Source organism: Argiope bruennichi, chromosome 7 (assembly GCF_947563725.1).
Source record: "Argiope bruennichi chromosome 7, qqArgBrue1.1, whole genome shotgun sequence".
NCBI lineage: Eukaryota > Metazoa > Arthropoda > Arachnida > Araneae > Araneidae > Argiope > Argiope bruennichi.
Window position 1 is genome coordinate 51,423,611 of NC_079157.1, and position 288,358 is coordinate 51,711,968.

At 29.7% G+C, this 288,358-nt stretch overlaps 8 protein-coding genes across 15 annotated transcripts in view; 6 read left to right on the forward strand and 2 right to left on the reverse strand.

Annotated features, from left to right (window-relative positions):
- The first annotated feature begins 2,836 nt into the window (after nt 1-2,836).
- On the forward strand, nt 2,837-3,718 carry LOC129975369 (uncharacterized). The gene has a single exon (XM_056088432.1). It carries the CDS (start codon nt 2,837-2,839, stop codon nt 3,716-3,718), a length of 882 nt encoding a protein of 293 aa, XP_055944407.1.
- Nucleotides 3,719-36,647: 32,929 nt separating this feature from the next.
- On the reverse strand, nt 36,648-60,818 carry LOC129974924 (beta-hexosaminidase subunit alpha-like). Its single transcript, XM_056087722.1, has 14 exons — nt 60,651-60,818; nt 60,313-60,402; nt 58,498-58,804; nt 52,232-52,356; nt 52,012-52,122; nt 51,824-51,925; nt 50,961-51,069; nt 48,088-48,292; nt 45,080-45,166; nt 44,896-44,968; nt 42,563-42,734; nt 40,819-40,909; nt 38,889-38,993; nt 36,648-36,949 (listed from the first exon to the last, which is right to left on the reverse strand). Exons 2-14 carry the CDS (start codon nt 60,397-60,399, stop codon nt 36,886-36,888), a joined length of 1,638 nt encoding a protein of 545 aa, XP_055943697.1. The 5' UTR covers nt 60,400-60,402; nt 60,651-60,818; the 3' UTR covers nt 36,648-36,885.
- Nucleotides 60,819-60,876: 58 nt separating this feature from the next.
- LOC129974925 (protein SSUH2 homolog) lies at nt 60,877-156,966 on the forward strand. 2 transcript variants are annotated; one of them, XM_056087723.1, is made up of 12 exons: nt 60,877-61,366; nt 62,642-62,778; nt 113,822-113,926; nt 135,624-135,696; nt 137,283-137,412; nt 140,159-140,219; nt 141,979-142,166; nt 146,823-146,920; nt 150,024-150,116; nt 151,629-151,734; nt 151,864-151,968; nt 153,171-156,966. In XM_056087723.1, the coding sequence occupies exons 1-12, from the start codon at nt 61,350-61,352 to the stop codon at nt 153,312-153,314; spliced, it is 1,257 nt and encodes a 418-aa protein (XP_055943698.1). In that variant the 5' UTR covers nt 60,877-61,349; the 3' UTR covers nt 153,315-156,966. The 2 variants fall into 2 exon arrangements, with proteins under 2 accessions (XP_055943698.1, XP_055943699.1); XM_056087724.1 differs by lacking the exons at nt 60,877-61,366; nt 62,642-62,778 and adding an exon at nt 87,500-88,251.
- Nucleotides 156,967-163,477: 6,511 nt separating this feature from the next.
- Nucleotides 163,478-191,427, forward strand: LOC129976366 (protein SSUH2 homolog). 2 transcript variants are annotated; one of them, XM_056089894.1, is made up of 11 exons: nt 163,478-163,616; nt 168,290-168,395; nt 172,167-172,296; nt 172,454-172,514; nt 175,184-175,371; nt 179,862-179,959; nt 185,426-185,518; nt 186,062-186,167; nt 188,542-188,616; nt 188,986-189,090; nt 191,053-191,427. In XM_056089894.1, the coding sequence occupies exons 1-11, from the start codon at nt 163,610-163,612 to the stop codon at nt 191,194-191,196; spliced, it is 1,113 nt and encodes a 370-aa protein (XP_055945869.1). In that variant the 5' UTR covers nt 163,478-163,609; the 3' UTR covers nt 191,197-191,427. The 2 variants fall into 2 exon arrangements, with proteins under 2 accessions (XP_055945869.1, XP_055945870.1); XM_056089895.1 differs by lacking the exon at nt 188,542-188,616.
- Nucleotides 191,428-197,021: 5,594 nt separating this feature from the next.
- LOC129976409 (juvenile hormone acid O-methyltransferase-like) lies at nt 197,022-216,791 on the forward strand. Of its 2 annotated transcripts, none has more exons than XM_056089959.1 (5): nt 197,022-197,160; nt 209,928-210,228; nt 212,092-212,302; nt 214,683-214,830; nt 216,499-216,791. In XM_056089959.1, exons 2-5 carry the CDS (start codon nt 209,930-209,932, stop codon nt 216,666-216,668), a joined length of 828 nt encoding a protein of 275 aa, XP_055945934.1. In that variant the 5' UTR covers nt 197,022-197,160; nt 209,928-209,929; the 3' UTR covers nt 216,669-216,791. The 2 variants fall into 2 exon arrangements, with proteins under 2 accessions (XP_055945934.1, XP_055945933.1); XM_056089958.1 differs by lacking the exon at nt 197,022-197,160 and adding an exon at nt 206,338-206,774.
- Nucleotides 216,792-219,588: 2,797 nt separating this feature from the next.
- On the reverse strand, nt 219,589-268,640 carry LOC129976113 (adipocyte plasma membrane-associated protein-like). Of its 4 annotated transcripts, none has more exons than XM_056089500.1 (9): nt 268,487-268,640; nt 234,737-234,836; nt 232,349-232,464; nt 232,029-232,118; nt 228,381-228,497; nt 226,641-226,815; nt 225,815-225,949; nt 223,969-224,239; nt 219,589-220,495 (listed from the first exon to the last, which is right to left on the reverse strand). In XM_056089500.1, exons 1-9 carry the CDS (start codon nt 268,500-268,502, stop codon nt 220,298-220,300), a joined length of 1,218 nt encoding a protein of 405 aa, XP_055945475.1. In that variant the 5' UTR covers nt 268,503-268,640; the 3' UTR covers nt 219,589-220,297. The 4 variants fall into 4 exon arrangements, with proteins under 4 accessions (XP_055945475.1, XP_055945476.1, XP_055945477.1 ...); XM_056089501.1 differs by lacking the exon at nt 268,487-268,640 and adding an exon at nt 235,201-235,280; XM_056089502.1 differs by lacking the exon at nt 268,487-268,640 and adding an exon at nt 235,110-235,205.
- On the forward strand, nt 235,507-254,005 carry LOC129976112 (uncharacterized). Of its 2 annotated transcripts, none has more exons than XM_056089498.1 (10): nt 235,507-235,626; nt 237,185-237,248; nt 239,851-239,907; nt 241,726-241,882; nt 244,898-246,143; nt 249,128-249,211; nt 249,326-249,464; nt 251,796-251,879; nt 252,005-252,066; nt 253,788-254,005. In XM_056089498.1, exons 2-10 carry the CDS (start codon nt 237,193-237,195, stop codon nt 253,889-253,891), a joined length of 1,989 nt encoding a protein of 662 aa, XP_055945473.1. In that variant the 5' UTR covers nt 235,507-235,626; nt 237,185-237,192; the 3' UTR covers nt 253,892-254,005. The 2 variants fall into 2 exon arrangements, with proteins under 2 accessions (XP_055945473.1, XP_055945474.1); XM_056089499.1 differs by having other exon boundaries at nt 241,729-241,882.
- A 10,680-nt stretch (nt 268,641-279,320) lies between the features above and the next one.
- Nucleotides 279,321-288,358, forward strand: part of LOC129976115 (uncharacterized) — a 19,074-nt gene continuing 10,036 nt past the window's right edge. Inside the window, exon 1 of the mRNA XM_056089504.1 lies at nt 279,321-279,332. The gene's annotated coding sequence lies outside the window, so the exon portion shown is untranslated. The remainder of the gene's footprint in view (nt 279,333-288,358) is intronic.

Genomic DNA, 288,358 nt, shown 5'->3' on the forward strand with positions numbered 1-288,358 from the left:
CGGCGTAGCGCACGCGTTAAATGTTGCCATTTTAACATCCTAATATTTCTAAGCTTAGTAACGGATTTTCTGATTAATAAGAAAAGTTCAGTAGCTGTAAAACGAGGTTTTCCCATTCGATTTCTTCCGTGAATCTTCACAAAAGTCTTGAAAGCATCTTCCTTGAAGTCGTCCAGAAGTTCTGAAGGTATATTGAAGAATTTCTGAGTAAGCTTGTATAGAGCTTCTGAAAATAAGTAAAATACATCTATTGAGTTTTTCAGTCATTTATCCTTTCCTATCAATCATTTAAATGAAAGATTATAGCTCTTTTTTAACTGTTATCCAATAATCTATTACAGAAATGGTACTACAGAAATCCAGAATAAGTTAAAAAACTAATAAAACTCAAAAGCATGGAGATTGAAAGTAACTATTATGTTAAGAAAAGATTGAATTATAATAATAATAATTATTATTACCATCAAAGCATTGGAAGCATAGTTTAGAATTAAACAACCACATAGTTCTGCCCCGATGCGTTACATAAGATGAACAAGGAGTGGAATTGCAACTTGCAAATGTTCAATGTATCTCTCTCCATTTATGAGGGTTGTATCCCGGTGGTAAGGTTTCGGCTTCGGTACCGATGGGTGTACCCGATTTCACCGAGGAACCATCGAGTAAGTGTGTCTGGTGCAAGTTCGTCAAGACCAAACGTCCTCCCGCTGATGTGGAAGTTTGGAGAGGGGGGCGCCAACTCAGGTGTTGTCTTCGTCATCTGACAGCGGATCAAAATTACGAGGTCCGTCCCAAAATAGCCCTGATGTTGCTTTAAAATGGGACGTTAATATAATAAACTAAAACTAAACACTTTCTTTAAAAACTCAACTGACAGATGACGATCGTCATTTCAGTTGCTCATGATTTGTCATACCATCAGAAATGGAGTTTAAATCGACAAGAATTCTATTGCCGCAATGAAGTATTCTTATCTGATTTGGACTTGCTGGCGTAGTGTGGAGAGGGGCCAGCTCAGGTGTCGTCCTCGTCATCTGACCGCAGTTCAAAATTACGAGATCCTTCCCAAAATAGCCCTAGTGTTGCTTTAAAATGGGATGTTAATATAATTAAACTAAGCTAAACTTGGACTTGCGGTTGGCTCCGAGCATAATAATCTTCATGTTCTTTCTCTAATAGTTATATTTCTGGACAGAAGATGACACACCTCAATAATTACATGGCACCTATTTTTATTTAAAAAAAGAGGGTTAAAATTAAATTTGAAAAAGTAATACTTGGTAAGAATGATTCTCGAAAAACGTAAATAATGATGCTCAAGAAGGTAACGGTCATCAAAAAAATAAATACGGGTTTAAGAATTGTGGTCAAATGCTAATATCAAATTTAATTTTTATTGCTTTTTTTTTTTTTTTTTTTTTTTTTGAAAATCGGCCATTATAAGACGTTTGAACTTGTTGAATGACACTTTTAGATTAATTCTTTTCGATCTGCGAATTTTGACTCACAGAAAAATATTTATAATCATTTTTTGATGATCCAAACAAATTTTAAAATAACGCAGATATGGATTTGAAATTTTTATCGGTTATTTCTTACTTTATAATACATAAATGGAATTTAAAAAAAATCCTAACCTACACTTATTAAAAATTTACTCCTGAGTTGAACTGTCATAACGTTCAACAGCTCATTTGATAGATTGTCTGAATACCTATAACTTATATTATCACTAGGATCGTTTAGGATATATATATATATATATATATATATATATATAGTAGCAATTCGTGATTAATAACTGTGACTTCTGAAAACTGCATTGCTAATAATATTACAAATATTACTACTTTCTCGTATACATAACATAGAAAGTATAGAAATCGTCAAAAAAATCGAACTCGAGATTTTGACGAATCTTACGTTTTAGATCTCCCTGTATTCGAAAAACACATTTTTGGAAAATGTCCGCCTGTCAGTGACAAAGATACTGTCTGTCCACGACAAGAATACTGCTAGACATTCGTCTATGTTTACGGCGGGCGCTATAGAAACAGGTTGCGGTAGGGATGATCCATTTTCAATGGGTGGAATCGGAAAGAAGTCTGGGGGGGGGTATTCTTTTTCTTGGCGTCAATGTGAAGCGATAACAGAAAATCTATTGCTCATTCGTCTTCTCGCTTTAATCGTAGTTGCACGTATCTATATATTCGCTTAACTTATTTCTTTTATATTTTATTAATCTTTTCTTTGGTTAATATTAACTGCATTTTATTATTTAATATTTTTTTTTGTCTCGTAAATTTTGACATCCTTTAAAATGCCTTTTCGATTTAAGAAAGGAGAGACTTTAAAATCACAAGCACGTAAAATTGTGCATAATGTTGCAGAGTTCTGCTCCGAAGAAGCTGCAGCAAAATCTTTGAAGGTTCCTCTTCCACAAGCCATGAAAAGAGCTGCTCAGGCGACTGGAGTGTCGGAAGGCACTATTAGGAAAATTAAAAATGAAGTTTCGACACTGGACAAAACGGAAGTTTTGAGTACTCCTGGAAAGCACCGTAAAAGGCCTATTGACCGAAATTGTGAAATTGACGACTTCGACAAATGTGTTATTCGTTAAACAGTTCAAGATTTTTACGTCCAGCAAAAGAAAGTGCCTTCTTTAAGAAAATTACTTCCCGTATTGAGAGAGAAGTTGAATTTTCATTGGAATAAGGAATCATTGAGGAAAGTTTTGCATTCAATGAATTTTCGCTGGAAGAAATGCGCGAATAAAAGAAAATTTCTCATCGAAAGACCTGATATTGTGTTTTGGAGAAACAACTACTTGCGAAAAATGAGGCAGTACAGAAAAAGTAAATGCCAGATAGTTTTCATTGATGAAACGTGGGTCGACAGTAATCAAACATTTAGAAAATGCTGGCAAAGTGATACAATTTCAGGAGCCGAAATAAATGTAAATTCCAAAAATCGATTGATCATTGTGCATGCTGGCTCGTCCACGGGATTTATTCCTGGCGTTCAATTAATTTACAAAGCGTCAACTAAAACTGGTGATTATCATGGCCAAATGAATTATGAAAATTTTGAGAAATGGGTGTTGGAAAAACTCATTCCAAATTCGCGCCCAAAAAGTGTTGTGTGCATGGACAATGCTCCATATCACACAAAAGTTGCAAATCCGTCACCTACCAAATACAGTACGAAGAAAGAAATGACCGATTGGCTGATTAATAACGGAATAGAATGCGATATGAAAATGAGGAAAGCGGAACTGTATTCGCTAATTGATAGGAATCGCCCTAAAGAAATCATATATAAAATTGACAGCATAATAAAAGAAAATGGGCATTATGTCTTGCGACTTCCCCCCTACCATTGCGATTTAAATGCGATTGAATACGTTTGGTCTTCAGTCAAAAGACTCATCAAAGAGAGAAATATAACAGGAGACTTAAGTTTAGAAAACTTACAGAATCTGTTGTGCGATGCTTTGGGCGGAGTGTCTTCCAAGGAATGGGAGGCTCATTGCCGTCATGTGGAAAAACTTGAAAATTCTTATTGGGAAAAAGATGGAATTTTAGAGGAAGTAGTAGACGAATTGGTAGTTCAAATTGGAAGTACTGAATCGGATTCCGATTCAGAAGAAACGGAATCATGTGACAGTGATTCAGAATTTTTTAAAGAAATTACACAACTGTCACTCGATCTCTGCTAGTTTTGTCATTTTAAAATAATATAGTTTTGCATTCTTTTAATCATAATTAATATATTTTATAAATAAAAAGTGAGTTTTAAAATTGCTTTTTTATTTCTTTTCGATTATTCAATTATAGATTATAGCAGAATGGAATTGTATTTAGTCTAATACATTTTGTTTCTGATACATTGTTATTATTTTCTATTTTTTTCATTAATGTGTTCTTGATTTCTACCATTCATGTTTGTGTTAATAATCAAAAGTTTCAGTTTAACATAGTTTTGATTGTCCTTATTTTTTAAGGTCTGTTTTATTTATTTATTTTGCAGATTTTACTAAATTTAAAGCATGAAATTTAGTTAGTTAATTGCTGATTAATTAATTTTTATAATTGATATGATAATACTTTAAATTGTAGAAAGTGAAACGAAGAAAGAAACAATAGATTCTAATATTTATCAGGAAATAATAGAATATTTTAGCATGAAGTTACTATGGGCTAAATTAAGATAAAACCTTGGAAATTAATTAAATTGAAATTAGAGTTTAAAATATCATTATATATATACTTTTATAGCTTTTTCTGGATCAAAAACTTTTATTTAATGTTATAAACTGAAATTTAATAAAATAATTATCGTAAATTAGAATTTAACTTTTTAGCATAAATAAGATCGCCTTTTGAATTGATCGATATATGGAACTGGAAAATATAGAAATCCATTTCAGATTATATTTATAAAAAAAAAATGCACAGTTCAAACTTTTAAAGCAAATTATACTCAGCTGTTTGTATAAGTAAAATTAATTGATCATTCATTTTGAATTTTTTATTTGAAAAGTGTATTGAAAATTTATTAAAAAAAAGTTCTTGCAGGGAACTTTGAATTCCATTATTTTTTAAACAAGTATATTTCACAATTCAGTATTTTATTTTCATCGAAATTATTGAGTAATTTCCTTAAATCTACAGGTATAATTAATTTAGTTATCTACTATCACAATCATTGTCAAGATAAAAAAAAATGAGGAGGGGGAAAAAAACCCCGTTGTTTTAACCTTTTGCTCTTAGTGTTAAATAATAATTATGAGAAATTGTATTTATAGTTAAAAAAAAAAAGAATTACTTTGAAATTCAAAATAGTGATTCTATTATGCTATATGAAAATATTTAGAGATTAAAACGATTTAATTTCTTTTCTGGAATTGAATGAGTATATGCAATTATTAAGAAGTAATTCTATTAAATTTTTATCGTTAAATATTATTCAACTATATAATGGTATGAAAAAATATTATATTATAGGTAGCGCATTACTTTTTTTTCAATAAAATAAAGAAAAATAGTCATTTATTGAGACTTGTTGTCTCGCCTCTCTGTAGTTTCAATAGCTTTCCTTCTTAACTAGGATTCCAAGAATCTAAAAATTGTATGCACGTTAATGTGAGTTAGAAGGATTAAAGTATTTAACGAGATTCCTTTCTACTCAGGTGCACTGATTGTGATAGTAAAACGGTAGCAGATATGTATTCTCAAACGGTATTGATAGGCTTTGAATAGAAATGTGAAGAACATTAGGAGTGAAGAATTTTCAACCCCGAAATGATAAAATGCATGCAGGAATTTGGATCCTTTATTGCTTCGAGGATACATTGAAAGGAAAAGCTCATTTATCACTCTTACTTGAATTAACAGCTCGTGAGAAAATTTTTTCTTTGAAATAATTGTATTTCTTTTTCAAGCCGGGGGAAATGAATAAATGGTAATCTGGAATACAAAAACAAACTTTTACCGCGTTTTTCGTAGAATAATGTAAAGCGATATTGGGCTTATTTAGTTGGGTTCCTTTAAATCTGGGACATCTGGCACGTGCATGAATGAACACTTGAATTATCTTCAAATTCAGAATACTTTTACATATAAACTTTGCAAAATTAATTATGCTGTAAAAAGCTTGCGCATATTGAAAATAAGTTACAAATCACAGTTTGATTTTTAAAAATCTGAAAATTGATAGTGTGGTAATCGTTAATTTTGTGTTTCGGGAAATAGTATATACATCAGAAAAATAAATATAAATTTGGAAAGGTTTCAAACCTATTTAACAATGAGCATTTTACTTTAAAACAAAATAAAAGCACTTTTATAAAATTTATGAAATAAGTACGATTAATTATGTTAAATTACGATTAATTATGTTAAATTAGATTACCTCGCGTTTGCTGCGGAGAATTTGATATTAATAACTTATATAAATTTAGAGCAAATGAAATGAAGACGATTAATGTTTTGTCATGCATGATTTTACTTCTTAATTTTTTTTTTTTTTTTTTTTTTTTCTTCTTGTGTAGTCGTTAGACATACAAATATTTATTCAGTTTTTCTATTTGATTTGTTTTGTTCTTTGTATACATATGACAGGAATGCCGGATATTTTCAATATTCCGAGTATGCAAATGATTTTCAGCTGAGTGAATTATTTTTTTAAATTTGTTTTCAAGAATTAAATGCAATAATACCAAATATCGCCACTTTGGCGCTAAACGTGCCAATGTAAGAAACTTGAATGAATTTCTACCTCTGCGAAATGAACTCTTCCTACAGTAACCTGTTTCTATAACGCCCGCCGTAAACATAGACGAATGTCTAGCAGTATTCTTGTCGTGGACAGACTATAATTCAAAAATATTTTAAGTTAAACGAATGGAATTTCGTATACAGGCTTAAAACCAAACTTGTAGATTTCTAACAAATGTTGAGCAAAATCTATTCAGAAGAAGTCTGTCGGCCCAGCTGTTTGAATATAAGTTAGCACGATAATTATGAAACGAAGAAAGCTAGATAGATAAAGTTCGGTACACAGATTTAGCATCTTTAGTACAGAGCTCTGTCAAATTTTGAGTGAAATTCAATACAGGGTTGATCGTCTGTCGGTCTGTATTTCCAGAAACATATAAACCCATTAACTCAAAAATGCAGTGACTTAGATGTATCAAATTTGGTATGTCATTTTGTGACTTTTAGAGTAGTTTTATGTAAAATTTTTGTTTTAAATCAGTTGAAAGGAACGCGTCTGAAACCCGAGTTCGATTTTCGGATACTTTTGATAACATGCTGTGGTGAAGCTTATAAGCCATATAACACCTCCGACGCTAGATTGGAGTAATTCCTTTTGTCTTGTGGTCATGTTACTCGGCTATCAACCCAAACGGTGGGAGTTCGGTCCTCGCTATCGCCAATAGCAACATTGGTGCCCGATGACGAAAAATACGCAAACCTTCGTTCAGCTATAGTGGCACCCTCTACCCGAAAGAAGAAGTAGGCAAAATAAATAAATCAAGCTGATAAATAATCAGCCAATAAATAAATCAAGTTTATAGATAATCAACCAATAAATAAATCAAAGCTGATAAATGATCAGGCAAAAAAAGAGGTAAGGCGCAACAGTTAATATCACCAGTAATAACAGCAAAAATAGGACAAAATATCGTTTGTCACTTAGCTTATAAGTCATATAACAGCTACGGGACACAAGTAATTACTTTTGTCTTGTGGTCATGTTACTCGGCTACCAACCCAAACGTTGCGAGTTCGGTCATCGTCATTCTATCGCCAAATAGCCACAATGACATTGATTATTCGCCAAAGATCACACGAGAGATTCAGTAAAAGAGCTAAATTCTCGCCAAAGGTTAATATTTCGTAGCTGTTGTACACCAATGCCATGCAAGGCATTCATTGGGATAACTCTTTATTAGAATGTTTACGAGAAAGTTTTGAGGAGACCACTTCCGCTGGTTTAAATTAACAGAAGACAGTGTTTTAATTTTCACCATTCTCCTCGTTCATGTTGTTACGTAATCAGATGCAAACTTGGGAAGTCTGTTATGGACATGCAACTTAATCCAATAAAATTGCTGTTATGTTTTTCCCCACACATTGATACTTTTCATGCCAATCCAACTGGACAATTATTGAATATAGCATAAATACAGTGCCAATAAGTGAATAGCCTCGTTCCGAAATAGAAAATGAGTAAAAGCAGAATCTCACTGAAAGAGTGGCGATATTGGTCACCATTAAGGGCACAGGTGGAGGGAATGATTAAAAACGAACAACCATTTTCATCAGTATTTCACTCAACTTTTTTTTTTAATTCTATCTTCATTGTATCCTGTTCATTTTTAAATAGATTTTTTTCCTCATATTTTAGGTAAAAATGTCATTGAATTTTAAATCGTATATCTTCCAAATGATTTCTTGGGGAATTAGTAAATGATCCATGCTTATAAATGTATATTGAGTAAAAAGAAGAAAAATAATCCAAGAAAAACAAATAGCTTTTGTTTTTAATAATAGTAATATACATCAATAAAAGTTCATGCTTTACTATAATACTTTGCAAAACTATTCATTTCATTACGCTAAATGAATTTGTGATGGTACGTAGCTTTTAAAATTATTTATACGTATAATGCATGTCATTCTTACCTTTGCAAATTTCATCCGATGCACATGGAGTTACTCTAATTTCTTCGTGACATTCAACGATGGTAAACCCTAATTTGAGTACCATTGTTTGATATTTTGCACTGCTGAGCTCTTGAGGGAGCAAATCCAGAATATCTTCTCCCTAAAAAATTAACGAAGGCATATCAATGCTATTATAGTAGTTAGTTCTCCAATCACATCTGGAGAGGTCCAACAATGATGACGGACCTTTTTTAGTTCTTTTAAGAATCAAAAGAAAAACTATATTTAATCTCTAATGGTTGCAGTTATAGTTGCAAAATTTCAGAATTATCAGATTGCAACACCATTTTTTTAATGTGTTCTCCATAGTAAAAAAAAAAAAAAAATTAATAAACAGCGTTGGAACGGTACCTGTACCACGAAACTCATCAGCGCTAGACAGACTAAGAATAAAAGAGAAAATAGCCAATATCAAAGAAACAACATGAAAAAAAAAACCCTTTATTGTGTTTCACAAATTTTCTATTTGACCTACTTCAAACCATGATTGCATGCGGCAGATGGTGTGAAGCACCCAAGTGCGTGCCATGCCGAAAGGAATCTGTTGAACTTCACGTCTCTGGTAAGCACAGCACAGTTAATTTCGTTTTTCTTCTTAGTTAATCTAGAGCTGGTGAGATTCGTGCTGCAGGTACCGTTCCAACACTACTTTTTCCAATGTTAGTGTTGCTATTTGAAAATTTAGTAATTTTGTCACTGTAATCGTAACTGTTAGAGCTTAACTGTTGTTTTTCATATGATTCCTGAGCGCATACCTCAAAATATCTTGAAACAAAATTTTATTCCGTTCCTGTGAACGGTATGAGAGTTACGGTCGCATATTTCCTTGTATTAGTGATGTATATTACTTCACGCTGTATTTCATGTATAAAAATAATATCAGCTTAATATGCCTCGGATAATATGTAGCTTCAGATTGTATATTTATTGGAAGTATTAAATGTGTAAATTGAATAACGCAGTAATACTTAGAATTCAAAAGGATAAACAAAGACTAGTATTACTTTTAGCAGTGAAGAAGACAGGCAACTTACTTTCTCTTTTTTTTAAGTAAATATATACCTTGTAAATAGCTTTCCACTTTGGTTTCGAAAGCATTTCTGTCAGCCATTCATGAGCTCCTGATCTTATGTAAAACAAGAATCCGGCTTCTCCTCCAGGGCGTAGCACGAGGTGCACATTCCGAAATGCTTCTTTTATCTTCCTAATGTGATGGAATGTGTAAGTCGAAATCACTTTATTTATTCGACCTTCAAATCCTTCAAGAGAATCACTATTGAGAAAAATATAAGGAAGCAAAACAATGAAACAAACCTAAAGAAGAAAGATCTGAATACATGCCGCATTATTTTTAATTTTATGCAAGTAGGCAAAAAGAAATCCTAATGAAAACGTCAAAAAATTTGATCTTGAGATTCTAACGAATCTTCCTGTTTAAAACCTCGCTGCCTCTGAAATATGCAATTGCGCAATTAATCTCGTCTGTCTGTGAATAAGATAATTCAATTCACACGTCATGGTCCCCCTGAAACATTCTCGCACATTTCCTAATAAGAATATGTGGTGAATTGGAATGCGCGAGGATAGAACCTGGGACCTTGTGGTTTGCAGCCCAATAAAATGGCCACGATACAAAAGCAATTGCTCGGGTAGCGTAGCTGTTAACTGGCTTATAAGCTATTCACCACAGACTCTCCCTCCAGTGTGTCGGAGGTGAGACGAACGATATGGCTGTTTAGTGGTGATGTATTAGCTGTTGAATCTAATGCGCCTGTACCCAATTGAGTAGCGCCAAGCGTTATGGCGAATGTGTGTGGTTGCTTTGTCAAGCGAGTCTGACGACTTTGTGTTGCTGCGTCAAGTGAATCTGACGACTTTGGTTTGCTGTGGGTAGATGGCACCACTGTGGGTAGATTTGAAGGTTCATCTTCCGAGGTCACCAATGTGACGGATTGTTATGAGCGAGGATAGAACCTGGGACCTTGTGGTTTGCAGCGCAGTAACATGACCACGATACAAAAGCAATTGCTCGGGTAGCGTAGCTGTTAACTGGCTTATAAGCTATTCACCGCAAATATTCCCTCACAGAAAAATTGTGGATCTTCGGTAAAAGTGGTGAAGGTTGCGATTGCTCAAGGTTTATATTACTTTAATGATCTAAGAACAGACAAAGAGAAATGATGTATTCTATCACAATACGAAGTGAGTAGAGAACTGATAACTGAATTAGAAATTTGCAAACATGAAAGAAGTGACATTTGTGTGGAGGGGGAGGGGAGGATATAATCATATTTTTCTATATTGTTTAATTTAAACGCCTGCTTTTAGAAAGAAATGTATTTCAAAAAAAAAAAAGAAAGAAAAATAGTAGGAATGATTTTCCAAAACTTTCTCACAGACTCATTCCCCTTTCACAACATAAAATTGTGAAACTTAGGTTAGGTCACGATTGCTATCATAGCATTGACGAACAATAATAATGAAATATCTATCTTAGACGTTAACTTGGCATTTTTATTGAATCTATCATATTGTTACAAACCTGTAATTTTTCTTCCCAGTACGACTGGTGTCATCGTAAGAAAGGATGTACGATCTGTCCTGTGCGTGCTGAGCGTCAATGAATTCAGAGCTTGGCGACGAATTTGGCAACAAAATGGATCATACTGGAAAGTTCGAGAAGTTTCACGATCCATCTGGGTAAAACCAGAGACGTCCTGATTGGTCTGAAGATTCTAGTGTCTACTGAAGTGTGCTACTGTCGTCTACTGTGTTCGTCTCTGCTGTACATAGTCTGTGTACTCGTCGTCTTTGTGCTATCCTGTCTTCGCGTAAATAAACGTCGTTGTTTTTTTTTCTACTGACGCCTGCTGATTCAGCGTTCTCCACACCATATCACTTCCACTATCCAAACGAACCCGGAAATTTCGTAACAATATGAACATTGGCGATTAATCCCTGACATTTAGCAATAGATACCCGAAAGTCGAATTTGTGTTTTAGACACGTTGTTTCCAATCAAACCAAAATACAAACAATACTGCAATTGTAATAAAAACAAAAATCACATACCAAATTTCATACAATGCATTTATAAGTTATGCATTTACATGCTTATAAAACTACAAACCGACAGAAAGTCAACACTTTGACGGATTTGATCCCAAATTTCACGGTTATTTACATTTTAGATGTTAAATCTATATATGACATTTTATACAGCAACTTCCCTTCGTTTTGTAGTTATCGTGTTAACTTATATTTGAGCAAGCGGACAGACATACTTCTTCGGAACAGATTTAGCTCAAAATTTGATAGAAATCTACACATTTGGTGTAAAAACCATACATCTAATTTCATCATCCTCACTCAAAGCATTTATGAGTAATTTTACTCATAGACAGACAGACAAGAATATGTTTTTCGAACTCAAGGAGGCTTAAAACATGAAAGATTCGTCAAATTCACAATTTTTGGACGAGGGTGGATCCTAGCACAGCCCACCTCTTGGCGTCTTTTTGAATTCTCGACAAACGAGTGGCGATAACGTCGCCAATGTGGCAACCTAGACGGAGTTTTTAAATTTTTTTATTATTATTTATTTTATTTATTATTATTTCTGGCCTTAAAGTATCGTTTTTTAATTGAAAAATAATAATAACAAATATTCAATTAGTAGTCAACTTGGCGAGATTTCAAATAAGTCGCTAAAAGGTGGGCCCATCTAGGATTTTACCTTGGACGATTACGATACTTTCTTTGTACTTCGCATACGAAAGAGTAAAAAATAAATAAATACCTGTCTTCAATGTCAGCAACATGGCATTTCAGTATTTTCCTTCTGATGAGTCTTCTTGCATGTACGACTATCTCCGGATTTCTATCAATGTTGACTACAGATTTGACTTTTGAAAATCTTTCGAGCAATGCTGTGGCAAGGTTCAAATGCTTTCCACATCCGATGTCCAATACAGTGTCATTCGACAGATCTGTCCATCCAAACTGTGATATGCAGTAGTCCAAGAAAGGTCCGGCATTCAATTTCGAACGTGAAGTCGAATCCATTATGTGAAATCTGAAGGAAAAGGAAAGATGATGATAAAAAATGTAGTCAAATAAAATTCTAGAACAACAAACCTTTGATTTTGACTATTCATTTTTTACGAGTTTTGTCAAATGGAAAAATGGGGATTAAATGAAAAAATATGGTACAATTACTAAATTGTAATTTTTTAAAGGCTTTAAATTGCCGAATATGATAACCTAACTGGAGACTTTTCTATTGTTTGATACGATTTAGCAGAGATTGGCGAAATATCTTTATCGCGTTCTTTAATTTTATGGAAAAGAAGAAGTTTTTTAAGTTCAAAAAATATCATTTACCAAATAGGTAAAATCCTAGATGAGCCCACCTCTTGGCGACTTATTTGAAATCTCGCCACGTTGACTACTAATTGAATATTTGTTATTATTATTATTTTTCAATTAAAAAAAGATACTTGAAGGCCAGAAATAATAATAAATATAATAAAAAATAAATATAATAAATAAAATAAAATAAATAAATAATGAAATAAAATAATAATAACATAATAAATAAATAAAAAATAAAATAAATATAATAAAATATAAAATAAAAATTTTAAAAAAATCCGTCTAGGTTGATTATTAATAAAATAAAATAATAAATAAATAAAAATAAAAAATAAAATAAATATAATAAAAAATAAAATTAATTAATTAAAAATAAACTTTAAAAAAAAATCCGTCTAGGTTGCCACATTGGCGACGTTATCGCCACTCGTTTGACGACGTTATCGCAAGAATTCAAAAAGATGCCAAGAGGTGGGCTGTGCTAGGATCCACCCACTATAAGTCATTGTACCATAACACAATATACCATACGTTTTACTAATTCTGAGCTATAAGACTGACCAAAAAAACGAATCCAAACTGTGATTTTTTTCAGTGGCGATAACTCAACAAATGTTTAAACTTTTTGATGAGGTTTTTAATATCTGGCACGATTTAATCAACATTGGCGAAAACTATACCGCATCCTTTAATTTCACCAAAAAAATATTGCATTATTGTTGAAGGTTCAAAAGTACACGTTTTGACTCAGTAAAGTCAAATTCATCGTAACGAATAAGAATCATTGTTAAGATTTTAACGTTTTAATATCATGTCTCGATTAAATGAGCAAGTCTATTTTTAAAATTTAATCTAAAATAATGATCGCAAACAATTAAATGTGGACTTAATTTTTTAAATTTAAAAAATACTTACATTGCAGATGAAAAATGTATTAAATAAACTATATTATTCTTAAAATTCCCCCAAGATTAAGAAGTTCAAATTACATCAAAAATAGCACATTGGTTTATTCTCGCATCGAATTTTAACGAATTGTTAATGATTGATAGCATGCCTTTTTGAACACACTCTTCAACATAAACCACCAGCTTTCTACCTTCCCCTTCTCTGTCTCTCTCTCTCTTTTTTTTTTTTTTTTCTTTTTTTTCCCCCTTTTTAGTGGGTGGGGGCGGGATGTACAAAGCAATCGCCAAATGTTTTCTTGTGTCTTTCAGACAAAATATACATGATCAAAAGTCTGATTCATTCCAAATTAATTCCTGGAATAAATCTGTTGGGATTTTTGGCTACCTGCCAAATGCCTTAACTTCCCGGAAAATAAACATATTCTTACAGTTTAATTCATTTTGTTTTTTTAATCTAAACGAAAATCCAATGACTGTGGTGACGAAATTAAAAATGATATATTATTGAATCTCAACACAAACTGTTATTAATTAACTTAGACGTTCAATATACTGGTTTTAATGAAATTCCATTATCATGCAGCATTATGGAACTTAAAACCCGGACAATAATAATGACATATCATAATCAGAATGAAATGTGATGATTATGAATTCAGACAATATTAACAGAATTTATAAATTCCAGAACATTTTAAAATAGTTTAATAATACGTAATGATAGGTACAGATCTTTAATAGCGTCTTGAGCTACCATGTTTAAATATTTCTCCTTTCTTGCATTTTTATCAAAAAACACTAAAATTTTGGAGCATACTCTCTGATAAAGATGCTATCCTCTCTGCCCTCATATAAAATTGTGTAATTTAGGCAAAGACCATGAATGCCACAAGTGCTCAGATTTGTATTTTCAGTCCCATACTTGAGAGTTGTGTGATTCTTAATATAATAAAGAATACCGACTCTCATGTACTGGTCGACTCTCATGTATATAATAAAGAATACCTCTCATGTACTGGTGCTCAAATGGCATGCCAACAATAGTTGAGAAAAGAGCCTATTAAGAGTCTTGACGATTCTCAATGGTCACGTTAGAATGCGATCCTTGGCATCCCCCTCCCCGGTAAACCGTCGTTTTATGCTTTTTACGTAAGTAACAGAAAGCCAAACATGTACTTTTGACAAATTTTTCTCAACCGAATTCACAAATACACGTACAAAGTTTCATTTATTTAAACCATTGTGTTTTTGAATTACTGCGTTTATAAGCATGCAAAAGTGTATACTAACAAACAGTTCAACCTTTGATAGATTTAGTTCAAAAGTTGAGGAAGATCGATACTTAAGTTTTAAAACTGTGATTAATGAAATTATGCAACTATAGTGGAATAGCTTAATAAATTATTCAAAAGTACTGTGCATGCATAGTTAAAACTACCTACAACTTCAAAATCTAAATAATTTATGTACACTTAATAAATATGATATAAAAAATTTAATCCGAAAATAACAATTACCTTAATTTAAGATCACAGAGTGAAAGAGAGAGAATCTAATGTTCCTTTTACTACCTTTTTATTACTTTGAAATAAAGTGAAATAAAATTCTTGATTTAAAATGTTATCCCAGATACAATAATATTTTACAGAAGAAGAAAAACAAACTACTTAAAGATTTAATGAAGAGAGCAAATATATCCTACTTAAATTTCAACAAATGAAACGACTATACCAAATTCATATCAAGAAATGTTTTTGAAATTAGAGGAAAATTCACAACGAAATACATTAGTGAAACAAAAATTGTTTGAATTTTAATTTGGTGTCTTTTTTTTTTTTTGTGAATTTTAAGTTGTAGAGTTGACAGCTATCTTTGTGCGAGATAGTATTTTCAAAAGTTATTTCTAAAAATCAAAATTTTGTTTCATCTTTGATTAACTAAAACTAATTCAAGTGTTGAATAATTGCTTTGAGATGTACTTTCCCTTCATTTAAAGTACACATATATCAAGTTTGATAATTTTAATTCTATAATTTTGGCCTGTCTTTACAGAAAATATTTCCGCTTCTAAAAACTGTAAAAAAAAATTAAAAAAAAGGCATTAAATGCAGACGATTATTTCATCTGAAAGCCATCATTATAAAATATCATAAAAATGATTGTTAGAAATTTTAAATCTTTTCGAAAGTTTTAATGAAGTTTTGCTTTTCTTGCTTAGGAAATATTTGATTTAGTTAATAATTAAAACCATTAAAAAAAGGACTTAGATAAAAATTTTAAAAAATCATTTGTGCGGAAATTTTGATATATTAGAAAAATATAAAATCAATATGCATTCTATTGGCTACGGTGAAATTAACTTGCTGAGGGTTCTTGGCCCTGATCTTTTTTTTAGGGGGGGAGGCTCTTCTGCAACTATACTATATTATATGTATTCCAATTTCTCAGTCATAATGTTTTAAACTAAAATTTCAAATGCTTTTATACATTTTAACAATATTTTTTATTAACAACTATCTTTGTAATTTCTATATTAACTATTTTTATAAATAATTTAATTAACATGTGAGAATAATTAAGATGTATTAACTATTTGTTAAGCCAACTTAGTCCAAAAATGTTTTATATATAATTATTTAGGCTTAGCTTCAACTCTTCCCTAGGCATAACAATATATTTGAGAGGTCAGGATTCTATTTGTCTCATTAAGTCAATTAAGTTATTAGACTATTTACAAGCATATAATCTCTTTTACAATAATATTATGATCAAAAATGGGTACCTGGTAGTCAGAAGTTATAAAAGATAAACACAATTATGCATTTTAGTAGAGTTAATAAAATAATATGATCGACCATACAAGAGAATAGGGTACATGGCGACGAATGGCGTCAGTAGTAACATTTTAGACAATAAATCAGCAAATTATTAATCTTTTTTAATTTTATTTTAGTTAGGGTGGGGAGTTTTGTTAGGTTTGGGTAAAAAAATTTCCATATTTAAAAGGATCTTTATAGGTTTCGCTTGTTTTTTTTTGTTTTTTTTTCGCCCAGTCACGGAACCTAGTACCCGATTCCCTTGTTTCACCAATGATCAACCTAAAACAAATCATTAATCATCATGTTGAAATGTGAAACTAAATTGATCAGTTTATTAAAATAATCATCTCTTTCCATGCAAAATACCACAAAATGCCTAAATCTGCCACTGGTAGAACAGTAATAATTTCTGTCAATTTCACGTATATTTCATAAAGAGAAAATCGCTTACCTCTATTTTCCTGAAGACGATTTTTTTTTCTTCTTCAAGCAAGCAAATCCATCCGCTTTTGCCAAGAATGCCAATGTTATATTACCGTGGTGATTAATTATTTCTAAGCTTATGCAATAATTGGATTCTTATTTCTGGTACAATCGTAAACTGATGTTTTTAAAGCCTTTCTGCTAAGGGCTAGTTTATCCTATATTCGGAATTCTAATTATAAATCATTGAAGAAAAATTTTTTTCTTCAGAAAAAAAAGTCATAAATCTGTCATTACATTAGCTATGGTAATGGGGAGATAAAACTCACTTCTTTGGTTTCCACAATCGAAGAGCATAAACCTTGAGGAAACCCTCTTCTTTTTTTCATTTTCACGAATATATTTTATTTATTCTAATTCGATAATTTCCCAATGATTGGAGAAAATGTGTTGACTCTTAATTAAGTTGCAAATACGAGCCATCTTTTAAATTCCCTGAATTCTTCCCAAGACGCTTTGCAATGTGCGCATAACGATCGTTTACGTGAACTTTTTGGATTGATTTCAATTTAATATGTACAAATAAGCCAATTTTAAATACAACTTTCGGAAAAAACTGAAATAATAATACATTTAATTGCAGATCATCTTCAAAAGAGTTGGCGTCAGTATTTCGAATATACAAATCAGTATATATACAAATTTAGATTTGAGAATAGTTTTTTAACGTGTTCTCATATATTGAAGTACAAAATATGCTAAAATTGGTGACTAATCAATTGTAAAAGCAAAAAAAAAAAAAAAAAAAAAAAAAAAACACGCTTTGATTTTTAACAAAACCGAAAACACGAGGAAAAAAAAAGCCTAAAAACCCTTTTCTAAAAATTAAGTGACACTTAAATTTCATTTGAATATACTTGAGTAAATAGTCCTTGTGAATCAAACGAAGGTATTTATTAGATTATCCTTAAAATACAGTTAAAAAATCTCCAAGTCCCTTGGAAGCTGTCTAACTGACTATCCGTTCCTGCTATCTATCAAATTAATAAAAATTAAGCTCTTTTTATTCACTTTTCTATATGCGAGTAAAAACTAGAAATTTTATTTAAATTGAAACTACTTCTGATGCAGCGGAGCAAGATTTTTATTGAATCAACTGAAACTCTTAAAATTTCTCCTTATTTCCCGTTGTCATTCTCTGGTATAGCTGCCGAATTTATTACTCTATTTAAAGTAATGCGAAAGGGAAATTCTAGACGACTAAGGCTGCTGTCCGTAAACTAGAAAATGTTATAAGATTCTGAAATCTAGTTAAATTTTTGCCAGCATTTACAAGTTCACTGCTTCCCTTCTGCTCCATATATAAGTGCACGAAAGAAGGAAGAAACAATCTTAACAGAGATGTAATAATGATAAATTATAGTTGATCATATTAAAAAAATGATAAGTTTTAACAACAAATATAAGATACATTATGTAGTTGGAATGCAGATTGTGAAAGATGTAGAATCTATTCATTTTTTTTCAATAATCTTTACTTTATATCAGTATAATAAATTTTTTTTTCTAATTGTAAATATGATTCATACATCGATATCTTGATTTTTCTTCTTCGTTAAAAAACAATACACGCCAAACGATAAAAATGAATTAAAACCAAATTTGCCAAACGATAAAAAAACAGGAAAATAAATTTATTAATTTTTTCTTGCCTTAAAAATTAAGATTTTCTTTATAATTTGTTCTTTTTATTTACTGAATTCTATATTTGTGCCTAGAGCCTCAAAATCCTAACAGCATTATCATTTTCTTTGCATAGCAAAAATTGTGAAAGACTATTTAAGAAACTAATTTTTTATACTCATTTTTCAGATACTCATCTTATATAGCGATATCATATTATAGATATCATCTTTATACTCATCTTTCACACTCAAAAAACAAAGAATCTATTCATTTTTTTTCAATAATCTTTGCTTTATGTCAGCATAATAAATTATTTTTTTTCAAACAGGAAATATGATTCATACATCGATATCTTGATTTTTCTTCTTCGTTAAAAAATAATACACGCCAAACGATAAAAATGAATTATAACCAAACTTGCAAAACGATAAAAAAAACAGGAAAATAAATTTATAAATTTTCTTTCTTGGCTTAAAAATTAAATATTTTCTTTATAAATTGTTCTTTTTATTTATTGGCCTCTATATTTGTGCCTGGAGCCTCAAAATCCAAACAGCATTATCATTTTCTTTGCACAGAAAAACTTTTTAAAGAATTTTTAAGAAACTAATTTTTTATACTCATTGTTTTCTCTTTTAATTTAATAGATTGACGTCTGTAAATTTAATTAAATGACAAGTGTGTTGCGAGTCCTCGGTTCGAGTCACACTATTTACTTTTTCTTTCTTTTTTTTTTTTACTTTGTATTTATATTTTTGCTTTTTAAGTTTATCTAAATAGGTAGGTGTCTTTCCTGAAAAGACGCGATTTTATATTCACACACACACAAAAAAAATTTATAACTAATTATTAGAGCCTTTTTCTATTTGCTATCATACTGATAGTGTTTTATATAGCCATCTCGGATCCGATTTCACAATGGTAAAACTGAGTGTAAGTTCAAAAATATAAGTAATGATATGTAAACTGTAAAACGAATATTGTAATATAGTAGATTGTTTCGACTAACATGTTAAACAAAGTGTACTCATTATTTTTTAAAAATTTAAATTAACCAGTTCATATGTAGTTAAGATTGAAAATATTCGCATGTAATCAGTATGTGATTCGTATTTAAACATTTTCCCTAAGAAAATTTACAAAAAAAAAAAAAAAAAAAAAAAACTGTCGAGTGAAGCTTGGTCTTCCAGATATTATAGATAATGCTCAAAAACTTTTGGAACAATACTTTGGGATGCAATGACTAACAAATCGAATTGTATATGATCATTTCAGAGGACCCCGAAAGCACCTGAGATTCCTAGAAAACTTATTCTGTTTCCAACAAGATCAACGATATAATACTCATTTTATATGTTTAAAATATATCAAATTTTCACGCAAATCACTATCTGAATTTCCCATCCCAGCTTTTTTACTTTCTCGTATATGTAGCACAGAGAAAGTATAGTAATCGCTAAAAAAAAAAAATTCGAACTCGAGATTTTGATAAATCTCCACGTTTTAGACCTCACTGAATTCGAGAAAAACGTTTTTGGAAAATGTCCGTCTATCTGTCTGTGACGTCTATTATCTGTGTGCCTTGATCTAGAGGGATGAAATTCGGTATACGATCTTTATACCAAATTTGTAGCTTTCAAATTTTGAACATAATCCAACCAAAGGAAGGATCCGGCTTTCCGTATATATGTTAACACAATAACTTTTAAAAGGAGAGAGCTAAATAGATAAAATTCCACATACAAAATTAACATCTATAGTCTAGATATCAGTCAAATTTTGGGCCAAATTCAACTAGGGATTGACCGTCAGTAGGTCTGTGCTTTTAGAAACATCTAAAGGCCGGGTTGGTAAGGCGTTGGATTCGTGTCCCTTGGGTTGCGAGTTTGAACCTCGCCGACCGAAGACTCTCCGTGTGTGTGGTGGCTGGCGCATGTATAAATCTGTCGCTGTTACAAAGTCCTCCATGTCGAGAGTAATACCACTGGGGGTACTGGGTCAGAGGTGATCTTCTCTGATTCAGGTCCAAATTACGATCTGTGGATGAATGAATGAATGAAGTCCGCCCCATAAAAAGAGTTGCAGACGTGTGTGTAGCTAAGTCGTAATCTTGGCAATAGATGGCGCAACTGAAAAAACAAGAGACGCACCCTCGACTTAAAATCACTGACTTCTAAAGTCAGTGGGCTTGTCTATGACAAGCGCCATTAGAAACAACAACAACAGAAACATCTAAAGGCAATTACTCAAAGACGCAATGACTTAAATATATCAAATTTGTTATGCAACTTTTATGACTACAAGTGTAGTTTTGCGTCAGTTTTCGGTTGGGAAAAACGCAGCCAAAACACAGATTCGATATTCAGATACTATTAACAACATTCCTGGAATTAATCGCCAAGAATAACACTATAGATTAAGTAAAAATGCTAAATTCAAGCCAAAACTTAATATTTCGTAATTATTGTACGCCAGTGCTATGCAAAGCGTTCTCTGGGATAACGTCTTTATTAGAGTATATGCAAGAAAGTTTCGGGGAAAGTTCCGCTGATATAAATAGTTTAAAGTATAAATACATCAAGCATTCCTGAACAAGTTTAGCAAAATTTTAAAACGATTTTTATAATCTATAATTATTATGCTGTTAGAAAAGAAAGAGCCTTCTGCATTTAATATTCATAATGCTTCTATTCTTTTTATTATAAAATTAAAGATTAATTTAAGAAAAGCTTTGACATGAGCCTATGAAATGCGTTATAGTTAAAGAAAATATATTTCAAGAATTCGGAAATTTTTTCCCCCATTGAATTACATTTAAGAAAATAAATAAACAATCGAGGCTGCATGTAGTGAAAATATTTTTAAAATGCAAGTAGAATTCTAATTAAAATATTTTCTTTTTATGTCCAACTTAAATTCCCTTTTTTTAATTAGAAAAAAAAATTATTTTGAAATTAAATACACATGGCGTGATTAGAATAATGCATTTTTTAAAAATGAAACGAAGAATTCGGACATAATGTTTGTTCCGACCTGTCACTGTGCTGCCCTCTTGCGGCAAAGGGAAAAACACTTCAGTGTATCGTGTAGCGTTAGCGAGTGTGTGTGCGTTAGCAAGGCTGCGCCTGCTATGCAATGATGACCAGAATAAAAGGAAAAAGAGTCCAAATTTATTCTTGTGTTGTGATTATTTAATAATGTGAGAGCTATCGACATAAATTTAGTGCTTGTGTAATCATATGGTCCGTCTCGGAGGAGTGGAAATAGCGATCAGCAATGGATTACGTTTTTTTTTGTGTGTGAAAATATGCGAAGTGGATTAGCGTAGGCTTAGGAAACGAAAGTTGTTGCTTGAGTGGTGTTTTCTGTTTCTGTTCTCTGTGTTTTCGCGTATTCTCTCGTCCCAATTCTCAAGGATAATTATTGTGGGTAAGTGTTCAATTACTTAAATTTTCATTATGTCTTTGTCTAGTTTGAAGAAAGACGAATTAAAGAGTTTGTGTACGGAATTAAATATTAAATTTGCATCTTCCGCTAAAGTTGTAGATTTGATAAGTATAATTGAGAATAGTGACATTTATAAGCAAAGAATTGAGGTTGTGAAAAATTTAATTAAAGAGATTTCAGACGAAAGAAGTAAAAATTCGGATCAAGTCGAAAACGAAAGGCGTTCATTAGAAGAAAAATTGGAGATTGAAAGGCTTTCGCTTTTGCGTGTAGAGAAAGAAATAGAGCTTTTAAAATTCAAATCCTCATCGTGTGAGCTTAACGATAATGAACAGAGTTTTAGTTTAGAGAATTTAATTAAGAGTATCAAAGTTTTGACGATTCCTGTTCCCAAAAATGCTGAATGTTTTAATCTCTTTTTCAATTCGCTCGAAAAAGCTTTCAAAACAAAAGCAGTTAGTGATAAATTTAAAGCGGAAATTCTATTAAATCTTTTAGGGGATAGAATTGGCAATTTAATGGTTTATATCAAAGAAGAAGAGTTGAGTGACTATGAAAAAATTAAATCTATTGTCTTAAAACAATTTCAACCAACTTATCAAGAATGTCTAAAACAATTTAAAAGTGCAGTAAAATTGCCAACAGAAAACTATGTGCAATTTGCTTCAAGAGTTAGATCTGTTTTTGAGTATTACATTCAACTTCGTAATGTGAATGATTTTTCTAAATTGTGTGAGTTAATGGTTTCTGATCAGATTTTTAGCACTCTTCCTCAAGATTTAAAAAGTCATATCAGTATTAAACAAGGAGAATCTGTTTTTAATGTGCAGGAATTAAGTAGAGAATGTGATTTATTTGTGGCTTCTAAAACCGGAACCAAAACTGAGTTTTCCCGCGCATTCGTTACGAATAAAAATGAGCAAAGGAATTTCGGTAAAGGAAATTTTGAGAATCGTAATAGAAATGTTTCTAAAGTGTTCTTATCGAATACTAATTCTAAATGCGTTATGTGCCAGAACAACCACTCAATATTTAAATGTCAGGAATTTCAAAAACTTTCTGTTAGTGATAGAGTTGCATTTGTGAAATCCCAAAACTTATGTTTTAAATGCCTCTCACCAATATGCAATGTGAAAAAGTGTTCTGCAAGAAATTGCTTTTGTAATAAACCTCATAATAGGTTACTTCATTATCCCAGAGAGTTTGATCATTTCAGTGGGAGTGGTAAAAACGAAACTAGTACCATAGTTAATAAAGGGGAAAGTTCAACTTTAAACCCGGAAGTTAATTCCTTTTATCCAACTTCTTGCGCAACTAATGAAAATGTGCAATCGACATTTTCAGCTACGAGTACGGTTGAAAATAAACAAATGAGAACTGTATTGTTAAGCACGGCTAAATTTTATATTCGAGATAAATTTGGGAATCTGCAATGTGTTAGAGGGTTACTGGATGTAGGAAGTCAGTCCGATATTATGACTTCGGAGTGTGCAAACAGATTAGGGTTAAAACAAGAAAAAATAAATGTAACAATCTCATGTTTAAATAATTCCTCAATGACTGTTACCAAATTTATTAAAGCTGAAATTTCAAATGCTGATAAGAGCTTTAAGCAAAATTTTGAGTTTCTTGTTGTAGATAAAATCACTGAGTTAACCCCAGTTAAATATTTAAATGTTAAAGAACAAATTCCTTCTAATATTAATTTGGCTGATAATTTTATGGTTCCCCAAAAAGTTGATTGTCTCCTAGGTGCTAAATCGTTCTATCATTTGTTGAGGCCAGAAAAGATCTACTCATCAAATGCAGAGTTGTTTTTTCAAAATAGTGTTTTTGGATTTTTGGCTTGCGGTAGTGTAATGGAATTTGATTCCCCAAAAATTCATTGTGGGTTAATTACTGATGAAGATTTAAACAATACCATGAAAAAATTCTGGGAACTAGAAACTGTTGAGTTAGAGACCCCTAAATCCCATGAGGCAAAAATCGCTGAGGAACATTTTGTTAAAACTCATTATAGAGAGCCTAGTGGAAAATATGTAGTCACAATCCCACTTAAAGAGAAACCTAGTTGTTTAGGCGAGTCTAAAAGTATAGCATTAAAAAGATTAAATTCACTTTGGAGTAAACTATCTAGTGATAAAACTTATTTAAAATTGTATGAAGAATTTATTAATGAGTATGAAAAGTTGGGACATATGAGAGACGTGACGCATGAGACAGAACCAGAAACAGTGTATTACATGCCCCATCATGGAGTATATAGACCAGAGAAAATGACCACTAAGCTTCGTGTAGTATTTAATGCCTCTAGTGCAACCACGAATGGAACATCATTCAATAGCTTACAATTTAATGGGGGAATTGTGCAGGAGGACTTAATTTCAATTATGATGCGATTCCGCAAACATCCATATGCATTTATTGCGGACATTGAGAAAATGTATAGGATGATTTACATTCATCCCAGTCAGCGAAACCTACAAAGAATACTTTGGAAGGACAGTGAGTATGGTTCAGTGAAAAAGTTTGAACTGTCGACAATTACTTACGGTACTACTAGTGCCCCATTTTTAGCTACTCGAACGCTAATTCAAATTGCAAGGGATGAGGGACACAATTTTCCCCTTGCAGCACCCGTTGTTGAGAAAGATTTTTATGTGGACGATGTGCTATCTGGTGCTAAGACTTTACCCGTATGCATAGAGATGCAACAGCAGCTCACTTCCATGTTAAAACGAGCTGGCATGAACTTGCATAAATGGCGAGGCAATCATCCTCAGTTGTCTACCACTTCTGGATGCAACTACGACTTTGCAGACTGTGATAACAAAACTTTAGGTGTCACGTGGGACCATACTAATGACTGTTTTTGTTTTAAGGTGTCCATAACTTCAACGGATGTTCATACTAAACGAACAGTTCTATCCACAATAGCCAAGTTGTTTGACCCTCTGGGCCTCCTTGGTCCTGTGATTTCACTAGCAAAAATCTTTCTACAAAAATTGTGGCTTCTGAATCTTCAATGGGATGATCAGCTTCCTCCTGAAAATCATAGTGAATGGGAGAAGTTTTCAACCGAGTTACAGTGCATTAACAACATCAAGGTGAGCAGATGTATTCTTCCATTTTCCGACGTCGAAGCTATAGAGCTTCATGGGTTCAGCGACGCTTCTGAAGCTGCCTTTGGAGCTGTTGTGTACTGCAAATCCCAAACACCTGCTGGTGAGGTTGTTGTCAAGATGGTGGCCAGTAAATCCAGAGTGGCTCCACTGAAGAAGCTCACGATCCCGAGATTGGAGCTCTGCGCTGCTGTGCTGCTGGTGAAATTGATGCAGCGTATCCAGTCGGCTCTTCGACTGAAAGTGTCCAATATCTATTACTGGAGCGATAGTATGATTGTGCTGTCATGGATTAAAAAAGAGACGTCCCAGTTAAAAACCTTCGTGACAAACCGTGTAGCCACACTTCAAGACCTTTCGTGTCAGGAGCAGTGGAGACATGTTTCGTCAGTAGATAATCCAGCTGATCTTATCAGTCGTGGTGTAAATCCGTCCAAAATGCTCAAGAGTAACTTGTGGTGGGAAGGCCTGCCTTTCTAAAAGACAGTGAGTATCTGTGCAGAGAAATCTCTGACTCTGTGATAAAGGACGATGTAGACTGTGAACTCAAAAAAGTTGACTGTGAAAGTGTTTTAGTTACTACATTGAACAATTCATGTGTTACTGATATTCTTAATTGTAGTAATAGTTATACTAAAATATTGCATGTAATAAGTTATGTTTTCAGATTTCTCCACAACTTGAGAAGTCCAACTGAAAGGAGACTGGGTCCCTTGACAACAGAGGAAATTAGGAAGGCTGAAACCTTCATAATAAAGGAAATCCAGAGTAGGGAATTTTCAGAAGAGTTAAGGTGTTTAAATAAAAATAAACCTGTTCTTGGCAAAAGTATGTCATCGGATGAAAGATTTAATATTATTATGGATTGATGAAAATTGTACAACTTTCGATTCTGTTTCACTATTATGGTAATGTGATAGAACTGCTGTTTTATGGAAATTATTCTGTTATAGCAATTTTGTGAAACTTTTATATATTAACTGTTGAACTGCTTCATAGTATTGCATAAGAAATTGTGATTTAAATTAATGCAGCTATTTATATCAAACTCATGTGAAAATTGAATATGAGATTAATATCTGTTAGTAATATATAGAAAAAAATATTTTGTTATGCATATTACTTACTTTATTAAATATTTTCTATTCTCTAGCTTTGTCCAAGTGGAAGGTAGAAAAAGATAATGTAAAAATCAATGAGTTAGTGCTTCTTAAAGATGAAAACCTACCCCCTCAAAAATGGGCATTAGGTAGAATAATTGAGTGTTATCTGGGTGAAGATAAAAGGGTCAGAGTTGTAAAAGTTAAAACTCAATCTGGAGTTTATAAAAGAGCCATTTCAAAAATTTGTATTTTACCTATTGATGTGTAATCTAATATTAGTGTTCTTTATTGTGTGATTAATGATATTACCTTGTAATGTGTAGTGTTTAAAATCTGAATTTGTGTGTTTTTATTCAGCATTGTGCATTGAATTGTGATATTTCATAGTTTTTCCTTGTGTGTGTGTGTTGACAACATTATGTCAAGGCGGGCGGTATGTTCCGACCTGTCACTGTGCTGCCCTCTTGCGGCAAAGGGAAAAACACTTCAGTGTATCGTGTAGCGTTAGCGAGTGTGTGTGCGTTAGCAAGGCTGCGCCTGCTATGCAATGATGACCAGAATAAAAGGAAAAAGAGTCCAAATTTATTCTTGTGTTGTGATTATTTAATAATGTGAGAGCTATCGACATAAATTTAGTGCTTGTGTAATCAATGTTTAATACATAAAAATATTTTGAAATTTTTATGAAATTTATCTACCTTTGCAGTTTAATGAGATTATATAATTGCAGAGAAATTGTTCGATTAATTATTAAATGTCATATTCTGCGCAGCAATTAAAAGAATATTAAGAACAGAAATTGAAGAACTTTAATAGAACAAAAGCGAAGAATTTCATTTTCAAGCCTCACAACGTTAATATTATGGACCAAAAATAAAAATGTTTGATTCCACTATTCAACGTAATCAATTCATTCCAGCCTCAAAAAAAAAAAAAAAAAAATCTACATAATAAATAGTTTTTTTGGTAGTGGGACAGATGCGTACAACCATTTGCGTACGAATCATAAAACTGTCAATCAGTTGTCTCGTTTACAATGCGGTAGTGTTACTGAGAAGGTTCAGTCCTAGAAGAGGTTACAACATCTTAAACATTATCTAAAAGTGTCATATTTGGCGAGAGTTAGCCTGATGTTTGACACAATTTCGAATACTTAACGATACGTTCATTAATATAATTTCATGCGTTTTAATACTATAGGAGTAATTTCTACTTGCTTTTTATGAAAGATGGATTGCTTTTCAATGTATATATTTAAAAATGTAAGATAAAAACATTGGGGAAAGATATTTCTGCTCATATAAATAGTGTACCCACTTCGAAATAATAATCATTTTTTCTAGATTTCAGATATAAATGCATTACTTTACATAAATATAACGTTTTGCATTAAACGAAAGAGTTTGCGTTTCATTAATTTTTGATTTATTTCTTCTTGATTCGTTTATTTAATTCAATAAGTTCGTTATTTAAATATAGGCAATTAAAAATTATTTCTTAAATTTAAAGTACAATTAAATGAGGTTAGTGGAATTGGAAGGATTTGTAAGGAGGGATTTGTATTTGTTTTTAAAAAATCAGTTTCCAGAGTAGAACGCCATTCAAATTTAAACTTTTCTGTTTATCATCGTAGATTTAATTTAAATGTTGTTACATTTTTTTCAAAAATCTGTACTCTGATAAAGATAAATTATTTGTTCATTATACGACTTTGCACTTTATGTATGAAATATTTTAAGTATAAGGTGCGTAAAATAAGCAGCTTACTAAATCAGAAGTATATTAATATTTTGCTAACTGATCATTTGTACCTGCGAAAATTTGTAGGAAATATTAGCTGAATTCAAATTTAATTTTCTTCTAGTTGCACTATTCATTAAACTATAATCGAAATCTACTGTTAAATATAAAACAAAATTAAGAAAAAGGATTTTTACATTAATATATGTAGTATATGTTCTTCAGAAACTTTAATTTCATTAAAGATCGTTCTTATATGTACAAAAAGTCATTAAAAATAGTGTTGAATGAAGTTCTGGTAAAATACTCTTCAACAATATACATCTACCCCTTTATTGAAATGTTTACTTATTAGTTATGCGTTTTTTCCATATTTTAAACAATGTAATTATTTCTAATTTCAAAAGAATTCATGGCCGTTTTAAACCTTCCTGGGGCCCTGAGATAATGCAAATCTCAAAGCCCCTTTTTCCCTCCAAATTTTTTATTGATTTTAATTTAATTTTTATTCACCAATTTTAAGTAGTAAATTTTGAAAACTGAAGTCGCAAGTCCCTTTCTAAAAAGTCCATTTCAATATTGTACAAATAAAAAAAGTGCACTGTCAAGACGTAAAATTAATTTTAAGCAAAATATCGAAAACAAAAGAAAACTTTCTATAACACTCTAAACAATATTGTAAAAGGAGGGAATATATTTCTTTAAACTGTAAAGCTTCAAATTTTTTAGAATTATAAAATAGCATAACGAGTAAATGGTAATTAGAAATATTACTAGAGTAAAGTCTCAAAATTAATTTATAATTTTGATTATAACTTGAATAAATTTGACTGCACTGCCCACTGTCATTAAATGAAAGTATAAAACTATTTACCTTTCTACAACTATTAAAAATTATCAAGAGCTGAGGGGTTCCTTGATAATTGCCAATTTTACCTATTTAAAAATCTTGTCCCCCCCCAGATTAGAATGATTTAAATAATTTTTTTGGACTGTTGACATAACAGCTCCTGTATAGTAGATTCAAATCTCTTGGGAATTTAATTATATTTAATAGAAATGGCTTCAAGGGCATCTTTCGATTTTACCATTGATTCGGACGTTCTTAAGCGATTTTTTTCGTGAAAACAATGCACAATTTGCAGATATTTTGCTATGGAAAAAGTCTGGTTATCTCACAATGAGCCCATAGTTTTCAGAGGTCCAGTCGAGATCCATATAAGATTTTAAGAGCAAATGAATTTAGTACATTAGTTTCTTTATTTAAAAAAATAAAGTCAGACTTCTTTTACTGCATTGCAGAAGAAACTCTTGCTGTAACATTAAAGAAGTTTTTAAAGAGATGTTTTATTTCTTCATAACTATATAAGTGAACATTCACTTCTATTTCTGTAATTTACTTTCATTCATAATACATGAAACTTTGATTAAATCTTCAGTATTCCATTATAGTATTTCCATTATAGAAATTTGCAATCTTGTAATTAAAATAAAATGAATAATTTCCTATTAGTATATTGCTAAATAAAAAAAACTGCATTATAATACTTATGTAATAGTCATAATTTTTTTTCTCAATATAGGCTAAAAGTTTGGTGAGTTTGTATTGGATTTGAAGGAATATTTCACAGAGCATTAATTCTTTAATGCTACTATGTACAAAAAAATGATTTCTTAGATCATAGTATTCAATACACTGCAATATTATAAAAATCAAATAAATAGTAATTGCGGGATAAGTTTAAAAATTGTGAAAAATGCTTTCTTACGTATTATTATTCCATTTCCATTTGTAATGTTCCATTAAAATATCCTGAGTTTTATTTTTAATTCATAAAATAAAATAAGGACTGTTTTAGGAACTTAAATAAAAAATTACCTAATAACATACGCACACACACACAAAGGATGAGGGGGTGGTGGAAAAAATTGGCTTTTAACACGGAAGCATATATTTTAAATTTCACAGATATCTCCAAATTTTTCGTTTAAAATTATTCAAAAATTAAAGTGTGGAATATTCAAACTTTAATCTAAAAGTTTTAATTAACAAAATAAGATTTTCTTCCAAGAATGAAAGTGAATGTATATATATATGCGTCTATCATTCTATTTAAAATATCGACCATTGGACGTAGAGATACTAAATTTAACACACGTATATTTGGAAGAAAAAAATATGCCATGCATTTAAAAAAATTAATACAAAAAATATTATGTCTTACGTAAATTATCTTAAAATTTTAAAAAAATTCATTAATTTTATTGGTTTATCAGTCTTTGCTTAATTTTATTCTGTAAAAAGAATACAGATCTTAGATAGCATGTATGTTTTATTGTCAAGATCTTCCGTTTATATTTACGTACGAAAAGATAAAGTTTTCACATAAAAGAGAATACTAGATTTTTAAATATAAGATAAGATGTATTTTTATTATATCAGGCTTCTTAAATTATTTATTTCATGTGTATTTGAATTATTTATTTGAGTTCCAGAAATTCAAAAGCTTTGAGCAGATTTAATTTCAAATAGTAGTAAATTTATCACTGTTAAATTCTCTTATTGATTTATGTGCTATTAATTAGCTGAAATGCACATTTAAATGATCCTCTTATTTTAAAACAATGGGAATCGTTTGTGATGGTAATAGTTAAGTTCAGGTGTATTTTTTTTTTTTTTTTTTTTTAGAATGGAATTTCTATTTCGGATTTTTTTAAAGTTTATTGATTTTTATTTCATGAGAACTATATTTAGCATACTTTGATTTTGAATGAATGATGCAGAGAATTTATATGATTTGGAAGTAAAAACTATTTTTTACTGTAAATTTTTAGAAAGTTATCAAATAATTCTCTTATTTTTTGATAAATTAAAATTCTAATTAAAAATTCAAAAGATCACTTTCCTACCCTCCAAAATATATATTTGCGAAATTTGATAGGCAGACGGCAAGGTGTGTACAGAGCCAGCATATACACATAGAGACAAAAGTTTTTTCCCTGTGTTTAAGCATCAAAATTTAGTTAAAATACCAATACATTTTCTCGCCAAATACTCTTGCCAACAGATAACATATGTTTTAGCAAACCTAGACTAATTACTCCCTACCCCCTTTTTTCAAAGAGCTACGCGTGATTTATTGGCTTTTTTATGAGCTGTACGCAAATGGTTGTACGCATCTGTCATACAACCAGTTTTTTTGCTTATGCATAACATTTTTTCATACATAGAAGCTTTTTTTTTGTTTATAATTTCTATAGTTGAAAATTTATTATTAATGAAATTTATTCGCGATTCTTTTCATTCAATTTAGTTTATAGCAATTCTAAATTAGTTATTAACTATTTAAAAACGCTATCCAATTTTTTTGCTGATCAATATAAATACTCTGTGAACCTTCTATATTTATTTATCGAAGCCACGACTATTTAAGACGATGTTCCCTGCCACCAACCTCTTTCAAGACCTTTACCCACTTCTGTATAGACTACCATCGCAATGCTCCAAGTCTTAGCCGATCGGAAATGGCGCCCTACGGGAGCCGGCGCTCCTAATTGTTTTCCTTGTGTATATTTATTTATATTGAATCTACCTTTATCAATGACGTAATTAGAATGGAGCAGGCAAGGCAAGTTCCCTAAGCGCCATTACCAGGGGTGCAAAACTACAGAATACATTAAGACAATTTATGAAAAAAAAAAAAAAAAACTTCTATTCCACAAAACTAAAATAAAACGCTTGGAAAACAAAAGTGAAGATCCCTCTTTCTATTTAATAATTCCATATGTTTAATAATCTCCATTGAATCCTAAATTCTGACCACCATTTACGTCCCATACACAAACATCGTTTCTGACATAATCGAGAGAGTTATGAACTTTGAAATTTTCTACTCACCAAATTTTCTTATCAACTAGTACAAAACCGATTCGTGTTCTGAAATGACTAATAGACTGTTTAAAATTGTTATGAACTAAACTGAATAAGAAAAACGAGGAATAATTTTTATTCTTAACTAGCCGCCTTTGGCGACCAGCCGGTTCGCCAATCTTAATGCTCGTTAAAATTTTAATAATTAAATATTTTATGTAACTCCTATTTCAATAGATTCTTCATCAAAATATTTTAAAGCTTCAAATTTTGATAGTCATATAATTCATTCATAATAATATAAAGGCCTTCAGCCATAACGTAATATGTATATCTCTAATTTTCTGTTATCTCCCATAAAATTTATGCTTTAAACTAAAGTGGAAATGGTTAAATTGCGATTCATATAAGAACATTTTTTACTGAAACAAAGCATTTTTTTTTTAATATGAGTACTAAAAACAGAGTTGCCGAGTATTTAAACCTTATGGGCACTAAAGAATATCTTTCTTAATTTATGTAATATCTCAAGAAGTTTTCTACAAAATTTTCTCAGATTCATCATGAACAGATCAATTAATTAAAAATGTTTAGTTTTAAATGCATGAAACTCTAAGAAAATAAACAGAATTGTTTGAAATAATCGTGCGAAAATTTAAATGTTTTTTTAATTCAAAAATATTACTTTGATATAAGGTGACCATTCGTACTGATTTTACCAGTACAGTACTGGTTTTCAGGGCATAAGTCCTGGTTAGTCATTAAACAAAACCAGTACACGAAAAGTACTGGTTTTAGATTAGAAAACATTAAAACAAAGAAAGTAATAAAATAAAAATAATAAAATTAGAACTGGCAACCCTGATAATTCCATGTGATATCGTCAGGTGTCGCATGAGCAAGACCGCCACGACGTCATACAAACCAGTAGTGGTATGATGTATTAACTACTGTAATGTACCTACCTTATTATTATTATGGCGGCAAAACGACGAAAGTGCGTATTTAAGGATGATTTAAAATTAAAATATACATTTATTAAAGAAAGTAATAATATTGATCCTAGTGAAGTATATTGTGAAAAATGTAGAAGTACGTTTTCTATTGCAAATAGTGGAAAAAGCGACATTGAAAACCACATAAAAACAATTAAACACAAACGAGCAGTGTCAGCAGCAATTGCAAGTTCAAGTATGACATCATATTTTAAGAAAAAAGAATTTGAAACTGCCGAGAAGAAAATAGCTGCAGCTGAAGGTTTGTGGGCATATCATACAGTTATGCATAATCAATCTTTTCGATCAATGGACTGTACATGCAAACTTATTAAGGCATATTTCGATGCTAAATTCACATGCTCTAGGACTAAATGCGAAGCTATAATCACCGATGTACTTGTCCCTTATTCAAATCAAATATTGGATGAAGATTTGAGAAACGTAAATTTTATATCAGTGTATTCAGACGCCTCAAATCACAAAGAAATTAAACTTATTCCTTTACTTGTCAGATATTTTTCATACAAGAATGGAATACAGGTAAAAATTATTGAAGTAAAGGATTTACCAGGAGAAACGCCTGACATAGTTACAGAATATATTGTAGAGGTCTTAAAAAAACATAATTTAGAAAGCAAGATATTAGGGTTTTGTGCCGACAACACCAACACTAACTTTGGAGGCATGCGAAGAGCCGGGAAAAATAATATTTTTACCAAGCTAAAAGCTACTTTGGACGGACGAGAGCTTGTGGGAATTGGTTGCTCAGCGCATATTTTAAACAATTCTATACAAACCTCGGCGGACTGCCATCCAAGTGATATACAAACTTTAATTACCAAGATTTACTCTTACTTTTACATTTATACTGTGCGCGTCAATGAATTAAAAGAATTTTGTAATTTTGTAGACATAGAATATTAAAAACTTTTGGGTTACAGTGATACGCAGTGGTTAGCGTTACGACCAGCTATTGAGCGCGTGTTGGAAATATTTCCTGCATTAAAATCGTATTTTGCGTCTAATGAAAAAACTCCGACAATTATTAAAAATTATTTTGAGAATCCTGAAACCGAATCTTGGCTTTTCTTTCTCCATAATGTGTCGTCAATGTTTCATAACACGGTTTTAAAGATAGAAGGACAGGATATTTCTATGTTGGAAACAAATATCATTTATAAGGACCTTAAAACCAAAATTGCTAACAGGATAGCAAGTGTGTTTCTGCCCCTGCAAGTTCGACAAAATTTAAAAAGGCTAGAAGAAGACGGCTTAGTTAAATCGAATATTTTCAAAGAAAAAGTGGTGGAATTTTACAGCACATGTTTTCAGTATCTGGAAAAATGGGAAGGCCATTTTGAGGGAATCGAGAAGTTTAATTGGATTACATTAAACATGAGACCTACGCATCAAATGGTTCAAGTAGTTCAGTGACTATTTAATTCAACATTATCCGGAAATAAATTTCATTGAAGATGAGCTCTTTGATGAAATCTGTTTCATTCAGCGCTACACCACAGATGAGAAACTTGGGCATTGGAAACAAAATTGTGTTTCGGTATCAGATAGGTGGATTGAAATTTTTAAAGCCTTTAAAGAAAATGACGTGTCCAATAATATTGGCAAATTGGTAGAGTATTGCCTCTGTATGCCAGGAACTAATGCACCGGCCGAACGGGTTTTTTCTTTATTAAACAACATCTGGACTAGCGAGAAAACCCAATTGAAAGTGGAAACTTAGAAATCCTTGTTGATTGTCAAAAATAATTTAAATGCAACCTGTATGGAATTATATGAAAATATACAGGAAAACAAAAATTTGTTAAAAGCAAGTCACGCCTCAGAAAAATATAAAAAAAACAAACTAAATTAAATAACTCCTTATGTTTTATTATGTTATTATATTAGGTATGGCTTATCTGTTATGTTATGTTTATTATGTTTTATTTTTTTATTGTAAAATCATATTTTAGTTTTCACATTCCTTGTGTTTAAATAAACGCAACATTTTTTGATATCTAAAAGTTTTTTATTTACTTAGGTATACAGGTTGGCCGTTGGGTGAATTTTTGATAAAAATTTATAAAATTTGGGCGTGGCTGGTCAAAATTCATGTTGTCCTGGTTTCAGATTTAAAAAAAATGGTCACCTTACTTTGATATTAAATAAGTTAATATACACCATTTAAAAAATAAAACCAAGAAATAGGCATTAAATTCTAACAAATGTAAATATTTTGAATTTATATGAAATTTACATCTGTTCTTAAGTTTAATAAGATTATATAACTGTAAAGAGGATTATTCAATGATTAATAACTGTAGATTAATTATTCAATGTTAAATAATGTGCATACACAGTTTAAAATATTTAAAGCTTTAAAAGTTGAAAAATCTTCGAAGTAATTTATGCACACAATAAATATGAAATGAAAAATCTAATCCTGAACTAAAATCTACCTTATGCTTAAAAATCAGAAAGAGAGAGAGAGAGAGAATCTAAAATTTGTAAGCTATAAAATTTTATACAAGCCTTACTACCTTTTCGTTACCTAAGAGTGAAGTAAAATTCATGATTTTAAAAATTACCTGATATACAATAATTTTTATCAATAAGATTATAAAAAAAAAAAAATGTAAAAGTTGATGAAGTGAGACAACATGTTTAGTTAAAATTTGAACAAATGAAAATGCTCTTACAAATCATACCCACAAATATTTTTAAAAAATATTGAATTTCGGGAAAATTTGTACAACTAAATATATCATTGAAAATATGATTGTTTAAATTTCAAATTAGTGTATTTTATTAAATATTAAGATGAGACAGTTGATAACAATCTTTGAAGGAAATAAAATTTTTAGAAGTTATCAATAAAACCATTGAATTTTGATTCATTTTAAATTAATTATACTAATTCAAGTGTTAAATTGCTTTGAAATGCATTTCAGAGATTTCATCCTTTGCAGCTAATATATCAATTTGTTAACATTTACAACAATTAGGCTTTATATGTACATCCAATTACATAATTACTTAATTTTTTTAATGTTTTTTTACAGCTTTATAACAGTTCTATCCATTGTAATGTATCAATGGACAAAAAGGCAAAAGATGCATTTTCTCTTTTAGGATTAATAAACATAACTGTATAATGAACACTAAACACAAATGGTTGTTTCATCTAAAAGGCAACATTAGTAAATACAATAAAAAATATTTTTTAAAAATTTTAAAATCATTTCCAAAGATTTTAATGACAATTCACTAGACCTGCTCAAGAAATGCTTGAAATATTAGTAGTTTAAATCACTAAAATAAAATTTAGATGAGAAATTCAAATAATTATTTATATTGAAATTTTGATATATTATAAAAATATAAAATAAATGTTCATTCCATTGATTTTGTCTTTACTAGAATAAGACTGATGAAGATCTGTAGATGACATTTTAGTGGAGACTATGAAAAAAGCAACACATTGCATATTAATTTATATATACATATAATGTTCATTTTAATTTTTTCATCATTACATTTTAAAATGTAATTTCTAATGTTTTTACACATTTTAAATATATTTCTCTTAATAATTGCTTTTACAATTGCTATATTACTTATTTTTTAATAATTAGTTGAATTAATCTGGTTGAATAATGAAGATGTATTGAATAGTTGCTAGAATGTAATAGTTAAAAATTTTTTTATATATAATTTATATAGGCATAATTTCAATGCCCAAGCAGGCTTAACATTTTTTTAGGGGGGGGGGGATGAGGATTGTAATTTAAAGAATTGGGATGGGGCAATGTTTTGATATTTGTCTGCAGCATTTTATGTAGGCATGCCTCTACTTTTAAGATACTGGATTTGCAATGGACACACACAATTAACAACAACTTTTCAATAAATCATTTATAGCAACAATAACAAATATTTTATTTGGATGGTTTCCAATACAAAACAAAGAAAAATTAAACATAGATAATGGAGTATAATATTTTACAGAAGTATCAGTTGTGAGGTAATGTAATTAATACCTATCAAAATAGAAAACATTTGATCATTTCATATAGTTAAAAAAAGTGCACACACATGTAAATCCTTGTTCACAATAATAAAAAAATTATATGTGCATTGCATAAAGGAATGTTGTACCATTACACCACATAATCACATTCACAAAAACCTGGTCCATTTGGTGGTTCCACCTTCAAGCCTCGCCTGAAAGTATCAAAATGACATAAATTAAAATGTCTAACATTTATAAACTAATTTTATAATGACATCTATGACATTATGAAGGAGAAATAAATTTTATAATGGTATCTATGAAGGAGAATTTTAACCAACTCATTATTGATATATGCAAATGATTCATATTAATAGAGTAAAAACCCACTAGATATGATGAAAAATAAATTAAGTAGATATTTTCAAATTGGTGATGCCGTTAAATTACCAAAACTATTAAAGAAAATATAATATAGAAAAACTTTTATGGTATATAGTAACTAATAAAGTAACTATAGAGGCAAACTTTCATGGTATATTATATATACTTCCATAGGATATCACAATTCATAATTACAATATCTACTCCTTTCTTATTGAATTTTTATGATGTTTCATTTTATAATTCAAGTTTTGATGCATTTAAAAAAAGTAGAAATCAGAACTGAAATTCAATATCATTATCCTAATCACTCAATATTTAGATAGTTATTAAGTGATTGGGATTTATTTTTAGAGAAAAATAATGAAAATGTATAGACTGAAAGATATTTCAATGGATTTAAATTTATTTAATATCAGATTTTAGTAAGAATTTCATCTGGAAATATATATTTTTAATTCCCAAAGAGGTTTTATATGTAAATGCTTTCTATTTTTATATATAATTAAATAAATTAAAAATTAAAAATTTTCCAACCTCTTAAACTTATAAACACTTTAACTTTAGAGTTTTCAAGGTTCTGCACATTCTGGGATCTAATAGCTGGAACTTTAACTGCTTGATATTGCTGTGCAATTCTTCAATTACACTTTCGAAATGGAGATTTTTCTAACAGGTTGTTAAAGATTAACTTTCTTTTTGCTTTAAGATCACCACCAATGAAATTTCTCTCAAATATTCATGGCATAAATGTACTAAAATTTATTTGATTTAAGTTTATTTTAAACTGCTTGATAGCTTTTCATAATGATCTATTTTCTTCAAGAAGAATCTACAGCACAGAACTAAAAAGAGCTCGTCATAAATAGTTAAGAAATATTTTTTTTAAAAAAATTAGTAATAACAAGAATTATTTTCCAATATTAATGGAAAAAGAAACTATAAAACTTTCTTCACAGACAATAATGCTATGTCTAAAGTTATTATTATTTTTTAAGGATTGTAAAGCAGGATTACATGATTTTAAAGCATTACAATTCCCATCCTCATGCAGAACTAATCTGTTGCCTTGTTAATAACCTTATAAACATCATCACTTCCTGTCAGCACTAAATTTTGAGCTAATAAAGCCCTAACCCATTTGACAGCAAGAACCCTTTATAAGTCCATTAAAATAGTCTTAAAGCACTAAAAAAAATTGATGGACCCCCAAGAAAAATGGGACCTTAAAACATAAGTTAAGTACATTACCTGCAAATTCAGAACATTCAGAATTCCACCGCTATATTGGAAATGCCATTGAAAAAATTTGCCTTTTGACCCCTTGTGGTAGGTTTAATGTTAATAACATCTCAGATGCTTTTAAATTGACCAAATATCTTATCCTTTAAACTTTAGATTACAAGCCATAGAAACATTCAAAAGTCTCTTTCTACTGTAATATTGATAAAGAGATAAAGTACTTTTCTCTCTTTTCAAGGAATTAGAAATTAAGGTTTGCTGTGTCTCTTGACTGGCCATTGAGATGCTATTCTTTTTCCTCAAATGGAACTTAAAATACTAATTGGACATGAAGGGACAATGTAGCACAGGGAAGTAAATAATCAATAATTAAATGGCGATATAATATTAGTTCATAAGGAAAAAACATCTTGTAAAAGGGAAAGCATTTAATCTAATTAAATATTCATTTTAAGTGGAGATCTTAGCTATAATCCAAAGGTTAAAAATTTCAAATCGAAGCTATTAAAATCGTATCCCACTTACTTGACCATGCTACAACGTAATTCTTCCAATCTTGGTGCAGCATCTGCAGTAGAGTTCACAGATGCATTGCTCCACAATCTCTCAGCAACAGCTGCTGCTCTGGGCCTATAATAAATCAAATTAAACAGCTGAATGATCATACATGAAAGATTGAAATTTTTAAGCATTTAACTTTTTTAGGGACTTTTTTACTTCAGTAATAACAAATAAAACTCAGTTTAACAAATAAAATCTTTATTTTATTTTCAATGATTTAGAACAATCAATTTCATCCTATTCACACACATTCAACTAGTTGAGTCACCATATAACTAAAATTAATTAAAAAAAACTAATCTCCATTCATTTCTAGCATTTGTATCAGAACATAAATCTAATTCTGAAGCAAGAAATAAAATTTGGATTTAAGTAAAAAATTATTTGCTATAAATTTAAAAAAAAAAGAAAAAAGAAATAGAATACAATAAATTTATCCTTTTTCAGGCAACAAATTAAATGAATTTATATAATTTGTATATCATATTATCTTAGATACTATAATCCACTATTTGTCATATATTCACATTGGTCAAGCACACTTCTGGTAAAACATTTAAAGAATGGAAAAATTTTAAGATATTTTGACAATGCGAATTCTCACAATTATGTTTCTTTTTACAGTTCCATTAAACAACAAGACAGATAAAACTTATTCACTGGGTTAGAATTCTATTATGATCAAATCGATGCGTTAATGTATTTTTGGATCCTTAACTGATTGAATAAAAATGAATTAAATTAGATCAATTTTTCTTATTTAAAATTATACAATGACTATTCTGGAGAACCAATATCATAATTTTAAAAAAATGATAAAATAATCAGGATAACAATAGAACTAAAACTCTATTCGCTCAATTTCAATGCCATAGCAACATTAGGATGCTGAATGCCAGTCATATTTCATATGCTTGAAGTTGTTTATATTATAATATATATATATGATATGACATCAAATCATATAAAACTTCAGATTTTCATGAATAACATATTTTATTATAGCAGGGTTTCACTACGTTCTACCAACAAATCTAAATTATGAATTCATTTTTAAAAAAAAAATCTTTTATTAGAGTTTATACAAATTTATCAATGCAACTATTTAAAGTCACCTTATACACATTTTATACGTAAGTGAAAATGCTCCCATTCACATCATTAATTTAAAATAGACTCAAATTCCTAATAGAAAAAGATTGTAAAAGATTACACAATTTTTGTGTAAAGAAATTGAGGTACATATCAAACAGTATACAGCAGTTTAGACTTGAATAGAATTCTGAAAACTTGTAACTTTACAAGTATGCATCAAGCATTCAATATTAAATAACAGAATGATGGCATACTTTAATTTCATCTTAACTCTACATACTCTATTAAAAAAACACTAAAAAGAACAAATTTACTCTCCATTAATTTTTAGAAAATTTTGATGCAATTTATTAATATATATATTATTATATTTAAAAAGATTATCTCGTAAATTAATATTGCTGATATCGTAATCAGAGAGAAAGAATCAAAAGAAATAATCCAATTTTTTATATAGAAATATTGGATTCAATAAAAATGTCTAAGTTTTATAGTACCATTTTAAATTCTTCATTATCAGTTAAAGCTTTTCTTAGATTTTTTTTTTTTTGACTAAATAGATAAAATAAACAACAAAATTTTTAAACACATTTATTAAATGCAATAACCTGGTATTTTCGTAAACATTTGCAATAATTGAAAATTTTGATTATTAACTTTAAATTAGCTATTCATTCTCTTACTGTCTGAAAATATATTATAAACATAAAGTTTAGCTATCTTTTTTACAATGCCTACAATATTAAATTTGAATTCTCATATAATTTTGAATTATAATTAAATCACAAACTATATTTACCATGTACGGCTTAGGACATTGGATCCATCAACATATTCTCCCCACATACAAGCTTCACCTCCAATCACCAAATTCTTCTGATTTGCAGAACCTAGGAAATGACAAATACACCAGATGTTAGAAACAAAAATAATTATGTATACATTCTACAATGATTTCAACATTTATTAAACATATCTAAAAGTATCATTGATGAGTTATTTGTTTAAGAGTTCAGTTAAAATTAGTTCTAGAACTATTTTTTATTATATTAAAAAAAATGTCCTACACATTTAAGAAAGTCATGGTTAAAAATTACTCATAATGGAAAGCTTCTCATTCTCAATATCTGTTGAAGTAGACAGAAATTAGATTTTATGTTAGTATATGTTTTTATAGGGTGGGAATTATTTTAACAATTGAATATGCAAAGACAAATAGCATTAGGATGAAAATATTTTAATGTTTTTAAAACTACGCAATGCAAATTCTACAGTTAAAAACCCTTTAGTAAATAAATATTAATTTTATAAAGAACAATTAACATAAATTTTTTTAAATTAAATTTAAGTCAGCATTTCACCTAATGGGACATAATAATTAAACCATTAATATGTTTATATCAATTTCACTATATAGGCTCATCATATTTTGTTAAACTCATTTTTTAATGTTAAACCTATGTTTTAAGCTTAATAAGAATAAAAGATTCAAATATGTTTGTCCTGGAAATAAAAGTTACAGCAGAAAAAAAAAATACAGCAGAATATAATATAATTGTTTTATTTAATTTTGTTTTTAATACATATTGAAGGTATAATTTTTCCAGACATTTATGAAAATTAAAAAAAAAATTATTCATACTTTTCCAGTTAAATAAACCAAGGATAATATAGCTTAAAATAATTGATAAATAGCTACTGACTATAAAGGAATAAATTTAAAATCTTTTCATATGGTTAAATTAAAAAAAAAATGAAAAAAAAAAAGTAACCCAAAAGCAAAATAAAGAGCCATTTAAAATAAGGAACCAATTTGTAAATGAATAATAAAAAAAAAAAATACATGTAAGGAAAAATGTACAATTGGTTTTCTTTCATTAGTTTTTTTTTAAGAATGAAAAGTTCATTCATTTATTATTTTTTAAATGAATGGCATGAAGATTATAAAATAATTTTCAGAATCAAGTAAAGCAGAAATATTTCTTGAAAGTAACTGCATAAAACATTTATATCAACATTAAAGAAAAATATTTTTATAGTTTGAAAATCACAAATTTAAAAGTTACTTTTTGACAATTAATATTTAAGAAAAAAAAAATCCTTTTCAAAAATTGTTTTTGTTTCTTACTGACTTTATAAAATTTGAATTGATAATTACAGAATACACAATCACAAATATGATACTCTAATAAGTAACACAAAAACAACAATTTATGTGTTATTGATACACATTTTTCTTATGACTGGTGATATTAGTATTATTATTAGTGATATTAGGTGATACAGTAAGTAAGATTTAAGATCATCTTTCTAAATTTAAGCAAAGCATCAAAGATGTTACTTTTAAAAATATTATTCTGGTACCACAGCTCTTAAATGTCTTATTCAGAGATAAAGTAGCAATAATAATTTTAATTCATATAATTTATCAGAAAAAATGAAAGCTATGAAATTTTCCTTTCTAGACATTACACATTTCCTAAAATAATAATAATAATAATAACAATCACAGTTACAATATATATTCAATTTGAAATAATCACCTTTAAAATCATATGGATCACAGTTATAATACTGAGGCCAGTCTGTTCCATAATTAATGTAGTTCAAGTACCAGCAGGAAGATAAAATAGTTTTATAACCAGCAGCAGTGACTTTTGCAAGTTCAGACTTATAACCATCTTTCCATACATGAATAACTGTATCAGGTTTGACCTAAAAATAACAAGAAATAAATAAAATTTCATTACATATTTGCAATTCTGAAAATTAAATATATAAGGGGAGAATCAATATCCAATAATGAATTAAGATTTACTGGACAAAACTAAATAAGAGCATTTTACTACTGAAATAATACAACTTTAGAATATTCAGCGTTAAATTAAAAAGTATAAAATTAAAAAGACAAATTAACAATATTTGGGAAAAAGAATGGTCTTTTAAACGAAACAGTTTACTTTCATAAAAAAACAAAGGTAAAGGTAGAATTACTAATAAGAAGGAGCTAGCTTTTTAGTATAATGTTTTTAGGCTATTATATGATTTGCAAATAATATGCTGCATAAAAAAATATTAAAAATGCTTTACAAGGCAAAGCATTTAATATAGAATTAAGAAATTTGGCAAGTAACTTCTACTTGTGTTTAAAATTTACATCAATAAAGGTTTTTTTTTTCAAAATTTTAATGATGTTTTTAATGGAAATTAATCAAATTTTAAAATTTTTGCCTAAAAATTTCATTTTATTGTTCTAAAACCATCTTTATGATACTCAAAAATTCAAAAATAAATTCAAAATGATAGATATGTTTTACATTATTATCTTTCATTGTTTTACTTATCGTGTTTATGCTCACATTCAATCTGCCAATACTAAAACATTTTTTTTTCTATGCACATTATCATTGTAATACAATTAAGAGTAAACTGTATAATTAAAGTAATAAGAGATTAATCAGTATTTAAAGATTATTATTCTATAATATTTAAAAAAGGAGATTAGAATTCTTTTTAAATTTTTCATTATAAATGTATATATTATTTTTGGAGGGGTTTATAGACTGAATGGATTTTAATTAAGATGGAATAACAAATTTATTTATAGTAGTAATTTATTTATAGTTAATAAAGGAAAAACAATCCAGTCTTGAAAAAAAATTAAATAAAAATAATAAAAATTTGGAATTTAAATCCTAGTCAAAGCTTATGGATTCAACAACTAAAGGAACAAAATTTAACAATGTCTTCATATAATAGTAACTATTTATAAAATGCTTTTTTTTTTCATGACAATTATTTCTTTAAAATATTAAAAATATCTCAGATTATGAGAGTTAACTTGAAATTGACAAGATAAGGGCTGGTAAAAAATAAAAATAAAGCAAACCTTAATTGAAAATTTAAATGTTTATTCAAAAATTCCAGATGGTTTATAATTATGAAAAACTACAAATCTTAAATATCCAGAAATACAAGAATGAACTTATCAAAATTTTTTTAAGCAAACAAAAATTAAATTTCACATAGAATGTTCCTTTTAGTATATGATTAGTGTCATTGCTCCACTAAAACAAATATAGAAATAATATCAACTAAACTTTTTTCTAATGCTTGTCACAAATACCCTTTTTTTAAATGTATTTTTCTAAATAGTTAATTTTTTTATCTTTCAATATTTCTTAATTTCTTGAATGCATTAAATACAATTTTTAATTCTTTTCTATTGCTTTTTTTTAAAATTAGCAGAAAACTATGATTCAAACCTATATTAGATACACATACAATAAGACAGGAATTAGGTATTAATAGAAATGAAAATAATTCAACCTTCTGTTGCTACTCTATTTAAATATTGAATCAAATATAAGCCACTATTTATTTGATCTCATTTTAAAATATATTATAAGCTCTTAAAAATTATAAGGATCCCCCCCCCATTGAAATGTAAGAAACAAATCCACTTCAATTATCTAGAAAAGAGCAGATATAAAAATATCAATAGGTAGATAAAACAAGCAGAAAAAATTAAATTTAAATAATATTAAATTATCTGTTGATTTATAATAACTTTAAGAAAAATTATACCAAAAATAATATTATGTTAATGTACTGCTTTTCTTCATTTAAATTATTATATGTTTAACAAAGAATTATAATGCAGACAAATAACAGTCTTAAAGAATGGAAAAGAATTATGCTTTCAAAATAAAACAGCAAATATCATGAACATAATACTTTTACAAAGTTAGAATATTGGTTTCTTCACAGATTTATAAAATGTTTACAATTCAATCTTTTTTTCTGTATTATAAAATATGCATCAATTAAAAATACTAAGCATATAAGTAGATATGTAAATGAAGATTGAAAATACCTGTACTCCATTATCAAAAACTTCTTGCCACACAATGTAACTCTTATTAAGGGATTTTACAATATCCAGTAAGCTAAAAATGTAAGAATTAAACATTTTTTTCTTAAACTGTATCAATTCGAAATTGCTCAATTAGTTAAATTTTTTCAAATAAATAAAAGTGAATAGAAACAGTAACACTTACTTCTGCATATAGTATTGCTCTAATTTTGAATAATCACTTCCAAAACCATGTTTTTTCATAAAAGCAGTGATATTTGGATTAGATTTCCTATCAAAAACAAACATTAAATTAATTTTAATCATAGCAGTTAAATAGAAATCAGAAGTAAAATATAAAGCAATGTTTTTAAAGACATACTATCTTTTTGAAAAATATTTCTTTTGCTCCATAAAGGATAGTCTAAAAACGAGTTGAACTTGGTCATTGGAAAACATAAGGACTTTACAATGAGATGCTCTTTAAGGCAATTGCACGTATGAATAAATTTTAGAATTTCCCTACAAAGTCTATCGGTAACGAGATTAATTTTATAATCCTTAGGACAGAATAATGGCATATTATACCTGTCTAGGTGTGATATAATTGATATAGCACCATCAAGTACACAGAATTATTTTTTAAACATAACTTTGATGTTATTTTGTATGTAAATTCCATAATGTTATCCTTTGTTATCATTAAAAAAAATGCATTTTTAAGCAACAGAGCATCAAAAGATTGCAGCTTAAAGTACGAAAAAGATATTAAAAAGGTGATTTCAAAATTATCACTTCTGAAAACTGTAAGATATATTTATCTAAGAAAATGTCAAAACTTTTAATGCATTAATAGCTATGATATATTGACTACCACTTACATAATATTGCTTTATTTAATACTAACACAGAAGCAGAGTTTTATAAGAAGGACTAAAGATATATAAACATGAATCATAACTTGCATGTAGTTTCATAAAGAATAAACAGCATACATTTTGGAACACTGACTTTGATATAGATATCTAATAAGATTACATATCTAATTATGCTATCATATATTCCTTAATGTTGCCATAATATTTATTAGAATATCCAGATATAAAGATATGAAACCTTCTTACATAATACAATAAAGCTAGCAAAATTTCAGTTTATCTTTGGACTTGATGTTAAATTTAGTCAATTAAAATTTTTGGTATTCTTTATAGAAGGGCTATAAAAACATAATAAAAAAATAAAAGAGATAAAAAATACACTCTTTAGTTTTACTTTCTAAATGCTTAAATCATCGAATGGGATAAAATGGAAAGAGTGGGGGGCAGTATAATCTTGAAGTCTTAGACAGAAGGAGATACAATTAAACAAGCATTTTAAACATTGTTATTATCCTTTTAGGTTTAATTTCATCTGGTAAAGTGCTAAAAAATTATTCAGGGGCCTCATGCTGTTTAGTTATATCACAAATACCATACTATAAAATAGAAGCAAAATATCCAATTGTAAGAATTTAAAAAAAATTAATACCTTTAGATGAAGAGGCTACACAAGAAGAAAAGAAACAATAAATTAAAAAAAAGAGTTATTATATACTAAACATATTTTTTTCATTTAAGTATATTTCAGAAAATACAAATGACAACATTCAATACAGATAAATTAAATATACACATAAACATATCTTGCAATATTTTTGTGATATGCAAACTGGTCTAATATGAATGGTATATTTATAAGGATTATTTTAAGATTTGTTAGACTAAATCATTAAGGGGAATGAAGGCAAAAGTTAACCACTTGGAAGAAAAGAGAAATAAAATTGTTATCCCTTTGAAAATGTTATTTATTAACAAGGTTTAATATTTGCTGTTCATTTCAGGACTGAGACAAGAACTTTTGGAGGATTGTATTCCACTAAGAGGCAATTCAATGCAATAATTTTAGGGCATTTTTGGAATTTTTCAAAGGCTCTGATCTTGATTTCTGTTCTTTCTGTTCTATTTGAAGTATCTTCTTTCAGTTGTTTTTCCTCATTCCTAGCTTGAATGAAACCACTTTATTTTATTTTGAAGTATGTATATTTATCGCTTATATGATTAGTTCAAGAGATAATCAAGCTTCCGGGAGCTGCACTAAGAATATTTTATATAATGTTATTAAATACGGTAACTGAGAAACAGAAAATGGCGAATTAGTTATTTTAGTCACAGATTCTATGAAATGCACCAGCTCAATAGCCAATGTTATAGCCAATAGCAACCATCTTCTTTAATTTCAATATATTTTTTCTAAATTTGCAACAACTTATACAATAGATTTTTAATATTTATTGGTTATTTAAATACTCATTAATTTGTTTAATTGAAGAGTTAACTATTACAGTATAATCTTTAATTAAAAAATAAGTTAATTTACATTAAAAAATTTAATTTTCAAGACTTGCTCGCACAGTTTTGCTTAAAATTTAATGACAGTATCTTACAATATTATGAACTTGTAAGTTAGATTTAAAATTGATAGCACAATAATATTTTAAAAAATAGGTAATAAAATTAATAGTCTTTTTTAACATCATAGTATTAGATTTGCCCAATACAAGTATCACATGCAAGGAAACCTCACAATTAGATATATTTTATCACCAGGGAAAAAAAAAAAAAAAAAAAAAAAAAAAAAAAAAAAAAAAAACAGCCACAGCACTGTTAGCGTGAACCTACAGGAATCAAAAACATGCTAATTACTAATTATGCATAATATTTCTCATCCCCATTTTAAAAATGATTCCTTGAAGAGTCATTTTTTTTTAATAACTATAACAATATGCAGCATAAATATGAAGATTATTATACACAAACAAATAATTAAAATTGGTTAGCATTATGAAAAATCTGCATTTAAATCATATATGCAAGATTTTTAAAAAGAAAAATGGGATCAAACAGGATCATTTTCTGCTTCCTAAATTATTTCTTAGACTGCTTAATGTACTTTCAGGCAGAAAAAAAAATTTGCATTTGTAATATTTAATTTAGACTTTATTCAAGTCTTATATTCTATTTACCTTTTAATATAAAAATTATGGAAATGGAGATTTTTCATGAATGCATGGGTAGATAAAAGCCAGTAATATCAATCTTTTAAATAACGAATGCAGCATAAACACTATACGTTAAAAACATATTCAAAGAGAGAGAGAGAGAGAAAACAGCTTACCAACAATCAAAGCTAACTTCATCACCACCTAAATGAATGTAGTTTTCAGGAAATACTGTGCCAATTTCACTAAGGAATGCTTTTAAGAATGTATAACTGCTTGGATTAGTTGGATCGATAGGTCCAAACTCACCATTGGGGGTTTGTTCTTTGTAACATGGAGTTAATAAATTTGACTGGCCTTTACCCCAAGAGAGGGTATGCCCTGAATTAAAAACAAAATAATGTAAATAAAGAATAATAAAATGCACCTCATAGAGTAGCTTACTGTTAAACATATTGTAACAATTGTATTATAAGGCAAAAAGAAAAACATTAGTATGCTGTAACTGATTGAGTTCAAATCTGAATGAATGAATGAAAAAGCATGAATGGTAATGTTTTTGGTAGTGCCGGCAGCCCTCCCACCATGATAATTTCCCATAAAGTGCTTAATTTAAATGAATCTGTAAATTCATATTTTAGTATTTTGTGTAATGCATCAGACAGTTTTGTGCATGTGTGTTATTGGTGCCAGTCCAGAACAGAATTTTTTTCTTAAAAAAAGTTAAAAATTAATTAGTTTCTTAAAAAAAAAAGTAGATTCCCCAGAGATTTCTATGACCTAAGGCAATACAGTATTTTATCAAGATTATAAAATAAAGAATTTAATTGCTGGTAAGCCATTTCAAAAGCTGAAAAATAGAAAAATATAAATTTACATTGACCCATCACACACTTTTAAGTTTTTGAAATTAATACTTTACTACCACCAGTAGATATGATTGCTAAGGGCTAAAACCCCACTTGGCTATATATGAATGAATTTTAAGCACCAATTGAGTCTTAGCTATCATATAGCAGGAATGTTTACTATAAACTCTCTATCTTACAAATAACTATAGATTAATGATTTTTTTCCATCAAAAATGCTTTAAATACTTTAGATCACAGAAATATTATATATGTGATAAATCTTTTTCCGTGTCTCACTAACAGATTTTAAATTAAATTTGCAAATAATTCCTCTTTTCATAATTACTATCTCAAAGTATTTACCAGGTTTAGAATACATCATGAGCCCCTTTAAAATGCCAATCAGCTATTAATATTCATTTTAATATATTTAATATTCATTCCATTGTAAACCCATGCTTATTCACTACTCTCTTGCTTTCACCCTTTTCATCCTTTTTTTTTTTTTTGGCTGATGTTTGCATGCATATTTTGCCACTGTATTAATAATGGCATAGCAGGATTGAGGATTTTGATATTTTAAATAATGTAGCAAATTATTGAAAGTCTCCATTTAAGACATTGGATAATGAATATATAAGATAATCTGCAACTCTGGATAATTCCCCCCCCACCACCACCAGAAAAATCACCATCTATTCATACAATTTATATTCTATACAATAACATACTATTACACTACTCTATAATTTATTTAACAATATTAACATTAAACAAATATTTTACAACAGTACTTATTAAATAAAAGGCAAATTGTATAGTTAAATTTTAAGACAATAGCAAATGGTATAAATATTTATATAATGCATCAGAATATGAATAATTGAAATAATCACCATTGAACTGAATACATTGAAATATTCTGCATAAATGCATACTAATAGTATTATTTTAAGAATTTACCTTTACTAATTATTGAAGTAATCTTATAAGTGCAAATCTCATGATTTTTGATAGCCTTGTAAGTTGTTTCAATTCAAAGGTTTAAAAATACTTAGACAGGTTAATCTACTTTTCGATAACTAGATCCCTATCAAGGCCATATTTTATATCAAAATTTATTCGTACTGAAATATATATCAATAAAATCCTGTTAATATTTTAACAGGATAATATTATTTTATTTTATATTATATATTAAATCAATTCCATAGATGTTGTTTATATTCAGTGGTGCATTTAGGTGTTTTTTGCAGTCTAGACAAGTACATTATGATGCATCTCTTTTAATAAAATGATCATATAGTTTCTTATTTCAGTACATTTTTAACATGTTAATGATTTACTTTATTTAATTTTTTCATTTTATTAACTTTGTGAATACGTATTTGTTTTTATTTATCGACTGCAATTCCAGATTGGTCAGCATTTATGTTTGCACACAATATTATTGAAGCAGATGTTCACTTTTATAAATATTTTAATAACTAGGTGGACATAATAAAATAGAGAGGAACTTAATTATACTTGAAACATATTAATATTATCCTAAAATTTTATCATTCACAGTTTGTGCTTTTTACAAATTTATTTGACAACTAGTAAAATATACTTTTTATACAGCTTGCTTGCAGTTATGTCTTAAATAATATTCCTAAGCAACTTTCTAATCTGTCTAGATGAAAATCCAACACTGTTTATAATTTTAATCAAGTACACACACATACATATTGTTACATAACAGACTCAAAGAAATAAAAATCAATATTAGTACATTAGTCTTTGCTAATTCCTTTAATATTTCATTTAAATTGAGTTAATTTAGACAGATAAATTAGCAACTTATTTTGAAGTTATACAAGAGATACTTTTGAATGAATATCATTATTTTAAATCGTAGCCACCTGATGAGGATAGCCTTTAAGCTAATACTCTATTACATAACAGAGTGATTGAAGGATCCTATACCTTAATGGATTTAATAATAACCAAGATCTGATACTAAGAAGATCTTTAATAGAATCTGACTTTGAATCTGGGATCATGAAGCAAAGACTTTACCATCAAGCAAATATAGCCCTTACATATCCACCCAACCAAAACAATTTAATAACAAGGAGAAAAAATGTTTCTATTTGTAAATAACAAAATGTGTTCTTTAAATTCAAGATATTTCTTGAAAGAATTAGAATTTTTACCTGGTGTATCAAATTCAGCAAGCACTCTTATTCCTCTCTGTCTACCATATTCTATGACATCAGCAACATCCTTTTGGGAATAGATATGTGTTTTGGGATTGAAAGCACCCTAAAGAATTTAAAAAATTAATTAATTAATAGCATTTAAAAATGTTACAATGCTCTTTTATTAAATAACAAATTTTTTTAATCAAAATGCAAAGCAAATGGGAAAAACATGTAACATTTTATTACAACATATTAATTCACAGTAAAATTAAAGAATTCTAAAAATTGCTTCATTTATTATTTTCCATTGAAAGCTATTTTTATGATTTCATTCTTATTTAAAAAGGATGTCAAGTCCAAAATCAGGAAATAAGAAGTTTGAATTATATTAGTATTCAAATTTGAATGAGGGCTTATTTGGAATGGAATTCATGATTTTGAACCATAATTCAGATTACTAAGATGACACCTGAGCTGGCATTTTGAAATTTTCATTTCACACCATTAGAAGGGGATTTGTCCCTGGTGTCCAATTTATTATGTATTAATCCCACATATGCAATGGATCTTTGGCAGAATTCAAATTCTAATTTGAAACACTTTGATTTCAATTTAAGCTTCCAAAATAAATAAAAAATTGAAGCTCTACTTACTTTTAAATAAAATGAAATTAGACACAAAATAATTATTCAGTAATATTTATTGATATACTTCCTATAAAATGGTATTCTAAAAGATCCTTAAATTATTAAGTATTTAGAGAGTGAAGAAAGTATGAAATATACCATACCCTCTAATACATTAGAATAATGTGTGTATACTAACAGCATACATTTTTATTTCTATAAAATTGGAGAAATTGAATAAAAATTTACCTTTTCACTCAAATCAGGAAAAGTCTTACTAACATATGGAAAAGATGGATCATCTACAATATGCCAGTGGAAAACATTCATTTTGGTTTGAGCCATAGCATCCTGAAAAAACAGCAATTAAAATTTACAAGATACATCAAATATATTTAAAAAATCTACAAGAAGATTAGAGAAAGATGGATGCATACCAAATTTTGCAATATTAAAGGAACTGGTATGAAGTGACGAGATGTGTCTAATAGTAATCCTCTATATGAGAATCGAGGGAAATCTAACACTATGCTTGTGTTAATAGCAAACTAAAAAAAAAAAAAAAAAAAAAAAAATAGAGTAAAATGAACAGAAAAAATTTGAAAACTTGAATATAAAAACTGAATCAATTGGGTAATTTGTATGCAAAAATCTTACCACTCCATGCTGAATTTGATATACTAATTGGCTAAATGTTTCAAGTCCTCGGAGAGCTCCCCAGACTGTTGTAGCATAAAGCAGGGCTTGATTCTGATAATCAGGAGTGTTAACTTTTATCAGATCTAAAAAGTTGGTGAAAAATGAATTTTTGGTACTTAAATGTAAATTTATTCAAAATTCCATTTAAATAATATATATAAGAAATGATCCTGCAAACAAAAATAAAGTTAATATCATAGAATTTATGACAATGTTTTATCTACTAATACAAAATTTTCTAAGAAAACATATACTAAGAATGAATATTTTCATCTTACAATATAGTTTTCTGAAAGAAAAATTACACATTTTGTTGAAAAATAAAACACCTAGCCAGGAATTTCCAATGAGTAGAAAAATGAGATAGAAAAGAATAGCAGATATATAGTATAAAAAATTCTTTATAGATTTTAACTCTTTAACATCCAAGCACTTTTCAAGCGACACTCCCTTTAACATCCAGACTTTCTCGGCGGTCTCTGGAAGACATAGACTCTTCCAAGCTGAGGGGCAGTTACCTCCTGGGGTCCTATGTAATAAACCTGTCATCGTTCTAGTCTGAGAAATTGCCTTGCGGTTTTCCGACGACGAGGTGCCTTTACTACCGGCCGATGAGTTTTATTCTAATGCATTGATACTTTTTAGCAAGAAGCGTTTCGTTTATAGACTTTTTAGAGTATTTTTTTTATTACCAAATATTTGAAATTTATTTTATAATATAGTTTAGAAAATAGATTTTTTTAAAATTTGATTATATTATATTATATTTCCAAATAATTCCAAATGCCATTAATACCAATTTCAAAAACAGCTTTATTTTTCATCTAATTTTCAATAGACTTTAATTCAATTTTTTTGGCAATATTAAATAATACGTCATATATTAGTATTTTTTTTTTTTTTTACATAGTAATGTACGACATACATAGTGCATATATCAATGTAATTTTTATATTTTTGCATAGTAAAAATGTCAATACAATTCAGTAATAGACGAGATAATATTTTAACTTCATTTAATACCGAAATAAAAGCATCCGTTGAATAAAAAAAATTTGTGAAAACAGTCTTTTTTGAAGGACTTTTCGAAAATCATACTTTGTTTTAACACTTGGCTAAGAATTTTTTTTTTTTCAAACTTTCATCAATCTTTTTTTCTTTTTTTTTATAAATCGTTATACTCATAGAATTTTTGAATATAAAGTATTGTTTTGAATTTTCGTTAGTAATACTAAGAAATTTCTTAGAACTTTAATTAAATTATTAAAAAGTTTTCACATTTTGTTTCTAAAAACTTATGTTACTTTGTTTCTAAAAACTTATGCATTCTTGTTGTTACATTAAATCATCAAAAAATAATTTAGAACAAATATACATTCCATAAATATCCTTTTTTTTTTTTTTTTTTTTGCTACTCATTTTTGCTGACTTTAAAAATATAACTTCTAAAATTTTTATTAAAGCAAAATTATACATTATGTGAAAAGTTAGATTTGTCGTATATCAAATCAATCGGATAGATAAGATAAAATGTTTTTAAAATTTCATTTAATACTGTAGTATAAAAATTTGTTAAATAAAATTCAGGAAAAAAATTACACAACGAAGTATATTTTGAAATTATATTCCTTCAGCTTTCAGCCTGAACATTTTACTTTAGTTCATCATGAATATTATTTTTTTTAGCATAAACAATCATACTGAATTTTTCAAGCTGAATTTCTGATTTTTAAATGTTATTTTAAGTTTTTTTTATAATATTTTTATGGCAAAATAAATTTTTTTAACTTGTTTCGTATTAAATTTCCAAAAATTTACGCATGAGTGAATCACGCGCAATATTTTGATAATTAGTAAAGCCTTTTTCGATCATTGAAATAAAAGTTAGGACAAATATCTACACAAAAATTATCATTCTTTTTCATTTTATTTATTTTAAGATCTTAAAATGTTATTAAAACAGTCTTTTGTCAATCGTAGATAATATGCCATATATTACTGTTTAAATTTTTTTTACATAAAAAAAAATTCAAGAAATAGACGAATGGTTTTAAAACTTCATTTTATTCTTTAGAAAAATAAATGAATTTGAGAAAATGTTTCAAACAAAAACGCATTGCGAAAATAATGAATACATTTTAAACATTTTTATCGAATTTTAGTCACCATAATTTCAAGCAATATAACCAAATAGACATTTTAGAAATTTTACAGAAAAATATATTTTAATCAATCCAATATCAAATAAGCTTCAGAAACACTTTATATATAGCTAAGAATTAAAGAAATATATAAATATTAAACGAATTTAAACTTGAAAAACATATTTCAAATTAAATTGAAAAAATTTGAGATTGTAACAAAGAAATTCCCTCGTTACAAGATACTAGTTTAAAGTTAAATAAATTATTTCATGAAAAAAATCCTATAGAATATTTTTGTTTGTTTTATAACATAATAATACAAAAAAATTATCGGCATATAAGAAAAGATATATAAAATAGATAATATTTGTCAGGAAAATATGAGTTATGTTCCATGAAATACTTATAATATACATACAGCATTTACCTGAAATAATTTTTCTGAGAAGTACGTTTCTTAATGATGTTCGTCGTGATAGGGGCCGAAACATTTTACACATAAACAAATTTGGCATGTATCACAACACCAGGAACTCTCAATTGCACGATTTGAAACTGTTTTTCTCTTTAATGAAATGCAACGTATACACCTTTTCTTTCTACCATCTATTTTAATTCTCTTATGGTTCTGGGTTTTAATGACACTTAGTGAACCTGTTAGAACAATTCTTTCTTTTGTTAATAGTGCCCTTATTAATACCAGCCTGAAATGTAGAGGAGTTTTATGTTGTTTTTCTGTTGGAAAATTCGTCGTCGAATAAATAATATATGCATTATTCACAGTGGTATTTAATAAGTACCAAAACATATATATCCACCACTTACGCGATTTTCTTGCAATGTCGTAATACTTTCTGTTCTGATCCGCTAAGTCTACTCCTCCCATATGTTTGTTGTATTCTGCAATAGCTTTTGGGCAGGTTACGTAGCACACATTTCCGCCTATTCTTCGCTTGACAGATGTAATTTCGTTCTTCACACCATTAGAAAGAAGAAAAATTTCTTTTTTGTCCTTCCAAACAGTGCATGTTAGGTTTGGCTCTTCAACACACTGGAAACATTTCGAAGAGCCATTTGTCACAAGTTTTACTTTATTTAATTTTGGAGGAAGAAATTTCCGGTTTGTATTAACTGTTCCAGTAGCATATGTTCCATGATGAAATAAATCTTTCATTAGCACAACACTCGAATAGAATCTATCAATATATAGATGATGCCCTTTAGATAGATTTTCAGTTAAGAAAGTTACTACACTATAACCAAGTCCATTTTCACTTCTTGGTAATTTATCTTTTTTTCCACAATAAGGTTCGAAATTATAAACATATCCAAAAAAAGAGGTGCACAAAGTCCAAACTTTAATGCCTCTTTTGACCGGTTTATTTGGCATATATTGCACTATGCCCAGTCTACCCTTGTATTTCACCATAGCTTCATCTACAGATAAATGAGTATATGGTTCAAAGTACTTTTGAAAATTTGACCTCAGACATGTCATGAAAGGATCCAATTTTTGCATCATATAAAATGATAAATCGTCTTTAGAAATTTCATTTTCTCGATCTGAGATATGGAAAAATTTATAAATTTCCAAAAATCTCCTCCTTGTCATCGTTAGTTTCACTTGCTCGTTCCCTAGTATAGGATCGGAAGACCAATAATCTTGTACTCTTGGCTGCTTGTTTATTCCCATAATAAGGATTATGGCAATAAAATTAAAAAGATCAGCTATGTCCGTAACTGGATTCCATCGCCATTTTTTGTTACCAGTCGGCTCCCATTCATTCAATGTTGCTGAGTGCACAAATTCTGCATATTTGTTTGTGTTTTCACGAATTTTTTCACACATATCATTCGTGAAAAGCAATTTAAAATAATCTCCGGCATCAGATCCGACAGGTAAAGTATGTTTAGGGCCGCCACAACATTTTTCATACTTCATGGTATTAATCCGACAATTCTCGACGCATTCTGTCCAAGAAGGATTAAAATAGCTCGAGACACAATTTTTTGATTCATCATCACTCTCTCTCTCGTCCATCTGATCTTCAGTTTCATCTCCTGATTCTTGGTTTAGAATAAACGAGAGATCAGCTAAATTATCATTTTTTGGCCAACCATCATCTTCGCTTGATAGATCACTGTCACTTTCATCAGAAGCAAGCAAAATTGCTTTGATTTCTTCTTCAGTGAGTTCACGTTTCCTTTTACTCATAATGAAGAAATATTTAGCGTTTAAACTGTAAAACTTCCAAAAGAAAAACTGATTCGCAGTTCGTAAAATAAAGAGCAGAAATTCACAACTGGAGATATTTTCAGAATGGCATTCGTAAAAGGAACTCAGTATTTATATAACTTATCTCACTCCATGAAGGGGGAAAAAGTAAACTCCCAATCTTTTTCGGATCGTTTTATCCTATTTGAAAGTGGTAGCTTGTATTAGGCGTCAAAAATACCGAAAGTCCTTTGATGGCGTAATAAGACCCTGGGAAAGTAAAAGGACTTCCCTTCACAGCGAATATAATCGCTACACATTTTGTGAGAAAATTGCAATGTGAATAGGCCGCAGTGACAATCCAATAGTTTGTCTTTATATTAATACAATAGTCTTAATTTTGAAAAGTGCGTCTGATGTTTATCGCAAAATAAAGAAGGCGTCGGTATCCTTAAATATCATTCATCGTTAACAGAGCACTTGAGTAGAAAATTTCTTTTTTAAATAGCCATAAAATCTTTCCATTTTTCTGCTAACAACACATGAAAATAGAAACTAAAACCCTTTCAAAACTCAAAATAAACGCGCACAACCTATTCAGCGAATCCCTCCTCAACCCCCTATCGCCTTAAGTCACAGGGGGAATCTTCTGTGAAAAAGCCGCGATCGTCAGAGATAACGCTTACCCCCCCTGGTGTGCTTAACACAGTAGCCGCTTTGAATACCCTTCTCCCCTAAAATGAAAGCAAACGCCCCAAACCGACCTACTTGGAGTTTAAAGGGAAAATTTTCAAACCGCCCCAAACCGCCCTGCTGGCATCGAGAGGGTTAAATGCAGTTCTCAAGGAAAATGGAGAAGGACTAGAGAAATGATGCATTGAAGTCATTTAATTAATTACATGATATTAAATGATAATTAATTTTGAATCTTTCTTGCATTCAGTGGCTGGTTAAGGTATTTTGTACTTCTAAGCAATGTACATTACAAGACTAATTAAAAACTAGTTAATTAAAAAAAATACCACATTTTTAATAATTTATGTTAATGATTTATTTTAGGTTAATTTTTTATTTTATCAACTTTAAGATAATGAATATTTTATTATTTATTTATTATTATTTTATTATGTTTGTGAGGCATCCATATTTATTCAAATTAATGTATTAAAAAGATAAGGACATACCATTTATACAGAAAAAAAGTGTTAATAATATCACAATATTTTATAATTTGTATTTTTCTAAATTTATTTATTTGTCAATTAGATTAATAATACCTTTTAATGGATCTACCTGTACTCTCCTCTTCCTACAGATCTTAAATTCTTGAATTGTTAATCATATTTATTGGTTGATGGTTTCTTTATATACAAATAAAAGCATTTCATTATTAAGAGTTAGAAAATAATAAACTTCACACAAATATATTATTAACATTATTATTTTATAGAACTTGCCAAGTTAAAAATAATACAGTCAGTTAAATTTAATAATTAATATTACATAATATAATTACTTTATTATAATTTATTTAATATTGGTTTTAATTCAATGTAAGCATTGTAATCATATTTTTTTATTCAAAGATTTGTATTTTTTTTATAATTATACTTATTTGACAGGTTAATAATATTTTTTAATCAATCTGTTTATGGCCTATTCAGCTACAGATTAAATCTGCCAGAATCTAGCACTTGTTAATTGAAAACCCACCTTTGAATAGCATTAATTACATTTATGCTTGTTTTATTTATTTGATAGGAATTTACATTGCAAAGATAGTATTTATTATATTCTAGCATTATTCTAACAGTAAAAGGATAAAAAGTTTACAAAAAAAATTACATGCAGCATTAATTTCTTACATTGTTCATCCATATCCTCGTAAGGATATTTCTCACAGGCACCAGGAATCCATACATATAGAGAATTAAGTTGTCCAAGACTATTTATTCCCATATTCTTTATTTTTTTAGGTTGTGTGTTTAGACTAGAACTTCCTGAACATCCATCTTGAAACATTACTTTCAAGTATCGTTGCATTGCATCATTTAATAAATCACACCCTCCTGTGTATGAAAATGAGAAATTTGAAGGTTGTATTATAAAGTAAGTTTGTTCTACAGCATACTGTTGAGGAAGCGGCCATGGCTGACCTCTAGTAGGAGTAACCTGGTAATTGAAAACAAGTTTGATTAATTTTTTTGGTAAATATGCAACAAAGAATATAAATTATTAGATAAAATTAAATATTTAATAATTTTAAATAAATAAATTATTGATTCAACTTTTTTCTTCATGGGGATTATCATATCATCGCAGAAGATTATTTTCTATTTCTCCTTGTTATCAGCTTTTTTGCAAAGCCATTTATATTTTACTACCCAAAGTGAAAAAATCTGAGATCAGCTCATTTAATCCCTAATTACTTTCAGAATCTTCTCCAATTATATAACCAAATACATGACAAAAGAATTTCTTTTTTAGTAAAGAAGAGAAGAATAATTACTCCATAAAGAATAATAATAATAATAAAAAAAATCTATTTATATATAAAAAAATTAAATCTTTATTGCATTGAATTTTTCTGCTTACATTCAAATATAATTTTACAATAGATATACAGATAATTCAGAAAAAATTTTAATATGATCAGTACTTTTTTCCCCTTTTCAAGAAATAAAATAATGCAAAAGTTAATTTATATGCTAAATACTTAATTAATTTCTTCAATAAATAGTTATAATTATAGTTAATTTTTATAATAAATACCATCTTTTTTGTTCCTTAAAAGAAATAAGGAAATAATAATTTAAATTAAAAAGATAGTATATAATATAAAATTATTACTATACATTGAATACCACCAAATATAGAAAATAATTCATTGATAAAATATAAAAAATCCTTGATATAAATATACAATTTTATTCTTTGGGCACAGATTTTAAAATAAAATTGTAGTAAAAGTGTATTAATCATAAAAGCAAGTTTTATCACATGTCCTTTAACACATCTCTCTTCTTTGATTGTTTAGCTAAATAATGAATACTTAACTAAATAATTGAAATTCTGACATAATTAAGACTTGAAATCCAAATAACTTAATACAATTTCAGTTCCACAAATCAGCTATTCTTTTAATCAAAAATAGAGCAATGATTTTTTAAGGTTATAATATCTATTATTAAAAATAAAATTTTATGGAGAATGTCATGTTAAAGTTGGAAAAAAGAAAGCTACATTACTTACTTATATCATCATATTCAGGAATACAAATTGTATTGTACACAATATTGAAATTCATCTGATTAAAACTATTATGCAGCTTCTTATCTGATTTCACAGCATATAAAATAAATCAAAGGAAATTATTGCATTATTTTATGATATTTTTAATTGCTTTAGAAACTTTGATGGTATTTTTATAAATAATACTAGTACATTATTGTTATTTATAATTTGTTGAAACTGAATTTTTTAATAACAATTATAATGAATATTTTAACATGAAAATAATAAACTTTCTTAATAAACAATCATGAAAGACACACATGCCAATAAATTAATTAGAATGTTATTCATAATCATTCTACTATTTCATAATAATAAAATGGTATATATTTCTTAAATTTCAAAGCAATTAATTCAAAAACACATTTATAAGAAAGAAATATTACCTCTTTGATAGGAGTAATAAAATTATCTGGAATATAGTGACTAGTTGCAACAGTCAGAATTGCACATATAAACAACAAAGATTTCATTTTCTGCAAAAGAAGTAAAATTAAACACGAGTTAATGAACTGACAGACCATAAAAAAATGAATGTCGATACTAATCGCACAATGCCCCACCCCTTTCTATCAACAAAATGATATGCTAAATTTATGACAAATTGAAATAACGAGAAGTAATTTTACTTTAAAGAGACAAAATTAAGTAAATAACATTAAGTTGTCATTGAATGGTTTTGAAGTTTCAATGCGGTTTCGATTTTTTAAAATATAATACCTACCGTACAGTTGTTCAATTTACTGGTATAAATCTATCTAATTATTTAAGCAATAATGCCTAGTCATTTATATAAATAAGAATATTATCTGATTTAACGTCAACGAATGATAAGAATTCGATTGTTTTCTGAAAAATTCACACGTGCGCCTCCCCCTACCCAAACAAACAAACTGGAAGTAAAAGTAGTTGCGAAACTTAGTTTGTATTGAACTTGTCGCGAGTTTATTATCTTTATCTTCTGGGAAGATATTTAACTGCATTGATGTAATTTGAGTAGTATTGTAAGAAAAGTGATTTTTTTTTTTTTTATTGACTCCACACCGGTTGTTGACCTTTATTTACTTTCTTCAAATATCGGCATCAAAAATATGATTTTTGAAATTAAACGCAGAATAAAGTGGAAAAAACAAGGATCATTTTTTTTTTTATATTCTTAAGTTGGTTCTTTTAATCACATTTTTTTTTATTTTTCATTTTCTATCCATGCTTTTCTTTTATATTTTAGTAAACAATATATTCTTTGGTAGCACCTGCGCGGAAGACTTTTTTGGGAAGTATGTACCCAGACGCGTCTGCGTGAAGAAGAAGCTTGTGAAGTGGGACATTTAACTTTCATTTTAATTATGTAGCAGACAAGTGGGATTGTTTACGTTTGTGATTCTTTTATTGTGCGTATCGTAAATAATTTAAAAGCTGTGTTATGAGTCATGACGACAGGTAAAGAAAAGCTGATATTTGACCGCAATATTATTATATATTAAATTATTACTTCATAACTGTTTTATGAAGTGAATGATGTTATGAGAATGGTCGTATCCGGTGAGGTTCGCCCGCCCGAAAACAATGATATTTCTTGGTACTCATGTGAAAAAAGCTGCTGAATTTTTATTCTTATTATTTAATTTATAATTTTCTCCAAACGATAACCTTTGGTCAGTTTAAATAATGTAAAAAATTATTTCTAAAATAAATGAATTAAAAAGTTTCAAAATATAAGAATATATTGTTATTTTTCTATGGAATAAATTAAGTAAATTTTTTAACTTGTATAGTTCGTATTTTCTTCTTAATTTTAATGAAATTCAGTTTTTGAAAAATTGGATAAGACTTCAATTTGCATGTTTAGATTTTAAAATGATGAAATAATTAGTTCTAGAAATATTTGTCATTTTTTAGGCTTTTCATTTTTTGAAACTTTTTCTAAAATGCATGAAATTAAAATATATCTATATGCATCGTTGTATTATATATTCATTGTATTTCTAATGGTACTGAATTCAAAAATAATAGCAGGAGATCGCAAAATAGATATATAAAAGACAAAACAATTTTTAGTAATTTCATGAGTGGTAATATTTTTCAAAATGTCAATATGTTTATCCTCTTTAAATTTTTCATATTATTATTTGTTGTAATTGATATCACTGATTGTTAGTACTTTACAAATAATTTTTCATATTTTTATTGTTGGAATATGTTTTTTTCTTCTTTCTTTTTCTTATTTTTTTTTATGCAAGTATTCTATTAGTTTCAGTATTGTCATAAATTGTAGTTTAATAGCCAACTCAATTGAAAATTTATTGTGTACATAGACTTGGTAATTGTCAAAACTGTTATGGATGAAAAATGCTTATATTGGAATAGTGTAGGAACTTGGAATAGGTGTCAAACCAAGTGCATTTTAATCATCATAGTTCAGAATTATGAGATATATTCCAAACAGATTGCATGTAATTTCATACTAAGACAATTAAAATATTAGACTGCTAAAAGAACCCTACTTATTTACTGGCTAAAACAACTGCTTAGAAAATTGCAATTTCTTTGGCATAATTTTATTATAAAAAATAAACAGTTAAATAAAATACTATAAGATTGCAGTTATATTTATTTTTTACTGTAATATTTTACATAATTATCAAAAAGTTTCAAAACAATGTTTTTTTCTGTTAAATTTTTAATTAACTATATATATATATATATATGTTTTAGAAACCACAGACATACTGTAACCCCAACTGCTCCTCCTCTTCATTTATGTGATGAATTTTCATATGCCAAATATTCTAATGGAGCAGTTTATGCAGACAACTTGCCTCATCATGAACATCATGTTACTCTCAAACATGGTAATTATTTATTAATATTTAGCATTATTATTTGTGTAATATATAAATTCTCAGTGACATTTTATAAAGTAAATATCTGCATGTAAGAGTAAGTATCTTGAAACAAAATTAATGATAAGACACAGAATGTCACTGGTGTCAGAATATAATTGCTATATATTGTTAATAACTTATTCTCTCTTCAGATATTTACTCTGCATATATTTACCAATCTCATTTCTGAGCCAATTCAGCATCAAAAAATTTAATATATAAAGACTTAGATATTTTAAATCAAAAATATCTGTTATTTTTTAAACATTAAAATATTTAAGAATTTTTATTAATTCACTTTTTTTTTAAGTATTTGATATTGACATATTAATTTTCATAAAATGAAAATGGAATCAACTTTAGAATATTTGCTGGATCTGAGAAAATTTTGAGACGGAAAATTTTGGCTGTCTTTTATAAAATATTTTTTTAATAAAAAAACAACAAAGTTATTCTATATCTTTCTATTTTTAGTCTAATAGAAAGATATTCTATTTATAGTCTAATCTTTCTATTTATAGAATTTAAAAATTTCAAATATATTATCATAATATCAGCATTAAAATTAGTTCTCAATGCTGAATTTTTGAAAGCCATATTTTATTTACTTACATCTTGCTTTTGGCTCAACTTTTTAACCAAGTACTTTGTTTATTAACTACCATTTCAAGACCAATATGTTTAGCTTTAAAAAAATACTTGTGTGATACTTGTTTTCTTTTTTATATAATGTTTTGGAAAAAGTAAACATTTTTATTTAGTTTTTTCAATAATGCTAGACTGGACATTTTGATTGTTTGAGCAGTTAAAAATGTTTAATCTGTAATTAAGATACAAAGGAAATAAAGTGAAAATCATCTGCTATTGTACAATATTACATTTTTAACAAGGATATATAGCTCCTTGATTTTTAAGTTTTTTTTTTTCTTTTTTTTGCAAAATATTGTATTTAAATATAAAACAAAATCAATATTTGAATATTCCTTGTAAAATTTATTGGTATTATTGTTCATTTATAAACTTATTATTTTCACTTCCATATTATCAATTAGCCATGTATTTAATATTACTGATAAAAACATTAAAATTGCATTAATATTCATTTGGTATAACATTATTAAAATTCTTTGCAATTTGTTTATCATTCTTTTTGTTATTATCTATATAAATATCTAATATATTTATATTTAATTATAAATTTTTGTTCAAATTCTTTTATTTTACTTATATATTTTTTAATTATTAATTTGAAAAAAGTGGAGCTGTATTCTGAGTTCTTGAATCTGACTTTTAAAATTGCTTAATTGAGAGGATTCTGTTATATACAGATAAGATATAGAACAAAGATTGAACTAAGTTTAACATATTAATTTTTAATTACTTTCTTTAAATGGAAAAATTTAATATACGCTGCTAATACATAAATTAGTTAAGTACATGCAATAATTAATTATTGATTCAAACTAAAATTTAATTAGTAATGATAACATAATTTATTGATTAAATTGTAGACACAGTTGAGTTACAAAGTTTAATTTTAATTGTCTTTTTAAAATAATTTTTTTCTTTTAAAATAGATGGATGGATTAAAATAGATTTGGTAAAACAATAAAAATTTATGAAAGATACATTAACTTTAAATCAAAAGGTGTATGAATGGCTTTTACCAATGTTTTATTCAAATTAAGTATACAGTATTTGAATCATAACTGTATATTTTTTTAAGTGCTATTTGGAGGAATGATGATTATATTTGAGAATGATTGAAATATCAATGAAAGTTTAATTATCAACTTATTGTTTAGAGAGAAGAAAAGTTTTATATACCCATATTTCTTTCTGCATAATAAAACATATTAAAGATTGAAAAAGTATAAGGTTTCTTTAATAATATATCTAGTTTTATTAAACTGTTTTTTGTTTATTAGATTAAATGTTCAATTGTATTAAAGTGTATTAAAATAATACTTATAATTACATGAGAATGTAATTAAGAAGTTCCCATTTCTTTTTATAGTTAAACCCATCCTGCTTTTTTTTTTTAATGGCTAAAGAATTTAGACTTTTGAAATGATATTTTTTACTATGCAAACCACATTTTGAAGCAATTTGCATTTAACTGTAAAATTTCAGTTTGATAATAGTTTGAAGATGGTGTTTGATAATTATTGAAAAAAAAAAGTTCCAAAATCAAATCTACAGTTGAAGTTTTTTATTTTAAAGATATTCTGAATTTTTAAAAAAAAATTCATGTTTTATAAGAAATTAAGCTTTTTACTTTTTATACATTGATCAATTTTTAAAAATTTTGAGTTGCTGAGATTTGACAAATAATTATGTGTTCAAGATTAATGGTTCATTATTCGATTCAATTGAAAATTCATTGTCTGTAGGACAACCTTATTGCTAATGATTTGCCGTAATAAATGGAACTTCACTATATTGGTATGGTGCAAAAGTCTGAAGAGTAGTATACAGGCTCAAGCGTCACCCTTATAATCTGATTGGTCCATCGCCAGGGGCTCTCAAATTGTTTCAAAATGAGAAATTATCTAGAAAATGAAGAAACCAAAATTTTTCTTATGCTGCAAATAAAAAAAATAATTTGAAAACGATATTGTATTTCCATTGTCTATCTTATAGATTCTTCTAAATAACGATTATGTATTTTATATGGTTATCAATTATAAATTGTGGTCGGAAATGATTGTATTTGTTATACAATCTTATATTATGTACTCGATTTAAACTCTTCTAAAATGTTTTCTCTGGAAATCGATAAATATTATCACATAAAATTTAAACTGCAAATATAGACCTTCACACCATGTTAAAAATTAAAAAGAAATGTAAATAAATCTTCTGTATTATTATACAAATGTAATTTTCGTGCTGCCGTGGCAATCACCCCTCCCCCCCTTCCCACTTTGGTTTTTACTAGATGATGATAGCTTGTACATCAATAAATGCATTGCATTTGATATTTTCGTTGGATGAAATGCCAGTGCTCATAGAAATGCAATAACTAAAAACTAATTTATAGTTAGACTTCATTTAATGTCAGCACCTCAATTAACGAACAAAATAAAATGTGAAAAACTGACTCGCTTAGCGAGTAATATTTCGTAGAACGATTGACGGAGAGATACGTGACGTCACATACTAGATTTCTTGTATCAATCTGTGTTGAGCATTGGTTTGAAAGGAACTCTTATATTGACATGGAAGACGTTTGGACAGTATAATGTTGTCAAACGCATCTCCGATTCTCTTCAGCAAATACCTGTGAAGCCTTCATTGACGAGATTGTCTCTGGCTTAGATTTTGGGGCTAGAAGTGGATCACAACAACATCCATGAGCTGGTGGAAGAATATAGTGAGAACTACCGGTTGCATTATGGACTTGCATTCTGTGGCACAGTAAAAAGCTGCGGAGGAGATTCTTCCAAGAGAGGTAGAAATGATAGATGCGGCAGAGCAAACCTTCCAGTAAAATAAGGGAGATGTTAAAGTATAAGAAATTCATCGTATGTTGAGAAGTATCCCCCTGATAAGATACTAGCTATACGGGCTACAAACTCATTTAAAGGTAATGCTGTGCCCCACTTTCGCCCAAATTTTGAAACGTAACCAAACACAAATGTCTTTACACAATTTTATTGTTTAAAAAATAGGCTACATTGAAATAATAAATTACACTTTTATAAATTTGAGTATTTTTTTTTATTCCTATTTTATATGGAATCATACAGTGGTGGCCAAAAGTGTGGACATTTTTTGAAAGTTTCATGTTTTTCAACTTTGCGTGCTTCTAGAATATATTAATTTTCATTTAAATACAAATGTTTATATATCAAATTGAAGGTAATTTAATGTAAAATTTAATAAAAACAGTGTTACAATATCTGTATTACAAAAAAAGTTACACTCATTTTAGTAAGATCTATCTTAGATTTGCATTTTTTTAAAGTGATACTTACACAATCAGTACTTAGCAGGATGACTCTTATTTTTTAAGACAGTTTCACAGCGTCTTTTCATCGAGTGAACGAGTGTTTGGAGTTCATCTTTCGTAACCACATGGTGCCAAGAATCAATTATAGATTCAATAAGTTGTCTTTTATTGGATGAACGTTTTTTTCGTACAAGAATTTTCAAACGTCGCCACTAATTTTCAATCGGTTTGAGATCAGGGCTGTTTCCTGGCCATGGTAATACATCTATGCCTTTATTTTGAAACCATGCTTTGCATACTTTTGCTGTGTGGCATGGAGCTGAATCCTGCTGAAAAATAAATGGTGATTTGTTGGGGAAGAAATCCCCGATGGAAGGTATCAATTTTGGTTCCAGGACAGTTTCGATGTATTTTTTGGCATTCGGAATGCCATCAATCACTTGAATTCGGCCCACGCCATCTGCAGACATACATGCCCAAATCATGGCATTTGTTGTTGTTTTTATAGTTGCTTCAATGCAATCAGGATGAAGCGCTTCACCTACTCTACGTCTCACGTATTTTCTACCATCACTACCAAAGAGCGATATTTTAGTCTCATCGCTCCAGATTACTAGCTTCCATTGATTTTCTGACCATTTAATGCGTTCTTTTGCCCTCTTAACTTGTTTTTCGCGCTGCTTTTGATTTAAATATGGTTTTTTCCTTGGAATTCTAGCTTGTAGTCCAAATCCTGATAACCTTCTTATTGTTCTTGAACTTACTGCAATACCCGCTGCATTCATTTAACATCTAATAGCATCTGATGAAATTTTTCTATCTTGAAGGCATAGCCGTTTAATTTTTCTATCTTGAAGGCATAGCCGTTTAATTTTTCTATCTTGAAGGCATAGCCGTTTAATTTTTCTATCGGCGGTAGCACTTGTGCATTTTTTTCGGCCAGATTTGGCCTTATTTTCCACTAATTTCGTTTTTTCATAACGAAAACAGAACTTTCGTACACCAAAACAAGTCACTGAACCAGCACCTTGTCTTGCAATTTCAGCATAAGAGAGGCCATTTTCTCTCAATATGACAATTCGGCTTCTTTTTGTAGATGTCCAATCAGTTCTTCTTGTTGGTGACATTGTTTAAAATTAGTTTAATTAAAACAAAAGGACTTAAAATATTCAAAAACAACAATACTCTATTTAATTGTACTAGTATGCATCATTCCGCAAAATATTTCCACAACAATAGCTCTTTTACCATCCAAATAACCTAAACTATAGTTAGAGACATTTGATTGATCCTCAGAACAGTGTTTGTGATTAGTTAGTACGCTTTTATTACAAAACACGTCATTATTCAAAACGATTTGTGTTTGTTTGTTCTACTAAAATGAGCGCAACATTTTTTATAATACAGATATTGTAATACTGTTTTTGTTATTAAATTCTACATTAAATTACCTTCAATTTGATATATAAACATTTGTATTTAAGTGAAAATTAATATATTCTAGAAGCACGCAAAGTTGAAAAACATGAAACTTTCAAAAAATGTCCACACTTTTGGTCACCACTGTATGTAATAAAAAAGTTTTGCTTAATGAGCGTTTTGTATTAAAAGTAAGATTCGGAAACGAATTATGCTAGTTAAGTGAAGTTCTATTGTATTTCCGTCGCTATCAATTGTTCCTACGCTTCTCTGAATCTCTCTTGGATAAAAAATGTTATTAAAATTTAAACCAACCTTTAGTAAGAGTTAAAAATAACATGCTTGGTTTCGTAGTATAGAATACTGAGTCCATGCTTACCGACAAATCATTCAAATCGAACGTCTTTTTAGAAAAATGAAGATGGAAAAGTCAATTCATGACCGTTTTAACCCGCAATTACGTTCTCGACCTTTACGTTTTTATGTCGTTTGCAATTTTATTTAATGTTAATTACTTACAACGATTACTTTAATGGCAATTAATGGAAATAGTTTCACACTTTAACCTAGTTTATATTATTATCTTTATGGTTCCTTGAAAACTGCAAAATAGGATTTGTACTGTTATTATTCTCACGTTTGTTAACTTCTTAACTGTGGTTTCGAACGTGGTTCGTGTATCGAATAACCATATTTTTCTACTAAGCTAAAATTAAATTGTTCGGTAACTTATAATTCGATAGAAGAATGAAGTTATGTCTGTTGTGTAGTTGTGTCTGAAGCATCTAAAAATGTGTCTGTTATGTAGATTCTCGATTGAATCAGAAAGAAAAAAAAAATTCCTTAATCAAAGATGACATCTAATTATTAAATAGTTTAGAAAAGTACACGGTTACAGGTTTAAATAAATGGTACACGCATGTAGACAAATTATCAATTTTTCGAACTCTTTTTTTTTTTTTTTTTTTTTTTTTCCTCCATGAAATAAAGAGGAGTCAGTCCATTAAAAATAATTTTGCCCCCCCCCAAAAAAAAAGAATTTTCCTTTATTTTTTATCTTTAAATGGTTGTTTTCTCTATTTCTCAATATGAACTAACTTCTAGTCATTCGATTCCCTTCGTGTTTGGTTTGAATATCTGAAAGGACAAAAGATTCCTTTAAGTATTCAATTATGAAAGATATGAAGAACTGCATTGTTCTCTTGATGTAAACTTATATTTCTTCACGAGTTGACAACAACCTTATCAGCCCAAGATGCATGAGTTCATGCTACTGAAGGAGGAATGAATCATTCTTTGTGTATCAGTGTTGGCTCATTAACTTGAAAATCTGCAGTGCTCCATTAGGATGGATATACGCATATCTATAAAAAAAGCGTCTCTCCACTACCTCTTGATTTTTTTTTTGTATATTTTCACATAAGTATACTACTTATAACGCATAGACCAAAATATTTTCGTTCTTTATTATATAATCAAATATTCGAGCAGAGAGAATATTTATTGAAGGCGATATTTCCAAAATTTGTTTTATATATCACCGCTTGTCCTTCCGTGATGGGCCGCAGTGGTCTGGTAGTAAGGTCTCGGCTTCGGAGTCGGAAGGTTTTAGGTTCGAGACTCGATTTCACACGCCGTGTAGCGTGTCTGGTGCACGCTAAATCCGCCGAGAGCTCCCGCTGGTGTAGTGTGGAAGTTTGGAGAGGTGATGCCAGCTCAGATGTCGTCATCTGACCGCAGTCCAAAATTATTAGGTCCGTCCCAAAATAGCCCTAGCTTTAAAACGGGACTTTAATGTAACTTAACTAAACTGAACTAAAATCCTGTTTCGCGATTTTGATGCTTTCTGGTATTGGCATATGATTAATATATCCGAATCAGTAGTAGCTTATCCATTAGGAATGCAAAGCTACGGTACTTTATGAAAATATTTTTAAAATTTCATAAAGTACAAAGTGTTTTAAAATAAAATTTGTCTGTTTTTCCATTCTGAAAATTCGATGCTCTGTGCTTTTCATTCTGAGGTTTTAACAATCAACGAAAGTAATAATTTGAAAAAAGCAACGGAAACGTAAGAATAAGACAGGAAAATGCTTGTTTGCGCAGCCCGACCTGCGCAAACAAGAGAAGCGCAAGTCGGGCTATTCGGCGAATAGAACATAGAGGCTACTTATCCAAAGGGAAAAGTAATCCTTCCCTCCCCCCCCCCGGAATTTAAAGGTACTAGAGCTGCATATTTAAATATCCGGCTTAGAGTGTTCCAACTGATTTCCCCTTTTATTTTTCAGTCCAAATGTTCGTCGTCGTTCTTTTTTTTTTTACTTTTTTGTATACGTAATATAGAGAAAGTATAGTAATCGTCAAAAAATTCGAGCTCGAGATTTTGACGTATCTCCATGTTTTAGATCTCCCTGAGTTTGGAAGACATATTTATGGAAAATGTTCGCTTATATGTATGTGATAAAGAGAACTCGTAAACGCTGTGAGCTAGACAGTTGAAATTTGGTATACGGTCTTTACGCCAAATTTGCAGATTTCTCTCAAATTTTGAGTAAAATCTGTTCAGAAAAGGTCCGTCTCTTCAAATATAAGTTTACTCGATAACTACAAAATTAAGAGAGCTAGATAGATAAGATTCGGTGCATAGATTTAACATCTGTAGAGTAGATTACCTGTCAAAATTTGAGGCAAAGCCATCTACAGCTTAACTGTCTGTCGGTCTCTACTTTCAGAAACATTTTAACTCGATAATTCAGAACGCAATGACTTAAACATATGAAATTAAGTATGGGATTTTGTGACTATAAGTGCAGTTTTGTGTTAGATCTTTGTCTCAATCGATAGAAATAAACGTGTCTAAAGCACAAATTCAAATACTGTTGACCGCATGCAAGGGATTAATCGCCAAAAAACTCGCCAGGAATAACACGATAGATTCGATGAAAAACCTATATTCTCGCCAGAAGTTAATATTTCATAACTATTTTACGAACCATGCAAGCGTTCTTTGGCGTGACAAGTTTATTAGATAGTATGTAAGAAAATTCTAGGGTGATTACTCCTGTTGGTTGGTTGGTTGGTTGGTTATCTTGTTTGATATTCATTTTTAAACTAGCATTATCGCGCTGATTTGGTAAAGATGGAAGCGTGTGGGAAGGGGAATTTTGAATAAATGATTTACCTGAAAGTAAACGAAATACTATTTTAGGGAATGTACAGTATCTAGAGAATAAAGAAAGAGATAGCGATTAGCTAAATCATTCATCGATACAAAAAATATATATGAAATTTTTTTTTCTGAAATATAAATAATTATAAGCTCATAAAAGAAAAATTATGTATCCATAGACTGTAAAACAAGTTTTATTCGGAAAAAAAGTTATGTAATGAAGTTTTAGTTATGAAAGTTAAGTATAATAATTGCAGGAGAAAGAGAAAGAGACTTAATAGAATAATTGCACTGGTGGCTGTTTTATCTATAAGGCATTATAAGAATAAAATGATTTTTTTTTAAAAAATTTCGAACCAAATAAAATTGTTTTGAAAAATTAATGAAATTTTGTTAAAGTTAAAGTTTGTAAAATTTGTATATTATGACATTAACTATATAAGAAATGGCTTAAATAAAAAATGAGAACAATTATATGTTTGAAAGTATTGATATTTTTTAAAAAGTATATACCAAATATGCTTTACATTCATCTTATACAGAAAAAAAAATTTAAATGTTTACAAATTATTAAATTCTTAAAAAACCTAATAAAATAATGATATATATTATTTTTTTATCCATTAAGTACTGACGACATGGAATGGGTATCCTTTAGCTTTCATTGTACACATAAAAGTATTTCTATTTTTTTTCTTCTGCCTTTTGAAAATAGGAATAACCATTCTATGTGTAATTAATTATAGTGTACCTCAGAAAGACATTACTAAAGATTCGAGAATGGTCACATATACCTCTCCTCACCACTGAAACATGAATATTTGAAGAGGCCCTAAATCTATTTGCTGTTTGTTTTCAGAAACAAAGCTTGAGTTGATCCCCAAGTCGTAAAAATGATCGTTTCCTCTATGTTCTCCCATACTTTAATTATCAATTTATCACTATTTTTTAAATATTTAGAGAATAAAAGTTTTAAAAAGATCTAAATAATATTAATAAGAAAATAATAACATCTTAATAAGAAAAGTAACATATTCATAAATTTTGCACCCCTTGGAAAAATGATGACCAGGGCACTTACTTTACCTACCCCACCCTAGTTTACGCCACTGTAGTTACGCCAATCTTTAACGGTAATAGTCTAGAAAGAGAGCGTTTACATTTCCTACAATTTTCTTATCTCTAGTGACACATGCGGTTTGGCGTTCAACGCCTTCAATTTCCAATTCGTTTCGCAATAGCGTTGATTGAAGCTGAAGGACGATCGCTGCAACTTACCGGCATCAATTTACAATAGAAACTCCACTGTTATTCCGCGGCTAATTTTATGTTGGACGATCTGGATTGGATTCTTTATTATATATGCGCCAAACCTGGAGATTAAAAATGTCGTACATCCGAAATCTTTAGATTAGTAATTGATTAGATCAGAGGTTCCCAAACTTTTTTTTTTCTCGTGGACCACTTTCAAAGTTTTACTATTTTCGGTAGACTCCCTGCTGCTACATTTCTACTGTATTCCCAAAACAAAAAATATCACCCTAAATTGGGGGTGTTAAGAAGAAAAAAAAGAAAGTAGCACATTTCTTGTGTCCTATTTATTAAAATAATACTTGTGGTTATACATTTAACCACATCATATAAACATTTATTATTACAAATAATCAACAATTGACAAAAAATCAACAATGAACTCTGAAATGTAAATCAACAATAAAAAATAGTCATACTTTTAATGAGACGGATGTACTTGATGAATTGACAGCAAATTATCAATATTTGGCTTCAGTTTTGTAAGAAGTAATCTCAAATCTCCCCGTTCTGTGCTGTTCAATCTGCTCCTTTTTTTTTTTTGTTAACAGGTTGGTAACGGCACTAAAACTTCTTTCGACAAGATATGACGAGGGAAACGCTATCAAAATTTTTCTAGCAATTTCTTTGCAAGTCTCGACATGTGATGTACACTTGTACTATTATCTATTGTTCTATTCAATTCTGTGTTTGAACTGAGTCTCGAATATTTTTGAGTACCTACCTAGTGAATGATGCTACCTGCCTACGTTGATAGGTAAATCCGAGCCAAAATTTGTGTTCTTTATTATGAAAACCAGAAAATTTTTCGTGGACCCCCCACTTACAACTTGTGAACCCCTGTTTTCTTTTCACGTCTACGTGGACCCCCGTGTGCTCTCCTATGGACCCCTGGGGGTCCACCTAGACCACTTTGGGAACCTATGGATTAGATAGTATTCATTAAAGACGAGAGTCCTCAAACCTCTTAATGGTAAAAATAAGAATTCGAAAACATTTTGAAATAAAAAGTATGTTTTACCCCCCACCCCACCCCCCATGTATATAGAATTGTAGGATGCACTGGGAGCCCCGGCTAAAACAAGTACAATACAGTTCTGAATATTCGGCCTAATGTGGCGGAAAGGCAGGCCGGATAATAAAAAAGCCGGATATGCCAGAATTCTATGAACTCATTTCTTTGCCCACCAAAGTTTTTTTTATCGTAGCTCACTATTATAATACTTATTTTCTCACTTCTTATTGAGTACTAAACCCTCTATTTATTTCAAGCCACGTAGAATGTGAACGCAGCCTCGGCCCGGTAAATCATAGGAGCAGTTGCTTGTAACGTGTCGAGTTAAAATAGAAGGCTTTGTCATGGTAGCGTGTATATGTTTATATAGTGCACTGCACGTTTCAAGAATTTATTAGAGAAAAAGTAAGTTAAAGAATATAAACTGCTCGCATTTTGACATAAATTATGCAATGCCTCATTTAAATACAGGAAACATAAACAATGTTGCCAATGCAACGCCTTGTCTTCCTCATTTAATTACGAAAAGAAAGAAAGGGGAAAAACAAAAGACTTAAGAAAATTAGGCCGGATTGTGCGGAGGCCGGATAGTCGTGAACCGGATACTCGGGAGTGTGTTGTATCTATAATAATATATTTCAATGCATAAGTGCACGCGTTATACATCTATCATTTGGAGTGTTTCGATTATGACTAATGCTGTTAATTTATTATCGTTTTTTTTTGTTAAGTTTTATTTGCTTTTTGCTAGTATTTCTTCTATTAAAAGGCTCAGTATAGCCAGTTACGCCTCTTGCGCCAGTAAATTAAACGCAAGGAAATTTCTACTAATTAAAAAAAAAGATAACGTGTTTATGTTTGGACTATGTAAGATTTTACAGCCTTGACCGTCTGACCTAAAGCTACGAGATTTGACTCATATATACTTTGGAAAGTAAAAAAATGGACTCTATAAAGAAATTTAAAAAAAAATTTTAACGAAGCAAAAATGAAGCGAGATTTTATCGTTTCTACCACATAGCAATTGACAATTGTCGAAAATATAATTGCAAAGTGCTGATTTATTTCATCCTATTTTAAAATGTCTCTTTGATGATATAATTTTAATTTTCATGCAATCTTAACTTTAATTAAAAAAATTTTAAAAATTATTTTTTGCATAGTTTTCATCAATAAATTCCATTGTTGTTTTGAAATTAAAATTACTTTTTATTTCATCAAGTATTTGATCGCGCGATTTTCTTCATTTTTTGAAAGATAAAGAAGGAGGGGGGGGGAAGGGGAAATGAAATTACTGCAAAGACAACGTTACAATTTGAAATAATTATCCAAACACTCACACTTTTAATGGCACTATGTCATAAAAATTGATTCCAGTGAACAAACTCTTCCTTTCTTAAGGCAATTATAAACTTCAAGTTATGCATAAAATATTAAATTAAAAGTAAATAAGTTAGCAATAACGGCGAAGGTTATTGTCGCGAAAGGCGGCTAATATTAAAAATTTTAAATTCCCCAAAAGAGTTTTCAATTGAAATAAGATAAAATACACTCAAAATTTTTGACGTCTTTTTTTTTTCTTTTTTTCTTTTTGAAATTGAAGGGTTTTTTTAAACTATTAGAATACTTTTAAGTTTAAAATAAAAGTCCTTTCCCGTAAAAAAAGTTCTAATAATAAGTATATTTGACTTTAGTTATTAGTGAAAAATCACCCCCCCCCTCCCATATATCTTGTTTTCCGACTTCTTCTGTGCATTTTGTAATAATTTCTTTTTAATTATTTAATTTTTTGGTGCTTTTTTGACCCGATTTGTTTTTTAAACCAGCGGGAAGGTCTTACCAAAAATTTCTTGCATATTCTCTAATAAACTTGCCCTGCTAGAGAAGACCTTGCATGGTCCTGGCTTACAATACTTGCGAAATATTAATTTTAGGCGTGAATTTAGCATTTTTACCGAATCGAACGCATCATCCTTGGCGAGTTATTTGGCTATTAATCCCTGACATGCGTTGATAGTTTCCAACAATCGAATTAGAGTTTTGACACGGTTTTCTTAACTGATATTGAAACAAAAATTTGATACAAAACTGTACTTGTAGTCATAAAAATCTCATACCAAATTTGATATATTTAAGTCATTGCGTTTTTGCGCTATCGCGTTTATATATTTTTGAAAAAAGTACAAACCGACAGTCTACTCGTATTTGAATTTGGTTCAAAATTTGACAGGTGTTCTACACTATAAATGTTAGTTTTGGCTACTAAATCTTATCTGTCTAGTTCTCTTCATTTTGTAGTTATCGTATTAAATTATATTCGAACAATCGGACAGAGGGACTGCCTTTGAACATATTTTACTCAAAATTTGATAGAAATCTGCAAATTTGGTGTAAAGAACGTATACCTAATTTCAACCATCTAGCTCAAAGCGTTTTTGAGTTATTTTTGTCATATACAGACAGACGGACATTTTAAAAAAATTCGTATATCCAATTCGGGGAAGTCTGAAATGTGGAGATTCGTCAAAATCCCGAGTTAGAATTTGTAGACGATTTCTGTATCTTCTTTATACTACGTATACAAGAAAGTAAAAAAAGTTTATGATAAGCGAGTGAGTCACTTAGGCTTACAATTTGTCATACAGTTTTCCTAGAATTTCCTGTTATATTTAAGCTCTTAGAAGAAAGTTAGTGTAATTTAGAAGGCGTTAAAAACATAACTACTTGAAGACTCTACAAAATCCTCCCTTTTCTCAAAAAATGCGACGAGGAATGTTTTTTCGAAATTTCTAAAGAATGCACTACACTAAACAATTTTCTAAAAGGGGGAAAAGAAAGAAAAAAGTTTCAGAACGGTTTTATATTTTCTTTCCTCATATGTTCATTTGTTTCCAGAGATCTCAGTATACATTCCAGTGTGCATATTTAATTCCTATTGCTTAAACACGAAAAAACATATTTAATTTGTTTTAGTGTAATCTAATTTTGGTTGATGAGCATATCTGGTCGGAAATAATTGGATTTCGAATTATAATTATTAATCCGAATTATAATTATTGATTGGATTACGAATTTAATTATCACCCGATCTTATAAGGTCTCGTATATTAATTGGTATTATTAACTGGATTACAAATTATAATTATTATTCCGAACCTAAAAGATCTCAGACGGCATATAGTGACTTGAACTGCCAATTGACTTTACTGAAGATAAATGCCTCTGAAAAAAAGTAAAAATAAATAAATAAAAAGTTCATGCTTTTATCAGTGTTCTAGACAAAAAAAAAAAAAAAAAAAAAAAAAAAAATCAACAAACTGGAAGTCAAAACAAAAAGTCCCGGCGCAGATGGAAATGCTGAAAGCAAATGAGAACTGCGATCTCATTCATAATACATTAAAATTTTTGATAATAAGTAATTAGCAATTTTCTTTTTCTTTGATATTTTTATTTTCTGAATTTTGTTAATGCTTTTTGCTGCCGGGATTTGATGCATTGCTTTTTTTTTATGGATGTATAGTAATTCTAAAATGAAACACATTAAATGGATAAAATTGTTTTTAACTAGTTTTGTCACAAGATGTTCGATTTTTTAAAAAAATTGCACCCTGCAAGAGTTACAAAATGCATATCCGATCTTCTTCAAAATATGATGAAGCTATTAACAAAACGTTGCGATTTTTGTGACAATATATGAAAAAGTCGAGGGAGAAGAGCCGAGATTCTGATAAAGACATTTACCTTTCTCAGAGAAAAATAAATGTATATTGGAGTATATTTCTAAATTCGCACAGCAAGCAACGTTAGCTGAAAAATTAGCATATGAAACACAAAATAAAATTTGTTCATTTAATACCGATAAAATTAAGAAAATTGTAACATCCTGCATTGAATGTAAAAATTTTGGACTAATAGAAGTAAAAAGGCACATATTTCAAAAGCCGTTTCTGGAGTAATGCTCATTTTTAATTCGGCGAAGTGTTATTGCATTATTCATCAGCATGAAATGCGATTCGGATCATTTGTTGATTTCATACTATTTGTGTCAATATCCGATTTAAAGGTGACCCGCTTTATCGCAGAAATGCAACGTGATTTAAATTTTGTACCTCTGGATAAAGCTCGATCTTGTATAGTGTCAAAACTAGTTGCAAAATTTACCGAAAAAAAAATCCATGAAAACCTTAATAGTAAATATTAGATTTTTATAAAATAGAATTAGGAATTACCGTTCAATTTAATAACTTGATTTTATAAGATATGTTGTTAAATCGGGCAGACGATAAATATATATAATATTGGAATTTTTCGTTGAAAGCTGCAAATTTTCGAATGAGATGCAGATGATATTTTCTCTAAAATTTGAGTAAATTATTTTTTTTTCAAAAGTGCAATCGACATTTTTTAAAGTGGATAAGTGTAAAAATTTATTATAAAAATTTAAATGCACATCAGAAAAGAATGCGCTATGATGTTTTGCAAAATACCGCTATTTTTTTATATTCTCCTAAAATAAATTATCTTCACTGATAATCATTAAACAAGATTAATCAATGTAAATATAGCATGTTATAAATAATAGAATAAAGGTAACAATAGAAGTAAAATCTTTCGCTATGAGTTTCTGCTTAGTAAAACATGTACTATATTTTCATTTTTCAAACTGCAACAGCATATATTTTTATATTATGATATGAATAAAATGAATATGAATTTTAATGAAAAAAAAAATAAATTAAAAGTGGTTTAGTTTAATTCAGAGATTTAGCTTATATTAATGCTTCACAAGTGCTGTTCTGGAACAGAATATAAACATCAACAGTACCTCGGAAACAGCCAGATGACGAAGACGGTACCTGAGCTGGTATTCTTTTCTCATATCATAGTATCGACGGATTTGTACTATGACCGCTTATGTGGCGAGTCTTCAGTGAAACCGAATCTCAATTGTTTTTAGGAAGGCTTTGAAATTCCTCCTTTATTCTAAAATATTCTCTTATTTTTTTTTTATCCAATTCTACTGTCTCTACTTAATTAATTCAAGAGTAACTTTGTAAAATCTGAATCGGCTAAAAGCCTAACTTTCCCACACTCCGCGTGAAGGGACAAAATACCGCTGAGACAAATTCTTTCTTAAAACCTCCCTGTGTTTCCCCTACCTCGCCGACGCGTGTAACGAAAATCCCTATCGAAATCTCGTAATATATTAGCACTATGAAGAAATATTTTCCCTATCAATTTCCCTGGTTATATAAGACCAGGGATAAAATGTCCAAGATTTTTTTCCCTCATTCCTCTCTGTGTCGTTCTGTGTTGTGTGTGTGCTCATTGCTTTTACATATACCTGCTCTCCAAAATGAAATAAAACGACGTCACGAAATCGAAAGTCTTTTCACTGTTTAATCAACGAAATTCACTCACAGAAATTGCTTAAAAATGTAAAATTATTTTCAGTAATATTCATTCACCTGCAGTTTAAACACAGTAACTAAATAACATAATACAGGGTGAGTACAAAGGATGGACTCGATTTTAAAGAATCATATTTTCGAAACTATTGCGCATTTTACAATAAATGATACATGAATTTAAAGAGAAATATACCAAGTTTTTTTTTTTCAGTTACAAATGTCCGATGTGTGACTCTCTTGTTACACGGCATACGTCCAATCAGTATTCCAATTCGTTCTAAACATTTTGTTGCATTTTGTTTTGTCTGTTATCTTTGAGATAATCTCACAAAAAGAAATAATTGAGACAAAACATTGTTTATGTACTTCCAAAGCCGAAAACACTGCCTGAATTTAAAGAACGCATTTGTGCAGCATTCAGAACCATTAACAGAGTGACGTTACAAAATGTTTGGAACGAAGTGGATTACAGATTGAACGTATGGCGTGTAACAAGAGGATCACACATCGAATATTTGTAAATGAAAAAAAGTTAGCATATTTCTCTTTATTCATGTATTATTTATTGTAATATTAGCCGCCTTTGGCTACCAGCCGGTTCGCCAATCTTAATGCACGTTAAAATTTTAATAATTAAATATTTTATGGAACTCCCATTTTAATTGCTTCTTCATTAAAATATTTTAAAACTTCAAATTTTAATAGTCATATAATTCACTCATAATATTATAAAGGCCTTCAGCCATAACGTAATATGTATCTCTCTAATTTTCTGTTAGCTCCCGTATAACTTATGCTCTAAATTAAAGTGGAAATGATTAAACTGCAATAAATATAATATTTTCTTTACTGAAACGAAGCATTTTTTCAAAATATGAGTACTGAAAACAGAGTCGCTGAGTATTTAAACCTTATGGGCACTAAAGAATATCTTTCTTAATTTATATAATATCTTAAGAAGTTTTCAACAAAATTTTCTCAGATTCATCATGAACAGATCATTTAATTAACAATGTTTAGTTTTAAATGCATTAACACTAAAAAAAAATAAACAGAATCATTTGAAATAATCTGTCGAAAACATATTAAACCTTCAAAATCAAGTCCGTATCCGTTGTCAACAAACAGAACACAATGCGCATGCGTGAATTTACAACGCCAATTACGGTAACGCAAATACGTGAATTTTCTACTCCAGTTGGGGTAACACAATGCAGATTAGAAATTTTTTATTTCCTTTATTTTGTTTTATTTTAATTCAAAAGTACTTCAGAATGAATCTGAAAGATCGATTTATTAACAATGTTTAATTTTAAATGCATCAAACATTAAGAAAATAAGCAGAATCCTTTGAAATAATCTGCCGAAAATTTCTTAAGTCTATCCTCTTTAGCGTGGGAAAAAAAACTGAAGCCTTACTCATTTGACGGTGGGGAAATGAAGATTTTTTTGGTTTCAATTAGTTTAGAAAGAAGAAGAAAGTTAGAAGTTAATTAGAAATTAGTTTTTAATTAATAATTAAAATTCTAATTAAAAATTCAAGAAAAGGGACCCAGGTACACATTCCCGACCTCCAAGGTATACATGTGCCAAATTTGATAGCTGTAGGTCGAACGGTCTGGCCTATAGAGCGCCAACACACACACACACACACACACACACACACACACACACACACACACACACACACATTGAGCTTTATATAAATATAGATGTGCAGTAGTTTCGAAAATGATTTTTTAAAAATCGGGTCCATCATTTGTACTCATCCTATATATTTCCAGTTATACACGCGATGCAATTTGATATTTAATATGAAAGGGAGCCCAATGAACACATAATTTTGTTTGAGGGACAGCATAATTATTACGGTCCTAAGTGGCAATCTAACCTTAGAATCGGACATATATTTGTAATAATATTTACAAAATACGAAGGGGAAAAAAAAAAAAACTTACCGAAGTGTCGCGATGCATTTGTTACGATATCTTTTTCACGTTCTGCTTGCTCTCAACGTAAAACTCGGATGTAAGCTCTTGACTAAGCATTGGGATCACGGGATATACGAGTTGCTCTCTTCTGACCTGCTTTAAAGAACATAAGCATAAAAAGAGAGAGAGAGAGATAAACAATTCGTGGTCAATATAAAGGATCCTATTGAAGTTCTTAGTAAATATTCTTCGGTGCTTTTGCTTTGCTTACATAATTTTTGGATCTAGGGTTAAACTTTTTTCAGGCTTCGCTTATATTTGTTAGTCCAGAACTTTCATTCCCCAATTAGCTACCGTTGATGTTAAACATTTTGGTTTTTGTTACGGTTCCCGAATCAGGCAATAAATGATTCATTTATTAATAAAAGCTGATTTATTAAAATAGTTTGGAAAACCGTATATTTTTTCAAATGTTAAAAAATTGATAGCAAATGATTATATGAATAAAAATGTGTGTAATATACCACGTTTTTAAAACAGACTGCAAACTATGAATGAATTTTAAAAATTCTCAATCAAAAGTATTCAGAACATTTTCTATGGGGTTAGGAATCTTTTTGGGATTATATATATCTCTATTTGACTTGGAGATATTATTTTATAATTTTTAGCCCCCCCCCTTTTTTTAAAGTGATTATTTCTTTATGTAAATAATTATTTTTCCGATATCCTATTACCGATGACGACATTTGTGTTAAGATATAAGAAAGAGAGCACAAACACTACTATCAATTATCATTGTTGGTAATCGATTTTAAGTTTTAGTTTAAAATTGATTGCGAAATTTGTACCGAACATACTATAAGCAAATAGATAAACCAGAAAGCGAGATAGTTATTGTATAGTCACTCGGTTCTGAGCTATGTGTAAACTTCCAAATCTCTTGCTAGTCGGAAAGTTAGTTTGAAATCGATTGCAAAATTTGTGCCGATCCGACAAACAAGCATAAAAAAAAAGCGACGCGCTAAAAAAAAAAAAGACCCATGAAATTTTTCGTGCCTAATTACTTTCTTGTATAAGTAGCATACAAGTATAAAGCGAAAGTATTGCAATCATAAAAGAATTTGGACTCGGCATTTTGACGAATCCTCATATGTCATATCTCCCACAGTGCGAGAAACAAAAGCTTCTAAAGTAGTCATACAGAACAGTCCTACTAGAATTTCAAATATCGGAACATCAATTATCCGATTCGTTTTTATATGAAAAGTAAACAACCAACAAGATCTTCCACCCCGAAAAAAGAGTAATGCAAGCGAAACATGTGGCTTAGACTAATATTTCCAAACAGCGATATTTTGATATTGTATGTAATTATACAAAATATAAACAACTTTGTGTTTATGATAATTGAATTAATAAGTAAAAAGCATAAGCGAATTTTGTTCCCAATGCCCAAGAAATTTTTTTCATCAATTAATCAGTTTTCCGGATATTTGATGATACGAATTAGATCGGTCTCAGTTAATTTGAATAGTTGGAATCCGAATATATTTATGCAATCCGGTGGGTTTCATATTTAATTTTGTAGTATAATGAACATGCTTTTTCGTGAATGGATTCATCCAAAACTTGATGTTATTTTAGTTCCAAGACAGCTTACTGAATTTCATTTATATATTTGTTTGATAGTATCGGTGCATGTATGAGTCAGACAGACAGACAAACAAAGAGATAGTATTCCCGTTTTTGGATTGAATTAAAAACAAGGTGCAGATTTACAATTTTAATGTAAGTATCATAAAGTAAAATTCATTTATTAATTTACAGTTATTTTAATGGGAGGATCATCAGAGGATCAACTTTTTGATGAGTCTGAACTAGAATTTTCTACAGATTTAAAATTTTAATTGCAAAACAATGCCGAATTTCAAGTGTTTAACTCATTGGCTTTTTGAGTTATGATGTTCATTGATGACTTAGCAGGTGGATTTCATTTGGAATTTGTTAGTATTTTTCAATTTTGGTATAAAGTTTGTATACTAAATTTCGTTTGTATCGAATACATTTATTTGTTTATAATCTGGCTTTTCTATAAAAACTAGGGAGTAACATTAAATGGGAAACAGATAAGTACGTGTCAATTTATTTTGGCTCAACTTAATTAGGATTTTAATTTATATTTTGTAAAATTTATTATATCTACAGTGGTGGCCAAAATTGTGGACACTTTTGAAAATTTTTATGTTTTCTAAATTTGTATGCTTATAAAAAATGCAACGTTTCATAAAATGCAAACTCTTACATATAATTTTAAAGAGAATTTAATGTTAATTTCAATGCAAAATTCAAATATTTGCAATACCAAAAAATGTTGAGCGGTAATAATTACCAAGATACATTAGACGCTGATGACTGCAGTGAGTTATTAGTACTTAGTAGGGTGGACTTTATTTTTTATTATAGCTTCACACCGATGTTTTATTGAGCTGACGAGAATTTTAAACTCTTCCTTCATTATTGCTTGTTGCCAGGAAACAATTATAGCCTCAATTAATTTCTTTTATTTGATGAACGCTTCATATGTACAAAAGTTTTCATACGGTGTGATAAGTTCTCAATAATTTTGACACCAGAGTTGTTTTCTGGCCATGATAATTCAATGCTGTTTCTACTAAACCACTCTTCCGATATTTTTGCTCTGTGGCAAGGAGCTGAATCCTGCTGAAAAATAAATGATGTATTGTTGGGAAAGAGATCACTGATGGAAAGTGTAAGTTTTGGTTCTAGAATAGTGCCAATGTATTTTCTTGCATTTAAAGTCCCTCGATAACATGAAGGAGAGCAATACCATCTGCAGACATGCATGACTAAATCGTAACACTGAGTTCTTCATAGTTGCCTGAATGCAGTCAGGATGTAGCTCTTCGCCTATTCTACGTCTTACATATTTTCGCCATCGCTACCAAATAACAATATATTTATTTCATCAGTCCGTATAACTTGTGACCACTGATCATCTGTCCATTTAATGTGTTCCTTTGCCCACTGTAATCTTTTTATACGCTGCTGTAAATTAAGATAAGGCTTTTTTTTTTTTTTTTTTTTTTTTGAGAAATTTTGTCTCTTAATCCAACATCTAATAATCTTCGCCTGTTTGTTCTGGAACTGACAGAAACGCCAGCATCATTCGATTGAAATTTGATGGCCTCTGATGACTTTCTTCTATCTTGGAGACATGGTCTTTTTATTATTCAGTCATCAATAGATATGGTGCACCTTTTTAGACCCTGTCCTGCTTTGTTTTTTATTAAATTTATCTCCTGATATCGTAAACAAAACTTTCGGACTCCAGATGTAGTCACTGAACTATCCACCTGTCTTGCAATTTGAGCATAGGAAAGATCACATTCATGTAACACAATAATCTTAGTTCTCTTTCTAGGTGTCACAACTATTCCTTTATTTGATGTCATTGTTTCTTGACTAAATATCAGAAATATTTACAAAAGTTCCAACTATGCATTAAAAAGTTTAACAAAATTTCTAACTTGCAGTTTCATTATATAAAAAACAGCCTTCCTTTTACAGAAAAAAAAAGCACAATAATGACTAGTTCCAACTTTAAATGTGATGTCAGCTTCTGCTAGCTGTTATTAACATTTGATTGGTTCCCAGAACAAGAACAGTGATTTGTCAAGAAAGTTAGAAATTACAACCCACTTCATCATTTTATTTTTTATTCATATTAAAGTAAGAATAATTTGTTATATTGCAAATATTTGAATTTTGCTTTTTGCATTGAAATCAGCATTAAATTCTCTTTAAAATGACATGTAAGAGTCTGCATTTTGTGAAATGTAACATTTTCTGTAAGCATACAAAGTTAGAAAACATAACGATTTTCAAAAGTGTCCACAATTTTGGCCACCTTTGTATATAAAAGGTGTTCGAGAATTCTCGAACAGATTAAAAATAATGTAAAAGAATACTTAGGAATTATAGCGTTTCTTGATGCTACATATTACTAGCATGGCTTGGAAAGTTTTATTTCACAATATTATTTCTTAGAAGCCGATAGATGGCGCTATGTATAACCTGATGATAATTTACTGATTTTTCAATATTAAATTCCTTAGATTTTTTTTTCGTGTGCTTTTATGGGAAGGTTATGCATATCAGATGCCTAGCTGTAATTTGCTGGTTTTAAAAAAAACGAATTTCAGTTACTGTTCATCCTGTAACACCCCAAGGACTTCAAATCCATTGCGTGATATTGAGTATAGCTTGGGCATACAATACACAGTCAAAAGATCCACACAGATAATTTCAGCAGCTCTACTGTAAGTAATTAATGTCATTTTGTTTTATGCTTTATAGTTTTTAACATAATTTGCTATCCATTCAAGATATATCTTGGATATCAAGATATTTCTTGGATAACCATGCATTTAAAATAATTGGGGGAAAACCAATCCCAATCCCCAATTGCTGGTCTTTTTTTTTTTTTTTTAACCCTTAAAAAATGTTATGAGTGGTTTTCTTCCTCAACCACCCTCCACCACCAAACATAATCAGCGTACCGATTTCACCATGTTTTATTTTATATAAAAACTCACGACTATACGACATCAAGTACTGTTTCCTTCCTCTGCTTTGCATTTTTTAGAAATATTAGAAAATAAAATCTTGTAACCTCTAGCCCCAGCAACTGGATTGATATCACCAATTTTATTTGCAAATTAATTTCATCTGCTTGTTAATTCTTCAGAATGCTCTTTAATAATTGCACAGGTATAATTTAAAATAGTATTTACTTTTTTTGCTATAAATTGTAGTTTATCAATGCTGGCATGACATACTTTTGATATGAAGATCGAGCAACTGGTAGCCGAAGATGATGAATTTAATATTTCGTATTATCTAGTACATTTTGCAATATTTTGTCCAATAAACATTTTTTTTTAATTCATTATCCAGATTACTGGTCAGATATATGTCAGATTAATGAGTCGACTGTAATTTCAGAAGAAGAAAAAAAAAAAAAATCTATCTCGAGTAGATTTGCAATGTTGAGCTTCAACAGAATCTTGTCGAAATGTTGGTGCTAGTAAATTTTCTAATTTGTATACGACGAAATATAAATTTTGCTAGAATTCTCATCATTATTTAATATTCATTTCTATTCGAATAATTTTCATCGGCGATTTGCATTTTATTACCGATGTCTTTCTTACCTTGTCAAGTTAAGACATCGTGTTTTTAATGCTCCGTTTGTTCTTTTTGCTTTCCCTTTCTGTCATATTTTTTCCCCGCCGGAGTCCTCATTCTAAATATATATCCTCACACAACCAATTCCTCCTGCTCATTCATCGCAACCACCGGGCGAAGAGGTGCGCACAACTGTCCCGAAACACAAGGAAGGGACCACCAACAATCTTGTCTCGGTTCCTTGCATCGTTAGCATTGAGTACCGACGAACCTGCTAGGTGCACAGAAATAACAATCTGTGTTACGCGTTGCTGTGCTATTGTTGACAACGCAGTGCTTCGAGAAGCTACTTCGCAGCCGGCTTTTGTGTTTGTAGATCTTCATATAGTTGCCGTTTCATTGATTGTCAAGCATTGTCAGTGATCGTTCTGTGCATTGCAGTTAATGTTTCTGCGTTGGATTTAGTGTGTAATAAGGTTATTATTTTTATTTGTCTATGTTGTGCTACGAGAAATTTCTTTGCTGTTTGTATATAGCTCGTTTCTGTCGAAAGTTCTTGTATTCTTGTGATTCGTTCGTATAGTGCTACAAGAAATTTTTTTGTTGTTTGTTCATTTCAGTCGATAGTTCTCAGGAATATTCTGATATAATGCATTCTTAAGATTTGTTCGTATGGTACTATAAAAAATTTCTTTGCTATTTGGTCATTTCAGTTGATTGTTCTCAGGAATATTTTAATCATTCTTGCTGTTCGTTCGTATAGTGCTACAAAAAATTTCTTTGCTGTGCATTTTTTCTGTCGAAATATCTCAGGAATATTCTAATCTAGTGCATTCTTGCGATTCGTTTATATAACGCCACAAAACAATTTCTTTGCTGTGCATTATTTCTCTCAAAAGATCTCAGGAATATTCTAATCTAGTGCATTCTTGCGATTCTTTCGTATAGTGCTACAAGAAATTTCTTTGCTGTTTATTCATTTCAGTCGAAAGGTCTCAGGAATATTACTGATCCAGTACATTCTTACCATTTGTTCATAACCTATTATTGGAAGAAATTTCTTTGCTATTTGTGTATAGTTCATTTCTGTCGAAATCTCTCAAAATATTATTGATCGACATCACTTATACTTAGGATTATTTTACTGATTATATCACAATGTTGATTGCAAGGATTTTTTTTATTTTTCAGTAACTTTATTTTTATATCCTGTTTCATGTAGAGGTTTCATCTTAATTTCTCATCAACTTTTGGTGACATTTTGCTGTTAAAAATTGTCTTCAAAACAGAGAAATTTTTAAACCATTTTTGTCTTACCTGAACATTGATAATTTATAATCATATAAATTAACTTTGTAATACAAAGATATGATTTTATTGAGTGTCAACCTCTGACGATTTCACTGAAATATTTTGCACTGATTGGCCATAAAAGGAATTTTGACAAATGGTACTTTTACAGCCAATGAATTAATGTTAATTTTTTATCGAACATACAAATATACTTTTGAAGTTTGAGTTTTAAGTTATGAAATTGTGAATCCTACTACAATTTTAGCTACTTTGTGAATTACATTTCTACAAATCGAAGCGAAAACTGCTCAGTGTGAATTTTAAAAACGGTTGGTACCATTCTATGGCGATAAATCATCCTTTTTGAAATGCATATGACATCTGCATAGAAAACGCGAAAACTATAGAATCGTTTTTATGTTTTGAATAACTTTTATATGACATATTAGTAATCCAAGAACTATTTAGAACATGGCTTCCATTTTAGGAGATTCTGTGGATATGTGACTTTAATTACCCAGACAAAATTGCTTCCATTAAAAGAGCAAAAAAAACTTTGAATAGATATTAGTATTTATTTTGAACGAGAAGAAACGACAGTACGATGGATAGTATTAGTCCAGATACAATCAGTCGTCGATCTTCTTATCGTAGATCAGTGACACCAAATCGTAGTCTTCCCGCTCGAGCCGCGGGTTCGTATAAGAGACAAACAAGTTGCAGAGGTAAGTCTGAAGGAGGAAATTCTTAAACTTTCTGTAATTATATCAGTTATTTATGGACAGAAATCTCATTAGAAAAAATATGATTTCTAAGATATTGAAGTCCAGTTTTAAGTCTGAGATAGAAAAATTTCCCCTTTTCTTCTAAGAAATAATCCCTAAACTTAGAAATTTGTTTAGCTTCCTAATTAACCCTTTCTAAGGCCGTGGGAAGTACGCTTTCCACCAAATTTATCAATCTTTGTATGAAATTATGTAGGTTGGCATAAGTTCTGACAAATTTTTTTAAAATTGGATGCTTCAGTTCTTTATCTCAGACCAAATGATGTGTCTTGATTTGTTACTTAGTTATTAATTAACCAAATTAATTAATGAATCAAATTAAATTTATCTAATAAGCTAAATGAATCCTTTTTCTTATTCTAATTTCAAGCCTAAAAATATTTTAACATAATATGACTAGAAAAAAAATGGCCCTTTAAAGGGTTAAATGACATATCACATTTAGGATATTTATTATTATTATTATTATTAGCTATCTATATAAGAACATAAAGGTTACGTAAATACTGGTGAATGTGCAAGAGATTTTTGTCATTTAAATTATTTGATACTTTGAATAAATAGATTTAAATATCTGAATTTCGGTAATTTGATGCACCAATCTGACATGTTATTTACTACATTCGAAGTGGATTAAGATATTTTTAAACTTTTTTTAACATTGAGTCATTATTTTTATCTTAAAATCAAAATTGGAAGTTTTATTAAAGTCGAGGAAAACAGCGATTTCCTTAACGTAGCTTGAATGCCATTTAAATTTTTTTCTTAAAACTGATTCTGGCATGAAATATTCTTATTTTGAATATTTCATGTTCGAATTTAATATGAATTTTGTTCTAATATGAATTCAAAAAGTTCTCTTATTTTGAAATATTTTGCGTTTTTGAAAGAAATAACCGATGATATATATATTTTAAAATGAATTTATCAGAAATTTCTCATTTTTTTTGTTGCCATTATTTTTTTTAAGTAAATTTTTTGACATTTTGGCTGCTACCTGATTCATCTGAAAATCCTACTTGCCATCTAGTTAAATGATCCTTCTTTGTTGTAGTTAAGGTGTCTGATTAAGTTAAAAAGATGATTATTCCAGAAAATTTTCAAATTTTTTTTATGATCTAAAAATAGAGTCCAGATTTCGTAGATTCTAAAACAGACTTTCTTTTTAATATATGTAAGATAGAACTATAGATATAGTAGTTCCAATAATACACAACAAATAAAAATGAAATCAGAAACGGTGGTGTTTTTAACCGAAAATAAACGATTAATTTTATTTTTACCTTAAAATTCTCCAAAATAATATTTGATATGTTTATATTATATCTCTACTTACTCAACCGTAGTTTATTTTCGGTATTTCTGTTAAAAAAGCGTGAAAACTACACTTATTTCCAGCGCATTTGGATGAACTAATTTACAAGTAAAATATCTAAACGCATTTTCTAAAGAATGAATATTTCACAGTGATTTATTCACGGTAAACATAGTATCACAAAATTAATTCAATAAGATTTCATGAAATTTAACGTGCATGCACCCAGAATCTTTGAGGGTGTGATAGGCCGCGGATTTTAAGGTATCTTCATTTAGACATGTTTTACAGACACTTTAAATTCAAAACTTCGACAAAAAAAAATCATTAACGACAATTTCAAATGCTCATAAAATTTTTATTTATTAAAATAATTTTTTTGTGGTCTGTTACATTTTATATGGGTTAAGCAATATATAGATTTAAATTATATAGATAATAGATTAAGCAACATTAGATTTAAAAAGATTAAATATTTCCATTATTTTTTAATTTGCTCTGTTTTTTCTAACGTTGAAAATTTTGCTAAATTTTCATAAAATAAACAGTTTTTTTTTCAAAAACAAGGCAATAAGTGTATTTTTTTCTTCTAATAGCGACCTTTGTTTTAGCTATTTGGTAAAATAAAAAGGGTTTATATATCATTTTTTAAAAATCCGTTAAGTCGGATATCTTAAGAGATAGCAAAGAAAGACTCATATACTGATATATGATCCAAATCACTATCATAAATCAGGGCAACGAATGTATGAACTTGTACTTGTTATGCTTGTTAATTTTAATTTGCACGTAAGTCATTAATTGCTCATTTTACGTAACAGTATATTTAATTTGTTTAGCACTGGAGCATGTTAAAATGGTTTTTCTTAATTTAGAAAATGTTTTTTAGTGTACTTTCTTCCTTTATTAACATGATAATATAAATTGGCTGTCATATAATCTGTAAATTACGACGTGGTATTAAAACAAAAATCATTCGAAACTCTTCAGAGGCAAACTGTTAAATTTAGCACTTTCAAATTAATCCATCTTTATTTCTGAGGCAATAAATGCTTACTAAAAAGGATTTTTCAAATTTTTAACTAAAACTTAATTTTATTTTTTCCCCTTCAATAACTTCGTAACATGTTATTACATGAAATCTATTTTTTACATAATTTTAAAATTCGAAAAATGAGTTTTCCAGGAAATTTTTCTCTAATTTAAATAAATCAAAAAATATTTTAAATTTATTATATTTTACAACAAAATGTTTCATAGTTTAAGTCATCTTATTTATACACATGCGCATTGCAACGATATTGAATACTATACTCTTGCTATTTTTGATATTTTAAAAATAGAATAAAGATAAAAGAATCAAATTTTAAATATGTTACAATATTCCTAACGAGTGTTTCGAATCTATTTTAAAACCGAAATAAGACAAGAGTGCATTTTATTAATAAATTATTTAGCATTATCTCAAATATAAGTAGTTAAATATTTGCAACTCGAAAGTTTATTTATTCCTTGGGTACTAGTATCTTTATCCTCTTAGATTGTACAATCTGTATTATTTTTGATTCATTTCTTTTTAAAGTAAAATATTTCCGAATTTTAACATTTTTATTCTTCATTTTTTTTTCCTCTTCAATCATAACTTTTCATGTCAAAATTTTATAATGCCATATATGAGTGAACTTCTTTGTTATATGTAAATGAAGAAGTCAACTATTGAAATGTTTTAAAAACTTGCCACAAATTATAGAAATTTTGGAGCTTACGTTCTTGAGTAAAGTATTTCAAAAGAAAGTGCCACATTTAAAATTGTCACTCTTGAGTTCTTCTTTCTGTGTCTTGATTAATGCATAATCCTTTCCTTTAATTTTTATGCCCTGTAATTTATTTCAATGTAATATTCATTATTTCGAAAATAAAACACTGGGTTCGTTCGATTTTAGTTATCAATAAAAACCTGCTGGATTAATTAATATTTCGCCTGATGCTACTTCCAAATGTCTTAGCTATTTGTTTTTAGCTATTCGCTGTCAAATTTTGCTATAAAATAACGAGCGCAGATGGGCATTTATTTCAATTTCTAAATTTTTCTCAATTCATCATCCGTTTTCTTTATTTAAATTTCGAGACCAAGTTGTTTTGCTTTCTTGTTAATATCTCTTACCCCTGCTGTATTTTTTACTTTCAGTTAAGAAATGAGAGCAAACAAGTTGAATGCTGAAAAATGGCTGATTTCAACAATATTTTTACTTATTATTTTATCTTAATATAAGTAAGTCATTATAACTACATCTCTTTGTAAACGAATGGGCCAATTTCAATGAAACTAAACTTATTCTATAGGAGAAAAAAACATTTCAAATTGCAGAAGTTAAGTAAATATTAAAATAGTAATAATAAAAAAATGTCATTTTTTAATAAAAGTGTGATTAGTTTTTTAAATGTAAACTTACGCTAGAGATTTCTCAGCTTTTTCACTTCTTTATCACTAAAAGTTTCCCAACTCACTAATTTTTACTATTCCTCATACCAATTAGTATGAGCCAATAGGCATGAGAAATGGTAACAGTGGTATGGCAGCTGTGGTCTGTATTTCAGAACGGAGAATTACATTTATGATAGCCGATTCTACTAAAATGTGTGCTCATAAGGTGCACATTAAATCTGACATTGAGGGTCAAATTTCTCCTTGCAATGCGATGTTTAAATTTACAAAGTGCGTACTGTCTCGGGTGTTATCTTAATCACTAGAATGTCGTACAAAATTTTAGTCCTACCCAAAATAGCTGTTGTGCTATTTCAAAGCAGATCGACCTTTTATGATTTGAAACCTTATTTTCTATATCAGCTTTGTTTCGACCTCCGTACCAAAGATTTTTTTTTTAATTTTCCTTATACCACTGAATGATGATTACTGAATTTTCATATTTCGTTGAGTGATTATTAAATTTAAACGTTTCGATGTATAATTATTGAATTTTCACATTCTGTTGAAATGATTATTACATTTCAACATTTCGATGCATAATTATTGAATTTTCACATTCCGTTGAATGATTATTACATTTCAACATTTCGATGTATAATTATTGAATTTTCACATTCCGTTGAATGATTATTACATTTCAACATTTCGATGTATAATTATTGAATTTTCACATTCCGTTGAATGATTATTACATTTCAACATTTCGATGTATAATTATTGAATTTTCACATTCCGTTGAATGATTATTACATTTCAACATTTCGATGCATAATTATTGAATTTTCACATTCCGTTGAATGATTATTACATTTCAACATTTCGATGTATAATTATTGAATTTTCACATTCCGTTGAATGATTATTACATTTCAACATTTCGATGTATAATTATTGAATTTTCACATTCCGTTGAATGATTATTACATTTCAACATTTCGATGTATAATTATTGAATTTTCACATTCCGTTGAATGATTATTACATTTCAACATTTCGATGTATAATTATTGAATTTTCACATTCCGTTGAATGATTATTACATTTCAACATTTCGATGTATAATTATTGAATTTTCACATTCCGTTGAATGATTATTACATTTCAACATTTCGATGCATAATTATTGAATTTTCACATTCTGTTGAAATGATTATTACATTTCAACATTTCGATGCATAATTATTGAATTTTCACATTCCGTTGAATGATTATTACATTTCAACATTTCGATGTATAATTATTGAATTTTCACATTCCGTTGAATGATTATTAAATTTCAACATTTCGATGTATAATTTCTGAATTTTCAGATTCTGTTGAATAATTATTAAATTTCAACATTTTAATGTATAATTATTAAATTTTCAGATTCCGTTGAATGATTATTACATTTCTGCATTCTTGTATGGTTATTGAATTTTTCACGTTCCAATGAATGTATTTTTCCTCATGCTAATGATTGGTGATTATTGATTTCATTTTTACCCAAAAAATGGCTATTATTCTTCATAGTAATTTATGGTAGTTATTGAATTTTCCACTCACTGATTAATGTTAATTATTAAATACTTCGTCTGCAAATTAATAATGATTAATGTGTGTGTTATGACTTATGGCACTTTACAAGCCCACTGACAGTTATCTATCAGCGATTTAAGCCGAGTGAGCGTCTCTTGTTTTTTCAGTAGCGCCCTAGTAATAATGATTAATGAATTCTTATACTACCATTATTTGCACTTTTGAATAATTGATATCAAAATGTTTTACAATGTTATACATATATATGCTTACTATTAAGTCATAATACAGATATATTATATTTGTATTTATCTTCAAACCTATATAAATATCACATTAATTTTTCTAAGTCGAATAGCTCTTTGATATTAATGAAGAGTTGAAAGAACCTTGGAAATGCGGGCAAGTCATCGTTTTGGAAAAGTGCCCTCATTTGTGTGTGTTTTTATTTCTTTATTTAATTTTTTACGTGGAAGAATTTATTTTTTTGCTGATATAGTAATCCTTTTTTTTAGTTTTGAACCTTGGCTCATTTTATTTCAAATAACAACCTAGTCTTTCTCTGTTACAATGTGTGCTATAAATTATTTCGGGTTACTAATTTTATCCGATTCATGGTTGGGAATCGTGGGGGGGGGGGTATATTTATATAAAATGTGGAGCCAAACACTCGGAGAAAGGACGGAAATGTTTTTAGAATATTTATATACAAGTAATTTTTTTTTAACTAACATTTTTCATTTCAGATGAGATTGATATTTTTCTTTTCTGCTCGTAAAATAAATTTGCCCTTGAAATTTAATATGACTAAAACTTAGATGAAATTTATTGTTTGAATGGCAGCGAGTACATCATGTATAAGATGAATAAAATAATTTTCCTGGTTTGGAGGCATCTGGAATTAAAATTAATAAACGGAATGAAGCTAAATTTTGTATACAAATAGTGATTTGCACTGGAAGATGTATTCCGTAAAGAAATCTGCTAGAGTTGTCTTCCCGAAATGTTCAGGTTTTATCTCTCCCCTTCCTCATAAAAGTGTCGATTTTGGGATAGCTGTGAACGCCACGAGTACTCAGGTTTTTATTTTCACGTATGACAGCTGCTTACTTCAAAATATAGTATAGAAAATCAGTTTTGTTTATTAACTGTTTGACATTTAGGAATAACTAGCTTTTACCCGCGACTTCCTACGCGTGGAAATAGATTGGAATTTATAGCATCAATGGCTTTATCTTTTGTTACTCCTGCGCATGCTTGAATTTTCAACGCCAATTGGGGCAACACAAATGTATGAATTTTCTACGCCAGTTGGGGTAACGCAACATAGATTATAAATTTTTAATTTCCTTTATTCTGTTTTATTTTAATTCAAAAGTACTTCAGAATGAATATCCAAAAGATCGATTCATTAACAATGTTTCATTTTAAATGTATCAAACACTAAGAAAATAAACAGAATCGTTTGAAATAATAGTCAAAATCATATTAAGCCTAATCTCATTGGCGTGGGAAAAAAACAAACCCTGAAGCTTTATTCATTTGGCGATTTTTGGCGTGAATGTTAGTTTTTTAATTAATAAACAATTAATCCCTGAATTAAACGAATAAATAGTAGCCTATGTCCTATTCCAGACTATATCTCTCAGCTAAATTTCATCCAATTCTGTTCAGCCGTTCTGGCCTGATTGACTAACAAACATGAATCCATCCGTCCAAACTTTCACATTTATAATAGTAGTATAGATATTTGCGAAAGATTGATTTTTAGCGTGAATCGAGCGTTTTTTACCGAATATAACGTGCGGTGATTGGTTACTGGTATGCGGTTATATTAGTAGCGGAAAATCAAATATTTTGGACTCCTTTTATCCGACTAATAGAGACCTAAATTTGACATAAGACTAGATTGCAAAGATAAGATCACATTCCAAATTTAACTCATTCTAATTTTGAGTTATCACTTTTAAAAGCATGAGAAGCTACAGAACAACAGACGGCCAACCCTTTAACCGATTAGATTCAAAATATGATAAGAATCTACTCTTTAGAAACTAGAATTGTAAACCAAATTTCATTTACCAAATTTGTTGCGCTTTTATTACATTTACAGGCATACGAGCGTACTTACAAACCAAATTTCATTTACCAAATTTATTGTGCTTTTATTACATTTACAGGCATACGAACGTACTTACATACCAAATTTCATTTACCAAATTTATTGTGCTTTTATTGCATTTACAGGCATACGAACGTACTTACATACCAAATTTCATTTACCAAATTTATTGTGCTTTTATTACATTTACAGGCATACGAACGTACTTACATACCAAATTTCATTTACCAAATTTATTGTGCTTTTATTACATTTACAGGCATACGAACGTACTTACATACCAAATTTCATTTACCAAATTTGTTGTGCTTTTATTACATTTACAGGCATACGAACGTACTTACATACCAAATTTCATTTACCAAATTTGTTGTGCTTTTATTGCCTTTACAGGCATACGAACGTACTTACATACCAAATTTCATTTACCAAATTTATTGTGCTTTTATTACATTTACAGGCATACGAGCGTACTTACAAACCAAATTTCATTTACCAAATTTATTGTGCTTTTATTACATTTACAGGCATACGAACGTACTTCCATACCAAATTTCATTTACCAAATTTATTGTGCTTTTATTGCATTTACAGGCATACGAACGTACTTACATACCAAATTTCATTTACCAAATTTATTGTGCTTTTATTACATTTACAGGCATACGAACGTACTTACATACCAAATTTCATTTACCAAATTTATTGTGCTTTTATTGCATTTACAGGCATACGAACGTACTTACATACCAAATTTCATTTACCAAATTTATTGCGCTTTTATTGCATTTACAGGCATACGAACGTACTTACATACCAAATTTCATTTACCAAATTTATTGTGCTTTTATTGCATTTACAGGCATACGAACGTACTTACATACCAAATTTCATTTACCAAATTTATTGTGCTTTTATTGCATTTACAGGCATACGAACGTACTTACATACCAAATTTCATTTACCAAATTTATTGTGCTTTTATTGCATTTACAGGCATACGAACGTACTTACATACCAAATTTCATTTACCAAATTTATTGTGCTTTTATTGCATTTACAGGCATACGAACGTACTTACATACCAAATTTCATTTACCAAATTTATTGTGCTTTTATTGCATTTACAGGCATACGAACGTACTTACATACCAAATTTCATTTACCAAATTTATTGTGCTTTTATTGCATTTACAGGCATACGAACGTACTTACATACCAAATTTCATTTACCAAATTTATTGTGCTTTTATTGCATTTACAGGCATACGAACGTACTTACATACCAAATTTCATTTACCAAATTTATTGTGCTTTTATTGCATTTACAGGCATACGAACGTACTTACATACCAAATTTCATTTACCAAATTTATTGTGCTTTTATTACATTTACAGGCATACGAACGTACTTACATACCAAATTTCATTTACCAAATTTATTGTGCTTTTATTGCATTTACAGGCATACGAACGTACTTACATACCAAATTTCATTTACCAAATTTATTGTGCTTTTATTGCATTTACAGGCATACGAACGTACTTACATACCAAATTTCATTTACCAAATTTATTGTGCTTTTATTGCATTTACAGGCATACGAACGTACTTACATACCAAATTTCATTTACCAAATTTATTGTGCTTTTATTACATTTACAGGCATACGAACGTACTTACATACCAAATTTCATTTACCAAATTTATTGTGCTTTTATTGCATTTACAGGCATACGAACGTACTTACATACCAAATTTCATTTACCAAATTTATTGTGCTTTTATTACATTTACAGGCATACGAACGTACTTACATACCAAATTTCATTTACCAAATTTATTGTGCTTTTATTGCATTTACAGGCATACGAACGTACTTACATACCAAATTTCATTTACCAAATTTATTGTGCTTTTATTACATTTACAGGCATACGAACGTACTTACATACCAAATTTCATTTACCAAATTTGTTGTGCTTTTATTGCATTTACAGGCATACGAACGTACTTACATACCAAATTTCATTTACCAAATTTATTGTGCTTTTATTGCATTTACAGGCATACGAACGTACTTACATACCAAATTTCATTTACCAAATTTATTGTGCTTTTATTGCATTTACAGGCATACGAACGTACTTACATACCAAATTTCATTTACCAAATTTATTGTGCTTTTATTACATTTACAGGCATACGAACGTACTTACATACCAAATTTCATTTACCAAATTTGTTGTGCTTTTATTACATTTACAGGCATACGAACGTACTTACATACCAAATTTCATTTACCAAATTTGTTGTGCTTTTATTGCCTTTACAGGCATACGAACGTACTTACATACCAAATTTCATTTACCAAATTTATTGTGCTTTTATTACATTTACAGGCATACGAGCGTACTTACAAACCAAATTTCATTTACCAAATTTATTGTGCTTTTATTACATTTACAGGCATACGAACGTACTTCCATACCAAATTTCATTTACCAAATTTATTGTGCTTTTATTGCATTTACAGGCATACGAACGTACTTACATACCAAATTTCATTTACCAAATTTATTGTGCTTTTATTACATTTACAGGCATACGAACGTACTTACATACCAAATTTCATTTACCAAATTTATTGCGCTTTTATTGCATTTACAGGCATACGAACGTACTTACATACCAAATTTCATTTACCAAATTTATTGTGCTTTTATTGCATTTACAGGCATACGAACGTACTTACATACCAAATTTCATTTACCAAATTTATTGTGCTTTTATTACATTTACAGGCATACGAACGTACTTACATACCAAATTTCATTTACCAAATTTATTGTGCTTTTATTGCATTTACAGGCATACGAACGTACTTACATACCAAATTTCATTTACCAAATTTATTGTGCTTTTATTGCATTTACAGGCATACGAACGTACTTACATACCAAATTTCATTTACCAAATTTATTGTGCTTTTATTGCATTTACAGGCATACGAACGTACTTACATACCAAATTTCATTTACCAAATTTATTGTGCTTTTATTACATTTACAGGCATACGAACGTACTTACATACCAAATTTCATTTACCAAATTTATTGTGCTTTTATTACATTTACAGGCATACGAACGTACTTACATACCAAATTTCATTTACCAAATTTGTTGTGCTTTTATTACATTTACAGGCATACGAACGTACTTACAAACCAAATTTCATTTACCAAATTTATTGTGCTTTTATTGCATTTACAGGCATACGAACGTACTTACATACCAAATTTATTGTGCTTTTATTACATTTACAGGCATACGAACGTACTTACCAACCGATTCAAATTTATGCGAATCTAGGTTACAGATACTAAACTTGTGGGCTAAAAAAATTTTTTAAATCTAGTTCTTTATTTTTTTAAATCTTTTTTTACTTCCTCTAAAAGAATTTCGTACCAAATTTGCTAGATATCTACAAATTTGATGTTAAGATTTTAAGCCAAATTTTATACATCTAACTCAGAATGCTTTTGGTTATGGTATTCACAGATAGACATAATTCCCAAAATGTGTTTTTCGGATTTAGGAAGATCTGAAATATGAAGACTTGTCAAAATCCTGAACTCGAATTTTATGACGATTACAATAAGTATATTTTATGTATGAGAAAGTAATGAAGAAAATAATATTTACCAAAATACCACTGTTGGAGAATCTTGTTCACTGAGAAGACAAGTATACGGAAAACGTCACACATGTGTTAGAGAAATTTAGTACCGATTAGGAAAAGATTATTTTCTACGAGTTTCATACTTTGTCATTCATTCCTGCGTTTTTTTGTTTTTTTTTAACCCCTCGAACATGGATGGAACTTTTCAATAATCCGTTTATTATGAGCTTTCATTGCAATTATTGAACTGTAGGCTTCGACATACAAAAATCGCTCTTATCAATGATTCTTGTTATTATTATTTTTTTTTTTTTTTCGAAATACATCTTTGCCTTTTACGGTGTGTATATACAATCTGATTTTATTCCATTCATTAGGCTTAGAATTAAACCTCAATAGTCTTAAACAGATTCCACCAAATAGGGAAGGTTATTAAATGATAACTCTATATCATTATTAAGTATACTTCCTCTGTTACAAAAAACAATCTTCCAGATTTAAAAAAAACTGTCCCTCAGTAATTCCGAATATCAATTAATTGTCCCGATTTACTATGGATTGCTTACATCAGTATTGGTTATTATTGTAAGATATGCTTAAAATATTTTTAAATTTAATTAAAAATTAAAAGCAATTTTATTATTTTTTAAAAATTTAATTAAAAATAGAAAGCAATTTTATTATTTTTTAAAAATTTAATTAAAAATAGAAAGCAATTTTATTATTTTTTTAAAAATTTAATTAAAAATAGAAAGCAATTATATTATTTTTTAAAAATTTAATTAAAAATAGAAAGCAATTATATTATTTTTTAAAAATTTAATTAAAAATAGAAAGCAATTATATCGTTATTTTTTAATTTAGTTGAAATTAGAAAGCAATTATATTGTCATTTTTAAAAATTTAATTTAACATGGAAAACAATTATTTTTTAAAATTCAATTGAAGATAGAAAGCAATTATATTATCACTTTTAAAATTTAATTAAACACAGAAAGCAATTATATTGTTACTTTTTTAAATTTAATTAAAAATAGAAAACAATTATATTGTTATTTTTTTAAATTTTAACATGTAATATTTTTTTTTTTTTGTTCTTATCGTTTTCGGAAACTGAAGGAACTAAATTAATTTAAATTATAATTAAATGTTTAAAAAATCCCTCTGAGGTGCATATTCCCATTCTCCAAAATATATATGTGAAAGTCTGGTAACTATAGCCAGCAGCCTGGCCTATAGAACGCCAATACGCACAAAGACGTACAGATACATTTACCTTAATTATTAGTATAGATTCACATTCCTGTAAAGAGAGTACGCTCGTTCTTTAGTTTAATGACCAGTGGCCTAAGTATTTTTTCTGTGAAATCTATGAATAAAAATTCTTTCGTTGCTGTCTTATTAAATCTGCCTCCATCTTCCAATTTCTTTATATGAAAGTCTGCGTTTCAATAAATGAGATCCACGGAACTCTTTCGAATGAAGCTCTATTCCATGTTTATCCCAACTCTTTCATCCACATTGAGCTCTTGCCAAATTAATCCTTCTTAATATTTCCCTCCTACTCTTCCACCAAGGTTATCCCTGAGAATTGAACAATTTATATTTCTGTGAAAGAAAGATGCATCCATCTTAATAATCAACGTATCTTGTCTTACTTCCGCACTGCTCGGAATTTTGGACTTCGCTCAAAATGTGGATGCATATCGCCTTCCTTTTTTTTCGGTCGCGTTCCACCTTTGTCTATCCGTGCCAAATGGTTTTTCGCCGGTTCTTTGAAACGTAGTATGAGACTTTTGCGGAGATGTCATCAACGTATGAGCCGAGAAAAAGAGCTATTATTATCTCTGGCTTAGAAAGATATCAGTTGGTCTCATTTAGATCTTACTCAATGGTTAAGCGTATGAAGTGTGAAATGGACAATTCCTGTAATATTATTATGGGATGGACACTTAAACCTTGTGACCAGACATTCCCTATTAGTTTGAACAATCCGGTTAATTTGCGTTTATGCCCCTGATTGTTCCAAATTACTCAATATAATTGACTTCAGTTTTGAATATAAAATGCAAAATTAGTAATTAATGGGGTATTTTGATAGGAAGTTCAGTTAAGTTTGGAATTTGTTCCAAAATAGCTGAAGTAGTCTCCCAGATTTCAAAAATTTATCTCGGCGAGCTAGAAAGCAAAGGTACAAAGATAAAGGAAGGTAACGGTTCCTTTACATCTAAGTTACTATTTAACAACATAAATTGTTGATGTTAGAAACAATAAAAATGAGGGCTTGAAAATCACTCTTCAACCCCTAACTTCTAAGATATCGGAGTTATCGAAAAACTTCAAATAAAAAAGCTGTTCGTTTTAATGAGGCTCTAATCTGGAAAATTGAATTTATTTTTCTATCTTCAATATTGAGAAAGTTATAGGGAAATAAAAATTTCAACCCTCTATTTCCACCCCCTTTGAGATAGATGGCCCGTTTACGAATTCGTCCGAGATTTTTACATTTCTAATAGCATATTCCAAGCCAAAAAGTTTTGTTTTTTTTTAAATCCAAGTGACAACTTAATCCAACCTAACAAATAACAACATAATCCATAAAATCCAAACAAAATTAATCTAGTTCACAAGATAACATGTTCAAAGCGTTATATGCATATATATAAATGATATTTTAAACTCTTAATTTAACCAAACTAATTTCCAAAACTTTATCCTAATTTATCCCACAGTAAAATATTCTCTTGTTTTCTGATCTCATTCCACGTAAAAATTACTGCGCAATCAATCTATGTCTCAAATGAAAGTGATCCCTTCGGTGCCCTTGAAAAGGTGTCGAAGGTCACCACGTGTATTGAATTGGCACATGGCCGGAAATCCCATGTTATATAACCCCTCAGGGGCTCACCTACTATAGGTGAGTACGGGTGTCCCAATCCCGAGGTTCCCAGGGATCTATACTCCTTTTACGTTTATTCTCCTCTGAACCTGCTGCTGTCTGCTGTATCTCTTCCATCCCTCGACGGCAAGCGAGGGAGCTCTCCATGAGAAGCTGTTGCCGCTCTGTTTGCTTCTTGCTTCTCATGGACAGCCAAAACCCCACGTGTTGGCCGTGCGTGGCGACCCATTTGAAAGACGAGTGGTGCACTGTGGTCCCCTGTGCATCAATCGGCTGGTAGCTAGTCACCTGAGTGGCTAGTCTGCTAGGGATCAAGCGAAGGGGTTACTCCTTGGGCTTGGCGTTAAGGGTGGTCACTGTCCCCGGGGGTAACTCCGAGCGTATAGGCAACCGATTAGCACCAAGGTAAGCGCCGATGCTGGGAATGGCCAGAGCCGGTGGCTGCCTTCCCTTGTTGGGCTCCGTGGTGGGCGGTGCCGTCGGACCTGAATTTTTATCTATATCGCATGGGCTCCTCCCGGAAATCTCCCTTCAGTGGGCATCGAAAACAAATTCATTTCACTCCTCCATCATTCGATACATTTTTTGTCATTAAAAGAGTTTCTGATAAGCAAGAAACATTCAATAATGTTTCGCCTTTTCTCGTACAAAAAGCAATTGCAGCTGTTGTCGGTGAAGTTGAATCCATCCGTAAAATGCGTTCAGGTGATTTGCTGGTGGAAGTCTGCTCGAAAAAGCAAGCCCAGCAAATCATAAAATTAAAAGCTTTGGCAACAATACCTGTCACTGTTAGCTCCCACATGTCACTTAACTATTCAAGAGGTGTAATTACATGTGGAGAGCTGTTTAACGTTCCTCTTGAGGAAATAACTATGGAACTCAAGCCACAAGGAGTGACAAATGTACGCCAGATCAATATTCGCAGGGATGGACAACTCCTTCCCACAAAACATTATATTATTACTTTTCATACTCCGAAGCTACCAGAATTTTTATACGCAGGATACATAAAATTACCCGTACGACAATATATCCCAAATCCTCTACGATGTTTTCAATGCCAGCGTTTCGGTCATTCGAAAACTAACTGCCGCGGGACCCTCACTTGCGCCCGTTGTGCAGAAAAAGGCCATGATAGCCAGCAGTGTTGCGCACCCGAAAAATGTGTAAACTGCGGAGGTAATCATACTTCATTTTCTAGAAATTGTGAACGTTGGCAACAAGAAAAACAAATAACAGCAATAAAAACGAAGGAAAATTTATCCTATCCTGAAGCTAGAAAGAAAGTTCTAGCTCAAACACCCTCACCTGATTTAACATATGCATCTGTAGTAAGAAAATCTTTTTGTACAAATTGTTCTTGTAAGAATTGTGTTAAATACTCCACCGAAAACAAAAATACAGATAAATCCTCTGAATCTGAAACTGAACCTACTGCAAAAAATATTCCTGACAATATCAAACCTGCTAAATCGAAATCGAATTCAAAATCCCAAAATTCACTGAAACTAAAGCTTGCAAAACGTGGCTCTTCGTCAATACAGCTGCCTTCAAAATTAAAATTATCAAAAACACAGAAATCCGTCGCACTGGGACTGGCGACGCAGGGTATCGTCCATAAGGATTTAACATCCATTTTTGGTGGCGCACCCAAAAGTCCCGATATCATTGAACTCCATCCATCTGAAGGGGATGACGATGAATTAGAAATGAGTTGCGATGTTTCACCAACTCAAACAACTGATAGCGACCTCTCTTCTAATACAAAACTCTCTTAATGGGTACTTTCCTTTCATGGAATTGTCGTGGCATTCGTTCCAAACTTCCTGATATCAAGTCCATCTTTAACAAATTTCATCCCATTTGTCTTGGTGTTCAAGAAACCTTTTTGACACCAAGCATTCCTATTAAACTACGCGGATACAGCTGTGTGCGGAAAGATGCAGACACAGAATCTCGCATTTCTGGAGGTGTCTGTATCTTCACTTCTAACCTTTATCCGAGCACACCTCTAACTCTACATACATCTCTACAGGCTGTGGCTGTACAAGTTCATGTACGGACATTAGTCACAGTCTGCTGTCTTTACTTACCACCTCATGCAGTTATATGTCAGCAAGATCTTGATAACCTAGTAGACCAGCTTCCCTCACCATTTCTCTTACTGGGCGACTTTAACGGACATAGTACATTGTGGGGTTCAGAAAGTACAAACTCTCGAGGGCGGAAAATTGAGCAGTTTATTTCTAACAACTGTCTCTGTCTGCTCAATACTGAACAGAAAACGTACTTCCATGAACCCACACGTAGCTTCCATACACTTGATCTGGCCATATGTTCTCCTGAACTCTTGCCGTTGCTTAAATTTTCAGTCAGTAATGATCTATACAATAGTGATCATTTTCCAGTTATTGTCTCATATGCTCAAGGAGGAAATAAGACTCTACGTCCTCCACGTTTTTTATTCCATCGAGCAAACTGGGATATGTTTATGTACTCAGCAGACATCTCACAGGCTATGGTCAGTATTCCAGACATCACAGAAGCAGTTCAACATGTCATTCAAACAATTATAAAAGCCGCTAATAACACCATACCAAAATCTTCCTCGCGTCTAAGGAAGTTTTACAAACCGTGGTGGAATAAAGAATGCCACGACAGCCATAAGAATCAAAAGAAACTATGGAATATTTTTAGACGATACCCAACAACAGAGAATCTTGTCGCTTTTAAAAGAGCCAAAGCGCTTGCTCGCCGCATTCGCCGACGTAGTCAAAGGGAATCATGGATAAAATTTATATCATCCATCACATCTTCTACTTCCAGTAAACATTTATGGAGGAAAGTAAAGGCTGCTAATGGGATTTATAGTGAATCATCCATCCCTGTTTTAAAAATCGGAACTGAGATGCACTCTTTCCCATTAGACATAGCCAATATTCTTGGTCATGCATTCGCACAGGTTTCCGCTATGGATTCTTATAGTCCTGAATTTCTGGCAATTAAGAATCCAGCGGAACGGTTATCATTGCATTTTAATGACCGAAGTTCCTACCCATACAACTGTGAGTTTAGGATGTTTGAATTAAAAGCCGCCTTATCTCAAGCCCATGATACAAGTCCTGGGCCGGATGGAATCACATATAGTATGCTTCGCCATTTGAATGAAAACTCACTTTCCAACCTACTATTTTTATTTAATAGAATCTGGACGGAGCAGAAGTACCCATCACAATGGCGTGAAGCTATTGTGATTCCAATCCTAAAACCTGGCAAGGAATCTTCAAATCCTCTGAGCTACAGGCCAATTGCTCTAACAAGTTGCATTTGTAAAACCTTTGAGCGCATGGTCAACGCTCGTCTTATCTTTGAATTGGAGAAACAAGGATGCATTCCCCCGTTGCAGAGTGGTTTCCGGAGAGGTCGTTCCACCTTCGACAATCTCATTTTACTGGAAACCCAGATCCGTAACGCTTTTGTTAAGAGGAATCACCTTGTCTCCATATTTTTTGATATAGAAAAGGCCTATGACCGTGCTTGGCGCTTTGGAATACTTTCAACACTTTTTAACTGTGGTTTTAGGGGAAACCTACCTGTGTTTTTACAGAACTTTTTATCTCATCGGACTTTCAGAGTTCGTGTAGGCAACTTTTATTCCGATTCTTTTATTCAAGCTGAGGGAGTTCCGCAGGGAAGTGTCCTCAGTGTCACGCTTTTTATCGCTCATCTTAGTCAAATTTTAACAAGCTTACCTTCATCTGTACATGCCAGCCTTTATGTTGACGATCTGCAGATATCATGCCAAGATAGCGATATGAATGTAATTGAACAACATTTACAAACTGCCGTAGATAAATTAGTATCTTGGTGCGATAACAATGGGCATACTATCTCTCCGGAGAAGAGCCGATGTGTCCACTTTTGCCGGAAAAGAAAGCTTCACCTTGATCCGAATATACATATTCGAAATACTCAAATCCCTGTGGTGAACGAAGTACGGTTTTTAGGAGTGATTCTTGATAGGAAGCTCACCTTCCTGCCGCATATCTTATATTTACGGAAGAAGTGTGAGAAATCATTGAACATTTTAAAAGTGCTTTCGAAAACATCTTGGGGTGCCGATCGAACCTCCTTAATCCGTATTTACCAAGCAGTAATTCTTTCCCGAATTGACTATGGTTGTATGGTGTATGGTTCCGCCTGCCCATTAGTTTTGAGGCGACTGGATACCATTCACCATTCTGCTCTGCGTATCTGTTCAGGGGCATTCCGTACTTCTCCGGTTGAAAGCCTATACGTTATATGCCATCAACTTCCTCTAAGTTTAAGGCGTAAGAAATTGTCTGCCATATTTTATTTTCGAACAAAATCTGTTCTCAAACATCCTTTAGGCCAATTGTCACTGCCAGTTGGTCTTCGTCGACTGTATAATGCCCGTCCTTCGAACATGCTTCCCTTTTTGGAGAGAACAAAAATACTCCTTCATGACTCGGACCTTAACGATACTCGTGTTAGAGCTGTGGATTTCCTTAATTTCCCACCCTGGGATATCCCGCAATTTTCTTATTTGAATCCTTTTCTTGGATTCGATAAGTCCTCAACAGCTACTGTTGTTCTCCAGCAGATCTTTTTATACCATCGCTATCAGTATTCTACTTTTGCCCCAATTTTCACGGATGGCTCGAAATCGGATGATTATGTCGGTTGTGGAATCATACTTCCATCCGATACACTGAGCCACCGTCTTCATAATTGCTGCTCCGTCTTTACAGCTGAGTTGGTAGCAATTTTCTGTGCCCTCCAGAAAATTGGATCATCCTGTCAGCGTCATTTTATCATCTATACCGATAGCATGAGTGCTTTGGAGACACTTTCACATTATCACAATCGGATGCATCCGGTTGCGATTAAAATTTTATTCACTTTGCGAGTTTTGAAAAATGATGGCTTCCAAATAAATTTCTGTTGGGTTCCGAGTCATGTTGGTATCTTCGGGAATGAGAAGGCAGATTTAACCGCAAAATCTGCAACGACCTTTTTAAGTATAGGACTTCCCTTTTGTGACATCAAAAGGTCTATTGATCATCATTTTGTTTCTGTTTGGCAAAAATCGTGGGACCTGCAGATCAGAAATAAATTGCATTCTGTTGAAACGAACATTGTTTCTTGGCCTGTTCATCCTATACGTGAGATGGATGTTAAATTGACTCGTCTCCGTATAGGACATACACGTTTCACACATAAGCATCTTATATTTGGCCAAAATACACCTATGTGCAACAGTTGCAAAGTTGATTTTACTGTTCGTCATGTTTTAATTGAATGCCCAGTTTTTGATTCTTATCGTGCTCGTTTTTTTACCTCGGCGTCTTTGACATTACAAGACCTGGTGGGTGTAAAATACCACCTAAATATTTTTAATTTTTTAAAAGCTATTGGCTTTTTTACTTGCATTTGACATCTTTTTTCTCCTTTTGTATTATGAGAGATGAAATGAATAATTTCTTTGCATTGAATTTTTATGAATCATAGTTAAAAATTTTAAGATTCTAATCGAGTTTGTTTCATCATTTTTCTTTTCTTTTTTTAACTTTACACCCCTGATATTGTTTTTAACAAATGAATGTTTTATAAACCTTTGTATTTTAACAAATGAATGTTTTATAAACCATTTGATTGGCGCAGCATAGCCAAGCATGGCTCTTGCGCCAGAAACCAACACAAACCAAACCCATGTTATATAAGACTACTGATAATTTCTTTCGGCCCTTTTTCGCTTCTTTCTTACTTCTGCTTTTGTGGCGTGCTGCGTCTGCTTGTAAATAAATTGCCTTCCCGAGATGGATATTAAAGAGAGAATAAAACGAAATTAAAAATACAACGTCTCGTCTATGTCTTCAAACCTGCACTCTGCTTCAACCAAAATACTGACTGTTACATATTATTTAGCCGACAGGATTCGAAATCTATTACATATATATATATAAACTTTTGAACAGAGGGTGGCTTTGGGTTCTAAGTACTATGATCGGTAACGAACTGCAGAAATATTTTGCAGTCGTCATGAGAACCATTGTAATTGGTTGTTTTCCTATAGGAATCTGCCTAAAAGTATCCCGCAATAATTCCGAATATCAGTTAATTGTCCCGATTTACTCAGGATTGTTGCCATTAATGTTGAATATTATTTAGGAAAGCAGTAATTCATTCCGTACTTTGGTGTGAAGTTCGCTACACTTCGTGATTTCTGTTGCATTTCTTTTCTTTTGTTTATCAATTTTTGTCCTAGATATATTCCGAATTGTAATTAAATATTACGAATTTTCTCAAATTTTAATGATATATAAATAATACTGTTAAAAGGAGATGCGAACTAGATTTAGGTTTTAACCTTACAGATCATCTTGTAGCCATTTGGCTTCAAGTTTTTATTTCCTTGTCTAAGCTTTATATGAATGTTCCAAAGAGCAATAATGAGTGTTTGGAAATCTTTTTTTTTAAATGCTTTTTCATAAACATTTGTAGAAAAGACCGATGTATGGCAATAGCGGTCTAGAATCAGATTTAAACTGGAAACTTGGGAAAATATCAAGATAGCTGTTGTAAAAGTATATTTAACATTAAAAATATCATCAAAATAATTTTTTTATTGTAAAAAATATATTGGTGAAAAATAGTTTTTATTTTTAATGCAGAATTGTTATAGTAATTTGTGTCGCTGTTATTGTTTAAATCATAATACAATCAATCAGCGCATTTAAATTTTTAAAAACATTTCACGAAAAAAATAACTAACAATTTTTTTTTAATAATTTTCCTAAATTATATGCAACTGTTCAAAACACATATTTAAAAAAAAAAAAGATAAAAAGCCATTTATTTTAGGGTTAAAAAATATTACCTTTTGAAGAATGCAGCCTTCCATCTTTTAAAATACATTAAACGGATCTTTCTTACTGTGACCATTGTGGTATAATCAATACGAGGGAAAACATCAAAAGGAAGAATAAAATATATGTCTTGCTTTTTTCTAAACTCGTCTTATGGTATTTTTTCAGAAAATTTTTCAATTACCAAACATTTTATTATTTCTGATTTTTATTTTGTTTATTTTTATATTTCATCCAATATCATCTTGGTTTAACCCTTTAAAGGGCCATTTTTTTCTAGTCATATTATGTTAAAATATTTTTAGGCTAGAAATTAGAATAAGAAAAGGAATTCACTTAGCTTATTAGATAAATTTAATTTGATTCATTAATTAATTTGGTTAATTAATAATCAAGTAACAAATCAAGACACATCATTTTGTCTGAGATAAAGAACTGAAGCATCTAAGTTTCTGACTTACTAAAAAAATCTGTCAGAACTTATACCAATCTACATAATTTCATACAAAGATTGATAAATTTGGTGGGAAGAATACTTCCCACGGCCCTAGAAAAGGTTAAATGCTTAAATGCCTTCTTCCATATGTGTGACCCTTCGGCTAGCAGATAATTTCCCCTCTGTTTACTTTCATGAAACCACTTGCACGAATCTAGCAATCTTTGGGATTTCATTTTTCCTTCCCCATCTTTAGTTCTTTTCCTCTTCTTCATCTAGAAGTTTCGAATAGTAATTCAACTAAAATCATTAGGTTGTTTTGCGCTTTAGAAATAAAAGGCGAAACGGAAATTCTGCTTTGGTGTAAATGTCCCATGAAACCAGTATTTTTACCGTTACTTTAAAAATAACAAAGACAAGAGAGTGAAGGAGAAATAAAATTGTTACATAAAGTTGAAACAATAAAATTGGTTTAAAATGTGTGCTTAAAATGATTCCTGTACGCTTGTAGTATGAAATCTTCGAATATTAATCATTAATCTATCTCAAACATATTTTTGTGACAAAATACATATTGGATATGATAGACGTAGAAGACATAATTAGACGATTAGAACAACAATGCACTTCTGCCTTCTCTATAGCGTTTACTTCAGTATTTTTTACCTGCATCAAAACACCCGAGATTGTTTCAGCAAGTTCTCGTGACGCAAATGATTGTCATGAAATAACATTATCTTGAATGATGCAACTCGTTACTTTGTGCATTTTGATAAGAGTTTTCCGTTATTTTTGTTTACTTTGATAACGAATAATGTGGCGAGTCATTCTGTACATAGCAAGCTGTCAAGTTCCGACCACTTAATTATAGATAAGTATTGAGGTGCGTTTATGTAGCAACTTTTGAATGGTTAAGAGTGTTACATAATTTTTATACGAAATATTGTACTGTACAAATCATTTCTAAATAAATAAAATGCATTTAAGAACTGAAATGTCTTGTAATGTGTGTTGCCAGGGGCCACCCGAAGTAATTTTTACCAACAGATCACACAGTAACGACATAGCGTCCCGTCGCATGAAATGTATATAGTTATTGTATCATGACTGTATTCTAAACGTTAAACAAAACACAATTTGCCTATTAATAGGATTTAATATTATTTTGGGGAGAATTTTTGAAATTCAGATTTATTTAAAATTTTACGGTTGTCTTATATTGAAGCAAAAATAATTTATTTAACAAATTTATCATAAAAATATATATAAATTTATTTTTATTTGCAATATGCGATACTATCTATTTACTGTTCAATTATTATTTTTTCGATTAAAAGTATGACACTATATTTGCTTTCTTATCACGGACCATATAAGGAAGGGGTAGAAATTATAATAAAGGTTTTTTTCTAATAGATTATAAGGTTTTTTATAATAAAGGTTTCTAATAAAAAGTTTTTAATCTAAAAGGAAAGATTTAAATAGGGGAGTTTTAGATATTAAAATGCTTGTACATTGAATGATAAGATAAGATAAGATAAATTATTTTGGCTAGGAGTAATTTTTAAAAAAAATTTAAATTTGGAAAAATAATTTATTTTTTTCCCATTTTGAGGAGTTTTGTTATTCCCATTAAGTATGTTTAACAAGAATGCAATGCTTGGTAAAACTTCAGACCGATATTTATATTATGTATGGAAAAATTCAATTTCGTCGGAAATGGTCTAAGTATTTTTCTGTCCATTCGGATTCTCAGGCTAAAAAAAAAAAAATGTTGTAAAAATGTTCTATATATTAACATATTATAATGGTCAAAGAAGATATTATGATGGTTGATTTTCTGGGGGGAAAAATAGTGATGAAAATTAAATTTGGGGGTAAAATTTTATTTCAGTCATTAAATTTAAACACGTTTTACCGATGAGCATTACGCTCGCAAATATTATATTTTCACTTTACTTTTCAAGAACTAATCGACTCAAAAAATATTTCTCTTTATGAAAGTTAACTATCGCTTGTAAAAGAGTGTTAACATGTAGTTTTTGTAACAGATGCTCTGTTTAATCTATTTAATAGTTATCAGCAGTGCACCAAAATTATTTTTAAGGAATGGTTATGGTTTTTCGGTATAGAAGACTGGAGCATATTTTGCCTGCCCGCATTATAAAATATGGAATTTCATAAAATTTTATTGGCTTAAAATTTCGACGATTAATTCTGAATTTTGCCAACAGTTTTGCAATTCTGAATTTTGCCAACAGTTTTGCAATTCTGAATTTTGCCAACAGTTTCGCAATTCTGAATTTTGCCAACAGTTTCGCAATTCTGAATTTTGCCAACAGTTTCGCAATTCTGAATTTTGCCAACAGTTTCGCAATTCTGAATTTTGCCAACAGTTTCGCAATTCTGAATTTTGCCAACAGTTTCGCAATTCTCAATTTTGCCAACAGTTTTGTAATTCTCAATTTTGCCGACAGTTTTGCAGTTCTGAATTTTGTCGACAGTTTCGCAATTTTGAAATTTGTACTGATTGAATTTCGATAATTTTTCCTGTGTCGTTTAATAGGCCTTTTCAATATATAAGATTATATATATTTTCAATCAATATATTTTTTCAGTATATAAGATTTTTAAATTTTTGTGTCTACGAGTAAAATGGCAAATTAATTTTGAAATGCAGGAAAATCTCCGTTCAATGAACTTCCATTTACTAAAATTTTCTATAGAATCTTGATTTTTAATGGCATTTGCATGCTATTTATTCTCTAACAGCCACCTTTGGCGACCAGATAGTTCGCCGAGAATACTCCTTATATTTTATGTTAATTTGCTTTAATGTAATTTCATGTCCATCAAATTGTCAGAAATTAGAACCATGTTATTTTAATTGTGCTATATATGTTATATTCTTTTTGTACATAAACTTGCCTAATGGAGACTAGTCCCATGACATCATAGTATTATTAAAAACGTAAATGTACGATTCAACTATCTTCTAAATTGTGTACTATTGTAACTTTTTTTAATTTGTCTTGTGAAGTACACAAATCTTAAATAGAAAGCTTCCGTAGTTTTCAACAACGAAATAAAATCACGCTATTAAATATTTGATGAAACGCTGAAATCTGTTTAAATTTCAGGGCAACATCCGAGGTTTCACATTCCCATCCTTTAAGGTATATATACATATTGTATATTTGTCACATTTTATAACTGTAGGTCAAATAATCTGACCTGTAAAGCACCAGTGTGCACACACGCACGCACATATTCATCTTTATTACAACTAAAGATAAAGATTATCAGCGGTGGTTGTGGGCAGTTTCAGAACCACGGATAGATCGGTGGTTGTGGCAATTTGCGGTTCAAGGCAGTAAACATGATCCTCTTTTAATAATTGGTAAATTCTCATTTTTTTTTTTTTTTTTTTTTTTTTTTTACAGTGGAACATTTTCCGACTTTTTATTTATTAAAGTTCCAATAAAAGGAATCAAAACGATTGCCATTAAAATTGATAACATCTAAAGGTTGTGAGACTGTTATTTTTTTAAAATCATTAATGAAAATTTTGAGATTGCTGAATATTCTGCGAACCATTTCTTATCGCAAAATATTAAGAAAAACAAGACATTGCCTTAAGTGATGATGTTGATAATGAAGACGTTATTTTTTAAAAGCCTTTACAAAAAGAAATGTCAATGTTTATAATAAATTCGTACAAAGCAGGATTGCAGTATTTTTTTTATAGTTTGTGTTATAGGATTTTTTAAAAATTTAAATTAAATGGAAAGGTGGTGTCTTCAATGGAATGTCATCTCAATTAATAACCTTTATTAATTTTCCTCTCATTTTTATAATTTAAGAATTCCTATTTAACGAATTCTCTTGATAGAATTTTTGAAATGGAACGATAAAACTGTAAAATAGAGGCTTAGTGGTCTAGTAGTAATCTTAAAATAAAGGTCATGACCTTCCTTTCGTTGCGAATGACCTTCAAATCATGAATAATGAAGAACGTTTATTTTAATTTGCCGATAAGGCATTTCATCGCTTTAAATGAATATCTGTGATAACATATTCCCATACTTTATCTGTGATGTATTGAGCTAACGCTTAGATTAAATTTAGTTATTTTTAATATTTGGCTATTTGTTTACAGTCACCCCACCACCGGACGCTGTGGACGATGAACCTGAACCTTCCGCCCCTCCTCTGGAGCTCATGGACAAGGTCCGCGGTTACGAAAGCGCCTCTTTCGAAGCCGGTAAGTCCATTTTTTATCAGGGGGTCACTGATTTCTGGCGAAATTTCGATGGCCGTCTTTCAGCAGTGTAATCAGAGCCTGACTAAGGCAGGGCCATACAGGGCAGTTGCCCCGGGCTCCCACATTAGAGAGGGGCCCCCAAATCGAATAGAAAGTTTATTTTGCATTTCCTTCTTTAATGAACTTTTTTTTTTAAACAAAATATCAGTACAGTGTAAAATCCGTCAGTTTTATGTTAACTCCTTCATTAATCTACACACACACACACACACACACACGCACGCGCGCACACACACACGCGCGCACACACACGCACACACACGCACACACACGCACACACACGCACACACACACACACACACACACACACACACACACACACACACACACACACACACACACACACACACACACAATCTGTATTTCGCAAATCCATGGCTTTCTAGGGCGGAATTCAGCTAAATTTTCGCAATTACGATGGACATATTTGGCCTACCAGAAGCCTGCATTTTTACATATCGAAAAATACGATATGTTTACAAAGATACGGGCTTCTGACTGGCTTAATTGAGCCATCGTAGTTGCGGAAATTTAGCTGAATTCCGTCCTTATGTCAGCATGGATATGAATTTTTCGCACTATGCATAATGCGAAAAATAGAAGTTCTATGCACGGTTCTTCATTATTGAAGCAGTGAAGCAGAGAGGGGGCTCCAAAGAAGTTTTTGCCCCGGGCACCAATTAGGCTAAGTCGGACCCTGAGTGTAATATATATAATTATTAATAGGGCAATATTTCCTTTCCTTTTCTGTTTATTTTAGAACTTTTAGAAGTCTGGAACGTTTCGCAGATTTTGTTTATGAATTTATTAGGAATGTGGATTAAGATTGTCAGTTTTAACTGCTGACTGATCCAAAGTGACCAAAAGTTAATTTTGTCTATCACATGAGCCTAACTCGTTAATGCCCAACTTAATTTAACATGGTGACTTCAGTTAATTTCTTTTACGTTATTTTGAAGTGGGGGAATAACCAAGTTTATGATAACTGTTAAGAAAAAAGAAATTCTGAATTTTTTAGAACGAATAAAAATTATTTTATAAAACCCTTTTATAACATATATTAAATGATTTTTTTTTAAATATCGTAGAATATTAAAAAATAACGATTTATTTCGAATTCCTTGTATTATCGCGAAAATAAATTTTGGTATTGGCAAGAAATTCAAAATAACGAATTTTGATTTACAAATCTGGTTGAAGAATGTTACATACTATTTGAAAATTGCTTATACATTTGGAGATACTTGCTGACGTAGTAGAATGCGTTCGATTTAGCCATGAAAATGAATTGTAACCGTCCTCTAAATAGAATGCCCAAGTGTTAGTGAAGGATTTATATATTTTGCAGCTCTAAATAACACATTAAGAAATTCCTCATTTTATACGTTTGTCCATTTAATTTCACATTTTAAAATTTTTGAACTTAATCCATTCGTTGATTATTTTTATTTTTTATTTCAGTAACTTTGTGAATATATATATATGGCTTTAGTTACTTATTTACTCTAACTCGTAGATATTTATACATATTTATATTTAAATATATACTTGGCATTTATAAATAAAGCATTAACTAAGTGAACGTAATGAAACACAGAAACCTGGCTAGTTAAATTTAAAAATTATTAGTATTATCATGAAATTTTATGATTCATTGACAATGCATTAAAAAAATTTATTTCTTTGATAGTCTTGAAACGCCTTTTGTTCTTAGCCTAGAAACTTTTTTTCCAATCGTCCTGTCTGCGGCCTTTCTCTGCCTTAGGGCCCTAGACATTTTTCTGGTCTGCTTAGTTTGAAATACTTAGTTACTGGGCGTTAATGTTAATACTACAACTTAAAAATCATCTGATAGGTGGTTTATGCAAGGTACAAATTGCGTAGAAGTTTGGGAATGCTTACTTTGGATTTGCCAATAATGTAAAAAGGAACAGAATGAAACACGCTCATTTTAATTTCTGAAATGAAATGTAAGCGTCCTCGATATAAAACATGGTAATAAGCATCGATGGAGTCATTTTATGTTTACATGATATATATCATATTCGATATATGTTGTTTGAAATTCATTACAGGACAGAAAGCGTAAGACAATATGCATTTAAATATTACATGAAAAGCTGAGTCATATGCCGGCTTCCTTGCATAGGGGTAGCACATCTTTCCCGTGATCTGGGCATCCCCGGTTCGGACATGGTTGTTCTTCATCAGTGTTCTTTCTGTGAGGTGTGTGAATGTGTCCCCCTGTAAAAAGGGGTTGTGCAAGCGAATGTGTGAGTTTCATCTTCACATGAGCTAGAAGTCAGACTTCTGCCCTCGGGTGCTCAGGGGTCTTTACCTTCAGAAGCTACTGCATACACTTTCCGTGGTAACACGACATCATCATCAGCTGAGTCATGTTTGCCACATAATTATGAATTTATATCTTTTTATAGGAATAAAGAATTATTCGTATCTATAAAAAAAAGAATGATATGTACTTCCAGCATTGAAAATCTTGGTTTCATATGCGAGTTTTAGCATATTTTACTCGCTGACAATTATACGTAAAATCTAAGTACATTACTCGTATACATAAGTAGGAAGTGGCGATTTCAAAAAATAATTAATTGAAATCAAATCTTTTGTATTAAATCCATTTGCTATCGGTATCACTTGGATATGACGTTTTAATTTCTATACTGTAGCACTTTGCATTAAATATATCGTCGTTTATTTTTTTTACTAGTCACCTTTGGCGACCCGCTGATTTTCGCCTGAAATATTGGTTATGTTTAACTTCAGTTTCCTATGCAGAGCTTGGTGTTTAACCACGTTACTCTAATAGATGTACACCTGGTACATTAATTGTGTACATGAACATCCCTTATGGATTCGAGTTCAATAATATTATAATCTATTTAAAAACATAATTATTTGGATAATCCCTCTTTTAATGCATATTGTCTTTCGTCGCATTGAGACTTCCCTTTCTGATTTCGCATGTAAGCTGAGTAGGTAATAATCATTCTTCCTCAGTTTTCAATAGTGAAAGAAATATTACATTAAACATTGAAACTGATTTGAATTGCATTGCAATAATGTAATAAATTTTTTGGAAATTAAGCAAAAAAGAAACAAAAAAAAAAAGACTAATTTCACAAAATAAATTGTATAATAATGTAATTGGTATTATTTTTTTTAAAATTTTAAATTGGTATAAAAAAATTGTTTCTTGTGGAACATTATTTATTTTCAGAAGTTAACCTCTTTTAAGCGCCAGCACGCACGCAAGTACACACACACACACACACACACACACACACACACACACACACACACACACACACACACACGTACTTTTACTAGTACTACAGATGCGAATTAATTGCAATCGATCATATTGTGATTAGTTAAACTGTGAAGCAGGTATGACTTTTCGTTCGTTTCTGAAATTGTTGGTAGCGTATGACAAATGCAAAACAAGATTTTTTGTTAGCATTTTTGAAAGAATTAATAAAATTTCCATACTCCAATAAAATTATACTATAATAAAATATCCATTATCGAAGTGATTCAGGCTATAAGATCTTGGGTGGTATTGCTTAATAGAGACAAAAATTTAAATCGCGGCTTTTTTTTTTTCCCAAGATTTTCCAAAACTGTGTATTTCAAGTTGTAAAATTATCAATGCATAAACATCTTCACAACCCATTGTATTAATTATCAAGGCATCAAATTAATCTTAATTCAAGACATTAATTAAGTTTTAAAAAAGTCATTACGGTTGAAAAAGTTATTGGAACAATGAAATGAATATGATTAAATATAAATTGATCTTGAAAAGTCAGTGAAACGGAAAAAGTGCTATTTTCGGAACTCAAACTATTTATGGGCTAGTGAATGGTGCTGTATTTTTCGATACACGAGCAAGTCTTTCTTGAAGTTACGAGACGAAAATAGATCTAATAGATTAGAAAGTAAGTTAAAGGAGCTATTTCTGATAAAATTCATGAGATTTATCTGATTAGAGGATTCGTGAATATTGTTAATGTGTGTGCTCTGTCGTTGGCATTTTTCCAATGAATCGTGGAAAGGTTTTCTCATAAGGAAATCTTCTTTCACAAAAAGCCAAAACATTTTTCGTCACAATTATATTGCTGTTTTTTATTATTATTAAAGTGCATGGAACGAACAAATATCAATAATGAAATCGAATTTTCTTTTTGAACTAAAAAAAGATCAAATGCCAATAAAGGCCTTGCATATTGTTATCAGTGCCAAGTTTTACAGCTTTTTTACTCTCTCGTATGCGTAGTATAGAGAAAATATAGTAACCGTCAAACTCTGGATTTTATCGAATCTCTGCGTTTTAGACCTTTCTATCTGGAAAATGTCATCCGTCTGTCTGTGACAAAGATAACTCAAAAACGCTTTGAGCTAGATGGATGGAATTTGGTACTCAATTTTCGCGCCAAATTTACAGATTTAATTACAGATCAAATTTTGAGTAAAATCGGTTCAGAGGAAGTTGGCTGTTCGAATATAAGTTAATTACGAAACGAAGATAGCTAGATAGATGAAATGCAGATTTAACATCTAGAGTGTAAACATTTTTGAGCAAACAAACAATTCTGTGTCAAATCTAATTATGAGTTGACTGTATGTCGGTCTGGATTTTGAGAAGCAGGTAAAGGCAATAAATCAAAACTGCAATGGCTTAAATATAAAAAAAATTGGTATGAGATTTTGTGACTACAAGTGAAATTTTGTGTCAAATTTTTGTTTCAGTAGGTCGAGAAAAACGTGTTTAAAGCACAAAGTCGATTTTTGGATACTATTAACGCATGCCGGGGATTAATCGCCAAATAACTCGCCAAGGATGACAAGATAGATTTAGTAAAGATGCTAAATTCACGCCAAAAGTAAATATTTCGTAACTATTGTACGTCAATATTGTGCAAGATTTCACTGGATTGTTTATTTGATTGAGTGCGAGAAAGCTTCGGGAAGAACACTCGCGCTGGTTTAAAAAAATATTAAAAAGAAAGGAAGGAAAAGCATTGTCATTTTACTGATACTGGCTCGATCAAGAGGATTCAGTTAATACATATCTATATAGTCGAGGTTTTATAGTACTTTTATGTATATATAATTAAATGCAATAAAATGTTTATTTGAATTCAAACTTCACTTTAGTTTTTAAATTCTGTAGGATTTTGGACTTTCTATCCTTCTTATGATTTATTTTCTGTAACTTTAATTATACATTAAGCTGTAATATCACCTGCATTTCTTCACGCGGCTAAAATAAATGCTTGCTCAGTTAGACTTTATCCCACACTGACAATTGGCCGAGGTGGCCTGGTGCTATGGTCCCGGCTTCGCAACCGGAGATTTTCAGACTCGAGACCCGATTCCATCGAAGAACTGTTGTGTAAGCGAGTCTGGTGCACCTTAAATCCGTTGAGCCAAACATTCTCCCTTTGGTGTGCTGTGGAAGTTTGGAAGTGGGATGTCAGCTGAGGTGTTGTCCTCGTTATCTGACCGCGTTTCAAAATTACGAGCCCATCCCGAGTTAGCTTTAGTGTTGCTTTAAGACGGAAAATTAATATAACTGAACAGAATCCCCAAGCAGCAAAAGATCGTTGGCCAACCATTGGCCAAGTATCGCCCCACGGAACGAGCGAGATTGGGGCGAGATCGCAGGCGATCTCGCCCCGACATTGGTCATGTCCCCCGGCGGTACGCCGCGCGATGGTCGCCCCAACTTGTTTTCGACGAATTTGCCGATCCTTTGGCGACTTCTTATTATCACGGGCGACGTTATACCAAGCATTTCGCGACCTGTTTTATCAATGGGCGACCCAATACCAATCATTTCCCCATGTGTTTTAACAATCGGCGACCCAATACCAATCATTTCCCCATGTGTTTTAGCAATGGGCGACCCAATACCAATCATTTCCCCATGTGTTTTAGCAATGGGCGACCCAATACCAATCATTTCCCCATGTATTTTAGCAATGGGCAACCAAATGCCAATCAATAGGCAATTTATTTCTGAACACTTGCTGGTGTCAAATTGAAATATTAGTTTAATGGTTATTCAATTTTCTCAAACTCTAGAAACTAGTGTCATAATATTTAAAACTATCATACTTAAAAATTTTTGTCAAAAGACTGAAAATACGAGATATTTTGAATAGTTTACTTTTCTTTTTTACCTATTAATAGTAGTGTTTGTTATTTATTTTGATAAATTTAAAATTCCATAAAATACTTGTTTTCGATAAAAATTCATGGAAAATGTCATTCTAACGATTCTTCCAACTTTTTTTTAACTATTATTATAGCATAGATTTTACCACAATCTTACCCTATAAAATGTTTAAATGACATTTTTTTACTGCTCTTTAAAAAAAATAAACAAATGTTAAAATTATCTGAAATAATTTTAAATTTGATCCCCTGAACATCTATCTTACATATAAGATTTATTTCCTTCATTGATATTTCCTATTTATTTTCATTGTTTAATGCATGGGAAGAAATGTTAACATAATCATAGTTTCAATTATATAATTAATCAGTATGATTTTAACTGATATTAGAAATTTAAAAGTAGATGTATTATATATATTGCCTATATCATTTGTTTTTAAAAGCTATTTTATAAAAATTCAAAACAGAAAAATATATAATTCTTATTAAAAAAATATTTTTTTTTTACTATACACACTTTTATATTGCTTAATGTGAGCAATAAACAAATAATTCCTAAAGAATAATGAATAAAACACAAATTCCTATTTTAACACCCTAAAATTTAATGCATTTGTTAAAAATAGTTTAAAACACTAAATTATATAATTCCTATTATATGTTTCTTCAATAGAAAATATTTTACAAGCACAAATTAATAAGTTACTTCAAATTTCTAATATTTTCATAATTTATGTTTAGTGAGGTTTAGATTCGTAGCAAAATTTGATCAATGTTACATCCCGAATATTTTACAAATATGTATCATAAAAATTCCATATACAAAAATGTAACGCTTCTTTCAATTTTACTGATTCTATTTACTATTGATTTTACAAAATTACTTCATGAAAAAATTTTATACCTCATTATAAATTTTAGTGTTAGCTAATGTCCAATAGATAACATTTTACAAGCACAAAATAATAATTTACTTCAAATTTCTAATATTTTTTTATTATCTATGATTAGTTTGGTTTTATGGCACAAGAATTAAATTTGATCTTTGATTAACACTGAATATTTCTCAAAAATTCCATACACAAAAATGCAGCACTTCTTTCAATTCTACAAAATTCCTTATATTTACTATTAACATGCAAAGTTTCTTCAAGTTGTAGAAATTTTACACATTATAAATGTTAGTGTCGGTTGATGTCCAACATACAACATTTTACAAGCACAAATTAATAATTTACTTCAAATTTCTAATATTTTCTTGATCTATATTTAGTTGTTTGGTTTTGTAGCACAAGAACCAAATTTAATTAAGGATTAACACTGAATATGTCACAAAAATTCCATACCCAAACATGGAACACTTCTTCCCATTATAGGAAATTTTATTTACTATTAATTTACAGAGTTACTTCATATTGCATTAATTTTAAACCTCATTATAAATGTTAGTGTTAGCTAATATTCAATAAACAACAATTTACAAGCACAAACTTAATTCTTATTTAATAACTTACTTCAAATTTCTAATATTTTCATAATTTATGTTTAGTGAGGTTTAGATTTGTGGCAAAATAACCAAATTTGATCTATGATTAACTCTGAATATTTGAAAAATATGTTTCACAAAAATTCTATGCACAAAAATACAACACTTCTTTCACTTATGCGAAATCTTATTTATTATTAACTTACAAAGTTACTTTATGGTGTAGAAATTTTATACCTCATTACAAATGTTAGTGTTAGCTAATGTCCAATTGATAACATTTTACAAGCACAAATTAACAATTTACTTCAAATTTCTAATTTTTTTAAAAATCTATGAATAGTTTGGTTTTGTTTAATGGCAGCAAGAACCAAATTTGATCTATGATTAACTCAGAATATTTCACAAAAACTCCATACCTAAAAATGTAAACACTACTTTCAATTATACAAAATTTCTTTAGACAAATATTTTTTTAATTATTATTTTCCCCTCTTTATTTTTAGGAGAAAAGAAAAACAACTATGCAAAACAATTTATTTACAAAGACCTTCATTAAATAATATTTTAGAAATACAAAGTAAAATAATAATTTACTTGAAATTTTTTACTGAATTTTCTGTAATGACTTATACACCCAAGCAAAATCCTGAAACTATGACTTATAATTTAGAAGAATAAATAATATTGACACAAAGTAATTTATAAAAAATTTATTTAAACTTTATTATGTAATACTTGAAGAGTTTGAAATTTCTAAAAATCCACACACATTTATATAAATATTATATATATGTATAACTGAATCTTCAGCTACATATAAAAAATTATACATTTATTTATACATTTCATTTTTCCTTTTTGCTGAACCTTATAACAATTATAAAACAATTATAATAGTAATTGAGATTTCGCTTCATTTAAAAGTACAAATAAAACATTTTTTGACAATTGGAGATGAGTAATTAACAAGCAAAAGAGCTTCTTTTTGCAGATTTGATGAACCTAAAAAACATATTCCTTAATTAGAATAATGATTGAGCTTTCACTTCTTTTAAAAGTACAAATAAAATATTTGTTAACAATTGGAGATATGTAATTAAGGAGTAAAATAGATATATAGAACTTCATAAGCTTGATAATGTTTTCAATCTGATAATGAACTATATAGGCAAATATTATAATAATGTTTAGGACAATAGAGAAAAATAATATAAACTAATGGGTGTAAAATTTATGTTACTATTTTATGAAAGGTGAAATAATTATAAACTATTCACATAAGAGTATTCAAATATAACTACATAATTGCAAGTTTTAAAGATTTTTTTTTTTTTTTTTTTTGAAATTTACAATAAATATATTCTGCTAATCTATTTTTTTAGCCTTATGTCGAAATAAAAATAATAACACAAATGTTATTGCAAAATCAAAACATAAGAACGCAATTTAATATTTTTTAAAAAACTTTTTTCATTAGAAATTGTTGTTAACAAAAGGAAAGGCATTGTAAATGAAATGGAAAAATATCTGCAATAATTTAAGAACAGACACACACAAAAAAAAAAGATAGGAAATAAAATCACTTGAAAAGAATACAAACAAGAAAAGAAATGATAATGGTCGCTTACGCCTAACGCTAATAATATCACGTGCAACACCATGTTTCAGGTAAGCAACGAATTCGAACGGCTTCAACAAAAATAATCTTTTTTATTCACTATTTAGAATAAATAATATATTATTTACAAATATATAATAAAAACTTTACACTTACCAATTTTCTTGAAATGACAGTATGCGTTGCTGGTTGAATTTCAAAATCCAATACACGCCAGGTGATTCATGGGAAATTTCTAAAATATGTTCGCATAGCGCCACCTAAGAAAAGCAACTTTCCCGACATCGAGGCGACTATGGGCCGATTGCTTTGAGCCGGTCTTTTTCACTAAGTCGCCGTAGGAGTTCGCCCCGATGAAAAAGCGATCTTCAAAGGCGACAGAAAAAAATATGGTCAAAATCCGATGTCGCGCCAATGCAAAGGTGACATTGGCAAAATACGGGCGGCGTATATCAGATGGCTGCGATGCTTGGCCAATCGTTTAGCGACTTCTCTTGCTGCTTGGGTCCACATTGACCTTAGTTTATCCAAAAGGTATGAAGCATTTACGAATTGGTAGGCAGAGTTCTCAATTGGATTTAGAGAAATCCTTTTGAAGTTACTTCTAAATATCTTTTTTTTTTTAATGTTTCTTTTCCTGCTCTCTGACTTGCTTTTGTGAGAGCGTCACTCTCTGGTAATGAATTTAATGAATAACTATTGTTTAAATATATAATATTATTTCAACTATTTTCAATTATTTATTATTTTGTTTAAATATACAATTTGTTTTTTCCTTATTAATATTTAGCTAAATATATCTCGTATTGTGATACATGCATAACGAAGAAAATTCATCCACACACCATCTTAAAATTTTTATAGAAGCAGGTAAATTATATTATTTCAGTTTATTTAAAATGCTAAGAGCGCATCCCATTGGTAATTATCTTAGATTGGCATCAGAATGTAATATTAAAATTCTATGGAATATGGTGATTCCTTTTCAATAACAGAGAATAAAGTATTCTATAAAAACTTTTCAAACGACGGAAATCAAGTTTAAAAGCAGAGAATAAAATGATTGCTTCACGGCCTTGGTTGAGAATTCTGCCATGCTCAACAAGTTCAGATTGGTCTTCATTCACAAATATTAAATGATTTCTTTTGCTCGAAATCACGTCGTTAAACCGGCGGGACTGTTCTCTTGATTTTCCTCGTATACTTCTACAATATTATATGTTTTGCATTTCATTTCGTAGTAAAAGGTAAAGAATGGAGTGTGGGATACACACCGTAGTTTCAGTGTAAAAAATTATTTGTTAAAATTCATCCATCCGGCTTGTAGCGATTTTGGGTTATTGTTTTTAAATTCTGATTATTAGATAGGTTAATTGATATTCGTTTGAGTAATTTATTTTATAAAATTTGATGCATATCTACGTTTTAATTAATGAAATTGTAAGTGTGGGTTTGATTTAACTCTGACGAATCAGTGGGCAGAGTTTGGCATTTTTTTTTACACCTTGCATTGTTTATTATTCTGTGCGTCTTTTAATACACTTTGATTTGATATTTCAGCGCATTTTTATTGGTTTATTTTAGATTAATTCGGCAACTTCAGGCTATGCATATTATTTATTAATTATGTGCTATTATTTATTATAGCTGATGATTGCGCAGTAAGCCACATTTGTCCGGAATATTTTTAAACAGACATTCAGTGTTTATAAAAATTGTTATAACGAAGTAAATGTAGTTTAAAAGATAAGAATTTGACCAATTATACTCTGTGCAATATAAACATTATCACATTAATTTAAAATTTGTATTTTTTTACAAATTTATTTCACAACTAAGTTAATACATTTTTAATCGACATGTCTGCGATCCCGCGTCATTTTGAGACCGGCTTCTGAGCCGTAGGTTTTCAGGTTCGAGACCAGATTCCACCAAAGAACCGTCGTGTAAGGGGGTCTGTTGCACGTTAAATCCCTCTGGTGTGGTGTGGAGAGGGGGGTGCCAGCTCAGGTGCCGTCCTCGTCATCTGACCGAGGTTCAAAATTACGAGGTACGTCCCAAAATAACCTTAGTGTTGCTTTAAAACGGTACTTTAGCATAACTAAACTAACCCGCGTCATTTTGCGGCCTAAGAGCTGCCGCGAATTTTTATCTAGGCAGACGCCTAGGACTGATGTGCTGAGAGAAGGCCGCGATCAGATTGGTTTCAAAACTTAATAAATAAATGTTTGTAAAAAATGCAAATTCTATGAATGATAAAATATTAGGGAAATATTAGCACTTTATTAAGTGCTAGTCTCTTCTGCTGACTTGTTGGTTCTGCGAGATTATTGGTTATATTAAATCTTTTAAATATAACTTTATATTCATGATTCCGTCCAAATTGTCCGGCATTAAAGCTGAAGTGTTTTAATTTTGTTACTTAAGTTCTGTTCATTATGCACATGAATCTTTCTAAAAGATATCAGTGCTATAAAGGCCGTTTCATTTCTCAGTTTAGTAGTATAGTAACTTCACTTTCTTATTTGTCATGTAAATTGCACAGATATTAAAAGGAATCTTTCTTTAACTTTTAACAATGGAAGGAAATTACGCGGTAAAATATTTGATGAAACAAGGAAAACGGTTTGAATTGTTAGGGTAGAATGGAATCTGTTGTTGGAAATTAAGCAAAAGAAGAAAAAATGCCAAAATTCAGCAAAATTTTTCACGATTATTAAAAAAGATTTTTTTTTTATTTTTTTTTAATTTTCAAACGGTACAAAATAGATTTTTGTGCTGTAACATTTTCGGAAGTTATCACGGAAAAATGCCAAAATTCAGCTTAATTTTTAGTTAATTCGAATATATATATCCATAGGTGTACATTTTCACCCTCCAAGGTATATATGTACCAAATTGGGTAGCTGTGAGTCAAGCGATCTGATCTGTTGAACTCCAATACACATACCCACATTTATCGATATTATTTGTAGAGATAATTAGTTTGGATCGTAAAAAGACCGCGGTGGCCTGGTGGTAAGGTCTCGGCTTGTGAGCCGTAGGGTTTCAGGTTCGAGACCCGATTCCACCAAAGAACCGTCGTGTAAGGGGGTCTGTGGCACGTTAAATCCGTCATGCCAAACGTCCTCCCGCTGGTGTGGTGTGGTGTGGAGAGGGGGGTGCCAGCTGAGGTGTCGTCCTCGTCATCTGACCGCGGTTCAAAATGACGAGGTCCGTCCCAAAATAACTCTAGTGTTGCTTTACATCTGGACGTTAATATAACTAAACTAAACTAGTTTGGATCTTATATGCCTCATTTAATTACTAGAATATTAATAAAAATGAGCTTCTATTACAATAAAATTATGTAGAAACTTGGATACCGGACAGTCTGAATGATAACAGATAAATAAAAACGAAAATAGATCGATGTATTGAACAAGGTTCTTATAATGTGTCCTGCCTAGAGGTGCAAAATACCTAAATACGCCACCGACTAGAAATCTGCCTATTATAGTCGGATATTTGTCTCTGGAAAAAACATTAAAAAAAATAAAAGAAAGGGAACCGTTATTTTAAAGCAATCCGGATTGAAGTCCAGAAAAATCTAGGTAGTCATCGAGTTGTTTTCTTTTCCTCGACGATCTTGTATTCGTCAGAATACCACCCAGAATCATCTCGTCGATTGGCAAAACCATCTTTATTTTTTTTTATTTTTTTCCTCGCCCAATCCCGAAGACAAATTATAGAATGTAAGAAAACATTGCCTGGTTGTTTACGACCCCTTCGGAAACATGTGTCTGTGGAAGCGGTTATTCTGGTTGTTCTGCACCCCGGTTCAAGGCTTTTCTTGCGTTTCATTCCGTAAACAATCTTGACAAGTATTGTAGCGGATGATAATATTTCTGGCTGGCTGGCTTCATCTATTTCTCAAAAATCCCGTGTCTGTTCCTGGATGTGTAATTAAGAATTGCAGAAAGCATTGCTAAACTGCTTTGCTTGAAACGAGTGCTTCTTGACGACGTACAAGTAGAAATAGTTCATTTTTGGAGGTGTTGAAAATGGTGCGTTTCGAAGGTGTGATGAACTGCGAAATAAAATTCAGCATATGTCTTGATTTTAAAACTGGCTGGGAAGTCAGAATGTTTCCATTATATCAGTCTCATCAAACACTTTTAATATATCATTTATTAAATAAAAATCGTTAAATTGAAAAACGGGCACGAGGGACGGAGTAGGGGGGGGGCTGCGAATAATGTAACCGCACGATACCTCATTTCACTGATTGAATTTCCAAATGGAAAATGCTTCCATGTTTTTGTTTCATATTCTTTTTTTTTCTTTTTAAATCCGAATACGCATAAGTTTGAATGTTATCACATGATCTGAAATACATTTCAATACCAACAATCGAAGGCAAGTTTGGGTGCTTTAAGTCTCGCTATACTTGTAAATACTAGCCATGATCTAGTCTTAATCAAAAGTTCCATTGTTTATGTTATGAGAAGATTCGAAATTTTTTTATGAATAAAAGAGCCACTTTTAAAGAATTGAAATCAATCTTCTGAAGATTTAAATGCTACTTTTCAGAATTTAATGAAGTCAAAATTTGTTGTCAAGTTTTGTCTTCCAAAATTATAAAAAAAAAAAAAAAAAATTACTATATTTATTTAAAACTAATTTACTTTAATTGCATCTAAGTTTTATTTCAGCTCAGAAATTTTATATTCGCCATAACAGCTTTACAACAGGATAATATTTCTCAAATTTGAATATATATATATATGTATGATTCCCCTCTTTTAATCACGTTATAGAACAAATTAAAATTAAAATTTGGTTCACTGTTTCCTTTTCGCAGTTTTCCTTCCATTTAAAGTGTAGATCCTCTTCGAATTTGGTACCAAATCCATAAAGGGGTTGACCGTATATCGATCTATATTTTCTTAAGCATAGAAACGCGAATTGCACAAAAACGCAATGACTTAAATGTATAAAAATTAGTATGTGATTTTGTGTCTACAGTTATGGTGTATAAAATTTCGATTTTAATCGATCAGAAAAAATAGTCTCTCTTTCTTTCAAAATATCTTATTGATATTAATGTTGAATTTTTTTCCTTCTTGTTTGCTGCTTTGTATTCTCTATTCTATATTGGGAACTTTTTGTTATTTCTCTTCATAAAAACATACAGTCCTTCGTTTATTTTGACAACTTATATTTTATAGCTAAACTTCCGCACCGGCGCCATGCTGAGTTTTGATAGACGTCTTTGAGCATGGCCGGGATTTTACAACCTTTTCTCGAACTCTCTTGTATATTTTCTTATCCAGCGCTGAAATTCATCCATGTTTCTGTGTTTTTACTAAAAAGCAAAAGTTATGACTGCCTGCGATTTTTCGTGCAGTGTCGGTTCTCTTTGGATCATAAAGAGGAAGTCTCGGGACTTGTTTTTTAATAACTACGCTTTGTGCATCGAATGAAGTATTTTTAGCTCTTTTTAAGTGTCTTTCTTGTGATTACTGACATTTATTGTCTCCTGGAAGATTTCGGATCTGTCAGTTTAGCAACTCACGGAAGTGTACGGCTAATAGAAATGTATGTCTGTTTTTTGCAAAAGATCCGATTGAGATTTTATTTTACTTTCTCGTATGCGAAATATGCAAAGCGAAAGTATAGTAACTATAAAAAAAATCCAAACTCGAGATTTTGATGATTCTCCACCTTTTATACCTCCTAAATTTAGGAAAATATATTTTTGGTATTATTTATCCCATTAGTCTGCTATCTGTCTGTGAACACGATAAGTTAAAAACGCTTTGAGATCAACAGATAAAATTGGTATATGGACTTTAGACCCAATTTGTTGGTATCTATCAAAATTTGAACTATATCTATTCAGAAGAATATCTGTTGGAATATAAATAAACTCGATAATTATAAAACGCAAATAGCTGATTAAATAAAATTTGGTACATAAGACCAAATTTGTTAGACCTTTAGACCCAATTTGTTGGTATCTATCAAAATTTGAACTATATCTATTCAGAAGAATATCTGTTTGAATATAAATAAACTCGATAATTCTAAAACGCAAACAGCTGATTAAATAAAATTTGGTACATAAGACCAAATTTGGTAGACCTTTAGACCAAATTTGTTGGTATCTATCAAATTTTGAACTATATCTATTCATAAGAATGTCTGTTTGAATATAAATAAACTCGATAATTATAAAACGCAAACAGCTTATTAAATAAAATTTGGTACATAAGACCAAATTTGTTAGACCTTTAGACCAAATTTGTTGGTATCTATCAAATTTTGAACGAAATCCATTTGAAGTCAGTCTGAGTACAAATCAACTCGATAACTACAAAGCGCAATGAGTTATGTAAATAAAATTTGGTATGTAAGCTTAGCATCTAAATTATAAAATCGTATCAAATTTTGAACCAAATCTGTGGAGTGGTTAACTGTCTGTCGGTCCGTACTTTCGCATGCATGTAAACGCAAAAACGTAATTCAGAAAAGCAATAGCTTAAATCAGTGAAATTTGGTATGTTGTCTTGTGACTACATACCGAAATACTACATGTTACATATCTGTCTCTCAATGAACAAAATAACACAATTTGATACATGGTCTTTACGTGACATTTGTAGAATTCTATTAAATTTTGAACGAAATCCAATCAGAGGAAGTCTGTCAATCCGGCTGTTCGAATGCAGGTGAATACGATAACTACTAAACGAAGAAAAATCGATGGATAAAATTTGGTACATGGATTTATCATCTAAAGTTTACATCCATATCAAACGTGTAACCAAATCCATCAAGGAGTTAACCATCTGTCGGTCTGTACTTTCTCACATATGTAAATGCTATAGCTCGAAAACGCTATGACTTAAATGAATGTAATTTGGTATGTGAGCCTGCTACTATAATTGTGGCGTTAGCTTCATAAACCAGTTAACAGCCTCTGGACAGGGGTGATCACTTTTGCCTAGTGGTTCTGTTACGCGGCTACGGAGCCTAGGTTAGATCCTCGCTCAGGCAATTGTCACATTGGTGACCCGGACGTGATATGAACATGCAACCTTCGTACAGTTGTCGTGGCACCATCTATCCTCAGCAACCAAAAGTCATCAGACACACTTGACGCAGCAACCAAAGTCGTCAGACTCACTTGACGCAACAGCAACAACTCGCTGTCACTCACCATAACGCTTGGCGCTATAAAATCGTTCGTGTCCACCGACTCACTGATGGGGGAGTATTGTGGCGCTAACTTCATTAGCCAGTTAACAGTTTCTGGACAGGGGTGATCACTTTTGCTAGTGGTTATGTTACGCGGCTATGGAGCCTAGCGTCACAGGTTCGCCACATAATTATGTGTCAAATTTTGGTTTCAATCGGTCGGGGAAAGAAGTGTCGAAAATATATATTTTATTTTTTGATGCTTGTAATTACCTCAAAAAAAATAGAAAAAAATAACAGTATTACATTGTAGGATCGTAAAAATTTTGGTTCCATTTCTTGCACTTTTAAAAATTTCTCAAAATTCGATAAATTACATCAAAGGTGTTATTATTATTATTATTTTAGAATGACAATGTTTTACTCTTTTTGAAGTCTCCCTCCCCCTCCCGCTCTTCCTTTACTCCTACGAGAGTCACTTATTATGCTATGGACAAATAAATGTGGCAACTGACTCAAAAAATTAAATAAATTGTATAAATTAATGTTTTTTAAATTCGGGTTTCGAAATGCGTAAAGTCACAATTATGCCTATCTATGTGCCAAAAGTCATGACTGAGTTCGATAGATTTGTCAGACACATACACATATACAAGCATTTTCTTTTATATGTGTGGATAGTTGGTAAGCAACGTATAATCTAGAAGATAATATAAAGCAACGGTTTTCTAAATGGTTATAAAGAAAAATGAATGCAATGTACTTAAAATCTGATGCTGACGAAGTTGGATACAAAGATAACTTATCTCTGAATTTTCAGATTACTCTGAAAGGCAATTATCTCTTGTTGAAATATTCAGCACTTTATTTGTTTATGTGATAAGTGCGTTTACAAGATAAGTGCTTCGGGTCTTCGAGCTCATTTTATATCTGATAACAAATAAGCAGTTGAGGGGGGGGGGGAATCTGTTTTTTTTAAAAGTATTACTATTGTAAAACTTTTTAATTTGCAAAATATTAACTGAAAAATCTATTGAATATTTATTACTTTCTCGTACACGAAATATACAAAGAGAAAATACTGTAATCGTTAAAAGAAATTCGAATTTAAGATGTTGTGAATCTCCAAGTTTCAGTCCCCCCCCCCCCCGAATCTGAAAAATGCATTTTATCATCTGAGAACATGATATTGCTTTGGTTTGAGGTTTTTGAAGCCTCAAAAAGGAATGGGCAGAAAATTGGCGATTTATCGCTTTTGAGGCATCAATTTATCGCTTTTAGGGTTATTAGAAAATTATCAAGATGGTTGTCGCATTTGACGAGTTATCGCCAACAGAAAGTTGCAACTTGGCGCGAATGTTGGTCATGTACCCGATTTTCCTGTTTGGCCAATAAAGGGCAGGGTCATAAGATATTATCGCCCGAAGAAGCACAGAAAAGAAAATGAGAATGAACGCGAAACAGCGAGGCGAGGTACCGAAAATTATATATAATATTTTTTTTTTTTTTAATTTTCAATTTTTCTAGCTGGTAAAAAAAGTTTGGGAGCTCGAACGACAAACTTTAAGATGGAGGGGGAAAAACAAAACATTGCTTATTAAACATCGACGCATGCATAATCTGATGGTCACGTGATTGTTTAAAACCGGTATAAACTGGTTTTTTCCGGGAAAAAAATTCTGGCCTCGAGAAAAAATGTTTAGAACTCGATTGATTTTGAGATGAACAAAAACAATCGCTTTTCTAAATGTTGGCGATTGTGAAATCTGAGCCATGTGAGAACATATTTTTCTGTCGGATTGATGCAATGTTACTTTAACAAAATTTTTCTCGCATTATAACTTAAAATTTGCGATAGCCAATTTAATTTCTTTTATTTTACATTATTTTTTTGTAATGATATAAGGATTTTAAAAATTATTATATCACTTTCGTTTTTTTTCAACATGACTTTTTCAATTCAATCGCATGTTTCCTTTTTACTTTCTCGTGTACAAATTATGGAGAAAATATTGTAATAATCAAAAATTCGTTGTCGAGATTTTAACGAATCGCCGTTTTTCAAACATCCTAGCATTCGAAAAACGCATTTTTAGCATTATATCTGTCTGTCTGTCCTTTCCTTTGTATGTCAAAGTTAACTTAAAAGCACTTTGAGCTAGACGGATGAAATTTGGTATGTGGTTAAAACAGTTTATGGATTTTCTTCAAATTTTGAAAGAAATCAATTCACAGAAAATCTGTTATTTCAATTACCGGTGAGTACGCTAATTACTAATTTAGGATAAAAGATCTATCGCTAATTACTAGATGGATAAAATTTGGTATACAATTTCAGCATTTAAAATGAAGATCCTTATTAAATTCTGAACCAAATTTCCTGTGTTTTGATAAGTATGTGCAGTTGAAGTTGACTACATCGTCTTGCTTTTACAATATTTTTATTTATAAATTCAGATTTACTTAAGCGTATCTAACAAAGTTCTTATAAACCATAGCTTCACACATTTGTAGAGTTACTGTCGTGCTGTGTCTGCAGACGACAGCTGATTGAATTTTTTTTTCAACTAATCGCTTATATATTGCATACGTTTTATTTTTAAACAAATTTATTGATATTTTTGTGCAGGTGAAAATAAAATCGTTTGCGCGAAAAAAATAAAATAAAGAAACTCAAATCACAAAATTTAAGACTTTTCAAAAGGCAGCATAGTTAAAATTAGATATAAATTAATTGGTAATGTATAAATGGATATAAATAACATGTTTGTTATAATGGATTATTATACTATTATTCTATGATAAGTAATATATGACTCGAAATTTAAACCGCAATTTACACTGTTAGTTAAAAAAAAAAAACAAAAAAAAAAACACTTTCATTTGGTGCATATTAAAGGTTTTTCCTCTGAATATAAATAATTTTTGTATTACTTTTCTATATTTTCTGTCGGAAAAATTATTTGAAACCCAATTCGAATTCACTAACAATCATTCCCAATTGTTATTAGAAACAACAATACAGTGAATTTTCATTTCGTGATTCAATTTTTAGAGGTTAAATCTCATGAGGCGGGAAAAAAATAACAGCCTATCCGTTTCTGAATCAAATGACTGAAGCTGCCAACAAAAAGTATTTCAGAGTTAGCATTATAATTCAATCTATCACATCAGAGTGCACAATCCTCTGCTTCAAGAATTGAAAATGCCTGGTCAGCTTAACCGGTTAATCCGTGTATTTTGTTTCTAAAATCGTATTTCATTCCTAATATATATTACCATTTATAGTAAGAATCTACTCTATTGATGAATCCAAAGAAAGCCTACTCTCTAATAATTAACGAAGTTAAATGTTTGTGTTGACGCTGTACACAAAATAGATTATTAAGCCCAGAATTACTAAATTTAGCATCAGCGTACTTTGAAGGGTGAGAATGTGCACTTTGGAGCTATTGTTTTCCACCAATTAAAAATTAAGTGAAACTTAGACTTCATTTCCTCGATAACTCCCGAAAATATTATTGTACAAAACTGATTTTGTCACTGTTAGATCAGCAGACGTAGTTTCCTCAAAATTTAATCGCATACTTTCTAATAAATGTTTTTTCCTTTTTCCCGCACAAAATTGTGGATTTGGGTAAGGCCGTGAATCCCTTGCTAGGCATTAGCGAATGATATTTACAAGATATAAATCTTCGGCGTGAATTTAGCATTTTTTTCTGAATCTGTCGTGTGATACTTGGATTTTTTTTTTCGGCAATTAATACCTGGTATGCTGTTATTAATAGCCGAAAATTGAATTCATGTTTTAGGTGCATTTTTTTTCCTAACAGAACTTAAAAAAGAAAGGGGAAAAAAACGCAAAATCTTGTACCAAATTTTTTAGATTTAAGCCATAAGCGTGTTTTAGGTATCACCTTAATGTGCTTGTGAAATTACAGACTCCTAGACAGATTAGGTTCCAAATTAGGTAGGTATATGCACTTTAGATGTTAAATTTGTGTGCCAAATTTTATCCATCTAGCTCTCTTAGTCTTATTGTTATCCTGTTACATATATTTAAGCAGCCTCTGAATGGCTTCTTACAAAATTTGATAGAAATCTACAAATTTGATATAAAGACCATATACCAAACTTCATCCATATAGCTCCAAGTATTTTTGAGCTATCGTATTTATGGACAGATAGACAAATGTTGAAAATGTGTATTTTGAATTAAGGAAGGTCTAAATATTGAAAATTAATCAAAATCTCAAATCAGAATTTTTGGTCATCAATACTTTTCATACAAAAATGTAAAAACTGACCTTTTAATGATCGCAATTTCATTGTTGTGCAAGTTTTAATAGAATTTTAACAATTTTTAAAAATATTCTTTATGCCTAGTTTTCAACATTAGATTTTATTTCTAAACTAAAGTTTAAACCGTTCCCATTTTCCATTAAATATTTAATTCCATGATTCTCTTAAATTGTTGAAAGCTAAGGAAGAAAGATTTTGTTTAACATGTATATAGTTTTCTGGAAAAATAATAACTTGGAATTACAAAAGTGCGAAAGTTAGAAAATAAATTATTCGGTTGCTTTTTTTAATAGCAGTGGGATTTCAAGAGAATTGATTTAAGAGTCCTTAACGCGGCTGGTTGGAAATATGTTTTTAAAAATAAGTATTCATATACTGTGAGAGAACCTGAAATTTCAGAAAACGAATTTGTGTTTATGCACTAAAATATTTCTCCCGCCTATTCAAAGTAAAAAAAAAAAAAAAAAAATTCAACATGAGTTACTAATTTTGGAAATTTTTGTCTCGCAGAATAGTTTTTCTGTCAATTTACTTCTTATTTGCAGTTTAGTATTTTTGTGATAAAATAATTTTTCGCGCAACTTTTCGTTCACCTTGTATTTAGAGGTATGTAAAAATATGCATATTTATACAAAAGATAATCTTTTTTTTCGGATCGAATTAAAAATTTTATTTAAATGTTAACTTTTTACATGTATGTTCCGCAGTTTAATATTTTCCCACTTAATATGACTTTAATTCTCTTTATATTTTGAGTTTCAATTATCTATTTCGTCGTTTTTTCATGTCTATATATGTTTTATTACTTGTTTTACTAACTTCATATAAACTTTTTTTTCTAGTGGCCATACCTCCACCTTTAGAAACATCTTTAAAGAAATCCGAGAGCGAAACTCACAGAAGCCCATTACCTTGGTAAGTAAGATATTGAATAATTCATTTACTTTTGCTAGAAGAAGCAGAGTGTCCTTACATTATGAAAGTTTTAACTTAGACATCATCACTAATATTCTACAAAAGCGGTAAATAGATTTTTGGCTGAGCAAAAGAATAATTTAAAAAATAAATTCTCGCATCCGGTTTAAATTGATGGAATAATCCATATTTTAAATCAAATTTCTGGAAAAAATTGGTATTTGTGCTTGATTTCGGAACTGGAATTCATAATTAAGTGGTGTTGACCTATATTTGAACCAATTCGATTAAAGAAACGACTTGTGGAGCGATAGTGGATTTTTTTTTTTTAAACATTCTTTAAAAAGTTATTTCAACTAAAAGCGAACCAGACATGCAATCTTAATTTTTAATCTTAAAATATTTTTTGCTTATTCTTATCATTCTGTTCTTTCATCTTTGTGCTGTATTTATAGCTTAAATTAGAAAACTACAATATCATATTTTACTACTCAACTTCATTCCTTTATTTCACTGTTTATAAAAAGAATGCTATGAAAATATAATGCATTTAATATTATTATGTAAAAACTAAGAAGTAATTACCTTAAGTTCGTAAGTCCTATCAACTTAGTCTCTTATCTTGTTTTATTAGAAAAGTGTTTTTATTTTTTTTGCTAAAAATTATATAAGTTATTTTGAAATCTTGAAAGAAAGAAATATTTGAAATGTGAGGTAACGGATTTTTGGATTTGAATCAGGGCCAGATTAAATTCTCTAGAAGCCTTTACCATTTTCTTCTCTTTTCACATTCACTTTTGAAATCGAATATTTGTTTTATTTGATGCTAATTTTTAAATAAACAGTTTTAAGTAGCAAACCTTGTTCAACTTGAAATAACAAAATATTTCATTTCGGATTGTTTTCAAGAGATCTGGTTTTAGTATCTCGCCTATAAAAAAATTCAAAATCTAGATTTAAATATAATTTAAAGTAAAATAGAAAAAAAAAAGGCAAAACTTTTATAATTTTTGTCTCTGATTACTTTTTAATTATAAGATCAAACAATTTTTTATATCATAAAACTACATTTCTTATTAAAATTATAAAACAACATTAAACAAACGTATAAAAGGTAATAAAGAGAAAATTTATTAATGTTACAAAATCTAAACGATATTTGATTTTATTTAAACTAGTTTGAGTACACGGCCATTGTAAAGTTGGACAAAATTAAATTACTTTGAAATACTTAAAATGAAATCCCTAGTTGTTGAAACCCCAGAGTTTAGGGTTCCATTAAGTATTTGCCAGCTTTGTCTATTTATTAATGCAGCCCTCCAGTAAAAAAGACAGCCACTGAATTGTTCTGAATATTTTTTGTTGCTGCTTTTTTAAGCATTTTAAGCATGATGGTTTGTGAAAAACTGCAATATTTTCAAATTCACCTGATACAGCTTTCAAGTTTTAAATTAGTTAAATTAGCTTTCAATTTAAATTTTACTATCTCAAAAGTGAGAATGGTTTTCTATTTGAACTGGTTTGTGGATGTGCACTGATATACATTTTAATGGAAGCATTACTTGAAATCCATTTTTATTTTTCAGCATACCACATTTGACTGAAAAAGAAGCCAGAGAAGCTCTTTTGAAGGAGGTTTCAACTCACTTCTGTTATGGCAAAGGTGCAGCGCGGGATATGGCTATCACTGAAATTAAGCATTCCATGGCATTTCATGTAAGCATGCATCTCTCGTCATGTAAGAAGCATTATACACGATGGAACAATTAATACGTTTTTTTTTTCTTTTTAATTTCAAAATAAATCTGTCGAATCGAATACAGGGGCTGATATTATATATGGAGCATGGCAAAGTCGTATTCCGCAAAGTTAACTTCCTATGTGAAAAAAATAATGTAGTAAATATATTTAAGTAGCTAATATATCCAACGTTGATCGTAATGAAATTTTCATGTTTTTATTAATAAAAAATTAACTATTTAACTATCACAAAACCGTTATTAAAGTCTTGCCTATATTCAATATTTGTGAGCGAATTTCTGAACATGCATCGTATACGAGAAATAAAAAATGCATTTGAATTCCTCATCTGTAAAAAAAATGCTTCTGAAAAACTTATTTTAATGCAAAAGATTATTTTATACAAAGTTTGAAAATATAAATCTTTTATTATCGTCTGCGTTTCATTTTTTAAATTAAAATGAGAAAGATTATTTTATACCAAGTTTGAAAATATATCAAATCTTTTTATCGTCTGCGCCTTTTTTTTTTGATTAAAATGAAAAATTTTGCATCAGAAAGTTTAAATATCATGATTAACGATTTTTTAAAACGATTTTTAAAAGCCTCATAAAGCTTATTCTTCTAATATTATTAATAAATTTTAAAGAGTATTGAAAACTTTAATTAAACATTGTGAGGTGCAACTTAAATATGTGTTTACAACTTGGAATAATATTAAGATGGCCATTTTCAACTGTGAGTTCCAATATTGATCGACTTTTAAAAGCAAGTAGTGAAATTTTGGATCAGTTTTTCAGGAGGAAACTCAAAATAATTTCATGCTCAATGATATATTTTATAAGTCAATAAGGTGAATTAAATCTTGTTTAAATTGTTTTCCATTGTTTTAGTTATTTTATAGGCAGCGAACTGAATTTTGAGTAAGCCATATTGTTTATTTGAACATTATTGCGAATGTGCACTGGAAACATTGCTTTTAATTGACAAAAAAATTAACTAGTCAATTGATTAAAACAAACATTCTCTAAAACCTTAATTGCATTTCATTGCTTTATTTAAATAGATTTAAATATTGTTGCCGTTAAAAGAGTAAAAAAAAAATCAATTGAAAGTTATAAGTAATATAGATGCAATTATTTTTTTAAAGAAAATGCCAGCAATTTTTTCTTGGGTTAATGTTTAACGCAACATTTAAAAAGTTTTCGCACTGGAAAGTACAATATTTTTAAAGTCTATTGTAAAGTGACAATCTTTGTTTTCTTTTTAATTTTCTTTTGGCTCATCAGAGAATCTCTCTTCTGCCCAAAAGTTTCCATTTTAAAAACAGACTTTTTTTTGTCTCTTATTAAAAGTAATTTTTTAGACATCTTATTATTTAAAGGCGCTTTATCTTCACTATTGTTGTTATTACAATTCTTCATACGTCTTTCAAGATAATAAGAACTGTCATTTTCTTTCATATCTTCATTTTAAGATGTTCGCTTACATCTTTATATCAAGAAAATATTTGTTCACATTTTTCTTTTAACATGTTTGCTCGTATCTTTATTTCAGGATGATAGTCTTTCATACTTTCTTTAAAAAAAAAAAATATCTTTGCTGCAAGAAGATCATTAATTTCTACATTTGCCATTTCTCGATTCTTCGAGGCTTTTTTTGAAGATGGTGCTTTCTTCAATGTTTAAAAATCTATTGCTACTATTGGATTTGAAGCTGTGCGATTGTTTTAACTTCATATTTCGCACGTCTAAACAATCAGCGCTCTGCAACGTACCGCATTGCAAGAAAATTCGATTCTAATTTTGGGCAATTAATCGGATTCTGGTTAGAACCCTGTCTTGATTACGAACTTGGCAAGCATTTAGGCGCCGTTAGGCAAGATTTGGCGTCGATTTTCTAGATAAAGATGAATATCATTGAAAATTCAAGAATTTTGGCGATATTTTTAATACGATCCTAAATTCTTGTAAAAAAAAATTATATGCCTTTTCTGAAAATCTATGAAAAAGCGTAAGAGCTATAAGGAATCAGTGAAGGAAATTCATTGTTTGGAGAGTTGATAGCAGACCGAGCTCTCTATCTGCATTCTGCACGCTGTTGTGCTATTATGGTTGTTTCTTAAAAATTTGCTGTCTGCCTGCTGTTTCTACAAGTGTTGCCTTTGTATATGCTTCGGTTGTTTTTCGGGTTTTCTTATGGAATAAAGTATTGTCCTTCATTTTCCATGTGTTGGACTTTATCACTAGACGCCCATCGAACGGATTTCCGATCAGTTATCAATTAATTTGAATCCTGAAATTTTATGTAATTTATAAATTGCTTATGTAATGGCTATTAAAATATATATGCATTCTCTGTTATTTATTCCATATTATGAGAAATTCTTTTTATAGAGCTGATATGTTGCGTCCTTGATTTTTCTAATATACATTTAATGAAATAATTAAGTAATAAAATACAAGTTTACATTACAAAAGAAATTTATTGTAGAATTTTAAATTATTAATAAACTTTTACTGCCTTTGCAAATGTTTTTGTCATGTATACTTTTTTTTATTTGTGTGTGTTTCTTATTTATTTATGTAGATAATTCTACGTGAATTTCCATAGAATAATTCCGAAAGTAGGAAAATTCATTTTTGAAGATAAATATAAATTTTGATGTAATATCGACGAATAAGATGTGATAATTAAATTGTTTTAAATATTTCCTTTTTAGTACACTTTGGAAACATTTACAGAAAAGAGAACGACTTGCTGGGCTTTCGAGCCTTATAATGGTGAGCAAATAAAACTTTGTTTTTGTTGATAGTTATATTATCTAAGAAATATCTTTATTATTCACACTTTTATAATTGTTTTGTGATATATTTTATATAGCATGGTTTAGCCTTATGTTTTTTATTCTATTGCTTTTTCTAAAAAAATTGGAGAGAAATATGTTTTTTTTTTTAAATATTTCCAAAACTTATTTTTATTCCTCCATAACTTTATTATAGTCAAACTAATAAATGTGATAAAATTTAATTTCGGTATTTTAAATAATCCTGACTCCAATATCTTGTTAAAATATGAGTTTTCATTAAATTTGCTGCAAGTATTTGTAATAATAACGGTTATAATGGATATCAGTTAATTTCTTCAGTTGCTCTTACATGTGTAGTATACTTCATGATATAAATTAAAATATAATAAGTAAAACAGCATGTTTCATATCAAAAAAGAAATACTAGCAATTTATTTCATTCAGGAAAAATAACATTTCAGAATTTGGTTTGGATAGCAAATATGCACTTTTTTTTTTTTTTTTTTACAATAGAGCAAATAAACAAATGACGGATGACTGCGTTGTGTGTTCCCACTTCTGCAGCCTGCTGATTATAGAAATGAGGACGATGAGATGTGGTTGAAAGCCCTAAACATCGATCAATGTATAGTTGTCAACAAAAAATAAATGGTACAATGTAACTTTATTTATTATTGCATTTTCGCAGAATTGGGGCCGATCGAAATGGATCAAAGAGACAGGTTTGCTGCAATGGACAAACTAATTAATATATTTAATTAACTACTATCTCAAAGTTCTTCCATTACTGAAATCGGGATTTTTTTAAAAATAATTCGATTCAGCAGGTCTTTTTATGTATGTGTATCAAATTTCTTTTGAAATTCATAGTAGTTCTTGAGATATACTTAATTTTGTTTGCTAAAAACTCCTCCCTAAAAGGGCAACCTACTGGGGACCTTATATTAAACAAGTCTCAACTTGTTAACAGAAAAATAAGACAGGTTTTTTTTAGCATGTCAACTTTATTCTCATATAAAAATTTTACTACAATTCACTTTTTTCTACAATTGTCTTTACAAATTTATAAAAAAACATATTTGTATTATTTATGTATTTATTTCATGACTTCATGAAATCTAATTTACTTTAGGTGAGTGAAAAAAAAATGTTTAAGTAATAATAGTTTCCGAGATATCGCCAAAAGTTCATAAGATTCGTTTATCATTAGAAGCGTCATTTTTCAAAATTTTAGAACTCTCGAAATTATCATCAGAATTCCATAACATATTATTGAGAGGTTAATTTATGAGAGGTTTAATTTCATTACGACAAATCGAAACAATAAAAAGATGATAGCCGTAATGAAGCATTTTGATATAGTAGTTAATTAACTCGGTTAGTCAGTTTGTCGGTCTCAACAAACCTTTCCCCTCGAGTCATTTCAATCGACATCAGATTTGTGAAGATGCGATAATAAATAACAAAGTTACAAAGTTGTCCTTTTTGTTGTTGTTGTTGTTGATGACTGTTCCACTAATAACTAAATAACCACCGCTATGACATTAAGCTAGCTCAAATATGTAGAAAATATAATATGTGTCAAATAGTAGAAAATTGGTATTGTGAGAAATGGAAAGATAAATATGGTAATATGAAATGTCCACATTTTTAAGAAACTCCTGCATATTACACAAAATTGATTTTTTTTTTCTTCGTATAAGTATTATGCATTCGTTTGAACTGTTCTGCAGGAGGTCCTGTGGATAGACCAGATTCCGGAGAAGCCCCTTTCCCATGGGACATTCCATCGTCACCTCCGTCTTATTTTACGAATCACGCCATACAGCTAGAAGTTCCTTATACCGCTTCCATTAAAGTGTGCCATGTTTGTGGTGGACCTGGACGAAAGCGATGCAGTACTTGTTCCGGTAAAGGATATGTGAGTATTCGTTATTAAATAATTAAAAAGATAATTATCAAGAATTCACCTTTGCACCATTACTTTAAAAAAGAAAAAAAAAAACTATTTTAATAATTCCATAAACTTGCATTTCTAATGATGAAATCGAAATCATTTCAATTTGTTTAATCAAATGTTTCATCGTGTGAGTTTCTTCCATTGTTCAAAGCCAAAGAAGAATTCTTTTTAATATTGTTACGTAAATTCAAAATTCCGGTGAAACTCGAACGACGAGTTCTCTTGTAGTAGGTGTGTGGTGTAACACAGTCAACAGGCCTTTATAACAAATAACGCCATTTATTAACATGAAGACACGAATACTCAGACAACAAATGCATAGCCGAGACGTACATAAGCAACACACAGCAACATTTACAACAAAATAGCAGCTCACGAGTAGTAATCGATAGTAAACAAAGCGGACGGACAGAACTCTGCAAGAGAATGTAATGTACGTAGCTGTTTTCTTTGATCTCTCCAAACGCCTGCTTTTCTCCACTGTCTTCTCGCTTGACCTGTACCCAACTGTCGATTCACTACTTTATAACAGGTTACTTCAAACTCGATTCCATGCTACTTCAATACTTGTCTCTAAAACTCGGCGCACGGTACCTATTCTCAATCCATTAATTGCATGAGCTCCACTCAACGCTTGTGCTTCGCTGGATTGATCCAACTAATTCGTCGTTGACTCACTATACGACTCTATGTGACTGACTTCGGCTTGGACAGCCAGTCTTTTATAGCATCCTGTGCAAGGTTATCGAAGTATCAAGCATAATTTGACTCCTATTGATTCTATCACTAGAATTCCAAAAGATTCTAATATCATCCATTTTGTTGCCAAATTCTTCGCCAAGTCGCCGGGGATTATTGATCCTGCATACTATTAGCATCCAATAGAGCTGACCGTCAAACTGTCTTTCTTACGATGGAAATGGCTGTGCTGGGAAGCAACATTACAAATTCTTAACAATATATGTGTAATTTACAAGACGAGTGAAAAAAGTGGTTACGATATCATAAGGGAATTTAGAGATGAACCGGATATAATATCGCTTCGATTGCATGGAATTGATTTCCATTAGAAGAATTCATATGTACCAAGGGCGGAACATATGCAAGACTATAAAAAAACACAGCTTTAATGTCTGAAAATTTGATGGAATCATGGAGTTTTATCGAAACGATTTAACTCCAGTATCTTTCGAGAAACCGGCTGGTCGCAAAAGGCGACTAGTTGTTTGTAAAGTTAAGAAAAATAAAAGAAAATTTAAATAACATTAATGAAGAAAATTTTGATCAATGGGAGAACATTAAAAAAATAAAGGAAGTAAAATAACTACTATTTATAATTAATTTATTCTATAAATTAATATACTTGTCATTGAAAGAGATTTTCTCTGATTTTAAATGATACTGCTATGAAATCTAGGTAAAAATTTAAAAGATGAAAAAAGAAATACCTCTTTAAGAGAAAAAAAAATTGTTGTGGTGTGCTTAATTTGAAATAGAAATGCCGAAAACTACTGAACCTGTGTTTCAATGTTTGAAAACATTCAAAATTTGTGAAATCCGTCTCTTTGTTTTCACATAAATTTTCTACCATCTACTTATTAATATTTCATAACATTAAAAAAATTCATGAAAAATTAGGAATGATATTGATATTTATTTTTATAAAAACCACTATTTTGACGTGTTTAAATTTTGGTGGTTCCTTCTTTTCTTTTTTACTTATTTATTTATTTTTATTCATATTTGCATCTTTAGTGTTGACAATTTCATTGAAGCATATTTCTATCTAATAATAAAGTAGACTTAATTAATATTGTTACGAATCTGTGCTGCTGCTTCCCAGCATAGTTGGTTCCATCATCAGAAAGACTGTTTTACAGTCATCGGTATTGGACGGAGTCCGGGTGTCGCGTCGGAGGTCCCAGAGCTTGGCGACCATTTGGCAACTTGGCGACGAATTTGGCGACTTTGGCGCCAAAATAGAGTATACTCGAAACATCGAGAATTTTCCCGATCCGTCCATTAGGAACCGAGATACGCCTCGAAAGTTCCTGATTGGTTGAGAGGCTTCTAGCCCGCCTCCTGAGACCTATAAAAGGAGGCAGTCTGCAGCTGCCGTAGCAGTAGTCGGAATCGTCGGTGAAGAACGAGTCTTCCAGAGATTAGCAGAGCAGCGACGGAGTCAAGCTAGTGCTGAACTAAGCTGTGCGCTACTGTCTGCAGTAGAGTCTTGTTGTATGCACGTCTCGGCTGAAGATAATTGTCTTCTCTATGCTGTATATAGTTGTCGTCCTTGTGCTGTCCTGTGTGTCTTCGTGTAAATAAACGTCGTTGATTTATTTTCTACTGCCGCCTGCTGATTGAGCGTTCTCCACACCATATAACTTCCACAATCCAAACGAACCGGGAAATTTCGTAACAATATTCATTTCCATTTGTTTTCAATAAAATGGATTTTTAATATTTTGAGAATTTTTGGATAGTGAGAGCTACAATAAAAGATGCAATTGATCAATAAACAAAGAAAGTATGATCAAAACCAGATGGAATGATCTTCCCGAAATTTCCTTTCATATTCTCTAATAAATGCTTTTATTTATTATTAACCATATACCATTGGCGAATAATAGTTATAAAACAGCGTATTAGAGTGGGACATTGGCGATCAATCGCTGGAATGCTGTTACTATTCATTCTCGGATTCGAAAACCTTCTGCGCTATTGGGCATGCTCCAGGATGCAATTATTTATTCAAGATAGGGCTGAGAGGAAAGATGAAAGGATGTTTACATTTAGCAATAAGGTGAACATGGATTACGCATGAACTAAGAAGGTGTAAAAATTGCGCTTGAGTCCAAATATTGTCGGGAAAAGATTATGATTTGTAATAAAATATTTTAGAACAATTTCGATTCGCTATAAAAGGCCTACACATTAAATTATGATGAAGAAAGGGAAGATTTACATTTTTAAAATGTCAATTCACTTTTTTACAAAGTAATTATTTTATTATGTTAACACTTTTTTTTATTGAATTTATCGATAACATTTTGAGATTAACAACTCAGTCCCGGTCTCGGTCCCGATAATCCCGGTCACATTTAATGATAATCATATAAAATATTACTACTAAAGTGCCACTACTAAAAGTTTTTTATCATTTCGATTAACTATATAAGTAATCAATACGCAAGTTTGAGTTAAACTAGTATACGGTCAAAAAACGGCACGATACTAGCATACGAGGGGGAAAAAACTGAATAAAAAATATATATATATTGAGCAGATATAATATATATATATTTTTCAATATATAAAAATATATTGAGCAGAAATCCAAGTCAAAGAATGACGAATTCGTTAAATATGCTCATCTTTTCGATTCTCACCCCTTAGCGCGAGATAGAATCGTAGAAAAGTGGTAGTCTCGGGATACTGAAACGAACAGTGTATGGATGTATTTTATTGGAGAATAGGCTAGGATGCTACCGTCAGCTCGAAGCTTTTTCGCCTATTCCCCAATAAAAGTCTTCCATTCCCGGTATAACATTGTGGACCGTAGATAAGCCTCCGAATTCCTTGCGTGGCATTAGTGAACAATAATTACAAAATATGGATCTTTGGCATGAATCTAGCGTTTTTATTGAATCTATTGTGTGAATATGTATTTTGATCAAAACCAAAGCTGGCGTCCTTGCATAGGGGAAGCGCATCTTCCCCGTGATCTGGGCGTCAAGGGTTCGAATCTTGGTTCGGGCATGGTTGTTCTTCATCTGTGTTCTATCTGTGAGGTGTGTGAATGTGTCCCCCTGTAAAAAGGAGTTGTGCAAGCGAATGTGTGAGTTTCATCTTCATATGAACTAGAAGTCAGACTTCTGCCCTCGGGTGCTCAGCGGTCTTTACCCTCAGAAGCTACTGCACCTCCTTTCCGTTGTAACGCAGACACGACATCATCATCAAAACCAAAATTTACCTTGAAATTACAATTACAAGATGACATACGGAATTTCATTGATTTAAGTCATTGCGTTTACATGCGTGCGAAAGTATAGACCTACCGACGGTCAACCCTTTTTCAGATTTTGTTCGGAATTTGATAAATACCTACTTTTTAGATGCTTAAAATTCTGTATTAAATTTTATTTATCTAGGTTTTCATCTTTTGTAGTATCCGAGTTCACTTGTATTAGAATAGCCAGACAGGACAAATTTCGTTCAAAATTCAGTAGAAATTTACAAATTTGATCTTAAATTCATGTACTAAATTTCATTCGCCAGCTCAAAGCGGACAGATGGGCGTAACGTCAAAAATGTGTTTTTCGTATTCAAACTCATCTGAAATGTGAAGATTCATTAAAATTTCGAGTTCAAATTTTTTGACGATTACAGTATTTTCTCGCAAGTGTTATATAATCCTAGCAGACCTTTTGTAAAATTCGAATTTAATTTTTAAAAATAATAATCATTTTCTTAGATTATTTTTAATTGAGGACTTATTCATAGAATTATTTTTAATTGAGGATTCATTGAGGACTATAACTCCGATTCATATTGTTTTTTTTTTTAGCCTTTCATATTGCATCTCGAAACTATTAAATATAATAATTATTATTCTAGGAATATTGTTTCCATTGTCATGGGGATGGAACTTCATCACTAGCTATGAGGACTGCGACCAAGGATTGTCTGCATTGCACTGGTTCAGGACAAAGAAAGTAAGTCATTCAAAACATAATATGTTATAGATATTTTGAAATATATAATATGTATATACTAGCTGACCCGGCAAACGTTGTTTTGCCATATAAATTATTTCTAGTGAATATTTTGGTTGTTTATTAAAAAATGATTAATATATTGTAAGTGTGTGGGGATGGGATCTATGACAGAAAGAGGAATAGAGCGCTGTAGACGATGATCGCCGATGATAAAACATTCATTTTCCCAATACAATGTATTTCATTAACGTAACGAACATATACATTGTTTGATCTCTTAAAAGTTAAACGTAAAGTGAAAAAAGTAATATATTTTTTTTATCCTAAAGTATAAAAATGAAATAAAGAAAATCAATATTCATTTCGAAGAGCCATTGAGTGTACGATATTTTTTATCAGTCCTTCTTTAGCCAACATAAATAAGCTCGATGGTTTGCCAACTCTAGAACATGCCACGTATAATTGTCCGTGTGAAAAACATGGTGTGCCCAAATCTAAGCTACAAGCAGACATCGTTTGGCCTTGCGACTTATTGATTGTAATTGCGAATGTCAATCTAATAGGGAATTGAACGCGTTTAAATTGAATTGGCACGTCTGTGAGAATCATATGAATTCGTGGCAGCAAAAGAATTTTCGGCTCGGAATTTGCCATTCAAAATGGTGGCTTCGATAACGTTTTTCATCAATTTTTTAATGACCAATCGCGTGCCATTGCACAGCCGTGGTGGGTTCAAATTCCGAAGTAAAATAACCGGAGATCCAATTTTCAATCGTAGAAGGTGTGGTGACATGCCTGACAAATCCAGTAAGTTCAAAAACTCTGTTGAATAATTTACAGCTTCGTTAGCATCGCAAACTGTATCGATCGATTTGTATGATACCAAGTTGCAACTGTTGTATCTTTAAATCGTCGACGTCCACATTTTTTGCTGCCAAAATAGCTCTTTCTGCCATCACGCATGATTTATGTATTGTGTGCCTACATCGAGAAATATGCGGTCAATGAGAGCATTTTGCGAATCAACGATAGTGCAGAAATGAGTGGGCAATTTTATTAATCCAGTATTTTCATAGACAACAACTTTTCCATCGCCGATATCTAACAATTGGTCTGAGAATGTGTCAGCAGATGGATCTTGTAGCATTTGGACGCGCATGCTTATTTTTAGCTGGACTTATTCAACATTACGCCACAGTGGCGATGATTTTAAGCAATCGCTGATCTCGTCAGCGTACGTTGAACATGGAATGACGGGAAGTGTTTGTCCGAAATCACCTGAAAGGAGTAACGGAGTGCCACCGAATAGTTTGTTGTTGATTTTTATATCTTTGAGTGTTCTGTTCAACGCCTCAGAGGAATGTTTGTGTGCCATAGAGCATTCATCCCAGATGATAATTTTGCATTTTTTCAGTACCATGGCCATGAACGATTGTTTTTTTAATGCTGCCCACTGCGTCTGCGTTATTTTGAATATTCAGTGGCAGCTTAAATGCTGAATGAGCTGTTCTGCCTCCATCCAATAAAGTTTCTGCAATGCCAGATGATGCAACGGCCAATGCGGTGCCATTATTAGATCGTATTTCGGCGAGAATTAGCGAAATGAGAAATGCTTTGCCAGTTCCACCTGGTGCATCAAAAAAAAAAAAAAAAAAAAAAAAAAAAAGGAATCTACCTTGTCCCGTCGAAACTGCCAGCAGAATGCGGTCGTAAATGATTTTTTGTTCATACATCAGTAGTGGGACATTGCGAGTAACAATCACTGCCATTTCTACCGTATCGTACTGCAGTTCAATATTCATTTCAGTATCCATTAAATCAGATGCACGTCGATTTGGCGAACTCATACCGAAATGACTGAGTGGTAAATTGGCAATAACAATTTGGATATAGTTCATACAAAAATACAAAAATCGCGATTAAAAAATGGGAGAGGGGTAGGAGGGTAAAAATTTGTAGGTATTTTTTGATGTCAAATAAAAAAAAATATAAAAAAAATTCTTGACATTCTAATTACCTAGCGTTATGAAATATACTTTACGGCCTATTTTCATACCTGCCAAATACACATAAAAAATTTCCTAAAAATCGGTCGAGCCGTTTCGGAGAAGTACGAACACAAACACCGTGACACGAGATTTTTAGATATATATATTTTACATAAAATGAAAGAACAACTTTTCAGCTGAAATTATTTTCTCTCAGCTTTTATCTCAGGAAGATAAAAAAAAAAAAGTGTTTGGAAATTAAAATTTCTTCTAATTTTAATTCACTAATTTTTTCTTCTTTTTTTTTCTCAGTTTACCTTAGAAATCTTGTATTAAGATGCTTGTGATTTCATTTTTTAAATATTGAAGATTTTTCAAATATTTTTCTTTGGAATAATGACATTTAAAATGGTTTCACTGTATTTTCCTGTGTATTTATGGTACAAGAAGTGTGATAAAGTATAATAGTATTTACCATTCGCTTAAAATTATACATTATTCTTAATTTTTCTGTGTAGAACGAAACAAAAATTTTCATTAAACATTGCTGTCTTAATAATCTTACACTTGTATAGCATAGGAAACTAAAATATCCAATCCAATAATAAATTTTATTCAAATTTTGTTTTAAAACTATTTTTTAATGTTACTTCTTTTAAGCTATATGAAACAAAATCTGTTTGAAAAATATACATTCCAAGAAGTTCAAAAATTAAGAGTGATGTATAATTTCTTTATTGCTTCAGCAAACTTGCCAAAGTCGAAAATACACAAAGGCAGCGCCAGCAGAAATCGCCAACAATACAATAGCTATCGGAGTGCAATTAGATTACATAGTCATCTCCAAATAGAGGACTGATGTTTGTGCATGTGCCTTGTATATATATTCTCTGTGACATGGTATAAAATTTTGAAAAAAATATTCGGATCTAGGCTTTTAATAGATGTTTTGCCATAATTCAGCATCTATTACAAATATATAGATATTTTTAGCTTAACATGTGACTTAACATGTGCACAGAGAAAAAATATACCAGATTTATAACAGTATATACTTTTATTGTTTAATGGATTTTCTTAAATCGTATATTAATTAATTTTAAATATTTTAGGTGCTGGAAATGTGGAGGAGAAGGAATGGCAGTTTGCAAGGTGTGTTCGGGGACAGGTCAAATCAGATGCTTCATTCGCCTGACAATAAAATGGTGTGTAATCTACATGTATTTTTAATATAAGTCTTTCTTCTTTACTGGTCTGTTGTTGCTTACATACATTCCAATATATTTTTTATGTAATACAATATATTCATAAAATAGTAATAAAGTAATAGTAAGGAAAGTAATAAAAAAAATTGGCATTTGTTATACAGTAATTGTAATGAAAAAAAGACTTCTTGGTCCTCTAGAAGAAAAAGATGCATTGAAAAATTGCCAACATCTATTAACAGATAATTCTAGGAAGTTATTTTACTTCCCTTATTTTTGTTAAATTATGCTGTAAATTTCAATTTGGGTGACTAATTGACATTATTTATTTTGAACAAATAATGTCAGTAGTCATTTTTACAAGAACATGTCTGTCTTTTCAGTTCTATAAAAAATATAATTTTTGAGGGAATGAAATTAGTTAAATAAAATATAAATTTTTATATGAAATTGTTGTGAGGTTTGCACTCCATTTTTTCTTTTTAAAAATGTAACTGATTGAAACTATCAAAATGAAAGATCTTAAAAAATAGAAATCTTTGTTGCTAAATTTCTGTGTATTTGTTGTCTTGAAATTTCTTGTTATGTTTTATAATCTTCTAAGATCATAAAACATAGCAAAAGACATAACATATTTTACCCTCCCCCCTCTCTAGTTTTTAGGGTAATAATAATAAAAAAAATTTCAAAAGAAATGCATTCAACCAATTTGTACTTTTGCAGTCAGTTCTGTTGATAGTGTAATTTGAATATGAAAAATTTTATGAACTATAATGTTTACATTTATGTTAATGATAACAATAAAATTCCATTGAATGGAATAAAGCTCTGAATTTATGAAAATTTTGAGTGAAACAGATAATTTTTCTTTTCCAAAGAACGATTTACAAGGGTAAAGGAAGATTTTTTATCTATATATTAAATAAATGTCCTTTTTATTTCTTTTTCTTTATTTTTTGAAGATTTGTATCTATATATGGATTTGTTATTCTTAACCATCTATGATTACTTAAAATACTTGTAGCCTTCATTTATTTTTGCTGCTTTAATTGTTAGTGGACATTTTATTTATGCATCATTTTCTCATAAAATATCTAAATGTTTTGAAATTAATGATAATTAACTTTTTGTTTCTTTTAAAATCAATGTTTAACAGTTATTTAAAAACTTTTATATTTAGTAATATTCAGTTTGTAACTACGACTATTATTATTTCTCTCTCTATATATATATATATTTTTTTAAATTTTACATAATTATTTTTTCAGCATATGGATATGGAAAATATATTGTAATTTTCCATTGACTTTTCATTTATTTTTAAAAATATTTATCAATAAAATGTCATCTGACTCATATATAATATCTTAAACATTTTTGGGAGCAAACTATTTCATTGCAATAAATTTTTAAGTTACTGATGGGATAATTCAGTTATTAATATATATTATAAATTTCTTCAGCTGACTACTACTGCATTCTTTAGCTTTATTGTTACATTTCTATTTGTAGGTCAAATCATATGGATGATCATGTTGTTGAAAGAGTTTCCAACCTTGACGATGATAAAATCAGAAATGTGTCTGGAGAAATTGTTTGCCAAGAAGAGGAGACAACTGTAAGCTTGATATTTGTATTGTCAATTTGTGAATTTTTACATCAGTGTTAGATTTCAGCATCTTAAAATTCTAGGAAGGGTTTTAATAGATTTAGTATTCGATTTAAACTATTATACGCATTTTTTTAGGTACTACCCTTAACTCATTTTCCTGACATGACGGTGAGCATGGCTTCAGCTCAACTTTTGCAAAACCACGCCTCTTCATTTCCTGAAGAAAAAGTGCTGAAGCAGGTAAATATATTTAAAAACTTTTGTTAAATATAACTCTTTACATTTAACAATTGTTGAATAAGTAGATACTATAAAATGAAATTTAGCAAAAATGTTTTTTAATAAATTATATTCTGTATGATGTATTTATTTCATATGGAATTCATTTCACAAAAATTCATTTCAAAATTAAATTTTACAACATCATTTTAAAAATTTACATTTAAAGAAATTAAAGAATTTATTAATATATAGAATTTTGGATTGAGACAAATTTTTCATTATATAGCATTTTCCACATTAATCATTAATAGTTTTAAATTTATAAATTTTTTTATTATTATTAAAGTACTTTTAACATAAATTTTGACTTATTATGAGGAAATTGTGGCTGATTATTATAATATTTTAAAATTTTATTTATATTTTCTTATGTATTTAAGAGTCCTTGTTTATAATTATTTTTATATCTCAATTATTCATTCATAATATGCATTGAAAAAACATTAAATGATTCTGTTGATTTTAGCACCATAAATATTTTTTTCAAACTTGTCGACTGCTACAACTTAACCCCAGAACATGGAGCAATTTATAACAATTGAAACAAAAATATTTAAAGTCAGTTTATCTTTATGATTATTTTTGCTCAAGATATTTAATTATCTTTTTTCATAGTAATGACAAATGTTATCAAAGGATTTTAAGTAAAAGGATAAATCATTAAGCAGTCAACATAACATTTAAGCTGCATCAGAATTGTAGTTAAAGAAAGCAAATGATTTACTGCTTTCTATTAAACACATTTTGTAAAAAAAAATTTTAATTTAGTATTGTGCAGGCTGCAGTGGACTATTTTTAGTCTTGACTCTGGAGCTTGAATGTAACTAGTTCGAGACCCGATTTCGTCAAGGAAGAAATTGTACTCTGATTCTGTTGGGGCCAAATATATTTCCGCTTGTGTCATATGAAAACTTACAAGTACGGATGTTAGGTCACATACAATCCTTGTCATTTGAAAACTCTTCAAAATTACATGGTCTGTCAAATGATAACCCTAATGTTGCTTCGAAATGGGATGTTAATTTCATATGCTATATCATTATATTGAAATGTTAAACAATGAAATACCATTATTTGATATTTTTTGGAAGCTTCCTTAAACTTTAAAAAATATATATTTCTGGATGTAATTAACATTTATATTCAATTTTATATTATAGCGTCATAAAGTTAGTATTGTACCAGTGACTTCTGTTCGCTACAAATGGAAAAACAGAGAAGGATTATTTCATATATATGGATTTGAACAACGCGTTTATGCTCCTGACTACCCACAAACCTGTTGCTGCTGCTGTATTTTGTGAATGTCGTAGATTAAATGTATCAGTGCTCATTTATTGCATTTATGTTTCTATTTGTTGACTGGTTTTATTTTCGTTTTGAAAATTTTTGTTTCTATTTTCAGTGTATAATTGTCAATTTTTACATTATTTCTGTGCTGAAAGTAAGATGAATCTCGTGTGTATCTTTGACTGGCTAATATAAATTTTGGTGCCTGTTGACTGTATCACTAGTCATTTATTTTAATCATATGTTTTGCCATATACATAACTCAAATCCCTTTCCCTAAAATTTAAATTTAAAAAATCATTTCTATTAGATCATGTTAAGGAATCCAGTTTCTATCATTTCATATCACAAAAATATTTGGAAAGAAAAATATTATTCAGTATCAGTGACTTCTTTTTAAATAATTTTCGGTAGCATAATTAATTATTGTATTGAACACATTTTCATCACATCAATAATGTTTTTTATTGAAAATAATGTGATTAATTTAATAATACTCACTATTTTTTTTCTTAGATTTAAAATTATTTTATGTAGTCATTGTGCCTGAAAAAATATATATTCTTCATCTATGTGTATAAATGTGTGATGTAACTTATTATATATATATATACTCTAAATATTTTATGTATTAGATCTAAGCAAGGTTGCTTTAATTATTAGTGGTTTCTTTTTATACAAAACTTGTATTTAAAACATATATATTTATATATTCTACATATATTTACAAAGTAACTATTTCTACATATCTAATGCAGATAATTAATTACATGTAAGAAAGAATTCCATAGCTTTGATAACTTGCAATTATGAAAGATAAAATTACGACTCATATTCTTATACGGCATTAAAAAACGAACATAGCTGATTTTTGTTTCATATTATTCTTCTTTATAATCTTTTTAACTATCATAGAATTTCAAATCTGATATTAAAATTTGTATCCTTTGCTTTTTGTGTTAAGCTATTATGTAAAAAGACACTAAAACAAATAAATGTTGAAAATTCACTGGGCCCTCAACATATATTAAGAAAGAGATGCAATTTTGTAAATGTAATCATTTATTAGTAGATGGAATAAAAATAAACCAAAAAATAATATACATATATTATCTGCTTAGTTATGTGGAAATTATTTTTCTTACAAAAGTATAGTACCCAAAAATAATTTTGCATTCTATGATTATTATATTAAAAAAGCTGTTTCATTTACTGCAGCTGAATATATTGTTTCGTGTGAAATTGTATGCCCCAATGTAGAAACATATGCACTTGAAATTTTTATTATTATACATGTTATCTTTTGAACTGCTTATTTATATAATATATACATACTGTCTGAAGAAAGGTGAAATATTTGTGCTATTTTTTTGTTTTTATATTAGAAAGTCATATTGCAACTCAATATTCAAAGTTAAAAGAGCTTTACATGAAAACTTAAGAAGCAGTTTAATTAACTCTGTTAAGACTGATTTATGAATTTCTATATAAATCTTCTCTTGAATAATGCAGTGATGTCTTTAAATATTGATTGAAATAAGAGTTTTTAAACAGATTAAGATTATTGAAAATCTGTATATGTTCTATTCTTTTATTTCAATTTTGACTTTCAATACATTTTAGCTATTTTTGTATTTATTTATTGTCATATAAATATTATTCATCATTAATTATATAGTGGTATAAGTATTGCAATTAGTTAACTCCAAATCAATTGTTTTGAGAAACATCTAAATGAATGTTAATTATTTTTCATGATTTTAAGAGAAGCCAAATGCATGAATGTTTTATTTTAGAACCATTTCTGAATTTTGAGTAATTGGAGAAGTTGATGTTCTTATTCAAATGGAAAGGGGATTTTTCTAAAATTCTTGTAAAATAGAAATGATTTAATTTTAGATCAAAATATATATCCCAAACTAAGTAAGCTATACACAAATACCCAGCGTTACCAAAATGCCAAAGTACCACATAAAAACAGCTAAAGCTATTATATTACCTAATATCATAAAAAAAACTATTTTAACAGACAAAACTTTGAGTTTAATGCTTTTACTAGAATGTTAAAAAAGTATAAAAATTTACACCAGGGTTAAAGTTTTTTTGTTTTTTTTTTTAATTCTCACAATGTGTTAACTTTGTATTCTGCATTTTGTGAATAAGCAGCTATATTTGTACTACTAAATAAATTTATCTTTAAAAAAAATGTTCATGTGCATGAGACAAGTTAATGTTACAATTTCATATGTCTGCATTGAAATCTCTGCAAATTTATTTGTTTATCACTAAATATGGAATTTCATGAAATGCAAAATAAACATTTAACATATAAATCACTAAGAAGGAGAATTAACCAACTTACATTTTCTACTAATTAACATGCCTTTCATTCTAATGAATTTCATTTAATGTGTTTTCAATTTCACAGTAATTGCTATTTTTCAAAACCAGAGTGGATTGAAAACTAATTAAATAAGGTAGAAGCACCTAATGGTTCGTTTAGGGTTTATAAAATATTAATTTATGCACTTTAAAGAATATATATTTTCATACAGTGTTTTAAAAATAGAATTTATAACACACATATAGCTATATGTATTATATTTATAAATACTAAAATAAAATTTATTGTTTATAAATTATATACTATACTTAACTCGAGCTAAAATCGAGTTTAATCTCAGCTTAGCTAAAACTTCTTTATGGGTTAATCCAGCCTGATTATGTGTCTTTCAATGCATTCTAAAAGCAAATACTCCTTTTTGTTAAATTTCAAAACCACCCTGGTTCATCACACTTAGAATGAATTAAAGTATATTAAATTTTATTTTTACTGGACAGGGGTGTTTTAAAATTTTTGTGTTCCAGAATTAATTGTTTATTTTGATAAATTATTATTTTTGCTACTTAAGTACTATAATTGAAAGATTTATAAAATTATTTATAGATATTATGACTTTATTAAAAATGTCCGACATGTATTCCATTCACATACTCACAGATTTGAAGCCTATTCCCGTAAGCTTTTGAAGCATTTCTCATATTATTTCTTGAACAGTTAACTGAATGCATCCTTTGAGTTCATTTAAACTAGTGATTATTATTTTTTGTAGTGGACCTTTTTGGATTTTGAAAAAAACTTGAATTTAGAACATTCTGTATATTTAACTTAGTATACTTTTAGCAGATTTATGCCAAAATAAACATTAATAGACTTTTAAAGTGAGTTTGGAAAAGTATTTCACCAAAAAATAACTAGTATTTGTTTTGATTCTGAATTCCCTATAATATATATAAAGTTTTCATTGGATTTTTATATGAAGTGTGAAGCAGAAATTTTCTTATTTCCATGCAAAAATGCTTTTTCTTAATTTTATTGAATGAAAATAACTGGATTATGCCCCCCCCCTTTCTTTTTAAGTATTGTGTTTGTCTGCATTCATTGAATCAAAAATTGTGTATACAGATCTGTTGGGGAAAATAAGGTGCTTAACTATACTGCCATTCATTTCTGACTTTACTTTATTGCGCTTTCTTTACTGTGCTATTGTTGCCAAATTTATTCTCAAAATACAGGGATCTGTAGATTATATTGAAGTGTGCTGATTTTCGTTTTGTAGTAAGCTCTTTTTTTATTTATCTTGGAAAACTAGATTTTTTTTTACTATATACAATAAATATTTTTTAAAAACTTCTGTGTCTTTTTCTTCTTAATGTGTGCAATGAATTTGTGTGATGTTATAAGTGTTTATTCATTCCTTACTTAGAAAGTACAGGGTGTCCCAAAATTAACGCAAGATTTGAATTTGCCACCATTTGTGCAATAAAGTGTTGGCAACACTATTATAAAAACCTTTTGGCAGCTGATAATTTAGGGTTAGTAAAAATAGAACGTTACACGATGGAACAACGTGTTAACGCAAGATTTGAATTAAATAAAAAAACACAGTTTTTTTTTTAAAAATTGTTACATTTTTATTGAATTATAAAGTACACAGGATAGGGTTATGTATAGAATAACACACAGAGCAATTGACCTCCACGGCTTTGTTGGAACATATGCATCCTTTTGTCGAAATTTTCGATTACCATTTTGCATGAATGTGACTGAATTTCGTTGATGCAGCTTTGAATTTTTCAATGCACGTGTGCTTGCATAGACCTTTGACTTCAATAACATCATAAAAAGAAATCCAATGGAGTTAAATTACATGATCTAGGGGGCCAATTCTCAAATTTTTTTAACTATGGCCACCAGACTTTTATTATTTTTGAAATATTGTTCAACAGTGAAAAGACTTTCTATCGTTCTATTTTGTTTTTACTAACCCTAAACTATCAACCGTCAAATGTTTTTTTTTTCTTCTTTTTTTTTAAATAGGGTTGCTAACATTTTACTACACGAATGGTGGCAAATTCAAATCTTGTGTTAATTTTGGAATATTTTTTATAACTACTACAGCTGCTTTAACTAGTTTAATTGTCACACGAAGCAAGGTATAATTCAAAGATAATGTGTTTATTCGATACGTATGAATCGCACTCGCTTCACGTGAAATCAGTTCTTCCGTTCATTTCTCGACAACGATTCACACTGGTCACATAAATGCATAATTACCCATAAAGCGTCACTAACCAAAAGTAAAATAAGCTGGCTGCCCTAATGTTTTTTTTTTTTTTTTTATGGTGTCTTATCGATGTCTGCTGACATATTAGAAGAAGAATCTTTAAATTCAGATTCCTATTCATCTATAAATTGAATCAGAATTCTGAGTGCGAAGAAGCAAATTTAAATCTGAAATACTGAATGAGTCAAGGTATAGCGGGAGAATAACAAGCGTGCAGTGTTGTCTGAATATGCTGAATTTTTTTCTTGTCGTAATTCACGAATAATAATGGCATTGTGAGATGGCACATTAAGGGAATTATTGTGGTGCAAAAATCAAGTTATTTCACCACAATTCTTGAAAATGACCGATAATTTTTTTTTAACGAAAAGGCTGTAAAGTGTTAAAATGATGTACTTCATTAACAGTCAGACTAATTGATAAAAATTCATAATGCGCAAGATCATGATCAAAGAAAATAATCAGCATTATTTTAATTTTTGAGCAACTTCTGAGTAGTCTATTCGGCCCTACTCCAATCTTCAAACGCTATTCACTTTGTTGTTGAGTCATTTCTGTATCGAAATAATACTGTTCATTTCCGGCTTCGGAAACTTTTTGCTCATACGTCAGAAGACATTTATTTTGTCAAACCAACCGGTGTTGTCTCTCTAAAACTTTCTCGCCTACTCTCTAATAAACTTGTTATGCCAGAGAATGGCACCTGCCATTGGTTTACAATAGTTTCGAAATATTAAATGTGGTTCGAATTTAGCTTTATTATTGAATCTATCGAGGAATCCTTGGCGATTAATACCTGGCATGTTGTTAATAATAACCGAAATTCAAATTTGTGTTTTAGACACGTTTTTCTCAATCTTCAAACGCTATTCACTTGGTTGTTTGGCGGATTGGTATGAGCGAGGATAGAACCTGGGACCTTGTGGTTCGCACTCCAATAACATGACCACAATACAAAAGCAATTGTATGGTAGCGTAATTCTTCCAGTGAGTCGGAGGTGAGACGAACGACATGGCTGTTAAGTGGTGATGTATTAGCTGTTGATTCTAATGCGCCTGTACCCATTTGAGTAGCGCCAAGCATTATGGCGAGCGTGTGGGTGCTGATGCTGTTGCTGCATCAAGTGAGTCTGACGACTTTGGATTGCTGCGTCAAGTGAGTCTGACGACTTTGGGTTGCTGTGGGTAGATGGCGCCACAACAGCTGTACGAAGGTTGAAGGTTCATTGTCCGAGGTCACCAATGTGATGAATTGGGATGCGCGAGGATAGAACCTGGGACCTTATGGTTCGCAGCCCAGTAACATGACCATAATACAAAAGCAATTGCTCGGGTAGCTTAGCTGTTAACTGGCTTATAAGCTTTCACTACATAATTATTGTGTTAACTTATTGTCGAGTAGACGGATTTTCTCTGAACAGATTTTATACAAAATTTGAGAGAAATCTTCAAATTTGGTGTAATGACCATATACCAAATTTCAACCGTCTAGCCGAAAGCGTTTTTGAGTTATCTTTATCACACTAAGATAGACGGACATTTGCCGAAAATATATTTTTCGGACTCGGAGAGACTCGTCAAAATCTCGATTTCGAATTTCTTACTTATATGAGAAAGTAAAAAAGGGGAAGAGAAAAGATGAACTCAGATTATAAGTGGATTTAGATGGCTTAATAATCACTCATCTTCACCCCTTAGCGAAATACAATCGACAAAAAATGCTGGTCTCAGGATCGCGAAACGAATAGTTGATCCAATTTCATCACCTGTAAGCAAAACTATATAAAATCCAATCACCTGAAGAAGAGGAATCGTCTCTCGGAACTCATGGAGGGTTCGTAGAATTTGGAACAATTCCAGGAACGACACGCTACAAAACTTAAATGATCTCCTAAAATTGTTCGACATGAACAAAGGATGTAGTAAATGGCTCAGTAATGTCGATCATTAAGCATCGATTCTTCGATAGGATTGACATATCGTTATTGTCGATATGTCAACTCTTAAAGCAGTTTACACTTCTCAAATTATCTTGCATTTAATAACAAGTCTTCTTTAAAGGTTTTCATTTTATATGAGAAATTTCATTCTGGAAATAGATTTTATATATGTTCTTTGCTCACTTATATTCATCGCTTTGGAAAATTTTTATGTCATTTAAAACAAATTTATTTTTAAATAATAAGCTGACATCAAATGCCAAATGCTGCTAGATGTTTACATTAATCATAAAAATATTTGATAAAGTTAGTAAGCGTGAGGGATAAATGTAGTATTATTCTCTTCATTCTTATCTGTTTATCAAACGTTTCTACAATAGGTTTTGTAGCTTCTCTTATAATACTAAAATACTCTATATTACTGGAAAAAACAGTCTTATTTTCAAGCATCTATTGAACGCATAGGTTAATGCATTTCTATTATATAAGTTTGCGGTTTCTTAAATATGAAGAATCTAATAAATCCCAACTATGAAAAATCGCATTACAATGATTCATGTAGTAAAATGAATCACAGTAATAGTAAAAGTAATAAAGCTAATCTTTCATCTTTAGCTTTCAACAAGGGAAAAAAATCGCGTCATTAAATATTTGATGTAACTATGAAAGCAATTTGAATTCCATTGCAACGATCAAAATGATGAAAATTATACAAAAAGTATTCTAAAAAAAATTATCAAAATTTGGGAAAACAATTTTGTGGAAAATGAATAGAATATTTTGAATTTTAAAATCCTTTTTGCGCAATATTTTTGGAAGTTATAGTTAAAAAATGCCAAAATCTCACTTAAATTAATTAATTTAAAAATGCTCCGAGATATTATTTCTATCTCTTACGAGCACATCTTGCCAAATTTGATATTCCTATGTCAAAAGATTTCGCATGTAGAGCGCCAATACGCATGAGCGCACATATACACATTCTCTTTTGTAAATAGTAATTAACCGCCTTTAGTGACCAGCTGGTTCGTTGGGATTAATAACTTTTAACAAATTTCAATCAAATAAGAATTTCAATCATTTCAGAACAATATTTTTATAAATATACAACTCATATTATTTTAGAAACTTTAAATATTCTGTTCACTTTGCTGTGCCTCCCTAATTTTCTGCCAGAACACTTATATAACAATTATATAACAGAAAAGAGTAGCATTGCTTAAAAATTGATATATTTTAATACTTTTTAATCTCTATTTAGTTTGAAGTTAATTTCACTAACAATTTTTGCACATAAGGCAAAACTGAAGATTTTTAAAGCATGCATCTTGTGCTGATTTCTATTCAGCATACAAAATAAATCGAATCTTCAAATCCAGATTATTATTAACAAAAAAAAAATGACAGCATGAAATATTAATAGCAACAATAAAAATATATTAGTTTCAATTCTACAATGAAATATATTGATGTTAAATATGCTTAAAATATTTTGTAATAAATATAAAAAAATGGGATCTTGAAATTCTTTTTTTCAATTTTAAGATGATATAAAAATTATTTTTGTGTTTAATATTTTTGGAAATCATTGAGAGAGAAACGTTTCGCTAAATTTAAAAAAAAACTAAAATTTTAATTAAAGTTTAAAAAAAAATCGCTCCTGTGGTCACGATCCCACCCTCCTAAGTATATATGCCAAATTTGATAACTCTAGGTCAAACATTCTGGCTTGTAAAGCGCCAACACGTAACAGATACAAACATTGATCTTTATTGTCCCTTTCTCGTATAACACGTATAAAGAAAGAATTGTAAATGCCAAAAAATTCGAATTCGAACTTTTGACACATCTTCAAGTTTCAGACCTCTCTGAGTTAAGAAACACACTTTTTGCAATATGTCTGTTTTTCCATTCATCTGTTTGTCTGTCTGTCTCTGAAATCGACAAATCAAAAACACTTTGAGCTAGATGGATGAAATTTGGTACATAAAATGAATAGGTTTCTACCAAATTTTGAATGAAATTCTTACAGATGATGTTTGTCTATCTCTCCGTTCGAATACACGTGCCCTCCGTCACTTCAAAACGTTAGACAGAGCTAGATAAACAAAATTCGGTAGACAGGTTAGCGTCTAAAATATAGATTCTTGTCAAATGTAGAAACCAAAACTGTCTGCTTGGCCATTTAGTCTATACTTTCGTATGCACGTAAACGCAAGGACTTAAAGGGATAAAATTTGGTAAGTGAATAAAAGTGCAGTCCATGTCAAATGTTGCTTCCAAATTGTCGGGACAAAGGCGTTCAAGATGCATATACGCCCAACAGATTCAATAAAAATTCTAGATTCACTCCAAAGATTTATATTTCGTAACTATTCGCCAATTCTCTGCAAAGCATTCGCGGGCTTACCCAATGTTCTCACAATTTTTGAGAGAAGAGGACAAGATCTTTATTTGTTCAGTTTAGTTATATGTAGTGAATACAAATAATTGTAACCTATGAGCCGATCCTGATCTAGTGCGACGTAAAGGAAACTATCGTAATCTTAATCGGAAACAAAATCGCACGATACTCTCGTTACTCTAATCGTCGACACGCGGTCAGACTCAGCTCGTAGGATGTAAATATTCTATATTTTAATGCTAAAATAATAAACTTATTCTTGTAATAAGAAGGAATCATGATTGGAGTCGAACACCAAACATGAAAATTCCAATCCCTATGTGGCGAATTGTTATGAGCGAGGATAGAACCTGGGACCTTGTGGTTCGCAGTCCAGTAACATGACCACAATACAAAAGCAATTGCTCGGATAGGGTGGCTGTTAACTGGCTTATAAGCTATTCACCACATATGTTAACGTCCTGTTTTAAAACAACACTAGGTCTATTTTGGGACGAACCTCGTAATTTTGAACCACGGTCAGATAACGAGGACGACACTGAGCTGGCATCACCCCCTCTCCAAGCTTCCACACCACGTCAGCGGGAGGACGTTTGTCCCCGACGGATTTAACGTTCACCAGACCCGCTTAAACAACGGTTCTTCGGTGGAATCGGGTCTCGAACCTGAAACCCGCCGGTTCCGAAGTCGAGACCTTACCACCAGGCTACAGCGGCTCATAAGATCTTTCTTGGAGAGTGTCCTAAGTAATACCATTACTTATCTAAGTTTAACCTCATTGCCAGGCCATTACTCTAATCACCTGTTAAGAGCCTTGAATTCAAGAACTCCTTGATGCACCACTCAAATCGGCGATTATCTGTGAGTATGCGAGAAAATTTCGGGGAGACCATTCTGTCCAGCTAATTATGAAGGTAGATATTTATCTGTTTCTGAAATGTATAGTTAGGTAACAGATAAGTATTGTAAAAAAAGATATCTCGATTGCTGAGACGCATATTTTAATGAGAATGTCTTCAAACAAAACAAATTGCTCTTCTTTGTAATAAAATGCTTCATAAACAATCTATATTTATTCGGTGACCTTGGTTTTATGATAAAAGCTCTTAATCTTTCCTTAATTGCTGGTGGGCGTCAGAAATTAAGAAGTGCGATTTATAGGTTATCAGTTGCACGGCATTCTATCTTTAGAGTCAGCTTGAGTTCGGAATATTGCCTTATGCTCATTTGTGCAGAATTTGTAAATTTTTGGTTCATTTTGGTGATTTATCATTAAATTAGTAATTTTAATTGCTTTCGGAAAGATGTTCTAAGGATTAATTGGATATTTGGACGCAATGTCTGGTAATTATTCCCATCAAATATTTCGTTTTAATTATTTTATGGCTTTATAAGAAATGGAAAATAAGTGCTCTTAAAATATGTGTTACAGGTTAAAAATTGCCAGAGCAATACAGAATGTTAAAAAGAACTTGTATGTATTTGCAAAAAGAACTTTAAACTTGTATTTTATAGTGTATAAGCGCAAAATATTTGATGATTTTAACGCAATATTTTTAATCCCTTATTTGATTTGTTTTTTCAACTATCTATATTAATTAGATGGTCTTTTCCATCTAATTTCATTCTGAGAATTTATTGTATTATTAATAATCCACATATTGGTTGATGATGTTTCACGTTTATGAATAATTTGGTATTGAATTTTAATATCCGTGAATGTTTCAATATAGTTATAAGTTTGAGAAAAGATAATTCAATGCATATAGAAAACATAGGTAAGACGTTTAAGAAATTCAAAGATAAATGTTATAATTAACTTCGCATTTTTGGCGAGCCGCTGATTCGCTAATATTAACGGCTGCAAAAAATTTCAAGGAAATATTTTGTGTACTTTTATCTTAATAACTCCTCCACAAAGTATTTTTAAACTCCAAATTTTGATGGTTATATAACTCATATTACATTTGAAGCTTTACACCGTTCTATTCATTGATATAAGTTTCTCTAATTTTCTATCTATAACTTTATAGATATTATTATATCACAAGAAGTAGCAGCAGTATTAAAAGTAAAATTTATTACAGTTTTCGCCATTACTTGATTTTGAAGTTAAATCTTAACTGTAAGTAAAATAAAATTAAAAAAATATAAAAATCAGACCTTATACTGAATTTATTCAACATGGGAAAATAAGTCGAATCTTCATACCGATCATCTGTCGAGGGCAAAAAAGTCAAGGTGGCAAATCTTCTCGATCATAAACAACGGCAAAAAAGAAAAAAAAAGTCAGGATGAAATAATAGTAACAACAAGAAAATCAATTCGAGTTCCGCTTCAACAATAAACATATTGTTGTAAAATAGAATTTTTAACAGTTAAGTTGAGAATAGAAAAATTCTACAACAAAAAATATCGGTATCATTGTAAAAAAACAATTTTTTGAATTTTAAGATGATATAAAAATTATTTTTGTGCTGTAATATATTGACAAGTTATTGCAAAAAGAGCACTAGAACTTTCCTTAATTTGCAATTACTTAAAATTTTAATAAAATTTAACTATGTACTAAATGTACTAAATTAATTTCAGGTCAAACGGTTTGGCATATAGTGCATAAACACACATTCTTAAAAAATGTTCTTTGATAAGAGCACTTAAAAGCATCCTTTAGTATCAAAAACTAGAGATCAATTTGAAAATTTTTAAAACATGAAAAGTTGATATTAACATTCTGAGTAAAGGGAAGCTTTAATCATTTTCATAAAATATCTTAATTTTTTGATAAATGCTTATTAATTTTCTTTTTCTTTATATTTATTACACCTTCCTTTAGAGCATTGCTTTCAGCGTCTTTAACTTTTTAATATTTTTTAACGAAAAATATTTCATTGTATAAATGTTATGGAATCTTATAATTATTTTTTTTCTAATATCCATCCATTATCATCAAAGAATACAAAAATTTAATTAAATTTTTTCAAGTAAATGGCAATTAGTTCTTGGAAATATTAGATTAATTTACTATCGTCAAAACAGGGCAAAAACAATTTTTTTTAAATCCAAGTGAAATGAGTGAAAATTGATTTTAAAATTCTATTTTTTAAAGAATAAAAGAAGTTAAATAAAAGTGAGTAAAAGTACATTTTGAAATTCCACTAAATTTCATATTTCTATTCTGAGGATAGCTTAATTGTAAAAACGATAGCAGTCGACCACAGCAAATCCTTTCGATACTACTACGTTCATTGCTGGCGGAGTGGTCGGCTGTTCGCAAAAAGAAGTAGCTTAATTGTAAAATAAAATATGAATATTTTTTAATAATAAAAAGTGGCCTGCGAACGTGCATTTTGCGTCAACAATTTTTTATCATCTTCATCTAAGATAAGAATACTATTAACTTTTTACTCTTGAATATAGTTATCCGAACTTTCAGGATAAAATATTTTCAAAACGCCTTGCGCTCATTTTTCGTATATTAATACCATTAAAGGAAGCTATGTAATTTTGTCACGTGTCAGAATACTTTAACTTTAATTTCATTTTATTATTTATTTAATAGACATTTTTACTTTATCGTATACAGAGTACAAAAAAAAAAAAAAAATAACAATCATCAAAAAATTCGAACTCTAGACTTTGACGAATCTCCATATTTTAGACCACTCTGAGCTCGAAAAACAGATTTTTAGAAACTGTCCGTCTGTCTGTCAGTGACAAAGATAACTCAAAAATGCTTTGAGAAAGATGGCTGAAATTTCGTATTCGGTCTTTGCACCAAATAAGTTTATTTCTGTCAAATTTTAAGTAAAATCCGTTCAGATTAGTTCCATTTGTCCGTCTGTTCGAATATAAGTTAACATAGTAATTACGTAACGAAGAAAGTTAAATAGATAAAATTCAGTGCACAGGTTTAACATCTATAGTGCAGACATCTGTCAAATTTTGAGGTAAATCCAAATACGGGTTGACTGTCTGTCTATTTGTCTGTACTTTCAGGAACATGTAAACGCGGTAATTCAAAAACACGATGACTTAAATACTCAAATTTGGTATGCTACTAAAAGTGTAGTATTTTGCCAAATTTTTGTTTCAATCGGTTGAGAAAAACATACCTAAAACACAAATTCGATTTTTGGATACTATTAACCGCATGCCAGAAATTATTCGCCAAAAATGACATGATAGATTCAGTAAAAATGTAAGTTCATGCCAAAAGTTTATATTTCGTAACTACTATACGCCAACTACATGTAAGGCGTCATGTATGGCGAGTTTATTAGAGATTATGCGAGAAATCTTTTGGGAAATCACTCCCGCTGGTTCATATCTATTGTTCGCCAATAGTATATGTTTGGTAATATATATACAAGTAAATTTAATACACAAGAAAATAAATATCCTAGACAATACCCAAGAGATTTTTTTAGAGATGTTATTTAGTTTTTAAAGCTATTTTCTGAAAAGAAATTTGTAATTTAGTGAAGAATTGATACCTTAAGGAGGATAACGAAGTTAGATAACTTAATGCACCAATGATTACATTCATTGTTAAAAGAGCATGGAATTTATTTACCCAAGGATACAAAATCAGCAAATGTTCTATTATGCCAAAACGCAGTCCATCTCAGAATATTCTTAGTTGTATTTGATTAACCACGACTTTGAAACATCACGAGAACTTCTGTAGATTATCTCATGAAGTCAAATAATAATAATAAAGCTAGAAGAAAAACTCAGGTCATCTCCATAAAATAAGAATGTCTAATAATCTACAATGGCGGAATACATTTCCACTGTCACAGATAAGCCGTGAATCAGATTCATCATCTGAAAGAGAGGTTTTCGGAAGAGTCGTTTGAAAGAGATTTTCCGAGATTTTCGAATGTTGGATTCTCCAATATTAAAATCGAACTTCTATCAATAGGTCATCACGGTCTTTCGAAGAATTCGGGAAAATAAACGCATCTGTGGAGGAATTGGAACTGTTTATCATTATTTAAAGGAATGCATAGAAGCCTGGGAATTGAGAAAGAATCTAAAAGTTGATAATAGTAACTTAAGTACAATGCTGATTGCGCCAGAAAATTTTAAAACACTGAAAGACACTGAAGGTTTTTTACCACCTATTTGAAAGTTTTATGAGTGGAACCCTTTTTTTTGTTGTTGTTGTTGTGGAACTAGAATTTGAAGAGATATTCAGAATTTTGGGATTTTCTTAAACTGTTCCTCGTTTGACAGCAAGATAGGTTACGGGAAGATGAGAAGGAATGTCAGAGAATGACTACTTTGGTTGGGGATCAACTGCCTCGAAAAGGATGTTAGCTTGGTGAATCGCCCGGTGTTATGGACAGATTATGATGAAGACAGTAGCTGGCCACAGCAAATCCTATCAATACTGCCTCGTTAAATAGTGGTGGGGTAATCTACTGTACACAAAAAGAAGGTCACCATGGCCTTCTAATTGCTATTGGATATTTGATGCATAGTCAATATTCTTTGGTGAATGTCGTTACATATCACCAACCAGCGAATGCTGATTTTCATCGGAGAATATCGATATTTTCTAGATATCGGGGTTTCACAACAACATATGTATAAGCACACAGCTTTTGCACTTACCTGGAAATGAGACTTGAATGCCCGAGTGGACACAACTTTTGCAATTACTTGAAAATGAGCTGGAATGCTCTAGTGAATACTACTTTTGCAATTACCTGGAAATAAAGCTTGAATGCCCGTGGACCTAGCAATTATTTTCATTAAACACGGCTAACCGAGTGTTTAAAATAAATATAATACTTTGTGTTATTCTTTGATTGGAATGGGGATGATTACTTGCCTGCACAAGATGTGGCACTTTCAAATGGTTCGTTTTTGATGCTTGGAAAACATAAAGTCAATATTTGAAAATTGTAAACTTGTCCACTCTGGCTCTCACTGCCTCATTTCGAAGTAATTCAAGACAGAAGAAAGGTAAAATTAATTTATGATTGATATACAAATTTTTATTACAGTCGATATTCGTCGACTTTCTTTACCTGTCATCGAATATCTGAAGCGTCCGACCTTGTACTCTTTGCGGAAAATTGACGATGAGCCTCAGAAGTGTTCCCTGCCGAAGTAAGTTGTTCAGATTTAAAGCGTGTTTAAATTACATATTAGTGATGCTTTGTTTTTCATGTCGTATTTCCACGGAAATAGGACCTAATTAAAAAATATGCCCCAACAGGATTTTTCAGAATACTCACAATATAAGCCATCTGCAAAATAAATTCTAGATAAGAATTTCTGGTAACAGACTTATTACCGAATGATTTATATGACTGCAAATGCACACTAGATAGCTAAAGAAGTAGCCGAGGTAATTAGAATATACAATATTCAATATACAGATTGAGAGCAACAATTCTTGATTACAAAAATGCATTCATCAAAAACTATTATACTGAGACACGTGTTTTTTTTATAAATTGTAAATTTCTTTATCAAATTTGTAATCAAACCAATTCGTTTAGTAAATTTTAACATGTGCCTCTTTTGTACTTCGGCGAATATCAAAGTACTATTTTTGTTCTCACAAAGTTGTCTAACATTTGTTATTTAATATTAGGCATATTTTCTGTTGTCTTCGTTTTAAAAGTCTATCATGAATTGGCTTGGCGAAAATCCGTAACGAAGTCTAAACTCTCCTTGAAAAGAAATAGTTATTTCTATTCCATATGTATTTCATCAACTCTATTTTATTAAACTTTGAATTTTCATTCATTTTTACACGTTTTTATCACACGTGTCACATGATCAAAGATTAAAAAGTATTTAAAGACAGGGAATGATAAAAAAAAAAGAAAGTTTCATTCAACGGATTATATCAACGTTTTATAATCAAGAAAATACTTTTCCCCTAACCTGTATAAAACATAGCAAAGGATTATTAACACGAAAAATATTAAGACATGTCTCCATTACGTAGAATTCGTAAATTTCTTAATTTCAATAACTCGAATGCAATGAAATATTTCCCATTTATTTAGATTACTTCTAACGCACCCAAGATAAACTGTCGAATCAGCCCAAAGAATCACACTCGATGTGTAAAGAAAGCTCCTTTCTAAAATAATAAATAAGCTTAACTCCTAATAAAGATGTTACTAATTCACACACACAATAGAAGAGTTACTTTTTCCAAATGAGTTAGGCTATTGTGACTACAGAGCAAATGTGTAAGCAACTTTTGATTTTCATTGTAGCTCACTTATAATAGTACTACATAAGCGTATTCAGACACACCACTGAAAACGTCAAGGGAACAGTAGAGACTGAAATAAGCAAAAATAGACGAAACCATGACATTTTATTTTTATCGTTTCATAACCAAAATATGTGTTTATATTCAACTAAAATAGTGTCGTATAATGTAGTGCTCAATAAAATGAATATTTGAAGGGCCAAGAGAGAAAAATTACATTTTAATGACTTCTCTTATAATGATATTGTTATTAGATTTAAATATCTTTGAAATGTTCCAGGTGTCTTAATTTTTGAAGAAATTAAATGAAATTGATAATAAAGATTTCAGTCAAATATTAAAAGAAAATGGGGTAAGCATTTTATGTTTCCAGGTTTTTTTTAGACAGTTAAAAGTCAATTTTAGTTCAGAAGAAATAAAATTTTTTATAAAAATTCAATAAATGCGCAAAAAAAATATTTATAAAAAATTAGCATTTAATTGGAATTACAAAATCACACACAGTTTTATTAAAATAATTTTTTTTTGTTATAAGGAAAAAAATTTTTTAAAAAATTAAAAATTATACCACTTCAAATATTTTAAAATTTAAAAAAAAATACATATCTTTTAATTTTTTAAAAATAATATGTTTCATCTTAAAAAGTTTCTTTAAGAAATTTGATGGATTTATATCTTAGTATATATGCATAAGAAATTTCACAGCTGTAAGTAAATAAGTCGCAAAAGTGTCTAATGAAGTTCACCTTCTCTTTAATGATGTATTTTCGTTCAACTATTTCAACCCACCGAGGAATATCAGGCTTGCTCTAATGTGATAATTCTTGCTTTCAGCTTCAACCCTGATTTTGCTATATCAGGTGGTAAAGTTTCATCTCAATCGATTCCATGAGATCAAATTTCTTGAAAAGTAATTTTCCAATGATGATTACTGAAACTAAGATACCTTGAGTAATCATAGAAACCCAAGAGACAGTTCATAACAATAATCTTTTTGTTGCCAGTTCCTTCTCTGAATTTTGGTCTGCATCTTTAACATCAAATCTCGATGTATCTACATCAATTTTCTAGTTTATCTCTAAAACTTTATAATTCTTTTCAAAGGCAAATTTTTATTCTAGAATTAACCTTTTTTGCAATGCAGAAGAATTAATTGAACATTTTGCTAATGGCATGAAAATTTTAGAAGTTATAATCTATAATTATTTCATAGAGCACAAGAGCTCTTTCTTCAGTTTCTTCACTCATGATAAAAGTCGTCCATACATTTGGCTGCAATAAGATATTCGAATATCTTATATTGCAGCCAAATATATATAACCATGTCTAAGATCTTGGACAGGGTTACGAAATAATTGTTTAATTGATGCACATTACAAGAAAGTACCCAAATGGTAGTTTTATAAAAAGGAACGTGAAGAAATCCTATTTGTAACAGGACATGCTCCATTCCCTTCTATTTTTCATCGTTTCCATTTATCAGAAGACGACTACTGCTCTTGTGGAGAAGTCGGCGATACCATCCACTTTGTGACATTCTGCCCTTTTACTCTTTCATGGCATCTCCGAAAAGCCTCATCTTCGCTGAAAGTCTTTGGTACAAAAGAGTCCTTAGTCATTCATCTTCCAAAAATAGAATCATAAACATGATTAGATTCCTAATTGATCATGGAAAACTGTTCCAATTAAATTTACCCTAACAATTTTTTAGGGCATCATTTAATACGCCTCGAATTTTATTCATAACTTATCTTTTAACCCCCTCAAGTAACTAATTTTTATAATTCCCTTATATTTTCACTCATATTGTACATTATCATGTTCATTCGCCCAGTTTTATTGTACTCCAGATATTTTTCAGTCTAGTTTTAATCATTTCTTGTTATGTTATATGTACTCGTATTTTGTCATTTGTTTGTTTATTTCAAATTGATTGTTATGTAACTTTTTTTAATAAAGTCCACCTGCACCTATACCAAACCGGAAAGGGGCCACATGAGCTCTGGAAACGGAGGTGTGGTCTGGTGTTAAGTGTTAATCCGTTAAATTTACTTTCGTTTGGAAATATCTAGTAGTTTTAAACCATATAAGAAATTGATGATCGGTCTATCTTCATCATCCAGTATCGATTGGAGAAAGTCCTGACTCATAAGTTATAAAGAATTTAATCTGCGAAATCGTAATAGTATGGCGATAGTCTCTCGTTATTGATTCGAATAATTTTCAAAAGCATCATTCCAGTATAGTTCCAAACTTTATATGAGGATGCCTCAAACACTATATGCACTATCATTTTTTGAAGCATGGTATGGTAAATAGAAATAAAATATAGAAAATAGGATTTTGAATGAATAATCTGATGTCGAGGGAGTCAATATATATTTTACATACAAATAGTTCTCAACTTAGTATTAGAATTTAATCCTTTTCAGAAATTAAAATGACGTAGAGCTGTCCTTTTCTTCACCTAATTTCATTCAACCAAAACGAAAAAAACTATTAAGCATGAAGCAGTGAGTAATAGATGCATTTTTGTGCTATCTACTATCATTTTATCGCATCATTTCTCAGCCGGTTCTTAACTAGATTCTCAGATATTCAGACTTTTTCTGAGTTACTAAAATGTAATGTTCCTCCTGTTCTAGTATTCCTGAAATCACAGAAAAAGAGATCCGGGAAGCTCTCATGACGGAAGTGATGTCTCACTGGTGTTACGGCAAAGCGCCTGCTAGAGAACTTACCATCGTTGATGTTAAGCATTCCATCTCGTTTCAGGTACGCTTTCCAAACAGAGAATGACGTTCAATTAAAAAATTAACTAAGCATAAAAAAGCATTTTAATTCAATGCTTCGATTTCATCACATATCGCAAAAATATTTTAACCTTTAAAGTTCAGATATATCTTCAATAAATATTTCTTTTCAATTCCAGTATTTGCTAGAAACTTTCACTGAAAGAAGAGCTACATGTGAAATAACAGAACCTTATACAGGTAAGTTAGTTTGCTTATAATCAAAGAAATTACTGCTTTTTAATCCCCCACAAGCATCAGTAAACTATGAATAGCCAACCACAATAAATCTTAAATAAGGCCTCTTCAAGATAGGTCTAATATTTTCCGCTTCAAATAGAGAAATCTCTTTCCAGTAAAGACATTGAATCCCCAACCGTCATAAACTGTAAATACGAACTCTTCAAAATAGATGTAAAACTTCCCATTTCAAACAGAAGATTCTCCTTCCTGCAAAGACGTTGAATAGCCGTAATAAATTGCAAATACGAGCTCTTCAAAATAGCTCGAAAACTTCCCATTTCAACAAGAAGATTCTCCTTCCTGCAAAGGCATTGAACAGCAACAAATCGCAAATACGATCTTTTCAAATTAGATCTAATACTTCCCACCTCAAAACAGAGACCTACCTGCAAAGACTTGGATAGCCAACTGCAATAAATCGTAAATACGAGTTCTTCAGGATAGGTTTAATACTTCACATCAAGTAGTGGCATCTCCTTCCCGTAAGGACATTTCGCCAGTTCTACACCAATTGCTATGTCGTGTGTTAATTAAGTTATTTCTCATTCCAGTCCTCGAATTACCCTTTTCTCCTCCTCCATTGGTTCTGTTTGCCAATAAGATAAATCTAGTGTTTTTGATAAGCTAAGCACTATTTTATATTGAGTTTTACTAGGAATCAGCTTAGTCGAATTATGTTGTAAACTCAAAACAACCTAAATTGCATTTTTAATACCTGAAACTAAAGGAACAACACTAATTTCTCTTGTCCCTTTATCCTGTTTCAATAGCCAAAATAATATATCTATTATTACAGATTTATATTTATGCACTTCGTGAGTGATATTTATCATTTCGGTGCATAAAAAAAATACGAAAGTTTATAAACAAGTAAGTTATATCCAATGTGAATTAAAATGCCTGACCGTAGAATGATATTTGGTACAGTGCATTTAGTATAGTGTTCCGAAAAACTAAAATTTCAAAAGATTTTCGTCGTTAATATAAGCTCTCAAGTTGGTATTTCTAAGAATGACATCCTGAAGCATCAAATGGTAAATTCCAACAACTCATTTCCAGTTATTCAGAGAAATCGCTTTTCCAGTATCAGCAAAATGGCATTGCTGACACAAGCAGCCGCTTGCAGTAAATGCGAAACTCGAGTAGCAAAATTTTGTATTTCCTGGCTATGGCAATCGATTTGTTTTATTAGTTTGCAAATGTCTTATATATTACTACAATTAGGAGAAGTAAAACTTCACCAATTACTTTCTTTCTTTATTCTGAAATTGCAAAATTAAATCTATTAAAGATTTATTAAAAATCTTAAATCCTTAAAAGAAAGTTCTTTTAAGGATTTCTCTCTTCCTCTATTCCTGATATATGCATTTCTGTCGACATTTAAACCAACTGTGTGTTGTAGAATTCGGATATTTGCGAGATAGATTCAGATAAGCCTGTTATAATATGCAAGGGTTAACTGTTTTAATGAAAAGCAATTTACTTGTAATATAATTACTGATGTGCATTCAACATAAAATCAATAAACAATTTAATATCCTTAATTAATTTTTTTCCAGATGTAACCGCTGTCAAAAGTTTCTTAGTTGTGAAAAGAAGAAGTGAATCAGATTGTTTCAAAACTACTTCTATGAAAACTTAAGCTCTTTTTTCAGCAAATAATTTTTAAATGCCCTCTACTCTTAATTTCAAATTAATTTGATTAAATAATCACCTTTTCCCTCTTTTATTTTCTCGTATAAGTAATATAAAGGAAATATAGTAATCGTCAAAAAAATTCGAATTCAATTTTTGATGAATTTTCACATTTTAGTTTCCACGAATCTCTGAATTCGAAAAATACATTTTTGGAAAATGTCCGTTTGCTTGCCTGTCTCTCTGTGACAAAAATAACTCAAAGACGCTTTGATCTATACGGATGAAATTTGGTATACGGTTTTTTACAACAAATTTACAGATTTCTATCAAATTTCGAGTAAAATCTGTTCAAAGGGAGACCGTCGGTCCGTCTGTTCGAATACAAGTTAATACGATAACTGCAAAACAAAAAGAGCTACATAGATAAGATTCGGTACATAGATTTAAAATATATAGAGTAGACATTTGTCAAATTTTGAGTCAAAACCAACAAAGGATTGATTGTCTGTCGGTCTGTATATTCAGAAACATAAAAATGCGATAATTCAAAAATGCAATGACTTAAATTTATGAAATTTGATACGAGATTCCGCGACTACAAATGCAGTTTTGTGTGAAATATTTGTTTCAATCGGTTGAGAAAAACATGTCTAAAGCACAAATTCGATTTTCGAATATTATTAATCGCATGCTAGAGATGGATCGCCAAAAAAAAAAAAAAAACTCGCTAATGATTGCACGACAGATTCTGTAAAAAAGCTAAATTCACATTCAAAGGTTAATATTTCGTAATTATTGTACACAAATGCCATGTAAGGCGTTCTCAATCATGGCAGGTTTATTAGGGTATGCGAGAAAGTTTTAGGGCGACCACTCTCATTGGTTATTTAATTTGTATATAATCTTCAGTGATGGAGAAAAGTAATTTTTTCCTTCACAAAATTCATATTTTTAATGCTTGATTCCGAAAAGAATGTCTAAATTTACAGGTGGTCCATGGGAAAAAGATGAGGACGGAGACCCTCCAGATATTTATGATGTCCCTGCAACACCTCCAGAATATTTCAAGAGCTACGTCTACCACCAGGAACTTCCGTGCTCAACGGAAGTTTTCGATTGCGAAGAATGCGATGGTGAAGGTTCTTACGAATGTCCCACATGTTTTGGACAAGGATGGGTACGTTTTCACCTTTTTCCCATCCCCTCTGATATATAATATTCAATGGTGTTGTAAAGGGTGTCTCAAAATTAACGCAAGATTTGTATTTGCCTCCATTTGTACAGTAAAGTGTTGGCAAACCTATTGCCAAACCATTTGATAGCTGATAGTTCAGGGAAAGTAAAAATGGAGCGTTACACGATAGAACGTGTTTTCATTATTGAATAATATTTCAAAAATCATGAAAGGCTGATGGTCACAATTCGAAAATTTGAGAATTGTTCCCCTAGATCGTGTAATTTAACACCATTGGATTTCTTTTTATGGAGTTATTTGAAGTCAAAGGTCAATGCCAACAAGCCCACAAGCACGCGTGCATTGAAGGAGGAAATTCAAAGCTGCATCAATGAAATTCAGCCACATTTAGACTAAATGGTCATGAAAAATGTCGACAAAAGAGAGCATATGTGCCAGCAAAGCTGTGGAGGCCATTTCGCCTGTGTATCATTCCATGCATAACCCTATTCTGTATACTTCACGATTCAATAAAAATATAAAGGGAAAAAAACCCTGCATATAATCCAGTTTTTTATTTCATTTGTGGTGAATCGCATATAATCCAGTTAACAACTCTTCTACCCGAACGATCGTTTTGGTATAATTGTTAAGTTACTGGACTGCTAACCAAAAGATACCAGGTTCTAGCGCATCATTTACCACTAAATTGGTGACCTCGGACAATGAACCTTCAACCTTCTTACAGCTGTTGTGGCGCCATCTACCCGCAACCAAAGTCGTTAGACTCACTTGACGCAGCAAACAAAAGTCGTCAGGCTCACGTGACGCAGCAACCCAAAAGCCGTCAGACACATTGGCGCATCAGCACCCACAAAACGCTCGCCATAACGCTTGGCGCTATTCAAACTGGTTACAGGCCCATTAAGACAACAGCTACTAATACATCACCACTCAACAGCCATATCGTTCGTCTCACCTTCGACTCACTGGAGGGAGAGTGCTGTGGTGAATCGCATATAATCCAGTTAACAACTCTTCTATCCGAACAGCTGTTTTGGTAAAATGGTTTAGTAACTTCACTGCTAACCAAAATTCCCAGGTTCTATCCCTCTCGCATTCACTTACCACTTCAAATTCAAATCTTGCGTTAACACGTTGTTCTATCGTGTAACCCTCTATTTTTACTAACCCCAAACTATCGGCTGTCAAATTAGTTTTTTAACAGGGTTGCCAACACTTTACTGACAAATGGAGACAAATACAAATTTTGCGTTCATTTTTTAACACACTTTATATTAATCATAGAGCCGTTTAATCGTGTTTAATTTCGAACAATATCGGTGCGTGTATATTTTATTCTTTTGCGCGATGCATTGGCTCATCTACTGTCACTCTATATGGAAAAATTCGAAAAATAATTTCTATCTTTATTAGATGGATACATCATTACAAAGAAATAAGAATACTTAACGATGAAAGGCAATACAGTGGAACTCGGTTATTTAAAATATTTCTGATCGTAACTCAGTAATAATCCAATTTTTTCCCCTTGTGTTTTGAATTTTTTAATGACATAACATTAAAATATTGTCTAACATTTTTTTAATAAAATAGTGCCATTATAATTCGTTTAGATCAAATTAAAACTGTTTTCATATCTGAATTTGTTTTCGATATTTAAACTTGCTTATAAATTGTTTTCAGAGATCGAAGTGAATATTTTTAAGGTCTTTATTTCACACGAGATTTATTTTTATTCAATCCAATAAAAAAACATTAAAATTTATCACTTTTTTTTATCATATTAGATATGAACTCTGTTACAGCTTCACGCCGATAGATGGCGTATCTGTCGAGTACAAAGTTTCTGTTAATTCTTTTTTGTATCTGAACGTAGTGTGTGTAAGAACGATTCTGTGCCCTAGACGTGGCACCAATTGTGAGAGGTGTCCTAATATGTAACAGTCTACCTGAAGAGGCACAAAAAATGTGTCCGGAAATAAAATGGCGTTCACCAGAAAGAAATGAGTATTATTTGAAGAGAATTACAAACTCTATTGTTTATTTTGAAATTTTATTTTAGAACTGTCGTATTCAAAGTCATTGCACATTTACTGAAGTTATTTACTTAATATCTGGAAGGTCAAGCATAGATCGACAGTTTTTGTTTCTTTGTAAAATTAGATTTGTTTCGGAGAAAATGTTTAGATACAAATCACATACCGTATATAATTACATTGTATATGAATATTTTTCAATCTTACCTACATATGAAACGGTCATTTAAATAAAAAAAAATTATAAATGCATTTGGAAGCATTCTGCTATATGACAGTATTCATTTTCCAATTTCTCTATCATGATTTATATTTTTGAATTTACACTCAGTTTTACCATGGTGAAACCGGGTCCGAAATAGTGCTATATGACATTGTCAGCATGAGAGTAGATAGAAGAAAGCTCTAATGTTCGTTATAAAAAAAAAAAATTGTGTGTGTGTGTGTGTGTGTGTGTGTGTGTGTGTGTGTGTGTGTGTAAAATCACGTTTTTTATTTATTTATTTTATTTTTTGAGGAAAAAACCTACATAGATAAATTTAAGAAGCAAAACTTTATCTAAATATAAAATTTGATTCAAATCGTTTGAGTCGTCTCCGAGATACACAAAAAATAAATTTATGCGTATATAAGAATTATTCCTTTAAAGTTATAAAATTTCAATTATTAGCCCTGCAATTAGATTAGATTTCAAATTTTATCTAGATTTCAAAATTAACGTGATTAATTCGAAGTCTAATTAAATGTATATTCATTTTTAGATTGTTCCTTTTAGCTAAATATGTTTTTATTTTGCACTCAGTGATTGGATGAATATTTCTAAACCCACTCCCAATTTAAATAATTTTTATTTCTAGTTCATGAAAGTTCCTGACCATTAGATGTATCATTAATGGTCGCTTATCACACATCTTCTATTAATCGCAAAATAAAACTTTGTCAAAACTTGATAACACCTGGATTTATTTTATTTTTAATGTGTTGCATCAGCATTTAGTACCAACAAAATATAATAAATAAAACTTCTAAAATTACCAAAATGTTGAAAAATTAAATACTACTATTCTATGGAACTAGACAAATTCGCTTGTGTGACAAAATAACGCTTGGAGTTATAAGAAAAGAATTTTAACTAAATTAATATTCACACACACACAAGAGAAGTTCTGAAAGAATTTATTAAATTATCGTTTGCGTTTTTTATATAAAAAAAAACTAAAAAAAAAATTGTTAAGTTGAGAGGTTTAAATTAAAGCACGTACATGGCAGTATGCATAACTAATCAATAAGAATGCAATATGCTGACTGTGCAAATAAAATTTAAAATACTTTTTTGTTGCAATAAGATGTAGTTCATTAAAGTAGGTTGACATGACTAACTTAATCCTACTATTATGAAGGCCAAATAGATGGCTGAAAGTAACAGGTTCATTATAATTAAAATTTGGCGCAGAATGAAAAAAAAAGTAGATCTTGAGTCAAAAAACACAACGCAAAGCAAATAAACATGTTTGACTATAACATGAACGATATCATCATTCAAATGCGCCTACTTTACTTTATGATTCATTTTACTTATTGTTTAAATCTAATGATAATATATCTAATGATTCGTTATATTTCACATTAACCAATAGATGTAGGATGAGAAATAGTCTATCTTAATGACATTAAGATAGGCTCTAAATAGAAAATAGATAGATCGGAGTCAGTCACTCGCACATCAGAGTCATTTTCTTTTTTGAAATTTTGAATAGGATTGTAATTGAAATTAATCAAAATTTTGGCATTTTGCCAAATATTCGCTTCCGAAAATATTACAGTACGCAAACGATTTTTACATCACCTTAAAATTCAAGGAATTATCTTTTCAATGATTTTTTACATCACCTTAAAATTCAAGGAATTATCTTTTCAATGATTTTTTAATCATGCAAATTAAGTTTCTATTTCTAATGGTTGAATTTTACTTTAGTGCGTCCCCCGATTTGCCGCCAATATTGTGATCCAACAAAATTATTCTTTTTGTACTCGTATTTTTAAAAAATGCTTGGTTTTCAGCAAAAAACAATGGTTGTTTTTAATTGATTGATTGATTCCAAGGTTCAAATTTTACAAGAATTAGAGAGAGGCACATAGAACAATGAATAAAATAGCATAAGGTTTTTATAATAGTATGAGTTAGTTATATGACTATCAAATAAAGAAGTTAAAAATATTTTGCTTAAGAAGCTATTAAGAGATAAAGTTACATAAAAAATTGATTAAAATTTTTAGTGATCATTAATCTAAGCGAACTAGTTGGTCGCCTTAGGCGGCAAGTCAAATAATAAAAAAAGAGTCATTCAAACAATTGTGCAAGGATTACAGATTCTTTTCCATCTTCAACTTCGATTACTTTTTAGATTAAATATAAAATCTTCTTTCTTTCAGGAGTTTTGTGTGTATTGCAGAGGTAACAAGTGGAATCCTTTATATGTTGATGGCGGTGATTTTGATTGCATAAAATGCGATGGCTCTGGTGAAAGAACGTAAGATTTCTTTTTAAAGTATTTTAAAAAAATCATTAAAAATAAAAACTTAAACTATAGGTTAATCATTAAAAAGATAATTTGATAAAGGTAAAAGATAATTTTTGATATCATTAAAAAGATAATTTTTTAAACTTTAGTTTGACGTTCATCTTTGAGAGATGATATTTTCGGAAGTTATCCTTGAAAAAACATTAAAATTTCGATTAATTTAAATTCATTCTAATTAAAAATAAAAAAAAAATAGCTCCGAGTTGCACATTTTCGACCCCCAAGGTATACAAGTGCCAAATCTAGCAGCTGTAGGTGGAATGGTCTGGCCTGTAGAGCGCCAACACACACACATTGAGTTTTATTACAAGTATATAAATTACGAAACAATAGCATTCTGGTTCTCTTAGTAACAATATTATTGAAAGAATATTGGGTAAAATCCTAGATGGGTCCACCTCTTGGCGACTTATTTGAAACCTCGCCAAGTTGACTACTAATTGAATATTTGTTGTTATTATTATTTTTCAATTAAAAAACGATACTTGAAGGCCAGAAGTAATAAATATAATAAAAAATAAATATAATAAATAAATAATAATAAAATAATAAATAAATAATAATAAAATAGTAAATAAATAAATAAAAATAATAAAATAAACATAATAAAAAATGAAATAAAAATAAATAAAAAAAATATCCGTCTAGGTTGCCACATTGGCGACGTTATCGCCACTCGTTTGGCGAGAATTCAAAAAGACGTCAAGAGGTGGGCTGTGCTAGGATCTACCCGAATATTACTTTAGATATCTAAACTTACTCTTTAACTTTCCAGATTTTATTTTAAACAAATAAATGGATAGTTTTTTCCATTGATTATAACATTACAAAACCGGTATATTATCATATCAAAACTTTTCTTATGATTCTCCTTTTCTTATTTTTTATAAAATATTTCTTATTATTTCTTTCTTTTATTTCCTTTTCTCTTTGTCGTATAAGAAATATACAAAGCGGAAATAATGTAATTGTAAAAAAAATTCAAACTCGAGATTTTGACCAATTTCTATGTTTTATATCCCACCGGAGTACGAAAAACATATTTTTATTATTATGTCCATAGATCTGCCCATCCCTCTGTCTGTCTATTTGTTATCGTTTTATAACAGAAAAATAGAAGAAATCTGACTAGCGTTTAAATCACAACACTCTAAGTATCAGACGGACGAGTCCATTGAAAGATTAATTTTTTCGTAGGTAAAAGGTTTAAGAAGAAGAGACACGAAGTGATTTCATTTAAAAGAGTGCAAAATAAATAAATAAAAAAGATCTTGACATAGATTTAAGTAACTGATTGAAAACAAGAGACCAGATATTTGAATAAACAATAGAAAAAAGCTCGAGTTCCATTACAGTAACAAAAAAATGTGATACTTATGAATGAACAGTGAAATATTGGCGATTCATTGGCGATAATACGATTTTTTGTATAAACAGCACATACAAATGCTTGTTTTCTTCTCGTAAGTTATCATTCATAGGTTGACGCACTTAGGTGTTACATTTGAGGAGATTTGGCTTTTTCATCGTTAATTAATACCAAAATGTAGTTAAAATTGGGAAAGTATTGAGTAATTCCTTAAACCCTGAAAAATCAATCAATAATATAATTTTTGCATGAAAACACATAAGGTATTTTTTTTAAATAATATCTTAATGGCAGTTTTTAACAATGGAAATTTTTTTTAAAAAAAGCGATCGAGGTTTTAAGGTTTTGAGTCTAGGTCCATCAGCAATATATAAATATTTCTTCAAAGAAAAGGAAAAAAATACAAAAATCTTATAAATTACTCGTAACCTCAAAAGAAGTTTAATCCACAATTAGAATATCTGTAAATAACAAATAAATCACAGGAAGAGTACCTTTAAATGGTATTTAACCAGTAGGTAATGTACCTGCAATATGTATTTTCATTAAATCGTAGTAAGTTATTAGCAATATAAAATTTAATTCACTGATTAATTTTTAATTCATTTTTTTTTAATTTTAAATTTCATTGGAAACATTCATTAAAGTATTCTGATACAGATAAAAATGAACTGGTGGAGCAAATTGTAAATTAATTTATAATTTTGAGTATCGTTTATTTGATAAAGTGATGGAAAATATTCGGCTCTGCTTCCGGATACAGTATTTCTGTAAAAAAATTACATAAGTTGAATTCTATTATTCGTAAAAATAAAGCAAGGACAGATTTGGAGATCCAAATAAATAGGCTTTGAAACAAAACAATAAAAAAATTATTAATTTTAACCCAATCTGCTATTTTCGTACAGTCAGATAGATAACTGAAACCCTCGATTGGGCTTTTACGCTTATCCAACAATATAGCTGCTGAAGAAACCAGCAACACGGTTGCATATGATAACCCAATTTGACTTTCGCAATAACTACTACCTACGATTCGTCCATCCAATCCACAACTATTTTGTAATTTAGCCGCTAGTAGAAATCAGTCAGGTTTCTTTAATTCGTTCTTCTTTTACTTCGTTTATCCGTTTTAAATGTTTTGGTTTTTAATTTTTTTTTTTACTCGAAAGATTTGCTAAAGAAAGCATGCTTCTTTGAAGGTCTGATTCAAAATTTCATTTTTTTAAGTGTGGAATCTAGTGCTTCAATGATAATAGTTTGTTTGATTTCATTAAGAACATAAGTTCAGAAATCTTTAGAATGAATAAAATATCATCACAAATATATATGCTTACATAAAGGCTTCAAGCCGAACATTAAAAGATAAAATAAAATAATAAATGTTCAAGCTAATAAATTATGAGCAAAACACTGAATTATATTATATCGTATCGTGTGTCAGTAATCGTTTTTACTAATAACAAAAGAAAATGCGTGTGTGTGTGTGTGTGTGTGTGTGTGTGTGTGTGTGTGTGTGTGTGTGTGTGTGTGTGTGTGTGTGTGTGTGTGTGTGTGTGTGTGTGTGTGTGTGTGTGTGTGTGTGTTAACGCTTTATAGGCCAGAAAGTTTAGTCTGGATCTACCAAATTTGGCACAATATACTTTGAAATATAAGAATGTGCACTTTGAGGGAATTTTTGTGAAATTTTAATTATAATTTTAATTAATGAAAAGTTATAAATGATTTTGCCATTTCTTTTCGCAATAACGTTCGAAAGTATTCCCATATAAAAATTACTTATACCTTTTAGAAGTTCTAGAAATTATCTCTTCAGTGACACTCATTTAGTTCGTGTAAAATTCTTTAGTCTGTATTTAATGAACTTTTAAAGATTTTCACTGTTTGAGCGGAAATGCAAATCATTTTCATTGTTGTTACTAATATTTCATAATAATAATTTTAATAAATTATTAAATATATGTTAAGTACATTTTATAATAATACATTTCATGGTTTTTAGTTACTAGATTTATACTCTGGCACCTTGCGAACACTATTAAATGCATTTTATGCGTGCATATCATTATATAATGAAGAATAATTTTTTAAAAATGATATGAAGAACATGAATCATGCCCAAAACTTATCATATTAAGATATTTCGAACCAAAACCTTGAATTTCTTCTATGTTTTGGTTTTATACATAAAGCAATATACAAAAGAGAAAATATTTTATTTCGTCAGAAATTTTAGCTCGAGATTTTGACGAATCTTTTTTTAGATCTTTAAGAGTTAAAAAAAACATACATACATACATATGGAATCATTATATAATCAATTTTTAATTTAGAATTATATTTTTTTACTCAGAATTTTCCTTAGAATGATATTTTGAACACAATTGAAACAAGATAAATTAATGAAACTTAATTAACGGAAATTTTATCTCCAATTTAATAAATATGTATCAATTTTGAATGGTAAAAGATACTTTTTCAAGATGTATTGTACCTGCAGTTTAACATTCGCTTTAAATGATAAATAATCTTTTGATCTTTCATTTCTCAAAAATAAACTCTTCAAAAATTACTTTACGTAAATACATAGATGTCTTTTTTTTTTTTTTTGCACTGTTTTCAAAATACTAAAAAAAATAGAATTCAATAGACTAATACAGTGGTTCTTAACCTTTTTAAGCCGCGACCCAAATTTGAGAAATATATATAAAAAAAATCTTCAATCCTACGACGATTATTTTTTTTTAACTTACAAATTTTTTATTTATTTTTTTAATAATAAAGATAAACAAAAGTACTTTTCGATCCAAGGAAAATTTAATTAATAATCAAGTGTTTTTAATAATTTTTATTGACCAAATTAAAATATATTTACAACTTTTAGAAAATAATTGACATTTTAACTTATTCCTAAAAAAAAAGAAAAAGAAAAAAAAAAAAAGAAATATCAATACATATGTTAAGTCTTTTAAATTTAAAATGCAAGTCATACAGTTTTAATGAGAACCTTGTGCTTGAATACATTCATTTTCGATTGTTGATATTTATTCAAGTCGTCATTTCTAAAATGTCTGAAATTTGGTGTATTACTAACTTTTTTGGTTCGACTCAGCGCGACCCAAGAAATATGCTTCGCGACCCAATTTTGGGTCGCGACCCATAGGTTAAGAACCGCTGGACTAATACATGGGTGGCAAACCTTTATAACCAATTTGCCATTTTTTTTTCTAAAGAAATGTTTAATGAGGTATAGACGTGCTGTCAAAAAATTTTGACTTGTGATTATTGAAAAGATAATAAAACTAAATGCTAACAACTCAAAACTCTTTATTTACAACGAAAAAATACATTTTGGACTGTATAGTAGTAGATGTTTTAGTTATACGCGTAATTCAAATTAAAGTAACATTAGTGTAACTTTTGTTGTTACAGATTAGATGACAAATAACCTATATTAGGATTGCAAGATGTTACTTTTATTAGAATGCATGCTGAATTGGAGTCATCTTCCAAATGATTTCTAAGCGAATTTTTAATGTTTTTTATCTCTAAAAATAATGACTCGCAGGCATAGGTAGATGAAAATATGGTTCAAATAGCATGAGCTAGCTTCTTCAAACGGTTAAATATGCCTGGAATCGAATTCCATGTTTCCAAAATTTCGTTCCTGACATTTTTACTTATTTTCCTTGTTAATCTTTTTGTTTCAACCAATTCCAACTTTTTCTTTGTTTCAATAAATTCTTGAATCTATATTGAACTAGACTGGAAATCAATCAGTTGCATTTCAAATTATTCAGTTTCCAACCAATGAAATTGGGAAATAAAGTCACATGCAAACCGTTTTGATCGGTGGCGTGCCCAAAATATTGTGTCGCGTGCCATTGGTTCGCCATCCCTGGACTAATATAACATTGCAAGGTCTGATACAAAACCCCTCCTTAAAAATTGAATTATAAGGTTGATAACATTGATAGAAAGTTTATTCTATTAATAAATGAAAGCAAACTGCCTGAAAATATTTCTATTTTCTCCTCGATGTGCAGGTGCTGGGATTGTAATGGAGACGAGGATGTTGATTGCAAAGTTTGCGGCGGAGCAGGTGAAATGAAAACTTATACGCGACTCCTAGTGATTTGGTAAGTATCGATAAAATCGCCCGCTTTTGTTTTTCTCCACATGGGTTGATTTTATGAGATTGGAAAGAAAGTTAAATCTTTCGCTATCCTCGCCTTTTTATGAAGTTATTGAAGAAGAAATATTGATTACGTTTTTCTTTTTGAAAATTTTTTATTCTTTAAGTATTCTTGTAAGTATTAAGTCAATTATATTGTATCTTTCTTTCTTAAGGCATTCTTTTGAAAATAAAAATGTAAATTATTCTTGATTTTATTTGCGCCTGTAAGTACACTCAAGGAAGAAAAATAGGCAAAGCTTAAAATTTCAAAACCATTTGAATGGAATTCTAATTTAAGAACTTGAAATAAATCACAGAAGAAAAAAGGAAAGAAAAAATTAGTAAACGTTATTTTTGACACTAAAATAATTATTCGCGATTTCAGAGAGTCTGACATACGGGCATGAATTGGCTTCATTTCCTTCTTCAAATTTTTTTTATTACCCTCACTAACCTTGTAAAAATCATCTTATTAATATTCTAACTGTATGTTATTTATTTCAAGGTGTAATCACGTAGATGATTATATTGTAGAAAAAGGCTCGGCCCTCAAAGGACATCGGCTACGATTGGCCACAGGAATAAATGTTTGTGAAGAGGAAGACCTCACTGTAAGTAAAATTTGTGTACCAGTAACGGATTCTTCGCTGGTACAGTCTTCTGTTTCTTCAACTGTATCTTTCTTCACTGATACAATTTTTAATACAGTCTTCTGTAATAGCATCGGATTCTTCAACATTTTCTGTAGTTGAAATCTTGCATATTAGATTTTTATATACATTCAAATTTTTATATATGCTTTTACATTTAAAAAATTCTGAAATACAAATCATGTATATCCTTTTAAATAAAAAAAAAGCTTTGTGACCAGTTAGTGGAAATCAGTTTCGCTTTATCCAGATTTGATTATTGGCACTGAGCACACTTCATGCCATGATAAAAGGACATCGGATTTCAAATCGAATTTTTTTATATGACAAATGTTCTAAAATTGTGTTATATTTTGAAAGAGCATATCAGACAGTTTAATGTCAATACCATTAGCATTTGCTTTTGAAATGTTTCAGTGTTTTCACTTCAAAAACTCAGGATTGTGCAATATACAAAACAGTTATTATTCTATTTCATTTATTAAATAAGAATCTTATAAATTACAAATTGTTTGACTCAACGAAACTTTCCATTTTCGAATTAACTAATGAGCATTATTAAAAGGATAATGAAACACACACACAAAAAGGAAATAATTTATTTTATATACAGTGGCTCAAAAAATTGAGAGTACACTTTACTTTTACTTGATAAATCCGACTTTCAGTTTAAATAACTTATTACCGGAAGTGCAAACATATTTTTATTTTAACACATAACAAATGGTTTAATTTAGAGTAAAAATAAAGAAAAATCAACGAAAAATTTCTAAATTGAAAAGTTTCAGAAGCATTTTAAATAAACATGCATAAAATTTTGCCTCAAAAAATTGAGAATACAACAATGGAATTTTTGCAATATCACACATAGAAACAAAGTATCACTATTAAGTTGCATATCTTTTGGCTCTTAAAATGGCCTCTAAATGTCATGGTACCGATTCGACCCATTTTTGGTGGTATCTGAAGAAATTTTACCCCATTCTTCTTGCAACACTTTTTTTTAAATGTGTTTGTTTCTAATTTTGTGTTTTTGGACCACTGCTTCGAGTGTGGTCCACAGATATTCAATGATATTGATATCGAGGTACTGTGGTGGTGTGTGTAACTGCTGTTTACAATGAAAAAGACGTATTTTGAAGTTACGTGCAATCTGTTTGGGGTCGTTGTCCTATTGGAAAATGAAATTTCCATCTAAACCCAAATTTTTAGAACTTTCCTTTAGATTGCTGCGAAGTATATCCAAGAAAACCATAACGTTTATAATGCCATCTATAAAAATTAAATTTCCTACCCCGGATGAAGCCATACAACTTCAAATCATGACGGAGTCACCATCATGTTTAACTGTAGGACGTAAATTTTTTGGATCCAAAGTAGTATTAGGCTTTCTCCATACAGTAGGATGGCTATGACTGCCAAAAATGTCGAGTTTTCTTTTATTACTAAATATAGCTTTCTTCCAAAGGTTATTGGTCTTCAATTGATGAGTCTTTTGCACACTTCAAATGCTTTTTCTGAATTTGCAAGCTGATGAGCGGTTTCTCTCTAACAATGCGACTTTTATATCCAGCATGTCTAATGACATTTCGCACAGTTTCAGCACCTTCACTTCTGCCTATGATTTGAAAAGTTTCTGCAACAAGTTGGATAACCATATAGTCGCAGCAATTTAATGAAACCTGTTAAAAATTTGGGTTTAGATGAAAATTCCATTTTCCAGCAGGACAATGACCCGCAACAGAATGCACGTAAAATCAAAATATGGCGTCTTTTTCATTGTAAACAATAGTTACACACACCGCCACTGTACCCTGACATCAATACCATTGAATATCTGTGGACCACACTCGCAGCAACACAAAATTAGAAACAAACCCATTTAAAACAAGTGTTGCAAGAAGAATGGGGTAAAATATCTTCAGATACCACCAGAAATGGGTCGAATCGGTACCATGACGTTTAGAGGCCATTTTAAGAGCCAAAAGATATGCAACTTAATAGTGACACTTTCTTTCTATGCGTGATATTGCAAAAATTTCATTGGTTTATTCTCAGTTTTTTAAGGCAAAATTATATGCATGTTTATTTAGAATGCTTCTGAAACTTTTCAATTTAAAAGTTTTTTGTTGACTTTTCTTTATTTTTACTCTAAATTAAACCATTTATGTGTAAAAATAAAGACACGTTTGCACTTTCCAGTAATGTGTTATTTATATTGAAAGTGGATTTATCAAGTAAAAGTAAGGTGTACTCTCAATTTTTTGAGCCACTGTATTTCAAAACTTTTCTAAGATTTTTTTTCTAGTGTATTTAGAAAAAGCTTTATCTTTAGATTATAGAATGTCAAAATATCAAGATGGAGACAGGAATGCGGTTGAAGAAATGGGGAAAATACTTTTCCAACTTGGTAAGACACTGAGCTTTTACAACCACACTTTTAGTCTTTCATCTAGTATTCTTTCATTAATAATAAATCCATTCAACACACATAAGACGACATGATATATTAAAAGTGTAGAACAATCGACAGGATTATTAGTTCAACAGAACGGGTGAAATCTTAATGACTTAGGTGCATATCTTCTCTAAAAAAAACTTTAGCATTTGCATTTCTTTTCGCTGGCCGAACGCTGTCAAGTAGATCTGGTTTTACTTTCTGTTTTGTACTTCTTCTGTATTAAGTTGCATTTTCTTTAGCGTAAAATCCACTTGTTCTGAAAAACATAAATATTATTGTATTCTGAATATGAATCCTGAATACATTTTTACTTTACAGTTGATGCCTTTGACGCATTTCCCGATTACAGCTGTGAGCATGGCTTCTGTCGAGCTAATAAAACGCCACGCCAAGAAATACAAGGATGAAAAAGTTTTGAAGCAGGTAAGTGAAAAAAATATTCTAATTGTATTGAATAAATCTATGAAGATGTAATTAATTATCGCCATAAATGTGTAATATTGTTTCCCTACGCAGTAAATCTCATTGCAAGCAAAAAAAGATCAACAGATATTCTTAATGGATGCTGAATGAATTAAGTCCTATTCGTTTCAAGTTCAGTTTCGAATTCCTTGGCAAACATTTGAAGAAAAATTTGGTGACTTTAATGAAAAACGTTAAGGTTTTAGAATATATAAGGGTATCTTGGCGATATCTCTTATTGGATTGAATTTGGATTTAGATTTCTGGCGCAAGATCCTGATACAGAATATCTCTTATTAGAATCCAAGTTGCAAGATCCTTCTAGTATATCTTCGATGTTCTGACATGAGACTATAAAAGCGGAGATGCACACACAAAAAATAGTAGGCAAATGAATTATTTTCAGTTGCAGTGTTGATCTCCAGCGAGTTCTCTCAAAACACTTTGTGCTGTTGCCGTTATTTAATGATTGCTTGCGTGTGAGCTGGTCATTTTTACAAATATCTTTTTTGTACACTTCGTCTTTCTTTTATTATTTGTGTACCATGTTTTTGTGTGATATAAAGAGTCGTTGCCTTTTACTGAGCCTGTTGGAGTTTTAATTGTGTAGTTTAGGAAAGGAGTTTTTGAAGATTTTTCGCAACAACATGTCCTTCAAAACAACCGACTTAAATTTTAAGCTTGCAAAGTTTAGGTTAATTAAGACAGAAGAAAAAATACTGTCAATTCTTCAATTTGTCAATTTAATAAAATATTCAATTTTTGATTGAAAGTCGTTTTCCCACTGCACTTTCAGAACAATTTATTCCAGCAGAAACTTTTACATAAAATTTAAATTTTTGCTTTCCCGATGATATCAATTTTATTTCCCTTCTCTTTTTTTCTTTTAATTCTACTAATTTTTCAAAACCGTATTTAAATACATGCAGATGATTTTTAATTTCAATACATGCAGATGGTTCAATAAAGAAATTAATAGATAATACAATAGTTTCTCCTTTTCCAAACAACAATGAGACTAAAATTTTCTACTTTTATTTTTTTTATGGTTTTGTTTTATTTTTAAAAAATATTTTTTTTATTGTTGAATAACAAAAAATACATACGAAGAACTGTAGCTTGAAGACGTTAAATAGAGTTCTGGAAGAACACTAAATGAAAAGTTCAGAAGCAAACGATTATCGATTTGTACCAAAAAAACAACTGATTTGGTTTATTCTTTTTTTTTTGGTTTGTATTTTCATTAATGAAAAATTAATCATTTAATTGTTTCTAAATGTAATTATTTTTTTTTACATTTTAGTATTTGTGAATAAATTTTGAATTACTTATTTAACAAACATTAAAGAACAGATTGAACACATTAAACAGAATTCTGGAAGAATACTAAAGGAAAAGTTTAGAAGCAAACGATTATCAATTTATACTAGAAAAACAAATGATTAATGATGATGATTGATGAGAAAAATTAGCAGTTGGCAGTTTTCGAAAATTATCGGATTCTGCAGTTGGCAGTTTTTGAAAATTATCGGATTCAATTAATATTTTCTTTTTATTATAATACATTAAATAAAAGGATTTGGAGTATTTTCATATTTTATAGAAAAATAGTTTTTTTATTAAAAATGTTAAATATGAAAATATTTTAATCCCACGTAATAGCAGGTACATTATGTGGTATTTTATAAAAATTGATGATGTTATCGGTAAAACTTTAATGCTAATCTTTTTTTTTCCAATGCATGTAGTATTCAGCGATTTAAACTTTCCGCCATTTATACCATTATACTTCTGGCTCCATGGAAAATATAGAAGATGGATAATACTATATTCTATAATGTTCGAATAAAGATGTTTTAGTTTTAATCATAATGCATATTGATTTTCCGCTCTTTTCTTTTCTTTTCTTTTTTTTTTAAATAGCGGCATAGAGTCTTCATCATACCAGTAGCTACTGTACGCTACCAGTGGAAGAAACACGAAGGCACCTTCTACGTGTACGGAAACGAAAGATTGGTACATTTTCCAGATTATCCACAGAAATGCTGCTGCTGTACGCTCATTTGAAGAAACATTTAAGTGTTTATTGCAATATTAAGAAAAATATAATCAGAAAATAACTGCGTTAACTTTATGGTGATCAGAAAATTGAATGTTTCTGTGAATTCAAAATGCCAAAAATTCAACCACAATTTGCTTTATTTGCTGTCTTATGTGAGCACTTGTGGTTAGAATATCTGTAGATGTTTTGTTATCATTTTTTTTCGTGATTTTCATTGTCATAGTTTTTCTTCTAAATTTGACTGTTTTTGTTGTATGAATTAAATAAAATGGTTCTGCATGCATTGAGATAATGCATTTTATTTAAAAGAAAAAGTATTCACAAATGAATTTTATTCAATTTTAAATTAATTATTTTTCAAAAGATGATATGGATTTCTTTGTGTTTTCTTCATCGCACATGTTAATTCGGAAAATAAATCAAAACACTTTTTTTTTATCATAACCAGGTATTGAAGATACTAATTGAAAAGAACTATTCATGAATAAATGAATGATCAATAATTATTTAATTTAAATGCAGTAATACGTAACAAAGAATGGAAAGTATAATGAACGTATATATACTGGGCGTCAATCTTGGAGGATAAGTGTATCAATTTTTGAGGATTCAGAAGTTCAGAGCAGATTTAAAAATCAATAATTCACAAATAACTGAAAATATGGAGATACTATTTTCACATTAAAAATAGAAGTGTGACCTGGTTTCTTTTGTCGTGAAACTAAAAATTATTGTTGCCATTAATTAAATTACTTAAAAATTTCTATTTAATAAAATCTTATTTTTAAAAAATTACCAAAAATTACTATTTAATAAAACCTTATTTTTAGCAGGTTTTTTTAGAACAATATGTTGCGTTATAGGATTAGAAAATAATTTACGGATATTTTATGTGTCTGTTCCTCATTCAGCTCAGTTGTAATTCAAAGAACTAATCTCTTTCCTAGCATTCAGTCACATTTCTATTGCCTATATTCAGTTATACCATCTTCACGGCATCATTAAAAATAGAAATCACTAAAAAATGGTACCATGAAATTAAATATCATTAAAAAAATGGAAACTACTGATGATGTGAAAAAGCGTAATTTCGCATTTGAGCATAGAATTTCTGAACTGAAAGCTACACGTAAAACATTTAAATACCTGTCGCAACACACAGGAAAAAAAGGTGTTACCACAGCTTACCGTTGTTATATGTACCAGACAAAGAAATAATTTTTTTTTGTTACAACATTAAGTTACAGTTTTATTATCCGTGTTTTATTAAACTATTACAATCTGATCCGATTCTGATAGTATGGTCGTACATGAGTAACAGAAATGATGTGAAAAGTTTCTTTTCTAAAAACTAAAACTCTGTTGTTAAGAGAACAACAGAGCCTTACTTTGAATGCTATCCACTGAGGAGTACTCCAGATATAGGGATGAGAGGTTGTCACATAAGTAAACATGTTTCGTGGGTATGTTACCTTTAAAACTCGAAAGCCGTTAAGGTTCAGATTACCTATCTAATCTGTATTGTAACTGATTTGCTTCGTTAAAGTGCGGAATCAAGAGTTTTCCTCATTTTAACTATGTAATGGGCACATTAACGGCTTCCGTATCGTTAAAGTTCAAAAGTATGTTTCTCACGTTTCCTTTCTCTCCTCTTTCCCGAACAGGGTTTCAAAAAATGTGACTCCAGATCTAAATGTATTGCAAATAAGTGCTATGCGGCTCAAAGTGTCACCAGTCTTTTGATTGCATTAATAAGTGAGCATAATTTTATCATTTGTTTCGCAAATTCACTTCCTTAATTGTAATAATATGTTAAACCGTTTAATTCTTTGCATTATGGTTTTTCAATTGACTGATGATTGATTCTAACATCGTGATTCAACGTTGTTATTTGCTTCATTGTATTAAAGCGATTCTTTAAACATTATGTCAATTTCCTTAATTTCAATAATATTTTAAACCGTTTGGTACTTTGTATTGAAATTTTTCATTTGATTGATGATTGATTCTATCAACTAATGTGCTGATTGTTCGACTGCCTTAACTTGATTCTTTAGATATCAATAAATAAATATTTTATTTAAGTGTACAGAAACGTTGCTATTGTTTCAGCAAAGATCTTATTTCCACTTTAACGAGCACCTGGTAAATAATGAGCAGATTAAAGAGTGTCTAATAGCTAATTTGCAGATTACCTAGGTAATTTGAGAAATTGAACAATTTTCCATACTTTAACGGGTAATCCAAATTAATGTGCTGATTAGCTAGTTAATCTGCAGATTAATTGATTTCTGCACTTTAGCGGTAACAGGTATGCCAATGGTATGGTCTTGAGTAATCTCCACATTGATGTCAGATTAAACCTCTTTGGAGGAAGTGGGCTGCAATGTAATGGATATATTTGCGTATATTTTTGAGCTTCGTTAATTTGCAGTAGCGATTCGATGTCTTAGATTGCCATGCTTCAACGGTAGGGCACAGGTAGTTATGATTACTTGGAATATTACCTTATCTTATTAACCATAGTACATCTTGAAGAAGAGTGAAAAAAAAACTTGTTATTTCAGCTTATGGATATTTTGAATATTCACTTAACTTAGATGTTAGTCATGAAACTGGCATCTTAGTTAAGTGAAGTTAATATAGTAAGTAAGTTAAGTGAATCGTTTCCACAACATTTAAGGCAATATTTTAGTCGCTCGCATATTTTCATATTATTATAATCTGATATGATCTTGATGGTTTGGATGAACATGAGGAACAAAAATGTTGCTGCTGTGAACAATTGAGCTTCATCGTCTGAAAATTGAGTTATTGAATAGAAAACATAGGACATTTGTAAACATAGTCTTTGGACTAAGTCATCCTATCTATTGAGGTTCCATACATCACTGCGCATCTTGCGGATGGAAAAAGGATGTGGCGTCAAAACACCAGTTTAAAACAGGATGCAGTAAAAATCTATTAATTCTTAATTTAGATATCATGAATAATTGTACTTATTAAGACTGAATTCCATGTATTGAGTCCCTAATAATAATTAATAAATCTGTGGATAAAAAAACAGTTTGGCAAGCAGCTTTTGAAAAAAAGCAACTCAATATTTTTGTATCATATTTGTAAATATCTAGTGGATCGACTATACAAAAACTTTTATTGCTTCTGGAGATGAATGTCCATTAAATACAATATGACATGTCAAGAAACATGCATTGCATGATTGTGAAATCATATGAACAGACTTAATGTTAACTTATCTAAAATATTTAACAGAATCTATAATGAAATACACAGATGCAGAAAACCTTCAAAAGAATAAATAATATCTATATTTGCTAAATTCCCAAGATTTAATATAAATTATTGCAGTGAAATTCATTTGAAAAAATTGCAATTAAATATTGATTTATTTAAAAACTAGCCGCCTTTGGCGACCAGCTTGTTCGTCAATCTTAATGTTCGTTTACATTTTAATAATTAAATATTTCACGCAATTCCTACTTTAATAGCTTCTTCATCAAAATATTTTAAAACTTCAAATTTTGGTAGTCATATAATTCACTCATAATATTATAAAGGCTTTCAGCCGTAACGTAATATGTATCTCTCTAATTTTCTGTTAGCTCCCATAGAATTTATGCTTTAAATTAAAGTGGAAAGAATTAATCTGCAATTAATATAATCATATTTTTTACTGAAACAAAGCATTTTTTTTATAATATGATTATATACTGATAACAGTGTCACTGAGCGTTTAAACTTTATGGGCACTAAAGAATATCTTTCTTAAATTTATGTAATATCTCAAGAATTTGTCAACAAAATTTTCTCAGATTCATCATGAACAGATCGATTCATTAACAATGTTTAATTTTAAATGCATCTAACACTAAGAAAATAAAATGAATTGTTTAAAATAATCGGTCGAAAACAGGTTTAAAAAAACTACTTAAAAAACAATGTACTTAAAACTATAAGCATATACACAAAATATACAACTAACATAAATACAATTTAATTACAAAAGAATGCAACTAACCTAAAAATAATTTAATTCAAAAATCATCCTTTGATAATATTGTCAAAAATCAGAACACAATGCGCATGCGTGAATTTTCAACGTCAGTTACGGTAACGCAAATGCGTGAATTTTTCTACGCCAGTTGGGGTAACGCTATGCAGATTAGACATTTTTAATTTTCTTTATTCTGTGTTATTTTAATTCAAAAGTACTTTAGAATGAATCTGAAAGATCGATTAATTAACAATGTTTAATTTAAATGCATAAAACATTAAGAAAATAAACAGAATCGTTTGAAATAATCGGCCGAAAAATGTTAACCCTAGCCTCATTACTGTTGGAAAACAAAACAAAACTGAAGCCTTACTCATTTGGCAGTGGGGAAAATGGAAAAGTTTTTGGCGGAAAGTTAGTTTTTAATTAATAATTAAAATTCTAATTAAAAATTCAAAAATAGGGACCCAGGTGCACATTCCCGATCTCTAAGCTATACATGTACCAAATTTGGTAGCTGTAGGTCAAATGGCCTGGCCTGTAGAGCGTCAACACACACACGCACACACACATTGAGCTTTATATAAGTATAGATTAAAGTTATGAAAAACTGTCTAAAAATGAATACAGCAAGAAAAACAAATGACTTTTAAGTTTAAAAACGATTTAAATATTCAGTTTCAACATTTGACAATATATATAAATAATTCATAACTAATATGTGAACAATAAGTAATTTTAATAAATAAATCAATTTTTGCCTTAAAGTAAAAAGTTTTAAAATATTGAATGCCAATAATACTTAATTATATAAATAATACGCAAATTACAGTTTCAATAAAATTTCAGAATTAAAAAAAATAAGATATTTGATATCTAACAAACTGTGATATTAAAACTTAGCACATAAAACATAACAATTTCACAATAAAACTTGAAAATAAATAATAAAGTTCGCATTTAAGATGCACGAAGGAATTTTTGAAGAAAGAATGTTCTTAACGGAATACATACTGTAAGGTCCTCAAGTGAATTAAAAGGATTAAAAATTTATTAATTTACGAACACTGGGAATACAAGATACGAATTTGGAAAAAAAAAATTCAAGTTTTTAAGTTAGGGGGAAAAAAAACTCCGTTTCAAAAATAATAATAATAATATAAAATTGTAATTATTGTTAAAATTCTATTAATTTAATGTGAATCCAATTAACACCTTTGAAATGTAAACTTTACAAAGATTCGTGCTCTCAATTCAAAGCAGTATTGTTACTTTATTATTTTATTTACTAGAATTAAGCATAATTAGTATATGATAGTAACTTTAACATGTCCAGTTAAAGTTACTGTCATATACTAATTATTATTTTATTTACTAAAATTAAGCATAAATTAATTCGTGCTCTCAATTCAATACTGCACTGAATTGAGAGCACGAATCTGTGTAAAGTAACTTTAACATGTCCAGTTTTAAAGTTACTGTCATATAATAAATGCATAACACATACTATAATAAATAGATCAATGTTGAAGCAAGTGTTTGAACGGACTGCATAAACTCTATGATTCTTACTTCCCGAAACATGCATGCATAAATATTGGAGAAGACTTTACAATATTACAATAATGTAATAAAATATTTTATTATTTCTTTTAGTTCAGTTAAAGATAGAAAGAGTAGACGTAAACAAACCCTTCCCCTTTTCTAAGGAATATTCAAGAAATGACCCAAAAGCTCAAAAAAAAAAAAAAAAAATCTGTATTGCATTGTTTTCAATGGAAACCTTCAGTGAAAATTAATTCCACCTGTGCAGAAAACGAAACTAGTAAACACGATTGACATCATCCGGAAGATAAAAAACAACCGAACTTGTTAGACAACTCCCAAACGCAGTGATTGTGACGACTAGACAGACTCTTTGTCATCCACGAATTTTGCTGATAAGTCCATTAAGGTAACAGCATTTAATTAATAGATTTATATAATAAATTAAAATTGTAATATTTGTTTTATCATCATAAAGCCATTTTATTATTGTACATGTACATTACTGTCTACTCACTTATTGTGACTTTACTTCCTCGTAGAACGAAGCACACAAAGGGAAAGTATTATTATCTTCCAAAAATACGACCTTGAAATTGTGATATGTACCTGTCTCTTGCTTCGGCAATAGATATCTCCGAGTATGAAAAAAAAGTCATTTTTTAAAAAATTATTTTTGTTTCTTCGTCTGTCTGTAAACACAATAATTCAAATAGAAGGATAAAATTCGGAGTGAGGCCTTCAGACAAAAATTTTTATTTCTAGCAAAATTTCGATGAAATCTGCCAACAAAAATTATATCTGTTTGTCCATCCGCCCGTTCACGCACCAACGAGATCACAATAATTCAAAAATGTAAAATATATCAGTGGTGAATAAAAATTTTCACATTGTTTTATTACTCGCATTATTTCATATTGTTTTATTACTAGCAACCAATGCATTTTATACTAAATCCCTCAATTGATTGATTGTTTTTATATCAAATTTGTCCCTGCGTATGCGAAAACGATAAGTCATAAAAATATCAAAGTATATAGTAGGTGAATTCTAATTCATAAACTTACATTAAAATTATTTTTGCTTAATAGAGGACGTAATTCGGTAAAAAGTAGATTGTCCGAATATGTAAAAACGACCCCTCAAAAAGCTAAACAACAATTTGAAAAATGAAACGATGTATTTTGTTTAAACATTAAAATTATAGATCTATATCCAATTTTCTATTTATTTATTCAATGACAGATAAAGATAAGATGTGGGTATTATTCCGGCGCAAGATCCTTTTATAGGATAAACTACACCGAAGCTTAAGGTTCAGAACATAATTGCAATTTTATTTTGAAAGTGATTTAAAAACCACATAGATGGTACAAAACTAGAAAAGGAAGAAACTAAAAAAATGTAAGTGAATAAAATCAAATTCCATGTAAAACACCCCCTTTTAAAGAATTCAAAGATGTTGATATGTGCTTTTTGACCAATTAGGTATGGCAGATTGCAAATATCTGAGATAAAATAATAAAAATAATTTTAAAAATAGATATTATCTGTTTCAAAAACTCAAAACCATTACTTTTAGACAATTTTACCTTGCAGAGAGTTAATATGCAATGATTAAGGCAAGCATTTTTACGGAATGTGCTTTGCATTTTATTAATTTTCTATCTATATCTTTAAAAATCCAGTTACATCACAGAAAAGAACAGCAAAGTTTATAAATGGATGCAGTGTAAAATATTTTCACCAATGCTCGATTCCAAAGTTAAATCCTAAGTTCAATAAAATATTAAAAATATTTTTTATTTTATTTTAAAAGTGTGCTTTATACTGAAACTTACTTTCTGTACTAATAATAGAGGTATAAATCAATTCAGATATTAAACAGAATTCTTCCTTAGCTTTCAATAATGGAAAAAAAATAATCACCCGACTAAATATATTTAAATAACGAAATCGATTTTCATTCATTGCAAAGAAAATATTCTTTAAAAATATACCTAAAAATATATTTAAATGTTTACAGCAATTAAATTGACATTATTAAAAGAAATTAATTTTAAGATGACGTAAAATTAATTTTTGTGCTGTAATATTTCCAAACGTTATGTTGTTGTTACTTATGGGACTAGTCATAGACAAGCCCGCTGACTAAGCCTGCGATTTAAGCGAGTTTGTGCAGTAGCTTCTGAGAATAAAGGCCTCTGAGCACCCGAGGGCAGAAGTCTGACTTCTAGCTCATATTAAGATGACATTCACACACTCGCTTGCACAACCCCTTTTTACAGGGGAGCTCTTTCACATACCTCACGGATAGAACACAGCTTAAAGAACAACCATGCCCGAACCAGGATTCGAAGCCGAGACGCCCAGATCAAGGGGAAGATGTTCGGCCAGACGCCAACGTCCTGGCCAAACGTTGTAGTGGAAAAAAAGTCAAAATTGCTCTTCCTTTTTAATTCATAAAAGTATTAATTGAAATTTACAAAGCATCACACTAAGGAGCATACATTCAAATTATATATATGTACTAAATTTCTTAGCTCTAGATTCAATGATCTGGTTTGTTGAGTGTCAATACACAAATACATACACACGCATTCACTTTTATTATTAGTCGAGATATAGCTGATTCAATTTCATAGATTAACCGCGTTTGCTATGTCACTTGATTCTGCTGATAATTGGCATTTACCGTATTGATAAATAAATAACAATACCGCCTCCATTTTTCAATTCCCACTATTAGTTCACACTCTCTCCCTATATATATTTATATATCTTGTTCAAATTTTCAATCGTTAATAAAATACTTTTTATTCATCCACTCAAGTTCATATACATTTTTTTAAAACTTGTAGTGGATGACACTTGATGTTAATAGTTTTTTTTCAAATATTAGTTAACTAAATTTATCCAGTAATTACTATTTGGTCGCCAAAGTCGCCAAATCCGTCGGCATGTCGCTAAATGGTCGCCAAGCTCTGAGATTACTGACGCGACACCCGATCTTAAATAATATAAGATATATATATATAAATAATTAAAAAAAATTGTTGACCTAAGTAGGAATTGACTTTATTTTTTATTTTTTTATATTTATTAATTTTTTTTCTCAACTCCATAACGCACGCGCAATAGCGTCGACTATTTCCTATCTGAGAATAAATAGTACTCAATTCAATTTTACATTATACAAAGCTGAACACTCGTGTTGTGTTTTGTTACGTTGATATGTTCTTTTATATTGTTACTGTGTAAGTGTGAGAGAATATCACCAGGAAAACAGTTTAGATGCATACGTCAATAATTATTTAACGATACTGATCTGGCATACAAGAGTTTTATAAAAAGTGATTTATAACCAAATAAAAATTTTCAATACTTTGCTTTGTCTTTATTGCCCTGTTTAGTGCAGTAAATAAATCTTTCTTTTATGTCAGCCAATTGAACTCCATTTTTATTCTACGCTTGCTGCCATGAATAGAACTTTAATTAGGGCCGGTATGCGACTGATGGAAAATGGTATGTAATGAACGATTGAGTATCATTATTCTGCTCTTGGTCTTAGTGAACTTTTTGTCACCATTTTTTTATTTAAATGTTTGATTGCTATGGATGAATAGTTGGATGGCGTCTTCAATGATGACAGGGCATCAAAAAACAATAACATTTGGAAAATGGAAATCTTCTATTCTACTATTTTAGTCTGGTGTTGCAATGTAAATTATTTTAAAAAATATTAACCCTTAGCACTCTGGTGACTCCTCTCAGACACCATTCAAGACGGTGCATTATTTTGGCGCTTTATTTATTTATTTTTCAATTTTAATTGTTAAAAATGCTTTTAGAAGGGTAAAAAGACGTAGATTAATTTTTCGGGGAAATTCGGCTTAAAACAATCATATATATATTTATTTCTTGGAGAAATGAACGCTCCCTCGTATTAAGTGAATAATTATGCATCGAATTACTTTCCAGAATGCAAAGGGTTAATAATTGAAGAAGGATATTTAAAAAAAAAAATGGGTAATATATCAAGTCAAAAGCAGATTTAGATGTTTTGCGATCGCAAAAGTGCAATTTATAAAGCTTTTTTTTGTAAAGTTGGTCGTTTAGTTTCACATTTCAAACTTTAATTTTTTTTTAAACAGCAATTTTACTTTCTCACTTGCTAAATACAGAGAAAATATTATAATTATCGAAAAATTCGTGATTTCGTCGAAACTTCAAGTTTCAGACATACCTGGGTTTGAAAAATGAATTTTTAACATTTTGTCGATCGGCGTTTTAACACCATTACTCCAAACGCTTTATGCTAGACAACTGAAATTCGGTACATGGAATTATGACCGAATTCAAAGATTTTCATCAAATATTTAACGAAATCTATCCACCCGTAGACTGTCTGATTGACTGTCCTCGTACAAATGAACTCGATAAATACAAAACTAAAAAATTTAGGTAGATAAAATTTGATACGTCGGTTTAGCATCTAAATTATAGATGCTAAAATATGCTTATTAAATTTTGAACCAAATCCGTCGAACAGTTGATCGTCTGTCGGTCTATAATGTAATCGGAATGTAAACACAATAATTCATGAAGACAATGACTTAAATCAATAAAATTAGGTATGTGTTCTTGTGACTACAACTGCAGTTTTGTATCACGTACTTATCTCTATTGACCGAAGAAATTCGTCCAAAAAACATATTCTAGCGATAAATTCAGTAAAAATACTAGATCCATGTCGAACATCTATATTTTGTAACAATCGTTCACCAATACCGTGCAAAGTATTCGTGGCCTTATCCAAGATCCCAACATTTATGCGAAAGTAGGAGTATAAGATTTTTTTTTACTGGAGAATATGCGTGAAAGTTTCAAAGAGACAACTCACATCGATTATTATTTAGTTTAATTTTATATTTTAATAGTTTTGAGAAAATGTTGTATTTTTATTCATTTATTTTTTTCATACTTGCATGATGGAAAAAAAATTGTTTTAAGTAATAATATTCGAAAACAAACTTAAAACATTCATTAATTATTTCCTGAATAACAAATACAAATTATTCTTTACAGAGGCGGCGATAGCAGGGGGGCAGTCTCTTGTCCCCCCCCCCCGTCGGCGAGAAATTCAGAGTTCATCAGTAAAAGTGTTCACCATTTCATAATGGTTGTAGAGAGTTGAGCACTATCGAATATGATTATTTAAAATTCATCTTAAAATTAATATATTGTAAACAATCGAAATATCCAAGTAAGGGTTTAAGTGTTTTGGCTATATTTGGCAAAATTGATTGGACGGTTGGTCAATAATTGTTAGGGCGGTAGGTCAATAATATGCCGTATTTTGTGGACAATTTTTGATAGACGGAACAAAGAATTGAATGCAATGGATGTCGAAGACGTTAAGTTCGCAGATTTTCAGACATCGGATTCAAATGTCTTTCATTAAGCTTATAATTTGTACTACTTTTGGCAATATGCTGACAAGGGAACCGTGAATAAGGTATCGACAAGGTGGTATTTTCATTGTCCTAGCAATTTTTGGTCGGTTGACTAAATTCAATACGGTGAGTGCTGAAGATGTTAAATCTGCAGATTTTCAGATATTTGATTGAAATGTCATTCACTTAGCTTATAATTTCACTAGATTTGGCAATATATCCGACAACTGAATAAGATACCGCATTCTGTCGACAACTTTTGAGCGGCCGACTATGAACTAAATGTGATGAAATGTCGAAAAATATATTCACAGATTTTCAGACATTTGATTCAAATGTCGTTCATCAAGTTTTTAATTTGATGATGATTTTTGGTAATATAACCGACAAGACGACATGTGTATAAAACATAAGACTAAGAAGTCAATGCGAAGGGATGCCGACGAGTCCAAATTCTCAATCATTTTATTTAAATGTCATAATGTTCATTCAGCATATAATTGATACTATGTTCAGCAGAATTATCGATAATTTGGCAAATGAATACGACGTCACATTTTTTCCGACAAATCTTTTATCCTTCGGCTAAGATTTTATCATAGCATATCATTTTATAGATTATGGAAAAAAATTACTTTCATCGGGTACTTCGATTACCTAAGTGGACTTAATAGAGAAGTTGGTGCTTTTATATTATTCATGAATAGGACGATAGAGTTGTTTTCCATAATTCATCATTCAAATCCAAGTTCTAAAATTAATCGTCATCTTATTCATATAATTGTTACTTCCTTGGTCACGAATTGATAAATTTATTCTATTCATTTCACTGTGAGAATTGCCTGACTAAAATCTAGTTAATGGTCAAACTAAATTAAAACACTGTTTTCTTTTGACACTCTTGTGAGTATGCATGCTAAGAAGAGTTATTTTGCTGTAACTAAATTATGTGAATTCATTATAAATCAAATCACTGGAGTAAGAAAGTTGTATAATTGTAAATTAAATTCATTTAACAGTAAAATATCTGTTTTCTTTTGAAATCTAATTTATCAGGCTACAATTATTACACTAAAGAAATATTACCGACTGCAGTTGACAACAAAAAAAATATTTTTGGTATGGTAACTTTTTAGATACACTAAAAGAGTTTATCCAAGTATGCACTAATTTTTTAAAAATAAATTACTACCTAAATGCTTCAAACTCTGCATTCAATATTATGACTATGTAATCGGAGAACATATCATTTTCTTTCAATTACTATTCTCGGCTAAAAGTATGTAACTTCAGATGCTTATAAATTTTTAATAGGCTTTGAATAAAGATGTCTTGATAAAAAGAATTATTCTTGGAATAAAAAAAGTTATTCTTAGAATATTCATAAATAACACACTAACCCCTTAAAATACGAATTTACTTAATTTCCTAATTAGATAGCAGATCTTATTTGGGACAATTATCGTTATCTTAATCTCCAGAAAAATATAAGGGCATTTGAGGTAATGATGCGTTTTCAAGTGATTTTTGCGTTTTAAATTACTTAATACTTTCACTTAATTGCAGATTTAAAATTAAAAATTAAATAATTCCATACTCGAGTTAGACTCGTTTTTTGGTGAAAACATCGAATATTTTTTATTTATTATTCTGGATTTCTAAAAAGTTTCTTTTATAAAAACTTTTTGTTTCAACATTCATTTTATATAGCTTCTGATATAAAATAGTAAGAGTATGCATTTGTTCATTTAGAATTACACGTTATTCTGGTGCAATCTATGTTTCTATCTATATACTACAATCTAGAATGGAATATGACAATATTTTTTCTAAAATTAGATCACAGATAAATTAAATCTCAAGAGTCCCATAAAAAAATACTCAAATATTGACAATTTTTTTTATGGTTAGTAAAATAAACTGAGAACCTTTTTTTACAAATACCTTTATAAAGTTTTAACAATGAAAAAAAAAGATCAGCATTAATAAAAAAGAAATTAAATAATACTTAAATTTCTTTAATTAAATGTAAAATTAATTATTATGAGTTATATTGAAGCCAAATTAGAGATATTGTGCTTGCCCCCCTGTCGGATTTGCCTTGCCACCCCGTCGGCAAATCTCTGCCGCCACCTCTGATTCTTTAAGATAGATTATAAGGAAATGATAAACTTCAAATAAATATTCCATTAAAAATTGAAAATTTACAAGACTTAAGTAGAATATTTTATGACCAGTTAAATGAATAATTAACATTCTAATGTAATATAACTAATCAATTATACTATAATTTTTTAAATGATAATTTTAATAATTCAGTGCTAATACGAATTATAAATCTTCTATTTTTCAATACATAGTATTTTATTTTTTTAAGAATTTATTATTTAATTACTAGTAAGATAATATTTTTAACGAACTTTTATGACTCTTCTCTGGCTAGATGACGAATTTTCTGATTTGGTAACTACTTTGTCAGCCTAGTCGAAAATCTTTCACTCCATTAGGAATCTTCTTACTTCGACTTTTCGTGTAAAGACAATTAAAGATCTTGCGAGAGGAAGCAAAGATAATGAAACTTTTCATATTAATTGATAGGGTTCAGAACTTTATTTCTGCAGTTCCGATGCTAAGACCGCAGTACAAATTTCAGCTTGAACCCTTTCTCATTAATTGATATGGTTTAGAATTTTATGAGCATCTGCAATTTCGATGTGAAGACCACAAAACAAATTTCAACTTGAACCCTTTCACATTAATTGATATGATTTAGAATTTTATAAGCATTTGCAGTTTCGATGTGAAGACCACAAAACAAACTTCAACTTGAACCCTTTCACATTAATTGATATGATTTAGAATTTTATGAGCATCTGCAGTTTCGATGTGAAGACCACAAAACAAATTTCAACTTGAACCCTTTCACATTAATTGATATGATTTAGAATTTTATGAGCATCTGCAATTTCGATGTGAAGACCACAAAACAAATTTCAACTTGAACCCTTTCACATTAATTGATATGATTTAGAATTTTATGAGCATCTGCAGTTTCGATGTGAAGACCACAAAACAAATTTCAACTTGAACCCTTTCACATTAATTGATATGATTTAGAATTTTATAAGCATTTGCAGTTTCGATGTGAAGACCACAAAACAAACTTCAACTTGAACCCTTTCACATTAATTGATATGATTTAGAATTTTATAAGCATTTGCAGTTTCGATGTGAAGACCACAAAACAAATTTCAACTTGAACCCTTTCACATTAATTGATATGGTTTAGAATTTTATGAGCATCTGCAATTTCGATGTAAAGACCACAAAACAAATTTCAACTTGAACCCTTTCACATTAATTGATATGATTTAGAATTTTATGAGTATCTGCAGTTTTGATGCCAAGACCCTAGCACAAATTTCAACTCAAACCCCTTCATATTAATTGACAGGGTTTAAACTTTTATGAGTATTTGCAGTTTCGATGTCAAGACCACGGAACAAATTTCAGTTTGAACTCCTTCAAACTAATTGAGAGGGTTCAAACTTTTGTGAATATTTGCAGTTTCGATGCCCAAACCTCAGAATAAATTTCAGCTTGAACTCCTACATATTAATTGATAGGGTTTAAACTTTTATGAATATTTGCAGTTTCGATGTCAAGACCACGGAACAAATTTTATTTGAATTATTTGAGTCCCTTTACATTACATGACAGGATTCAAACTTTTAGGAAAATCTCCGTTTCGATGCCAAGACCATATAATAAATTTCAGTTATCGATCTTATTGAGTATCATGGTTATAGTATTCACACGGACACAAACAGGCAAACAAATAGTCTATATTCTGACAGACATCAACAAAAATTAAATAAAAATTTAAAAATTTCAATTCAAGTTCAAATATTAAAATTTATCTATCTACTTTTTAAAAAGTTCTTGATTTATCATGTTCGCACGAAAAGATAAACAGACTAACATTCAACCCGCTGATGTCGATTTTCATTTGATGCTATATTTTGCTGTAAAACAGTAATAAAACAAAATTTCATTTAAAGCTGAGTTATCGTGTACAGAGGTGGATTAGGATATTTTGCAGCCCTTGGCAATGTTCTTTATTAAGTCCCTCTTATAAGAAATGGTCAATTTAGTTTCACATTTCAATATAATTTTAACTTAATCAACATTTCATTGTTTTTAGTATATTTTCTGAAAATGTACCACTATAATAAAAAAAAGGGAGAGAATCTGGAAAAGAACCTGCACAAATTTATTTCAATCTCACTTTCAAGCAGACGAATTGTATGTTGCATTTGGAATGAAAAGAGAATTGATATCTCGGAAACAGCTGAAGGTAATAAAATCGTTTGGCTTTCAAACAGAGTAATAAAGAGATCTGATAAGAGAAGAAATAATTGAAAAGCACAGGTATGGGGCGAATTGCACCATAGCACTGGAGAATGAATCGTATCACACGTATTGTGTGTGCTTCAGTCTGATGTGTAGTGATGTCTCTTGTTTGTGAAATCATGAAGGGATACAATTAGTGAGAAAAAAAAATCAAGTAAGTGTATTTTTATTTTGCTCTATCGTTAGAAAGTTTTGTTATTTTGAAAATTTTTTAATGTTCTTTTCAAAATTCAGATCTGCAACATATTTCTGGGTTAATAAAAAAAAGGAGAATGAACGTGTTTATGCGATCTTTTGTTGAGCTTTACAGAACAAATTTTTTGACTTAATGAAACCAGATTTGGCATATATTCTGGAAGGCCAGAATGTACACTCGATTCGGATCCAATTTTTAAAATTAATTTAGATCCATTTTTTAAAATTTTAATTAATAAAAATTAAGAGAAATTTTGGTTTATTTGAAAATAATTATAGAATACATATTATTACACAACAACTAATTTTTAAATTATTTATAAATTTTAAAATTTCTTTTTTAAGAATACTAAATTATTTCGCGGAAATTTTTTTCCTGAATTTTCGAAATTTCTTAAAGATAATTTTACATAATTTTCAATAAAAGATTTCATTTTTTGCAATAAATTTAAATCTTTTTCAATGTTTCATCAAATGCCTAGATTTGAGCATTATAGCACCATAGAGTTATGAACTCTATGGTGCTATAATCCTCATGTTAGAAGAGGGTTATAGCACCTCCTGTGCTAGAATTATGGGGAGTATTGACAGAATTTTCTCCTCTTCAGTATAACAATATAATCTACTCTGAAACAATAACTTTAATGAATTTGTTTTTATTTATCATTTGGAAGTTCTTTTCTTATTTTCCAACTTTAAGGTCACGCAACTTTTTTTTTTTACCAATCCTATAGTTTGTGATGGTGAAGTTATAAAAACTTTGTCTTATCCAATTTTTAATGCAATGCAATTTCCAGGTAGTTTTAAGACATCCACTAGCATAACAACCCTTGAGCATATCATAAGTTTTGATTGCGCAGATATAAAAATGAATAGTTAGATCTCTCCTTATCGACATTCAAATTTCTGCAACAAGTATTTCCGCAAAAGGTCAGGATAATCGATATTCGAAGTACAACAATCCGATACAAGGAATTCAACTTCATAAAATATATATGACCATAACACATAGATGACGTAATACAAAATTATCAACAATACGCAAATACTTGATTAATAGCCCAACAATGTTGGAAAGAACAGTAACAATAATTAAAGAAGAGAAAAAGAAAACATTAACTAAGAAAATAAGCAGTTATAATACAACAAAATAAAAAAAAACAACATATAAAACAGTTGCGATTAATGTATTAAAATGACTGCATGTTTTATATGTTGTCATGTCCCCCTGTCTTCCATTTATTCTCACCTGTATTATCTGAACACATGGGGGGAAGGGGGGGGGGTAATATAGAAAGAAATGTTTCAAACTCTGGAAGGTCATGGTAGTCTGTTAGTTCGAGTCATGCCTCGACTTCGCATACACTGATGCAGTAAGTCGCGTTTTGGACTTCGTAATATAAAGATGAAAAACTGCATACAAATTTTTTGGATGTTATTCTCTTCTTAGAATGGATTCAAAATTCGATGCAAATTTGCAAACCAAAAAACCACTTATCCAAACTAATTTTTATTTTCATATAAAGCATGCAAAAACAAAGAATTATAATCGAAAAAAAAAAAATTGGAACTCGCGATTTTAATGAATATCCACGTTTCCGACCTCTTTAAGTGCGCAAAAAAAAAAAACTTTAGCATTATGTGCGTTGTTCTGTATGTATTTGAACAGGTAACTCAAAAACATTTCCAGCTAGAAGGGTGAAATTTAACATATAGTATACATACGGTATTTGTAGAATTTTGAACAAATTTTGATCGAAATCCATTTAGAGGAAGACTGTCGGTTCGTCTATCCAATATAAATTTGTTGGGATGAAGCGAGCGGACTATTTTTCTCGCGTAGGAATATCTGTGTGACTACGCTTCTGGCGCTTCGTTCCTTCAAAAACCATGCTGAGATTATTGAAAAGTAACAATAAAATTAACCCGTTAACTACAAAATGCAGATAGCTAAATGGATAAAATTTGGTATCCAAATTTAACAACTAGAGTGTAGATTGTAGACGTATGAAATTTGGAACAAAAACTGCCAAAGGATTTATTTTCTATTGGTCTTCAATTTCACAATCATGTAACTCAAATATGTCATGCCTTAAATACATGAAATTTGGTCCATGATTTTGGGATTATAACTGTAGTTTTGTGTCAGGTTTGGTTTCAGTGTTTGGGAAAAACGTGTCTAAAACTCAAATTCGATTTTCATGTATTATTAACCACTTGCCAGAGATTAACCATGGAAAAAAAATTAAAAATCACGAAGCATCACTCTATACATTCATTAAAAACACTGGATTCACCTCAATATTTAATATTATTTAATCATTATAATTGTTTGTAATATTAAGTATTGTTTGCCGACACCATTCTAAGTATTAGCATCCTCACTCAAGAGACAACAACTGCATGCTGGGATTGGAGTTAATAACGTTATTATATAGTCTGAAAGAGTATTCATGGTCTCTCTTGCCAGGTTTTACTAATCACGTTATTATTTTATAATTTTGAATTATCGCGTTTACATACACGCGAATATGCATGCCACAAATGGCACTCCTTTCATTTGACAGATTTTATGCGAAATTTAAGGAACGTCTACAATTCTAAAGATAAGTTTGTAGAGCAAAATTCATTCATACCGTAATCGCATGCCTGCATGCAAAAAGGCAAATTTTGCTTAGATGTGTAACGGATTGAGATGTGCGAGGATAGAACCTGGGACCTTGTGGTTAGCAGCCCAGTAACAAGACCAGGATACAAAAGCATATGTTCGTGTAGCGTAGTTGTTAACTGGCTTATATGCTATTCACCGCAGAAGGATTTAGTTCAAATTTGATAGAAATGTACAAATTTGAATTTAAATCTACATATTAAAATTCTATCGTTATATCTTAAATATGGCAGGCAGTCAAAATTCCAAAAAAGTAATTTTCGAACTCTGGGAAATCGGAAATATGGAGAATAGTCAAAATCTCCGAATTGAATTTTTTGTCGATTACAACACTTTCTCTTTGTGTACTTGTATACACAAAGTACTTTTTCTACGTGTGTACTTTTGTACTTGTACGAAAATATAAAACTATAACAAGTAATAACATAGAATTCATAATTCTAGGGATGTCAGGAGGAGGAGTGGATCCTGTTTTGTACAGCAAGTACCACCACTTGCAAGAACGTGATGTCAACGACTTTCTGCTCGCCAGTGCTTCTATACTCAATTGGGGCAATCTGACCAACAAAGTGGTCATGGATGTCGGTTGTGGCCCTGGGAACACCTCCTGCTCCTGGTTTCTTATGCTGTTTCCGGCGGTGAAAGGACTGATTGGCATTGATGTCCAGGAAGAGATGATTGGTCTAGCAAAGATTTTGAATCCGCATCCGAAAATCGAATTCATGGTGGCTGATATCACAGATGAGTTTGTACTTTTATGATATTTTTTTTAGTTAATCAAAATTTTTGCATCTTTAATCCACCGAAAAATTAATTTTTGATTCAATTTTTAACTCAAGTTAATAAATATTAACCAACTGTGTTTTGTAGAAAGTAACTGAAACTTCACAATCTAGAGTTTTTGTTTTGTTTTCACCTTGATAGGTTTTAGAAAATTCACAAATATACAGGATGTTCAGGACAAATATACAGGACATGTTAAGCAACAGAATGAGAATCCTCGCTCTGATTATGTTTAAAGAATCCTATTTCTAAGTCGCATAGTTGTTGTTGTTGTTTTTTTCGAAAAAAAAAAAATATGTGTTGTTAAAGAAAAAAAATTAAGATTTGACATGCGATGAAAGAAAAATAAACCTGAATAAATCTTACAAAATGTTTAAGAAACAAAGGTTTTTAAAAATTGAAAAGATTTAAGAAATAAAAATTTTGCTCCACGGGCTTACAAAAGGGAAACAATTTAAAGAGATGGACTATAAGCCCGTACCTATTATAGAAACGTATGGCTGTCGTTCAATTCACTTAAAAATGTTAGAATCCCTTGATCGTAGCGGATTGGACGTTGGAGTTATTAGTAAGATTTATAGTATTTTGTAGCTAATTAGTAAGCTTTATAGTAATTATATTTATTTTATTAGTAAGCTTTAAAATATTAACTTATCTAAGAGTAATAATTTATTTTTAAAAAGATCTATATTCATAAGATTCAACATTCAATAATATTTAAATAATAAGTAAAAAAGAACATATGTAATTTTTCAAAAACATTGCCATAGTCATTTGTCAAAATGTATTCATTGGAGAAAAAATGGAGGAAAAAAAGGATATGGGAAAGGAAAGAATAAAGCAGCACCAAACGAATTAAAAAGCGATGTTAATTAGTTATGCAAAAATAATAATTCCATTGAAAATACTAGTTAAAGTTTTAATATAAGAAATAAAATTATATAACTATGAAAATTTGGAGAAAATAATTCAAAATAATATTTAAAAAAAATCAAATTTTTAATTATTGATCGGTTAGCGTAACATTTACTAAACAATGGTTTCATCAACGTTATCGGCAGACATGACCGTGAATTGACCCCATTGTGTGATTATCACAATCACCAGATCCAATTAGTTTAGTTTTATTTTAATATAGATATCTAAAGCAATCTGTCTGCCAAGCTTCAATTGTTTCAGAAAATGGCTTAGTTAATCATCTGCATGTTATCTTCGTTTTTACTAACTCTATGATGTTGGATCTGTGTAATTATCCAACGTACGGCATGATTGTGCAATGTGCATGCCTCGAAATGCTCGTTGAACAAATTGAGAAGCTACTTCAGTGAATATAATGCCATATGAAAATGCCACAGCTGGTTTATTGAGCAAAGGTGTTAAGCTTCGCTTTTGAAATTATATATTCCAAGACGAATTTTATTGAGGAAAACCTGTTTATAGGGGAAAAAAAGACATATGAGGGATTTGTAATACGATGTGGTTGAGGAAGCCATCAAATCCTGTTCTAATTATTTCATGACCTGCTAATCTTTTGAATTTCCTCTCACAGTAGTGGTCAGAATCTTTAAAAAATGCCCGGCAGGTGAAATTTTGCACAACAAACAGAATAATGAGTGGAAATAGTTTGAGAACAAAAGATAGCCAAATGTTTGGCAAGCACTGCGTGCAATAACAAAGAGTAATGAATTTAAAAATTTAATTGACCTAGTGCATTTTTTTTTTTGTATATCTTGAGCGTATTGATTTACTTTATTAAAAGAAATATATATATATACACAAAAAAAATTCATTTACTCAAGAGATTCGAAAATAAATATTTTTTCAGGACTTCTGTGGAATGCTGGGAAGGAACTTTAAATAAAGTTATTTCCACGTGGTGTTTTCAGTTCATAAAAGATCAACAGATAGCTTTTCGAAATATCTACAATTTACTGAGACCTGGTGGGGAAGCTGCCATTCTTTTTGAAATAAACTCATCCTATCATGTTTGTTATGAAGAAATAATGAAAAGCCCAAAGTGGAATACGATATTCGAGGTAATGATATTTTCTCAGTAATAAAAAAATCTGCTTTAATGTGTCCCTTCAGATTACTAAGGAATTCAACACTGTCAAATCACCAAACTAAAAGGTGTACAACAGAATAATGCAAACCTTTGTTAAACATTAATATGGTTTCGGAAAGAACTGCTGTTCCTGCTTGCCTTGGTTGCCATTTCTCAAATGAAATGTTCATTGCAAACTTAGTGTGCCTGTACCATAATGTACCTATAGAGTGCTCACTGGCAAATACAAAGGGAGCATTAAGGTAAAATTAAATCAGCATTTTGATCTTACAAATAGCATGTACGAAGGTAGGAAATTTCGTAATGACTATAATAATATTTACAGCTAATGCAACACAGAACAAGATTCAAGAATAGCGTAGGATTTCTGGCCAAGTACGACAAAATCGTACCAATCATCCGAAGCCTCATAAAAAGCCTACAGTCTTGAAACAAACGCCTTTTAGGGTTGAAATATAAATTGCCATCATTACCACAATTGGCAAGAAATTGCTAAATTTGGCAATCGGGCATTATTCTTCAGTCGAATCACAGTATAATATTTGCTTCCAACGCTAGAATAAAAGCGTGGGGAGCAAGTAGTATGAAGTACAACAAATAATTAAAGAACAGTCTATTGTCAACGATGGAGATAAGTACAATAACTGATACAGTATCAATTTTTTTTTGTTGGTTATTCGGATTGTTTTCAGCATCTTTGGTTCATTTTGGTTGCAAATGCCATAAAGTTGGTCTTCATCTTTTGAAGTCAAATCATTTTTGCATTTCGCTTAAGTGAATAGGCATCTACGGCAGTGAAATTTTTATTAAATTCAATCTATTCCTTCAGAATATGTATCGATATGATAAATCCTTATTGCATTGCTTTAGATCAACGGCTACGTTCAGCATTTTACTACACACTAGCCGCCTTTGGCGATCAGCTGGTTCGCCAATCTTAATGCACGCTAAAATTTTAATTGCTTCTTCATTAAAATATTTTAAAACTTCAAATTTTAATAGTCATATAATTTACTCATATTATAAAGGCCTTCAGCCATAACATAATATGTATCTCTTTAATTTTCTGTTAGCTCCCGTAGAATTTTTGCTTTAAATTAAAGTGAAAATGATTAAACTGCAATATATATATATATATATATATATACTGAAACGAAGCATTTTTTTAAAAATATGAGTACTGAAAACAGAATCACTGAGTAATTAAACCTTATGGCACTAAAGAATAGTTTTCTTAATTTATATAATATCTCAAGAAGTTTTCAACCAAATTTTCTCAGATTCATCATGAACAGATCGATTCATTAACAATGTTTAGTTTTAAATGCATCAAACACTAAAAAAATAAACAGAATCGTTTGAAATAATCTGTCGAAAACATATTAAACCTTCAAAATCAAGTCCGTATCCGTTGTCAACAATCAGAACACAATGCGCATGCGTCAGTTTTCATCGCCAGTTACGGTAACGCAAATGCGTGAATTTTTCTACGTCAGTTGGGGTAACGCTAGATTAGAAATTTTTAATTTCCTTTATTCTGTTTTATTTTAATTCAAAAGTACTTCAGAATGAATCTAAAAGATCGATTCATTAGCAATGTTTAATTTTAAATGCATCAAACATTAAGAAAATAAACAGAATCGTTTGAAATAATCGGCCGAAAAATGTTAACCCTAGTCTCATTTGTGTGGGGGAAAAAACCTGAAGCCTTACTCATTTGGCGGTGGGGAAAATGATTTTTTTGGCGGGAAAGTTCGTTTTTAATTAATAATTAAAATTCTAACTAAAAATTTTAAAAAAGGGACCCCAGGTGCACATTCCCGACCTCCAAGATATGCATGTACCAAATTTGGTAGCTGTAGGTCAAATGGTCTGGCCTGTTGAGCGCCAACACACTCACACACACACACACACACACACACACACACACACACACACACACACACACACATTGAGCTTTATATAAGTATAGATTAAATAGAGCATCTGCGGTTGGCTTTTAATGAACGAGCTCATTTATTGAGATGCAGTTCAGGATTAGAATTAGCATGTGGTATAACCTATATGAGCTATTTCAATCTCATGTAAAGCATATATCTAAACTGTTGCGATTAGATTTCCTATATTTATATTTAAAAAAATTGACTAAATTCAGGGAAACTAATACAACTGTATAACAAAATATTGTACGTTATCTCTACGATATTATTCATTCAAATTCTGGCCAATAACATGATAATGTTATTAGGCATTTTGTTGTTAATAGGGAATGTTTTAGAAGTAAGCAAAAAGGGACTTGCATTTTTGTATAAAAATTGTGTCTAATTTTGAACACTATTTATTTCTTTTAGAGTGTGGCAGCCGAATACCCAGAAATATGCACACAAAATGTAAATGCTGCGCATTATAAACAACTTCTTACGGAGATGGGCTTCAAAGTAGTTATGTGTACCAAGAAACAGAAGAGTTTCACATTTTCTTCAGATGATGATTGCATAGGTAATCAGAAAGTTATGTTTTGTTAAATATTTACGGTTGATTATTATAAGCTATTAGCTATTCATAAAAAAAAAAAAAAAAAAAAAAAAAAAAGATAAAAGATAAAAAAAAAGATAAAGATACTCCATATTTAAATATATCTGTTTAGAAATTGCATAATCTCACAATTCAACAAATTATATATATATATGGTATTCACTCCTATGCGTCACTTAGGATATTCATTATTTTTATTTAAGTTCTACGAGGGAAATGCCTTGTCGTTTTGAATCTTCGTCAGATAACAAGGGCGACATGTGAGCACAGTACCAGATATCTAAACTTTTGTGCGACACCCATGCAATGAGGACATTTAATGTTATATTGTTAAATTAACGTCCTGTTTTGAAGTTACATTAGATATATTGAAGGACAAATCTCGCCATTTTGAACTATGACCAGGAGATCAGAACAGCACCCAAATCAGTATAGCTTTTTCGGATCATTCAAAGGCACATGATCCAAACGATTGGTGAACCGCTGGCGAGGCGTTCGAGCCATAAGAGGAACAATTGAATTTTTACTTACATGATATGAATGCGTAACACCAACAGATTATCACTTACTGAACGGATTTCGTTCAAAACTTAATAATAATCTACATTTTGGGTACTAAATCTCCGCACAAAGCTTTATCTATCTAGCTCTTTACATTTTGTAATTACCTGAACTCAGACAGGCATACTTCGTGTGAATAGATTTTGTTCAAAAGTTAATAGAAATGCTCAGATTTCGTTCAAAATCAAATTTCATCTGCTCCGATTTCGTTCAAAATCAAATATTAAATTTCATCAATCTTGCTCAAAGCATATTTGAATTATCAAATTCACAGACAAAAGGTATAATTCCAGTATTTATCCAGTATTATTATTAAAGGTACAATCAAGTATATAATTCCAGTATATAAAGTAATTTAAATTAGAGAGGCTTAAAAAAAGAAAATTAATCAAAATGTCGAAGTTGATTTTTTTTTTATCATTTACAATACTATTACAGAAAAAAACCCTTATTCTTCTTTGGGCTGTAGAATAAAAACTCCCATAGGCTCGACGTATAAAATCAGACATTACTACAAAAGTATAGATAAAAGCATTATGATTAATTCTAAACCAGAACAAAAAGAAGAAAAAACACATACAAAAAGCAGCCTTTGCAGTAAAATGCAAAATACAAACAATCGGTAATAAAAATAATAATAATAAAAAAAAAAACTATAATAACACAAAGCATTCAGTGAAAACTCACTAGAGGAACTTCTCTCAACTATTCACTGGAGTTCAATATAACTGACTACTACTATCTAAGCTTTCACTTATTATAAGTCCCATGACAGGGCATCGAATGTTTTAGAACAAATTTCAGAACTTGAGCTATAATGTAGCTATCTAGAATATTCTGGGTTTTTCATTTTTTTTCGCCATTGCCGAGGGGGGGGGGGTCATTAACTCAGTATCCATCATTATAGTTGCAAAATTATCTTCCTTACCAGGTGTCTTACTGCATAGGGAGGATGTAGTATAAATTTATAACAAGAAAACAATATTACAAATTTTCTTCCCATATGAAAAAAGTAAAATAAATCTATTTAAACCCACTTGTATTTTCACATCGACCGCTTATGTTTTTCAGGATATGCTCTGTCAATGTTTGCATGGCACAAGAAGGTCCCCGATGAAAGGATGGAAGAGTTCAGAAGTGATTTACTGCAAGAATTTTCAAAGTATGGCGGAAGGGAATCGAATGGACGCATAACTATTCATTACAGTTTAATGAATATCCTTGTTAAAAAACCTAGCTGAACTACTTAAAACTTAAAAAAACTATTGAATGAATATTTCTCTTTAGAATAAATTTTGGACGACAGAAAAATGTTCTTTACGTCTTTGTTTTTATTAATAAAAATAATTTGTGTATACTGGTAAGCATTGTAAACTTTTCTTTTTTCTTTATATAAGAAATACACAAATAATAATAATGTTACGGAATTTCTCGGGTTCGTTTGGATAGTGGGAGTTATATGGTATGGAGAACACTCAATCCGCAGTAGAAAATAAAACAACGACGGTTATTTACACGAAGGCACACAGGACAGCACAAAGACAACTATATACAGCACAAAAGACGATTCTCTTCAGCCGAGACGTGCAGCATACAACAGTCTCTACTGCAGACAGTAGCGCACAGCTTAGTTCAGCACTAGCTTCACTCCGTCGCTGCTCCGCTTATCTCTGGAAGGCCAGTTCTTTACCGTCGATCCCGACTACTCTTCGACTCCACTGGTCCACGACTACTCTCTCTGATCTGGTTCACGACGACGACTACTCTTGCACTACGACTGGTTCACCACTCAATTCACCGTCGACTCCCCGGCAGCTGCAGCTCCTTTTATAGGTCTCAGGAGGCGGGGCTAGAAGCCTCTCAACCAATCAGGAACGTTCGAGGCGTAACTCGGTTCCTACTGGACGGATCGGGAAAATTCTCGATGTTCCGGGTATAATCTATTTTGGCGCCAAAATCGTCGCCAAATGGTCACCAAGTTTGTCGCCAAGCTCTGGGATCTCCTATGGAACCCACTATGCTGGGAAGCCGCATCGCAGATTCGTAACAATAATCGAACTGTGCATTTTCATTAATCTCCACCTTTAGGACCTCATGAGTCCGAAAAACACACTTTTGGATTTTGGAACTCTGTAAACACAACACAAAAGACGCTTCGAGGTAGATAGATGAAATTACATTAAATGAATAATAGATTTCTATTAAATTTAGAATGAAATCCATGCAGAGGAATTATTATATTAACTTATAGCCTGGCAGATATATAAGTATAAAACAGAATGAGAAAATTTGGTATACAAATTTAAAGCAAATTAAATAATATTTAAAGTAGAACATGATAATATATAATATCTAAAGTATAATATAAGTGTTGACTGCCTATCGGTCAGTAATTCCTCAAACTTGCAAACGCAATAACTCAAAAACACAATATCTTAAATATTAGGATGTCCCAACAGTTTCTTTCTCATCGCGTTTTTAAAGTAAGCTTGTCACTGGAGACGAAACTTGGATTTTATATGAAAACAAGGGGGCCGCGCCCCTTGCTCGCTAACCCCCAGGAACTGCTAATGCAGTTCCTCTCGGATCGCTTCACTCGCTCGCCATCTACTAAACCACTTTAGTCTAGCAACAGATATATTCAGATTCAATTTATTCCAAAATATGATAAACACAATGAAAGAAATAAAAAATGTAAAGAAAAAAGACACTCGCAAAAATCACCTTCATCAAAGTTCTTTGTAAACAGAAATAAGCTTTCATTTAAATAACTATGTACATCCACCAAAGAAACAAATTTTTAAAAAAAAATTGTGCTTTTCTCACAATTTTCCGAATTTGAGAACTATACCATAGAAACAGATAAAAAATTGATATTTACAAAAAAAAAAAAAAAAAAAAAAAAAAAAAAAAAAAAAAACGGTGCTTTATTCACAATTGTTCAAATTTGGGAACTACACCATAGAAACAGAATGAAAAATTCATATTTACAAAAAAAGAGAAAAAAAAATGTAAAAGCAGCTGAAGTATTTTCCAATAGGATATAGGGGGCGACATCATACATTGAAAGTAGCAGGTGAACGGGGGCCGGAATTTTCGTACCACCTGCTACTTCCTGTTTCAATGTATGCTGTCTTCCCGAAGAAAATACTTCAATTTTTATGTTACGGCGGTAGGCCTAATTCTGGCGGTATGCCAGCAAGTAATAAATTCGTCGATAGTGAACAATTTGAAATTAATGGACTTAATCCATATTAATTATAAAAAATAAATTTATTACTAATAACACTCATAATAAAAGATCAACAATTACAAGGAAAGTAAAAACACGTCGACTCTGTATGAGTAGGACTGGTAAAGTGAAGTATTTTCTAACAGGATATAGGGAGCAACACTATACATGCACACTTAGTCAGATCATTGAAGGGGAAAAAAAAAAAAAAAAATCTGTTGCAAGAGCCTTGCCTTTGTTCCCCTTCATTGAGAGTTGATTTTTCATCCCTTCCTAGAATCGAAGAATTAGGAAGGAAGCCAAAGCTTCCAGATTAATAAGCTTTAAAGAAATGTTAAGATCCATCTCACATCACTGATAATAAGATTGATCAAAAATCATATCGGGAATCTGGTTCACTGGTATGGCAAATGCCAGCGATTATTACGAAATTGTGATGGAAAGCATGACAATTATGATGGAAAGTGCCAAATTCATTCATAAGCTTTAGTAGTAAATTATTATTATTTACTGATCAGATTTAAATGATGATTTAAAAGTCATTCATATTTGAAAATGTTGCATGAAAGCTAATATCTCTATTTTAATTTTTAAAACAATGCACTAAATAAATATATGTATTAAAAATATATTTTGCAAATAAAAAAGGTAATTCATGGTCAAAACAATTTTCAGATGAATAATACAAATTATCTTTATAAAATTAGACAGTAAAAAAGTTTTTAATCAAAAACATTTTTATTTCACTACAAAAATCTGTTATTACAAAAATTGCAGGTACAGGTTGGACATTTTTTTAACGTTCTTTTTACAAAAACATTTTAATTAATCAAAAATAATATCTCAAAATATAGTTTCTAAAACTTTACAAAAACATTTTATAAAACATGTATACCATCCAAGAGTAATGGCAAATATTTTATTACCAGACAACACATTTATAAAAATTCTGAATGAAAAAAATTGGAATGAAGATCTCGAAGTATAATGACGATGAGAATACAAAGTAATCATTATCACTTAAGTCAACAAGAAAAAGTTTTCAAAACGGTCAATTTCGCAAAATCAAAGTATAAATCTTGAATTTAATCACCTTATGTCTAATCAGAACACAATGATATTTAAATATTTCCTTTAATTTCAACCACTTAAGTACCTAAAAGAATGTAATTCACTCTATTTTCTTGAGATATCAGTAGTGAGAAAAGGCCATTTGTCATTTGATTTAATATTAAAATATATATATATATATAATTTACATTAATATTACTTATGTAACTAAATTATAACGCAAATTATACCAGTTGTTATAACTTTCACACATTTCAATATACGATGAGCCTGTATTGCTTTTTTTTTTCTATGAAAAACTGTAAAAGTAATTATAAAAAGATACATTTCTACAAAGAAAGTTTCACATACCAAGGAAACAAAAACAAACCAAATCAATACAAATATATGAAAAAAATTAAATATAAAAATAATCTTTAAATAATATCTGATCTAGAAATATTCTTAAGTAGTGATAATAATTTGAAATGTTTTCAATATTTAACAGTGCAATTAATGTCATGATCAGCAATTTTAACGGGAAAAAAAGGACATGCCTTTGAACACAAAAACTGTAATTAAAGCATTTCACAGCTTTAATCTACCAAGATACTTATTTCTCCAGGATCCAAGATACAAGTAACCATTGTGTTCAAATGCTTCAGAAAGGTGAGTGATTTTTCCAGATGGGGAGTGGAAACTTCTTAAGATATTTCCCTTGTCATCGAATTCCAGGACAAGTCCATAGTCCAATAAATAATCTGCTATCAAACGACCAGTGAGGAGCTAGGGAAAAAAATCACTCACTTTAGGAAATTAAAAATTATGGAAAAGTTGAAAAATAGAGATCAGCATGACTGTAAAAGACATGGCATTAAGGAAGGGGGGGGGAGACCACCTTTTGGTGCATGTTTATTTTGAAAATCCCCACAATAAATCGGGGGAAAGATAAAAATAGATTTGCTGATGGCAATTTTGACACAATGTGAGAAGCAGCAAGGAATGTAGCCATCCTGACAAAATCATAGTATCTTATGTATTAGTGATTTTGGCATAATCAAAAAATCCTTAAGTAAACTCAGAAGCCGTAAAAAATTGGTTTTAAAACCAAGGAGGCAAATGTTCTTTGAAATTCAGCAACAATTAATTGAAATTAAATTTAAATATTAAAATATTTCTTGCTTAAAACAATTTCCCATTTTAAGAAATTGACAGAAGTATTTTATGATGAAATGCAAGCTCACAGAGAAATACGAGTCCATTCTTTTATATACAAATTCTGATCATTGCAATACAAATTTGAGACATTTAATAAATTACAGTTGTTGTGTACTATTAATGGACTATATTTTGACATCCATCCAATAGTATATATTACTTGTGTCTCACTTTTGCCAAAACAAAACATATTGTTGACTTAATATGAAAGAATTTAAATCTACATATTTTTGAATTTAATATATAAGCAGAACATTACTTCAAAGAATTTTGTAGATAATATTATAGTACGATAATTAAGTTCATTATGAAATACTAAATACACAAATTAATTTGCAAGATAATGTTACATAAAATATAGATGTTTAGAGCTCAGTTACAAATAAAGTACAGGCTTTAATAGAATGCCATTTTGCATAATACTATTTAGACTATGTGAATTCTACTTAAAAAAGAAGAGCAGCTTTTATTTTGCCTAGAAATAAAAGTGGCAGACTGAGTTTGTATAATAAAAAAAAAAGGATGAAAACTAAAGAAATGAGAACATTTTATTATGTTGATTCACTAATATTTAATGTGCATAGTCACACAAAAATATTTTAAAAGCTTCTCCTTTTTAATCCTTTCGCAACAAAAATTATGTGAATCTAACAAACTTTTGCTAGTTTGATTTTAATTCTAGTGATTTTTTTTTTATTTGGTCATTTAAATTGCTCAAGTATTTTATAAATGTGGATAATTAAACCCATACAGCAAAACACTGCACAATAGATAGATAACAGACAGAATTATATTCTGTATAATCAGGATCTTCAATAATAATAATAATAAATCATATTTTGTAAATCAAATTAAAATAGAAGCAAATTCAGCCAAATGTTAAAAATGAAATTGCCCAAAATTTATTGTGTTTTAATATTCATAAACTTTTAGTTAATTATATGAAATGCTTTTATATTAAGTTTTATGTCTATTTTATAGCCCAAATATAATCTATTGTGTCATTTTTACAGCTGGTAGGAAATTTTTATCAATCAATATTCGATGGATTAAGTTGTATGCATTATAATATGTTAGGTGTATCATTGTGTTTAGTCCATTTTTTTTTCTCTTTGCAATAGAGCTCTTAACATCTGCAATTTAATTATGATCATTATGTGTATCTAAACATTTTCTCTTTAATGAATCAAGTACTAACTATTATGGTGAAATTATATTAATTGTAGACATAGTGAAAGTAAAGATCTTCACAAAGTAAGATATGTTGTATTTATTTCAATAAAGAAGTTGAGCAGTAAAGAGAAGTATTTTTAATTAAACTACTAGACTAACTGTGGGCAGCATACCACAAATACATGAAATAATATTTTTAACCCATGTAGTTCAATAAATTGATTCATTAACATAAATGAAGAATGGTGTCTGTTAATAAGAAATCAGAACTGCAAAAAAGGTAAAATACTGACAAAAATTTTAATATTTTTTTTTTTCTGTTATGAATAAGACCAACCTTAACAAAAAAAAAGTTACTTCACATATATATTTATTTTCCCCTGATTTAAAAAAAAAAACTTTATCAGAATTTTACAATTGTACTTTATCACATTTCTTTTTCTTTGTTTGAGCTGGAGAAAAATTTTTAAAAATTCAAGTCAAAAGTTCTGAATAGTAGACATTCTCGCAATATTATTTTATAATTCAACCTCACTCAGTTTCATATATTTTTCAGAAGTTTTAAATACAACAACAAATGTTTAGCCATTATTATATATATGAACCAGAAATGTTAAAAAAAATATATATATAAAATTAACTTTATTTTGTAAAAGTGCCTTAATAACTATCTTGTGAAAATGAAATAGAAACTACTAATTATACAGTTCATATATTAACATTTTTGCACCACATTTATGCTTTTCCCTCGCAATAACTGCAACCAAAAAAAACTTAATCTTTAAAACTAGTTTTTTAATAACCGAGATAGAATTTCTATCTCAATATCTTCAAAGAATAACAAAATTGCTAATAAGTTAAAAATATATTTATATATAACTGAGCTTTAAAATTACTTAGAATCTAGGCATTATAAATAAAATTGACAAAGTATAATTTTCAAATTAAGAGATTCCATTTAAAAATATTTAAAATTCAACATTTTTAATAAAATACTGAGACAAATATGTTGTTAGCAAATACCCAAATACCAGCCCTTGAAACTCAAATCAATTATTCATATGCTTCCTAATATATCTTTTATTGAAATTTTATAACAGTTTCAAATATTCACCCCCCCCCCAAACAAAACCTGATTAATAATAATAAATAAAGAAAATAAAGAAAATTTTATGTTCATAGAGATGGAGGAATTTGCTATTAAAATATCTTAAATAACATGACTTTTTAGATAAAAGATGTTAATTGCAGCCTGGTCTGCAAGCTTATTGCTTCGGATTAAATGACTGGTGACCCAACAAAATATTTTGTCAAAATTATTAGTGATGATAGTTGCCTATAATTTGTACAACAATCAGAATTTTACTTATGTCTTTTTTTTTTTTTTCTATAAGAGACAATACGAATTTCATATATACACTGCTATGACACATTAAATTATTCATTATTTTTCTGACATAAGTTATCAAAAAAAGAAGAAAAAAACCGTGAAATTAAACAACGATAATTTCAAGCATAGTATTAATAAATGAGCATTTAAGACAATATTCTCTTAAAAAATATTAAAATCATGTTTAGAAATATTTTACCAAATATAATATACTTGCAATATCATTTTATCATGAGCTTAAGCTGTGAATGATTAGAATTTTACTAAGGATGCTAATTTTGCCTACTAAATAGAACATTTCTGCTTTATATCACTTATATGGAGTTTATTTTTTAACTTACAAAACAAAAACATACAACCCATTTTATCATTTTAGTGTGAAATACGACTTCCTTTTAAAACCAAATGCAAATTTCCTGAGTTTTAAGAATATTAAATATTATACATATTTATATAAATATATATATATTAAAATTACCTCAAAGCCTATTTCTTTAGCTCGTTTATCTGGCACAAATTTCAAAACAGTACTTATGGGTAAAGTAGTTAATCTATGAATATGAAGAAGCAAAGCTCGCCAGAAAGGTTTATCACTAAATCGATCCAGCAAAGTAGGATTTTCCTGAGAGCGGGCAGTTGCCACAGTAACCCAGTAACCATTTTTACTACGCTTTAAGTTGTCAGGCTCACCAGGTAACAACATAGAAAGCTCTTCATTTAAACCTTTTTTGGGTCCACCGATGTGATATCTAAAGAAAGGGGGGGAAAATAAGAAAGTTATACATTTTTTTTTTTTTTGCAGGGAAAAAAAAAAGATTATACCATATGAATCTATTATTTAATATGCTACAACAATCAAGAGTCTAATGTGTACATTTTTGTTAAGTATTTCAAACTGTGTGAAAACTTTTTTTCTTAAACTAAAAATTTAAAACAGAAAAATGAATTTAATATGAAAAGAATTTCATTAAAAAACAAGTTCATTGCTAGGTTTAATTACAACACAAATATTAAAAACCTGATATTTAATTGTTTTTATAATCCAGCAAAACTTATATATCATATTTACGAAACAAATTTTCAGTATACTTTCATCAACAATTACAAAATTATAAAAAATGATGGCAAATTATTTTATGCTACTTTAAAGTACATTTCTCAAAAAGTTAATTCTCCTGTTCTGAAAATAAACAAACAAAATTTTTCTACCTTTTTTTTCCCAATGTGTATTAAAAACTTAGGTAATTCCAATTTGGTAAACTTCCACTATACATCTCTACTAATAATTAAAATGAATGTGCTTGCATGTTGGTGCTATACAGAAACCTTTTGTTCTAAAAGTACCAATGCATATACATATTTATATTACAGAATGGGAATCTGCCACTCAAATTGATTGATTTGAAATGTTAATTAAAAATTAAACAAAATCTTAGTGCATTCTTCCATGATAATTTCCGAAAACATAATAAAAAGACTTTTGCATTATCTTAAAACTCAAGAAATATTGTTCCAATTACCAATATTTTTGCTGTATAATGTTTTACACCTTTAATAAATTTTTAAAGAATATTGTAAACATATTTTACAATAATATATTGCATTTTTGAAGAGAAAGCATGTTTTATTGTTGCTATTAATATTTCATCTTAGATATTTATTTCAAACTCTTGATGATCAAGAAATGAAAAATTTGGCTTATCTTTTCATATTGTGTAGTTTTCAGAATAAGGTATATATATATATATATATATATATATATATTGCCATTTTGTTGCATTGATCGTTGTTGCTAAGATTTAATTTAAAAATCAAGCAAAAGTCAAATTTATTAAAGCACATCCATTTTTATTTCAGTTCTGATACAACTGGATGCATTAAGATACAGATAGAGAATTAGGGAAATACATAGTACAATGAACAGAATAGCACAAGGCTTCTAAAATAGTATTAATTATATATCTATCAAAATTTAGAGCTAAAAACCCTTTTATTGAAAAAGTTATTAAGATATATTTACACAAAATGCTTACCTAAAATGTTTTAACAATCATTAATCACAGCACATCAAATTATCACAATGGTGGTTATCATAGACAAATATAGAAAACTAAAACACTATTAACTTATTTGATAAAAATCTTTCATGAAAAGTCTTTATATAAATTTCTAAATTTATTACATGATATAACTTTAATAGCCTTCAATATTAATTTTTTTAAATGTGCATAAATCTGGCATTAAAAAAATTAATATATTAATTAATCTGGCATTAATTAAATTATATATTTAAATTAAACACTTAAATATTTTAAGATACTTACTTAAAGACTTTATTTTGCATTCCTTCAGCAACTAATAATGCATTTTTATCATGACTTAAAACTACACCATTTGGGAAGGCAAGATCTTTCAATAAAACTGACACCTTTTTTGTTTTCATGTTGAATTTAAGCAATCTAAAATATAAAAGCATAAGAATTAAAAATAAATAAATAAATAAAATCAATTACATAATACAACCATAATTTCAAATAGAAGATATTAAACTTCTTTATTTAAATCAAAATTATAACAAAATTTACATTAAATTTAATAGTTCCAGAATTCTCATAATTGACAATAAAACAAAGCACTACCTAAAAAATTGTTATAACACTTAAAGAAGCATATAGTAGTAATAGTAAAAATAGTAGCAAAAATTAAAGCATTTAGTACACCATCAAAAGAAAATTCATTTATAATACAGCTGCTTTTTTTCTTTGAAGAAGGTTGTAAATTGGAAGCTTTAATATCAAGTGATGTTTCAAAAACATAAAGACTCCAGTAATTTTCACAATAACTATAAAGTTTGGATTTTTGAAAACATCTTCAATGTGAATAATATTAATTATAATTATTTTTTTAATTCAGTCTTTTTTTATTTATAGATAATTTAAGCTGAAGTTTTTCTGGAGCCATAACTATGATTTTCAAATAAAAATGACATAAAAAAAAATTGTTATTTGAAAATGTGGGTGAAACAAGAAGCCTTATGCTATAGAATATTTATGATATTTAAGAATTTTTTTTCTTCTGAACTCTGAAAAGAAAAAAAACATAAATGGTTTTCTAAATCGTGAAGGATTTCAAAAGTATAAATATACATACCGGCCTGAAGTATCATGCTCAATAATGCTCACAATAACATGACTGATATTCCATCGAGAACTTGACTGAGTAATATAAAGATTTTCTTCCTTGTCATCAAAAGTCAAAGAATTCAGAAGAGTCAGGGGCAAATCCTCAACAATAGTTTTTGAAGGCAAAATATTGACCTTTTTACCTGAAAAATTTCCAAACAATTATGTTATGTTCTCAATCATATAAATGCATCATAAAGCTGACATAATGAACCTTACTGTGCACCTCCATTCTTATCTCACCAAGAAAACTTGCAAATATTAAATTTCTTTTTTTCTTTCTGAATTGAGATAAGTTTCAGAGATAGCCTGAATTAAAGCTTATAATTCTCCCACATAAGGTGAAAATTCATATATATTAAGATACCAAATATATGTTTAAGCTTAAGTTTTAGCATTAACTATCTGTGTTTACTTAAATTTAGACATTAAAAGGCATTTCTCAAACTTAACATGTATCACATTCCAGTTCTTTATGAATTGCATTATTAGTGAAGCCTGTTAAAGTAACTAGTAGTTAGAACTATATAACAGCAGTGTTTATATAATACCAAGTACTGCAAATAATATTTGAATCTTAATAATATTCAATAGTGGATTATACACTGTTTCACTGTTTAAAAAATTATCCTTTTAATGATATCAATTTAATAATCATGCAAAATTTTCCTGATCTTTGACAATACCCCCCCCCCCCCTCCTTTTTTGGTCTAATTTCCAACATTAGATTACATTTTTGTTCCGAAATTCAAACAACTTTCATGTTTCGTTAAATATTTAATAAATGAATATTTTCCAAGATTGTTGAAAATGAAGGAAGAAAGATTCTGTTTATTATCTGTGTAGTTTGCAAAACAAGAAGTCAATTAGCAATTCCATGAAAGTTAAAAGAGAAATGAGCAGCATATATACATAAGTTTCTGTATCCAATGGACAAAACATTTGCAAGACCATTAAAAGAACATGATTATAAAGCCTGCCATTTTGACAGAATGAATTACATTTAATTGAAATTAAATGTAATCAATATCTTTAGGAAACCATCTAATAGCCAAAGTTCACTAATAATATTTAACAATTAAGAGGATTGCTAAAAAGTAAAATATTTTCATTTTTACAAATTACTCAATAGAAATCCAATACAAGGAAATTCCACTATTTTAAAATGGTTGGAAATGCATCATCAGTGAATTATGTTAAAAATATAAAATGTATATTTTTATAGGAAATATGATGAACCCTAGACTTTCAGCAAAGATATAAAATATAATTACCAATTTAGAAATAAATATTGTTTAAATGCAATAGCTTCTGTTATTACTTATTATCTTCTCCAATTAGCAATAAATCTTTAGAGATACAATAGAATATGAATATAAGACCATTCTTAGAGTGATTAGACCTAAAAAATTAGTGTCAAAAAGGGAGTGAAGCTTTAAAGACCAAGTGGTAAATTTTATATATCAGCACATATGTAGAGGTAAATAATCTATTAGTATCTTTATAGTCCTCAAGAAAAAAGTTAATTGTGGTTAAGTCAGAATAAATGAATCTTTCATAGATTATGTGAGGATAATGGTTTATCTAACAAGTTTCTAGTGGTTTCATTCAACTATAATAAATTATTTTAATTGAATTATACAGAGTATTTATTTAAAAATTATAGTCACATTGGTAATAATAATAAGTAAATATTAAATTTGAATACCTGTATTTATATCAATACTAAAAAGTCCATGATAGGCATCAGCAACAAAAAGGCGACCTTCTTTATTGAAAGTCATTCCCAAGGGCCGTCCACATATATGTTCTTCAAATATTCCCTCTAAAAACAACATAGTAAAAATCAAAAACTAATTATTTCAGATTATACAGATATGTAACATAATGGTCTGTTGGGTATTCACGTTATTTAAGTAAAGAAATAAAGTATTTTATGTTTTTGAAGTCTCTTTTATAATTTTTACGTTAAAAGAGTAAAAGAGAAACTAAGGAAATAGACTAAAAATATTGAATGGCTATAATTGTAGGAATAATTTGACAAAAATAAAGATTGAACTTATAAAATGGGTACCAAGAAATAACTTTAGACAAGTAGTTAATGTTAGAAAAAGAAGAAAAAGCATGTTTTTAAAAATAGATTTTGTTTATGGCTTATAAATATTTCCATGTAGTATCATGACTGTTCAGCAAAAAATACAAACAAATTAAAGAAATATAAGTAGTTTATATTTTACAATTAAAAAATCCAATTAAATCCATATGCATAAATAGAAAATTTTAAAAAAATTTAGATATTTGAGATTCAGAAACATTTAATTAAAAATAAAGGAATATTTTTCATTTATTGCACAAATATGCAGTTTTCAAACTTTCTTTGATAAAGATATTAAATATTATTTAGAATGAAGTTTAAAGTATAACATGGAATATATATATATTTTTTTTCAATTGTAATAAAAATTAATTTATGACTTTAATCCTTAGATCAAGTTTGCCACTCAAATTGGGGGGCGAATCCTTGTTTTCCCTGTATGTAAGTATATTCAAGATATGAGGAAATGCTTGATCTGATGTGCTAACTATAATGCATCGATGCACTAATTATAATACAATATGATTTTAAGGAATGGAAAAAGCAATAATTTCCTTAACAAATAAATTGGGACATTTTTGTAGTCTAATGTACATTTTTTTAGATATTTCACTTTTAGCGAACATATGTGAAAATATTTTCAATATAATTGCATGTATTCAAGGAAGAATGTGAAGCAACAAGTTTTAAAGCCTATAAAAATTCAGTTTTAAATTATTATTCTCCAACTAAAAAGTTTGAAATCAGTCGGACATTTGATGTTTTCAGATTTGACATATCTTTTCCTTTTATCCATTATCAATGATGACTCTCTGGAACTCGTAGGGAAGTCCTGTATGTTTCCCAATATTACTAAGGCTTATTATCTTCTTAAAATGCGAGCAGTATGCAACAATTAGATTTAACAGAATTTCTCGAACCCATTTAGCAAAATCAGGTTTGATTTTTTTATCCATCCAATTCAAGCAACTCATTGTTTAAAACAAATTCTCCTATCTACTTTGAATAAGCTCACAGTTTCTCAAACAATCAAACCAATCAATAACTAAGTATAGTAGACTAAACACCACCATGCTGCCTCCACAGATTGAAATGTTCCCACCTGAGAAATGTATTCTATTCTTTCATGCAGTTACAGAAGTCGTGTGCATGTTCATTAGCTGCAATTCAGGAGTTTCATAAAAAATGAACAATTGCGAGCAAATCAAAACTGGACTGAGCTATACAGAAAAAAAGAGGAGTTTCCATATTACATAATCGTGAATGGTATTGTTTCGTTTTTGGAAGCTATGCCTACAATCTTTTATTCTTGCAATCTTTGAAGATCAGCATTTTTTAGATGGGGGAAAAAAAAAAGATAACTAAGAAACTTAAAATTTCCTGTATTTTTCCAGTTTTTTTAGATTATCTCTAAATTATCTGTGTTTTCTTGGTTTTCCTGGTGGCATGGCAATCCTGTTAGATGGTATTTTTTGGAACTTTTTATCCTTTCTAACATATGTTTAAATCTATTCGCATAAAAAGTAGCTTGCTTAAAATGAAATAATGACAAATATAAAACTGCATTCTAAAGCAAAATGCATTTTCACTCCTCTCCCAACTCAATAAAATATCTTCAATCATACAAAATTATTTTGAAATATCAATATTTGCTTTATAAAATTTTAAATGATAAATGTCATTTTAAAATTTACAAAAAATGTAATTTTAGATATTTTTTTACTATTATATATAGTCTGTCCTTTGCCATGTGAAAGTGTTTTGTGATCTAAGTGTTCTATGCAAGTAACAGCATGCCAGTCATAATTAACTATTATAAAACTAATGCCAAACATATATACAAAAGTTCAAATTGCAAAAACCTTTTTAGAAAACTTTCAAGTGTACTTAACATACCAATTGCTTTTCAGTAAAACCACAAATTTATATACTTAATAGTAGATAATTTTATGAAAAATATTATGAATGATGATACAGATGTCTAATTGCAGATACAGATGTCAGACTTCAAATTAAAAATTTGGATGAAATAACTGGTAAATATAGCACAATAAGTTTAAAGTGATATGATATTATGAGGTATTTCTGCTTCACTTAAATATGTCTACTGGGTATAATTGTTTAGAGAATCAATTTTTAGCTATTTTTTGGGTTTGTCTATTAATGCTCCATTTAAAGCTCAGAGGAGAGTATTGAGATTACTTTTCAAAAATAGCTTTCACTGTACCTCCCCCCCCCCCATTTCACAGTCATAAATAACAATTTTTTTTATAAAACATAATTTTTAATAGAATGCACAAAGCTGAAGGGTCACATAAAAACAAAGTCTAAAATAATAATAAAGGAGAAATATTTATGAAACTTAATAAAATAATAATAATAAAAACTTAAATAAACAAAAATTCTGAAATGGCATCCTAAACTAAAGATGGCATTTCTAAATTTATCAGCGATTGAAGAGATTCCATTCCTATAAAATCAGTCACACAAGAATGAGAAAGAAAGAAAAGGAGGAAAAAAAAAAAAAAAAAGAATGCAACATCAATAAAGTAAATGATAGATTAAATTTAGTTGCTGGCCAAAAACATTTAGATATATTCAAGGGTAAGTGTGTGTGTGTGTGAGTGAGTGAATGAGTGAGTGAGAGAAAGAGAGGGGGGAGGGTTAATCAGAGGCTTCTAACTATTGCTAAATTCTCAATTTCTATTATGATCTTGCTATAAATAACATAAAAAGCTTTAGAGATAATATGTATGAGTAATAAGATTTAATTGCCAGCAAATAAAACAATATCTACTTGAACTTTAACTAAGCTTATCACACATAATCTTTTCCATGATAATAAAATTTTTTGAATAAGATAAGTTTCAAATGTCAGTAAAGAGTAATTCAAAGGCAATAATATTTCCTTATTGGAAAGATAAGGAGACAATTCAGACCACAATTTATGGAACCAAAATCTACGAAACCAAATAAACAAAATTCTTAGTCAGAAGTAACTTAGTGAGAACCCAAATTAAAAGAAAGTATAATTCAACTTCAATTCAAACTCATTCAATCATTTAATAAAATTAAAACTTCACCAAGTAAATATAAAATATTATGACAGAATTGAACATTTTCTCCACATGTAATTAACCATCTATCCAATATTTTCAAAAGAAAAATAGTGTATGGTATAAAATTATTTCAATAACACATAGTAATAGTTTAGAATGATTATGATTTTAAATATACATGAAAAAAAAAAAAAAAACTTACCACAATCTTTACCAGTACGGGTAATGGGTACAACTTCTTTGTCTGTTATTCTGACAATTCTTCCATCTCCTAGCCCAGTGTAGAGTTGTCCTAAATTTATAACAAAATCATATATTAAAAAGTATACAAAAATATTTTCATACTTCATTCTTAGCAAAAAAAAAAAAAAAAAAGCAAGGGATAATTCAAAAAGGTAAATAAAACTTTTTTTCATAAGTCCTTGGATTAAGATTTTTAATATTAGATTTTAATTATTTAAAGCTAAAAATATTAACATTTCTACTTCTTTGTCATTAAAACATACAAACTTTTGTTTTTACCTTTGTATTCAGCAAATGATTCTGGCCAAAGAATATTATTTTCATGAAGGCGTTCTGCCTTATCTAATAATTCATTGGTTGCTAAACCACCACTAAATTTTTCAGGAAGCTGAGAGCTAAACATAAGAAAAGAAAATTGACGTAAATGAGCAGGCTTAAAAGAATCTATAACCATATGAAAATAAATATTCAGTTCTTAAAATTATAAGCAAGATAATTCTAAAAACCCTTAAAAATTGATCAGCCTGTAGTATATTTCCAGAAGAAATATCTGGCAATATCAGTTTGCAGCATTTAACTCACAGTGTTACATGCTTTTGGTGATGCATAAAAAACACATTTCACATGAAATTCAGATATTTTACTTTTATTCATTTTAGCAAAACAGATTCACAATTTCACATTGGATTGTATTGAAAATAAGAGATGAGTAACAATTATGAACTATTAAAGGGTTGAGCCATCGGCTTGTTAACTTACAGATAGATTGATACACCCACTGAGCACACTTGCATATATATAACTGAGCTTAATTTGATTAACACTTCAAATTCATCACTGAATAGCAATTTTTGGCTCTGGAAAATTTCATTTTCTTGATTTTATAAGATTTAGAAGACAAATTCAAAGAACTTAAATAAATATGACAGAAAATTATTTAAAAAATAAATAAAATGAAAATGGCAAATAAGAATTAAAAAAATTTTAGATATAAAATATTTAAATTTAATACTAAGAAATTTGTGTTTGATGTTTTAGCACAATTAGCATAAAAAAGAACTTTATGGATTAATATAATCAAATTGATTTTTTATATTTCCATTTTAATTAATACAGCATTGAATTTTTAATCACTGATTCAAATTACTTTTCTTCAACTTCAACAATCTGATTATCTATAGAAAGATAAGCCTACTCTATATATATAAAAAAGTTTCTTTTTTAGTCTATTTGAAAACATTTTTCAATTGATTCATTTGCATGGTGTTATTTTCTTCCAATAATATTTAACAATACATCTGAAATTCATGTTTAACTCATTAAAAAGAAGTCTTGCAGCAAATTTTATTTGTTTATTTCTATTAGAAAATGAAATCATGTATTCTACCAAGTCAAGCATTGATACAGATTCTGATAAATTTTACAGTTAAAACAATAGATTTTTTAGAAAGTTGAACAACAGAAATGTTTGTTTAAATGCCTCAGTACTTACTTACATTTGTTGTTATTATTCTTAATAAATCATTAAAAGTCTTTTGATATTTAGATATTTCAACTTTGGCATTTGCTTCAAGAATTCCTTCTTAACACACTCATTTTACAAAAAAAATTTTCACAATGTAATAAATGCACCAGAAACATTATTAAATTAGCCTCCTTAACATTATTAATATTCTGGTAATTAACTGGTTAGGGAGATATTGGTAATTTTTAATTTTAGTTAAATCTCGTATATAATTTATCCACAATTCCCTCCAAAAATATTTTATACATCAAATTGTGATAGACACAAAACCATTTAATTCTGACAGCCTAACATTTATACAGTTAACTGTGCACATAAGCCTTACAAAAGAAGTCAAACTCTATAATATTACAGTTCCATTATAAACAAAACTGTTTTGTTAACCTACAATGCACACTGCCTTTCACAAGTATAGTAACTTCCCCATGAATATTGCTGAGTTAAATAAAATTTTGTATTAGTTTTCAGCAATGGAAGAAAAATTGTATAGATCAATATTTGATGAAGTAATGAAAAAGATTTGAATTTCATTGTAACAATGAAATGCATTATGCATGCCAATATACATACTTTTTCTTTTAGAAGTAATAGAAAAGTATTTAAAAAAGTTCATTCCACTTAACTGTATGGTTAATTTTCTATGCTCTTAGAAAGTTTATTAAAACTATAACACCAGGAATGCCAGTTCAATCCACTTTGTTCATAAATAAATGCTGTCCTAATATTTCTATATAAGTTAACTTCAGAAAATATTTTTTAAATTTATAATAATGAATATTATTTTAAAGTAATAATAATGAATATCTTTAAATACACCGCAATTTAAACTATTATTCTATTACCATTATATAATTGTTTTTAGTCAAATCATAGAATTTCATTCCGATACATTATTTATATCAATGGGAAAGCAGATTTTGATTTGCGAAAAAGTTTTCTTTTTTTATTTGTACCATACAATTTTTGCTCTTGAAAAATGTTTGCATCAAAGTTTCACCCTGATATACTTATAGCTTATGATTTATATAAACTTAAAAAACTTTAGTGTTTAAAACTTCTTAAACACGCCTTGAAGAGTTATTAAAAGAAACAATTTAAACACAACAATTAGAAAAAAAAAGCAGCCAAATAAAGAAACTTACGTATATTTGACAGGATTGACTTGTTTGAAAAAATCAGAAGTGAAAACATATACCAACACAGCAATGAGAGCTACAAATAAGTTCCACATGATTATTGTACCTATAAAGAAAAAAAAATACAGTAATAAATAATGATTAATAAATAAAGAGTACATTATTTTACAAAAAAACTAAATTTTTCTAAATTGAATTACAAGACTTTTAAAGCTAATACATAATTAAATACTATTATAACAGAAAAAAATACTTTGCAGTCAAATAAGACACGAATTCTTATCTGTTTCAAAACTTTAGTTAGTTGCTGATAACAGAATTATAGTTCCATTTATTTATTTTTTAATTCTTCCAAGTAAAATAATGGTATGAACCTTACAGAAATCATTAAAAACAGCACAGTAAAGTTACATATAGTTTCTTTTTTTCTTTAAAGTAAAAGTTTAAACAAGTCACTGCATTTAACTTACTAAGATCAATGTACTTTTCGAATCACCGACACCAACTGCACTGACACATGACCGCCGGGTAAGAAAACAAAACTAACAACAAAATCTGATCTTGATAAAACTTCAACCACTCCAAATTTTTAAAATTAAAATTACGATATAATTTAAAATTTGAAATTAAATTTTTGTATAAAGCTTTATGATTTGTGTACAGAAAAAGGTACTTCAGATGGATTTATTTTTAAGCTATTTTTAGCAAAAGCAAAGAAAAAAAAAAGGAACGTGGAAAAGGACTTATTAGATTTGCAGTTCTTTAGTCAATATTAACTGCAACTCTCGCATTTACGCCGCTCCCGCTCTATAAGATAATTTTCGTTTTCATGCTTATAGAAATTTTGATACATATATACACCTAAATATTTCTTTTTTCTTTTTTGAACGATAAAAGTTAGTTATAGTATCAAAATAAATTTTGTACTATATTAAAACTGTAACTTATTTCCATTACAATTCATTAAAACACGTTTTTATGTTAATAGAATTAAAATATATCTTAGTTTCAGACAGCCCAATAATTCAAATGTTCCGAATTTAAAATTAGTAACTGCCAGTGGATTATTTCCTATCAAAGAGCCTTTAAATAATTCATTTGCTTTAATTATTCAGCATTCTAACTATTTGTTTTAGCCATGTACTTTATGATTAAATACACATCAGTTTCAATTAACCCTTTAAAAGGCCATTTTTTTCTAGTTGTATGTTAAAATATTTTGAGGTTTGAAATTAGAATAAGAAAAGGGATTCATTTAGCTTATTAGATAAATTAAATTTGATTAATTAATTAATTTGGTTAATTAATAATTAAGTAACAAATCAAGACACATCATTTTATCTGAGATAAAGAACTGCATCTAAGTTTCTAACTGCTTTTAAGTTTCTTTCTGCATCTAAGTTTCTGACTTACTAAAAAAATTTATCAGAACTTATACCAACCTACAAAAATTCATACAAAGATTGATAAATTTGGTAGGAAGCATACTTCCCATGGCCATAGAAAGAGTTAAAAGAAACATAATTTAATAAGCAAGATTTAAAAGCTTAATTAAAAAAAAATTTTGTTTTTATTCATAAAAATTATAGATATTCTGCTGATTTTTAACTACTTTGCTGAATATTTAGAGGGATTTCATTTATAAGTCACATTAATCTAAGTCTTCTTGTTATATATATATATTTTCTTGGGAGTTTGAAGCTTGTCAGAAAATAGTTGATATATCATATTTTGAATAATCATTCAAAAAAACTCTTATTAATTACAGTTGTTGAAACAAGTACATTAACTGTAAATTTTTTATATAGATTTTTTCCCCCATAATTCAGTTATAAATTTGAAAAATTTTTGTGTTTAAATGATTATTTTTAAAACCGCAAATTAATATTTAATTTCTTTATATTTTTTCTCAGGGAATAGTTATAATAATGATAAATAACAGTGAGATTTCTGTTGGTATAAAATATTAATTTTCATTGTAATACTTCATCATTTAAAGGAAGGAATGAGGTTTGTTTTCCGGCGTATGCTCCTGAACGGATTCTTAGCTTGTGCCGGGTTCACAAAAATCAGAACTCGAACTTCATCATTTAAATAATCAGCTTAAATTCTATATGCAAATATTGATATTTTATTGTAATTATTAATATTTGTCAGTCTGTTTATGGGCTTATTTACTTGATATTGTGAGCAGTTGCTCTCTGTGCAATAACTTTTCATTTCACCTATCTAATTAAAACTCATTAAAATGATTACAAGATAAAAATTTTTAAAAACTTAATCTGACTTCAGAAATGTTTTGCTGCTTTTTTTCACTGTTATCTCATAATTATCTGTTTAAAGAAAATAAACTACAAAATTCACTCCTTTATGAATAATTATTAGATTTCTTGAAGCTATTTTTATTGTAACCTATTTCTTCTTCCTCATTTTATTGCTTATTTTTTTCCCCAGATCTGACAATGGCAGCTGAATTCCATCGTAAAACAGCTGCTTTATTTGAAGAATTTAAAAAGAGGTAATTTTATTAATGATATATTAATAAAATCTATATCATTTGTTAGCTGCCTTTGACCATCAGTTGGTTTACCAAAATATGAATCATATTAAGTCAATTCAATTCTTATATATAATATGATATTCATGATTTTCTCATCAATGTATTTTGAAGTATCAAATTATGACAAATAGATAAATTGAGTTATTTTAATATTATTATATTTATTTTATTAAAGTGATTATTAACTCCAACAATAGAAATAGCATCACATTTGTAATTATTCATGTTATATATCTAATTGCTCAATGTCAGTAACTTCACTTTCTTTTCTGTCTTATAAAATGGCCCTTGACTCTAACATTAAAGTAATACTGCTACTTTTATGTAACAACATAATAAATGAATGAAAATATGTTGATAACAAAATTAAAAGATAGTAATTGTAGAGAATCTTATTCAATATGTCCTTGAAAATTTTGTTCATACATATCAAAAGAAAGAAAACAAAAAAGAAACAATAAGAAAGTAATAATTCATAATAACATTGTCTATGAATCTGATGAAAATAAGCAGAATCTTCATTTCTTAGTTTCCAACAGTAAAAGAAAACACATATACACATACACAATTAAATAACTGTAGAAAAAATGAAAACAGTTTAAATTTTCTTGTGAAAAAATTCAAAATGATATTGATGATCTTTAGAAAATTGTTGAAATTCATGAAAAAAATTACACAATTAAATTGGTATCATTAAAATGTTTTTTTTTCTCTCTATTTTCAAATGATGGAAAAATTATTCACATGTGATGTATATTTCTATAAGTTATTGATGGAAATATGCAGCTTTGTTTAATTTTTACTAATTGAATTTTTAAAAAAAATCTCTGTGGTGCATCTTCCAGGATATTGGAAAATTGGTGCTAGATCTACAAAATTTGGCAGATCTAGGTGCTACATTCTGTACTTGGAAGTGCCAATACATGGATACACAATCATTTTTATTGTTAGAAGAGATTGTTTTCCAGAAAGCAGTATTTCATACTTTTGACAGTTTATCTAATTTTAAAGAAATAATGACTTGCAAAACAGTGCAAAATATGATTAATTTCAAATTTGATTTTCTTATGCAAAAACTTAGTTTTTTTTTCTTAATTTGCATTTTTAAAAAGGTGTATAAATGGAACTCCAAATGAATCCACCACAGAATTTTCTTTCTATGAACTGAATGCCAACCAATTTGAATTTACCAATAATAATAATAATAATTTAATTTGGTTTTTGATAATAAAAGCATTATCAGTCTTCTGTGTGTGTGTCTGTACAAAAAGCTGTATTTGTTATTTATGAAAAAACATCTTCAGTTTGTAAAAAGCTTGAGAGTATATAGAAATAGAATTAGGAAAACTATGTATGAAGCTTCAAGGAATTTTATGTTATTCAATTTGAAGAAATCATAAAAAGTACTTTTATTTCATGTTTTTTTTTTTTTTTTTAATCTTATAGACTGAAGAGGTGGGGAAAAAAATAATTTTTCTTCAATAATAGTAAAATTTGCTATTTTTGAATAGTATTTTTTCTGTCATTGAATAGAAAAAAAATTCCTCACCCTTTTCATTTTGATGGGATATGTAATTATGTTTTATTTTATTTTTTAGCTTGTTATTTCGATTACCTTAATTCAATTTTTTATAGTTAAAGTAAAGAATATAAAAATTAAATTAATTTATTTGATTCTGAAAACACTTTAAATACCTATTGTAATACAATAGGTACTCAAATATCTATGTCTCCAAAAAAGTTTACAAAAAAAATGTATCCCTGCAAACTCCAATCTGTTGGATATTTTTTTAACATGTCTTTTATAGCTACTCTTCTGGTTGATTATTGTAGTGTTGAATTAACTTTTTCCCCTGTTATTCTTTTTATTGGCTATAATCAGAAAAAAGCAGAATATTTCATTCAGAATTACAATAAAAGGAATAATATTTATTTTTAAATTTTTCTTTTACAATTTGAGAGAAATATGGTAATAAGTTCTTTCAAATAGAATCTAATCTTTTGAAACATAATTATTCCATAATGTTATGATTTAACTTATTGGGGGATTTTACTTCTTTAAGGTTTATGAGACAAAGAAAAGTTGATTAAAATTATGATTGTTATATTTAATATTACAATTTGTTTTTGATGGCGACCAAAAAAGCGCCAAGAAAAAATTTCACCAAATTATGAAAATATACTCAAGTGCATTATTATTTATTATTATTAAATCACATGTTATAAAGCTTGATGATTAAAATTGATCAATTGGCAAAATTTTTCTTGTCACTTTTTGGTCGCCGTTACAACTGTCAAGTACTGTTTTAATAAAAATGCTTATTTGTGCTTATTATCTAATAATACATGAAAATAAAAAATTCTTATATTATTTCAGTATCCACTCTAAACATGTTATTAACTATAGTTATTATTTATTGCTATTAATACATTGTTTGAAAATGTAATTTTATTTAATTTTAAAGTATTTACTTAAAATTAAGTAAAAATCTATAAGTTCAAAAAAAAATTTTTTTACTATTTTTCAATTATTAAAAATCTTATATTTAATTATTTACAGAGAACTTCATTTTTTGAATACTGAGGTGAATTTAAATAGCACTGTGAGTTGGAAAAAGTAAGAATAAATATATAGTTTTTTTTCATCTTTTGAATTTATTTAATTTATGAAATTCTTGCCATGAATTATTTTCACATTTAATTATTATTTGTGATACTTAGTGCTGATTACTCATTATTCAATCCAAGCAACATTTTAAGGCAATTTTTTTAAGATTTAAAAATGATTTTAAAATTCTTAATTATATACTTTTGATGTGCATTATAAATTTAGATTTTATTAAATCCTAGTTTCATTCAACAAGTTATGCATTTTGTTATCAGAAAATTGATTGCTCCATGTGAAATTAAAGGCAAACAGAATTTCTCTATAATGTATCAAATTATGAAAAATAAATGCAACAACTTGATTACAAATATATTTCATATAAATTACATTATAGTCTTTTTATTTTTAAATTTTTATAATCTATATAAATAATATATATTGATGTCAGCTAATTGTTTCATGATTTATAATCCTGAAAGAGAATTTAAATTCTATCTAATATATTGCAATTCTTTTAAAAGATGTACTTTTTAAAATTAATTGTTTATTTTGATGAAAACTATTTATCTCAGTTTAAATGAAATAAATTATATGAAATTATGAAAACTAATTGTTTGCTTGGCTCTTTTTTATTGTAGAAATACATACTGTATATTTCTACGTATAAGCCAATAATTTTTTGAACTTTTTCTTAAGTTTAATTATGAAGGTCAGCTTATACACATATCTCTCAAAACATAGACACATACCAGGCATAAGCAATATATGATTAAATACAGCCCTTTTTTATAATTTATGAAAATAAGTTTTTTTTTTTCATAAAAATGAAATGTTTTGTTTTCAAAGTTGTATATTATTTCTGGATTTTTTTTCCTTATCACACTCTTGAACTTAATTTTTATTTATAGGGAAATGCTGAGCAACCATACTGTTGCTATAATTAATACAGTTACCAGTAGTTTGAAAGTTGTTGTATAAGAATTTCTATTCCAGCTCATCTTTCAAACAAATAAAAGATAAATAAATAAGTAAATAAAATGGCGCAAAAATAATGTTAGCACAATTACAATAGACCACATATAAGTCAACAAATGAATTGAAAAAATTGTGCTAGCTTTAGATAGGATTAACGAATTAAAACTTTTGTCATTTGTAATTAGTATTTTATTTTAAGAAAGTTTGATTGAAAAATATTCCACTCATTTTACCTTTTTCGGCAGTTTTATTTGCCCTCTTGGTGACATGTTTAAATGTTACAGGACTTTTTAAAAACATTTTTATTTCATCTTATGTACAGAGTTTGAATTTTGGGCAAATTTTTAATGGAAAAAATGTACTTTCAGCTTATGAATGAGCTTAAAAACTGTTATGTTGTTTGAAATTTTAGATAATTGTTAGTTAACTGACGAAATAAGATAAAAATTAAAATTAATACAGTTGTGTTTTGTTATATATTAACTTGCTTGATTTCCAATCAGAAATTTAATTTTCTATTCTCCTCTCTCCTTCCTTTCATTTTGGAGAAAAAAAAGGAGAAAGTTTTTTTTTCTTTTTTTTGTTAAATAGTTTAAGTCATGTACAAAATGTATACTCGTTTTCAGAGATTTGACATTGTTTTATGTTTGATAAATTATGTGATTGTGTGACTCTTTTAGATGTCTTTTATTTTATTGTTTTCTTTGTTTAATGTCTGATGAATATGCATAATAATTTTTAATATTTTAGCACAGGTGTGATAAATAATTCTTTTAGGACTTTTGTTATAATAGAAATCAAATGTATGCTTATTTTTCAAAGATTTATCCTTTTTTTAAATTTTTTTTCTAGCAGTATTGACTCACCTCTCCAAGAATATTTGCAAAAAATAAATAAAAGAGAGCAAGAAACTGAAAAGAATTATAAAGATTTGATGAGACAAATGGAAGAATTAGGTAAAAGAACTGACCAAATGACTATGAAATTGGAGAAACTTAATGCATTAAGAGTAAGTATACCAATATTTGTACAGTCTTAACAAGAAAGAAAAAATATATATCAAATAAATTAAGTTACATTAAATAATAATATTTGTGAATTTCATTAAGTGATTTTATGCTATACTGGATTTGATTTTTTTTCTCTTGTTTGATTTTTAAAATCTGATTATTTTTGAAACTATGTAAGTTAATATTTAAATGTAGTTGTGTGTTTTAGTTGTTTTCAAAATTCGCTTTCCTAGAAGTGATTAGTTTTGTTTTTATTTTTTTCGTGACTGATAAGATCATAAATATGTTCAAAGGTTATTTATTTCTTATTTTTTTCTTTTAAATTATATTAAATATATATTTTAGTAAAAAAAACTATCACATTAAAAGCTTTTCAGGAAATATCCTATTTTATATATATAAAAAAAAACTTATAAATATTGTTAAAACTATTATATGTAATTTTATTTAATCATTTTTGTCTAGTATCAATATATTTCTTTCTCACAAATTTTTGAACAAAATCTATATTCATATAAAATTTCTCCATACTGTTAAAAAAAATTTAACCAGGATACTTTTTCTTGAAAAACCAACTCAACATAAATTAAATTATCAGAAACTAGTTTGTAGTGAGAGAAATGTTTTCACATCTGTTTGTCATTTATAATTCAATGAATAAAGCAAATGCCATTTCATTGAATTCTTAAAATAAAAAAAGTTTTTAGTGCAAAATACTGTATCTAAAATAATCCAAATAAGAAATGAATGTCAAATTCATCTTTTAACAAAAATAATAAGAACATTAGAAACTCATCAAAAAAGAAATTGAACATTAGAGGATTACTATGATTAATTTACAGTCAAAGATGGATTATGACATCCCTCCTCCAAACCTTAGACAATATTTTATAAGCTAGAAGAAAGGCAACTCTACAATTGGTTGGGCTATATGCGATTGTTTGATTGAATCTATTATGTAAAAGAATTAAATAAATTTGTTTATTTTTGTAATTCATTTTTATGGCTATACATATTCAATCTTTTTTTTTTTAATACTGCATAAATGTTATGTTATATTTATGAATACTGCATAATACATTCTATACAGTTGAGTCAAGATAGCATATTTATTATTGAGTACTATTTGTTATATATTATCAAAGAAGTTGCATTTACTATATGTATTATATAGAAAACATTATATGGTGAATACTTATGATAAATTTAATGCAGATGTTTGCAATCCGTGAAGCTGTAGGTAAAAATCTGCATTAATATTTCTTATAAAATTATTTAACTAAAGTTTGAAAAAATTTGTTCTAAAACACTTCTATGAAGTTAATTAACTGAAGTTTGAAATATCATCTCATTTAAAATAAAGTCATATGGCATTAAATTGCACAGTTTTATCCTTAATACCTATTCCTGTCTGATTTGTTGCTTTTTTCTGACTTCCAAGCATCTCCGAAAATTTCTGTTTGCAAGACTATATTCTTGAACATTACCCCTTTAAAATGATAACCTGTGTCCATCCCACTTATGAAATATGTACTGACTAATCGTGTACGATCAATATGATTCATAATACTTTTTCTATGGTTTTCCATTGAATTTCACATTTCTTCATAAAAGAAGATGAATTAGGAAGCAAATACACCATTCACTTAGAGGTTATAATCTCAATGTAATTCAATGATACCTTTGATTTAATGAAAACAGCTAAGTTGATCTGTTAACTTTGAAAAATTAATGAATCTTATCTTTTGAAATAATTATATTATATTAAAAAAAACTTTTATTGTTATAGAGAAATCATCTAAACTATTTAATCATGATTTCAATTTTTTAAGTATTTTTAGTTTATAAATGTATTTTTCTGATAGCACATTTTTATAGTAGAAGTAAAAATTTTGTTTTAAAAAGCAGTTTTTAAATTTATTAAAACATAAATTTTGTTCTCTTTGAAGTATGGAAGAATCATGAATTTTTTTTTCTAAATTAATAAATGCTTTAGAAGAATTATATTAGAGTAAAGAATTATATGTACAGAAGAAAAATATTATTTTCAGAAAAGAATCACTGTTCTTAAAAAATTATAAATTTAAACAAAAACCAAGTTTTTGAAGTTTATAATAAGCATCTTAATTGTTATTGAGAGGTATGATTTATTTAAATGTTTAAATGATCCCAGAATTTTTTTCACAAAATCTAAAATATGTTTTATTTTATTTAAGTTTCTTTAAATTCAGTTAATTATATTAATTATTTCTTGAAATTCAATCTTTTATATCAATTATGTTTGAAATTATAGTTTAATGAGAGATTTTTTTATGCTGAAGTTTGCTTTTTCTATTTTACATATCTCTCTGTATAGAACAAATCAGAAACATTTAAATTTTAAAATTTCTGTAGAAATGTGTTTGTTCTGATATGTTTGAATTAATGATCAGTGCATTCTTTTAGTCATTGTTCTAGTAAAATAAAGAATTGTAATTGCACTTTAATCATTTCTATTTGAAATTACAGTTATTATTTCCTCAATTAGATGAACAGTTTTTCTGAGTAGTTTTAAAGATAATGATTCAGGATATTATATTACAAGAGTTGTTAAGTGTACATTTAATTTTGAGGTGCACTTAAAATCTTTTAAATGTGTGTTTAGTTTTTAAATATATGTTTTAAGTTATAGTGTCTGTTTTTATGCTTAATATGTACAGTATAAACTCATCTAACTTACTATCAACTTGGTTTTAAAAAACCTTACAAATAAAAAAATGAAGTTTTTCAAGAGACTTTAATAAGTGTTTAAAATGTCCACTAGAAGTAAAATTTAAGGTTTTGAAAATGTCCGCTAAGGCACTACTTCTGTGAATTGACTTAGAAAACTTAAAAAAAAAAAAATTCTATTTCCACCCCCAACATAATCGAAGTTAATTGCAATTTTATAAAAATTTGGAACTTTTGAAATTAATATTAAAAGATTAAAAATCTGTGCATCATAAGATATTTATATGGTAATTTTAATTTTTCAGAATGTGGCTCTAAGCTCAAATATTTCTACCTGGCCTACTACTGAGGACACTTATGATAGGCCTTTCCAGTCTTACTACACTAATACTTTATTTCAGACTACTCCTAGAATCTTATCTTCAGGAGCTGCAGGTAGTAACTTTCCGTCAAGAATTCAGCCTGACATATCTGTCAGTAATCATTCATTTCTGCATTCATCCTCTAAACCTAATTATAACTCAGTAACTACTCAAACAGAGTATATTTTTTGTGATAATTGCAATTTTCCATTGATTCTGAATTCAGATATGCCAGTTTCAAACTTAAATTTTTCTTCCAAAACTTCTAATAGAACTATTAGCAAAGAAAGTGAACAGAATCTATCTCATAATTTTGCAGGAACTCAAGAAAATGTAGATTTTCCAAGGGAAACTGTTGTAACAAAAACTATTATAGAAAATCGCAAGTCAATTCCTAAATCAAATTATAACTTTTCTGATGCTCAAGTAAATGATCATGAGGATTCTATGTTCATGAATGAAAGAACATCATCTGGAATGGCAGAAGTCAGTTTAAAAGAACAAGAATTAATAAATAGACATTTAGAAAAAAGAATGTCCAAGAATTATATTGATAATACAGTTACAAGTGAATTGACAAATGAGCCAGTTCAAAAAAGAATGTCTGAAGGTTATAGTGATAATGTAGTTACAGATGAATTAACAAATATGTCTGTCCAAAAAAGAATGTCAGAGAATTATATTGATAATGTAGATATAGAAGAACCAGAAAATGTACAATTTCAAAAAAGAATGTCAGAGAGTTATATTGATAATGTAGATATAGAAGAATCAGCAAATGTACCAGTTCAAAAAAGAATGTCAGAGAGTTATATTGATAATGCAGTTACTGGTGATTATGTTACTCACACTGAAGAAAAACAATATGTTGAAATACAGGATAGTGATTTACTATCAAATGATGGAAATTTTGAACAGACGATTTCAAAAAGTGATGATGAAAGTATGCAGCGTGAATTTGACTTTCTGGAATCTGATAAAAGTCCAAAAAAGCAATCTTTGCATCAAGTGTCTGCTAATAATCAAATGATTGAAGGTATAACCTATAATGAAAGATATGAAACTAATCAACCAGAAGCAAACTATCACACTCAGTCACATACTAATCAGTCATTGAAGGTTCAGGAAATCTCTGGAAATGGTAAAAAGATAGAAGGAGCTAGTAGTAAGGATTCAATCTATAGTACAGGTAAATAATTGTTCTATATCAAATAAATTGAATTCATTTAATTTGTTTTGAATATATTTATTTTTGTTGCAAATGATATTTTTCATTGAAAAAGTATACTATCTTTTCATCATTATTTTCATCAATATCCTTGTGACTGAGATTTTGGTTCGGTTAGTTGGTTATCATTGTGCCATTTTTCTTCCTTTTTTTAATTCTTTATTTATCACCTTTGTCAACATGAATTTATATTCTTTATTATTTTGATTTGAAATTAAATGAGTAACTAGGTTAAAATTAATATTTACTAACTGGCTGCTGCTTTAGATGTTATTAGCTTTTTAATTATATCTAAATGAAGCCTCAAGATACTATTTTTTAAAAAATAATGATATACTGGTTTAAAGATTGCTGTATTTCATTAGCAAGACAATGAAAGCAGTTGTTGATTTAATAATTAAATGCAGTGCTCTTTATGAGACCCCTTTTTTTAATAATTGGTCAATTTAGTTTCCCATTTCAAAACAATTTTAATTTTACTAACATGTTACTAATTTATTTTATCTATTTCCTACTTTAATATGTTTATTAAAATTTATACTCTCTGTATATATTTTATTATTTTATTTATTTTTTATATATTTTATATAAATTATATATGCATATATATTATACTATTTGCTTGGGTTATTGGTTATATTTAATTTCAATTAAATCTTTAACTTCATATACATTATTCACTCAAATTATCAGTTATTAAAACTATGTTATTTTAATTGTCTTTCATTCATTATGTGCATAAATCTTTTCAATGCAGACCAGTCCCATGACATGATAGTGCTATTAAAAATATAAATGAGTGGCTCATCCACCTAAACTGTGCGGTATTGTAATTTTACTATTCTATCATCTTGTAAATTACGCAGATTTAAACAGAATCCTTCTTCCTTAATTTTCAATAATTGAAGAAAATTAAGTGGGGAAACATTTGATGATACAATAAAAACTGTTTGAATTTTAAGACAATAAAGTAATTTGTTGATAGGAATTAGGCTTTTTAATTTCTAGAATTCAGAAAATTTTTGCATGAATCTCTATTTTTTATTAAAATAGAATAATTAAAGAGACATTTTTTTTTTAAATTTTGAAGTAGTGTTCTTTGTGCAATGCATTTCTTTAACTTTTTAATCTAAATGTTTATACATCTAATTATATCAAAGAGAAAAAGAAAGGCAGTTTTTAAAAATATGTTTGCTTTAATAATTTTCATTATTTCATTCTGAAATTAAACTTTAATTGTAAGTACAAAGACTTAATTGTATTAAAACCCTATCAGCCCTAGGCAGTTGCTACTTGGAAATCAGCTACTAACACAGATAAGGAATTGGAACTATTTAAAAGATATTTAGAACTTTCTGCTTAATTCTGTAATAAGAATAAATTTCATATACTTTTGTGGTGCATTTTTCCACATCTGTATATAAAGGCAAAGAACTCCTCTTCATTTTTGCCTCTGAATTACCCTAAGAAAAAAGTTAACTTTTAGATTACTGGAAAATAGAATATGGAGAAAAATTTTTATGGTTATATGGAAAAAAAAACAAAAAAAAAACTGAACTGTGTGTGTATTTTTTTTATCTCGTATTTGATAGATAATATCTGTGATTTGTTTCAACCTCCTTAACATTGCCTATTTTTTTTTTTTTTCCTTCATTAGAAATAAACTTATTTATTGCACATGTAACACTCGTAATAGGACACAGGGGTACACTTTTTATTGAGTGATTGAAGAAAAGACATTAATTAAGTCCATTAATTCCTAATTATATTGTTGTTGTTCCTTATGGCACTTTTCATAGAAAAGCCTGCTGATGAAGTCAGAGATTTTTAAGCTAAGTTTGTGCTGTAGTTTCTGAGGGTAAAGGCCCCTGAGCACCCTAGGTTCAGAAGTCTGATTTCTAGCTCATATGAAGATGACACTCACTTGCACAACCCCTTTTTACAGGGGGGCTCTTTCACACATAAAACAACCATGCCGAACCAGGACTCGAAACTGGGATGCCCAGAGCAGGCGAAGACGCGCCACCTCTAGGCCAGGACGCAAGCATTCCTAATTATTTAATGGTACAGCATTTGGACTTGCCTAATGCGCAGTTAGAGAGTGTAGGGAGAAATTTTATATAAAATCTGCATGACCTATAAGGAAAAGTTTAATATTTACTGTTTCTAGTAATGTAATTAAAATATTTTATTTGTTAGATAAGCATTTAAATAATGGTGCTTTTTTTTTATCTGAAACAATTTTAATTAAAATGTTGTTGTTTTTTTAAGAGTCCTGATACTTATGTGCAACATCAATATTAATATTTTAACTATACCACTGGTATGAAATACAGAATGCTGTTAATTGTTAAATTCTATTTATTTATCTTGATTTTGTTGACCCCTGCAATGTGATAATTTAAATGAACTTTTTCCTTTTTTACAGTGCAGAGGCTATACCACTTAGCTATTAGAATATCATTTCATTGAATGGATTTTCCTGCTTTTTAATCACACAGTTGTTAGCTGAGAAGAGTAATGAGCCCACAAGAAACACAAAATGACAAGGACCTTATTATTTTACGGCTTTAAAGAAGACAGGGTCTTTCTTGTCTCTTTGATTCCCAATTAAAAAAAATAATAATAACTTTTGAGTTCAACCCATTGAGAAGCAACATAACTTGCAGAACCATCTCTTTTCAGAATTTCTTCTAGCTGGGCAATAATTTGATAGCCTATTGGCAGTAAAATATTTTATAAGCTGGACAATAAAAGGCAGCATGAATTTCAATATTTTTTTCTAATTAATTTTTAAACAAATAATCTTTCATTTTATTAAAGAAATTTTATTTAACACAAAATATCAAAAGTGTAGCTGAAATGTTAAAGCCTTATTTGCTGTGAAATGGTAGATTGTAAAATTTAAAAAAAAAATGATTAAAGAATCAATCATTTTTTCCTAGGTCTTCCTACTCCATCTGCTCACTTTGAAAATGCTTCAATTGTCTCAGAATCGGATAGCCTTTCAGAAGAGACACCTTTGACTGGTAGTTAATTGTTGTTATTATTATTTCTTTTTTACCTTTATAAAATAATTGTGAAAGAAATTTATTGATTTATTCAATTTCAGGTTCGATATTTTAATTGTCTTTCTGTTACAGCAACTGCCGCTTACCAAGCATTGTTAGGTAATGTCAGTGTCAATAAACCTAAGCAGAAAAGTGCTCCAATCTCTGATTCCGAAACTGAAGATGAAATTGAAAATGCTCTGGCTAATGCTGTTAGAAGAACTAGTCATATGTAAGTTGCGCTTTGTAACACATCTTATTTTCTCTTGTAGAAAAACGGGGTACTATAATCATTAAAAAAAAAAATCTTCGAAATGTTGATGAATTTCTATGTTTCTGACATCTTACCGGAAGACATTTTTTATTTTCTAGCATATGAAATGTACAAAAAGAAGGTATTGTAATCTTCGAAAAATTCAAACTTGAGATTTTTACCTATCTCCATGTTTCAGAACTCCTTGAGTAGCAAAAAATGGATTTTTGGAACTGTATGAATAACCGAATAACTCGTATAACTGAATAACCTGTGAACCGAATAACTCAAAAACTCTTTGAGTGAGACGGATCTCATTCACTATATGGACTTTAAATAAAATGTGCATATTTCTATTAAATTTTGCACGAAATCCATCAAAAGAAACATATCTTTTCCTTTGACCGAGTATAAGATAACCACCGAAGAAACAGAGCTAGTTAGATGAAATCTGGTACTCAGATTTAGCATCTATAATATTGTTCTGTATCAAATTTTGAATCAAATTGTGCGAATATCTGTATATCAACTTTGCATGCATGTAATTCAGAAACGCGATGGCTTAAATCAATGAAATTTGGTCTTATGACTACAATTATAAAATTTTATTTCCAGACGGTCGGGAAAAAGACTTTCAAAATACTTATTCGATTTGCTAATACTTGAATATTTATTACAACTCTTCAATTAATCGCCAAGGATTATACATTGAGAGGTTCTTCCGCAGCCATTATTTGCCAATAGTATACGATTAATAATATACAAGTGCCTAACAGTTTTCTTTACCATACTACGATGACACAACTTTCATGTACGGAACTCGAAAAATAAAAATAGAATACAAAAAACAAATTTTAGCGAAATGGCTGAATGTAGCGCGAACGGCAGCAATAGCGTTTCCAATCTAAAGTTTCCGAGGAACGCTGCAGCAAATTAACGGAAATATAGAAAAAAAAATGTCAATAAATGCAGTAAAATGAAATGCATGCAAAAATATTTAATCGAAAATATGAAAGTAAGCAGAGGTACGCACAACAGGAAAAAATCAAGGGGAAATGAACAGGAAAGTTCGAAATACAGTAGCATGCAGTAACATAAAAAAAAAAAAAAAAAAAAAAAAAATGGCGGCTATGTAACCCTAAACAAAGCACCACCTAAAAATTGCCAACTTCGCAAGGCGCCAAATGACTGTATACCAAAGCTTAGCCCTAAATTAAAAATTATTTTGCAGTTATTTTTAATGATTTCTAAATATCTTTTTGATTCCGCATGACATTCCCATGTCATATCGGGTGGAGGCTAGACCTTAAGTCTAAAGCTAATTTTTCCTCTTAGATGTTATGCCACGGGCAACGCTGTGCGAGTACGGCTAGTGCAAGAATATGCAAAAAAATTTTAGGTGAAATCACTCTCACTGGTTTTGGAATTGTATCCATCTGTGAATTTGATAGAACTCAGAAATGTATTAAGGTAGACGGATAAAAATTTGGCAAGTGGTCTTTATAGCGAAATTGTACATTTCTGTCTGATTTTGGAAGAAAATCATCGCCAAGGAATCTGTTTGTCTGAAATCATATGAACACGATAACTTAAAAATAGAAATAGCTAGATAGAGCAAATTTGGAACGCAGTTTGTGACTGTGCATGAACACGCCATGCAAACACGGTAATTCGATTGCAACAGCTTAGAAGAGAGACATTAGGTATGAAGTCTTGAGACCAAAATGATAAATCTGATCTGCAATCTGACGAAAGGAATCTTCCAAAATGCTTGCTCGAGTGTCTTCTTTATATTATGTAGCAGAAACATCTGAATGAAGTAGTGAGAGATCACTCCACTGAGAAAAACAGATGTTGGTCATTCTCATTTGAGTTGTTACCTCTTCTAAATAGACCCGAAATCCAATTCCAAAGTCGATAAAAATATGAAGACTAGTGATGATCTTGACTTGGTCTACAAGGCCTGCGATTTTATGTTAGGAATCGGCACGGGAGAATCTTGGGGAGGTGGCTCTTGGTTTTATTTCCGAATCCTTTCTCTTGGCGAAACAAAATCGTAGGAAAAGTTTATTTCTAATTTAATATCATTCTCAGAAATATTTTATCCAAAACATTCCTCAGAAATAATTTTTCGTGACATTTGCACATATCTTTATTAGCCACCAGTATATAGACAAAATCGGATACCGTAAGTTAAGCAGAAAAAATGAACAGCAGGAAAAAAATGAATAATATTTTTACTTTATTTCCACTATTCTTTAACATTCTGTATTTTCTAAGCCAGAAATCACGTATTTTTCTTTCTTTTAGTGCGTTTGATGCAGCTGTCTTAGATTCAAAGGCTGAGAAAAGAAAAGAAAGCATTCCAGAAAACAAAACCGAAAAGAATACAAAGTAATGCTTAGTTTTGTTAATATTTCTATTTCAGTGTTTGATTCGTTTTAATTTTTTTAAAATCTATTATATATTTGTTGATGTTAAAATGATCTAACTGACGATATTATTTTGTTTCACTGTAGACCTATCGATTCCATTTCTTCTACCAGACCTCAAAATAAACTTTCAAAGAATACTAGAAAAGGTAAATGTTTGTATTTATTCCTAAAAGATCTCCATGATTAGGTACTGTGTAACGAAAAGCGCGGATTATTGCTGTAAAACACAAATCATAACATTGTTTGGATTTACAGTGCTAATTAACGTGACACAGCAGTTTCTCCTGTGATATCGCCGTGTTAACATCAGCAGTTGGTCGATTGATCTTCGAAAAGTGATTTGCAAAATCGTTGACTATTATATGTATTTGGTTTTTAAAATTAAAAAAAATATTTGAACCTCGAATCCGAAACATTGCATCTAACGAATATTTTAACTCTGATTAATCTTTTTATTTTTAAAATTTGCTCTTAACTATATAGTAGCTATAAAGAATATACAGATATATGTGTGTAATAGTATCGCATTCAATAAGTAAAACAATAAATAATTTAAAATATTATGAAAAATGTAATATTTTTTTTACAAAAAATATGGAGATTAAATTATTTATTTGTTTACCGTAGATAAAATATTTTTTTTTAATTTTAAAGTGTGAAAAAATGATTTTTGTGCAATAATTTCGTTAAGGAAAAATTTATCAGTGAATAATATGTTGAAAATGCTCAACAGGCTCAATAAAGAATAGTGACACTTTATTCTACATGAATATTTTGTGGAAAAATACAGACGAAGCATACACAAGAACATTATTTGCAGTAAACAGCAGCACACAAGGAGCAAATCGCTATTATCAATTACAACCGCACGCACACACACACACACACAAAAAAAAAAAAAAAATTGAAAAACTACAAGCAGAGGCTTTACTAAATATTCATTCTCCCACTTCAATTATTAACTGCGCTTTTCTGTGCGTCTACTTTTATAGCTCCCGTAACAGATTATCGACTATTCTAGAACAAACGTTGGAACTCGAATCCAAATGGAATTATCGACAAGATTCGAGAATAACTGGGAACCTTTTGTCGCCCAATAGTTACCAAGTCCAGGATTCATTAAGTCATCATAGATTCAGCATCCATTAACAGCTATATGCAATGAGTGGAGAAGCAATATTAAATATTCTTAGCAATATGCTCAAAAAGTCTATGTGGAAAAACGATAAAATTTTATTTAATTTTATCTTTTATTAAAAAACTAACATTTAGGAAAGGTCTCTTCTAATGAGACTTTCTATTCAGTCAGTAACTACTTATCAAATTCAATCTTATATCCAATGTTTTGTCCTTTAATTGATTAGCTTTGAACGATTTTTCCATCATGGATGTTTTATTATACATATTGTTATTCACAGATAATATCCTGCGTGTAAACATTATCATGTTAATATTACTACAATGCTCCCATGTGTTAAGAAAAATCTATTTGATATTTCTCTATCCAGAGCCAATGTTGAATTTTTTTAAAATCTATTCATAAAAGCTTTTTAAAAAGATTGTAGGAATGACATTTAAAATTCGGTCCCCCCCCCCTTCAACGTTGGGCTCTTATGCCAGTCATTACCAACTCATAAACTGCAAATGTTTCATTTTCATTTTCTGAATTTAATTTGAGTTGAGATTTCTTAGATGTGATCTGTTTTGAAATAAAAACAATCTCCAAAAAGCAGATCTTTTTTGCGATAGAATTGCGCTAAAACAACTTTTATACCTTAAAAATTTCATTTATTTATTAATTAAGTTACTCTTGGTACACTACTGATTCAAAAATGCTGTTATATTTATAAATGTTTATCACTTTCAGTCTTGGGTTTAGATACATCGTCTGGATCCGAAGTGGAATTAGAAGTAAAAAGCCCTGCCAACAAAATTGAAGAAGAGAGTGATGAATTTGATTTCTATGATTAATTGGGAGAGAAGTCTACGTATGTCGAACTATGTAAATAATATGTTAAAATATTATAAAATGAATTTCAAAGAATGCTGATAAATATTTTGATTAAATGTGTCATTAGTATATAATCAGTGTGTCTTCTTATTTATTTATTTTTTTTTCATTCTTAGTTTGTTGAAAATAGCAATAAAAGGGAGTAAAAAAATATAACGAAGTAATAAAATTATTTTTATTACATTTACATTTATTAATTTTTATCAAGAAAAAAATGATTAAATATACATCTCAGTTCGTTGCAGAGTATGTATATATATATATATATATATATATATATATATATATATATATATATATATATAACGGAATTCAAGTTCTGTTAAAACGATTGTATTTGAATTTATCTGGTCGTATTCAGCAACAACAACAACAAAAAAATCAATCGCTATGTAAACAAAATTTCTTCCTCCTTCTTTTAAATATGTTTAAATAAAGTGATAAGTGGTGAAGAATTAGCCAAAATCTTGAATTTCATCTGTAAAAAAGTATCCCGCATATATTCCCATTTTAATTAAAATTTGAATTAAATAATAAGTGAATAGCCCACGTCCAAAAAGGCGTTATTAAATTTAATCATTAGATCATTTCAAAATGTGCATCTACCAAAGTATTAAAAAATCGTCTGCCATGCTAGTAACTTATAATTGTATTTTTATATATTCGTTCAGAATCTTTTTGTCCTCATTTTTATCCATGATACATTTAATATTCGTATTTATTTTAGAAGATCAGTTTGAAATGTACACCTATCAAAGTATTAAAAAATCGTCTGCAATGCTAATAACTTTTAACTGTAACTTTATATGTTTCTTCCAGAATTTTTTGCCTTCATTTTGTCCGTGACATATTTTAATATTCGTATTTGCTTATTGACTTAATATACAAATTTGCTCACTTATATAAAAATAAATGATTATGTTTATGAAATGCAGAGAGTTTTACTATCGAATCCGTTTCAAATACGAAGAAAATTAAAAATACTTAAATCTTAAATAAAGTAAAATTAGAAAGTTTTTGCCATGCATATAAAGTGACTTTTTAAATAGACACAGTGAAAGTAAACGAAGTTCTACGTTTTGACTTTTTATTTTTCCTAGAAAACTGGTCGTAGATTCAAAAAGGTGTGTAAATAAATATATTGAATTACTCTGTTTGGTACTTATTAGTAACCAGTTTATGTTTTAAAAAAGAGATGAATTAGGTCTAACAATTAAAAACTTCAGTACATACAGAATTCTCCTTTGTAATTTTTACTAATGCCGCAACGTGCAAATACGGTATCTCCCTGATTTTTGATAAAACAGTTTTCCGTATAGATAAATATATGTTATTATTTCATTTTTTGTGATGACATTTATAACCAACGGGAATGGTCTTCCCAAAACTTTCTCGCATAGTCTAATAAACTTGTCATGCCAGAGAACGCATTACATGGCATTGACGTAGTTACGAAAAATTAACTTAATTAACTAAAAATTAACTTAAAGTTAACTTTTGGCTTGAATTTAGCATTTTTACTGAATCTATCATGTCATCTTGGCGAGTTTTTTGGCAATTAATCCCTGGCATACTGCTAGTAATATACGAAAATCGAATTTGCGTTTTAGACACATTTTTCTCAACCGATTGAAACAAAACACGCACACACACAAAGCTGCTCTTGTAGTCATACTAAATTGGAGATTGGATTGGATAATTGGATTGGAGCTCTTGTAGTCATACTAATTTCTAAAATGTGTTTCTTAAACTCAAGGAGGCCTGAAGCGTGTAGTTTCGTTAAAATTTCGAGTTCGACTTTTTTTGACGATAACTGTACTTTTTATACTTTTCTTTCTTACTGTACTTCTCTACACTGTGTATATGAGAAAATAAAAAAATTATAAAAGGTGAAGTAGATCATGTCGGTCTGACCACAGTTAAATAAATAATATCAGAAATTGTAGAGATCATTTAAAATCAGCCCTTTTATCGACAGTTAATATTCCGAGAAAATGAGTTAGATTTAAGTTTAATTAAATTGCTTAAACGTAATTGCTTGCTATGGTTCCGTCAAATTTCCAAACATTAAAGCCGGGTTCTTTTAATTGTTCTTACATATGTTCTGTTCACTGTGTACATGAACTTTTCTAATTCAAACCAGTCCCATGATATCACAGTTCTCTCAAAAACGTAAATGCTCCATTTGATCTGTTTTCTAAATTTCGTGATACTGTAACTTCACTTTATTATTCCTCGTGTAAACTACACAGTTTTTAAATAAAACCTTTTTCATTCTTAACTTTCCATAATGGAAAAAAATCGCACTTTTGAATATTTGATGAAACAATAAAATTTGTTATTAAGAAATGTGCCAAAAATATTTTTAATAAATTGCCAAAGTTGAAGAAAAAATTAATGCAACTAAATTAGTATCATTAAAAAGATAGATTTTAAAGTTGTGTAAAAATCAAATTTGAGCAATATTTTCAGGAATTATCATTGAAAAAAAATTTAAAATATCATTTAATTTTTAAGTAATTAAAATTTCTTAAAAAATAAATGATATTTTAATTCATTCCGTGGTGCACATTCCTATTACTAATCGTTTAATTCAAAGTATATTTGCACCAAATTTGGTAGCTCTGTCTGCCGTACAAAGACATATACTGTTTGTCCATCAAGAGAACTCTTTCATTTGATGTGTGCTGTTCTTTGTGTATATATTGCAACAATACTTAATATGTTCAGGATTCTGAATACTTTAATAATTTTGAATTTATTGAATTACTTTTTGAGTTTATTTTCAAAATTTAAATGCAATGATACCGATGTGACGCTAAGCGTGCTAATGTAGCAAACTTGAATGCACTTGTACCTATCCGTAATGGGCTACTCGTGTTGTAACCTGTTTCTATAGCGACAGTCACAAACAAAGACATTTTGCGGGAAGAGTTCTGATGGCAGACATACAGTACACATGAGGTCGCGGTGGCCTGGTGGTAAGGTCTCGGCTTGTGGGCCATAGGTTTTCAGGTTCGAGACCCGATTCCACCGAAGAACCGTCGTGTAAGGGGGTCTGTTGCACGCTAAATCCATCATGCTAAACGTCCTCCCGCTGGTGTGGTGCGGTGTGGAGAGGGGGGTGCCAGCTCAGGTGTCGTTCCCGTCATCTGACAGCGGTTCAAAATTACGAGATCCGTCCCAAAAAAGCCCTAGTGTTGCTTTACAACGGGATGTTAATATAACTAAACTAAACTAACTATACAGTAAACATTCATCTTCATTAATAGTAGAGATGATATAACATGCTATAATTCTTTTTGAGGTCCACATCCCTGATGAACCATTCATGTGACAATCGCCTTGTTTCAGATTCGGACTTACAGTTTATTTCCTCCTTCACTTTGATTAACTTGTTAGATATATATAGCTCTAATAATAATAAAGATAAGTATGTGTATATTGGCGGTCTATAGACCAGATCGTTTGATCTACAGCTATCAAATTCATCACATATATGCTTAGGAGGGTGGAAATGTGCATTTCGATACATTTTTTTTTTTGAAATTTTAATAATAATTGTAATTATTTAAAAAAATATGCTAAAATTTGGCCTTTTTACAAGATAAATTCCAAAAACACTACACAAAAATGAATTCTGTACTGTTTCAACGATTAAAAAATTGTCTTCTTAATGATACCGATTTGATATATATGATACCAATTTCACATGTTTGATTAAGTCATAGATCAAACATTCGTATTCAAATTTGTATCTTCAAAAAAACCCGTCTGTTTGATATTGCTACTGTCGAGGAATTTTACTGTAGAATAGCATCTCCTTAACATAACAAATATAATTTTAACCTATTAATTTTTTAACTATTTATATTTTTTAAACATTTTAATAGTTGCAAATTTTTATTGACTCTGCCTCACCCATCCTTCACTTTTTTTATGACACCTTCTATTCTTCCTTAGAGTGTGCTCAATTTTTTTCATATTTAAACCAGATTTGATGGTAATGTTTTACAAAACTAATAATTTATTTTCACATGAAGTCAAAAAGGAACAGGAACATCAAAACCCTTCAACATGACCGAATTAAGCTTCTATAACGGCCCTTAGATATCGGGGCTCATCTTTCCCCTTCCAAATTTCACAAACTAGATTTTTTCCTTCTTGATACTAATTTAATCTCTATAAAAGCAGTGTTTTAATAACTAATATTTTGATAAATTGAAATAATAGGAATTTAGTTGCACATTGTCTTTAAAAGAGCCGATTTAATATCTCACATTTAAATAATTTTTTTTAATTTAATAGCAGTTTAAAATGAAACGATAAAAAGTTAATTAATATATTTAGAAAAATAAGACTATATTGATCTACAGGCGAAGTTGAAAACGCATATCCTAATGAGAATGTTTTGAAATTTGAAAGATAGTTTATTTTATTTTTGATACCATCGAATGCATGGCTGTTTAACCCTTTCTAGGGCCGTGGGAAGTATGCTTCCCACTAAATTTATCAATCTTTGTATGAATTTATGTAGGTTGACATAAGTTCTGACAAATTGTTTTAGAAAAATAGAAACTTAGATGATTCAGTTCTTTATCTCACACAAAATGATGTGTCTGGATTTGTTACTTAATTATTAATTAACTAAATTAATTAATTAATCAAATTAAATTTATCTAATAAGTTAAATGAATTCCTTTTCTTATTCTAATTTCAAGCCTAAAAATATTTTAACATAATACGACTAGAAACAAATGGCCCTTTAAAGGGTTAAAAGTCAAACGAAGCCACAAAGAATATTCTAAAAATGCCACTAAAAATATTCAAACCCAGTAACTCCCTTTCCTTCTGAAGTTGCCTTTTTGACAATTTGACCTTGATGAACAAGAATATAGATGAGAGCACATTACAATTCTAGAAGAAAAAAGTTATTCGCATGGCAGACGATTTTTATTTATTTTTATTTTAAAAGCTTCATCAGGAACATGTTGCCTCCATTTGAACTTTGTTGCTCCTCCAAACGTCCTGGTTTACATTTCAGAAAATATAATCACTTTATCCATACTAAAATCGAGAAGTTTTGAAAGTTATATTAATCAATTAACTCAATTTCAAAATGGATGTTATTCTGGAAATTTATTTCACCAAGCGTATGAAAGAATAAAAGGCATATGAGATAGACACAAGCTCTGGCTTTTACCGAATATTATTACAACTAACCTTGTAAAAATGGAATAACAGCGATTGAGAAGTATATCTGGAAATATGAAAAGGAGTTAACAAAACGCCGCTTCTTGACAGCTGGTGATGGAGTAGCCTTTGTGGTATCCATTACTTGCATTCGAAACTATGTCAATAACATTACTCCAGTCGGTTTACACCTCCAAATGTTGCTTTTTCCTCATAGAAAAAAAGATCGATATGCATATTCTCCAGTATTTTCCTTTTGAAATCCTGACTAGAGAATTCATCCGATTAAAAACGTTTTCTGCTGCGAAAGGCACGTGATAAAATTCTAGGGAACAGTTAAAATATCCGCACCTTGCATAGCCCCTCATCCAGTGACCTGATACCAAAGTTCTTGACATGTGAGGTTGAAATCGGAAGACTAGAATACACTTCCTCAATCGTCAAATATATGTAGATTTGAGGTTTATATATTTCCTATGTCTTCTCAGCGGTCTTTTTTTATTTTCGTATTTTCATTGAGATATGAGAAGTCCGGTTCTTACCCGGCAGGCAGCTGCTTTTCTTAATTGTTTATTTCAGCCTTGGAGAAAAAGTCAGGCTTATAAATGGAGTTGAGCAGTCGGTGAGCCGCATGGTTTGTTTATCGTTTGGAGCGGAAACAGTGTGAACCTTCGGTGTGCCTTTTTTTATTGTTATTGTTTCGTCGAGTTTTTTTGTTTATGCTTTTTATAGAGTCAGACTTTGAGTGCATTTAAAATAACAGCATATATTTTTTCGCAGGTAAGTAATTCATTTTTTTTTTTTATCGTTTGCAATGTTTAAAAAATAAATGGCGAAATGTTGGTTTTGTATAACTATTTTTTCAAATAAATGGCATGTAATTTTGTTTTGCATAAAATATCAAAACTGAGACCGCCGTTTTCTTTTTTTAAAAAAATGTTTTAAATTTGTGAGATATTTAGAGTTTAGGAAAATTAAAGAATATTTTTATTAAAATTATTAATTACTTTTTAAAAAAATTATTAAATTATTAATCATTTATTCAAATTGTTATTTTATTTTATTTAATTTTTTTTTTGTTTATCGCTGTCACTATTAAAAAATTAAACGGCAAAAGCATATTTTGTATAATTATTTCTTCGAATAAATAAACTGCAATTTTGCTTTGCACAAAATATCAAAATTGAAATTGACGTTTTCTTTCTAAAAACCAAAGTATTAAATTTGTGAGATTTTTTTGGGAAAAAAAATATTGATAATAAAAATATTAAAAAAATACTTTATTAAAAAATTTATCAAAAATTTTCAACAAAATACTTTGAACACTATAAGAAGAAATATATGTAACAAATGAAAATTAAGAAATATATGTAATAAATGTTTTCCAATCTAAAAGCAATAATTCGATGGTTTAAATAATTCATATTGCATGATATATTTATACGCTGCATGCATGATACGCTTGGCATGGCACTGGCGTACAATAGTTCCGAAATATCAACTTTGGAGGTGAATTTACCATTTTTACTGAATTTTTTTTTTTTGATAAATGCCGAGATTTTGGGAGATTAATCCCTGAAATAGTATCTGGGAATCGAATTTGCGTTTTAGACGCTTTTTTCCACTCGAATTGAAACAAAAATTTGACACAGAACTATACTTGTAGTCACAAAATCCCATACCAAATTTGATATTTAAGTCATTGCATTTTTGAGTATCACGTTTACATGTTTCTGAAAATACAGACCGACAGACAGTCAACCCATAGTTGAATTTGGTTCAAATTTGATTGGTATCTACTCTATAAATATTCAATTTGTGTACCAAAATTTATCGATCTAGCTCTCTTCGTTTTGTAATTATTGTGTTAACTTATATTCCAGTAGTTAGACAGACAGACTTACTTTGAAGGCATTTTGCTCAAAATTTGATAGATATTTACAAATTAGGCGTAAAGACCATGTACCAAATTACCACCCGTCTAACTGGAAGTGTTTTTGTGTTCACTTTTTCACAGACATACAGACAAATGGACATTTTCCAAAATCTGTTCTTCGAATTCAGAGAGGTATAAAACGTGGAGATTCGTCAAGATTTCGAGTTCGAATTATTTTTGATGATTACTCTACCTACTCTATACTACGTTTATGAAAAAGTAAACAATACTTAAAAAAAATATCAAAATTTTGAAAACAAATGTACTATGATTAAATTAACACCATTAAAAAGACAATTCTCGGAATTTTAAAATTATGTAAAAATCGTTTTTGTGCAATATTTTGTGAATTATCATTTTAAAAATTTCCAAAATCTCACTTGATTTTTAATTAATCAAAATTGCAATTAATTTTTTTAAAAAAAATTGTTCTTAAGTGCATGTTTTTATTCTCTCTCTCTCTCTCTCTCTATATATATATATATATATATATATATATATATATATATATCTTATAATTTGGTGGCTCTATGGTAACGGAGTGTCTTATAGAGACACAAACACCGTCTTAGTAGAGATTTTAGAGGCCTACAAACGACATTTTTTAGACGAAAAGGTCTGTCGGAATAGGTCGTATTTTTGCGACATATTAAAAAAAAGTGTATCTCCTCATTTTTAGGCTGATGTCAAATGTGACAAAAGAAGGGGTGTTTCTAATGAGTTTATTGCCCTTATGAGCGATTTGAAAAAGGATTTATGATATAGTGTGCTCTCTTGCTCAAAATAAAAAGAATAAACTTGAATTTCTTTTAATCTGGAGGTTTCCTTCGAAAGATTTAGGTACAGATAAAAAAAAGGTTTGAACTTGAACTTGGTATTTCTTGACTTAAAACATTCATCAAAAGCAAAAAAAAAAAAAAAAAAAATTCCGGAGACAACAGGCGTTTCACAACTTTTGACATTTCATTTCTCACTCAGCCAGTGCCATTCATTCAATTTTTTTTTTTTTTTTTTGCACCCTCGTGTTTTGGTACCATTTTCTGTAATTTTCGACAAATTTCTTCTTTTTTTTTTTTTTTTTTCCTTACTTTTATTTTGTAAGACCCTTCTACCTTCGTTGTATTTTGGAATCAATCAAATTAAATAAAATTTTTAAAAATATTAATACCACTTTTGTATGACAAGTTCCTATTAGAAATTTAATATTTTATTTTTTGCTATACTGAAAGGCTTCAGATTTTATATGGTTTCAATAATTAGTAATTTTCAAATGTTTTGTCTTCAAAGATTAATGTTTTTCGAAGTTTTCCTAAGGTTTGATATCTTATTTTTATTTTATTTATTCATTCATTTCTATCCGCCTTTGACTAATAGCCAAGAAAATTTTTGCGCTAAATATCAATTAAATCTTTTATGCATAGCTTGATGTTTATAACTTTCTCAATGGAACATTTTTAAGAATCAAATTTGGGACCGACATTACTGCCGTGTTATTTTAATCCGCTTTATTTAATTGCATAAATGAACCTTCCTAATGGAGTCGAGTCCCATGATGTCATTGCACGATTAAAATTTAAGATTTTGAGGATTCTATTTCAAATTTCACATTGCCTTTTACGGTAATGTATTTAACGGTATTACGGTTCCGATTTTTCATATAAATCCAGAATATTAGCAGAATCTTTCTTCCTCAGTTGTCTAAACATTGGCTGATAATAATGCAATTTATCAAGTGATGAAAGGACGAAAACGATTTATATTTCGCCGTAGCAATAAAATCTATTCTTAAAAATTGTGCAAAAAATATTTTTTAAAAAATTGTCAAAGCTCAAAAAAAAAAAAAAAAAAAATCCAAGGCTATTGAATTAAATGTATTACATGGTTGTATAAGTCAGTAATGTGCAACTATATTTTTAGAGTTATCACTGGAAAAAGCCGACATGTTTTTCCAACTTTTAATTAATTTTAAATTTTAGAAAGAGTTTTTTGAGGCACGTATTTCCAACTTCGAAACCATATTTTCACCAAATCTTTCATTTTCCATTTGGTATTCTTTACACATTTGAACAGATTATCAAAAATCTCATGTTTCCTGAGTGTTGTTCTTGAATGTTATCTTCTGTTATCTATTGTAGCTATTTTGTCTATTTTTAGGCGATAATAAGGGTATTAAGCAAACTTTCTTAATCTATATAATATATAGATAAATGTTTATTTTTATGTTTTTTATATGATTCTACAATTTTTATCCGATCTTAATGAAATGACTGATATACGTGCCAGAGATAAGAAGGCCATTGTCCACTTTTTTTAAGTGCAGAAATTGGTTGAAATATATTTTAATCAAAAACGTAAACAAGTTTTTGACATTTTTCAGCTACATTTTCTGAAAATTTTATTGTTGTGATGAAATTCAAACTAATTTCAATATTTCATTAAGCTATTCAATCATGTCAAAATTAAGATGAAAAAGTGCTTTCTTTGTCATTATAGCTCCGAAATAGGAATTTCACCTCCGCTTTTGTTTTGCATTATATATGTTACTGTAAATATAATAAATTGTGATTCTGTATAATTATTGGTGATATTATAATCACTAAAAAGCTTGAGAATGTTTATAAACAATCACTCATCAATCATACATAATCATAGGATTAATCATTAATTTCCACTCATATTTCAATGTTCATATTTTCCAGTCTTATCAAGTTTTAATTTAAAACTTTAAATAAATGCATTCTATTTTAACAGGGCCAGATTATTAAATAGACAAAGTAGGTTATTCCTTAGAGTAATCACAACTTTAGATGTCCCTGAGCCATTTTAGCGGCATTTTGAAAAGTATTTAATTTTAGGTTTTCATTTAATTATATAGACCATGCAATCAAACTTGCACATGTTAAAACTAAATAGTATTCGAATTAATTTTGGAATATTATTTTAGTAACATCACTTATTAGTTACTATTTACAAGTTTCATATTATATTATTTTATAATTCTAAAAAAAATGCAGTGCTTTATAATTAAAAAACAAATGCCCGATCTTATTATTGAATATTGTTTAAACAGTGTTTCATCATTTTTTAAAAAATTTTTGTTTAATATTTATTTTAAATTTTAGTTGTGTATTTTTTATACGCTATATATTGAATCCACCCTTTATAGAGTTATTTACAATTAAGTATTTTGCGATTTTGGGTTGTTAAATTTTGGTACTTAAAATTCTTAGTAACAAATTGAATTAAAATCAATAAAATAATCAATTAAATTACAAGCAATAAGAAACAATAAAATTGGTTTTGATAAATAAATTGATTTATTAATCAAAACCAATTAATTTAATCAATTAAATCAATTGACTTTGAAAGCATGAAGAGAAAAGAGGGTCTCAACTGTCGCTTTGTTTAAGGACTCCTAGAAGGCCTAATCTGGCCTTACTTATTAATAAGTTTATATCCGGGAAAGTCAACATTCCGGACAAATAATATGGTTCGGAAAAGGCAAATTCATTTATAAATGACTGAAAAAAATGTACGTTACATTGTTGGGGAAGAAGGGAATGGCCGACCTCTTTAATGTAGTATCTTAAACAGAAGAGTCACTATCTAATAATCTTGTCAAATCAACTAAAAAACACTAGCACAATATTTCTTCATAATATTTTATGACCTCGCAAAGTTGTAATTTTGGAATTTTTCCGTTCTACTGTGATAACATCACCAAAAAGTGCATCTAGGCTTAAGGAAAACAACACACTCTAAACTTCCTCGTTGAAACATGAGTAACACTTACATTTATTTGTTAACAAATTTCCACCCTCGTTCGAAATTTAGTAATTCTGGAAGCGCAGAGAAGAAAAGTTATTAAAAATGCGCAACTCATCTGCATAATCGAAGCGAGCGCAGGGCTGGTCCATGAAATCGAACTTCCAAACGTGCGGCATTGAGATGTCACAGAGTAACACATTTCGCGGCTAGGTGTGTTCGTGAAATTTATACATTCGTTTCGAGGTTATTTACTATAAACATTCGCTACATTTTCCTCTTTCATTAGACCGCTTTTGTGTCGTGATTTAATCCGTTTCAGTTATCAGATATGTTGCTTTTTGTTCTTGGCGATACACTTGAAAAATAGTTCCGACATGCGGCATTAGCATACAATCAAAACGCAAGAAAAACATTAATAAAACTTCCTTTGTGTTAGCAGACTTGTTTCATACTAGTAGAAATAGTTACTTATGATAAGCGAGTTCATTTTGTGTTATTTTTTATTATCTGTCAATCATTTTCTTTCAAAAAGATATTACTTTTCGCCTTCGCATTAGATTTTTTTTCAAATTTCTGATTATTTATTTATTATCTAGCGCAACTAAACTTGTTAGAGAATTCTAGATTCTGATTTTCTAAAAAAGAAAATTAAGACTTTTATCTCAATGAGATTTATATTATTATTTTTAAATTCAAAGTCAAAAAGAGAAAAAAATTCAAGTTTTATTGCATATTTTTTATGAGTAATTTCTTAAAGCTAAACTAAATAGTTTTCATAAAAAAAAATTCTAAAAAAACAGTAAATAATTCTTTTAAGAAAAATTTCTGAAAGAATAACTGCATTAAAAGCACTTTTTAACCATTTAAAAAATTCAAGCTACCAATAAATGCCGGTATTTCCTCTGGTTTTAATAAAGTTCAAAATATTATAAATAATTTTTAATATATGTACAGTACATTTATAAGTTTTTTTTTTATTTATAAATGGTTTCATCATAGCCCCGATTCATTCATAATCATTCTACGGCACAAAAGACCAAGAGCTTCGATTATACGACGTTTCATCCTTTTTCAAAAGTTTTTTTTCCCTTCGGTCATTTTTTTAAAAATTAATTTCTATTACTAATGAGATTTTTATGGCTTCAGAGTTATTCACAATTGACGAATTAGCAGACGATAAATAAATCTGATGTTCAACCAAGCAATGAAAAAAAATAGTTCATTTTTTCCCCCAGTTCGTAATGAATTTTTTTGAAAAATTTCGAGCTTATTTTGCTTGTCAAAATATTTGTAAAAAAATTATTCAATGAGTTTAATTTGATTGATTCTCTTATTAAAAAATGTTACTTTTTTCTTTCGAATTAGATGCTTTTCATATTTCTCATTATTCCAAACGTTTATTTATTATCTAGCACAACTAAACTTGTTAGAGATATTTTTGATTTGACTTTTTTTTTTATAAAGACTTTTACCTCAATAAGATTTATATTATATTTTTAATGTGCCAATTATATGTTGCAATTTGTATTAAAGTGTTTAAAATTTAATCATTGCTTTCTATACTATGTATTATTTAGATACTAGTGTTATCTTAAAAAACCGTTTTTACTTTAAAATGAATTTACATTAGTAGCAATTATTTGAATTGTAATGATCAAAATTGTTTATTAAGATTTCGATTATACTTTCCATTATATTATATTTTTATATATACGTCATTTTATGTCAGTCCTTGGAAGACGCATAAACAGTATTTTACTGCATTTTGGGTCAATGGATTCTATCTCTGAAAATAATTCAAATTCACTTTCATTATTTTGCCATTCTCTCCTCACTCTCTCTCCATTTGGATTGCTAAACATAAGGTTACAAAATTTTTGAAACTTTCAGATATAATGTTAAAAATAAATATATTTATATTTATTTTGGTCCAAAACATTTCGTCCTCATTAGGACAATTTATGCGATTTGATTATTTTATCTATTGAATATATTATATAAGAAATTTTAATCAAATCGTAATTATTATTGAATTTGCCCCAAATTCATAAAAAGTGCATATTTATAACACTCAACTAAATAATCATAAATATATCCAATAAAATATAGTATGTATATGTTATATTAATTTATATGTTAACTAAATATATTGTTTGCTCCATTGAAAATTATTTTTCTTACACTATATATTAAATTACATATATGCATTTTGTAACAATTAAGCATTTTATCAAATAAATAAAATGTATAACATTTATACAAGTTTATTATATAAAATATAAATATTAAGCATATTTTTTAATAAATAAACGGAAAAGAACAGAAAAAAAATTTTTATAATGAAAATTATGTATGCAATCGGAGGTGGTGGGAATTGTTTTCTGAAATCATACTTGAATTATTTTCAAAATCGAACTTTGCAAAATTGCAAGACTTTAATCAGAGAATAAATGCCTTTTTTTTTTCTCCCTTTTATTCTTCATATTATTTTATTTGGTAGATATTTTCATTGAATTATAAACATTAAAATTTATAGTTTGCATTCTGCCGGATTAATTAATAAATTATTCATTATTATTTAAATTATTTAGATCCAGAGTTCAAATCTGTTAAAACAACCTTGATTACCAGGCAATTAGATATCGTAACTTATGGAAAAAATCTCTTGCATCATATAGTATCTTGACGTGATCACTGGGAAATAGTGTTTCTGTACTTTTGAAAACTTTTGCATAGAAGAGGTAAAAGGAAAGAGAAACAGAGTTTGCATTTCTTCTTTTTTCACATTTTCGTATATTAGTATAGAGAAAGTATAGCAATTGTCAAAAAATTCGAACTCGAGATTTTGACAAATCTCCAAGTTTTAGACTTCAAAGAATTTGAAAAAACACATTTTTGGGAAATGCCCGTCTGTCTGTATGTCTCTCTGTCTGTGACAAAAATAGCTCCAAAACGCTTTGAGTTAGAAGGATTAAATTTGGTGTGCGGTCTTTACACCAAAGATTTCTATCAAATTTTGGGTAAAATATGATTAGAGGAAGTCTGTCTGTCCTGCTGTTGGAATATAAGTTAACTCGATAATTACAAAACGAAGAGATCTAGTTGGATAAAATTCGGCACATGCATTTAACATCTATAGTGTAGACACTTATCAAATTTTGAGCCAAATCCAATGAGGGATTGACAGTCTGTCGGTCTGTACTTTCAGAAATTTATAAACACGATAACTCAAAAATGCAGTAAGTTAAATATATTAAATTTGATAAAGATTTTGTGACAAGTGTAGCTTTTTAACAAATTTTTAACAAATCTATTGGAAAAAACGCCTTTAAATACAAATTCGATTTTCGGATGTTATTAGCTTTATGCCAAGGCTTAATCGCCAAGAATAACGTGATAAATTCGGTAAAAATGTTAAATTCACGCCAGAAGTTAATATACTCTAATATTATACACCAGTATCATGTAGAGCGTTTTCTGGCATTAGAGAGTAGGCGAGAAAGTTTTGGAAAGACCACTCGTGCTAGTTAAATAGTGCTATTAAAATAAAACACATATTTTTATAATCATACGGTTTTGAGGCCTCAATGAGTTTGGGCATTGCACTCTTTCAAAACTATAATGTTAAATATACAAAATTTAAAAACAAATTACTAACCTTTACACAAATACATGGTTCCAGACTTATCCACTTGAACTTGCTGTAAAATTCTATGTCTTCAGGAAACTTATTCCATTAACACACAAAAAAATTATAAGACTGGAACACTAAATACATTACACTGGTAAAGAAGCTGCGGCCCTTCTGTGGAGATGCGTTTGTTTAAGCAACTATTTCCTTCAAGGAAACTGAATAGTATCCTCTCTTTGCTAGCTCAATAGGGATGATTAAAATCAAGAGACTAAAATGCAAGGGAAAGGAAAATTTTCAGGGAAAAATATGAGTAACGGAAAAAAAGCAAATCTGACAGAAAGTGAAGGTCGATTAGAATTTTATTATCTAAATTAGTCTTGTTAGGCCGTTAGATTGATAACTATTAAGTTCGGGACTTGTGGTCTGATTTTTATCTTCCTTAGAAATATCATTGTTAAGCGAAATTATCAAGTGCAAAATTAAATCAATTAAAAATAGCGTCCTTGAAGAATCTAATCACGTGTGTAAACAATCAAGCTGACCACATAACAGATATTTTTTTTAAGATTATTTTCTCGCATATAAAGTAAACAAATAGGAAATATGAGGATTGTCAAAAATTGAATTTGAGAATATGATTAATCTTAATGTTACAAATTTTGGGAATTATGTCTATCTGTATATGAACATGATAATACAAAAAACGTTTTAAGATAAACGGATTCCATTTACTATGTAAAAAAAAAATTTATCGATTACTATCAAATCTTGAACAAACCCCATTCGAAGGAAATGTGTCTGTCCGGCTGTATGGAGACGGTAGCCACAAAACGTAAAGAGTTATGTAGATGAGAATTTTTAAATGTAAATATTAACATTTGTTGTTTCTGATGGCACTTTTCAAAGACCTCACTAAGTTCAGAGATTTTAAGCCGAATTTTTTTGCGTCACTTGCTTTTCAGTAGCGCCATCTAGGGCCAAGAGTACGATTTAGTTACTCACGCATCACAACCTTTTTTTACGGGGCGGACTTTATTCATGCATTTCATTCATTCAACCACAGATCGTAATTTAGACCTGAACCAGAGAACGACCATCTCTGACCCAGTACCCCCAATGGTATTACTCTCGACATGGAGGACTTTGTGACTACAACAGATTGACACGTACGCCAGCCACCACCACACACGGAGAGTCTTTGGTTGGCGGGTTCGAATTCACAACCCAAGGGATGCGAATCCAATGCACTACCAACCAGGCCCATTTTGAGATTTAAACTGTATATCTGTATCAAATTTGATATCAAATCTGTTATTTATAGGTCTGTATTTTTGCATTTACGTAAACAAAATAATTTAAAAACGTATCAGTTTAGATAAATGAAATCTGTTCACAGTTTTAGCATCTAAACTGTAGATTATTGTCAAATCAGATTTGAACCGGAATTATCAAGGAGTTGGTTATCTGTCGTTCAGCATTTTTGCATGACCATGAATACGGTTACTCAAATACTCAATGACTTAAAAATAGATTAAATTTATTTGATCTTGTGAATACGGTTTTAATTCTCTGTCAAAATTTGGTTTTAATAGATTGAAAAATAAAAGTCCGAATTGTATATTCGATTTTTTTTAAAAAAATATTTATGCATTAACCTCATCCCTATTATTAATCGCCAAAAAATTGTCAAAAAACAAGCTAGTTTCAATCAAAAGTCAATTTCAAGCCAAAAATCAATACTTCTTAATTATTGTTCACCAATGCTATTCAGTTAATACACAAATACCAATTATCTTCCCTACGAAGCACGAAGCTCTTATGAGTGGAAAACTGAAAATAAAAAATGTGACCATTCAGCAGCTCGAGGTCTAAAATTTTATGTGAGGGAAAGGGGCAACATGCTTATTAGAGAATATGCGAAAACACTTTGGAGAGCCCTTGGTTGGAATTAAGCCTATCTCTCTGTCCCTCTATTTGAACACGTTAAATAAAAATGGCTGGGTGGTTGAAATTTTGTGAGCGGTTTTTACAGATAATTTGTAGACTTCTTCCAAATTTTGAACAAAATCCATTCATAAGAATTTCTATCTGAGAGCAAGCGAATACAATAATTTTAAAACGGAAAGATCTAAATAGATGAAATTCGGTTCACTTTTAGCATTTAAAGTACATAAACGTAACAAATTTTGTATCCAATCCGTCTGCGGATTGACCTTGTTATCAGTTCTGTATTAAATTTTGATCTTTTATGAAAAAACTTCTTGAAAACTTCTTTTATGAAAAACTTGAGAAAAACCTTCTAAATTACAAGCTCAATTTCCTTCACTATATTATTAAAGTATGAAATATTCATATGTGGGACTATGAAAATAAAAATCTGAGCATTTGCTGCGATCACGGTCTTGTCAAGTTCACAATTTTTATCCTGGTGATAGAGAGGATAGAAGCTACATTAGGGAGTATACGAGGGTGTTTCTTGGGGAGACCAGGCCCACTGATGTGAATAATGTCTGTCGGCCTCTCTGTGAGCACGAAAACTCAAAAAAGCATTGATCTAGACCGATGTAATTTGGAATTTAGTCTAAATATGAATTTTGTCGAATTTTATCAAAATGTGGATGAAATTCGACAGCACAAAATCAGTCTGTTTGCCTTCGTGAATGAAAAGAAGTTCATATAAAAACGCAACAGTCTAGATGGATACAATTATACACACATTTTTTTTTTCATTAGAATCATAGTTTTGTATCAAATTTTAAATCCAACCAGTGGAAATTTGTTGCTGTTGTTTCTTACGGCACTTGTCATCATCAGTAGAAAGTAACATACAGAACTCACATTCGGTTTTGCTCACCCTAAATTCGACATATTCTTTTAATTTATTTCAAAGGAGTGGCTTAGCGACCTTGGAGCATGGCGCAGACTTCAGTTCTAGATAGCGCCAAGGGAAAAATATTAGTATATTCATATATGAGAGATACCATAAGAGGTGGACGAAAAAATAATGCCATTCATCCGGCTCCACTTACAACTGACTATGACATTCCTTGAAAGTCGATGGGAGAAAATTCGTCCTTATAAATTTAGAGGCTGTGAAATGAAAATTTCAATGAAAAATCATTTGTATAGGAAACCACAAAATTTGCTCAATACGATTTTGTTTTCATGAATTAAAATCACTACCTTACTTATAAAACAAGCTTTCAACAAATCACTAGACTGTTCTCCCTTCGACTTTATCATATGCTTCCCCTATATCATATTTTGTCTTTAGATTCGTCCTATAGTGAACGGAATCGAGTATTAGTATTATTTCATAGATATATTAATAGATGCTAAGTTCATGACCCTCAGGATTGGCGATCATTTGGCGACGAATTTGGTGAGAAAAATGAAGGATATAGAATAGCTGAGAATCTTGACAATAGCCTCGTTAAGACTGGAGTTCTAGAGTTTGTTCTAGAACAGTAGATGTCTTGTTATGGGAGTTATAAAAAGCAGATTTCAGTTGTTCAGTTGAATCGAGAGAAGTCTGTTCAGATGGACTCAAACGAGTATTCAAGTGAATTCCTAGTTTGGAAACTCGATCTCCAATGAATTTTCTCGGGACTCAATGTTGCGATTATTTAATTACGCTTTATTACTTGTTAGTATCTACAAGTCCTGCTTTATCTGTGTTTTGTGCTGACTAAAGAGTTGTTATCCACTATTCAGCCAGTTAGATTTCATATAGATTTTCTCAGTTTTAATCCATAATTTTGTCGAAAAACTGCACGCCTAATTTCATTCATCATATTTGTTCGGTTATTTTGTATAAAAGTACAGATAAACAAACAGATTTCCCATTGATTAGTCGAAATTTGATAGAAGTCAACAATTTAGAAATATGCAATCTACTACAGTTTAGTGTGAAAACCAATCTACAATTCTACAATTTCAATAGCATTAGTGTAAAAATCTCATATCAAAGTTTATCTCTAATTTTCTGAGAAATGAACAGACAAATAAATAATATGGGAAAAATTATATAATAATCATAATGCCAAAAATGGGTTTGTGGGACTCAGGGTCATTTATACAGATTCACTAAAAACTCGAAATCAAATTTTTTAACAATTAAAGTACTTTCTCTTTATATTCTTCAAGTAGAAGCCAGTAAAATGTAAAATTCGAGTATTCTGTGGTGAATCTTGAATAGCATTTATATACAGCTTTTGAAAAAAGATTTTTCTAAAATTCAAATTATGATCAGAATAAATATATAAATGAAATCATGAAAAAAGTATATTAAACTACCTTTTTCAATGTGACTATTTTAATAGGTTTCTAAAAAAAACCTTTTAAAGACAACAAAATAAAATCTCTTTATATTTTTTCATTCCATTTATATCCTATTTCACATTTTGTTAGAACACATTTTAGGTTTGATAGCATTTTTGATTTACGAAAAAAATACGATATACAGTACACTCCCGATTATCCGCGGAATTGGGTGGCGCGGCCGACGCGGATAACAAAAATCGCGGATAATCCGAAAAAAGCTAAAAACGGGTATAGCAAAAGAGAAAACAGTCATTCCAACTTGGAAAAATCGTTTTATGTACAATAAAACGTAAAATAAACAGCAGGAAATGTTTAATTAACGCTTAATATTTTAGTATATCACTCAAAACTAACCTAAAATGCATTTTGTTAATGAAAACAGAAAAGTGCTTTGTACTTACGAGAGGCGTCAAGGATACACAGAAAAATTAATACATATGTACTGTTTTAATACTGTAATGTATTATGTAATTACAAAAGCATAACTGTAAAACTGCACCTTTTTGAAGAAATCAGTAAAAAAAAACTTTGTGCGGCAGGCGCGGATAATCCGCTCCGCGGATAACCCGCCCGCGGATAATCGGGAGTCTACTGTAATTATAAAATAATGATTGAACTTAGGCTTATCATATATCAAAAAATATTGTAACTATAAAATTAATCAAAATCTCATGAAAAGCCTAAACGTTTATTTGCTTATTTTGCCGAAAAGTTATTGCATTATACAAATTGCTGAATAATTATTCCTTTCATTACTTTTTTTTTGTTTCAGAAAATTTCACTTCTCAGTTGGAGCGGGGTCTTATTTGTTAGATGGGTTATACATAGTAAATAAGAACACTACTTTTTTAATAATCAAATGAAAATGTTCATCCATAAAAAAAAATAGTTTGTAATATTTTTCAAACATTCCATATCAGATCAATGGAGAAATAAATTATTATTTTTTTTTACGAAACAATAACAGAAAAAAATAAAATATTTCTATTATTGAGTGGTAAAAAGTAAACATATCTTTCTCCATTTTTCATTTCATTCATATTTTAGGGAAATTAGTCGACAGTTGCATGCGTAAAAGCCCCGCGTATTTTCCATTTCTGAAAATTATAATCCACATTTCCCTATAAATATTGTAACATGTCGAAGATATTAAATGTAATTGGCAATGGTCGAACGTAAACCCTGTTTTTAAGGTGGTTAGAATCGATTATTTTGACCCGCCCTGAAATATACGGAAAAAGTTAATTGAAAACGACAAAAACGCCTCTACAGCATTGCCTAAAACTATGGTTGAGTCCTAAAGACCATCACCAGCCACGGTACAACCTTTTCCGTAGGAGGCATGCCCCATTATTAGGCGGAGGTAATCAGCCCCCATACCATTTTTGTACCCACAAAGGTGACGCGGACCAACCAGCATGGCGAAAGTTTTTTGTCCTAAAATCTAAGGTGCTCTTCGTTGGGAGGGAGTGGGAGGAGGATCCTGCTTTTAAGATATCCTCAAAGGAGCAAAACGTAAATCGTGAGATCTAAAGATCTAAGGGTCCTCCTTTAAAAAGGCTAATCCTTTATTATTTAATTGGTCAATCAATGGCTAAGAATTTATGTGCGAATGTTTGGTATCTCACATGGAAAGATCGAAACAAAAATTTTACATCTACTTTTATTCCCATTTAGCTCTGAAGAATTTGCATTGATTTTAACATGATTCAGAAACCTGATTCGATGGTTGTTTTGTAATTATCAAATGCAGTTTAAATATTTAGATAAATTTAACATATGAATAGATCAGGCATTAAATCAGACATTTCTCAATTATTCCAAAAAATTAGAGCTAAAGAAAAGTTGAACTCCGATTTTCTTAAACTGTAAATTCCGAATCAAAATGGAGTCGCAAAAATTCTGACATATCGATCTTTCGTTCAACTTTTCAATATTATTAATGAATGAATATCAAGAGATATTTTGTGGTCAATTACCAAATAAATGCATATATGGTCCTATATACTATATTTCTTTGATGACCTCTATATATAGAATTTGAAAATTCTAGAATTAGTGTTGCGTTCCATAATATTAGAAAGGAAGTCTAGTATGAATTTTTGACCTCTATATACAGGTATACATTTTTGGTCTCCAGTAAATAAAAATGAAAATATTGGAATAGTTAAATTATTTTTATTATTATTATAATAAAAATAATAATAAATGAAATTTGGATAGTATATAGAATTTCATTTATTTAATATCGTTAATATTTAAGTTATTGTGTTCACATGCACATGAACATGCAGAACCAACAGATGGACATCCAGTTGATGGATCTGCTGCATAAATTTAATACACATTTGCATTACTGATGGTAAAACTATGTGCCAAATTTTATCTATCTAGCTGTTCGTGCTTTTGAGTTATCGTGTTCACTCGCACATGAATACATACATTCCTTAAATGTATTCCGCCTCAAATTTGACTGCAATCTGCAAATTTAAGGTTCCTCTAACTCAACATGCCAAATTCCTCTCCTCTAACTCAATGCTCTTTTGAATTATAAAGTTCACAGATTGGCCGAATTCCAAAAATATGTTTATCGAACTCAAGGAGGTAAGTATAATCAGCGGAAGGGGTCCGGAAACTTTTTTTGCATGCTCTCTTCATTAAAGGTTCTTTTTTTTCCCTTTCCACCACATAAAATTGGAAACCTTGGGTACCATCACGAATACTTTGCATGACATTAGATAAATAGTTACGAAATATAGATCTTTGCCGTATAGCTAGCAGTTTACTGAATATGTTGCGAATATATGCATTTTAGAAGCGCTTTTCCAACTGACTGACACCTAAATTTGACACAAAATTATAGTTGTTATTCACAAGATGACATACCGAATTTCATTGATTTAAGTTCTTGCGTTTGCATGCATATGAAAGCACGGACCGACGGATCCGTATTTTTCCATACTTTAAGCGAATTCTTCTTCATTCGATATAGTATATTAAATAATATTTCAAAAACACTCCCTCACTGAAATACCAACGCCTTCTACTATCTTCCCTTTTCATCTTCAACCAGAGCAAGCAACTACGAAGATGTACTAGTTTGCTTGCATCTCCGCCTTCTCATGCTTCGCCTAACATTTTTTGAAGCACCCTGCATATCCATAACACTTAATCCAGCATAATAATTGTGAAATAGTTTTGTGTTTAATATGGTCATTCATTATGATGAAATTGTTTTAAATTCTAATTGTTTTGACTGCATTCTGAAAGATATCAGTGGAACCATGGAATGATAATGTAGTCCTCATCAAATGCGCTATGAAATTTCAATTTGGCTTTCGTTAAGCATTTGGCGGCGGAAAAGAATGGCATTGTGGTTCAAACGTTTACAGTTTGCTACCAAATGCCATGCTTGGTTATGTTTGTTAATGCAATTGTTACTTAACAAGGACCGAATTGTTACTTAACAAAATGCCTCTACAGCATTGCCGAAAACTGTGGTTGAGTTCTAAAGACTATCACCGGCCACTTTCATTTGATTGAGCTAATTTGATGTTTATTAAACCCTCAGAAGCACCCTGTATTTTCAATAGGTCTAAAACTCTAAATATTTTGCATGGATATTTGTAAGCATGCCTTCAAACACAAATTTCCAGACAACAATTTCAAAAAAAAATTAAATAAAATAATTTGCTAAAAAATCAATAAAATTAAAATATTTAATCAATCAAAAGGCATTTTTAAGAATACTCTAATTGTATTATACAAATCCTACAGACTCAGTATGATCTCTTAAGAATTGTTTTGCAGCAATTTTTCACCATTTCCAAATTAAAGGATTAAACAGATACAGTAGACAACCCTCTAAAGGTTTGGCAACTTTAAAGATTTCTCGATTTTTTTTTTTACTCTGTTTTCAATTTAAATTTTAAGCTGGGTAATTTTCAAGGTAACTTGATTTTCAAATTTATGTACTCGAACTTATCACAATTAAATATTCATTGATTTTTCAAAACATATAATTTTTATAACTTTTTTTCATGTTTCCGAATTTGTTTGCAAATTAATGTAATGCACTTTTTTTCCGCTGTTGATAGACTGGCTTGTAGGTTAACGAAAATAGAAAATTTTGTATTAGAATATTAAATTGTGTTTAAAAATTACTTAAATTATTTTTATAATTTTGCTTATAACACCTTTAGATTTATATTTTAATTCTTTTACCTGCGAAATACTGAAACCAACTTTTTAAAAGATCTATTTCTAAAGATCTATCTTGGCGCACTATCGCCAAACATGATTCTTGCATCAATAAACCAAAAAACAGCCAAATAACGTTCTTTGTAGAAAGTTGCATTCTAAGCATTATGAGGTTATAACAAATATGGCATCCTGAAAGTATTATTCTGTTAAAATAAAATTCAAGAACATCATACTTTTACGGCCACAGATGGCATCATATTTATTCACTTCCAAGACACAGACAGTACAACGCAGTTTTCTTAATTGATTTTCTTTTATCTTTGTGTTTGTCCTTTGGATCTGCATGATTATTTGCAGATTCAGCTGTCAGAATCGTAAATGATCTTCTGGAAATCACGGTTTGTGTAGAGGCATTATCTTGAGTAATAGGCGAAAGATTTAAATTTTCTTCTATTTTCACCTCATGACATTTCTTCCTCCTTTGCTTAGTAGAGTCTTTTTGTGTTTTATCATGTTTCTGGCATGTGTCTCTTTTTTTGGCAGCCGCAGTCATAGGTTGGATGTCTTTTGCATGTACTTTACTACACTTCTGCGATACCACTTCTATATGAATCAGACATCTTTTGCGCAACTTCTTTTTTCTCTTTTTTTCTATGCTTTGCGATCTGTTCAAAGTAAATCCATCGACTGATATCAAGTCTGAAGGATTGTCGTCTGCATTTACCACCTGTTTGTACGAATATTTCTTACTGTATTTACGATGTTTCTTTCTAAAATTAATAATTTTATTCGTTCCTGTAAATTCGACACCTGAATTTGGTGGCTTAAAGTTTTCGCTTATTTGTGAATAATAACAATTTGACAATGGGCCAGACTTGAACAGATGTGAACTCTTCCATTTCTTGGGTTGTTCAGGTGACTGATGACTTTCCTCTTTAATATCTCTATTCTGTTGAAAACTGTTAGAAGATTTTATCTTAGAATGAACAGGACAGTGAAATCTATTTCTCAAAATGCAATGAGAATTTTCAATTATATTGGTTTCATGCAGTCTTTTCCATTTTCCAGTGAGTTCGAACGGCTGATTTTCACAAACAACCAGCCTCAAGTCGGTTTCCTTCTCGTTTCGGGACGAATTTTGCAGTCGGCTATCATTTTTAGTTGACTGATTACTATGATTATGCACTTCAATTTGCCCATTTTCATTTTCAACCATACATTTCCAACTTTTCTTTGATTTCTTTCTTTTGATATTAAGTGTTGATATCGGCATATCTGATTTTTTAAAGTCAGATGTTTTTCTAAAATATCCGAGAGCGGGTGCGCTTTGAACCAGAGAGGAAGTTTCATTCATTTTCATTCGATTAGTCGAGTTTCGTTTTGAAGGTTGCAAATTCCGCAGGGAAATATAGGAATTACGTGACTCATGACCGAAACTGTGAAAGTACAGCGATTGACTTCTTGGACAGTACCTCCGACTTTGTGAAAGCTGGTCGTTTTCAAAAGCTTCATTATCAGCCACTTCATTTGAGTTATGATTTCTCTCAGTTTTCAAATTTATTAAACTATTTTTGTATCGTTGAATTGATCTGCTTTCTTCTATCCTACTGCTACTGAAACTCTCACTTTTCGAACGATCTAACTCATTTTTTCGCATGCTACAAGACCTCGTACTTTCGGTCATTTGATTACACAGAGTTGATTGAGTTGACTCTTGCTGAATATTTACTGAATGTAAGCTCCCTTTATCTGACATATTTTCTGATATTTGATGGGTCGTATCATCATTAAATTTCTGCACGTGCTGAATTCCTTTTCGATTAGGATAGTTGGAAGAATGAACTTTGCGAATACTTGGCACCTCTTTCGTTTGCATGGAAATAAGTTGTTCTCGTGTGTTCTCGTATATCGAATATGAGTCTGCTACAGGCAAGTGTTCACGACTTGTTTTTGAAGATAAGCCTGCATTTGAATTGCTTTTCTTAGAAGAGCTTTCAAGTTCAAGAAGTGAAAATTGAGATGTTAATCTATGTTTTGAGGAATGTAGTGTTTCTGAGCTTTTTGATGTCAGTAAACTTTTCATTTCGACCGAACTGTCACTTTTTACTTTTTTATCTGCACGTTCACTTATATGTAGATTATGGCTCTTCGAAATTACCTGAGAGCTTTCTGTTGATGACAAATATTTTAATGCAATAGAACCGTCCCCCGTTCCTTTACCCTCCGTGCGTTCATTTCTTTGTTGATTGCAGCTCTTTGAAATTTCTTGAGCAATCCTTTGTCTTGTAGGTTGCAGAAACATTGCCAGTGCTGCACGTCGAGCATCGCACCTGTTATAGGGATGGTAAGTAAGAAATAAATTAAGAAACTCTTTGAAATTTATCGAATCTTCATCCAATACGATTGATCCTTTGTTAGCTATTTTTAAAGTATCCGAATCTATATAATTCACAATTTCCAATGCACGACTGCAGTTATAGTCAACAAGTGCCCATGGAACTCTGTGTTGAAGAAATACTTCGAGAGTCATTACACCGAAGGCCCATATTTCAGCAGCAATGGGATTAAATGTACAGTATTTATTATGAACATTATTTGGTTCACTTACTTCCGGTGCTTGATAGAATGGCGGCAAAGGAAATTTATGTTTCTTAGCTTGGCAAATCGATTTTAAGCAACTGAAATCGGTAATAACTGCCTTATTTGATTCTAAACAAATATAAACATTCGCATCACTCATGTTCATGAGGACCAAAGAGTTTCTGTGCAAGTAATCCAGCCCCCATAAAACATCTTGCAGATAAATCTTTTTGTTGGTGAAACAGCTTTGGCTGTTGACAAAATCTTCATTGTGAACAATCTCTCTCAATTTTATTTCATCATAAGTTGATATCAAGATGCTGATATTGGCGCCAATGGAAACAACATCCAAAAGAGGAGCCAAGCTTCTATGATACAAACGAGGCCAATGAAATACTTCGCCTTCTGAAAACGACATAACAACTTTTCCGATAACATCTCGATCTTTGTACTTGTCTTTGAATAATATATGAGTTATGAACTTGCCATTATTTATGAACTTTTTCAATGAATAGCGTTTATTTCCATTAATACTCCATAGAGAATTTAATCTAGATTCACTGCTCTGGTATTCATTCATTTTTTGGGTCTATGCGTTTTAATCTGTGGCTATTTTATATCTGACATCTAACTTCTTAAAGATTTGAAAAAAAAAGCTTAAATTTTGAAAAATGTACCACTATCTCGAATCTTGAAAACTTTCTTATTTTGATATTTTATCCAACAAAACAATGAACTCCACATAATTAAATTATTATTTGTTTATGAATTTTAATATGATGAACGTGAAAGTCATATATTTGCTGCCTCTTATTTTTATTATTGCATAAAAATGCACACATTTTAAAAGTGTTTTTAATATATATATATATATATATATATATATATATATATATATATATATATTTAAAGCCAAGTTATTTTGTAAATCCAAAATTTATTGAGTTTTCTGGCAATTATATAATGTCAAGTTTTGCAAACGATTTTTATTTAAAACAATTTTTTTTTATTGTATTTCTCTTTATCTTTATGATGATGCATGCAAAATATTGGTTTTAATTATTTTTAACAATATAATATTTTTTGTCGAGTGCGCAATTTGATTTAAACAACTCAACTTAATGATTTCTGGAAAAAACGCAAACGATAATATAAAGAAATATTTTTCCAAACTCTCTCTTTTTTTTTTTTTTTTTTTTTTTTTTGTAAATCTTAGTTTTCTTAAAAAATTTTTTTGACAACTATGAACTTTATTTTCTCACACAAGCAAATTTGCCTAGTTCCATATCAATTTTATGGATTAAAAGAATCTGATGCTCCAGCATTTTGATAATTAGAGAAGTTTCCTTTATAACATTTTGTCGAGGCTAAAGGTTGATGCAACATTGGTAATTAAGTTATAACAATGGTAAAGTAGTTTTCTTTTTAGATATAACGTATAATTTAAAAAAATTAATTATATGTAATTTAGTATACTTTGCCATAAATATAATCTCTCTGGTTGGATAAATTTATGAGAGATTGATTAATTTTGCATTTTTGGTGAAATAAATATTTAATAAAGACGAAAAGATTTCAAAATCATTACGTGCTTCCGATCATTAAAATTCTGTTTTCATCATCTTTATGTTATTTACTTTTTTGTTTGTTTGTTTATTTGGTAGCAACAATGTTGTGGATTTCAGTCAGATAGAATTTTCAAAAAACTGAGCTCGGATTTTTTGTGTCAGTTATTTTCAGAATTCCTTTCATGTTTTAAAAGAAAGAAACATAAGCATATTTTTGATATTTGTAGATCATAACAGTAGAATATCTATTTTTTGCAAATAATTTTGCATAATAATAGATAAATATATGATTGATTTTTCCTTGGTTCTTTTTAGGGATAAAAACATTCCAAGAACTCTCATAGCAGTTAAACAGTGCTTCAATATATGATGAGAGGTCCTTAAAATATATAGCATTTCCCTTTGATTCAAAATACGATTAACGAAGAATGTGTTCTGCCATTTCTCTTATTTAATATGAAAGCAGGTTAAAGTAAGAAAACACTAACCATAAAATATTTAAACTTTCTCAACCTGTGTTTGATAGAATTCATCCAAAATGAACTGTTCAATCGTAATACTCGAAAAAAAAACTATTTTCTCATTATAGTAGAGTTAATTTTCAGCCAGCTATAATCCATTCAGCAAAACCACACACTTGCAGAAATTGTACAACAGCAGATATTTGTCCCGCCGAGACAAGCACTTGCATTTGTCTGCTCAGTGTAACTATCCTTGAGTGCAAGCGTGAATTTTCTGGCATCTTATTATTGGCTGAATGTAAACACACTTTCACACACTGTTTTAGTCTACTTATATTTACAATAGAAATCAAAATGTAAAATGAAATTAGGAAAAATGTAGATTAAATATGTGGGTGTATCAAATCGTTTTGGAATTATCTTTGTAAAACCTCAACAAGTGATATCACAGAATCTTAATTATAGTGGCAAAGTTCTGTTATCTCGATGAGACAGTGTGCCAAGTGTATATTGGCACTTATGTGCAGTGACATTTGTAGACAAATCATTAGTATCTAATTAATCATCTGCAAAAGAGATTAAGTAATATAGTCTTTCTAGAACATATAATTCTTGTTAAAAATATTTTTTTCTAATAGACAAAAAAAAATTAACAGTTTTAAAAACTGGTTTTAATTATTTTTATATATGTTATTGTAAATTTGTAAATAAAACGGTTGCTAATTTTGGCTGTAAGTTTTCTAATAGAACTTCTGATAACCAAACTATTTAGCGAAAATAAATTCATTGAAAACTCCATAATATCCCTAAGCTCTTAGATATGTGCAGTTGAACATTAACAAATGTTATGGGCAAATGTTACATGGAATTGTACTTTTTAGCTAACGGCAACTTGCAATCTTTATAAAATTAGGTGACAAGCGATGTAATTGTGTTAACGTCAATATATGTTCAATTCACTACGAACTTAGGAGGGTATGATTTACATAATCGTAAGTACTTGTTCACTCTGATAACTCCTGATTTTAATGCAACGATGACGTTTGGTGCACTATCTTATCAAGATTGCTGGTCCCTGTTAGTGCAGTTATAACCTTTGTTGTTGTTTCTTATGGCACTTGCCAAGGACAAGCGCGCTGTTACGAAGACAGCGATTTTAAGCCGGTGGGGGAGCGTCTCTTGTTTTTATAATAATGCCAACTAGGGCCAAGAGTACGACTTAGCTACTTACACATCACATGCACAGCCCCTTTTTACAGGGGGGGGGGCACATTCACACATCTCACAGACAGAACAGATGAAATACAACCATGCCCGACCCGGGAGTCGAACCCAGGACGCCCAGATCATGGGAAAATATCCTTTTATTGTAGTTTGATAGTATTTTTCAAAACAAGCCTTCTTACAATAATGCTGCAATGGCGGCACAATACCTTATCAGGATTGCAGGTACCTGTCTATGTAAGAACAACCCTCTATCTGCCCTGGTGCACTGTAAGACTAATCTCAGGAAAGTTGATGCACCTATATATACTCAACGCAGAATTAAACTTTCCATTTCTTTATGATTAGTTATAATTTTGTTTTTGACTGAACAACAACATATGGCAACCCAAAATGAATTTTTTTGCAATGATAATTCGATAAACAAAAAATTTGGGATTAAATTTAACATGTTTAATATCTAACAACTGAGAACTAGTCTTGTACTTAAAGATAAAACTGTGCCATGGTCTTTAACCTGAGTAGAAAGAGACCCCCTTAATAAGTATTGTAGTCTTATTCAAATAAAGTAAATATTTTGGACCTTTTCCTCTTAATGTAATTTGTTCAAAGTTAATACAAATTTATAATTTTAATATCTGAACCTTATACTAATTCTTTTATTTTGCTTATTGCATTGTGGATTATATTTTTTTATATATACACAAGAATTAACAGACGTCCAGGTCATCAACCAATCGCCAATGGATTGGCCCAAAATCTGATGCAGTTTACAATTTTGGCAATAAAACAAAATGCCAATTTTTTTCTACAAATCTCGTTTGTTTTTGAGTCTCTGTATTTACAATACTTTCCTCAGACGTATTTCGTCCAAAAATTGACACAAAACTACAAATGTAGTTTTAAGACTACATATGAAATTTCCATCAATCAGCATTACCGTTCCAGCCTGTTCATTTCTAATTTATCATATTCTCAGACAGGCAGACATGCATTTCAAAGAATTGTTCCAAAGTCCAACCGAAAGAGATTTAAAATGATCAGATTCATCAAAATCACTAAACTTAATATTTGGCTATTCCAATTCTTTAGCTTTGCATGTTTCATATGCAAGAAAAACAACTAAAAACGAGTAAACTTATATAATTAATTGTTTAAAAATTGCGGTTAGATTTTATTCTAGATTTCGAAAAAATTAATTATCCAATCTTTGAATAGTTGAAATTGGTCTTTAAATTTTGCGCAGATATTATCTGCTTGAAAAAATTACCGCTAGATTACTCGTATTTTTGTAATTCACAAGGTAAAAAATACAAGATCCTTAATCACTTGTTTATAGTTAATAAAATGGCATCGGAACTAAAAATCTTTCGAAAAAAGGGAGTTTATTTTATCACTATATCTCCTTACTGGGTTCGTCAAAACCCTCTGTTTTATTTGTTTAGATTCTTTTTCTCCACTACCTACTTTTCTTTTCTGACAAAAAGAAGAAGAAGAAAAAAAGAAAAGAAAGACAAGTTACCGACCGCCCGGTGAAGCGCGACCTCAGAAGATAAATAAAAAAAAGAACCACGACCTTGTCGGCTTTCCTGATCTATTTTAATCGTGATTCGATTGAGTACCAAGTCACGTGTGTGATGACCCTGTGATCGCTGGATCGAATGGTTAAAGTATCAAATCTTTAACTGAAACCACAAGTTGGGTAAAACTAATCTAGAAAAGACAACAGTTTGTGAAACACTATTTTTTCCCCTCCAAATCAGAACGATGACATCTAAGCTCTGACGCATCTAAACTGGTCCCGTACCTTGACGTCACAGAACACTTACCACATGAAATTTCTGTCTGGAAAGATCATTTATATAACAATGAAATCTATCGACACTTTTCAATTAATTTTTAAAATAAAAAAAGATTTAGCTAGAACTGCATTACAACAAAAAGATAATTCAATGAAGCATTAATTGGCGATAAGTGTAGATAATTTTTTAATTCACTATAATTTAATTCTCTGAGCTCTCAAATGTTTTGTTCCTATAACAATTATTTTAAAAATTATCTTTTAAAATAAATAAATTGATGGATTTTTTTTTTTTTTTTTTGTATTTAACGATATCTTTGATACAAAAAGAATACTTTATTATTGGTTTTGCAGAAAATTTGTATAAATACAAATTATCTGATTTTGAACTGAGCATAAAGATCGGCAAAAGCCGGAGCTGCCACTCAAAGTTTTAAATTTTTTTTTTCTTTAATTTTTAAGAAATAAGGAAGAAAAAGTGTTTTAATCATCTTTAAATTCAGTCTGCAGATCTAAATTAACTTTCACATTTTAAATTTCTCTGAGTCCGAAATTGAGAGATTTTGAATCAAGCCTTTCTGTAAACGTGATTTCTCAAACACTGAATGAACTGGACAAGGAAACTTTAGTATTTAAATTAAAATTGTTCAATTATGTCAAATTTGGTAGAAAATTATTCAAAGGAATTCCGCTAGCTGAACTCTAGAATAAATGGCGACATATCCAGCGTCTTTTTTTATATTATGCAATGCGCCGCTCTATAAACCATTGAACCATTGGTAATTTGAATTATTAATTGCTTATCTTTCTGACAATAAATTGCTAATTTGCTGATAATAAATTCGATAGCTCATGACAACCCTATGTTATATCCATTTCTTTTTTTTCGGCGGAACGGCATCCTCTTTTCTTCATGGTTTTTCAGTTACTAATTTTTGAAGTTATTCGTGACTTCTGGATCCTCCTGAGTATAAAAGTAATTGTTTAATTGGAACAAAATTTATTTTTTCTCACCAACATTAGATATTTACTTTAGGAAATTCTCTTTTTGTAACGAATATTCTTAAATTGCAGGAAATTTTCAGATCCGATACTATCCGATCTTATTGCGCATGCAAGATCATACTGGACTGACAATACAGGTTCTATATAAGCACCTCTTAAGTAATAAAGGAATTATGCCTTAGATTAAATTGGCCTTACATTAAGCCAATATTTTGTTAGTAAGAAGTTCATATGCAGAAAATGAGAACGATGGCACGTATTTATCCCAAAAGACAATTATATTGCATAGTATTGTTTCCTCTTTTTGCGCATGCGTGATTTTACTGGCAGTGACTATACTAGCTTAGTGTAAGTCCATCTTCAGAAGAGTGTTAACACTTATTAATGCTATTCATCAATGATATTGTTATTTATTTCTTCTTTAAATGTCACTTACTATAACAGTGATCTTCCATGATTTCAAGGTGTAAATCTAAAACTGAAATGAATTAGATCCAATTAACAAGTTCAGAGATATGGGAAAGGTTCGCTTTCTTTATTCTCTCCTAAATTTCTTTGATATCCATTCTTGATAATGCACATGGATATAACGTACAATGCGATTTCAATATGAAAGCAGAATTTGGTGGCTTTGGAAAAGAAACAAGAAGAGTAAAGGCATTCTGTCTCCTTCCCCAAATCCAATTATGATCCCTTCTAAAAAGGGATGAGAATATTCTTAATTATCTATTGACAGAACCTGCTTGAGGACAGCCGTCTGTATAGAGATAGACAATTCTAGCTCATATATATGTTTCTCTGATGTCACATTTGCTTTTTAGACTCTATAAATCACACTGAGATCATGTATCAGTCAAATTTTGTATAGCATGTAATACCATATCCCTATAATCCCAAAATGTCCAATGATATTGTTTCGGTATCTGCACGATATTACATAATATTCAGAAAATCGAATAACATCACGGAAATATCGGACAATATCTTTCATTTATAGAGAATTGCCCATAGGTATCAGGTATCGATTTAGTCCTAGAGTTTTAAGGTCGGGGAATGACTTCTCAAAAAAGACACTAGATATTAAATTTTGTTTAATAAAATTACAAATTCATATTGCATATTCAAGTTAAAAAAATAAACTTTCAGAAATGGCTCAGTACTCTTAAAGTCAAATCGGATGAAGAAATTCAAAGGGTTGTAATGCTAAAAAAACAGGTTAGCCCAAAGTTACACACATATTTCAACTTGAAAATGCATCATTTTTCAATTTGTTAACTAGACTATTTATTAATATAATTTTTAAATAAAAGTCACAAAAATATATTAAAATAATTTTAATCTATAAAAAAATTCTTGATTATTTTCTGTATTTATAAAATATGCCAACACTTTCAAAATAGGCGAATTTTAGGTAAGAAGTTAAATTGATTTCATGTTTCTTTCTAATAAAGGCTCATAAAAGAGTCATTATTATTGAAAGCATGTAAAGATTTAAAAATATTTATCAGTGAAGCTTTGGCATACTTATTATTGGAAGAAATTATTGTAAGGTCGACAACTGTTGAACTGCCTGACTTTCACCTTCAAACAACCTTAGCAGGGGAAAGGTAGCAAAATTCCTGGAGTCCAGCTGGGTGAACCAGGCCCAGGGGAACAGACACTAGCCTATGATAAAATTTCTTTTTCTCATTTTCCAGTAAAGTATTGGTGGAGGACGCCACTTCACTGCTTTGTACTGGAGCTGAGCTTGATGGCTAAGCCATTAAATACTTACTTAAAGAAATTTTGTTCTTAGCAATAGATAGCTTAGAATAAATATCAAATATCAGCGAAAATACATTAATTTACTTTATCATGATGTACTTTGAAGTTCCCTTTCTAACCTTACTGCCCACATATTCTTTGAAGTTGTTTACTTGACTAGAGGTAACCTTGAAGTTGTACAATCATGATCTACGCTGACAACTGATCCACAGATATCATTACGTGATTCTGGTTTTAATTCAATGTTACAAATCGAGATAGTATGCAGCATCGCGGTCCTGTATTAGGCATATCGTTCGATTACAGGTAGATCTAGAGGAAGTTTGATTTCTGAGGAAAATGTATTATTGTTTATAAATTTATGAAAATAATCATTTTGTTAGAAAAAAACATCTGCAGTGAATCATCTATAATTAATAAGATGATTAATAATAATCTTCATTTTTATGAAGATTGTCAATATAAGCAAAAAAAAAAAATGACAGCAGGCATTATCATAATAACTATTAAGTTTTGTTCTCAACATTATTGCACTCTAAGTGCTTTTTTGTTCTAAATCAAAGACGCTCTACAAATTTATGATGGACTTTTCCCCCATTTCTTGTATTGTTTTCGAGATGTGAATGCTAATTCCGTAGTTTGCGCTAGGAAGTGCTGTAACTGGTCTTGTCATGTAACGTATGGTCACTTTACTATAGCTAGGCATTTGTGGTGAAAGTTTATAAGCCAGTTAACAACTACGCTACCCGGGCAATTGCTTTTGTATCACGGTCATGTTACTGGACTGCGAACCACAAGGTCCCAGGTTCTATCCTCGCACATCCATTACTCATTCCATACAGCCACACATTAAATATGTGAAATAGTTGTCCTCGTTCTCAAGTTAATGTTAGATAAAAAAAAGGGGGGGGCTTCAGTGTATGGATCTGTAATGGCTCTTTATATGTTCTACTGTTTTCTACCATTG

Excerpts from the sequence above, each read along its gene's own strand:
- LOC129976409 (XM_056089959.1), top strand. The coding sequence starts at position 209,930 with ATGTCAGGAGGAGGAGTGGATCCTGTTTTGTACAGCAAGTACCACCAC. Across the intron at positions 210,229-212,091 it reads GTGGCTGATATCACAGATGA|GACTTCTGTGGAATGCTGGG; the intron begins GTTTGTACTTTT and ends ATATTTTTTCAG. Across the intron at positions 214,831-216,498 it reads TTCAGATGATGATTGCATAG|GATATGCTCTGTCAATGTTT; the intron begins GTAATCAGAAAG and ends TATGTTTTTCAG.
- LOC129976113 (XM_056089500.1), bottom strand. Across the intron at positions 225,950-226,640 it reads GAGCATGATACTTCAGGCCG|ATTGCTTAAATTCAACATGA; the intron begins GTATGTATATTT and ends TTTATATTTTAG. Across the intron at positions 224,240-225,814 it reads ATGCAAAATAAAGTCTTTAA|ATATCACATCGGTGGACCCA; the intron begins GTAAGTATCTTA and ends CCCTTTCTTTAG.
- LOC129974924 (XM_056087722.1), bottom strand. The coding sequence starts at position 60,399 with ATGAAATCTTTGTTGTTTATATGTGCAATTCTGACTGTTGCAACTAGT. Across the intron at positions 52,357-58,497 it reads CGAGGATATGGATGAACAAT|ATCTGATAAAAGTTAACACT; the intron begins GTAAGAAATTAA and ends CCAACTTTTTAG. Across the intron at positions 48,293-50,960 it reads TGCTGAATTTGATACACCAG|GGCATACCCTCTCTTGGGGT; the intron begins GTAAAAATTCTA and ends TTTTTAATTCAG.
- LOC129974925 (XM_056087723.1), top strand. Across the intron at positions 62,779-113,821 it reads TCATGTTACTCTCAAACATG|TCACCCCACCACCGGACGCT; the intron begins GTAATTATTTAT and ends ATTTGTTTACAG. Across the intron at positions 135,697-137,282 it reads CACAGAAGCCCATTACCTTG|CATACCACATTTGACTGAAA; the intron begins GTAAGTAAGATA and ends TTTATTTTTCAG.
- LOC129975369 (XM_056088432.1), top strand. The coding sequence starts at position 2,837 with ATGAGGCAGTACAGAAAAAGTAAATGCCAGATAGTTTTCATTGATGAA.
- LOC129976112 (XM_056089498.1), top strand. The coding sequence starts at position 237,193 with ATGGCAGCTGAATTCCATCGTAAAACAGCTGCTTTATTTGAAGAATTT. Across the intron at positions 239,908-241,725 it reads AGCACTGTGAGTTGGAAAAA|CAGTATTGACTCACCTCTCC; the intron begins GTAAGAATAAAT and ends TTTTTTTTCTAG. Across the intron at positions 249,212-249,325 it reads AGAAGAGACACCTTTGACTG|CAACTGCCGCTTACCAAGCA; the intron begins GTAGTTAATTGT and ends TTTCTGTTACAG.
- LOC129976366 (XM_056089894.1), top strand. Across the intron at positions 175,372-179,861 it reads CATGTTTTGGACAAGGATGG|GAGTTTTGTGTGTATTGCAG; the intron begins GTACGTTTTCAC and ends TCTTTCTTTCAG. Across the intron at positions 186,168-188,541 it reads GTGAAGAGGAAGACCTCACT|ATTATAGAATGTCAAAATAT; the intron begins GTAAGTAAAATT and ends CTTTATCTTTAG.